The sequence below is a fragment of the Muntiacus reevesi genome, chromosome 12, assembly GCF_963930625.1.
Source record: "Muntiacus reevesi chromosome 12, mMunRee1.1, whole genome shotgun sequence".
Lineage (NCBI taxonomy): Eukaryota > Metazoa > Chordata > Mammalia > Artiodactyla > Cervidae > Muntiacus > Muntiacus reevesi.
Genome location: NC_089260.1, coordinates 52,209,688 through 52,456,931, shown reverse-complemented (window position 1 = coordinate 52,456,931; position 247,244 = coordinate 52,209,688). Strand labels below are relative to the sequence as shown.

The 247,244-nt window shown below is 45.1% G+C and overlaps 1 protein-coding gene across 3 annotated transcripts; it reads left to right on the top strand.

Annotated features, from left to right (window-relative positions):
- Nucleotides 1-42,004: 42,004 nt before the first annotated feature.
- CHD7 (chromodomain helicase DNA binding protein 7) lies at nt 42,005-229,982 on the top strand. 3 transcript variants are annotated; one of them, XM_065902719.1, is made up of 38 exons: nt 42,005-42,272; nt 103,700-105,540; nt 143,134-143,564; nt 157,992-158,133; nt 162,941-163,078; nt 164,162-164,227; nt 172,852-172,907; nt 179,066-179,180; nt 182,532-182,615; nt 184,558-184,695; nt 184,792-184,913; nt 185,286-185,529; nt 186,702-186,878; nt 191,645-191,788; nt 193,211-193,466; nt 198,426-198,636; nt 199,190-199,385; nt 199,671-199,838; nt 200,349-200,528; nt 203,844-203,954; nt 204,040-204,245; nt 206,963-207,162; nt 207,318-207,477; nt 211,794-211,883; nt 212,349-212,452; nt 213,786-213,915; nt 214,340-214,412; nt 214,574-214,631; nt 215,540-215,768; nt 216,031-216,239; nt 216,453-217,103; nt 217,854-218,011; nt 220,202-220,429; nt 220,631-221,074; nt 224,420-224,641; nt 225,942-226,082; nt 226,285-226,389; nt 227,811-229,982. In XM_065902719.1, the coding sequence occupies exons 2-38, from the start codon at nt 103,876-103,878 to the stop codon at nt 228,726-228,728; spliced, it is 8,970 nt and encodes a 2,989-aa protein (XP_065758791.1). In that variant the 5' UTR covers nt 42,005-42,272; nt 103,700-103,875; the 3' UTR covers nt 228,729-229,982. The 3 variants fall into 3 exon arrangements, with proteins under 3 accessions (XP_065758791.1, XP_065758789.1, XP_065758790.1); XM_065902717.1 differs by having other exon boundaries at nt 217,851-218,011; nt 227,811-229,981; XM_065902718.1 differs by lacking the exon at nt 42,005-42,272 and adding an exon at nt 42,832-42,925 and having other exon boundaries at nt 217,851-218,011; nt 227,811-229,981.
- Nucleotides 229,983-247,244: the final 17,262 nt, after the last annotated feature.

Below are 247,244 nucleotides of genomic sequence, written 5' to 3'. Positions count from 1 at the left end.
TCTACACAGCCTTCCCTGCCTCGGGACTTGGGCAGGAGGGGCATGTAGGGGCTTCGTAGTTAACACCACTTTATCTGCACACCTCACCTGCCATTAAGAAACGTGTGGTGAATCCTTGACTTCAGTCGACAAAGCAGCATTACTGTCTGGTTTCCGCTCTCCTGTTTGACAAATAATGCAGTGGTGATGCCTGGAACTGAACCTTTTAAAACTTCGGGTCTTTAAATGGTCTTTGATCAGTTTTTGTAGCATCCATGGACATGTTTTAAGAGCTAGAAAATCAATCACTAAAAAAAATACAACTTGTAATGTCTCAACATGTAACATCACAAAGTGGTAATCTTCATAAAGACAGCACTATAATTTGCCTTCTGGATTTAACAAAACTGAATTAAGACCAAATTTTTGAAAGAGTAGCATATACTTAGATATACAATTCAAACAGTATGTGAAAGCAAAACTCTATCTTCATACACTTAGTAATTTTTTATTGACATATAGTTGATTTAGAATATTGTTTTAGTTTCAGGTGTGCAACAGAAGGATTTGCTTACACATACGTGTGTATATATACTTTTTAAAAGTAGCCTATTCACAGGAAATAGTCTGTAATTTTCTTCTAATAGAGTAGGAATGTATATGATACTAAAACATCTAATCACTCAAAAAATTCTGTTTGGCTTTGGAAAACATTAAACATTTATTGTCTTGTAGCTAGTGAAACCTCCCTCAATCTAAGCACAGTACCAAGCAGCCCAGGGTTTGACTGTGAGCTAAAAAATAATGCAGAAAGGAAACCATAATAATGGAAAAAATGACCCTCTTCCATGATATGTAATTGAACTATATACTTCCCTGTGTTTCTTAGAAAGAGTTCACACACGCTTTGGTGTTCAACCCCAGAAGTAGAGTCTCTTGTGTCGTGTTGGCACATACTAGACGATAGGGCTCACTTGATTGGAGTCAGGATAAGAAACTTCAAGGTGCCAGTGTATATACTTAGTGTTCGTTAGCTTTGGAAAATCATCAGGTCAGCTCTTAAAAACTGAAAGACAAGAGGCAAAAACCTGCTAGAAAAAAGCTCACCAAAAAAAGATAGAAGTGTCCCTAAAATGTATTTCAAAATCCAAAGAAAACATAACTTCCTTGGTGATCGGTGGTTAAGACTCTCTGCTCCCAACACAAGGGGCCCGGGTTTGATCCCTGGTCAGGGAACTATACATCCCACATGCCTCAGTGAAGACCAATTGTGTTGAAGTGTTGTAGCCAAAGTGAAAAAAGACCACGCTTCCACTGCAGGGGACACGGGCTTAACCCCTGGCCAGAGAACTGAGGTCCCACATGCTGCACAGTGCTGCAAAAAAATAAACTTCAAACAGAGAAACGGAAATTAACACATACCATTTCTCTTCTATGAGATTGGAAGAAGTTTAATATCCAAGTATGACAACACATTTTGTCGGTGAAATGTCTTCTGTTCCTGGTGAAAGTGCAGACTTAATGTTCCCTTTCGGCAGTGGAACTCGCAATCCCTATGGAACCAGGATACACTTAGCCGTTGACCTGGCCTTCCCACTTCTCGGAAGAGATTCGATGATCCTTCCCAGCAGTGCAAAAGCCCTGTGCACGATGTTGCTCACTGCGGCATTGGCTGTAATGGCAAGATAATTGAAAATGGCCTAAATGTCTACACATGGAATGCTTCAGTGAACTGGAACATCACATGATACAGTCCTCCACCGCTGTATAAAGTGTGTGCTGATGTCACTCCCAGGATATATTGTTCAGTGAGAAAAGCAACATGCACGCATGTCTACAGTTCGCCATCCTTCATTTAATAAGAAAGGCAGTAGAAGAAAATACATATGTACCTGCTCATCTGTGCAGAAGAAACACAAGAAATACTAGAAACTCAAGAGACTGGTTACATACAGAGAATGGCTGAGTTCAGAGTAGAAAGTAAGGAGGAACAGGAATGGGGTATTGGGGACAAGTAGCACCTTTCAATATACATTTTTGTTTGACTCAAAACTATAGTAATATTTTACATACTCTGAAAATAACCAATCAAGCATAATGTACCAGGAACTCGAAATAAAAACTAATGATTGGACCTCTCTCTAGTATGGAAAAGTGACAAGACCACATGGCACAATGCTGTAGAATTCTTGCCCCAAATGTATAACCTCAACCTAGCCGTGGGGAAACCTCAAACAAACCCAAATTGAGGAAAACCTTACAAAGTAAGTGGTCAGTATGCTTCAAAACTATCAAGGCTGTGGACTTCCTTTGTGGTCCAATGATTTATAAGACTCCATACTTCTGCTGCAGGGGGTGCAGGTTCGATCCCTGGTCTGGAAAGATCCCACATGCCATATGGCATAGCCAAAGAAAAAATTCAAGGCTGTGAAAGATAAGGAATGGTCAAAGATTGGAGGAGACAAACATGACAACTAGATGCAATGTGGGGTGCTGGATGGGTCCTAGACGGGGTGTTGATGAAGGAGGGGTATGCGGGGCATCTCTGGTGTAGCAGTGTTGTTTCTTGGCCTGAAGGGGGGTTACAGGGGTACTTGCTTTATAATTCTTTGTGCCTGTGTGTGGTATGGGCTAACCTGGTAACTCAGTGGTAAAGAATCCACCTGCAATGCAGGAGACACAGGTTTGATCCCTGGGTCAGAAAAACCTGCTGGAGAAGGAAATGGCAACCCACTCAGTGTTCTTGCCTGGAGAATCCCATGGACAGAGCCTGGTGGGCTACAGTCCATTGAGTCACAAGGAGTCAGACACGACTTAGCGACTAAACAACGGTGTGCAGTATGCACTTTCTTGTAAATAAGAATTTATCTCCATCAAACAAAAATGCTGCCTTATGAGTTGCCCTCAAAAGTTACATATGTGAAGTTTACCCTATCCCCTTTCAATGGGTTGAATCATGCTCCCTATCCCTGCCCCCATAATATACATGCTGAAGTTCTAGCCCCTAGTCCCTCAGAATTTGTCTTTTTCTGGAAATACGATGGCTGCAGATCTGATGCGTTAACTTGAAGTCATACTAAAGCAGGACTGTGGCCATGTGAAGACACGGGGAGAAGGCTGTGTGACGAGACAGCCTCAAACCCAGAAGCCCGAGAGATGGCCACCAAGCCACTGGCAGCCCAGATGAGTCCCCTGTGGCTTCAGAGGGGTTACAGCCCTGTCGAACTCCTGACTTCAGGGGTTGAGCCTCCACAATTGTGAAGAAATGAGTTCCTGCTATTTCAAGTCGCTCAGCAGCACTCTGTTATGGCTGCCCTAGGAAATTAATACGTCCCTTATATCTGATGAATGAAGACATTTTTTGACGGGTTGTCTTGTGTTCCTTAGGTGAAAGTTCATGTTGAAGCTTTGGATTCATGGAAATGTACCACCTGCTTCTGTGTGGCATGCATACAAGTCATCCTGAGAAAAGCAAAGTTAATCTGTAGGGATGTTATTTTTACATTTTCCTGCTTTGAAATAATTTACGCATCCAGCTGCTATTCAAAATATGAAACATTTGTACATAGATGCATGAAAAATCAGACACAACGCAGGACTTCCTTGATGTGATGTTAAAGATACAGTTTTTAATGTTACTTAAGTGCAGAATTCAGTTTAAAATTGAAGTAGGTGTCAAATGTGTATGAGTGATCTTACGATTGTGATGCTGACGGTGGAAGTGGAGATAAAACAAGTTCAGCAATGACATCCTTCTTGTTGTGAAAATAAGCAAGGGAGAACAAATTAAAAGGGGGTCGCAAGCCAATCAAGAGGGGTTGTTTGAGATCCTGAAATCATTTTTGATCATTTGAATATTGCCAACAAGATACAGAGCATCCAGAACAAGAGTGAAGACAACTAGCTGGAGGGTGAGATGGTCACTAGGGAGAAGACTGTTGCAGTCTTATATTTGACAATCGATTTTGCATTCAAATTGCCACATTCCAGTCCCCAGGAGCTGCTATACCAAATTCACATAAGAACGTGAAAACTGGCCACAGAGTGAGCCCTCGGCTATGTCTTTTCATGCACCTCTGTGTGTGTTGGGAGTGGCCAATACAAATATCCAGACCTCATGTCATACCCGGCTTTCAAGCTGGTGCTGACTTATGTTAAAGCACTGAAATTCAGCATCCTCTTTGCAATCAGAATTACGAAAGCCTTTGCTAAGGACTGTGGTCAGAGATGGTTCTGTCAGGGGCTTTGGCCAAAAAGCTACCTGTTCGTGGGACCTGTCCACTGGAAACTTACTATCTCAGAGGACCATGAGTTTATTCCATGCAACCAGCCATTACATGATAGGTAACATGTTTATGCAACTAATGTGCCTTTTAAGGTAAAAAGGATTATGTACAATGTTTTATTAGTTTGCTAGGGCTGCCATAACAAAGTATTATAAACTGGGGGGCTTAAATGACAGAAATTTATTATCTCACAGTTCTGGAGGCTTAAAAATCCAAGATCAAGGTGTCGGCAGGGCTAGCCCCTTTTGAGGATTGTGAGGGAAGGTTGTTCTGGGCCTCTCGCCTGGCTTGTACAGGCCTTGTCATCCCTGTATCTCTTCGCATCATCATTGCTTTGTGTTTGTCTTCGAATCCAAACTTCCTCCTCGCACAAGGACACCAGTCTTATGGATTGAGGCCTGCCCTAATGACCTCGTTGTAACTGAATGGCTTCTGTAAAGATTGTATCTCCCAATGAGGTCACACTCAATCTTAAAACACTGGGGTTAAGATTTCAACACGAATTTGGGAGGGGAGCTGCACTATTCAGTCCATAACCAATGTGGCTTTGGATTGTGGATTTAGACAGTAAGAAAGGGAGCCAATCGGCCCTTTAATCAGCCTAGTCTGTGTTTATGATGAAACTAGGCTTTGGCGGTCACATGGGGCGTGAACAAGCCAGTACAATCCCCAAAGGATACCCTATACCTATTCATCTGTTATTCTCCCTTACCTCTCCACCCATCCCCTGGTGACTGTTTAATCTGTGGCCTGTGGCCGTGGATCTACCTATTCTAGACATTTCACATAAATGGAATCATATGAATATGTGGCCATCTGTGTCCGATTTTTTCATTAAAAATGTTTTTTGAGGTTCACACATGTTGTAATATACATCCGTACTTCATTCCTGGTTGTGATTGAATACTGTTCCATCGAGTGGTTCAACCACAGTTTGCTTGTCCATTCAGTCACTGATGGGCATTTGGCCGGTTTCCACCTTGTGGCTATTGTGACGACATCTACGATGGACAAGTGTGTGTGTGAATCAGTCTGATGATCTGATAGTACTTAGCGCCCAACCTGGTTCTGATTTTCCTGCATTTAAATAACAAAAACAGCTTCAACATTTTATTAAGTATTAAAATGATGCTTGCACATAGATTTTTTAAAAGATGAATAGTCAGACTTCCCTGGTGGCTCAGTGGATAAGAATCCGCCTGCCAATTCAGGGGACACCGACTTGATCCCTGGTCCGGGAAGATTCCATATGCTGCAGAGCAACTAGGCCTGTGAAGCACAGCTACTGAGTCTGTGCTCTAGAACCAGCAAGCCACAATTACTGAGCTCATGTGCCGCAGCGACCGAAGCCCACATGCCTAGGACTTGTGCTCCGCAAAAGAGAAGCCACTGCAATGAGAAGCCTGAGCACCGCAGCTACAGTAGCCCCCACTTGCTGCCGCTAGAGAAAAGCCCATGTAGCAGTGAAGACGCAGCACAGCCAGAAATAAATAAACTAATTAAAAAGAACGATGAATAGTATTAGAAGGCATAAGGTAAAAATAACCATCCTTCATCCCACCCGTCCCCTTCTGATAATCCCCTCCCTGGAGCTCTCAGCCCTGCTCCTCACCTGCTCCATGGTGCCTGGCATCCCTGTCAATCTCCAGGCCCTGTGCTCAGAGGGATGGAGATGGGCACCCTGGCTCAGCATCAGTGGGAGATGATGGGAGCCAGCCTCGTGCCTCCAGCTCCGCTTCCCCAGTGACTGGTTCCCTGCTCACAGACTTTCCTTCTCCTCAGTCAGAGTACTGTGGGCACTCCTTGTACATGGCCAACTTCCTCTCCTTTCCTCTTTGCCCTGTGTGCTTGTCCATTTTGTTTCTTTAATGCCATTTGCTGAGACCTTGGGGAGGAGGTAAATGCATGTATTCAATTTATCTCATTTGACTAGAAGTCCAGTGAGCTCCTTTTGTATTAAGATTTTTTTTTTTAATGTGGATCAAGTCTTTATTGAATGTGTTGCAACATGCTTCTGGTTGTGTTTTGGCTTTTTGACCTCGAAGCATGTGGGATCTCAGCTTCCCAACTCAGGATTGAACCCACACCCCCTACATGGGAAGGTGAAGTCCTTAAGCCCTGGACCACCAGGGAAGTCCCCAGTGAATTCCTTTTTTTCAAAAAACTTTGCCTTCCTTTATAACTTGTTATAAAGTGCAGTCTATTTTCTGCAGAGAATGTAAACAAAAGAAGAAAATTGGGAAACTGTTCTCCAAGTTTGGATTCCCCACAAAGAAGAGATTTGGGTACAAGTGAGTTTTAAGGAAGAGGCTGTCAGGGGTACAGTGAAGACCTGCAGAATTGGAGGGGAGAGGACACCACGCCTGCTATGGGCAGCCTTAGCAGAGGTGTTGCTGCTGCAGGTGCCGCAGGCTCGTTGCCCACTGGGGACCCTCTGAGAAACAGAAGGATACGCCCCAGCCCAGGGCCCCTCCTTCACAGGTGAGCACTGCTCCCAGGACCTCAGCCCCCAGGCCTGCCCTGGACGAGGCACACCAGCCCTTAGGCAGAAATTCTTGTTGTTCAGTCGCTCAGTCGTGTCCAACTATTCGTGACCCCATGGACTGCAGCACACCAGGCTTCCTTGTCCTTCACTGTCTCCGGGAGTTTGTTCAAACTCATGCCCATTGACTCGATGATAGTATAGATTTTTATATAAATAATTTTCCTCCAGAAATGTACCAGTTCATATTCCCACCAGACCACAAGAGCATTCTGTTTCCTGCACTGTTAGCGACAGTGGGATTTTTCATTTAAAAAATACACTTTTGGCAACTTGAAAATCTCTAGTTTCAGTGTCGTTTATTAAGCAGTTCTTCTTTCTCTCATTCCATTTAACTGCTTTGACTTCAGACAAACATTTTTATGTGCGTATTTGACTTGTTACTGACATTTTTATCGTGTCACAGGTGACTACATTTCTGTGTTAGCACCATCTCTCAAAACCTCCAAAATTCTATGGGGGGCTTTTAATTTTTTTTAATTGTTTTAAATGTACAGTTTAATTTGGGGAGAAATCCACATTGTTATGATATTAAATGCTGTCATCTAGGAACAAGATATGTCTGTGCAGCAAGGACTTTTATGATAATGACATTAATACCAGAAACAGAAGTTTAAGGAGCTCAGTTTGTTTTCAAAAATCTAAAATTAATCTAATTTATGCATTTTTAAATTCAGTGCATTTTAGGGAGGAAATTTCTGCTCATTTTGCTTTTTATTTGACCACATCTTAGGCATTTTATGATTTCCACTTATTTTAATCATTTCTCATTTATGCTTATTTTTCAACTATTTGTTTTCTCTTCTGTATTTCTTTTGGTTCATGATCCTAAAAAACAGTCTTTCATTTTTTTTTTTTAGCTATGAAATGTCATCCAGGAATAAACAGCAGATATTCACTCAGTGTGCACCTGATTCAATTCAATGTAAATGAACATGCAGCAAATACTGGGTATTTGCCAAGTAAATAGAGTGAATCATATGAATGTACTACTAGATAATATAATGAGATATTCTTTCATATTTAGCATCCAAATCATTGAAAAATAATGACTATGGGAGTCCCTGCTTACGGCCTAATTGAGTTTTCCACGTGGCGTCCTGCCCAGCAGGTGGGCTCTTTTAGTTCCGTCACAAGACTAATTGCCCTGATTGGCTCCATGGCCCACCCTTCTACCTTAGGGACAATGTACAGATGAGCTCTCCCGGGACTTCCCTGGCAGTCCAGTGGTTAAGACTCCATGCTCCCACTGCAGGGGGCATAGGTTCGATCCCTGGTCAGGGAACTAAGATCCTGAATGATGCATGGTGTGGCAGAAATTAAAATAAATACAAATGCCTGCCGGACTCCTCTGTCCATGGAATTCTCCAGGCAAGAATACTGAAGTGGATTCCCATTGCCTTCTCCAGGGGATCTTCCCAATCCAGGAATTGAACCTGTGTCTCCCGCATTGCAGGCAGATTCTTTACTATCTGAGCCACCAGGGAAGCCCCCAATACACTGACTTTAGTTAATGATAAATATATCAGTGTACATTCATCAGTTGTAACAATTTATCACACTAAGGCAAGATGTTAATAGGGAATATGGGGATGGCTGAGGAAGTATATAGGAACCTCTCTATAAACCTAAAGTTTCTATTTTTTTAAAAAAAAGTCTATTTCCTTAAAAAACTGGAAATAGAATTGCCATACAACCCAGCAATCCCATTGAAACCAGAATTGAAAGAGAAACATGTACCCCAATGTTCATTGCAGCACTGTTTACAATAGCAAGGACATGGAAGCAACCTAGATGTCCATCAGCAGACAAATGGATAAGAAAGCTGTGGTACATATACACAATGGAATATTACTCAACTATTAAAAAGAATGCATTTGAATCAGTCCTAATGAGGTGGATGAAACTGGAGCCTATTATACAGAGTGAAGTAAGTCAGAAAGAAAAACACCAATATAGTATATTAATGTATATATATGGAATGTAGAAAGATGGTAATGATGACTCCATATGTGAGACAGCAAAAGAGACACAGATGTGAAGAACAGACTTTTGGACTCTGTGGGAGAAGGCGAGGATGGGATGATTTGAGAGAATAGCATTGAAACATGTATATTATCATATGTGAAATAGATCGCCAGTCCAGGTTTGATGCATGAGGCAGGGTGCTCAGGGCTGGTGCACTGGGATGACACTGAGGGATGGGGTGGGGAGGGAGGTGAGAGGGGGCTCAAGATGGGGAACACATGTACACCCATGGCTGATTCATGTCAAGGTATGGCAAAAACCACTACAATATTGTAAAGTAATTAGCCTCCAATTAAGTAAATTTTTTTAAGTCTATTAATTTTTTTAAAATGTGGAGAGTGAGGTGTATGCTTCTCACCAGATCTCATGGGAGAATCACAGGCAGAGCCTGGTAATCATCACAGTTTTTGAACTGTGCTCCCTAGGTTAGAGCCCCACCCAGAAGCTTGAAGAAGGAAGAAGGAAGCATGCAAATGGCAGACAGATTTAGCTGGTTTCTTTGCATGAGCAGAAACCCCATCAAAACATTAAACATCACTCTCTTCTCGGCCCCATAATATCACTCCAACCTCCACCTCGACACCCATCTCCTGCATCTTCACTCACACCTGGACCAATTCTATTGGCAGACACTGTTTCTTGAGCCTGTTCAGCACCACACATGAAGACCCTCAGCTGGCCCACCTGGCCTGGCTCTGACCAGTCCTGGGCAAGGCAGGTGGGCTACTTCTAAACTCACACCCTCCTCGTGTCACGTGTGCCCGCAGGACACCAGGTGGCTCTTGGCCACAGAGGCACACTCTTCCTATAGCCTCACCTACCTGGACTCCTGTGTCTCAATTTCAGATTCAGTTTTCACCAAAACATAAAGGCCAAGAGGGCAGGGAATGCTATTCTAACTGTTTTGATCATTGATGTATCTCCTGCATCTAAAACAATGCCTCATTCATAAGAGGAGTGTAAAAAATATTTGTAAAAAAAAAAAGGATGAAGAAAAAAGGAAAAAAATATATATGTATACATATACATATTGTAAAAACATGTATTGAAATAAATATTTTGTATATATACAAGTATATTGTAAAAACAATTCACAAATATATTGCAAAAATAAATATATATTGAAAATATATTTTTCCTTTTTATTCATCCACTTATATTTTTATTCATCCATATATTTTTTCCAACTGTTTCTGTTTTTGAAAAATCTCTTTTTCTCTAAGATTATTTTCTTCCTACCTCTCTGCTGTTAAAATGGCTTTTTTCAAGAAATAGTGTTTGCCCCTGTGGGAGGTACATTTATTTTTCATGATCATCCTTAGTACTTTTACCTATCACCTGTTCAAAGAAATGCAAATTTTAAATAAAAATAAAGTAATTGAAGTCCTTGCTTTTATGATGGCAATTTTTATATATAATTGGCAAGATTTAAAAAAATTATTTGCAACCTTGGATTAATTTCCCAAATTTATTTAATTTGATGTCTGTTTTTAATAGCAAAACCCTCAACTCCCGCAGCGCTGAATACAAGGCTTTGTACCAACTCGGCATCAAATGTTAGATGAGTGTGGGAATTCCCTGGCGGTTCAGTGGTTAAAACTGTGCAATCCCAATGCAGGGTCACGGGTTCCATCTCTGGTCGGGGAAATACATCCCACATGTGACATGACCAGGCCAAGAAAAAGAAAAAAATATTTGATGAGTGAGTGAACAGCCTCTAGCTTGAAACTCCTGAGGTTGGTGTAGGGACCTCAGAACAATAAAAGTGTGCCTCGTGATGTGGTTAAGAGACCTTGTCGCTGTCGCTGTCCTCTAATGATTCCCCCTGCACCCTTGGGGCCTCCCCAGCTGGGGGGCAGTGCGGGCTGGCAAGGTGGGCCCCCGGCCGGATCCTGGAGCCCATGGCGCTGGGTGGCAAGTGAGGCTGTGTCTGCGTCAGGGTCGCTTGGGGCTTGTGCCAGGGCCACGGGATTGAAAAGGGGGTGGCAAGGGTGTCATAGAGTCCGGCTGGAAAGACATCCTGCGAGACTTTCAGGCTGCTCTGCCCTCTCGCCCACATCCCTCTCCCCTGCATTCTCACCTCCGCATCCCCGAGGCTAGCAGAGTGTGACCTTATTTAGAAATTATATCTTTTCATGTGAGGTCACACTAGGGTTGGGTGGTCGGGAGGGGAGCTTAATCCAACACGACTGTTTTTTTCCAGGGGAAGGAAACACCCTGTGAAGAAACACACCCCCAGGAGAGGCCACGTGCCACCCAGGACAGAGCGGTGAGCGCTGGGGCAGCGAGCCAAGGACCGCGGGTACCACTATGCTGAACCAGGCCGCGCGCATGCGCCCAGCGCCCAGGCCGGAGCGGCCCCGCCCACCAGCGCCTTCTCTTCAGGAAAGAAGCTGGGTTTGCAGGGTCACCCAATTCTTTGCTAAAACAGCAACCCTAAGAAATGGGTGCAGGTTTGAAACGTAAGATTTCTCCACTGGCTGACAAGCACGCCCACCAATTCTTTGTTTTGTCTTGTTTTTGACCTTACAGGTGATGACATAATTTGAACTCCATGTATTGATGGCGCGCTGTGAGGTAAGTACCCCTTTATTATTCCCCCTCAAATCTCCCACTCCTGGGACACGGTTGCTCACATGACACCCACAGGATCCAAGGCAAGGGGGCGGGGGGTGGGGGGCAGGCGGGGAAGGAGTGGTTCCCAATTCACCAGCTCTGGACACTCTTACTTGGTCTTACTTGGGAGGTGGGGGGTACCCCGCGGACCAGGTTCAGATGCAGGCTCGGATTCTGCAGGTTGGCTCAGGTATTTGCTCTGAGCCTCTGCATTTCCGATGAGGTCATTGGTTACCCCGATGCTACACTGTTGGTCATTCCCAACAGGCTTGAAGTACCAGAGGGCTTTTAGTTCAGGGCCCATTGGGGTCAGGGAGAAAACTTTGGGCTCCTTGAGAGAACAGCCAGGCTGGATGGGAGAATGTATGAACAGGCTTCCCTGACATGCATTCGGTCAGAGGATACAGAACCCTGCCAGCTCTGGGACGTTCCCTGCTGCATTGACGGGGACATCCCTTCTCCAGGGTTATTTATTTTTATTGCCAAAGTCTTATCTTTTAGATTCCAGTTTACTGATGAAGACAGGGTTAGAATGCCTTGCACGAGATGGAGGAGATTTTGTTATCAGCGTCTCAATTTCCAGCTTGTCAGTACCTCTGATTCCTCTCTGGAATTTCAAAGTCCTTCCTAAATCCAGCTCCTTGGAGCACTTAAAGATGCTTTAATAATAATACAACTTGTAATATTTCAATCAAGTCATAACTAAAAAAGAAATCTACATTCTTTTCACCTGTCCAACGTCTACTTGTTGTAGGGATGTTTTAACCCCCTTCTTAGGAGTGATGGTGGGTGGGATCAAATATAAGACAGTGTTGCTTTTTTATGTTAACATTTGACAGTGTGAGAAATGGACTTTGTCAAATTAAGGACTGCCTTACCAATGCTTCAGAAGCATGCATCTAAAATAAGTTTTAGTTCCTTCTGATGACACAGCATTAAATTGAACCGTAACCCTACTTCATCATTACGAAGAAGGGCAGAACAGTAAGAGGCCTTTCTGTCCCGGATGGCCTCTGTGCAGACAGCCCTCGGATGACATTTTTTTCAGGGCTTTTGTTACTGTGAAGGAAGGGTTTTTACTTCTGTCGCATGATTTGACACTGAAAGTTATTGAAAAGAACAAAACCAAAGCCATGATGAAAAAAAAAAAAAAAACCCCAATGTGTTGTGTATGTGTATCATTTGTGTGGCTGGGACCAGTTTTATTGTTTTTGGAACTATTACAAGACTTCTGTTAAACATGTTAAATGTTAAGAGGAAACAGACTCTTGGCAAATGTGGAAAACCAATTACAGAAAACGTCTCTGCTGGAGATTGAGAAGCACAGGGAGGGACAGAAGAACACGTGCCCCCGCCCTTCTCCAACTGCTGAACACACACAGATGATGCGCTGTCTTGAGAGAAAATACAACTCTTACGTCATTGCCTTTACTTTTACATTTACAGGCAAAAGACAGTAAAATGACACTTCCCAGTTTAATCTACTTGTAGTGTTGTAGAGTACAACATAGTTACTTTTCTTAAGGTAAATCTGATGTAAGAGAAGTAGTATTTCCAAAATAAATAACCAAGAGTATGACTATTTGCTCTATAAAAGAAAACTAAAAGCCTCACCACTAATAAAGAAATCAAATTATCAAATGTTTGAATTAGGAATATTAATTTACTCAAATTTGAAAGCATGTCTGTTGTATACAGCGTGAGGTTGTATGCTCACCCTATCATCTATCATGTGAGCATACTATCATGTGAATATTAATTGTAAGATATAATTGGGCTTCCCAGGTGGTGCTAGTGGTAAAGAACCCACCTGCCAATGTAAAAGACAAAAGAGATGTGGGATCAATCCCTGGGTGGGGAAGATCCCCTGGAGGAAGACATGGCAACCCACTCCAGTATTCTTGCCTGGAGAATCTCATGGACAGAGAGGAATCTGGCAGGCTATAGCCCATGGGGTCACACAGAGTCAGACACGACTGAAGCGACTTAGTACAGATGCACACATACTTATACTTGAAATAAATGACTCTTCAATTTTGAATTGATTAAAATTTGAAGAGCTAGAAAGCTGATCTCCTGAATGGATCAATCAAGGAGACAAAACCTTTTCAGCTGGGGTCTAGCAGGGGTTTCTCGATGTTCTTCATGCGTTCTGCACTGTGCTAAGCTCCAAGATATACGGGTGAATAAAACGTGGCCTCTTGACTTCAGGGAACCTACCTCTTGGAATGGTAGGACATCAATTCAAACGTGATGTGGTCAGTGAACAGGAGAGACAGCTTATGTGGAAGGCACCAAGGATGTGTTCATAGTGTCTTTGGGACAGAAAGAGTAGTAGACTCGAGGGTCCAAGTATGTGGGGAAGAGGAGGAGGAGGAGTTTGCTGCGGAAGAGAGACAGGATACAAGAAAGGGCCAGGGACAGGCTCCTCTGGAGGAGTGGGTCGGGGCCAGGTCCTCATGGACGTGGGAGGAGGGAGAGAATGGAGGAAAGAAGAGGCACACTCATTTGGGCTTTTTGGAAAGACTTTTAAGAAGTGTGTGCAGGGGGCTTCCCTGGTAGTCCAACAGTTAAGAAGCCACCTTGCAATGCAAGGGACATAGGTTCGATCCCTGGTCTGGGAACACCCTTCATGCCACAGAGCAACTAAGCCTGTGCACCACAACTGTTGCACCCACACTGTCTAGACCCCACACTCTGCAACAAGAGAAGTCACCGCAACTAGAGAGTAGCCTCCTCTCACTCCAGCTAGAGAAAGCCTGCATGCAGGGATGAAGACCCAGTGCAGCCAAAAATAAATAAATAAACAAATAAATGAAAAGAAGCGTGGGCAGACTGAAAGGAATTGTCGACAAAGAAAGGCATCTGGGGACCAGCATCCCCATGTAGCCTGTGGGTCACAGAGAGAAGATGGCATTTCCAGAATCTAGCTGTGCACTGGAGCCCAGGAAGAAGACAGTGGCCATATGTGGAATGCTAAGAAGTACTAGGACAGGAAGAAATGAGAGAGTAGGTAGGTCTTCCCTGGTAGCTCAGCTGCTAAAGAATCCTGCTGCAATGAAGGAAAGTGTGGTTCGATTCCTGGGTCAGGAAGTTCCCCTGTAGGGAATTTCCTTCTATCCCTATAGAAAGGATAAGCTACCTGCTCCAGTATTCTTGGGCTTCCTTGGCAGCTCAGATGGTAAAGAATCTGCCTGCAATGCAGGAGACCTGGGTTGGATCCCTGGGTTGGGAGATCCCCTGGAGGAGGGCATGGCAACCCACTCCAGTATTCTTGCCTGGAGAATCCCCACAGACAGAGGAGCCTGGCAGTCTGTGGTCAATGGGGTTGCGAAGAGTTGGACCCGACTAAGCACAGCTCAGGGACTTGTTAGTCATCTAACAACAATTGTAATGTGTAAAATATTTTTCTTAATAATTGAATTTGAGAAATATCAGACAGTAATAGCTTAATTATGGATGTTTGTAAAAAAAAAAATACATAAATAAAAAGACAACCACTGGCTAATAAGAAGCCAGATGATTATCTATGGGGCCTGCAGAGGGTCTCCCCTGCCTCTCTGGGCACCTGAGCTGTTGAGACACTGATGGTGGCCGTGCCTGTCACCCACTGGTGGCAGTGGGGCTCAGCGGGTTGGGCTTGCTGGGCACTGTGCTGCCCTGCATGCTGCTTACTTGGGGGGCTTCCCTGCCAGCGTCTCGGGGGAGACGGAGGAGGCCTGGTGACCAAGGGCAAAGAGTGGGGAGCGCTGCCACAGGTGCTGGGGGGAGTGGAGGACAGCTGAACGCAATCTTTTTATGCCTCTCAGCCCCCCAGTACATCAAATCCTAACACTGATCCTTCATCACAAAAGTTAAACAGACTTAGCCAACTCAATTTCCTGTGATAATGAGCATCAGAAATCACATGGATTAATGAACCACAAATGATCCCCTTCAGAATAATTTTATTTCTAATTTCTTAACCCTCCTGATACAAGCCCTTGGAACGAGTGACGGCCAGAATTAAGGCAGGCTGCCCACTCTCCCCATCCTGGGCAGAGCTACAACAGAAGATAGCAACGGCCACTAACCACGGAACCAGCGCCTCCACAGAGCAAGGTAAATGTGAGGACATTTGATTGTCTTCTGCATCCTTGATTGTCATTAAGGATGTGCCACTTCTCAGCTAAAGGTACAGACTGAAGAAAAAAGGTAGGGAAAAAAAGTCTTAAAGGTACAGCTCTTTGCCTCAGCTTTATGCTACTGAATCCCCCACATTCGTCTTGCATTCTTTTTATTTATTTAAAATATGTTTCTACTTCTTATTTTTGGCTGCATCAAGTCTAAGTTGCAGCACTCAGGCTCTTCATCACAGCACAGGGGCTTAGTTGTCCGCTGGCATGTGGCTCTCAGTTCCCCGACCAGGAATTGAACCGGCATCCCCTGCGTTGGGAGGGGGACTCTTCACCACTGGATCACCAGGAAAGTCGCTGTGTTGCATTCTTGATTCTTCCTCCCTTCTCTATCTTCTGAAGGACTGGCTGATTTGTAAGCATGCAGACACTAACTGAATGACTGAACACCCTAGATCTATTCTGAGACTGACACCAATTAGATGTAGCTAACACAGCCAATAGGTATTAAGGGGGTCCTCAAAGAATTCGCCTGCCAATGCAGGAGATGCCGGTTCGATCCCTGGGTTGGGAAGATCCCCTGGAGGGGAAAATGGCAACCAACTCCAGTAATCTTGCCTGGAGAATTCAATGGACAGAGGAGTCTGGTGGGCTACAATCCATGGGGTTGCAGAGAGTCAGACATGATTGAAGTGATTTAGCACACAGCATGAGAAGTAGTATATCTGAAAGAAGAAAAAGAGAGAAAAAGACAAAAGACAGAAAAGCAGAGGGTGAGGGCTTGCTCATGTGCTACTGTCCATGTCCATGTCTGTCTATAAGAGAACAGGAGATGCAAATCTGAGAGGGGTTTTCTCTTTAAAAATGACAGGGATGTTTGACTTTCGGTAGCAAAGTAAATACAGGTGGCAATGTTGTATCTACACGGTCACCCAAAAGATAAATGAATGAAAGGGCTAATGCAGAAATATTTAAATGTATACCTGTCAAAAAGAACTGATAAAAAATGAATAATCATATTCATAGAAATAATTAAGTCTATCTAGTGAGTGACTGAAAACAGAGCCAGGACTTTTGAGCAGACTCGGGATTTTAGGCCTGAGTCCCAGCTCTACATCCACCAACTACTTGACCTTGGACAAGCTACCCCAACTCTAGAGCTTCAGTTTCCAAATCTTTAAAATGGGGGTAATTATATCTGCTCCCAAGATTTTTGTGAGGATGAAAGAAGATACTTAGGACAGGGTTTGGCATAGACCAAGTGTTCCATAAATATTACCAAACTCTATACAGACTAGCCTATAGTTACACATCAAATACCAAAGCAAAACTCTGAAGGGAGAAACTTGCTCGAAGAGTCTCGAACTTCTTTGGTAAGACATTTCATGCTTTATATACTGTATCATATTATTTGCTGCTTGTGTTGATTGTAAACAACCTATTGCACTCAGTTTAACCTTTAAATTTTAATAACTTTTAAAAATTAATTATTATTGGAGTATAGTTGCTTTATAATGTGTTGTTTCTGCAGTGCAGCAAAATAAATCAGCTATGCATATATATATGTATATGTGTGTGTGTGTGTGTGTGTGTATATATCTCTCTCCCCTTTTTTAGATTTCCTTCCCATTTAATTCACCACAGAGCAGAGGTCCCTGTGCTATACAGTACGTTCTCATTGGTTATCTGTTTTATACCTCGTACCAATAGTGTATGTCAATCTCAGTCCCCCAGTTCTTCCAGCCGCCTCTTCCCCCTTGGTCCCCATACATTTGTTCTCCATGCCTCTGTCTCTGTGTCTGCTTTGCAAATAAGATCATCTATACCATTTTTCTAGATTCCACATATATGCATTAACATATATTTGTTTTCTTCTTTTCTAACTTACTACAATCTGTATGACAATCTCTAGTAAAATTTAGTAACTTTTAAGTAAAGTTCATATAATTAGAAAAATCAACAATTTAAATGCTAGAAGTTTAAATTATCAAATGTAAATTTGCTTCACTGACAGTCATCCACACGTTCATTCATGTTTCACTTCTGGAGACAGCTAGAGTCTTTATGCTGATGATTTTTGCTTTTTCATTTCTTTATTATGATGGGTGAGGGTGAGGAGCCTGCAATAATTGTCATTTGAGGAAGCTGCAACAATGTTTAAATATCTTGCTTTTGTTTCTTCCTTTCTCAATATTTCTTCCCTTTTCCATAACAAAAGGGGGGGCAATATCAAATTAACATAATTTTGAGGAAAGTCTGTAAACTAAATTTATTTCACATCAAATCTGGTTTAGTGGAAATCCCTCTATTAAGGAATGAGGTCATGTCTCTTGCAATGAATCATGTCCATTAAATTTATCTTCTTTTCTGGATACTTTCCTTCCTTCATTTTGTCATTTCCAAGTCTCTAATTCTTGTTGATTGCTCAATTAAATGGAAGCACTGATTTTAATTTTTTTAGTTTTCAAAAGGGCATGAAACTGAAGCTACAAAATATTATTTGTATCAACATATCTGCTTTTAACTCTGCAATAATTTTTCCTATCCAGTTTTTTTAAAAAAGCAAATACTGATTTAATTTTATTCAAAACTCTCCAAATGTTTTCTCTTCTGCATCGATTTTTTTCAAGTGTGTCTTCTCTTTTTTGCCATCTTCTGACTGCTTTGATATTGAAAACAAAATAGGAAAGATGGTTGTTCCCTACAATATTCTATTACTCAGAAAACTTACAGAGAACGAAAGTAAACCCTGCTCTTCACATTGGCTAATAACTGATTCATCTCCATACATTTCTCTACTGCTCATTTTCCTTGATGCCAAAATTACACACTAAAAGATTACAGCTCCACTTAAATAACTCCCACTTATTTTCATAGACAGTCCGAGGAGAACTATAATCTTCTCAAGGATTCTTTAAAAGGTCTCATCTATTCCCAGGCCTTGAGATATGATCCAGTACATAGTATGTATCAGGATTGTACGCCTGGAATCAGTTATTTTAACAATGGAAGCAAACTTGGAAATCTACCAGCCCCGTATCCTCTTTTTACGTGCACAGAAACTAAGACCCAGAGAAGTTGTACTGTGTAGAAAAGAATTACTTCACAAATCTATGTGTATGTATCATCTGTACTGCTTAAATTTTTATAAAGAATATCACATGAATCGTCATAGATACTAATTAAGGGGATCTTGAAGAGAAAACTAAGCGGTTTTTTATAACACTTGGCCCTTTTCAATTAATATTTTTAATCTTAAAGGAAATCTTTAAGGCAACACAAATGATTTTATTTCCTAGTGGAGATGATCTTGTGTTTTGAAACAGCGCCTTCATTCCAGGCTCAGATGCCGTGACCTCATATAAGTTCGGCTTCCCACCCGGGTTCCCCCCGGGGCGGGGACTGCGGGCCGCCCAGGCCCCGCTCGCACCCATCTTGCCCAGTGCCCGGGCGGCGGCGGGGACAGCGACGGCCGCGACCAGACAATGTCCTGCATTCACTGCGGCCTCGGCCAATCACAGGCCGGCGCCTCCCGGCCCCGCGCGGCGCCACCGGCCACACTCGGGCCGGAGGAAAACCTGGCCTCTGGGCGGCCATCTGAGGCCATCCTGGGGCCGGACGCCGTGCCCCGCCTGCGCCCCAGCCCGGAGCAGCGGGCCCGGGGCGGCGAACCCCGGGGTAGGGGTCGCGCTCGGAGCGCAGGACGCGCCGCCCCCTCCGGCTGGAACGCGGCGCTGTCCCTTTAAGACGAGCCTCCTCCCGGGCCGAGGAGCGCGTTGGCGGCCCCGCCGCGGGGGGCAGCGACATCCGGGCTACCGGGCTGGAGAAGACGACGGCCCCTCGGGCAGCTCCCAGCCTCTGCGGGATGCCCGGCTTGCCGCGGCAGGGCGGGGGGCGCTGCCGGGGAGGGAGGGGCGGGCTTCAGAGCCACGTAAGCCCCCGGCCCTGGTGAGCCTCGCCGCCGCCCGCCCCCACCTCGCGGTCGCCGGAGCTTGGACGCCAGGGCCGGCACGCGGGTCACGGACGCTTCGCCCTCGGGGCCGCGCTTCGCGCGCCCGCGTCGGGCCCGCCCCACCTCCTGCGCGTGCACGGGGGGGCGGGGCGCCGAGAAGTCAGCCAATCAGCGGCGGTCGACCCGGGACCGCCCCTGGAGTCCTCGCGGGGGGCGGTGCGGGAGGCAGAACTTCGTGGGGGGCGCGGCGCGGGGCGGCTGGCGAGCGACCCGGGAGTGCGGACCGGCGGGGGAGCCGGACACCGAGCTTCCCGGCTCCGACTCGGTAGCTCCGCGGAAGTGAAAGGGAGGGAGCGGCGGGGAGGGGCGCGAGCCGCGCGTGAGAACCGGCGCGGGCGGGAGGAAGGGGGCGGCGCCGGGAGCAGGTGGTGCAGCCGGAGGCGGGGGAGGGGGCGGGGGCGGGGGCGGGGGCGAGCAGGCAAGTCCCGGAGATAGAGAACTAGGGATGGACGTGCAGAGTTAATGAGCGTGAAGCCAGAATCTGTCAGGGCTTATTTATGCAGCACGGAGAACTTGAAGAAGTTGTGCACTCACTGGTGAGTGCGTCCTAAGATTTTCCTCTGTCCGCGTTTTTCTAAAGTGGGTACAGATTTTTGATATCTGGTAAAGTTTATTAAAATAGAAAGTTGATCACAATATTTTATCATGGGAGTTGGGGGCGGGGGAAAGGAACAAAGGGCATTTTAAAACTAAATTTCTGCAATCTCTTCTATCGAAAATTTGAGAAAGAATGTTTCTGCAGTCAAGACACAGAGTTAGTTTTTAGGGTAGAATAGGGTTGTATGCCGACATGAACAAACCCGCACCTCGGAGTCTCATTTTCGTCACCTGCACAATGAAAGCCATGATCTCTACCTAATCTCGTCGATGTTTTGTCGTTCGATGCGATCGAGGAAAAGTGGAATATTAAGTTTTGTCCGGTCGCACTGGAGGGACCCCCCTGGGCAGCTGTCTTAGGCCACCTTCTCCCCCCAGACGGTCTCGTCCCCTCGCAGAGCGTCGTCCTGCTCCAGCCCACCTCGTCCTGAGGTGCAGGCGTGGGTAATCTGGGAGCCTCAGAAACGTCATCTGGGTGACCTACACAGAGCTCGGCACCTCCCCTCCAAACCTGCCGCGGCTCCCATCTCAGCAGCTGCGTCGCTGCAGCTCGGTCGTCCACCCCTCACCCCATCGTCGAGTCATTAAACCCGCTTTACTTCCGTGCTTCTTGACGCCTGTTTGTCGCTGCTGCCCTGCTCTGGCTTCCTCCGCGCAGGCCACCGGCGTCTCCCTCCTGGGTCACCGTAGTTACCTGCTCACTCGTCTTCCTGTCCAGGGGTTTTGCCCCACCCTCATCTCGATATTGCAGGCACATAGATACTTTATTGTAAAGTGTCTCGTGTAATCTCTTAGGGGATGTTTGTCACCCTCAGGATAAAGTCCTATCCCCTTAACTTCTCTTTATAAGGCCCTCCTAATCCTGTCTCTTGCTAGATCTCTCACCACCGGCCACTCTTCCCACCCGTCCCCAGTTCCAGCCTACCTGAACTGCTTTCAAATTCTCTAAATGTGCCCAGTCCCCTCTGCTCCTGCAGCCCTCCCTAGGCTCCTTTTCTGAGAGCTGGCTTCCTGCCTTTCCCTTACCTCCTTCCCCAAAGTGTGAAAGAATTAGGGACGCCCACTGCACCCCTACCTCTGCAACAAACTATAGCCCTTTCCTGTGGTGGCGTGTCGTCCTGCCCTTCAGAGCAGGGGCTTTGTGCTGCTCAACTTTGTTCCCAGTTCCTGGGAACATCCTGGCAGTAGTGGTCGGAGCCGGGTGACCCTTTTAGAATACCAAGTGAGCGGCACAGGAAACCGGTAGCCTTAGGTGTCTACTGACTGATTCATTTTCTATTGCTGAGTTTTTCAGTTTTGAATTCCTCTTCTCTTAGTTACAGGTTTCTTTATAAGAGTAACATTAAAAAAAAAAAATAGATTTTACTTAAACCAACTGTGATGTTTTTTTGTCACAACTATAAATCTCTTTCAGCAGAAATAGTATGTGTGGTTTATGAAGTGAAATTCATGACCAGTGGCTGCCGTTCAATGCAAATAGGCATAAATGGGTTAATTGGACTCATTTGACACCCAGACTCTGAATCTAAGCTGAAAGTAATGCCCCAGTAATGACTGAGGGAAGGCATGGAAAGAAAGAGTATTAAGCTGAGGGTTTTGGTTCCTTGTTTATTATTATTATTAATTTTTAGAATACCACTAGCCATATGTTAAGAAGTTACTGATACTGACTTTAAAAAAACAACTCCCGATACACCTAATATTTTTCTTTTGCTTGCAAGAAATGTCAGCGTAACAAACTGAAATTCTCATTTCCTTGTGCTTGAAGCTCACAATACTAACATATGTACATTTAGATATGTAGTATTTCCGAACACTGCCCTGCTACACACTTTCCAATGAAGTTCAACAAGAATTCTTTGTTGAGAGATGTAATATTTGGAGGGGAGGATAGGGGAATAAATCTTAACTACTGCAAATTGTTTCTCTGCAGCCTTACTCTGAAGGAGATCCTTGTTGGTTTTCTCATTACTGTACAACTAGTCTGTTGATTCTGTTACACCTTGGTGGAAGGGAGGGGAATTTAGTAAGAAATAAACATTTTTAAAAAGAAGGGAGGGTAAGCTTATTTCTTTAGTAAAATAAACAACAACCAAAAAAATCAACAAAATTATATAAAAGTAAAAGCAAGTAATGTACTTAAAGTATTTAAAGGAGAAAAAACATGCATTATAATTATCTACTATTTCTACACAAAAATGTTCTCTCAGCATGTATCATATCTGTTTATGGGACTCACCAAATGATTATTATAAACAAATGATAAGGGTTTAAAAAATGTGAGAGAAATGGATTCTTTTGCATATGTCAGCTTGGGTAATTTTGAGTTTAGAAAACATTTTATGTACTGTGATTTAGTAAAAATCCTATATTTTACTTACATTTTAGCTAGTTCTGGTTTTCAGTTTTTAAAACTTAAAAAAAAACTTGTTTCTAAACTATAGAGTGGTAAAAGATTGTTAAAAAAAAAAAAAAACTGTTTATAGTGAAACATTTTTTACAAATAGCTATTTTAAGAGGGGATTCCCTGTGGTGGTCCAGTGGTTAAAGGTTCTGCATTTTCACTGCTGAGGGTGAGGGTTCAATCCCTGGTTGGGGAACTAAGATCCTGAAACCTGCACAGCATGACCTAACAAAAGTAAATAAATAAATAAAAAGAGCATATCTACAACGACATACATTTCAGCCTTATTTAAAAATGTCAAACCTGATTAGGTGACATCTTGAGAGAATCACACATTGAGGCTGAGATCTAAGGTTGCCGTTTGCTACATTTGTTGGTTTTAGCAGAAATTTCAAGCTGATTGGGCACTCAGCTCAGAAGAGAGATGCAGACACTGAAGACCAGCAGGGAGCAAAGTGGAGAGAGGGTGGGATTTGGAATGAAAAGACTTGGGTCTAAATCGGAGAGCTTTGTACCTTCTACAGGTTACATCTGAGACCAACGGTCCACATTTATAAATTAAGCAACTATTTGTCATCTTGACCACTGTGTCTGTGAGGATCATGTGAGGATAATGTATCCTGCCAGCTTTGAAATACTAGATAACTCGTAGTTCCTGCTACTGTCCTACACATTCTGCCTTGTCATTGGAGACATTTGATTTTCATGGAAATCACAAAATTATATATGAATTATATATGTGTGTGTATGAAAGTGAAATGTTAGTCCATGGAATGACCTCATGGACAGTAGCCCACTAGGCTCCTCTATCCATGGGATTCTCCAAGCAAGAATACTGGAGTGGGTTGCCATGCACTCCTCCAGGGGATCTTCCTGACCCAGGGATTGAACCCCATATCTCTTATGGCTCTTGTATTGGCAGGCAGGTTCTTTACCACTAGCACATATGGGAAGCCATATATGTATATGTCTATATGTGTATATATGTATATACATATATGGATATATATAAAGGAAATACTTTTTCATAAACTATGACTCTTCAAGGAGTATTTATATATGCTTGCATTTATCTGTGGGTAATAGCTGATATTAGAGACAATTGGGGCACCCTGTATAAAAAACAATCCTTGTAGTAAAGGTACAGAGGATGATGGTGTGTCTAGAATTTGTGGTGCTCTATGTAGAATGCAGGAGCAAGGTGATATGTGTGTGTGTGAAACTAATAAAAATGGATAAAGGAAAATAAGGTAGATAGTTAATGAAGTTCAGTGCAGTTCAGTTCCTCAGTCATGTCCAACTCTCTGCGCCCCCATGGACTGCAGCATGCCAGGCTTCCCTGTCCTTCACCAACTCCCAGAGCTTGCTCAAACTCATGTTCATCAAGTTAGTGATGACATCCAACCATCTCATTCTCTGTTGTCCCTTTCTCCTCCTGCCTTCAGTCTTTCCCAGCATCAGGTCTTTTCTAATGAATCAGTTCTTCACATCAGATGGCCAAAGTATTGGAGCTCCAGCTTCAGCATCAGTCCTTCTAATGAATATTCAGGACTGATTTCATATCTCTCTCTCTTTTTTTTTTTTTTTTGAAAAAAAAAAAAAGTATTTATTTGGCTGCACTGGGTCTTAGTTGTCTCATGTGAGTCCTAGTTCCCTGACCAGGGATCGAACCCAGGGTCACTGCACTGGAAGCATGAAGTCTTAGACACTGGACAACCAGGGAAGCCCCAGTGAAGTATATCTTGTCTGGTGTTCACTGTTGAAGGCTAAAGAAGAAAGATGTTCTTCAATGACAGTATTTATTTATTGTTATTTACCCATGATAAACCTGGAGAATAAAGTAGCAAAATGGCAACCAAAACGCCTTTACATCCTTGACCCCTTCACCCAAGTTTGAAATATTTGGTCAGCGGTTAATTATCCTAGGTTTGACTGAAAACTTACGTGCAGAAAGCTATGGTGCACATGATGTGGATGGTTAAATGAATGCAAGATGTATTTTCTCTCAAGGAAGAATTCTGAGAAAGAAAAGAAACAGAGCCCTAAGATGTCTGTGAATGAGCCTGCACTCTGCCCTGGAAAGAGCCTGGGTGGGCAACTTCCCGCTGCTTCTAACGGACCCCAGCACCAAGCAGAGGAGGCATCTCCTACTTGAGTACCCTCCACTCACCCTGGACTGTTCCTCCCTCAGAGTCTCATTCTCTTGGGTCCTAACACTATCCATTTTCTGAAGTTCCCGTTAAAGTATAAATCTCCCTGGGAGGGGTGTTGCTGGAACTGGGAGTTAACACCCACATAATCTTTTACCTGCACAGCAGAGATGGTTCTTATCCTGCTGAAAGCAAGGAAGGGAAGAAGATGGACACACAAGAGCATGTGACCAGCCAAGGTGGAGAGAAAGGTCCCGCGGAGAGGAGAAAGAAGCACGCTGACAGTTTTGCTGGGACAGTCCCTCTAGCTCTGCTTCTGTGCAGGTGTGACATCCTGCCATGGGGTTCCGACCTCTGCCCTCAGGCTTTCAGATCTCTGCATCTGGCAGTACCCATAGCTCTCGACTGTCTTGAGGTTCAGCTGGATTCAGACTAACTTTGTGGTAAAAGTGGCACTAGAAGAAAAAGCAGTCTGAAGGTCAGAAGACCTCAGTTCTTTGGGACTTTGAGCTATTGGGATTTCAGTTGCCACATTTGTAGAAAAGAAGGAATGGATTCTGTTCCTATTCTGATCTGGGTTCCATCCTCTCCCTGCAAACTTTTCTCCCAACTCTTTTTACTGTAATTAAGCCTCAACCACAGGTGGTAACAAGCAAAAGAGAAAAGAATGTGGTAGCTCCTAAAAGGTGGAAACGACCTGAACGGGCACGGCTGTGTGGATGAAGAAATGTGGTCCATACACACAACGGAGAAGTACTCAGCCTTAAAGAGGAAGGGAATCCTGACCCATGCTACCGCACAGATGAGCCTTGGAGACATTATGCTGAGTAACGTCTCATTCCGTTTCACTGGAGGCTAATGCATGTTCTGGGGCTCTGTTTTGTCATGCCTCAGCCTTGTTCTACACAAACAAACCTCATTTTTAACTGCTCTTTTTGCAGCCCTCCAAAAGTGCTATACTCCCTCGGTCCAGGTGTTTGCACAAGCAGATCCTGCTGCCTGGCACACTACTTCTTCCCTCTTCTTTGTCTAACAGATCCTCCGTGTTCCTAAGGGCTCAGTTCTGAGAAAGCCGGTGCTGGCCCCTCCCTCAGGCTGTAGCAGGAGCCTGTGTGCCCATGGCACCCTGCTTATTCCTTCCATCATACATGTATTACGACTTTCCCACGAAAGGGCAAGGATTTTGGCGTCTTTATAATGGCATGCTCCCAATCTGATGCAGGCCTGACACAATAAACCTGTTGAATAAGTCACTGAATATACTTTTTAAAAATGCTTCAGTTCAGTTGCTCAGTCATGTCTGACTCTGCGACCCCATGGATTGCAGCATACCAGACTTCCCTGTCCATCACCAACTCCCAGAGCTTACTCAAACTCATGTTCATCGAGTCGGTGATGCCATCCAACCATCTTATCCTTATTTTTTATTTATTCCTTTATTTGGCTGCACCAGGTCTTTGTTTAGGCATGCAGGATCCTTAGTTGTGGCATGTGGTTTCTAGTTCCCTGGTCAGGGATCGAACCTGGGCCCCCTACATTGAGAGAGAGGAGTCTTAGCCACTGGACCAGAAGGGAAGTCTCCCCCTGAATATTCTTAAGAACACATTGTTTTAAAAAAAAAAGTACACATTGTTATAGGTTGGTCTAATTGATGATAATTTGGCTTATAATTTTATTTCTGTAATTTTATTATCTTCTTATAAATATCATGTCTTTATCTTTTATGTTATTTTTTTTTACCTACTAGTTAATTTTAATACTTGACATGTCAATAGAACCAGGTTTGGCTGCACATAACAGAAAATTCTCAAATAACACTAGCATAAACAAAATAGAAGTTTGATCCCAATTCTGCAGAAGTTCAAGTACAGACAGTGTTGGGCTGATACCCATTTCACTCCAAATCTTCAGGGATTAATTCTCTTTCAGCTTCATTTGGCCATCCTGAGGCTGTCTTTGTGCTCCAAGACGGAGGCTGGGCTGGAATCCCAGAAAGGAATCAAGAAAGGGTGTAGGGTGAAGACCAGCTGTCTTTCTGGAAGCTCCTCAGACGCTTACATACAGCATTCTTGCTCACATAATGTTGGGCAGCTTAATCACACGTAGCTGCAAGGGAGGCTGAGATATAGTCTGTATTCTGAGTAGCCATGTCCCCAGCTAAAAAAGAGGAGCAATGAATACTGGGGGATAAGAAGAAGGGGAGGCCAGACCTGAGTATAAAAAAGATACAAACATGTCAATATCATAATCCAGTTGAATCTAGATTTCAGATGTATTCTTCCCAGCTCCTAATCTCCTTTGTCGAAAGGTCATGACATTTAGACTCGGGAGTTTTCACACTAAGCAAAGCCCTGAATTTCCAGGTTTTCTCCTTTTACCAGGTAATCAAAGAAGCAAGTGCTGTCCCCTTGTCCTTAGTATGGGGCTCAGAAATGGGGCAGAGGGGGGTGGAGCTGAGGACTGTCAGTGGAGAAAGGGCTCAGTAGTAACAAAGGCAGGATGTCATGTTTCAACACGTCTGGCCTGGCCTCTGCGTCTCCCCCAGGCCGGCTTGGCTTTGTCCTGTTTTTCCCTGGCTCGGCTCTCCGGGGCGTGTTCCCAGCGATTCCTGACCTCCAGCACCTGCAGTTCCGCCCCGGGAAGCTGGAGGTCTCTGCTCCTCCACAGGCCACTGTGGATGCTCCAGTCACCCTAGAGGAGATATCATCGGAGGCCACTGTCTCTGCCACCAGGCCAGGCGCAGGTGTTGCCTGCAAGGGACCCCAGTCTGCACCACAAACCTGCTCTTGCTTGTCACCAGCCACCAGCCCCAATGGCCTGCCCTCACTCCCTGTTCTCACTGTCACTCTCCAAGCGTCTCCTTCTGACCGTTTCCCTTCCATTATTTTTCCTCCCTCCCAATGCTTTCTGAGGTCCTCGGGAACCCTGATTGCTCTCACGGCTTTGTCCGGCTTTCATTCTCCACCTAACTCACTGTCAATCTCCTCCCCTGAATCTCTAACCTCCGTCTCTCCTCTGTAGCTGAGGACTCTGCTCCAGGCTCAGCATCCTCCTCCCTCCTTCTCCGCAGGCTTCATCCTCTCCCCCAGAGCCCCCTTTACTGTGAGGAAAGCCACCCCTTTTTCTTGCTGCTCCATCCATTTTCTTTCTTTCATCGCCAAATAAGGAAAAACACTTGGCTTATCCATTGCTCCCAGTGATTCATCACCACTCCTAACCCAGTTCCTTGTCGTCAGGTGGCACACGCCACCTCTTTGTGGTCCTCGGGGAGCTCCAAATTACATCATCCAATGAAAGCAACAGATTCCTTGATTGTAATGTGACACTAACATCACTGCCCTTTCATTACAATTTTCTCTTGCCTTCCATCACACTACATGCTCTGGTTGTTTTCTCATGTTTCATGACCACTCTTATCAGTGGTAAAACATCACTGCTTCCGTGGTGGCTCGGATGGTAAAGAATCTGCCCGCAATGTGGGAGACCTGGGTTTGATCCCTGGGTCAGGATGATCCCCTGGAGGAGGCATGACAACCCACTCCAGTATTCTTGCCTGGAGAATCCCCATGGACAGAGGAGCCTGGTGGGCTACAGTCCATGGGGTGGCAAAGAGTCAGACAAGACTGAGTAACACTTTTGCTTTTCTGACCACACTGATCAGTGATAAAACATCATTGCTAACAACTAATGTTTAATGACCACTTATTTTGTGTCAGGCAGGTTAGATGGTTTACATACATCATTTTCTTTAACACTTGTATTGACTCTATGGAGGAGATGCAGTTATTATCCCCACTTTACAGATAAGGAAACTGAGGCTCGTAGGCCTACAAAGGTCAACGATGTGCTCACAATAACAAAACCAGTAAGAGTTAGAGCTAAACTGAAACCCGAGTTTGCTGAATTCCAAACCAGGGGGGTGTTCTGGTTCTGTTCCATCTGTTGTCCCTCTTTTCCTGATTTCACCTTAAATATGAGATTTTCCTGGGCTTTTCTGTTTTGGGTTACCTGCTCCCCTGGGTATAGACACTTACTTTTAAAAGGAAATGTGCTCCCACAGAGTGAGCACTACGTTTGTTTTTACCCTATTATGATGGAATATTTAAACAGAGAGAGACAGAATTGTGTAATGACCCCTTACCCTGTCCCCAGGTAACACCACCCAAGTCCAACAGTCATCCACTGATGGCCACTCTTGTTTTGTCTGTACCCCACCATTCCCCATGCCCCCCCACCATATTATTTTGCAGCAAATCTCAGAAATCATATCAGTTCATCTGTAAATATTCCAGTGTATTTTTAAAATGTTGTTGTTTAGCCTCTAAGTCATGTTCGACTCTTTTGTGACCCCATGGACTGTAGCCCACCATGCTCCTTCTGTCTGTGAGACTTTCCAGGCAAGAATACTGGAGTGGGTTGCCATTCCCTTTTCCAGGGAATCTTCCCATCCCAGGGATTGACCCCATGTCTCCTGCACTGGCAGGCAGTTTCTTTACCACTGAGCCACCAGAGAAGCCCTTTTAAAATGTAAGGACCCTTTAAAAAACCTTAACCATGAAAACATTAATATGTCTAAAAATGAAAAAGAATCCCATAATATCAGCAAATATCCAATCAGGTCACATTTCCTCAGTTGTCTCATAAAGTTTTTAAAGAGTTGGTTTCTTCTTTGTTCAGATTGGGATCCAAATAAGTCCACGCACGTCACTCTTTAAATCTCCCTTAATCATTTGATTCCCCTTTTCTCTTCCTACACCCCCAGGCCCCGCAATTTATTCGTAGAAAACGCCCATTCCTTGGTGCCCAAAATCCACCCTGTGAATTTTGCTGATCACATCCCCCTAGGGTTGTTTAACACATTGATCCCTCCACCCATCCAAATTTGCAGTAAACTATAGTCAGATGGAGAGGTGTGAGCTGATTCAAGTTCATTTTTCAGCAAGATGATTCCATAGGTGAAATGATGTACTTCCATCAGGAATATTGTTTATTTAGGTGACTTCCAAGTCTGTATCCAGTTTCATTCCTTTATCTTAGGCTAACTGATATTGGCCTTATCTTCCGCCACACAAGCTTTCCCTCTTGACACCTTCTCTGTTTCTGCCATTTCTGCTGTCCTTTTAAATGTCTTGGGCTCCCAGTCTCAGGGCCAAACTTCACTCTCCCTTTGCTCCCATATTCAGTCACAAAGACCTGCCAGTTATCTCTCTATAGGGTGTTAGCACCCTTTCCCCTTGCTTCCCCCACCCATTGCCCTTGTCCAGGCTTTAAAAGTATTATAATACCTGCCCCCCGTCCCACTGGTCTCTCTTTCCTCAGTTCCATTCCTTAAACTGCCATTGGACCAAGGTCATACCTGACATCTTCCTTCAGTGTTGAATACTGGAGCATCAGATAAACAATTACTCAAGCTCTGGAACAGGCAAAGCTTCTCTCTGCGGATAATCCTGGATTTGTCTCAAGGGACACCCGTGGCCCCACACTAGGGGGAAGGCAGAGTTGCCTGTCCTCCTGGTGAAACTCTGCTTGCTAGCAGCTTTCTCTGCTTTCCTGGTAGGACGTTCACACTTGTTTGTTGCTGTTCAGTCGCTAAGTCGTGTCTGACTCTTTGCAACCCCACGGACTGCAGCACACCAGGCTTCCCTGTCCACTATCTCCCAGAGTTTGCTCAGACTTATGTCCATTGAGTCAGTGATGCCATCCAACCATCTCATCCTCTGTCACCCCCTTCTCCTCCTGCCTTCAATCTTTCTAAACATCAGGGTCTTTTCCAATGAGTCGGCTCTTTGCATTAGGTGGCCAAAGTATTGCAGATTCAGCATCACTCCTTCCAATGAATATTCAGGGTTGATTTCCTTTAGAATTCACTGGTTTGATCTCCTTGGACAGCCAGGGACTCTCAAGAGTTTCAAACACTTGTGTTTGTCTGGTCTTAAAACATATGCCTGGCTGTCGACCAGTAATACAGATCGCCAGCCACCTCAGCCCTGCTCTCACGTCACCCGCTGGCTGGCTCTAATTACAAGCCAAGCACACAAACACCCAACAACACAAAGAACTCCCAGCCCAGAGAGGGACGTTCAGAGAAAATTCCCTCGGAGACATGCTGTCTGTCTACTTTTCCAAGAACTTCACTGAATTAACCAGTGACCCTCTGCATCCTGGATGCCCTTCAACCAAGAGACTCTTGAACATTATCCGGCTGATACTGCTCCTGCCCACAGCTCACCATCTGTGAGAATTCCCATGTGACACTTTCTTGTAAAATTCGACAAAAAGATCTGATATTCACAGAGCTGGTATACCATCCTTTCCATAGAAAAAGCTATGAGTTTCTAGTTTCCCTTTTTACACTGGTTATCAAGAGGCTCAGATAAAATTGCAAAGTCCTTTTCATTAGAAATTTTATATTTTCTCCGAGGTCCTGATTTCCGTTTGTATTTCTCCTTTAATAATTTTGTGTTGTTAATTATCTCATAACCATCTTAAAATGCACTTTGGAATGATCCCGTGTGTGCGTTAAGTGAATAAAATGCTTCTGCATTCCTCCACCCAGGCAAAGGTTCATTGATTTACCTTATCTGACTCCCAGTTTACTTATTCTGTACCTTCTGATGGGGACACTGCCCTGTTCTATGGTCCCACCAGCACCCCAAAGCCCACCCACCCCAGATACCTCAGTTCAAATGTCCTCAGTTCAAATCTCCCCATGAACCATCCTGACTCCCCAGCCTGGAGCAAGCTTGCCCTCCTCTGAGGGCCTTTCATGTTGTTTGTACACTCTTCATCCTCCACTTCCTATGCACTGTCTTTTATGGTTAGTTTTGTAAGCTATTTTTTAAATTAAAAGTAATTTGTACATACAGTAGAAAATCAAAACTGTACGAGACAGGTTGCACAGGAAAAAGTATCTGCCATCCACAATTGCCTTAGAGGCAATCACTGTTGCTAGTTCTTTTTGTATCATTCCAGACACATCTGTGCATTTACAAACATATGGATATAGGCATATGCATACATATATGTATATATGTGTGTATATGCTTTCTTACAAATTCTTCTGTCCTTTTATCCACAGCTATGAACATAACATACATTCTTCTGCATCTCGACTTTTTTTTGGCTGCACTGTGCAGTTTGTGGGATTTTAGTTCCCCCGCCAGAGATGGAACCTGCACCCCTTGGAGTGGAAGCACAGAATCCCAACTTCTAAACCACCAAGGAGGTCCCTAGACATTTTTTTCCAATACAACAGTATGACTTGGCGATGACAGCGCATCAGTACACAAATATCTACCTCATTCTCTATAATACCTGTGCAGCTTCTGTTGTAAAGATAAACCTTAATTTATTTGATTAGTTATACATCATGGTTGGTATCTCTCTGGCTTAATGTACTCTTTCTGAGGGCAATGCAGTGAATATAACCACAATTAGTATTGTCCTCCACAAATCCAGGGTATGGTATCTTCCACATAGGAAAAGCTTAATAAGTAACTGATGGTCAACTTTTATCAGTAAATAGTCAGACAGAAAGTAATCCTACTTTATAGAAATGTTTCAGGAGTAACTTGAGAAAGTCTTATAGCATCAGCCTTTCAACTATGCCCATCTTTCAGTGACATTATCTGTGGTCTGGGCTTGACCTTGAGGTGTACTGTATCTCAGCTCATGAAGAGAGCGCTGAGGAGGCCTGAGCCTGGGCAGGGCCCCCAGGGAATGCACTGGGTCCAGCCAAGGTCCCGCCTTCAGTGTCAGGAGCAGGGAATCTACAGGACTGAGAGAAGCAGTCCGAGCTTCCCTGATGGGCTCAGTGGTGAAGAATCCTCCAGCCAATGCAGGAGACACAGGTTCCATCCCTGATCCAGACAGATCCCTCATGCCTTGGAGCAACTAAGCCTATGTGCCACAACTACTGAGCCTGTGTTCTAGAACCTGGGAGCTGCAACCACTGAAGCCCTAGTGCCCTAGAACCTGTGCTCCACAACAAGAGAAGCCACTGCAATGAGAAGCCTGAGCACCACAAGTAGAGAATAGCCCCTGCTCTCTGCAACTAGAGAAAAGCCCGTGCTGCAATGAAGACCCAGCACAGCCAAAAATAAATAAATCAAGGTTTGAGGCAAGGGAAATGCATATGATTATAGAACATGGTATCACTTCCCCCAATTCATTCTTATCCCACTGCCTTGATCTGTACCCCCTCTGAGCCCACATGTACTCTTTGACTCTTGGTGGGAGATGTGTGCTAATATTACATTTTCTCTTCTTGAGAGAGGTAATCAAGAAACAGGTTTTGGGAGAAGTAGGTGTAGCTATGCTTCTGCGACTTTCAACCTAGGTAACTTAGATGTGACTTGAGGGCAGTGGCCCCACCGCAGCTCTGGGAGGACGGGACGGGGACCCAGTGGGTGGGACAGAGCCCCGGGTCCACTCAGCTCCCACCGCTGAGATCCCAGGAAGCTGTGCCTGCCCAGGAACCGGAGTCAGCCCTCGGAATGACATCCAGGGAAACTGCCGAGAGGAAGGCTTAGGAGACGGGTTAATATGGAGTCTTGCTAGCTTTCTAAATGAAAAGCCCCAGCATAGTAGCTCCACCACATTAGAAACACATTAGAAATATATTAACAAGTAATTACTTTGGAAGAAGTTAACTCTGTTAAATTACAAATAAAGATAAAATTAGGAATATTTCTCCTTTCAGATTCAAGTGCATAGGATATGTATAATTTTACAATGATTCCTTTCTGTATCCAGCCATCCTCACGCCTTAAATGCAACGCTCATTCCATAACCATTTGTCACGTGCCTCATCTCTGTCAGGCACCCTAGTAGGTGCTGGTCTTGAACTAACCTCTCACAAATCTGAGTGTGGTATTGGATGGGCGCATTCCCACAACCATATTTCACTGTGCATTGGTGAGCAGAGAAGAGTTGTGTCTCCACTCAGGAGAAGGCATGATTCATGGCATCATTCTCAAGTCCGTCTTACCCAGAGCTGCATCCTGAAGATCCTGTGAAAATCAGGATGCGGACTCGTCTGTCAAATGTCTTTTTCCCCTTTAGAGCAGAGGTGAGCGTACACAATTGGATGTAAAGGAGTTCAGTTTACAGTGGATCGTCAGGAAGTCACGGCATCTTTCCACCATCACTGGATTTCTGTTTGGCGTTGAGAAGACCTGGGTTTGGATCCCACTTTTTCATTCACAGCAGGGCAGTCTCTCACGATGCAGATGCCTCATCTGTTGTATGAGCATGATCTGCAAAAGCCAAATCTAATATTTTTTTCTACTGGAAATATTTTGACCAAGGAGGAAGAGGGCTGGAGCACCATGTGCTTGCAAGAGTTACTGGCAAATACCTAAACCAGAGTTAAATGTAGGAGCATCATGAGGTCTGACACATGCGGTATGGAATTAGGCAACCTTAAATTATGACCTGTTCTCATTTTACATATCAGAGTACAACTTTGAGTTTGACACAGTTCAGCCTAGAACTGTCCAAGAACTTGCAATGATAATATTATGTACTTTTATGTCCCCTGTATGATACTGACACTGCTGAGATCACCGGAACAAAAACAGCACCCATGGCCTTGACCTGGTTATCCCTGGAATCCAACCAGATGAGCCAACCAGCCACCCTGGAACTTAAGGGAATAAAAGGAAGAGAAGACATACTCAGTTATTTCTCTGTTGTTGTTAATATCTTTCTTTCCCCAAAGAGGATTTGAGATGGCCAGTAATCTCTGCATAATATAATCACATACAGTCACGAGTTGTGTGTGATTCAAAGAAAGCACACGTGATTGTGGCTACTTCATGAGCCATACAAGGTGGTCTTGCCTGGTCCCTGGGAGCCTGCTCTGGTGATGTGACCAACTATCCTCTTTGGTCCCAGCAGATGGCAATGAGTCCCCCGTGTGAACCTGGCAGTTTGGCAGTTTTCCAGTCCGACTCCTTTTCCCCAGGGTTGAACATCACTGAAGGAAGTTGCACAACAACCTGATGTCTCTGTAGTCCCAGCTCAGGACTCAGGGAGTCCTAGGACTCCAGGAGGGTCCTTTCACTTCATTTTCACAGCTTCTTTCTTCCCCGTAGAGACTGTTCCAAGACTTGAATCCTGTCTCAAATCTCCTGACCCTCCGTGAACATTTGAATCTCAAGAGATGATTAACCGCTGAATTGAGGGGAGAAAGAAAAAGAAGCTTTTATAAATGCATTTGCTTAACTTTCTGACATCTCTCTCTACCCCAGCCTATAAACTTACTGCCATTGTTGCCAGCCTTTCTTTGGTTTCAAAAAGCCTGGTGTTGCTCTTCCCATCAACCCTCTGCTGGATGCTTCTTCCTCCCAATAGGCCTGAATCTCCTATGTCATTTTCCCTCTGCCTCCTGGCTCCTGTCTATACTCTAAAGTAATGCAGATCACTGTCATTTTTTCTTTTTTTTAAACAACTATTACTCTCCCTTTAATGAGAGTTCTCCTGTAGATGCTACTCCATCTCTTCATTTCATAACCGGCCTTCTAAGAAAAGAAGTCTACAGTCTACACCATCTGCCTACACTTCCTCAACACCCATTCACTTTCTCTCCCCTCTGTGATTCAGTTTTTACTCTCAACTCTTGAAACTGCGAAGGTTAACAAAGACCAAGTCCATAAACACTTGTTATTCCTTCCATTCTTGTTCTCTCTGACAGTTGGCACTATTGCCCCTTCCCTTCTAGAAACTCTGCTTCCTTGATGTCTTACTGGTTCTTTCGGACAGTGATTCATGTGTCTTTCTCCAGTGGCTTCTCTTTTTCTGCCTATCTCTTAACATGTGTTTTACATGGATAAGTGATGTTCCCAATGAATCACTCCTCCCTCTGGGCTCGCCTGGTGTTGAATCTGGGACCATAAGACTTGCTTTGGCCAATGAAACATCAGTGAACATGAAGTCAGCAGAGTCTTGACAAGGGCTTCAAGAAGCACTTGCCTTCTTGAAACACTCCTCAGAAACTTCTGTGTCTTCTGGATGACTAAGATGAAAGGCCAAGAAGACAGAAAGGACGGAGGGAATGTCAAAAATACCAGATTTTTCCAACTGAGTCCAAAGCCAGCTCACCCACCCACCAGATGAATCATACCTTTTTTTTTTTTTTTGGTTCAAGTCACTAAGGTCTGGGATGGCTTGATATACAGTAATAAACAACTGAGAAAACCTGGTATTTTAAAGATCCCTATTGTTGTCCTGCATTCCTCTAATGTTGCATATTTTTCCGGACATCCATTCCAATGGTACCAATCATATGTCATAATTCTTACACTTCTAGACCAGATCAGTCTTCTAAACTCCTATCTCTTACTTACTGGACATCCACACTTGAATATTCCACAGACCACTTTGAATTCCCACACCAAAGCATCAGGTTCTTCCACAAACTTCTTCCCACTTATTACTTATCTTGGTTAGTGATGCATCTACTTACCAGTCACTCAAGGAGAGAACTTAGAAGTGAATCTTCAACCCCTCCCTTTCATTCACTTATCAACAATCAGTTGTTCACCAAATCTTATCAAGTATGTCACCTAACTCTCTCTCACATTTATCTCTTTATCTCCAACACCTCGAATGCTACCCTGGTCAAGGACTTCAACATGTACTTGATCAAAAACCTCTACTGTCTCCCTGCTCTGAGGTTTGTTCTGATCATTTTCCAGCTGAAAATCCTTTTGTGACTCCTCACCTATGGAATAAGGTAAATATTTCTTAATATGCTACTAAGCCCTTTCTGACCTGGCCTTCCTCATATTTCCATTGTCATTTTCTGCTCTTTCCCTGTGTATACCGTGCTCTGAGCCAAATTACTCACAGTGCCGACACTAGCCATCTGCCCCATGGATGTCTCAGACAGTTTCCCTGCCTGGTACCTCCCCTCCCCTGCCATCTGCAGAGTCCTTGAAGACTCAGATTAAATGTCACATCCTCTGTGAAGCCTCCCCTGCCTCTCTGGGCAGAAGCAAAATGAGGCATCTCTTCTGAGCAATCATGTACCCAGTAGTACCACGACTGTACACATTTTTAAAATTGTGGTGATGTGCTTGAATATCTGTCACCCCTGATAGAGTCAGAGAGCTCCTCCGGGGTAGGGGTGGCTTTATTTTTGCTTTCACAGTGCCCAGCACAGTGTCTGATACATGGCAAGCGTTCAATAATTACTGAATAAATAAGACACTGTATTTTCCCACTTGTAATGTTTTATTAAAGTGCCTTATAATTGGCTAAGTTAGCACCTTGGATTTCCATTTACTAGTCTCAAAATAGAGATGGGAGACTTTAAGTGTTGTTGAACGTGACTTAGGATAAGTCTGGTGATAAGTCACGGAAGTTGGAGCTGGTAACTGAGGGGAGAGGAGGCAAGTGCCTTGTTCCAGATGGGTGGCGGGGCTGTGTTGCAACCACTGCCTCCACGCCCCCAGCAGTGCCCCTTTAAGACTGAGACCCCCTTCTTCCATCACAGGGGGAGTGGTCCACCATGCTGCTCTGTTTTCCTGTGGGATGATGGCCCACGTGACAAGCATTTAGGAACACCTTGAGTCTGAACAATAACACAGGAAGTGTGGAATTGATTTTATTTCTTCCCTTTTCTTTCCTTATGAGGGTTTCTTCTCTTTTTCTCCCTGCACTCCATTTCCCACTGTCTGCACCCCATCACAGAGGTCTTTCAAAGGAAAGATCTGACTTGTGACTCTCTGAAGTCTTCAGGGAGTCCCCACCCCCACAACGCTTTTGGGGTTCAATCAAGGGCTTTCCTTGGTCCTGCCTACTTCTCCAGTCTAATCTGCCACCCCCTGACTCTATCATTTCTGTAAGCAGGTAAGCATTCACTGGGTACCTTTCTGTGAAGGCTCTGTGCCACTTGGGGATGCCAAAGGACAAAGCATAGCTGGTGTCCCCAAGTAGCTCACAACCCAGTGAAAAGATAGGAATGAATTGTAATTTAATGTAAACCAGTATTAATGGGGACAAGTGTTGAATGGATGAGAGGACAGCCAGCCATCTTGGGGGCTCAGAGAAGACCAAGCAGGACCCGCCCTCCATGTGCCACTTAGTATGGAACCACTTGCAGTGACCTCTGCTCACCAGGCTTTGAAACCTCTGGACCTTGTGGTCATCCATCCTGCTCTCTTTGTTCCAAGGAAATCTTCAAGCCCCCTTTCTTCGAGGAAGCCTGTTCTGCTGTCCCAGCAGCCAGAACCACTCCCTTCTTTCCGCTGCCACCGAGCGTGAACTCCATGTCAACAGGGAGCTCGCTGTGACCTCCACATAGTAGGCACTGGATCAGCGTTTGCTAAAACAACTAATGATTCTCTTAGGGAGCCAACAGTGGCCTGATGGCAGCCCTAGTGGCTTCTTTTCACCTGGTGTCTTCACCATTCTAATCTGGACGGTTGCTAGCAAAGGCAGTAGCAGCCAGGCCCATGACCAGTGGAATATGGAGGCTGAACTTGCACATCCAACCAGATTCTTTCCCCCATAAAAAGCATCAGCTAGGAAGGTTATGCAGTCCTTCCAGTGATGTAGGAAATGCTTTTCAGGCTTCTCTTTTTGGTGCTTTCTTCAGCATTTATAGCCCTCTAAATACCTATAGCTTTATTTTTCTCTATCTTTTCTTTTTAAAAAATTTTATGGATTAAACATACTCAGTCAGAATTTATTATAGTCAAGTTTTTAAAATTTTGTGAATAGCTATCACATATACTATTTAAATTCTATATATTTCCAACGACAGCAAATCATTATTTAATGACAAAATACCCTTCTGGAGCTTGCCAAAATCATTTGGAACCAAATTTGATCAATGATAAAGTAGAATAATATAGTTTTTAGTGGAAAAAAAGAAACTGGGCACTAAAAAGGGTTATTTTCTATGACTTACAAATTGGCTCTGAACACAGTTTCAAAAGATGAGTTCCAAAAATGCATCAGATAAGTCCTCAACACTGGAATCGGTGTAACTGATTAGCGTAATTGATTTTAACAATTCAGAAGAACAGATAGGGAAAAGCAGACAGCTTTCAATTGAGTGTATTCTAAATAAAATTTGGGTATTAGAGATTGTTACATTATTATTATGTTCCCAGAGACAAATATATATTTATCTAAGCAGTAAGGCAGATACACTGTAGGTCAGTTAGCATTAGTTTTAGGTTCCTGAAAGAGACTGTTTTCATTCATTTCATGGGGCCTAGAAAACCTTTTTGAAACAGGTCAAGTTGTCCCTGGAATTTTTCTCAACAGTTTTCTGGGGGCACCCACTCCATCCCACCTCTAGGCCCACCTCCAGGCCTTTTGCCCCCTTCCTCTGCCCTGTGGCTACAGTGAACTCAAACCCATCCGATTCCCTAGGGACTGAGACTCTGAAGTTACCCATTTCTCTTAGCACTAAATCAGACCCACCAGCCCGTTAGATCCTACATTCCACGAGGGCAGGAACCTTGGTCCGTTCTGTTCTTACTGTATCTCCAGCGCCTAGCACAAGGCCTGGAACTTCTTAGACACTCAACGTTGAATGAATGAAGAAATCTCTAAATTTGTTAGTCCCAGCTAGGTGCTGGGAGGAGAACAACCCATTGAACTAATTTGCACTCATCTGTGAATGACCAGGAGGAGTCCCTTATCTGTCCCTAAGGTATTTGCATACTCAAAGGGAAAGCTTGTGAATTCAAATTATTCTCAATGGGAAAACTTCAATAGTGGAGCAAATGGAGAGAAAACATTGGCGGGGAAAGGGTAGGGCTGGGGAGGGGGTGGAGAGGTTATGACTCCTAGCTAGGGCTGCCTAGGAGTCTGACCCTGAGGCCTTTCGCTTTCCAAGGCCCCACAGCTCTGCCCTGTTAACCACTTCCGAGAGCTTAGAGACTCCTCCGTCCTGTGGGAACCAGGAGGGAGATTAACCAGAGAGGGGCTGCAGGGCTGCTGGTCTCCAATTGAGCTTTGTTGTACTATATTACAGTCTTTCATTATTTCAAAGGGACGTGTCCTCACTTTCTAGTTAAATATACAAGGGCACGGGGGGATCTCCTCATAGTCAAACCTATTTGTTAATTAAAGGTTAACTAATATATTTTTGGGCTTCCCAGGTGGCGCTAGTGGTAAAGAACCCACCCGCCAATGCTGGAGACAAAGGAGACACAGGTTCAGTCCCTGGGTCTGGAAGACCCACTGAAGTACAAAATGGCAACCCGCTCCAATTTTCTTGCCTGTAGAATTCCATGGACAGAGGAGTCTGGTGGGCTACAGTCCATGGAGCTGCAAAGAGTTGGATAGGACTGAGCACAGCACAGTATACTTTTACTTTATGTAGATATCATTTTTTTTTAAAGTTGGTAAATTGACTTGAAATATACCCACATCTGACAGAGAGCTGGGTATACTGTAAAGAATAGAGATAAACCCTTGTATGTCACATTTGAGTCCTCTAACACGATCTGTTACTAGTGATTTCTCTGCAGAACATGTGTCCTGTCTTTAACCCCACCCCCACCCCACCCCTACCCACCCCTACCCACCCACCACACCGCCAAGCATCCCCCATAAGCTTTCACTGAGAGATGCAAACATAATGGAAATGTAAACCTGACCTCAGAATTTTTTGATTCTTGGTTTATGAAATGAACTATACAAAAAGACAGAAGTTGACTTTAGTGTTTCCTAATTTTTTAACATAAGAATTTTCTGTAAGATCAGCCTTCTTTCTGCTGTTTATTTGTACATTTCTTGAATGAAACATTTACCTCTTTCAAAAGACCATTTAAATGTGTGATAGAAAAAAGCCCAAACCAGTGCATTTCAATAAATGACAGTGTAACACATATTTAGAAAATCATTACTAATGTTAGGAAATGTTTGAGTGATTAAAATCTAGGATAATCAAACAAGTTATTGAAGAGTTGTAGTAGTAATGTAACAAAAGTTTTGATTAATCTTTGCTTCAAAGAAATATATTGTGATAGCCTTAGCTCTACAGGATCTGAATGAAGATAAATTATATTTTCTGAGTTTGTTTTGGAGTCCATTAAAAGGAATTGGCTTTCCTCTGTATCTGTTATAGGTCCCTATTTGGTTGATAAAAGTTCCTTTCTTGATGTGAAAATAAATGTAATCTTTAACCTAATAAAGTCCTCTTAATGTGTACAACTGTTGACGGTTTAAAAAATTTATAATTGCTAGGTATTTTGCAGATAAAAGGTACTTGATAAAGGTTGGTAGATCTATTTCCTGAAAAGAAAATTAGTAAATTTCTCCTGGTTTAATATTCATTTTGTACCGGGAAGGGAAACGGAATGAGAGAATTGGGTATTTAAGGCTAGGCGATCATACAAAAGTGCCATTTTGGCCAAAGAATGATTAAAACACTCTAGTCCTGACACGTTTAATAATGGGCACACAACCTATTTCTTTGTTTCATAATCATTGCGCGCTCTCTCCTTTTTTTTGGCAAAGCAACAAATTCAACAAAATCAACGCCATCTAGTTAAACTTTTTGATTTAGCGGTGGATCCGGCTGTCCTGTCAACGAGGAGGTAAGACCAGTAGTGTGCAGAGGCAAGAGAAATGTATCTGAAATGGACAGAAACGTGCCCATTCTAAATAATTTCCTGTGGGAAAATCGTTCCAAGTTGAAGGATAATTACAGGAGAGACGTCCCAACCCTCCAAGTCGCTGCGGTCCGTCCGCGCAGCGTCGCAAGCCTTCCCCGCGGCCCCACCGCCGCCGGGCCGCCCTTCCTGCCGCCGGCGGCGCACCCGGACTCCGGGAAGGTGCCGCGCGGGGAAACGTGGCACCGTCTCCAGCCCGCGCCCCGGGCGCTGCCGCGCGGCGCGGAGCGACCGCTCGGGGAGCCGGGCCGGGAGGGCGGCGCGGCGGCCGCGCACGGGCCCGCGGGGAAAGCCGCCCGCAGCGCCGGCGCCCGCCCGGGGACGGGAAGTGGCGCCCGGCCCGCCCTCGCGGCCCGCGGCCCCGCAGCCCCGCGCCGCCCCCTTTCTCTCGGCCTCTCCCTCGGCCTCCGCCACCCCGGCCGAATTCTTGCATAAATTATGCCAGGCGCGCCTGACGTCAGGTGGCGGCGCGCGGGCGCGGCGCGGCGCGGAGGGAGCCGGCGGCGGGCGGGCGCGGCCCCGCGGCCTCGGGCGCGCGCGGCGTGCCGGGCGCGCGCAGGCGCTGGCGTGCTGGGGCCGCGGCGGCGGCGGCGGCGGCGGCGGCAGCGGTGGCGGCGGCGGCGGCGGCGCGGGGGTTGAGCCGCGGTAGTGCGGACGCGCTCGTGCTCGGGAACTATCGGATTAAACTTGAATCGAGTGAAATTACACAAAGGAGCGCCGCGGAGGAGGCGGCCTGGGGACCCGGAGACCCTGAAACTCGCCAGAGCCCCGTTCGCCCCCGGCCAACTCCGCGCCCGAGGATCCAGCCCCCTGGCCGCGGCCGCCGAGCCAACTCCGGAGCCCGCTCTGCGTTTTGTGCCCCCCTCGGCACCGGGCGGCCGAGGAGCCCGCCCGCCCGCCCCGGTAAGCGCGAGAGTTCGCCGGGCGCCTCCGGGAGGGGCGGCAGCGGCAGGAAATCGCTCCGGGCGGGGGCCGGGGCCGCGCGAGGAGTTGGGAGCGAGGAGTTGGGCGTGTGCGGGGCGAGGGGCGAGGACGGGCGGGGGCCGGGGCCGGGCGCAGGAGCGCAGCGCCGCCGCCGCGGGGCCCGAACCCGCGCCCCGAGCGCCGCCCGGCGCCCCAACTTTTGCCTGCGTCCGCGGGGCTGGCGGCGGCGGGGGCGCGCGGTCCGGCCGAGGGTCACTTCCTCGCATGTAAATGGCTTTTTGTTGTGCTGCCGGCCGTGGGGGGGGGACGGGGGACAGGAGGGAGCGTGTCTGCGCGCGGGGGAGCGCGAGCGCGTTTCCTCCCGCCGGCGCCGAGCACGAGTTGCCGGCTCCATTCGGAAGAAAAAGGAAGGAGGAAAAGTTGGGCTGCAACTCCAGTGCGAGTGGGCGATGGGCGCGCGGGCGCGGGGCGGCTGAGCGGCGGCGGCTCGGGGACAGCGGCGACCCCCGCCCCCCGCCCGGGACCGACCACGCCGCGCTCGCCGGGAGCGGCGGCCGCACCGGCGCGAACAAAGTGCGTCCCTCCCGGCGCGGCGGCGCCGCCGGCCCGCGCGGGGACGGCCACCGGGCGAGGTGGGTCGGCGGCGGGGAAAGTGCGCGGGGCGCCGCGTGGGGCGGGGGCGGCGCGAACACGCGGCGCGGGGGGCGTCCCGAGCCCGGCCGGTGCCGGCCGCGGGCGCGGAGTTGCGAGCCCGGAGCCGGGGGGCTCCCGGGGCTCCCCAAGTTCGCGAGGAGGAGAAGAAAGGGAGCGGGGCCGAGGCGGGCGCGGGGCGGCGCGGCGAGGAGGGGACCCCACCTTGCCGAGCTGGCCGGGCCAACGGCGGCGGCGGCGGCGGCTGCATAATAGCGACTTTAAGCCCCCGGAGGCAACTCGGCTCCCCCACCCCTGAGCCTCCCGGGGGTCAGCGCCCGCGGCGGGGGGGGTCACTAGGTGGCCCCTGAGGTGGCTCGGGTGCGCTCTGCCCCCGCAGAGAACCGCGGCTCGGAGCGTGAACGGTCGAAGTGGCTGGAGGCCAAGCGGTCAGCGGGGAGAGGAAGGAGGGCGGCGGGGGACGCGTTGTTTGTTTGATCGGCACCGGGGACGGGGCTCGCCGGGGGTGCAGGGGCGCGGGCACCCGGTGGGCTGCCGTGCGGGGCGGCCGCGTCGGCGCGGGGTGAGCGCCGCCCGGGGGAGGGGGGAGGGTGGCGATCCCGGGCGCGGGGGTGGGGGGGGGGGGTCGGGAGGCTCCGGGGAAGGAGCCGCCGGCCCCGAGCAGCCATCATTACCGAGCCGCCTTTCTCCGGATGGCTGCGCCTCGAGGAGCCCCGCGCCATGGGAGCGCACCCCGAACTCCCGGCCGGCCGCCCGCTTTGTGAGCGCCCCCGGGGAGCGGCCGGGCGGGGAGTGCTTCTGCTACCGGGCGGTCGGTTTTCCCGGAGGTCACTTTTAGAGATTGTTCACGCCTCGATTTTAAACTAGTTTTTTTCCCCCCTCTTCTGAACAGACAATGGACAAAAGAAAAGTGGCAATCCACATGGAGACTTTGCTTTTGAATTGCTAGAATTAGATACACTATCCAGCTCGCCACTTGCTAAGTATACTTTCTAGTTTCCCATTGTATATTACCTCGCCGTCGATTTAGAGAACTCATCTTGAAATGTGTCCATCCTCTGGGCTTGATTTCGCAGCTGTATTAAATATTTTCATTTATTTCTAAAGGATTATGTGAAGGCCCTGATTTTTATTTTCAGAAAATTGTAATTCACGCTGTCTTTGCAGTGGGCAGCACCTTTCAAAGAGGTGGAGTGTGTGCTCTCCCCCCCCATCCCCCCAATTCTCTCCCGATAAGGGGAGGGGGGAGTACTCCCTAAACGTAATAATCAAATAGTTTAAAAAAAAAAAAAAAGCAAAACCAAACAAACTTCTCTTTATTTCCTCAGATCTATTCTGACGATGGCAAAAAAGAAATAAAAATCGTAGTGACTGTGATCTTAGCAGCATGGGTACCCGATTTATTCCAGTTAAAATTCCATTTAGGTAGTAGCAACGTGTGATCGTAGGTAATTCTTATTTCAGAGATAACTCGAGCAGTGATTCTCCGAAGTTGAACCCTCCTCCCAGCCCCCGGAGTGCGACATCTGTCGCGGAGTGTTTTTGTCTTGCTGTTGCACAACAGAAGCCCTCCAGTCTTTACCCTAAAATGGCAGCTTTCATTTGACTGGGGCCCATTCATTGACAATGATAATAAAGAGGCTGAAAGCTAGATGCTTGGGGCACGGAGCAGGACTGGGTTTGCCTTTCTAGGTGCTAGTAAGTGGGAGACATTTTATGTCTTCCAGATTTGCTCAGGAAAAGTTTCTTTTTCCTGAAAAATCTGGACTCTGGAAAAAAGTTACAAAGTAAACAGAATTTGGAAGGGGAAAGGGACTTGCAGCCAATTTTAGAAACTTAAGTTTTCTTGTTTCACCAAATAGTGAAATTATGACTTCTTCCCTTCCCCCTTGGTAACCAGATCACGGGAGGTAATGAATTTTTGTGAGGCTTGTAACAGGTGAATTTCATCACTATAACACTCAAGAATTGTTTTCTAGCACTTTAGACTTCTTTATTTATAGTCTGCTGATATTTTCTATTTTTTTTTTTCCTCCCTCTGCGCAAATCAGTAAATTGAAGCTTGGTGAATTCTAGGTTTTTCAGGATTCAAGTGTATTTCTTGGTAAGAAAAGAATAATAATAATAAAGGGACTGGTATATGAATTCTAAACTCTAATTATACTGGTTTAATCAGTGAAATTATTTTTGACTCAGTTAAAATAATTGCTTCCTTTTCTATGTCTTAAGGTGGAAGTTAGGATAGAGAGGTCGTTTATAGGTGATGGTGATAGTTAAAAACTCAAACATTATTTTCCTCTTTCGAGGAAAAAATAACACATTTTCTCCAAGTTGAGAATATATAAGTTGAGTTTAAAATAGCAGATCTTGTAACTTGGTTTTGAAACAGTACTTTCATAGATTCTCCTGTACTTGGTCTAGTTGTTAATCACTTTGGCTTACAGGACTATTTCCAGAACTTTTCCACCAGAGTATTGAGTTAAAATGAATACCATGGGGAGTACGTGTATAAAACTGTATCAAAGAAATGTTACAAGTTTTTCTTCATACAGATGCAGTCAATAATGTATTACCTGTAGTATATTTTTTAAGCCATTAGGTCAAAAGAAAAAAACGCATTTTCATCTATGAGAAAATAGAGTGCTTAGGTATACATGCCATGTAACCTGTGAGAGCAGTCTCAGTGCCAAGGTGAGAGTAGGCATTTCAAACCTGGATGGAAAGCATTTTATTGCCTGTGCTTGAGAAAGTTGGCCTGTGTACGGTCAGCATTCATCTGGTCACTCTGGATTCAGCAGTCACTAGTGAGTTTTCACTGTGTAAAAAGACAGGTAAAAGGCAGTGCTTTCCCCTCAGAGGGCTCACCGTCTGGCAGGAGAGGGCCTTTTAAAGGTGCACAGATACCCATGTTTAACTGTCAAGGTCAACTTTGGAGGCAATAGTTATTCATCTTTTATTATCCATACATGGCCATCTTATAAACATCTACTATAAATAAGGCATCACAAGAATAAACATGCTTAGTCAGGGCTGAGCATTTAAAAAATGATTGACTTCAAAAAATGACCCTTAAAATTTCAGCTTTGAAATAAAATGATTTAATTCCAGTATTCAGATGGTTTCTAGATGTAAACAAACTAGCACTTGGATAGATCACATAGCTAAATTCACTGGAGGTAGGAAGGGACATTTGGGGATGATGTTAGGAACATACTGGCCCTATGTGATTCTTTAATTGTCTTTTTCATTCACAAGGACACATTTGTATATCTTTAAAAGGGTATTCTTTTTATGCCCTTTTAGAAATTGAAAATTTTGTGTTGTATCTTTCCAGGTTTCTCAAACTGTTATGGTTTTATCTGTCTGGATGATAAAATTTTCCTTTTTCTCTGGAAAACTTTATAATTCTTAGTTTTTTGTTTTGAAGAAACTGACATTCAGAGATGATGGATGATGTTAAAATATAAAAGAAATTGGGAATAAGTGATCACTTAATTTTTCTACCAAAAAAATGAAGATGTAGTGATTTAATTTAGGTATTACTCAGATTGGGTTGCAATTATGGCAGAAGCCCAGAGCTGATCTTGGTGGTAGTTAAGAGTGGGGAAAGTAATTAAAAACACTACTGCCATTCTTTTTTTTTTTTTAATTTTATTTTATTAGTTGGGGGCCAATTACTTCACACATTCTTTTATATTTAAATTCTATCAGTATATTAAAATTCTTAAGTGAAACCACACCTATATGATAAAAATAATAAACAGGAAAGCACAATGATATTTTCAAGTAGAAATTTGTCTTGTGATCATTAGTGAATCTTTGGATATTTAGAGCATGAGGACCTTGCAGAGCTAGTCGAACTTTCTCGTTTTACAGATTAAGAAACTGAAGCCCAGAGAGATTAATTAAAGGAGCCGCCTCTGGCTGGCCACCCAGTTACTGCTGGGCAGTCTCGGTCATGGTTGTCTTGCTGGCGCCTAGCTGGGCACTGCTGCAGGGAGATGCTGGGTTGGTCCTTGCTGGATGACAGAGCTGGTTCTGAAAGGGTCTAGCTCTCTTCCTACTTATATCTGACTCTGAAGCACCTTTTGGCTTAAGAACCCTATAACCCATGCTACCAGAGCTCTTAAAGGTGTTCCTAAATCAACAATATTGTGTTTGTCTCTACTGTGTAGTGGTTTGGAGGTTTTTTGGGGGGTCGGGTAAGGGGAGGTATGATTACACATCTAGAGAAATGTACAGAAAAATTATTCCAAGATTTGACTACTGTTTTCTCTTAAGCGTGTATTCCTTACCGTAATTAGATTCTTATATCTTTTAACTCATGTTAGGTGACTGCAAACATGATTGTGTTTTTCTTAGTGAAGTACTTTTGGAGGGTTTTGTCTTGTTTTTACTTCGAAAAGTAAAAACTTACCTTGTTAAAAATGAAAATAGCATAGCACAGTAATGAAGAAGGATTACTGGGTAGTGGGAGGCTGACTGGTCCCTTGGCCCGTTTGCTTGTGATCACATGGCATCAGAGATGCTTGCTGTCTTCCGTCGTCCTTTCGGCCTCTCACTACTGCTGTAGGTGCTAGGCGTGGCTGGTGGCTGGGACTATGATCGGTTTTCTGTTTCATCTGTTTTCTTGTTCATCGATTCAAGTATTTATTGGGTACCTGTTACCTACAAGGTGCTGGGCTGTACCTGAGTTAGGAATATAATACATGAGAAGACGTAGGAGACCCATGTGAAAAAGAAATAGAACTGCCACAGTGTCGTAGGCGCTATGTGCTGGATACCGGGAGGAGGGAAGAACACTTGTTACGTCTCAGGAGTGGCTTCAGCACTGCCGTCCAGGTGGTGGTAGAAGGAGGGGGCTCACCTGGAGGGTGGCAGCACATCTGAGGTCTACAGAGAGCGGCCAGATGACACCTAAGAGGTAGGCAGAGGCCAGCTTGGGCGGGGCTTACGGGATCTGGAATTTGGGATTAAAAAAAAAAGCAACAGAGCCACCGATGAGTGCAGAGCAGTGCTTGACATGAGCAGGCTTGTGTTTTGAAGGCTGAATTGGCGGGTGGGGCAGAGGAGGGAGACTCAGGATGTTCCCCCTGGTGTGAAGGAGCAGTGGTTTGGACTGGACTGGTGACCGTAGGGAGGGAGAAGTGGAGAGGTTGGGGAAATATTTAGGAGGCTCGCTGGCTTGGACTTGAAGATAGACTTGTTCTCAGGGAGAGGAAGGGGTCAGGGAATGTAGGTGTTCTGGCGTGTTCCAGGCGTGGCTGGCTGGCTGGTGATGCTGCTCACCGAGGTGGTGGGCCCCTAGGGGGGCCAGGTCTGAGGAGGAAGTTCCTGGGTTCTCATCGCGTGGGACTGAGGGGCCGATAATGGACCATGAAACCGCTGTCTCAGCCTTCTTTCCACTGCTAGCGGCATTCTAAAACTTTCCAAAACAGTCTGCTAGCTTCCCCCCAAAGATGGAGGTATACGGTGAGCCCGCCAGGAGACCTGACGGAGAGGGGAGCTTTGTTGCTGCCTCCTGTGTGGCACTCTGCTTGTTACTTGTTGAAAAGGACTTTGCTTGCTCATTCAGAGGTGAGAACCCCTCCAGAAAGCAGACTTTGCCATGTTTTGCTCTTCTGTCTCCACATTCCGGTGGCTGCCTTGTGTTGCTAGTTGTGTATTGGGATGAGGTCCCTGGTCTCCCAGCAGTAGCTGGTGGGTGTCATAGTTAGCTCTGGTTGAATTTTAGGAGCTGGTTGCAGCCACATGTGGGTGTGGTAGAAATGAATACAGTACTTAGTGGAGGGAAGTACCATCCTTGGTCTGAACACTTAACCTGCTCTGGGTGGGGAAGGAGGGAGTATGTATAAACTAGTTTAATGTATCTTAAAAGTCACTTTGCTCAGTTATTATAAAAAAATGTTGTTCAGTCACTCAGTCGTGTATAAGTCTTTGCGATCCCATGGACTGCAGCTTGCCAGGCTTCCCTGTTCTTCACCGTCTCCTGGAGTTTGCTCAGACTAGCATGATTGGTACCAAATGAGAAGGCCATTTCCTTCTCCAGGGGATCTTCCCAACTCTGGGATAGAACCTGGGCCTCCTGCATTGCAGACGGATTCTTTACCATCTGAGCCACCAGGAAAGAGTTACTAATTGATAAATCCAGAAGTGTTTTGAAGTTTCTGAGAAAAAGTATGAAAAGCCTGAACATTTATCTTGAAACAGTTTTTTGTTTTTTTTTTTTTTGAGGGAAGTGTTTGTATTTGATGTGTGTGTTTATAGAGTAGTGGTATTGTTGTTTAGTCTCTAAGTTGTGTCTGACTCTTTTGTGACCCCATGGACTTAGCCCACCAGGCTCCTCTGTCCATGGGATTTTCTAGACAAGAATACTGCAGTGCTTTGCCTTTCCCTTCTCCAGGGGATCTTCCTGACCCAGGGATCGAACCCGAGTCTCCTGCAAGTCCAGTGTCACCTGTTTATTTTTGTTACAGGTCCAACTTTGGTCTTGGTGTGCAGAGAGGTCCTTCCTGGATCTTGTTGGCTTTGGTTGGGGTTCATTTCAAAGATGCTCTGCCTGACGCCAGTCCTCACAAGCCTCTTGGTACCGCTGTGACTCCATCCCAGCTTCACCAGGGCCCGCCCCACCTCCTCCAGGGTGGGCATGATTGTCCTTTGCAGGTTTTTCAGGGACTTGCCTTAGCTGTAGGGGCTGCTCCATCTGCAGGTTTTGCTCTCTCCTCTAGTAGTCTTTTGGAATTGTTTGGATACATTTAAACTTTAGGGGCAGTAATGTTCCCATGTGGTGAAATAGTATAGAAATGCTGGGCATGCTGACTTCAGGTGGACTTGGCTGGCGACCCTACAACAGTTTTTATTTCTAACCCTAGTTCTTCACCTGGTTAGTTTCAAACATTTCAAAAAACCTTTAAAAATACATTGTCTGGCTTGTTCCCATCAACAGTATATTGGTTTAAGAAACCGTTGCCTTTCTAGAGGTGCATACATGACACTGAATGTAGGGTTGTGCCGTGTGGCCTCCAGTGGAAGAATAAAGGGGATGTTATCCCCATTCCCAACCCCCACCCCAGCTTTAGCCTGTCTGTCCTCAGCATGGGGTGGGCAGAGAGCCGCAGCCACTGTGCATGGGGCCTGGGTAGCCACACCAAGCCTTTGTGCAGGGAAAGGCAGGGAGATGACGTGTGTGCAGTTCTGACATGTGAGGGACTCTCCCTGGGATCCTCCACTCACACGTCAGAGATCTCTACACCGTATTTGTGGTTCATCTGATAAAAGGGTACATCGTTCCTCAGTAATTAATTTCCCCCTCTTTCTTCGGCAAGTTAGAGACTGCTTTAAATGATCAAAGAATCCACTTTGTTCTTTCTGTCCTTCTGAAAGAAGCCATAAACACTTCAGAGTTGTTCCTTTGATATTTAAAACATAATTAGCAAAAGTACATATTATTTTAACACATGTAAAAAGAATGATCCTCTCTACCATGATTCTAAGCCAGCAAGTAGCAAGAAGCCTCTTATAGAATTACAAGTCTGCCTTATTTTCCAAGCCAGGCCTGTCCTGGCACTAGGTGAAGAATAAAATCAATTGGAACACAGGTGTACAATCAGCGTATGCCTTAGTTGTGATGTATTTTAAAGTGTGTGGGTCTAGAAATTACTTTATTTATGGATAGGACTAATAATGGATTGTAACTGTTAAGCCTTGGATCCTCAAGGTGAACTTTTCTTTTTTAAACATCTCTCTCACAGTGTTTTATATTCTTGTATACTTGACCTTGTTTGTGCTTGGGATTTTGCTTTGGCCAATTGCAGGTGTATTGATCTTGTCAGAAAAATCATGCAGACTCATCTGGAGAATGTAAAAATCTTGATTAAATTAGGAAACTGTCTATTTTCTCTGTTAGCTATGTGATCAACTGAAATAGTGCAGAAATAACCCATCAGCATTAAAGATATCATTAATCACCATAACAACTAACTATCAGTTGATTTTTGAGCATTTCCAATCATGTAGGGCTTCCCCGGTGGTGCAGTGGTAAAGAATCCTCCTGCCAATGCAGGAGACATGAGTTCAATTCCTGGGTAGAGAAGATCCCCTGGAGGAGCAACTGGCAACCCACTCTAGTATTCTTGCCTGGGAAATCCCATAGACAGAGAAGCCTGGCGGGCTATAGTCCATGGGGTCACAGAGTTGGACACGACTGAACATGCATGTGTGTGCGTGCACACACACAGTCAGATAGGCAGTTGCTGAGTGTTTCGCTTACTCATTAGAGCAACTCTAGGACGGGGTCCCCAACCCCTCTGGTCCTTGGCTTGTTAGGAGCCGCACCGCATAGCAGGAAGTGAGTAGTGGGCCAGCTGGCAAAGCTTCATATGTTGCTCCCCATCACCCACATTACTAATGAGCCATCACCCCCACTCTTTGCCCAAGGCCCATGGAAAAACTATCCTCTGTGGAACCAGTCCCTGGTGCAAAAAGGCTGGGGACCACTGCTCTAGGAAATAGAATGTTTACCCCCATTTTACAGATTCGGATGCTTGGACTGAGGGGTTAAATTGCCCAGGACCACACATAACTCTAGTGTATGTTGGAGGAGGATTTTTTTTTTTTTTTAATAATATTTATTTATTTTTATTTGGCCATGCTGGGTCTTCGCTGCGGTACATGGATCTTTGAGCCTCATTGCCGCACGTGGGATCTTTAGTTACAGCTTGCAAACTCTCAGTTGCAGCATGTGGGATCTAGTTCCCTGACCAGTGGTCAAATCCAGGATCCCTATTTTGGGACCATGGAGACTTAACCACTGGACCTTCAAGGAAGTCCCTGGAGGAGGATTTTGAAGTTCACCAGAATCTGTATTTGTGATCCATCACCAGGCCCGTACCACTGCTTCCAAAAGTGCATTAGAGATGCCAGCAATGCCCTGTAATCCTGTGTCTCCTGTCGGCTCAGGGTTTTCTGGTCACACTTGCTCTTTTTGTGCATGCTATACTTGGAGCGAGGGGGCGTATATTAATATCTCGGAATGTCTTGACTCCCAAGATGACCGGGTTCCATGCCTTGCAGCATCATACCCTTCCTATCCTGTGAAGACACAGAGCAGTTGTTCTCCAGCAAGGTTTATTCTGTGGTGGCCGAGAACTTGAGTTGTGCCATCAGACGGATCAGCTCAGTGAATGATGAAACTGGGAATAATAAGTCTCCACCAGCCAGGGTTAGGGCGGAAGATGGCGTGAGATGCTTTAGCTTCAGGCACTCAGTATAGCTTATGGCATATTTATTGAGAAGTCACTGGTAGCTGACTCTTGGTTGTTGAATTTATCAAACCATGTGCCTTGGTTTTCTTTTTCATTTAAAAAGCCCCCATAATCCTGAATCATGAGAGGCCCACTATGGAGTCCAGCTGAATGGTTTGCCTCAGGAGTCGCCATCAGACTTCACAGATGTGTGCCTGTGTCCAGGTACAGAACTAGTTGTTGTTCCCCTACACAGAGGGGACTTGGATATCCCAGGTGCTGACGATGCTGCCTTTGAGGGAGCAGTCCCTTCCTGGCTTTGGGGATTCCTTCTGCTGGCTGAGCCTTGGTTGTCTCGCCAGAGACCCCGTCATTTCTTCTTTTCCCCAAACCTGCAGTTCTCCAAAGCTGTGGGCACATTCCATCGGCTCTGGTGCGTACGAACCTCCCAGTGTAGACCAGAGAGGCACAGGGTGTTCTCAGAATCTGTAACTCTAGATCCTTGAGTCTCTGAATGTTGGAGTTAGCCCTCCGCTGCCCCAGATTCTGTCTTTTGCTTAAGAAGGAGACAAGAAGGAATCTAAAATGAGAGTAGATTCAGGGTGGGGTCTAGGACAGGTGTAGCTGCTGTTAACAGAAAATGAGAAGGTTCCTTGCCCCTGGAAACTCTGGGGTTGGCTTCCTTGGTATCCCACTGCTGTCAGGACTGGCAAGGTGGTGCATTGATGGCTTTCATTTTACTTTATTCCTTTTTATTTTCCTTTAAAAGTGACTCCTAAGGGAAAATGAGATGGGGCAGAGTGGAAAGAGTTGACAGACATGGGCCTGTGGAAGTTCCCCGTATTCTTCAGTCCTTAACTGCAGGGTTAAAAACTTGTAGAAGCTTCTTGAATCACGTGGACTTTTTAAGAGCTTGACCTCCATAGCTACCATGTATGGAGCATGGGCTTCATGTGAGTTTGCATTTTGCTAATAACCCGTGTACTTCATTAACTGTTGTCCCTGATGACAGAAGTAGGATTAATCAAAACGGTGAGGTGGGAACAGTAATTGCCATTTTGTAGGTGACAAAATGGAGATTTAGAGATTGTTTAATGCATGGTGCAGTTGGGACTCAAATCAGAACAGGTTTGTTTAAGAGCCTGTGGTGTGACCCTCTCTGCAGAAAGCGCTTGGGATGGGTGGTCACACTGGAATGACCTCGGCCTCGGAAAGCCCGGACCGGCGTCTATGAAGACGTGCACACCTGTGCTTTCGAGGCCCGGCTCCCCGAGCCACACTAAGAGACCCAGAGCTGCCCATGAATGGCTAATAGTCAGGGGGGCGTCTTTTCCTCCTCACAAGTCATATCTTATCAATTGCAAACACTTTCCACCTAAAAGACACTCACTCATTGTAAGACTCACTAGTGTTCCACCCTGTTTTTGTTTATCAGTCCAAAACGTGACCAACAGAGTATTCAGCTTGCTACAGAACTGGCCGTTTCTTTCCAGTGTTTATCCAAGATGTATTCATTCACATGGACTTCCCAGGTGGCGCAGTGGTAGAGAACCCGCTTGCCAGTGCAGGAGATTCTAGAGACATTAAGGTTCCATCCCTGTGTTGGGAAGATCTCCTGGAGGGGGAAGTGGCTACTCACTCCAGTATTCTTGCTTGGGAAACTTCATGGTCAGAGGAGCCTGGTGGTCCAGGTGGACCATCTGGTCACAAAGAGACACGCATGTGCACACGTGTGCTAAGTTGCTTCAGTCATTTCTGATCCTTTGCCACCCTGTAGATTGTAGCCCACCAGTCTCCTATGTCCATGGGATTCTCCAGGCAAGGATAGTGAAGTGGGTTGCCACGCCCTCGTCTAGGGGATCTTTCCGACCCAGGGATTGAACCCTCATCTCTTATGTCTCCTGCATTGGCAGGCGGGTTCTTTACCACGAACCTCCCATTAAAACTTGGAAGTTTTGCTCTTTTTGGTGCACTTAGAAATTCAGTTTTTTGTTTTTTTTTTTTTTTAAATTGTGCTTTGTGTCATAGAGCTAGGTTTATCACCAGAATTAGTATTTTAAGGTTTCCATTTTCCCCTCATTAGAAGACAAACAAAATCCAGGTTGGTATTGGAAGCAAATTTTAAGCTTATAAGGAACTGCGTAGCTACTGTGGGCCGGTGAGAGCCATTCTGTTTAGCTGCCAAGGTCTGGCAGGAAAGGAGAACTGTCTCATGTCCATCAGATGCTTAGTAGGGATGCCCCGCTGTGATGCAGTCAGGTAATTTCCCACATGGTTCACCCTGTGGGTGGTGACACAGCTGTGCCTGGATTGCTAGCAGGCAGGCATTGTCACCATAGACTAGCTGAGAAACATGGCGTTTGTCTCCGTGTGGACAGAAGGAGATGTACTGCCTGAAGATCCACACAGAAGCCTGGCTTTTGCTGATGGCGTGGTGACATCGGGGACTGACGGTCAGTCTCTGACTGTATGTAGCTCAGGCTTTTCAGAACTTGAAGAAATGCCCACATCACCGGTGTTATCCTTTACGGATCACTACCACCGTAATAATAACATTAAGAAGAATAATATCCTCACTGGGCAAACCTGAAAATGACTCGACTACCTGTGCCTTCTCTAAACAAGACTGCTTGAGCCAGCTGTTGAATTTGGAACGTAATCTGATTTGTGTCACCTACTAGCTCCAGGCTAGGGGTGAGAAAATGGGTCTATTTATTCAAAGTATTATAGCATTCACTCATATCCTTATGAGATTTTCTTGTGTGTCTCTTAACTCTTCCAATATTCTGTTGTGTGAAAGGAAACCCCGCTTTTCCTTTCCTTATCGTTTTGAGACAGGTGCATAGAGACTGAGGTCCCTCATTCCCAGGCAGAAAAGCTAACAAAGTACGTGGTGGATTTTGAGGAGGAGGGAGCACCTTCTCAGCAACGTCTTCCCCTCCCTTCTACCCACCAGGATTCACAGGGATAAGGTGGTTTTGCAGAAATAATATATCCTTTGGCCTTTAAGGAAGAGGAAATGATGAGCAGGACTGAGGTCACTTTTTCATCTGTTTTCTCCAAGTGACCTGTAGAATGGGTCTGTTCATGTGACCTTGAGGCTCTTATATAATTATTTCAAAAGTTCATCTGGTAAAAAGTGATGGGTACAGTAGATATTTATTGGGCCTTAGAATGAACACAATCATCTGGTGGTATGTACGTGATTAGTTACTCAGTTGTGTCCGACTCTGCAACCCCTTGGACTGTAGCCTGCCAGGCTCCTCCATCCATGGGATTTTCCAGGCAAGAATACTGGAGTGGGTTGCCATTTACTTCTCCAGGGGGTCTTCCCACATCTCCTGTGTTGGACACGGACCCTTTACCACTGAGCTACCTGGAAAGCCCCACCGTCAGCTGTGCTGCTTGTTGAAGATGCAGATTCTGGGAGCCCAGTGATTAGCACTCGTTACTTTCACTGCCAGGTCTCAGGTTCGATCCCTGGTCAGGGAACTAAGATCTCACAAGCCTTGTGGCGTGTTACAATAGCAACAGCAAAATGCAGATTCTTCAACCCTACATTGGTTTTATTCCTGGATTAAAATCTCTGTGGGCCATCTAGAATCTGAAGTTTTATCTTGGTGCTTTTGGTATACTCTAAAAGTTTAGACTCTCACGTTTAGACCAGTATGTTAGTTATACAGTGAACGTACCATGGAGATACAGAACAGTTCAGAAAAATAATAGCGTGTATTTTTACAGTATTTTTTTGAGCTTTGCAGGTAATGTTATTCTCTTACATGTGAGTAAGTGAAATGTAGCTGCTGTTTGGGATACCAGCTATATCAAGGGCAAAGGTGGACACGTGGTTGAGCTTGGGAGCATAGTCTCCCTTAAAGGCAGTTAAAAGGGATGGAGAACAGCATGTGTTGTGTTTACTCATTAAATTGTATTTTCATTTCTGCCACAGAATGATTAGAAACTTGTTTTACGTGTAGTTCCAGTTTACATGGTGTGATTAGTGAGTGGATTTAGGGGACTTCACCAGCGGTCCAGTGGTTATGACTCTGCCCTTCCAGTGCAGAGGGGGGTGGGTTCGATCCTTGGCTGGGGAACTAAGATCCAAAAAAATTAAATTAAAAAATTATTAAAAAAAAAAAAGTGAGTGATTATTACTACTTGGGGGCAGCCCGTTCCAAGGCGGTATTATTTCCAAGGGCAGCTCAGACGCGAACGGTGAGAGTCAGGTGGCAGATCATCCGGTGGACTCGGCAGCGTCCAGCTCCATGGGACCCAGGTGCTCCCACAGGAGGTGATGGGAAGCGGCTTCCGGCTCTTTCTCAGCCCTCCTCCTCCCTTCTTTTCCGATTTCTTCCTCACTACCTGCCCCGTCCTCTTGCCCCACCGTCTCCCCGGACCTCGACTGGGAGGCTCCGTCAGGGTCCTGGGCCTTCCTCAACTCTTCCTGCTGCTTCCTGAATGCAGCCAGTGTCCTTCTGAAGGCTCCCATCTCGGCTCCTCTAGGGCCCTGCTCAGACCCACAGCTCCAGATCCTATTTCCAGGTGATTAGCTCCTAAAACTATTTTTATTCCCAGTATCTTCCCCCAAGCTTCTGTCCTTCATCTTCCCAACCTGTCTGAACCCGAAGTCTTCCCAGCACCACCTCCTTCCTACTTGAAGCCCTGGCCTCTCAGCCCCATGTTGCGCTCCGTGCCACCCTGCATCCCGGCCACCTCAACCTCTGCGGACTCCTCTGAGTCCAGGGGGCTCCACACCCTTGGCTTCTGGCGTCTGGCTTCTTTGACTGCACTGCATCCTCAGGACACTCGCCTGCCCGTTAGCACAGAGCGCCAGGCCTGCTGAGCCTTGGCCGTCCTTGTCCTCGTCATCTGCACTGGAGGAGACGGCCGCCTGCCCTCTGCTCCCGGCGTTCTCCTTCATTCATTCCCGGGGCAGCCGGCAGCCTGGCTGCGGGTCTGGGAGCTCCCAGGCTCCCACAGAGGGGTCCTGCTCATCACCTTCGAGTGCAGTGGGGCTGATGGGTTTAAAGTCGAGACTTTTGGGGTGGGGGGTGAGGTTTCCCTGTGCCTGTCACCCCCGCCGCCTCCCCAGTGACAAGTGGTTCCAGCCATAGCTGGCTGTCCCCCCAGCAGGTTCAGAACGTGAGTGGGAAGAAGAGGTGAGAATTCCTCCTCAGACCCCATTCCCACGTCCCTGGTGTCCAGTCGGAAGGCCTTTTCCCTGGTTGCTGTGTCCTGACTAGCTACTTAAGATGCCCTTTGGTCTGTCTCATGATCTTCAGGTTAGCCCAGGAATGTCCGTAAGATATGATCTTGTGCTGAGGGAAAACTATTAAACTGGCAACTGAAATCCTTTTGTGGGAAGTCACTTGTGCTTGAGCATGGCCTGAGGGGCTGGGGGCTTTCAGAAATGGGCCTCCAAGTTCATGACAGAGTGAACTTTCTATACAGGCCTTCCCCAAGTCGGCTGTAGGAAGGACTTCAGTGAATGCAAAGACATGGCCAGTAAGGGCGGGGAGTATTCCAGTTTCTACCTGTATAGGATAAACGGTGATTTCTGTGTGAGGTTGACTATGAAGTCTTCTTGGGTTCTGGAAACATGGATGTGTCTGATAAAAACTGTTCTTTTAACACCTTTCAAAAGATCAGTAAGAATTACAAGCACACAAATCTTAAGAATATTCTTGCTGACTTTTGCGGATGCCACTAATGTTTGCGAAGTGGTCCTCCTGGAAAATTGTAACTGTGCCGAGTTCTGCAGGAGATCTAAAAATGCCGAGCGCGGCTGGGAGGTGCCGGGTCGCACCCCTGTGACACAGAGCGGGCCCGCGCCGTATGTAGTCAGGCGCTGCAGAGGTGTGATGCTCTCAGTGGAGGAGGACATCGGCAGATGCGACCCGTGCTGCCTCGTGATAGGCTGGGAGGACTGAGAAATGACAGGAGCAGAGTCACAGAGGTACAAGCAGGCCAGGCCGCCAGGGCAAGCTGCGGGGCTGGGCAGGGATTGCGCCCCAGGGAGAGGGGCACCCTGCCGCACACCTGCCCTCCTCCCGAGCTCGGGGAGGGTCCGAGGTGGCCGGGGGGAGAGGGCAGGGGATGGACAGACAGGGTTGAGGGTGGGCTGTGGTGAAATTGGTGAAATTGAAATAGTGGTGAAATTGGTGACATGCATTTGCACTAAGTGGGGGAAATGGCATGGTTAGTTTGGCAATGTGTGAGGGTTGGTGGTTGAAGAGGGACTGGAGGTGAAAAGTCAGCAGTAGAGCTCCACCAGGGGAGGGGATTGAAAGGTGGTGTGGGGGGGTGAAACCGGTGGGAGATGAGGAGAGGACCAGTCCTGCCAGGGGCCAGCGCCCACCTGCGAATGGCTTGGAAGCCTCTTTTCAGGAGAACCAAGGTTTGATGTTTTGAACTTAGATTAGATCCAAAAATAGGAAACATTTGAGGAGGGTGAGATGTATGAAAAGATAAAAAGATCACTTTAGAAAGCTTCCAAAAATAAAGCTACATTGCTCATGAAGTTGTGCCACCAGCAAGCCAAAAAAATATCAAAATAGTAAACCCCCCCTCCTGGCTTTTTAAATTAAAGTCAGTGTCTTATGAAAATGATTTTGGAACTGTTTTCACATGTAATTTGACTTTATTTCTTTAAATGTCCTTACTACTTGGGCGCAGCATAATGTGAAAGAGTTCTGTAGGATTGTTCATATTGCTTTTTCAGAATCGAAATGGCATGTTGGTAGTTAGGGAATTTGTAAAAGTCTACACAGTTATTACACACGGATGTTGATCTGTTCACTGGGGTCACGCTTTCTTCTGAGTATGTGTTCCGACTTTTGGAAGACCTGCCTCACTGTGTGTACTTACCTGCTGTGATGGGTGCGTGTGGATCTATTAAAAAGACACATCAGCAAATACAGTAGAGAAACAGCTCTAGCCCAGAGAAAAGCAGTAAAGGATGTGGCAAACAACTCATAGAAAATTTAATGGCCAAAAACATGAAAATTTTCCCAGTTAAGAAGTAATAAAAATGCAAATTAAAATGAGATATCCTTCCCTCCTTATCAAATTAGCAAGGATTTAAAAAACATTCTTGATGTTGATGGAATGTGGTGAGACTTGCAGGCTCACTGCTGTCTGGAGTTCGGTGAGTATAAACATTTTGGAAAGTAGCTGGAGATTCCGTATTTCCAGACCTTCATGAACAGCCATGCCAGTCGTATCAGTCGTCCATCCAAAGGAAAGATCTGCAGTCCAATCAGCTATGATAAGTAAGAGGTCACAGCATTTTGTTCTGACAGTGAGAAGTCTGGAGTGGTTTGATTTGTGCTGTGTTCATAAGCTCAAGTGTGATGCAGGTGTTAAAGATCATGTTTTTGAAAACCATAAAGCCTCAAAGAGTAGAGCACAAAATAATACATTAAGTCTGGCTCCATCTTGATGAAAATTATTACCACAAGCCTGGGGGGGGAAAAAAAAACTAGGGAAAATACATCAGTTTTAAAAATAAGTAGTTTCAAGAATTGGCAGTTTCACTTAGTTGAAAGCTCCAATTGCAGTTACACAGGTCAGATTTGAATCCTTGCCTGGCCATTTACTGGCTGTATGAACTTGGATACGTGACTTCATAGCTCTGTGACCACAGGCAAGTTTTAAACTCATGAGACTCGGTTCCTTCGCTGAGGCTGGGCGGGATGGTGGCGGTGCTCAGCTCCTAGGCCTGCTTTTATCCATGCAGTGGTGTCTGAACCACCTCACACAGCGCTCACTGCGTTGTTTGCTCTCCACGAATGTCGACTGAGGGTTGTGTTTATTTTAATTTGTATTTAAAATTTTATTTTAAATATACTTTGATTCATCTTTACATTCAATTTTATACTGAAAGGCACTTTGCATACTCAAGAAAAGCAACTGTCACTATGCCGAGAAGCATCTCTTACCCCTGAGGTGGAACGAGGAAGCCTGACAGTTTTCAGTGTTTCCTGGTATAGACAAGAAAATCTTTATCAAGTAATTTCAACTACTTATTTTTCTGAAATTATTACCCCCAAATTTCCCTCTTCCCTTTGTTTTCTAGGTCACTGAGTGGTATTTGGATTTTTTTCTATCTTAAATTTTATTCTGTAGTAAGTTGAATTTATGAGACCCCTGTCTCTCTTTTTTTTTTTTTTTAAGTTTTCTGAAATCCAGGAAAATAAGAATCATCTTTGAAAAAACTTCTGTAGATGAGATCTGATTTTGGTTAGTATTTATTGTGCCCTTAGCGTTCAGATTACAGTGCTAGCTTCTGTACATCTCACCTAATTGTTTAAATATGTGAGCATGATTTTGATATTGGGGAAGTGGAGGAGAAACCAACCTCCTGAAAGTGTTTGAGCTTGAGTTAAAAGGCTTGCTGTGTCTTGGAGTGAGTCGACGTGTGCAGGTGGGAAGTCTTAAGCATCTGGAACCCTTCTACCTTGGAACTGTGTCTTTTTCACAAAAGAAGCACATTGAGGTTGCATGCAACCCGGAGAAGCCTTCAGGCTCTATTTTCTTCGAAGGAGGGCAACAGCTTTGCGCTTATAATAAAATAGCTTCAAAGCTTTCGTCTCCTTGAAGTTATGTTACCTTTCATTTATCTCAAATATTCTTTTTTATGTCTTCTATGGCAAACAGAGGAGAATAAGAAAAGGAAAAACAGATTTTTAACAGTGTCTCCTAACTTAATTATGAATAAACGGGTTGATGGCAAAACTTAAACAATAGGATCCGAAATATACACAACCACATTGTATTATGTGTTTCACCACACTAAGATGGTACCAGTTGTAAGACAGGTCCTATTTCTGACCTATGGGCATGTGAAATAGAAGTAGGAGTTAGAATCAGTGAAATATAGTAATTAGTGAAAAATGAGAACACCTCCACTTTGCAGTCACTCGTATTTTTCACTTTTGTTTACCGAACGAAAAGGAAAGTCGCCTGAATGCTCAGGAGTGGGAACTTAAGCCTCCAGTCTTCAGCAGAAGGATTCCACAGTGCCTATGACTTGAATCACACCTGGAGCCATCCCCTGCACACCTTGCTGTGCCCCTTGTGAGCAGCGTGTACGGCGCAGCCTGGATGGGCTCATGAATCAGGCATTTCAGCATGAAGCTGCGGGGCTGCCGGACCTAATGTAAGCAGACAGTGGACCACTTTTTATAGCGTTAATCTGCCAGACTGCTGTCAACACATTGGGTACCATAAAACAGAGTCACCAAGGCTATTCCACAAGGGTGATGCCAAAATCTATTAAAACTCCCAGTAAAACAAGAAGCGTGCTGCTTAACCACTGAAAGCCTGACTTGACAAACAATCAAGTATTTGGGTATTAATTTCGAGTTTAGTGGTGGGTTAGTGCCCACGCGCTGCAAATGCAGAATGAATGGATTTTGCTTATGAGTTTAAAAATCTAATTATTCAGCGATAGAAAGCAAGGAAAGGCAGCCTTTCTTTCTTCTTTTTTTGCATCTAGGATAATTTGAGAGGATTTTGCATCAGGTAATGTGAAGCTAGAATGAATAGAACGAACATAGACCCCAAAGCAGACCCAGTATGACAAAGTCAGAGATGCGCTCTCCACCAGCCATAAGAAACAAAAATCTCCAATGAAATTGTCACAATGTACAGATTCTTTAAATGCCTAATTGGAGGTCAGATAAGCAGCATGGTGGGAAGATCGGAGCTCTGGAGTCGGCCTGGGTTTAACTACCTTTGGAACCTTGGGCACGTTGCTTAACGCCCAGCCTCAGTTTCCTCATTGATGAGATGGGTTAGAGTAGCACCCGCTTCAGTGCCAGCCCCTGATTAAGACCAGCAGTTATTTACACCGTCATGGCTTGCTTTGCTTCTTAGGAAAGAGAATGTGAAAGTGAGAGGTGTAAAGATTTAAGAGCCTCGGCGTCTATTAGTATGACTGTAGAGGTTTCAGATGAAGGTGAGAGAGAACGCCCTTCTGGGCGCTGCAGTGAGCAGTAGATGACTTGAGAGCAGTTAGTTAGGAAGGAAACGCTGAGCGTACGATTGTGGCGACGATCTGTAGAGTATGTTCTTCTGATACCTCGGTCGGGGTTTTCTGGATTTCCCCCGTGTCTTGTGGTTGAATAAGGAGTGGTTTTAACATGGTGATGTGGACTTGGGTTATAACGAAGGGGGCAACAGGACAGGGCTCTCTCTGTCTTACACCACAGATTCTTCTCTCTTGGGTGATACGAACAATTACTTTAATGTCACCAAAGAATGATGTCCAAGAAGGACTGAGATGATTTCAACATTGTCAAATGTTGATATATTAACTGGTGTGTTGCTGGTCACCCAGAGGGGAGTCAGGGGTGTGTGATAGATCTGTTTTATTACATGATGCTTTTTAAAAAAAGAGACAAAAAACTAGGATAACCTGTTCAGCTGCAGCCAGCCTTGCATCTCCCTCCTGGCTATGAAATATGTCCCAGCTTCCCTACTTCCTTCCTGAGAGCCCTGTCTCTGTGTTGGATGGGGTGGGGGTGGGGGCATAGAAAACCAGAGTAGGAACTAGGGCAGGACTGTGAGGCACCATCATCTTCTAGGGTCGTCCTTCACTTTCTGCTCTTAGTGCATCGTGTGTTAGTTGAACTGGGTGTCCCCACCCCCCCTTGTTTATTGTTGTTATTGTTTCACAGCCAGAGCTTGTTTTTGTGGAATTATTTTATTATAATTTCATTTACTTTTTCTGTGCTGGGTCTTCATTGCTGCAGGCTTTTCTCTAGCTGTGGTGAGTGGGGGCTCCTCTCTAGTTGCATGCATGGGCTTCTCACCGCGGTGGTTTCTCTTGTTGGGATGCACAGGCCCTCGGCTGTGCGGATTCTAGTTGAGGCACGTGGCCTCGGTAGTTGCGGCGCCCGGGCTCTAGCGCGCAGGCTCAGCAGCTGTGGTGCATGGGCTTAGTTGTTCCAAGGCGTGTGGGATCTTCGCAGACTAGGGTCGAATCTGTGTCTCCTGCGATGGCAGGCGGATTCTTTACCACTGAGCCACCAGGGAAGCCCTGGAATTATTTTAGATTCCAAACATCCAAGTTCCCAAATATCATTCGGGGGACCTCCCTAGTGGTCCAGTGGCTACGACTCTGTGCTCCCAATGCTGGGGGCCAGGTTTTGATCCCTGGTCAGGGAACTAGATCCCACGTGCTGTAACTATGTCATTAGGAGTAAAACTAAAGACTGAATCGATACTTGGTGATTGCTGGCCTTAGGCCCTTTCCAGCCGTACTGGCAGCTTTCACCTTCACAGGCTGTGTCTAGGATGTTTCTAGAAGCTTCCCACGTCATAGCAATGACAGTTGTAGGAGGTGCACAGGCCTTGTCCTTTGATGCTTGGCATCACAGCACATTGACCTGATGGAAACCACACCTGGATGAAGACAAGCGGAAACCCAAAGGAATAAGGACCACAGAATGAGGAGACCACTGTGCATGACGTCACACGATGGGGTTACACCGCATTGGGTGGTGAAATAGTTATGGAGACCTAAACACATGGTCGGCTCTGGGGCTAGAAGCGAGGTCCTGCTTAACCCAATGGAAGGGGTCTACACACCGGGGAGGTGCAGCCACCGCCAGCTCTGCTGCCGGTGACCTCCGGAGCCAATGTCACCTTACAGGTGGGGGCGTGGATTCTGGAGTCAGAACCTGGTTCTTACGTGGCCCTGGGAAAGCGCCTTGAACTCTGCAGGCTCGGTTCCCGAGGGAGCCAGTGCTGGGTGCACCCAGCAGGACCTGGGGGTGAGGAAGGTGGCGAGGATCTTCCAGAAGCAGGGGCCTGGCCTCACAGGTTGGAACAGTGTGTTCATGTGACTTGTGAGCTGAGTGAAGTTTGTGGATGATGTCTTTTTGGGCTGGAAAATAATCTGATGAAAGTGAGGCCGCATGCAGTCATCACCCATCACATGCAGGCAGGTGACTGCATCTCGGCCGGGTCTGCAGACCAAGGCTCAGATGCAGAGTTGTGGTGCACACGCCTTTATCTGCAGCAGCAGCGATACGGGGTTAGTCTCCGCCTTGTGGGACAGCCCTGAGTGTGAGGAAGTGCCAGTGAAGGGTCGTCGGGACGGACAAGATCACAGACATAGAGTAGGCCTTCAGTCGTGGGTGTCACCTGCAGAAAGTCTGAAGTTTCATCCTCAGCATCTTCGTTTCTCTGAAGAAGTGCGAGTTCCTTCAGGCGAAGCAGGACCTTGTTCCTCCTTCCTCTTTTCTACATAAACTTGGCCCTGTATTTGAGAGTGGATGGGACTTACTCGTAATGGAGAGGGTGTTTCTTAAAGGTGACACTGTGACTTCTCCACAAAGCACTAACTGTCTGATTGTACCAGGGTTCTTCCTGGCATAGTTGTCTATACTGTATAATGGGAGTATATCTTAATATGACTCACTGGGAATAGCTTTTTATCAAGTAATTGCAATTTTTAGAAAGAACTTTATTAGGAGAGGTGGATTTGGTGAGAGGAAAAAAAAAACAACAAAAAACAGCTCTTCTCTTTGAAAGGTATCTGGTTAGGTAACAGCTGTATGTGAATTTAGAAGATATTTTTAACCTTCCTGGGGATTTTTACAAGCGTCTCCCCCACTCTTTTTCGGGGCAGGCAGCGTCACCACTGAGGGTTGTTTGATTTCTCTGCAGAGGATGGCTACCTGCTGCAGGCAGAGGCTGTTTCTGCCTCTTGAGCAAATCCTTCCGCCCCTGGTCGGGCTCTGCAGGGTCGGTGGGAGGAGGCCTGTGTTTTCTCCCTTGCAGTGTTGGGTTTTGGAGACCAGGCCAAAAAAAAAAACCAAAAAACAAAAAAACCCAGTTCCTCCACTTAACCACTTTTGTGATTCAGAGAGTTGCTCGATGGCTTTAATGTCCTCTTCCTCATCTACAAATTATGGGCAGGTACTGCCTTAGGGGTTGTTGTGGGGATTGTGTGTGTGTGTGTGTGTAGCCCAGTGCTCAGCCCATAGTGAGCACTTTGTAAAATGTTAGTTACTTTTCCCCTGTTTTAATGCTAATTTTCCACATGTGTTGGGTATATGATCTCAAAGATATGGGATTTTCTTTTTCCAAATATTACACTTTAGACTGAATCTCCCCTGTGGTGTCCACCATAGGTTGCTGTATTCACATCACACCTCGACTCTTTTAGCTCTGATTGTGGTTTCCTCTTCAACTTAGCTGTCCCTTCCAACTTCCTAGACCAACTGGAATCTATTGAGTCCACTAACTAAATAAAGCTTTTTATATTAAGACCTCCTAGTGACAAACACATGGGGAGGAGGAGACTGTGGTTTCAGTTGTAAACTTAAAAACAAAGTCTCTCACTTCAACCCCTCCCCATCACAGCTTTTCAGTTGCCCAAGATCAGCTCATTCTCTTAGGACCTGGAGCTTCATGGTGAGTCCAGTTACCTGCTCACCTGGCCGGTGATGGAGAGGGGTGCTCAGGTGAGGCACAGAGAGATGGGGTTATCCTGCAGTTTCTGCAGAGGATGTGCTGTCCCCTAATTCTGCTGTGAAATGTCTTTGGTCAGTGGACTGGTGATGGTGCTGAATCTCCAGGACGCTTCCCTTCCTCTCCCATTGGTCCAGGTGGGGTTACGGGTAGGAAACAAAAGAAGACAAGGAAACAAAGACAAAAAGTTGTGCTTTCAGCCTCTCCATTACAGTACTTGAATCTTGGACACCGTTTCAGGGTAAGTTCTTGAAATCCTGTTTGGTTAAAACTCCGACCATTGAAATGACAGTCTCTACCCTGTTGGCGTCACCAGAGGTCAGAGACCAACTCAGGACGCCCCGGTGACTGGAAGCAGGGCCTGGCCCTGGTGGTGCTTGTTTAGCTGCATCGTAAAGTTCCCTCTGTGCTCCTGTGCACGCGCTGATGCCTGCCTTGCTCACCCCTCCCGGAAGGGCCGTCCCACCCGCGTTCCTACCACGGGGTGCCACCTTGGTTCCAGTCTCCCAGACCGCTCCTCTTCCTCGCATTGAGTCAGTTCTCCAGCTCCTGCTCTGTCTCCTCTCTGAAACAGCCCATGACCCCTGCCTCTTCCTGCATCTGACTTCATTCTGCCAGATTCATCTTGATCTCAGTCTGTCTCAGCTCCTGGGTCGGCAGTGTGAAATTTCCACTTACCTTTGAAGACTCTCGCCACCCACCCTCCCCTTACCTGACTCTCCTCCGCTCCCATGAGCTCATCTTCACCACCACTGATCTCCGAGTGCTGCTGTCTGATTGGTGCAGTCTTGGGCCCCCTTTCCTCCTGGTTCTCCCCTCTGCTTTTGTAAAAATTGAAGTGTAGTTGAGTTATAGTGTTGTGCTAATGATTACTGTACAGCATAGTGACTCAGTTATAATGCGTGCAGCGCTCAGTCATGTCCCACTCTTTGCGCCCCTGTGGACTGTAGCCTGCTGGGCTCCTGTGTCCATGGGGATTCTCCAGGCAAGAATACTGGCGTGGATTGCAATGCCCTCCTCCCGGGGACCTTCCCAATTCAGGGATTGAACCCAGCTCTCCCGCATTGCAGGCGGATTCTTTACCATCTGAGCCATCAGGGAAGCCCCAGTTATACATAAATATATACATTCTTTTTTATGTTCTTTTCCATAACGGTTTATTACAGGATATTGAATATAGTTTGCTGTGTCATACATCAGGACCTGGTTTTTTTCCCATTTTGTGTATACCAGTTTGCATCTGCTAATCCCCAAATCCCAATCCAGTCCTCTCCCACCTCCCACCCCTTAGCAACTATCGGTCTGTTCTCTGTGTCCCCAATTCTATTTCTGTTTTATAAATAGGTTCATTTGTGTCATATTTTACACTCCATATATAAATGACATCATACGGTCTTTGTCTTTCTCTTTCTGATCTACTTCACTTAGTAGGATAATCTCTACTTGTGTCCATGTTGCTGTAAATAGCATTCTTTTTTCCCCTGTGGCTGAGTAGTATTCCATTGTATGTATGTACCACATCTTTATTCATTCATCTGTTGTTGGACATTTAGGTTGCTTCCTCGTCTTGGCTGTTGTGACTAGTACTCTTAAGAACGTGGGGGTGTAAGTGTCTTTTGAATTATAGTTTTGTCTGGATATATGCTTAGGAGTGGGATTGCTGGATCATGTGGTGATTCTGTGTGTTTAGTTTTCTGAGGAACCTCCCCGTACTGTTTTCCACAGCTTACATTCCCACCAATAGTGTAGGTCCCCTCCGCTTTTTAAAACTTACTACACCACGCATCGTGAAGTTTTCCCCTTGTTTGAGTTTCCACAGTGCTCATATGCTTGATCATATATTTTATCTCCCCCTCGCTAAAGTACTGGCCATAGAAGTAGTTGTTTCTTGTTTCTTGTTTTATTGGCTGACCCAGAAGAGCAGTTACACTGTTTGTTGTCCGGGCGCTGTGCCCAGCGCTGGGCACACAGAGGTGGGCAGAACCATACCAGGGGCCCACAGCCCGTGGGATGGGTGGATATGAAGCAGGAAGCCGCGCACACATGTAACTGTAACAGTCGTTTAAAAAAAGAGGAGCGCGTGGTGCTGTGGGGCGGGTCGTGGGCCCGTGACTGGGATGCACGACCGGCTCACCCAAGGAAGCTGAGCGTGAGCCGGGGCCCTCCTGCTTGGCCTGAGCCCACAGTCACGCTGCGCTGCACGCGGGTTGGTGGGATTCGAGGGGGTGGGGAGACCACTGCCTAGTCATGAGGGGAAGTGATGATCCCGCCTCGAGTGGTGGGCGCGGATGTGTGGACAGAGGCAGGTGGGCTGAGGTGGATTTCACAGGTTAACTGGGTAGTTGGGTGGGAGCCGTCAGAGGAAGGTGTCTTGGGTGACTCGCGGGCTTCTGGTTCGCCTGCCTGGCCAGCTCACTGGGTGACTGATGACCGCGGGGCCACCCGGGCAGCTGGGGTGCCTGTGATGCTAACGAGAAGGCCTTGCTCTAGGGCACGCGGTGGAGCACTGGCTGGGTCTCCAGACCCGCTTGTTCCCGCAGCCCCCTGGCTTGTGAAAGGTCCACACAGTCACACACTGGCTGTAGCAGTCACCACGGGGCAGGCTCACCAGTGTGTTCTCCCGTTCCTTCCAAACCAGGTGACATTTCTCTCTCTCTGCTTTTTCTAGAATGAGATGGCAGAGACTTAGCAGGTGGGAAAGATCCGTTTGAGAGATTATATAGGACAGTATGGGAGAGCAAAGGGCCAGATTCCTGAGAGGGGGGTAGGGGCACAGGCCAGGTGTGGGGGACCAGCCCGACCTGTGGCGACAGGCGGGCAGGAGCAGTGGATGGGGGCGATGGGAAGGGGCGCCTGTTTGCCCCACAGAGTAGGAAGTGAGGTTACCTATTTAGGCCTTGCCCATTCAACCAGAGCATGAATTCACTGGGGACAAAGAGGTGTATAGGTGTAAACATGCTTATTTGTTTCTTTCATAGCTCTAGGTTGATGGTTACTGAATTGTTAGGCTTCATTGAAAAATTGGGCTCATTGAAGATTTAGACTTGTTACTTGGACTTATGCACGAAATTTACATGTGCAGGATAACTTGCTGTTTTACCAAGTTTGCAAAAATGTTAAATGCTGTTAACATAAGCCATACTCCATTATTCCTAACTACTTCCTGAGTGTTACTGACTTAATTTATGGTGAGGTATCCATAAATAAACCTCATGGGGTGAAAATGGCAGGATTCTTCCTAATGGTTTGATCCATGGGCTTCAGAGAAATACACGCCACCCTCTCACTGAGATGTAGATCTAAAGTACAAGGATAAAGATGACACACGTAGAAAACAGAGGGAGGAAAACCACATGGTTTTCTTTACATCAACTCGTGTGTGTTGATCAACGTTATGTAATAGAGTGAGTCACATTGGTACTGTGTTTTATTGCTTATCAGGCGCCTTAAAACTGGCATTGTAATCCAGATGGCATTTTACAGATGAAGAAATTTAGGGTTTGCCCAAAGCTGTACAGATAATGGGTAGATGAGACTTTTTAAGAAATATATTTATTTTTATTTTTTTGGCGGTGCCAGGTCTTAGTTTTATTTGGCACACGGATTTTCCATCTTCCTTGTGGCACATGAGATCTCCCCCTCACCCCTTTTTAGTTGCGGCGTGTGGGATCTAGTTCCCTGACCAGGGACCAAACCCAGGTCCCCTGCATTGGGAGCGCAGAGTCTTAGCCACTGGACCAGGAGGGAAGTCCTGATGAGACATTCTTGACTCCAAAACAGTCAGCTGCCTCCTCACTGTGGGCATCCTGAAAGGATGAATCCCGTTTTGTCAGCAAACTCCAGCTCTGCAGTTCCAAACGGCGCAGAGTATTTACTATAAACCCGAAGACTTTTACGTGGTGATTATGCTCATTCCATCTGATTGTTGTTGGGTGATGTGGCAAATTTTCTCATTAATCTTTTATTTGTTTTCTAATTACAACTGTGCAGAATTATTTAAAATGGTTCATATTTGAATGTGGATTAGGTAGTTGAGTCATTTTGAATTCTTAAATTGGTGTGACCTTCATAAAGTAGACAGGAATAATTTAGTATGGCACTTATTTAGAGTATATAATATTTTTAAACATTTGATAAAATGGTGAATTTTATGAGACCAGGGAGTATTTTTATGCTTGACTAGAATTCTGCATCTGGTTAAGTAGACACAATGTAAACCATACGCTGAAACCAGGTCTGAGCAGCCTCGGTGATGAAAGGACCACATGGGTTATCCTGGACCACGTATTATGTAATCGCACGTTACAGGCCTTATTCATGGAGGATCTTGCTCTAACTTTTGAAGGGTCATTATAAAAAGTAAGAATTAGAGTTGTAATACACAAAAAGATGAATTAGAGAGTAACATTTATCTTCACATTACAAGGACAAAAGTATAGTCATTTCATTATGCTCTGCTGATATAAGATGTCTTAAATCTGTCAGTTAAGATATTTTGTCATGAGAATAAGCGAACATGCTGAAAGTTAATTTTCGTACGTGAAGAAGAGGGAAGTTCTTTTAAACATTGTTTACCATTAAAATCTGGAGAGTTCCTGGAGGCAATAGTTTTCATGCAGGATTGAAGGAGTAGAGTGGTCCTGGAGAGGGGGAGGGAGTAAAGCAAAGCTGTGAATTTAGGAAGTAGGAAGAGTGTGGTGTGGGTGAATTTAGAGATGTGAAGTCTCAGGAGGGCCCACCCCTCCCCGAGACTCAGGTCTTTCATTCTTTTTTTTTTTTTTTAGGTCTTTCATTCTTAATGCCAACCTGACTTTGTGGCCATGGTATTTGCTCTTAAACACATCCTTTGACCAGGCTTGCCTGGCCCCTGAGCACCCAGCAGCTCCTGGCCTCTGTGCCTCTGTTCTCTTTTCCCCCTCGTCCATTCCACCCCCCACCTTCACCTGTCAAAATCCTATTTGTCTTCAGGTTCTGTTTCAAGTGCTACTTCTGTAAAGCCGTTTCTGATTCTTAGCCAAAGAATCCGGTGTCCTTACCTTATATCATCTTCTATCTAGTTCTTGGTGCTCACGTCCCCTTGTAGATGACTCAGTCAGTAAACACACAGGTGAGATACAGCATCATCTTGCCTTCCAGTTGCTCGCAAGGCCCCCATGGGGTCCTCGCTGCCCGATCCTTCCCCTGGAGGACCACCTCTCTCTCCTTGGTGCTGGGCTCTGCCTGTGGCACACTGCTTTCGCAAAATTTTTAAGATGACATTGCCCTGACATATCTAGACTCCTGTTTTCTTTTATAAGTTCTTTGAAGATAGTCTACGTCTATTTTAGTATTTTTTTTAATTTTTATTTTATTATTTTTTTAATTTTAGTATTTTTTTATTAGTACTTTCCTGATTGTGCCTATAAAGGGTTAGGTCTGATTTCTAAAATAGGTAGTTGAATTATACATTCCCTAAGATGCAACCAAGGTGTTTTTGTATAGCTTGCGATATTTTGATTAACTTTGTGAAACAGATTCCTTTAGAGGGGGCAATCCTGTGTCTAGAATTGATAGAATTCATCGTGACATTAGAAGAAGGTGGGGGAAGTAAGTATAGTATAAAAATCACAGAAACTCATTCATCTTATTTCTGTATCCCCATAGCAGACAACCTATAGGAGTAGGTTTACAGGTTTTGATTTAATTGAAAAAAACCAAAAGCAAACAGCAACTCAGGTAAACCGTGTTATTTTGTAGCTGAGTTATTCCAGTGCCAAATCCTGTTGTATCCTGTTAGGGTTCATCAGGAATTTCTTGTTTACTTTTTATTCCCAGGACCAAGCATGGTGTCTCTCACATCCTGTACACTATTAAGTTTCTAAGTAGAAATTGAAACTGTGTTTAAGGGTGAAAGGAAACTTTAGTTCTAATGACAACAACATAGAGATTGACATCTAAAGATAAGAATTTTCTTATAGAAGAATTTAAAAGTGTCTTTTAGTAATACTTTGCATCATCTCAAATAGTTTTTGTTATTAGTGTTGGGGTATTTAAGACTTAGAGATTCACACATCCAGGTTAGTAGGAATACTTTTAGAGATTCTTTTAAATTCACAGTCTTAATTCCCTTAATAATGTTGTTCATCCTTGTTCTTGAAGGCTTTACAAAAATTCACTCTTAGTTTTGGGGAAAGAATTCTCCAGATTCCAGTTTCTTCTTTATATTTTGTGTAGATGTAAGGTTCTCTTGTTGTTATTTTTGGCCGTGCAGCATGTGGGGTCTTAGTTCCCCGACCAGGGATCGATCCTGAACCCCTTGTGTTGGAAGCGCAGAGTCTTAACTGCTGTTTCTCCAGGGAAGTTCCTGAAAGATTATCTTACGGCGTTTCAAAATCTGAATACATTTGAGATATCAAAATACATGTTCTTAATTCATTATGATTCTCGTGTAGGCTTTTCAGTTTTAAAAACCTTGTCACTATCTCCCTGATGATGGCGGTCCCAGCAGCAGTGTTCTTTTCAGTAACAAAACCCTGAATGCATGCCTGATGGGGGACGGATGCTGTGACCACCATGTGGATGGCTGAGTGGTGTGCACGCCACTCAGCTTTCTCTGTCTGCCTTATGAGAGATAACATCCTGTCTGTCTCTAATGGACCACCTGTGCTAACGCTGGTAAACTGCCATGCTAACAGAGAGTTGACTTCATCAAATTTAAAATCTAATTCTAATCAAGATTCGGAAACTCGATGTCTTCTTGGGTTGAGCTCGAAGGTCTGTTTTTATCTGTCCTCTACTGCTCTTGACATTGTCTTAGCAATCATACAATGCTGTACCTGAGTCCTTAATCTCCAGGTGTTCTGGGTGTGCATATCTATGTCACGGATGACAAGCCTGATGCTTTTAGGACTTAAAGACGGTGCATTTTTCTGAGAGTAGAATGAAATGTGTACTTCGGAGAGCAGCGTGGTTGCAGGCGGCAGCCCCGAAGCTGCCTTGTGGATTGGCTGCAGCTGGCGTGTTGACCGGCGGCTTGGATGTCTGCCTCTCATATTCCCGCCCGAGAAAGGGCTAGAAAGATGTGTGTGCACTCACATCTGTGTGCTCATATAGGCAGGAAAGGGCACACAGGAAACTTAATTGTCTTTGGGGAATGAGATCAGGGTCAGCGGTGGGAGAGAGAACTGTTTCAGTTTTTATTCATCTTGGGACTTCCTTGGTGGTCCGGCAGTTAAGACTCCGTGCTTCCACTTCAGGGGCCACAGGTTTGATCCCTGATCTGGGAACTAAGATCCTATATGCCACTCGGTGTAGGCAAAAAATAAATTAGGTCATACTCTTCTGATGTATGTATGTGCACACACTAGATGTGAGTGCACACACCACATGTCTTCTTCTCTCTTGTTGGATTCTTTCCCTCATCATTGTCAGGTTATTTTCACACAAAATCAACCAGAGCCAGTTAACATTTGGAGAAACAATCAGTGTGATACTGCAGTGGTCCCGTCAGTTCTGTTCCACTTACTGGACCCCCAAAGTTTTGTCCACGTGGTGCTGTGGGAAGATGCTGCTGCCCATCTTCACGTCAAAGTGTAAACGTGAGTTGGAGGAGGTCGTGGCAACCCACTCCAGTATTCTTGCCTGGAGAATCCCATGGACAGAGCAGCCTGGCGGGCTACAGTCCATGGGGTCGCAGAGAGTCAGACACGACTGAGCGACTTAGCACAGCACAGGACTTTTACTCATAGACTCCCGTGCAGTCCCACATCTCCGTCCTAAGGGACGACTGTGGTCACCCCTGGGGAGAGCGTCTCTGAGGCTCACTAAATCCCATTTCAAATTCCATTTCAAGGCAAAGGTTATAATGGAGTCCAAAGCAGTCTCAAGGCAAAAGTGTGGCAGCCTCATCAGATACAGCTTTGCGGCCTGGTGACTTATAATGAGGGTGGCGTGTAATTAGAAATCGTCCCTGTCTTTTCTGAGTGCTGATGAAAACCACGGCTCAGAGGTTAATTCAAACAATAATTAATATTGGTCTCTGTCAGTGCAGGGTGGTAATGAAATCTCTCGTTATTTGATGACTTTGACTTTAAACATTGAGCGAGGAGTAACACTGCACACACATTGTGGGGAAGTGCAAAATGGGGAAGCTTGCTTTTCGAAAATTGTTGCGCACAGAATTTTGTTGCATCCTGCGATTGTCTGTGATAGAAACTCTAACACAACATGGAGATACTAATGTTGTTTTGTTTTCTAAGGTGATGCTTCTTTAGGCTGATACTAGGAAGGGTCTTCCCATTTTCTACTGTGTGTGGTATAGGCAGCAATGAAAAGTGAAAGTCGCTCAGTCATGTCCGACTGTTTATGACCCCATGGACTGCAGCTTGCCAGGCTCCTTGGTCCATGGGATTCTCCAGGAAGGATAAGGAGTAGGTGCCATTTTCTTCTCCAGGGGATCTTCCCCACCCAGGGATTGAACCCTGGCCTCTTGCATTGCAGGTGGATTCTTTACCTTCTGAACCACCAGATTACCGTCTGAATCCTGGCAGGTTACACATGCATATTGATCTAGAGACAAAAACCTCAAATGGCTGGCTGACTTAAACCTCCAGTGTCCTTTGCAACCTTGAAAGTAATGACTCTGAAAGTCATAGCATCACGTTTACTGAACATGTTTCCTATGTAGAGTTGGGAGTTAACAAATGAAGCAGAAGATGTATTGTGAACGTAAGGAGGTGGTTTGGAGATGCAGTAATACCTGTTAATGCAATCACCTCTAGCTTTGCACACCTGTCAGTGCTGAGTAGAACTGTTTGACTAAAATAGTTTCTTTTTGGTGGCAGGAAGATACAAATGCACCATTGAGCAACTTGCTCTAAAGTCTGTTTTCGTTTATGAAGCGTGTGTTGGTGTATCACTGTAGCTTAATCTCTGAGGGTAATGTTTAGTGTCATCATCTTTCATAGGGAAAAGTAACAGAACAAATGAAGGGGATTTTTATGAAGTCTGACTACTTCGGGATGCCTAAGCAGTAGAGGCTTTCTAACACATGAAAGTAGACAGAAGGCTCGTGTGGGCCATCACAGACCCTCCACCAGCTTCATTATTAACTCAAGGCTGGTCTTATTTCATTCACACACACCAGCTTGCCCTGTGCTCTATTATTTAGAAGCAGATCCCAGACAGCACAGTATTTTATTTTAAAATATTTCAGTATGCATCGCTGAAAGGAAAGACTTCTTTCTGAATTAAATTTCTGTAGAAGCTCGTGTGAACATTTTAAGGAAGTTTTTCTCATTTTAATTCAAAGGCCATCTTCCACTTCAGGAACAGTGTACAAACACCTTTTTTTTTTTTTCTCCTTGTGCTGGAACAGAGTGGGTGACTGGCAGTTGTGACACCTTTAGGAGCAGTAGGTTTCGTTTGATTTCAGGAGCCGCCACAATTCTGTTTGAAATGAGAACAATAGGATCAGAATGCTGTTTTGTTTACAAGGGTGTCAAGACCGTTTGGAGGCCAGAGGCTTTGGGGGAGCTGGGCACAGCTGATGAGACCTTTTCTGCAGCGGTCGCTCTCTGGGGTGGACCACAGCAGAGGTTCCCAGAGAAGGAATCAAGAGTAAGCCTTGCACTGCACTCAAAGTGACCTTTCCCTCCACAGCCCCATCTTGTCACTTCTCTGCTGAATACCCTCTGTTGGCTTCTCATTGTCTTCACACAGGCCAGGGATTCTGGCGTGATTCTTAAGACTTTCTCATCCTTCAGCCCCTCCAGGACCCTGGTGTCTCTGCCTTGACCTTGAACCCTCTGCCTGCTTTCTGCTCCAGCTGCTGTGCAGGCCACGCCCTCTACTGGAGCCCCGCCCACCCGCCTGGCCTCCCCTGAGGTTCTGGTTCTGCACCCTGGTTCTGCCCCTCCTTTGCCTCCAGCTACTGTCTTTGCTCCAGGAGAGCTACCCTGGCTGTCTATCGCCCAGCATAGGCCCCCTTCTCTCTGCCTCAGTAGCCTAATCTGCCTTCCTGGCCACCATCATGCTCTAATTACCCACATGGAGATGGACTTACTAGCGACTAGAGTGGCTTAGCACCAGTCAGAACCGTCCTCTCTGGCTGGGTGAGCGGATGGACTGCGGGCCCGAACAGCCCAGCAGGGCGGTGGTGGAGCATCGAGGGTGCAGGTGCCACAGAGGGAGGGAAAAGGAAGGACACCCTTCTGGCAGCAACAAATGAGAAAGAGAAACATTCTGTCTGGAACATTTGCTTTTCGAGTTTACGGGTTAGCTGAGTGCATGTCTCCTGGGGTGAGAATCATGTCTGGGGAAGGATGTGAGGGTTTCACAGGTGATGGTGAGAAAGACCAGCCTCCTCAGGGAGCGCAGAGCTGGGAGCTGAAGCCCGAGGCTCGGCCCTGGAGCGTGTTCCGGTTCTCAGGACTGGGTGGGCCGTTGTTGTCCTCCTAGTTATGTGGCTCCCTTTCAGAATCGCCGGTCTCCCCTGCATGAGGCGGGCATACAGAGGGCCCACCCGTGCCCGGTCCAGGGAGCTGTCTGAGCGCCAGCTGCAGGTGAGCTCAGGTGAGGCGGCTCGTGGGTCCAGGCCAGCTTCGGAGATGCCTCGGAACAAGGCTTCTCCATCTTCCATATATGGTAACACTCTACCTTAAAGAAACAAACGGAAGACCAAAAAAAGCCACATGACATAGTGGAAAAACCCTACACTTGGGAAGGAAATCCAGGCTCCTGTTTTGTTTCCAGCACTACCTTATACAGACAAAACCCTTGCCAGTTCAGGCTTCTTCCCTGCGGTGATAAAGGGAGGGAACACCACCCTCACAGCCTGCTTCCCGGGACCGTGTGTCCTGCGTGCGACCAGAGCTGGGATCAGATCAGAGGCGGGAGCTGTCTGAGATGGAGGCCTGGGATGCTCTTTGACGCCTCCCCTGCTCCCCCTTCTCTCGCTGCATCAGATGTGTCCTCAGAGCCTTTTGGCTCTGCTGTCAGAACTATGTGCAGAGTCCGACACCGCCTGCCTCTTCTTCTGCCACCCGCCCACGTGGCCGCTCTTCCTGCAGGAATTCCTGCAGCAGCTCCCTGCCTGGACTCTGCATCCGCCTGCCACCTCTGGACTGTTTCCTGCAGAGGACCTAACTTTTGGTCCCTGCACCCTCTGCCCAGTGACCCCCCACCCCCCATTCTACTTCTAGACCTTCAGAGTCCTCTTCTGGGGGCTTCCCCATCCCCACTTTAAGATCACGCCCTTTCTTCCAAATTGCCTGTCTCCTTTGTGCTGCTGTAGTTCTTCTTTTGTTTTTCCTTTCACTTATTTTACTTGTATTTTACTAGTTGACTCTGGCTCCTTGCTAGACTTCAGCTCAGCTCCATGAAGGAAGGAGTTGCTGTCTCCCAGCGCTAGGGACAGTGCTACGCCAGGGGCAGGCACTCTGGACACGGCTCTGCATAAAAGTTCACGGGAGTTCATCACTGGAGGCAACGAGGTCATCACTGTGCTGCTCTGTGGGTCATGTTTTTGGCATGTGTAGCAGGTGAAGCTTCATGGAAGTTATAATGTGATGACTTTCAGCAATCAGGAATTTCTTCTCTTTTTGATAAGTCACCTTATTAATAACAGCCTGATTAGCAAGTTATACTCCCCTGCGCCTGACATTGGAGCTTCCCTGGTGGCTCAAATGATAAAAAATCCACCTGCAATGCGGGGGACCCAGGTTCAATCCCTAGGTTGAGAAGACTCCCTGGAGAAGGGAATGTCTACCCACTCCAGTATTCTTGCCTGGAGAATTCCATGGACAGAGGAGCCTGGCAGGCTACAGTCCATGGGGTTGCAAAGAGTTGGACACAACTGAGCTACTAACACACTTTGGAAACACACACCCACCCCTTTCAGACTTAGGTTAAGGCTTTTTTTTCCGATCAGAGTAACCTTCGAGCAATGGTGTGTCTGTGTCTTCAGGGCATTGTGTCAGGGAACATGATATCTCTTGTCCCATTTACTGCTGAGGTTTCATTTGATCATTTGATCATTCTGTCTTGAAAAGGAGGTTATTAGAATTCCATGCACCACCTTAGTTTATGGTCAAATTAGAATTATAGTGATTTGCCTGCTTGAAAATGAAGGCAAGTGTGTCCTTGTAGTGTTTTCATTTAGTTAGTTGCTGTTGGTTATAATGTAAACACTTCGGTTAGTTCCTGGACTTGGTGATTGACGCCTTTGTGGAGAACCTCTCCTCTAAAAACTCAAAATAATTTTGCATTTGTTATTTCACTGTATGTTTGGTTCATCTGGAGAGAGAGTGGCTGGGGTCTTGATGTGGATGAGGCCTTAGTGGTGGTTCAGTAAGTGGCTGCAGTGTCTTCGCTGGTGCTGGTCTCTGGCCTCACTGTCACATGGCCGCTTCTGCAATTAGACCTTAGCCGTGCAGGGCTGGTGGGCGGGAGGACTTGCAAAGTGAGAACTGACGAACTGTATGAGTTGGAAGTCTGATTATAGGTTCACGGACAATGTCTTGCATTCTGGACCATCCCTCGAGAAATGCGTAACACTTTGTATTTGGGAAAGAATTAGTCACGGTAGGAAGCTTTGGTGTTGATAGACTTCCTTTTTGATTCAGTTAAGTCTGATTTATGATTTCAAATGAGTAGACTGAAAATATTTTTTAAGTTTCCGAAGCAGGAATGTAGGAAATTTGGACAGCTTTCATTTTGACTGTCCGCTGTTGTTAAGAAATTTAGACAGATGAATCAGTTTTGTACCTTAAGAATGTTTGGAGTGTGTGTGGCCATTTCAAAGATTCATAAACCTTTTTCTCCAAAATTCCCTTGAAGGTGGAATGTGTTTCTGCCTTGGATTGACACGTTCTTTTTTTTTTTTTTTTTTTTTTTTTTTTTTTTTTTTTATTATACAAGCCTACAGATTTTGTATTTCAGTGTGAATTTTTCTTTTTTTTTTTTTTTTTAAATATTATTTTATTAGTTGGAGGCCAATCACTTTACAACATTTCAGTGGGTTTTGTCATACATTGACATGAATCAGCCATATAGTTACACGTATTCCCCATCCCGATCCCCCCTCCCACCTCCCTCCCCACCCGACTCCTCAGGGTCCTCCCAGTGCACCAGGCAAGAACACCTGACTCATGCATCCCACCTGGGCTGGTGGTCCGTTTCACCATAGATAGTATACATGCTGTTCTTTCAAAACATCCCACCCTCACGTTCTCCCCCAGAGTTCAAAAGTCTGTTCTGTACTTCTGTGTCTCTTTTTCTGTTTTGCATATAGGGTTGTCGCCACCATCTATCTAAATTCCGTATATATGTGTTAGTATACTGTAATGTTCTTTATCTTTCTGGCTTACTTCACTCTGTATAATGGGCTCCAGTTTCATCCATCTCATTAGAACTGATTCAAATGAATTCTTTTTAACGGCTGAGTAATATTCCATGGTGTATATGTACCACAGCTTCCTTATCCATTCATCTGTTGATGGGCATCTGGGTTGCTTCCATGTCCTGGCTATTATAAACAGTGCTGCGATGAACATTGGGGTGCACGTGTCTCTTTCAGATCTGGATTCCTCAGTGTGTATGCCTAGAAGTGGTATTGCTGGGTCATATGGCAGTTCTATTTCCAGTTTTTTAAGAAATCTCCACACTGTTTTCCATAGTGGCTGTACTAGTTTGCATTCCCACCAACAGTGTAAGAGGGTTCCCTTTTCTCCACACCCTCTCCAGCATTTATTGCTTGTAGACTTTTGGATAGCAGCCATCCTGACTGGCGTGTAATGGTACCTCATTGTGGTTTTGATTTGCATTTCTCTGATGATGAGTGATGTTGAGCATCTTTTCATGTGTTTGTTAGCCATCTGTATGTCTTCTTTGGAGAAATGTCTGTTTAGTTCTTTGGCCCATTTTTTGATTGGGTCGTTTATTTTTCTGGAATTGAGCTTCAGGAGTTGCTTGTATATTTTTGAGATTAATCCTTTGTCTGTTTCCTCATTTGTTATTATTTTCTCCCAATCTGAGGGCTGTCTTTTCACCTTACTTATAGTTTCCTTTGTTGTGCAAAAGCTTTTAATTTTCATTAGGTCCCATTTGTTTATTTTTGCTTTTATTTCCAATATTCTGGGAGGTGGGTCATAGAAGATCTTGCTGTGATTTATGTCGGAGAGTGTTTTGCCTATGTTCTCCTCTAGGAGTTTTATAGTTTCTGGTCTTACATTTAGATCTTTAATCCATTTTGAGTTTATTTTTGTGTATGGTGTTAGAAAGTGTTCTAGTTTCATTCTTTTACAAGTGGTTGACCAGTTTTCCCAGCACCACTTGTTAAAGAGATTGTCTTTTTTCCATTGTATATCCTTGCCTCCTTTGTCAAAGATGAGGTGTCCATAGGTTCGTGGATTTATCTCTGGGCTTTCTATTCTGTTCCATTGATCTATATTTCTGTCTTTGTGCCAGTACCATACTGTCTTGATGACTGTGGCTTTGTAGTAGAGTCTGAAGTCAGGCAGGTTGATTCCTCCAGTTCCTTTCTTCTTTCTCAAGATTACTTTGGCTATTCGAGGTTTTTTGTATTTCCATACAAATTGTGAAATTATTTGTTCTAGTTCTGTGAAAAATACCGTTGGTAGCTTGATAGGGATTGCATTGAATCTATAGATTGCTTTGGGTAGAATAGCCATTTTGACAATATTGATTCTTCCAATCCATGAACACGGTATGTTTCTCCATCTGTTTGTGTCCTCTTTGATTTCTTTCATCAGTGTTTTATAGTTTTCTATGTATAGGTCTTTTGTTTCTTTAGGTAGATATACTCCTAAGTATTTTATTCTTTTTGTTGCAATGGTGAATGGTATTGTTTCCTTAATTTCTCTTTCTGTTTTTTCATTGTTAGTGTATAGGAATGCAAGGGATTTCTGTGTGTTAATTTTATATCCTGCAACTTTACTATATTCATTGATTAGCTCTAGTAGTTTTCTGGAAGAGTCTTTAGGGTTTTCTATGTAGAGGATCATGGGATTGACACGTTCTTATATCACTAGTATTGATTTGATATACTCACTCTAGATTGCCATGTTCACTTGATCAGCTTTTTGTGTAGGCACTCAGGGGGCCCTGGGGCAACAGAGGGGCACTGGGCTTCCCGTGGCTCAGATGATAAAGACCTGCCTGTGATTTGAGAGACCCAGGTTAGATCTCTGGGTCAGGAAGATACCTTGGAGGAGGGAATGGCAACCCGCTCTGGTATTCTTGCCTGGAGAAGTCCATGGACAGGGGAGCCTGGTGGGCTACAGTCCATGGGGTTGCATAGAGTCGGACACGACTGAGTGACTAACACCGACTGTATGCGCAGGTCTGCACTCAGGGGGCTCCCTGCCCACAGACCCTTGTCATCATGCACAAGGGTGTAAGTGCCGTGAACGGAAAGCAGGGGGCGGTGAGTGCAGAGCACAGGTGCCCCTGCTGACCTGTGAGGACAACAGGGCTTTGTGAGGTTTAGCCAACAGCATCACCAGTTTGAAGAACTTGGATGGAAGCTAGATCAATTTGACATAGGAAAAAAGAATTTTAATAAACTACTTTTTTCTACCATCTGCCTGATCATAAGTATGCTAATTCCAAAATATTCACACCGTAAAACATGTATAAGGTAGAAGGTGAAAGCCCCCACTCCAGTAAACTCTGGTCCACGAATTATTCCTCTAGGTTTTTAGCGGGAGGAAGGTTATCACAGTGCAGACACATTATAACTCCCTTTTCTCACAGTACCTTGGCTGGTCTTTTCATATTAACGCATACAGCTCTATTTCATCTTTTCGAAGAGCTCAGACAGCGACATCCTACGCCATGCCACTTCATCTGCCCATCCTCCTTTAATGAGCATCTGGGTCATTTCCTGTGTTCCCCGTTGAAATCAGTGCAGCCGTGAGGATGCACCCTTCTTGTCCACCTCCGTGTCCCTTTAGGGCATATTCTTAGGAAGGGGTCCCAGGCTGTCAGTTTTCTGCAGGGTGCGCGTCCTCCAAACTCACAGTCCTTTCTGTGGTGTGGGGTTGCCCATTGTTTCTGCCCTTGCCAGTTTGGGACTTCTTGCCCTTCGCCAGTTTGGTGCATTTCTTCCATTGTCAGTGAAGTCAGGTATTTTCCCTGTGTGGCTTGGTCTTTTGTGTTGCCTTAGCGCCTGTCCCCAACACCATGTGCCGTGTGGCCTCTGGTGCCTGGAGCCCCTCTCCGATTGGAGATCACCTGTGAGCCTGTGCCCCTTTTCTCCCTTCTAGGGGAGACAGAGGTTAAGACTGTGGCTCTGAGAGCAGCCTCATGATTGTTGCCATACTGGTGCCTCCACCACAGTGGCTCCTTGGCAGCCTGCTTGATCTCTAAGCCACCCATTTCCTTCCTGTAATGGGGGTGACAAGGATGAAACGAGCGAGGGCATCTTGGCCTTCCCGCAGGGCCTGGCACCTGCGTGGATGCCCACTGTCAACATCAGACACCAGTGTGGGGGTGCCTTTCCTTCCCTCGGCCCCTCCTGTGGGAGCTCGGTGTCCTGCTCAGCCACTCTGGGTCCCCAGCGGGGCTGGGGTTCCCTCGGCAGGTGCTGCAGCTCCAAGTGACCCCTTTCTCCGCGTCCTGGCGTGTTGCAGGCTCTGAGGCCAAGGGCCTTGATCAGCAGCACCAGCCTCACCTGGGGCCTGACATTCTTCCTTCTGAAGCCGGCCCCAGCCTGCATGGTGTCCGTCCACATCCATGTGCTGAGGGCCACCCCCCGCAACCCCAGTGTGGCTGTTTGGAGACTGCCTTCGTGAAGGTAGTTAGAGTTAAGTGAGGTCACAGGGGTGGGGCCTTAATCCAGTAGAATCAGTGGCCTCATAAGAAGAAGAGAACTATTTCTCCCTTTCCCCTCTTTTGCACAAGGAGGTCACGTGAGCACGCAGTGTGATGACAGCTGCTTACAGGCCCAGGGAAGAAGCCTGAAGATGCAGCCTGCCTTGCCATTTCCTCAGTCTTGGACTTCTGGCCCTCAGAGCTGTGAGCCATCCCTCCTGGAGTGCCGGCCCCTGGTCTGTGGCAACAGGTTTGGTTGGTCTGCGAGGTCAAGTTTCTGCAAGTTCCCAGTGGTGGTGGGGCTTCTGGAGTAGAACCACACTTGAGAACCACTAAGCAGTGTGTGGAAGGGTTTCAGACAAGACCCCGAGAGACTTGAGGTCAGGGTGTTGGTGCTACCACCCAGTTACGGAAGTCCTTCTAAACTCACTTCTGCTGTTTGTGAAATGGGGATAATGTTTACATCACTCATCTCATAGGCCTACGGAAGCTAAGACACATGAATCGAAGCTTCAGGTCCTCCTGATCTTCAAACAACAGGGCGGGAGCAGGAAGTGTCACATTCCTGTAAAAAGAGAGGAGCAGATGGATGGGGGCCTGAGGATTTTAATACTAACCTCGAAGCAAAGGGAACTGTTCTGCTCCTCTTGCACCCTGGAGGCCACCCGGTCATTTGATTTGCTGGCTGTGGGGACTTTTTCTTCTCCCACTTCTCTTCTGTGCATCCCTCACTCAACTTGCCTTGACAGCCAGGCAGCCCAGCCAAGCGGCTTGGGTCGGACAGTCTGGTTCTCTCTTGTCAAGAATGTCTAGTTCTTTTGGCGATTGTAGCATCAGAAACTGCTGAGTTTCTAGTTTTCCATGGGGAACTCTTGCTTTCTATGACCAGGTATTATATTTGAAAGGTGTTTTTGTTTTGCCATGGTTAAAATGTTTTATGGTATTAAAGTTTCAGGTGTGTATATGGTTACTGGTATTTTGCATTTTGAGCAGTGACTAGTGATGAGGGTCTTCATCATCAAGTTAGAGCTGTGGTTCTCAAATTTTGTGGTTTCACGGCCACTTTATACTCTTATTGAGAACCCCAAAGAGCTGCTGTTTCTGTGGGTTATATCCATTGCTATTTACTGTATTTGAAATGAAAACTACTTAAACATTTTATTTAGTTAATTTAAAATAATGTTAAATCCATGGCATACTAATTTAAACAATATAATTTTTATGAAAAATAATTATTTTCCCAAACAGAAGTTTAGTGAGAATGAAGGGCTTTACTTTATATTTACTTAAAAATATTTTAAATTGAAGTATAGTTGCTGTACAGTGTAAGTTATAGGTGTACAATATAGTGACTCACAATTTTTAAAGATTATTCTCCATATATAGTTATTATAAGATGTTGGCTATATTCCCTATGTTGCATATTATATCCTCTATAAAAAATCCTTTATTTTTAATTGAAGTACATAGTTTTGCTTTACATATCTTATTAGTGTGTTAGCTTCAGGTGTATAGCACAGAAATTGTTTGTACATATATAGAGAGAAGGAAACAGCAACCCACTCTGGTATTCTTGCCTGGGAAATCCCATGGACAGAGAAGCCTGGTGGGCTACAGTTCATGGGATCACAAAAACAAAAGAGTCAGACATGACTTGGTGACTAGACAACACCAACATAAATATATATTTCTTCAGGCTTTCTTTCTTTATAGGTTATGAGAAAATGTTGAGTATAGTTCCCTGTGCTGTACAGAAAGTCCTTGTGGATTATCTGCTTTATATACAGCAGTGTGATGTGTTAATCGCAGCTTCCTAATTTATCCCTTCCCCACCCTTTCCCCTTTGGTAGCCATAAGTTTGTGTCTCTGTTTTCTTTTTTTTTTTTTTTTGATTCCACATATTACTGATATCATATGATATTTATCTTTCTCTGTCTGGCTTACTGCACGTAGTGTGATCATTTCTAGGTTCATCCATGTTTCTGCACATGGTATTATTTTCCTTCTTTTTTATGGCTTAGTGTTCAGTATATCCTTGTAGCTTATTTTATACCTAATAGTTTGCACCTCTTAGGCCCCTGCCCGTATGTTGCCCCTACCCTGATTACTTTTTATTTTTGTAAGTCTCTCTTAATGTCTGGTTCAAGACAAGACAGAGTCTGATCGCTGCTGTACATTCCATCTGTTGTAATATGCTGTTTTGGTTGAAGAACATGAAGAAAATCTGGTATGCAGATTTGTAATTGAAGAGGGAGGAATATTTGAATAGCCTTTTCAGATAATTTGCTACTACACTAAAACCAAAGGAGTGGTTTCTTAAAGGTTAGTTGCAGTGTGGACTCTGACGTCGTATGAGTGAAATTTTTGTTTCTGGTTTCATTAAAATTCGTTGGTGTGTTTTGCCCTTTGAATGGGTCTTTTCTCTATGTGTGGTTTTGTAACGTCATGTGTTGGTAATTTGGAAAATATTGATTCAGTGAATTACACAAATCGTTCATATGTTGACACATTTTATTAGACAATATTTTTAAAAAATCACATTTGTTAATATCAGCACCCATTTAATCCGGAAAGTCTTTTAAGTTCTGGGAGGCTGTCAAGTTCACCCTGGTGGATAGAGATTTTCCAAAATTCTGGCTTTTGCTTTGGAAGCTCAGATTTTATCATTGGCAACAAAACTGTCAATTGTTTTCCTTGAAGTGACAGACTTATTTTGTTCACTTTTGAGAAGAACGCCTGCCAAATGCCTGAACAGCTATAGTTTGTCAGTTTCCTTTCCACTCCAAGTCAAAATGGTGCTCTTTGAAAAAAAGCTTGCAACTTGGTTGTACGAACTCTTTCTGTATCTGCCCTGAATTGGATGTTTTCTTTATTGTCTGAGCCACCAGGGAAGCTTGGGTGGTTCCCAGCACTCACCACCCTCTGGAGGGGCGCAGGGGTTCAAGAGAGGTGGTGCAGAGAGCAGGTGTCTGTGAGTGTATGAAGAACTGTCCAGAAGCATTCTGGAGTCGCAAGTATACGCTGTTGGTTGAAAGAAAAAATCCTCCTATCACAGTTGACTCAATACACCAGACATTATGCAAATGAACGTTGTTTCCTTCAGCACAGTGACCTTGGAGAGAGAACTCTGCGGTCAGTGATAACAGGACGGCCAGGATGTTGAGAAGCCGCCTTATTTGGAGTTGCTGCAAGTTATGAGTGGCGCTCACGCCACAGGTCGTGTCTGGATGTCCTGTTTTAAAACCGGATTGCTTCCCCGTCTGTTACCATTGGCCCGATGGTGTTATAAATACTGCTTGTCTAGTCTGAGAATGGGGGACTCGCTCTTCTGCCCTGTGGGGTATTCATTACAACAGCACCAGCCCAGTCTGGGGCTCTGAGCACTAGGCCGAGTCTTCCTTCTGACCTCGACTAGCTGGGTGACCTTGAACAAAGCAGGTGCCTCCTCACCGCTGCTGTGTATGGTCAAGCAGTCAGACTAGGGCTCCGGTCTTTTAGTGCTCTCATTTCGAGTTTCCCAGGTTCTGGAGACGTGAAAGCAAGATTCCCAGCCCCCTCCCCATTCTGGGAAAGTGGCCTGTGGGGGGCTCATCGGCAGCCTTCCTGTTCCTTCCCGCCAGCCCTGTGTCTGCCCCCAAAAGTTGCAGGTTAAGGTGGGTGCCTATGTTGGGGGACGGCCGGTGTCACTGTCCATCCACCGCATGCCAGGCAGTCTGCAAAGATCTGCCTGTGGCAGGTAAACGAGATCATGTCTAAGCAGCCCTTTGGCAGTGAGGGCATGGTTACGGTCATGTTCTCCTGGAGGAGGAAGCTGAGGTCCAGAGAGCTGCTTTAAGTTACCTGGGGCAGAGAGAGTGTTGGGGACCGGATGAAGCTGGTTTTCTCCAAATTTATTGATGCTGCTTTTCTGCCTCCCCACCTTGGCCCCGACATTTCTTCCTTCATTTCTCTGTGACTGTTTCTCTTGGCTTTTCTAATGTGTAGAGATACGTCACGATTGGGCATCGTTCATCTTTGATGAGAGGTGGTAATTTTATAAACCACCTTTAAATTTGAGAATAGTCAGTAGAAGTTAAAGATGGTAAATGTTTATGTGAACCTGTTGTTCATTTGCTAAGTCATGTCTGACTCTTTGCGACCCCATGGACTGCAGTGCTCCCCTGTCCTGCACTGTCTCTAGGAGTTTGCTCAGACTCATGTGCGTTGAGTCATTGATGCCATCTAGCCATCTCATCCTCTGTTGGCACCATCTTCTCCTGCCCTCAGTCTTTCCCACCATCAGGGTCTTTTCCAGTGAGGCAGCTCTTTGCATCAGGTGGCCAGAGTATTGGTGCCTCAGCTTTAGCAGCAGTCTTTCCAATGAACATTCAGGACTGATCTCCTTTAGGATGGACTGGTTTGATCTTGCAGTCCAACGGACTCTCAAGAGTCTTCTCCAACACCACAGTTTGAAAACATCTCTTCTTCGGCGCTCAGCTTTCTTTATGGTCCAACACTCACATCTGTACATGACTAGCTTGTGTTGAAATGGGGTCCACCCAGGGTGCTTAGACACAGAAAACCGAGTATGAACTTGGGGACGAGTCTTGTGCGGGGCTCTGGGGGCCGTGCCTGGGGTCTCCCAGCTCCGTGGGAGGGGGTGGTCCATGCAGGGACCCATCAAGCAGAGGGGACCTGCTCTGGACTCCAGACTTGGGGAAACATCTGGTCATCATGGGTCATTAGGGAAGGAGATGTTCTAAAGAAATGTTCTGTGATCTCTTCTGTGTTACAAGAGTGGAAGCCAAGGTCAAGGATGGTTTGAAGTTGACATCTCCTGTGGCTTCTTGACGAGGGAGGCTTCCCACCTGCATGGTCAGAGCATCAGAGGAAAGAAGCATCCCAGGTTAGACCTCCAAGATGAATCCGAGTGGAGAATAAGCATTTTAATCCAGTTTTTGTACAAGGAAATGTATTATTGGCTAAGTCACCCTCACAGCATGCCTGAAGAAGACGTTTGATGGTAATCTACCTTGTTACTGGAAATGGAGGTTAAAGAAGTTACATCATACTGGTTTGTTCAGCAGATGAATGGGAGAATGTTCCAGCACCCGGTTCTTACATCAGCGCTTTCCGGGGTGCCTGGAAGCTGTGTTCGGCCCTCAGGTTGGTGATTTAATGGGAGGCTGCAGTTGTGTGGGCAGTTGTGTCTCGTGATGGTGCTCAGCAGGAAGAGTGCATCTCCTGTCCTGTGGAGAAGAGAAAGTACAAGGTTTCCTTCTTCTAGAAAATTCACTTCCAGCGGCTGCGGTGACTCCTAATATTTAGGAAGGATTCCGGGGGCTGTCTGAGGTTCTCCTGGAAGTGGTGCCGGCTGGGGCCCTGCGGCCTCCCCTCCCTTTCTCCAGCTGGGCTGAGGCTGAGGGATTATTTGTGATGCCCTTGCGTGGCATGATGAGCCAGCGTGTTCTGAGAAATGATATTTTCCTAACCCAGTCCCGTGTGCTGGCTTACCTTTGGGGAGCAGTTGCTTTAGGATTACTAGTGAGTCCAGGCAATCTCACATTGAGAACTGAAACTTCACTGAATTATTTACATAGTGTATGTGTGTTTGATTTATCTTTGTAATCACTTTATCAATTACCTGTGCTTCTTGAAATTTTGGTTATTTTTCTCCCATTAAAAGTGTGAGTTTTGGAAGAGGATGGCTGTACTTTAAGTATAGCTAAGTCTAAGTGTAGACGTGAGTCTCATTGCAAAGCTACATAGGTTAGCATCTTCGAATAGAGGGCCCCCTATTCACCCCTGACCCCGGCCCCACAGGTGAGAAACCGGAACAGAGAGGCTGAGTAGCTGGGTCAAGGTCACTCAGCCTGGTCAGCATACTCCGTGTATCTAAAATTTCTCATCTGCGTAATGGAATGTGTGCCAGATGCAGTGCCAGGCGCTTTACGTATACACTGCAGTCTTAATGAATTAGAGTCAGTGGTCTCACCTGTGCTTTACAGATGAGAAAAGGAAGCTCAAGAACAGGATGTCGTTTCGCAACTGGCTTCAGACCTGGGGTTCACAGTGCCCTCTGACCCTGCCCCTTGGTTCTGTCAATTCTTGGGGTTTTCTGTGGTTCCATACAGATTTTAGGGTGGGTTGTTTCTTTGAAAAATGCCATTGGAATTTTGAGAAGGACTGTGTGTAGATTGCTTTGGGCAAACTGGACAGTCTAGCAGTATTTTTTTCTTTTGAACTTTCAATTTTGTATTGGGGTATAGCTGATAATAGAATCAGCTATTCAATTATAGCTGAATTGAAGAATTTATGCTTTTGAACTGTGGTGTTGGAGAAGACACTTGAGAGTCCCTTGGACTGCAAGGAGATCAAACCAGTCAGTCCTAAAGGAAATCAGTCCTGAATATTCATTGGAAGGACTGATGCTGAACCTGATGCTCCAATACTTTGGCCACCTGATGTGAAGAACTGATTCATTGGAAAAGACCCTGATGCTGTGAAAGATGAAGACAGGAGAAGGGGTGACAGAGGATGAGATGGTTGGATGCCATCACTGACTTGATGGACATGAGTTTGAACAAGCTCTGGGAGTTGATGATGGACAGGGAAGCCTGGTGTGCTGCAGTTCATGAGGTCTCAAAGAGTCAAACATGACTGAGGGCTGAACTGAAGAGCTGATTAACAATGTTGTGATGTTTCAGATGAACCGCAAAGGGACTCAACCATACGTATATATGTATCCATTCTCCCCAAACTCCCCTCCTGTCCAGGCTGCCATGTGACATGGAGCAGAGTTCTCTGAGCTGTGCAGTAGGCCCTTTCTGGTTATCTGTTTTATTTTTTAACTTTTTATTTGTGTTGGGGTGTAGCCAGTCAGCAGTGTTGTGGTAGTTTCAGGTGGATAGCAAGGGATCTCAGCTATCCATCCAATCCACGAACACAGATCAGCTTCCCATTTTTTGTCTTCTTTAATTTCTTTTTTCACAACCACTGCCTCCCTCCGAACTCAAACCCGTTGAGGTCACGGGGATGAGACCACATTCTCTCATTTACTTCTCACGCTCTACACCCTTCCCTTACTGTCCTGGCGGAGGAGGCAGGTCTTGTCTCCGGTGCTCTGGATCTCGCCCTAGCATCTCCCCTTCCGTGTGCTCCTCCTCAGACCCTTTGCTCTCCATGCCGCCTCTTGTTAGCATTTGTGTTTTACTGAGCAGCAGGCACTGTTCTACGTGCTTTGTAAATATTCATGTACTTAATTCTAAGACCCCCCCCCATCACATAAATACCCTTATTATCCCTCTTTTATACTGAGGCACAGAGAGACTAAGGCTTACCTGACCTGTGATGGAACCCAGCATCATCTTTCTCACGCTAGGGAGATTCTTGTCTTTGGTCCGTCCAGTTCCACCACTGCCTGGCGTGGTCTCCTCAGTCCACAGCTGGGAGCCTCCGTACTGGTTCCCTCCTCCTGTCATCGCTGTGACCGAGTGCTCGAGCTTCTGCCTCCAGTATTTCATGGAAACCAAAGTATTTGTATGAGCACACAAGAATATTTTAATGCAGCAAAATAATTTTATGAAAAGTGATTTATTCAGTACCAGTTATTTTTAGCATGTTCACAGGGTTACTTTTTAAAAAATACTGATTTGTCTGTGCTGGGTCTTCCTTGAGGCATGCAAACTCTTAGCTGAGACATGTGGGCTCTAATTCCCTAACCAGGGGTCAAACCCAGGTCCCCTGCACTGGGAGCACAGAGTCTTAGCCACTGGACCACCAGGGAAGTCCCTGTGGTTACTTTTTAAATACTAGATTTACATCTGAAATTCTTAAATAGAAGCTGCGGACCAAAGAGGCCAGGTGAAATGAATAATCATAATTTCTTTCAAACATTTTGTTTTGGGGTGCCAGGTAAGGTTATAGTTTTTAATGGTACTTGATACTGGATTGTTAGCATATATCGATGGAACTTAAAATGGGTGAGAAGGCGGTGTGTCGAGAACTTTGGACTTTTGGAGAAAAGGTGTTTCACCTGCAATAAGCACTAAATAGCAGTTAATGCACTCTTCTTGGGGTGCGCAGCGTATAGGTAGCACCTGAAGCAGGGAGAAGAAACTGCTGGGTCCTCTGGTTTCCGTTGATGGGAAACACAGCAGGTCACGTTGCTCTGGGAGGTTCAGTCTGAAGGCTGGAGCAGGGCCTTACACAAACAGGGAGCTGTAAAGCTAGACAGTTGTCCGCAGCTTGTGGCTCTCCTTTTAAATGGTCCAGCATCCATGGAGAGACAGGAGGTGCTCTCATTCCCCGCCCCAGCCCAAGCCTCTCGCCTCGCTTGTGTGAATAGAACCTTAGGCGGCAGTGTTGCTCGGAGATTTCTCCCTGTGTTTGTGGGGAGGAGGGGGTGTTAAGAATATACTGGGATGTTACACATAACAGCTAATTCCTTAAACCCTTTAGGGGCACCTGGTGTGGCATTCGGGGTATAAAATGACAGATGTAAAATGCAGGGTCCTTTTTGAGGCACTCACCTCTGTGGGCATGCTGGGCATATTTATAGTCAACAGGGCAACAGTTAGATGTTTTATGATGAAAGAAACACTGAAATGCAGTCTGTATTCATGAGTTAACCTTTCAGCAGGACAGAGAAAAATAGGGAAAAGCAGAAAGAATTCTTTTAATGGTAAAATGGCAGAATTAAAATTCATTTCACAAAAAAAGAGATAAAATATAAAGGTAAATGATTCTGGTAGGTTAAAAACTTAACTATGAAGTTGATAGGCAGCCCATAAAAATTAATTGGATATTGATGACCTAAGCAGTTTCTCCTTTGGGTGAAGATTTTGTCCTTTACGTGGTCAGAAAAACCCTTTGTCCTCACCACTCTAGGACGAAGCATCCTTGGCAACTGAACGTTTAGAGCACTTGACAAGTGACCAGACCAGAGCCCCAAGGGCTTGTGAGGGTATTTCTGAAGTAGAAGCATGAGGTGTGTGGTCTGTCAGAACATTTTCTGCTCTTTCTAGGTGTGCAGTGTGGTCTGCAAAGTACAATGTAGGCAGTTTTCAATTTAATGGGGCACTTGGATTTACATTCGGAATCTAGAAGGCTAGATTTAGAAAATCTGCCATCTTTTTTGTCATTGCCGCTGATCTTTAAAGACACTAAATTCTCGGTGGTAGCATGGTTTAAAACCTTTCTTTATTATTCTTCAGAATTATTTTATAGGAAAAATTGTGAAGATTTTCAAACCACCTCTGAGAAATGGGCATGAAGTGGAGAATATGCTATGTTTAGAGGCCTCCTAGACGTGGGGCGGAGACCTGAACAGTGCAGGGTGGGTGTCATTGACGTGGACACCACCATGAAATGTAACTACTCAGCTTTCCTCATCAGGATCATCATTTTATTATCAACGGATGTCGAGGAGTTCAGCTCATGAAAGCCATACAGTTAGGTGGATTCCTCAGTAGACTCTTTTAAAGCAGGGTAGGTGTCTGGTCCTTTTTGTATTGTTTGATTAAACCAAGTAAAGCATTCAATTATAAGGCGTCATCAGTAGCCTTAAATTATCTTGATTGTCCTCATTATGTGAAGCAAACGTCACACCTGGTCGTAGCTCATCTTCCCACTTTGCCTTTTCTTACATTACAGTCTACTTGCTGATTTGAGGTGAACTTAATATTGATCTGTGATCAAAGCGGACACAGTGTTGAAATTTATAACTACATAATAGGATCCCCTTTCAAACTGAAATGTAAAGTTTACCTGCAAGTTAGAATGAGGTCCTCTTGTGAGAGATCTTGTACACTGAGGTAGTGACAGTGTGAAAGTGAAGACTACTCAGGTAGTCACTCAAGCATGTCTGACTCTTTGTGACCCCATGGACTGTGGCCTGCAAGGCTCCTCTGTCCATGGGATTCTCCAGGCAAGAATGCTGGATGTGGGTAGCCATTCCCTTCTCCAGGGGATCTTCTCAAACCAGGGATTGAACCTGGGTCTCCTGCATTGCAAGCAGATAATCTTGACCATTGAGCCACCAGGGAAGCTCAGGTAAGAAGTACTTAAAGCTAGAATTGGCTGATTGGTTTTTTTCAGGAAATATGCGAAGCAGATCTTTACAGAAGAGTTTGACACTGAAGAGTTTGGTGGTACAGTCAGACAGTAAAAGGAATGTGCTATGAGCGTATTGTAATCTTTTTGTAAACAGACATAAGGTGTGAATTAATTTACTTAGAATAATATAAAGAGTGTTTCATAAAGTGTATTTTCCCCGTGGCACACAGCTCATTGGGGAAAAGGCTCAGAAGATTTCAGGGTAATGAGGAGAGGGGTCAAGTTAGGGCTGAGCCTTTGCTCTGGGTGCGGGAAATACACACATACAGAGTTTATGGATACAACTTTCATCTTTTATTATATGCAAATATGAGTGAAGACATTTAATTGGCTAGAAGAGGTATTAGCTTTATTTAGCTGCACACAGTGGATAGTTTAAACAATAGTTGTGTGTGTTAGTTGCTTAGTCGTGTCCGCCTCTTTGCGACCCCATGGGGTGTTGCCCGCCAGTCTCCTCCATCCATGTGATTCTCCAGGCAAGAATAATGGAGTGGGTTGCCATTTCCTTCTTCATAAACAGTAGTTATTTTATTGTGATAGTTTTTGATAATGGTTTTGATTGGCAAATAGTTTTATGGTGGCATTGTGTTGATTAGAATCTGCTTGTGTTCATAAGTGTACTTATGGAAAAAATTTCCAACTTTGTTATATAAGTCAGAATAATTATGAAATATTGAATGCAAACTGTTTGCTGTATATTCCAGCCTTAATTCCATTTCCTTCATCAAATATAATCTTTTAAAAGAGTAATTTAATACTGTAGTCACTAAGTAAAGTTTGTTTTCTCCCATTTTTCTGTCTGTAGATTTACCTTTTTGAAACGATGTATGGTTTCCCAAAATACTCTTTAATGCTCTTCCAAAGTCCTTCTCAACTTTCCTTAACAGCTCTGTTTCCCTTTAATATTGCTCATTTCCCAGATGGAAATTTGAATTTATGTAATTCCTTTGTATTTCTCGTTTGCATGTAATATTGTTACCAAAAGGAGGTGTGTGTGTGTGTGTGTGGTGGGTGGGGGGGACGGGGAGAGCCCTCTGGTTCAAAAGCCAGTAAACAGGCTAGGTTGGTGGAAAGGAACTTTATTTCAGATGCCGGCAACTGAGGGGGAGGGTGGTGGACATTGTCCGAGGGCCTACTCCCGCCCTGACAAGCAGGGCATGAGAGCTTTTATAGACATAATGGGGTGGGGGGCTCCATGCAGAGATAGTACAGTCATCTCTAACAGCCATCTTCGATTGGTCATGAGTTGTCTGACTGCATCATCTTGGTTGTTTTAGGTTTAGTTAATTTTAAGTTCCGGGATGCACTTGTTTCCATTTTTTTTTTGCGGTCAGTTCTTGGAACTGTGGCAGCTCGTGTCCTGAGTACAGTCTGGGCATCGTGTAGTTAACTTCTCCATCTGGTGCTTTAGTTTCTACAAGACAACTCACAGGATATGGCTCAGAATATTATCTGTAGCCCTTGAGAAAGAACTAAAGGTCCTTGACTGTGCTTAATGACTATATTATTATTATTTAGTCCTTAGACAGTTTCTTTGTTTCCATATTTTTCCTTTTTCAGATTAAACCTTTTCTTTGACTAAAGTTTTTCACAGGCAAAAGGCATGCAGAGGACGTGGTTGGGGGGCAAGGACTGTGTGGTGCTGCTCCATTTCAACATGGCATCTTAGGTCACCTCCAGGTTACCCTGAGACCCCTGCCCCTAGTTGGCCTGGCTCTGTTGTTGTTTAGTTGCTCGGTTGTGTCTGACTCTTTGCTATTCCATGGACCGTAGCCAGCCAGGTTCCTGTCTGTGGGGTTTCTCAGGCAAGAATACTGGAGTGCGTTGCCACTTCCTTCTCACAGGAGATCTTCCCAACCCAGGGGTTGAACTTGTGTCTCCTGCATTCTTTACCCTCTGAGCTACCAGGAAGCCCGGCCTGGCTGTGAGCTCAGGTTGATGGATAAGGCTCCCTTCTCATCACTTGTGCTCTGTTCTCGCAGGAAAATAGATCAATTATTTTCAGCTGTGGTATTGCTGAATTTTTTTTTTTTTTTTTCCTTTTCTTTGAAGGAAAAGAACGTTGGAGGTGTGTGTCCGAGGAGATTGTTTAACCACACTCTGTCTCCCTGCCTTTCAACCAGGCTGAACTGGGGTACAGTTTTAAACTCTCTGAAACAGGATCCCCCTTACAGCTTTCCAAAACCTTTTAAAATGCAAAAGCATGCAGGAAATTGCCAGATCAGTTGGTTAATCAGTGACAACTGCAGTAAGTATACAAGAAGCGAGATTCGTCCAAGAGCAGTTGGCTGTGCACTGTCTTTTCAGCCTCTCAGCGTGTTGCCCTTGGCATCCTCCTGTGACTCAGGCTCTCTTTACAGGGGCAACCCTGGATCAGGTGGTCCCGGGGAGCCCCTTCCTTCCTTCTCTCCTTTTTTCACTCCTTGTAGGCTTGGCCCCACCCAGATGTGTGTGTCTGTGTGTGCACACCTGTGCATGCCAAGTCAGTAGCTTGAAATAGGTCTAGAGTGAGTGGGGAAATACATTGTCAAATGCCATTTTTTTAAAGTGGGTTAATAAGCATGTGGCATCATTGCCTTTATACACCAGTCAAATTTTGTTTGTCTAAATTGTTTTACAGTATTCAGCAAGACACACTAAGGAATCACCACATTTCATAAAATTTGTGTTACTCTTCCTTTAGTCTGCCCCACACATACCCTTGCCAAGTGGGTTGAAGTACATTTCTGAAGTTGACCTTTTCCCCATCCCAAGTAAATCACACAGAATTTCCATTTTCTTATTTCTGGACCTGGTTCCTCTTCATTTGCTTTCTCCTTTATCTACAATACAATTAAGGTAGCGTTAAAAAGATAAAGGATAGATTGACGTACTTCTTTCACATAGATGTTTGCCTGTGTGGACATGGGGTGTGCAGCTCTGTACTTGAGCATCATCCTCACCCCTTGTCTGCATGTAGTGTTGCTTATTTGAAGTGTTACTGGGACATGAACTGGTCTGTCGTGGGGCACTCCGAGCTGCACATGGGAAGATCACCATGGATGTGTTCTAGTGTCTGCAGTGAGATGAGCAGTTCAGCTGTCTTCTCAGTGGCCTTAGTTCCTGGAAGGGATTAATTTCAGGGGGTGATGTTTCCATGTTGAATCACAGGTAGTAAAGGTCGCTCTCTAAAGGACATTGATTCTTGTGCTTTAGTGGGCAGCTTATGTATAGGATACTCTGCTTTTGACCAATTTAGAAAAGGGAAAAAAAACTGCGAGACTGGGCACTTAGTATAAATTGTGAGATGCGTGGTGTTTAATTACTTGCCTTCAAAGAAAATTTATTAGCCCCAGGACTCTTACATAGAAAAAAAACCCACCTTTATCTGAAAGGCAGCTCAGAATGTCCAGGCTCCTCAAAAGCTATGTAGAAATAACTGAAGTATTTCTGCAAGAAACCTGTGAAATAGGGTGTTATGTAACATAGCATTAGATATTAATGTTAGCTGCACTTTTTTTTGTCTTGCAAAAATGATTGTCAAGCAGGTGGATGGATGTATCTTGAAAATTAAACCACTTTTGGATGTCCACTGTTTGTAAACCCTTACAGATTGAGACTTGTCACTAAGGGTTGTTCCTAGTCCTTTGGATGAGGTCAGTCTTGTTTCTTTGTGGGTCACGAATGCCAGGACATGCTTCCCTTAAATATAAGATGGCATGTCTTTGTTTTATGTGTGGTAATTCTTTGAGACCTGTTGCCTGTTGTTGAGGGCTTCCCAGGTGGCTCAGTGATGAAGAATCCACCTGCCAATGCAGGAGATGCAGGTTCCATCAGCACAGTCGGGAAGATCCTCTGGAAAAGGAAGTGGCAACCCACTCCAGTATTCTTGCCTGGAGAATCCCATGGACGGAGGAGCCTGGCTACAGTCCACGGGGTAGCCAAAGAGTCAGACGTGACTTAGTGACTAAACAACAACCTGTTGTTTGTGGTTCCTTCTTATGTTAATCAAGCAGAATCGCAGCTGTAGCTCAAGAGGCACTCAGGGTCTGTGAGCAGGACTTCCCAAACTTCCACAAGCGCAGGAATCACCCGGGTGCCTTGTTAATAACACACAGACCCTGGGGCAGGAGGTCACAGTGGGCTCAGGATTGCGCATGTCTCACCAGCTCCCAGAGGGTGCCGGCAGTCCCAGTGTCCTGCTTCAGTGGCGAGGCCGCAGTCTGCAGGGAGAGAGGCAGGGAGAGAAACCAGAACAAGGCCTGCTTGGTGCTTTTGTAGCTCCTGCCCCAGTGTGGTGGGAGTTCTAGGGAGGGCTTTGGACTCGGCCTGCAGAGGGAGGGCTGAAGGGCAGGACACTTCCCAGGTAGGCGGTCACGGCCGGGGGGTGAGGAGGCAGGTGTGGAGGCGAGGCAGGTGTAAGGAGGTGGCCAGTAAAGTAAAACACAGTGCTGGCACTGCTTTGACGGACCCAGCCTGGGTGCTGGTGAAGGTTTCGGGGTGGAGGGAAGGGAACTGGGGAGCAGAGGACGGGGAGGCCAGTGGGGTGTGATCACAGAGTGCCATGCAGTCTGCTGGAGCCTTTGGAGTCCATCCCGGGAGCTGGGGAACCGCTTTAAGGATTTTAACCGGAGTGAGAGAGGACTCATGGCGTGGCCTCGAAGATCCTTCAGTCAGCTGTGTGAGCATGTTGAGACCCGACTCCGGAGAACCCCTCAGCCTTAAGGTTTTATCCTTCACCAAAGCACCACGCCTGATTACATCAGAAACAGCGTGAACCGGAGGAGGCAGTAGACTGTGAGATGTTTGAGAGGAGCATCCCCAGGTTGGATGGGCAGGGTGTCCACAGGGCTTTATTAGGACAGCAGGCTACCTGGAACAGGGGCCCCGTCTGCTCCTTCAGCTCTGTTACCCAGTCTCTGTTAAATGCTTATGCAAAGTAGGTCCTCATTAGATATTTTTTAAATGAATGAATGCTGGGAAGGATAAAGGGTGGTTTTCCGTCATCTGGCTGGGTGGAAGAGGTGGGTGGAGGCAGCTGAGCCACACAATGAAAAATGTGTCTCTTCAACTATTATCAGCAGCATTGGAGGCTACCTAGTGATATAAATGGATATAAACACAGCTCTTATTTCCTGTTTTTGGTTTTATTTTTCATGTGGTTCTTGGACTAACGTAGACTTTACATCCTTTTTCATTCTTTCTGCATCTTTTTCTTCCAATAAAATAGTTAATGAAAATAATACACAAAGCCACCAAGAAAGGGAGTGGCTTAGATTTTTGGTTGTTAAAATTAAGCTTGCAAATACTTTATTTAAGCACAACTTTATTTAAGCACAACTATAAGTAAAGAGGGCTTTGAAATTAATTATTCCTAAGTGTCTGAATTTTGTGTAGTCGAGAATCATTCCTCACTTAATAAAAATCATTTATTAAGAAATAGAAATATATGTTGGTATATATTAGAGAAAGGATAAATTTTATAATTAAACGTTAATTAGCATAAAATATGATATATGGAAAGAATACTATAAATTTCATCACAAGGGGTAGGTATGGATCTTTGAAAAAGAACACTAATCTCTAAGCAGTAGAAAATATTTTTTCATCAAAGAGAGTTGCTACTATTTAATATGGTCTTCGTCTAAGAACATTACCTCTAGGAAGAAAACTCTGTAGCTTTGCCATCCATAGTATTTTCTGCCCTGATAGAAGTGTTCCCTGTATGCACTGCAGCCACCAGCCACGCCAGCTTGTTGAGCACTTGAAAGGCAGCTTGTTCGACCGAGCAGCTGAATTTAGAATTTTCTTTAGTTTTTATTCATTTAAATAGCAACATGTGGCCAGTGACTGCCGCGTGGTTCAGCACAGTCATGGCCTGGACACACAAATGAGGGAGATAATGTGGTCTCGCCACGGGGGTGGGGGCTCCAGGAATGGTGTACTTTGGTCCATCCAGGAGGCAAACCTGGAGCTGACCGGCAGGGAGCTGATGCTGGTCACTTGGAGGTCTTCCTGCCGCTCCATCTGGGTCAGTGTGTGGGCTCAATGTCTCCTCCCACATCAAGCGGCGGCCTGGGCAGGCCCCTGCTTTCCCTGGCGGTTGCTGGGGGCCCATAGCATGGTGCAGGGGTCACCGTCCACAGACCTGGTGATGGAGCTGGAAGGACTCTCTGTGAGGAGCAGCCCAGCCATTTGGAGCCTTCTCTATGCATCCCTGCTGTCGGCTGGGAGTCCTTCCCCACTCTGATGTGATCTGTGGCCTCGGTGGTCTGAGATATCGCTATGGTTGTGCTGAGGGTGGGGAGGTGCCTTTTTTTCTGCCACTCCACACTCCCTTGGAAATGCTGGCAAGTGCTCCCCTCAGTCCTGAGAACAGCAATCAAGTTATGTCGCAAACCTCAGGCTCCTGGGAGGTGGGGGAGAAAAATGCAGAGAGAAGGAAGCGCATCAAGCCGCATTACACTAAGATGGTCACTGGCTCTACAGGGCAGCTGACTTCACACTTGCCCCATGGGTTGGATTCTTATGAAAAAGTGGGTGGCACCCGGATGGCATTTGACTGCCACAGCCGGATACAGAGTGGTTGACCTGCAGTGAGTATTTCGCCCGGGGAAATGAAAGGTGTTCTGTGTTCACCTCTCTCCTGTCTGACTTTCCAGGTCACTGAGACACCAAATTAACACCTGACGACACAGACGCCATCCTACCTGAACCAGAGCATGGCAGTAAATTGTTGTTTATGCAAGCTTTGGAAAGTCAGAGATTACCTTCAAAATATTAATATGTATTTTCAGACAGCTTGTTTCTTTCATTCTGGTGTGTCTCACTCCCTGCTTTTGCCCACCCCCCTTTCCTGGGCGCTGTTTACTTGCTTTTTGGAGTTGTTATTTGCATCCTACTTACTCCCCAAAATATTAACCAGTAGCCTCAACATGGTGCTAGAATGGGCTTGCTTCCTAAACGTTACAGACAGTATAAGTGAAAATTTTCTTGAAAGGAAACTCTCTTCTGTTTGGTGGTTTCAGCAGTTATTTTAGTGACCAATCTCTGAATAAATAGGACCCCATCTAAGACCTTTAATCTTTTGCCCTCGCTGACATTTTACCTGTACATTTTTCTTTGGTCTTTGGGAACTGTTTGTCGTTAAAATATTTTGTATTTTATGAAGAGGTTTACTCTTCTCAGTCCATAGAAGTGTTCTTTATCTGTAAAATGAAGAGGGGCTTGGATTAGGAAGTCTGCAAAGCACTGGCCAGCTCTAAAGTTTCATCACTGGTTGCACAGCAAGCCTCAGGTCAGGTGTTCACGACTCCCTTAGCTGGGCTGTCTCCTTATGCCTCTCTTCACCCCAGACACACCCCCAGATACCTTCTGAACTCAGAAAATAGTTGCTAGTAGGGTGCTGAGCAGAAAGACGTGATTGTGTCCTCATTATAGGTGTCTGTACTAAAATGTATATAATACCAGACACAGTTAAAGCACTTGTCATCATGAATTACCAAGAAATATTTTGTAAAATGGTATCCTAAATTTTATACTATAACCCAAGAATCTTAATTTTTATTTAAAAAGTTTTAAATAAACTTTAAAACTACAGATGAATGTAACCTCGAAGAGGACAAAAGGGAACTTTGTTTTTATTTATTATTATTATTATTATTTGACAGCTTCAGGTCTTAGTTGCAGTGTGCAAGATCTTTTAGTTGTGGCAGGCAAACTTAGTTGCGGCATGTGGTATCCAGTTCCCTTGACCAGGGATCCAACCCTAGCCGCAAGCACTGGGAGCATAGAGTCTCAGCCACTGGACCACCAAGGAAGTCCTGGAACTTTGTTTTTATTCACTGATACATCTCTGGCAGTTGTGATCAGTGCCTGGATCACAGTAGGGACTCAATAAATACGTTTTGAATACATAAAACACGATTTGAGATTTAACTTGATTTTCACTTAAAGCCAAATCAAACATAAATACATCTTGAAAATTTATTTCTGAAGTGATAATGATGAGAATTATTTGATAACACTGATAACTTGTATTTCTGTTTCTTAGTTTTAATAATCTATACCTGTGCCATCTTGTATGGTGGCTGTTGCCCCCATGTGTACCTTTCTGATTTGAAATGTGGCTCTAGTAGAAATTAAGAAATACTGTATGTGTGAAGTATATATTGGGTTTCAAAGACTCAGTACTGAAAATGTAAACTGTCTTCATTCATATCAGTTACATGTTGAAGTCATCATATTTTGCATATGTGGGATAAATAAAAATTATTATAATTAATTTCACTCATTTGGGGGCTACTTTTTAAATGTGACTACTAGAAAATTCAAAATCACCTATGTGGCTTCGTCGGACAGTGGTGGTGTAGACACAGAAAACATAGGCCGTGAATGCAGACAAGGGCCAGCCCTCCTGAAAGGAAGCTTATATGAATATCTTTGATAGGAACAAAATTAAGCGTTGCAGCTGTGACTTGGGAAAAGTGGGCATTCAAATGGTCTTGATCAAATTAAAAAAAAAAAAAGACCAAAATAAATTAATTAGATTAGCTCAGATCAGAAATATGAAGTCCAGCTACCAGATGGATTCCTCACATAGTCGCCAGCAGAGTGAGTCTCGAGGTCAGGAAAGGGGCAGGCTGGGTGGTGGCTGCCCCAGCAAGTGCACGTGGTTACCAGCGGCAGACTGGAGCCGTTGGTGTTTGGGCTCCTCTGCCTGGGGCCGCAGCTCTGGTAGGTGGCACGTTCAGTGTGCCCCATGACTGCCGCTTTCCCCGCTGCTGGGAGGTGGCCCCTGGTGGGAGGAGCAGGGAACCCGAGACCCAAGTGCGGGGTAGGGTTACTCGCAGTGTGTGTTCTGCTCTGTCCCTTCCCTGGCCCGAAGGCAAGTTCTCTTTCCCTTTCTCCTTAGCCTTCTAGAGTGAGTGCCAGCTCCCGGCTGCCTCTCCAGGCCGGTAGTGCTCGGAGTGCGGTGTCCCAGGGCATCCACTCCTCCGGGCTCTTTTTCCCTAGAGGCTGGCTGAGAACCCCATACAGTCCTCCTGTGACATGTGGAGGGCCTGGGAGGATGAAGCCATTATCCTATAAAATAAGGCCATCCAGGACGTGCAACTTAGACGCCACCTTCCTTAAGCTAATTTGAAAGGTTATTTTGGTAAGTGGTTAGTCTGCACGGCTGGTTTAAGCTATTATCAAGTCCATTCCTGTATTTATTTCCTTGAAAGCCAGAATGAGCCTTGAATAAATGAAGACTGACTGCGTAGGCTTTTTAGGAGTAAATTCAATTTATAAATATTTGTTTCATTTGGCACTGGAGATTTCGACTGCTCCTGAGTTTGAATTTTAAAGCAGCTGTGTAGTGAAGCAGCGTGTCTGTAAATAAAGTGGCTTTCATGCTCACCTTATTTCCACCCGCCTGACCCCTGTTTTTGGAGAAAGTAGATCAGAAAATTCACGGCAGTTATCGGCCAAGTGAAGAGACCTTTGGCTTCAGCTGACAGCTGTCGCCTGAGCACTGAGGACCTGGAGACCCTCTCAGGTGTTCTGACTGTAGCTCTGACAGCGAGCAGGAATGCTGTTTACATTTTCTGTAGGCGAAGATGCCCCCCTTGTTGGGGGCGTGTTAGAATAGGATGGGCTGAATTTCGATCTGTCTTGGGGTGAGTTCTCAACAGTGCTGGAGGTGCTGGCCAGCCCTCCAGCCGGCCCCTTTCCCATGCTTATGTGGATGGGTGTCAGTAGGATTTATGGCCGGGCCTGTTTATAACATCCCTTTTGAAATTCTTCAACAAGATACTGTTTTTTCAAGTTGGGCAGTATCACACAATGCTTCGTGTGCTTATGAAAGAGGGGAAAAAATGAGTTAAATTCCAAAGATGTTTAAGATTTTGGACATTTTTCCTATGTGAATTAGTTCTTTATTAGGTCTGTCGATTTAATTAGCATTGAAAAAAAAAAGCACTTTCCTGTTTTGATTGTGGAAACATTGTTTAAATTGGTTATTTTCATCTGATACAGAGTCCTTAGGAAGTGTTTGCATAAAGCACAGAGTGTTACTTAGTATCCACCACGTGCTGTGACCCTGGGATGCAGATGGGCCGGCCTGCTCCCCATTACCCCACCTGCTCTGGCCTGCCTGGTCCCAGAAGAGGTCAGGGCGAGGGAGAGGGCTGCAGAGACATTTTGAATTTTATTCTGTTAAAAGTTTCCGTTTTGAACAGTTTGTGAAGGTTTTCTGTCTCTACCAAAGAAAACGGTCATCGTCTAGAAACTGTCCGTCCAACTAGAGTTTGTCCGAGCAGACACATGGTGGTCCATTCCTAGAGTCTGGGGCTGGTGGGTGAATGATGAACCTGTGGTGGGACTTCCTCTGGTGGGGGTGAGCGGGGGATGCTGGAGAATGAAAGTCTTCCTTCTGGTCTCTGTCTGGCCTCCTCTGTTCCTTCCATCAGATTTAAGGAAGTGATGAGTGGTCACACCACCTGCAAGCGGGCCTTCCAGTATTTTTGCCGCTGCTGTCTCCTTCGACGTCCCTGTTGCCATTTCCTCGTTGGTTGTATGTGGGCCGTAAATATCCAATTTGTACGAAATGACTGATTTTGGTATTTGTATAATCCTCTAGTCAATTTAACTAAGTTGAGCTTTTCACAGCCCTCAGTGCAGCGGCTGCTCATCTGATTACACTGCTCAGGGGAATAAGGTTAAGGGCGGGCTGTTGGTAACCGGAGCATTTCCAGGGCTTTAGTGCAGCAGATGGGCTGCTTGGCGATAGTCATGCATCTGCTGGCCTGCTGTGGCAGCTGCTGCTGCTTCATGTTGTGTTCTTTTGTTCTGTTCCATCCAAGAATGGAACGCGAGGAAGTGTAGTGAATGGATTAATTTAAGGTTAAGGTTAGTGTTTGCTTGCTTTCTAAGTAACCGATCATAACAAAGCTTCTGGTAGAAGCTAATGAGTTTCTCTTAAAGTGAACTAGATTTATAAAATAAAGCTCAGCAAGGGGGCTAGATTAGTATTGTTGGTGGAGACCAGATTCAAACGCGTAAAATGCTGGCAGTTTTTATTATTATTATTATTATTATCATTTGTCCCTAATTCTTTGTTTTCTTCCTTCCTCTCCACTACCTCCCGATCCCTTCCAGGACCTCGATCCAGACTTTGCCTGACACTGCAGGGTCCAAGAGAATTAAAGAAATATGGAGTGACATGAAGAAGATTAGTCAGGATTATAGGCTCTGAGGACAAGCCCTCAGTGAAGTGAAGCACAGACGAGCTCCCGCGCTCTGGTCTGGAGGAGCCAGCCGTGTGCTGGGAGAAGATGGCGGATCCAGGAATGATGAGTCTTTTTGGCGAGGACGGGAATATTTTCAATGAGGGCCTTGAAGGCCTGGGCGAATGTGGTTACCCTGAAAACCCCGTGAACCCCATGGGTCAGCAGATGCCTATAGACCAAGGCTTCGCCTCCCTGCAGCCTTCCCTCCACCATCCCTCCACCAACCAGAATCAAAGCAAGCTGACCCACTTCGATCACTATAACCAGTACGAGCCGCAGAAGATGCACCTGATGGACCAGCCCAACAGAATGCTGAGCAATGCCCCCGGGAACGGACTGGCTTCTCCTCACTCGCAGTACCACACCCCTCCCGTCCCCCAGGTCCCCCACGGGGGCGGCGGGGGCGGCGGCGGCGGCGGCCAGATGGGCGTCTACCCGAGCCTGCAGAACGAGAGGCACGGGGGCCAGTCCTTTGTGGATGGCGGCTCCATGTGGGGCCCCCGGGCCGTGCAGGTGCCCGAGCAGATCCGAGCCCCCTACCAGCCGCCGCCGCCGCCGCCTCCGCAGCCCCAGCCGGCCCCATCGGGGCCCCCCGGGCAGGGCCACCCCCCGCACCTGCAGCAGCTAGGAGGTTACCTGGCACGGGGGGACTTCTCCATGCCGCAGCACGGCCAGCCGCAGCCAAGGATGGGCCAGTTTCCCCCGGGCCAGGAGGGCCTGAGTCAGGGAAACCCTTTCATCGCTGGCCCCGGCCCGGGCCACCTGTCGCACGGCCCCCCGCAGAGCCCCGGGGTGGCCCCGAGCCTGCGCCACGCGGTGCAGCCCTTCCACCACCACCCCCCCACCGCTCTCCATGGGGACTCGGTGGCCCACAGCCCCCGGTTCTCCCCCAACCCCGCTCCGCAAGGGGCCGTGAGGCCGCAGACCCTCACCTTTAGTTCTCGGAGCCAGACAGTCCCCTCACCCACTATAAACAACTCAGGGCAGTACTCCCGCTATCCTTACAGCAACCTAAATCAGGGATTAGTTAACAGTACAGGGATGAACCAGAACCTAGGCCTTACCAATAGCGCTCCCCTGAACCAGTCCGTCCCGAGGTACCCCAGCGCGGTGGGATTCCCGCCCGGCAGCGCCCCAGGACTCCTGCACCAGCAGCCCGTCCACCCCAGCGGCTCACTGAACCAAATGAATGCGCAAACTATGCACCCTTCGCAGCCTCAGGGATCGTACGCCTCCCCGCCTCCCATGTCACCCCTGAAAGCGATGAGCAGCAGCGCGGCGGGCACGCCGCCCCCGCAGGTGCGGCCCGGCAGCGCCCCCATGGACGTGGGCGGCTACCCGAGCATGCCGCACCCGCAGCCCGCTCACCAGCCGCCCGGCGGCGCCCTGGGGCTCGGACCGAGGAGCTTGGGCCCACGGAGCCTGCCGCCGGCGCGCCCGTTCCTGGGCATGTCCCCGGCCCCGCACCTGAGGCCCAACGGCTGCCCGGGTGTGGGCCTCGCCGACCCACAGGCCGTCCAGGACCGCCTGCTCCCCGGCCAGCAGCACCCCGGGCCGCAGCCGGCCTTCCAGCAGCTGCCCAGCTGCCCTCCGCTGCAGCCCCACCCGGGCCTGCACCACCAGTCTTCACCCCCGCACCCGCACCACCAGCCTTGGGCGCAGCTCCACCCCTCGCCCCAGAGCACCCCGCAGAAAGTGCCTGTGCCTCAGGTAAGGGGGCGGGGACGCGGCGTGACGCGGCTCTCCTGAAGTTTCCCTTTAACTTTGGGGAACGCTGCTTCACTTCCAGGTCCTTTGTCGTCTTGTAAGCTGCTCCAGAATCTCACTTTTTTCCCTCTATTTCTTGTTAAGTCATATCCGACTCTTTGTGACCCCATGGACTGCTGCACGCCAGGCTTTCCTGTGCTTCACCATCTCCTGGAGTTTGCCCATGTTCATGTTCATTGCATCAGTGATGCCATCCAGCCACCTCATTCTCTGACACACTCTTCACCTTCTGCCCTCAATCTTTACCAACATCAGGGACTTTTCCGATGAGTTGTCTGTTCGCATCAGATGACCAAAATATTGGAACATCAGCTTCAACATCAGTCCTTCCAGTGAACATTTAGGGTTGATTTCCCTTAAGATTGACTAGTTTGATCTTCTTACGGTCCAAGGGACTTTCAGGAGTCTTCTCCTACACCACAGTTTGAAGGCATCAATTTTTCGGTGTTCTGCCTTCTTTACTAGTCCAGCTTTCACAACCTTATGTGACCACTGGGAAGACCGTAGCCTTGACTGTGCGGACCTTTGTTGGCAGAGTAACGTGTCTGCTTTTCAAACTGTCTAGGTTTGTTATCGCTTTCCTGCCAAGAAGTAATCGTTTTCTGATTTTATGACTGCAGTCACCATCCTTCTATTAGTTCGTTAACTTACTCTCTCACTTAGTGGCTTGTGCATTTATCCACTTTTTCAAAAAAATAAATGAATAAATCTTGAATCCTCCTGTCCCAGGACCTGTGCTGGAGCTAAGAGTGCATAGAAAAGCCAAACCCATGTCCTGCTTGTAAGGAGCTCTGTTCTCATTGCCAGCGGGGAGGTGGATATTGGACCCAGGTGTTTTTCCCTTCTCTTTATTCTTCTATGCTGTTCTCTCTATCTGATTTAAAAATACACTGAGCCTTGGTTTCCAGCAATGTTTCATGTGTTTGTGGTAGTGCCTCCCACCTCTTTTAGGAAATCATTATTTTTAAATAATTTTTATCAATCATATTTTCAGTTCAGTTCAGTTGCTCAGTCCTGTCCAACTCTTTGCGATCCCATGGACTGCAGCACAGCAGGCCTCCCTGTCCATCACCAACTCCCGGAGTTTACCCAAACTCATGTCCATTGAGTCAGTGATGATTTAATTAAAAATTATAAATCGTATTTTAATAAATATAAAATTTTATTTTGTTGCTATTTTCCCTACAACATGTGGTCTTCTGAACCAGTTGTTGAATGTTAGTGTGAACTTAACTTGCACCCTGCAGAAAATCATAGTAAACGACAATCCACAGAAAGGGTTCAGTCTCATAACAGATTTGGATACCTAGCACTGAAAGCAGAGGTCTTCCTTTTTGTCAGCTGGGATTTCATCTTACAGAATTTATAAGCAGACAGATTTAGGTTTTAAGCTCTAGTATTCCCAAAGACATCTTCCCATTATAAGTGTTGGTGTTTGTGCCCTAGGTCTAGGAAAAATAAATTAATGTCTGTACATAGAGAGTATTTGGAGTGCCGTTCAGAAATACATATTGATCTTCCACTGTGATTGCAGCCCTGAGCATGGATGGCACAGTGTGATTTTAGAGCTGTAAGGCACCGTGCTCATTCCTAACGAACTTGTAATCAATTTGGGAAAACATGACCGATACATGAAAGTATAAACCAGAGGGAAAGACCATGCATGGTTATGCGACAGGTGTCCAGAGAGAGGCGGTGCCTGTTGATGAGGGCGCTTGGAACGTGGTCAGGACTTAGCCAGGGGTGTGAACTGAGGACGCATTGCAAGTACACCAGAGGGGGCATGGGTTGTTGAGTTTGCTGAGGCAGGGCCTGGGCATAGAGGTCTATATTCTGCTGTAAAGAATTTGAACTTCACCAGTGATAATGGATAAGACAGTGCCTGGGCTAGTGGGGGAACCTGGAGATGAGCTGTGAGGCTGGAGCCCAGGCCTTGTGAGGACAGTGTGTGACCAAGGACCAAGGATTGGAGAATGGGAATGGGAGAGAATGAAGCTACATGCAAGTAAAAGGGTGGGGTCTGGAAACAGAACCTTTTAAGGGGCATCGAGGGTTGAGAGGCATTTAGATCAGAGACTCAGAAGCTTCTGCCTTGGTGGGACTAGGGAAGTGAAGGTCAGGAAGTCTCTGGGGGACCTCAGGACACAGTGGGGGTTTGGGGAAGCTGTGCTCACAGGCCTGACACACTTGGGAATTCTCAGGAAGGGTCCTGAGTTTGGGGGGTCACAAGGGCCTCAGCCACCTGGCCTGTGCTCCCCCAGAGAGAGCCGCTTCCTGTCCTGGAGCCTCACCTGCAGTGATGGGAACGGGCTCCCGAGACTGTGGACGGCAGGGAGGGCTGTCTGCCAGCTGCTGGGGCCTTGGCCCACCTGGGTGGCTCCTAGGGCCAAAAGGAGCTTGACTTAGTTTCCAGGAAGTATTCCCTTCTTGTTCCCCCAAGTTTCTTACTGAACATGGGATCTTCTCAGAGCAATGGTCCTTAGACACCTCCTGGTCCCAGCATCTTCTCTCCTCCCTGGAGGACAAGCACAGTGTGGGGGAGACTGTAATCCCATCCCTGGGTGGAAACTGCTGGCCTCCAGCTTTCCCTCCAGAGGTTTAGAGGACATAGATGAGTGTGTGGGCTCTGAGTCCCCTAGTGCCTGGGGCCTGTGCCCTGGCAGATACCGGTGGCCACCAAGTGCAGTTCCCTTTATCACCAGCTCCGTCCTCTTGAGCACACCATCACAGACTAACCTGGAACTGCTTATGAGGTATATTAAACAAGTAGATTTGAGGTATTTTTATTATGTTAGTTGCCTTTTTAAACATTTTTTTGCATGGCATTTGCTTTTTTTCCTTTCTCCTCAACTTTGCAGAACCTCTTCAGCTTTTGAAGCACTCGGTTCTGAAAATTGTACTAGAGAGGCGTAAAGTCTCGAGATGACCATAGGCTTTGAAATCAGAAGGGTGTTTGAATTACAGCTCTCCTCCTTATTTGCTTGGTGACCTGAGATAATTTCTTACCCTCTCCGAACCTCAGATTCATCATCAGTAAGATAGGAAAAAGTGCCCATCTCAAAGGGTGTTGAGGTCAAGTAGGGTAATATATCGTGAGAGTGTGATCTCTAGCCTGTGGTTGCTCAGTTTTGTCCGACTCTTTGTGACCCCATGGACTGTAGCCCTCCAGGCTCCCCTGTCCATGGGATTCTCTAGGCAAGAACACTGGAGTGAGCAGCCATGCCCTCCTCCAGGGGATCTTCCCAGCCCAGGGATTGAACCCAGGTCTGCTGCATTGCAGGCAGATTGTTTACTGTCTGAGCTACCAGGGAAACCCATAAATGTCAATTCTCTTCTAGGTTCTACTTTCTTATCTGCTGCAGTGACAACCTTACTTTGTAATTCATGTCATTTCATGTGTACTAAATACAGTATAAAGTCACTTTTATTTTTAAGGAACAGGCTACATGTTTATGAAATATGGCCTTAGTTATGAAACATTAAATTTGACTTGTGCAAATATCACCCCCCTTTTAGCCCATGTTTCTGGGTGTGGTGAGTTTAATGGAGTGGATAGTTGAGTAACCCCAACACCTCTCTCTCCCTAGGACTGACTCACATGCCACTGAAGCAAATCGTATATCTAATTATGTTTTGCTTTAAAACTACTGAAATTATTTTACACTTAGTATATGACACAATGGTGGTTCAAAACCATGCTGTGTAGCAGGGAAATTACCAAATTAATTTGAAATATTGATGTAATTTGCTGAATTAGCACATTCAGATAGGATTATTGACTTTTTTATCTTGAGGTTTTTTTTTTTTAACGTTTGAATAGAAGTTATGTTTTTTAGATGTTTCATGGGTAGCGAACAGATATTTTTAAAATTCTATCACATGTTTAAGTATCTTTGAAGATAAGTCTAACTTTATAATGAAGAGTCAGCAAAGGAGAATATTAGAACAGACGCCAGAGTTCATGGGGCCATATGTTCATTGTGTGGACACAGTCTTTAATGTTAGCTCCAGACTAGCTTGATGATTTGATGACACAACTTAGAGGGAAAGAGAAAACCTAGCTTCTGTTTCTTTTCAACAGCTGATTAGGACAGTAGTTTCCCTCTGTATCTCAGGCCACCCACCCTCCCTCCCTCCTTCCTTCCTTCCTATCAATCATTAAATAGTTCATTTATATTTTAATTTTTTTCTTCCAGTTTTATTGAGATATAGTTGACCTACAGCCCTGTATAAAGTGTACAAGGAGTATGGTATAATGATTTGATTTACATACGTTATGAAGTGATAGAATGTTTCGTGAGCACCCATCATCTAAGTCCAAAATTAAAGAAGCAAAAAAAATTTTTTTTTCTTGTGATAAGGCCTCTTAGGCTCTCCGCTCACATCAGCTTTTACATATAATATACAGCAGTGTTCATTATGTCGTACACTGTACCCCTGGTACTTATTTATCTTATAACTGGAAGCTTGTACCGTTTACCACCTTCCTCCAATTCCTTCTCCTCTAGCCCTTGCCTCTGGTAACCACAAATCTCATCTCTTTTTCTATGAATTTTTTGTTTGTATTTCAGGTGTAATTGACCTACAGCACTGTAGTTAGTTTCTGTTACACGACACGGTGCTTTGAAATATCTGTGCATTTCAAACTGGTCACCACAGTAAGTCCGGTTACAATATGTCACCATGCAAAGAGGTTAGGTAATCGGGGGCTGTGTTCGCCACACTGTACCTTTCACAGCTGTGGCTCATTTGTTTTGTAACAGGGAGTTTGTCCCTCTCAGTCACCCTCGCCTATTTCTCTTCACCTCCACCCACTTCATTCCAACAGTCACCTGTGCGTTCTCTGTGTCTATGACTGTTCCTGTTTTGTTGTTTGTTCATTGGTTTAGCTTTTTTAGATTCACTGTAAGTGAAATCATACAGTATTTGTCTTTCTTTGCATCTCAGTCCCTTGTATGCTCCTTAAAATTGTTGGTGACTCTCAGGATTCTTTCTATTTTTATTGTTTTTAACACCAAGAACATTTTATACTGGGATATAGCCAATTAACCATGTTGTGATAGTTTGAGGTGAACAGTGAAGGGACTCAGCCATATATAATTGACTCTCAAGATTCTTTATGTGAGTTTTATGTGTTAATATTTGTTGTCTTAGAAATTTAAAACAAGGACAGTGTGAAATATTTGTTACTTGTTTGCAAAATGAGTAAAAAATAATAAACCATTATGTGTTAACGTTCATCACATCTTCAACTGCAAAGCAGCTGTGTTCCAAGAGAACAAAACCTGAGTGGCACTGTTTTACCTTTTCTGAGATGTTAACGTTCTAACAGCTGCCTCCTCGTGCAGTCTGCAGGCAGGTCATGAGCCTCTGTCTGGCCAAGTCCACGTGCGTTCGGAGAGAACGCGTGTGAGAGGCTTGGTGACATCTCAGTGTCACCTACAAAAAAATGCCCTGAGCTCCCTGAGCCCTGCTCTGACAACCAGCCATGTGGAGGCGGCAGTGTAGACCTTGGAGTCCACAGTTTCTTGGTAGGAAAACTACCAACTGATTCCTGACCCCACGCCCCCGGAGCAGGCGATTCCACCTAAGCGGAGAGACAGAGCCCCTTGCTTTCTCTCCAGAATGAGGGGTCACCCACCCTCTTGGTTAGAGGCACAGGGGTAGGAGCGGGAACTCCGTTAGAATCTAACCTGGTGTCAGACACGCGGTGGGGACTCAAAAGTGACCCATTGTCGTCGGGCAGGAGTTTAGAATTGCTTGCTGCGGAGTTGGGGGAATGACCCCAAGCATTCATCCCAGGGTCGCGTGTGGTCAGAACTGTTGGACTCCCTTTCCTTGGTTCGTGGGAGCAGTTCGCAGACGCTCAGGCTCCCCATGCTGCTCCCTGGGGGAGAGAAGGAGGGCTTGTCGGGCGGAGGGGCTGCGGGCCGCCTCTGGAAGGCACACTGTGAGGGTGAGCTTGTGTGCTGGGGGGCAGCTCATCACCTAGTCTCAGGAGGCGAGGTGGGGGCCTCAGAGGGTGTTCTGGGCAGGTGATGTGTCTGCTGAGCTGTGAAATATCCATTGAGTTGAGTGGAGGGTGGGAAAAGGTAGGCGAGGAGAGAGTTGGAAGGCTAGGAGACATGAGGGCAGAGAGAGAGTGAACCCAGAGCCCTGCATGTCCCTCAGTGTTGCTGGACTGTGGGACCAGGGCCAGGGGGACTCCCGTCTCCCCCGCATGACCCTCAGACCAGGCTCCGTGTCCACGGGTACACTGGGAGGGTGCAGAGGGTCCCAGCACCACCCTTGGGAGGAGGGAGAGAGCGGAGAATGGGGCCGGGTGGACGCTGGTGAGAACTACCCAGAGGGAAAGCTCCGGTTGTCATTTTCCTCTTGAAGAGCTTGTGGGTTGTCCTACAAGTCACTGGTGAACTTCTGAGTTTCTGAATAACTCATCCCGCTCAAATCTACACAGGTGTAGATTCATTGCGTATACCCTGAGGTGGGCAAGTCCTGGTGAGGTTTTTAGGATATGCAACACTTGTGTGTGTGTGCACGCTCAGTCATGTCTGAGTCGGTGACCCCACCAGGCTCCTCTGTCCTTGAGATTCTCCAGGCAGGAGTACTAGAGTGGGTTGCCATTTCCTCCTCCAGGGATCTTCCTGACCCAGGGACTGAACCTGCATCTCTTGCGTCTCCTGCATTGGCAGGTGGGTTCTTTACCACTATGCCACCTAGGAAGCCCCACTGTGCCCTTAGAACACATATGTTTTGGATGCGTTTGTGCTTCTCTCATCAATTTGGTCCTGAAACACAGTCACGGTGAAGGAGGACAGAAGCAGAATGCATCTTTTAAGGACCACTTAGACTGAGGTGATGGATAATAATGCCTGTGTCCTAATTTTCCCATGGGAGATTAAAAAGGATCCAAAAGAATCAGTGTGCAGCTTTTCCCCTTCTGTCTTCCGTGATGTGTTATGAATAGCTTAAAAAAAAATAGCTTTTCTGGGAAACCCTTTTCCTGGTAAATGTCAAATAGAGAAATCCTCTCAGTTCACCCGGTAAATAACAGAATTGCAGACACAAGCAGAGTAATTGGCAACTACTAAATACATTTCATGGAAAAAGTGGGCCTGCATCTTTTGCCTCGTTTATGAAAATTGTGGTCAGGAGTAGAGAAAAGGACCTTTTTCATTGAGAGTGGATGTATCTCTGTGAATACCACTCCGGACAGACTTACACTTTGACACCCCTGATGATGTCTGGTGGAGATGAGGAAACAGATCAGCTCTGAAGGAAACGCGTATTTGACCTGAGTGGTGCCGGGGGGCTGTGATCAGTGTGCCCACACTGAGAGACAGGCACACAGGGCCAGGCCTGCTGGAGCAGCAGCCCTGCCGAGCCCACCCCCTTCCCCAGGCGCTGGTCTTCAGGACACCTGGGGTCAGGGCAGTCCATCCCCCTCCCAGATCGATCCCGGTAACCCCCTGTCTTTCATGAAGCCTGAAGGTGTCTCTTCTGACCACCCCGTCCGGATATTTTACTGCTTAGTGAGCACCGCCTGCATTTCCCCTGAGCACAGCTGGTTTATTCCAGAGGCCAGCTATTCAGGGGGTTAAAATGGAAAATGCCAAGCGTAGACTTAGAGCAAAGAAAACATTCTACCCCATCTGTCTTTTTACCCCACACTCTGAAAGCATGAAATGAGCCGAATGCTAAATGGTAGGTAGTCTTGCCTCTGAGCGGCTTTTATTTTCTACAAGGGTATTGTTTTCTGAGACTCAAAACCATCATAGATAACAAGAAGTTCGTTTTTAAATTGATTTTATGGGTCAGCTTGCGTATGATCCATCTGCTAACTGTCCCAAACAGCCAGTGAATTTTCTTAACTTTTAAGAAGTCACTTTTAGATACTGCTTTTTTATGTTGTACCTTGGTTGCCTTCATTCAGCTCCATCAAAGAAACATTTAGGTGCCACGCACTGTGTTAAGGACAAGGTTGGTGGTGTGGCAGGAGGCAGGGAGAAGGCCAAGGCCTTCACTGAGGTGGATAGGGAGTTTTGTCATTGAGGTACAATCTCCTGGCCATCATTTCTTTGTGTACTTACTATGTTCTAGACCAGTGCTGTTCAGCTGAATGCCAATAGGAGTGGTGAATGCTAGCCACATGTGTTATTTTAAATTTTCTGGTCGCTACATTAAAAAAAGAAAATGATATATTAGTATTATGTATTTAATTAACCAGATATATCCAGGATATTATTCCAACACATAATCAGAATAAACCATTACTAATGGGGTATTTTGCACACTATTTGAGATATAGGATGTGTATATAGGCAGAGCCCATCTGCGTGTGTATCTGCATAAAGCAAACCAGTAGCCCGCGTGGACAGTAGCCGCCATCGTGAACTCTGCAGTGCTACAGTCTTTCCACAGCAGCTGCTTCCAGTTCTCTTGGAAAACAAGTCAAGAGTGTAAGAAAGCTAATGCACATATAAATAAATTTAAAATTGTTTAGTCTAATAATGACAGTCAACCTCCAGTGCAAGTGTCAGCACCCTCATCATAAGGTTGGGAAATTAGTAACTTTTTAAAAGGTATGAACAGTACGTGTATTGTTGCAGGGGTGTGTGTGTGTATGTGTGTGTGTGTAGTATTAGTATCAGTTCCTAAAAAGAGATTATCAAGGTGAAATTTCCTTTATTTGCACTTCAGAGAAAGCTATCTTTCTGCTTTACTGTAAAATAATGTAAAAATAGCATTTTTCTCAGAAAGATGAATTACAGCCATTTTTAAGATTTTAGTTTCAAGTGGTTTGGGGATACTTTTCATAGTTATTCTCTCCTCTCTTCCCCTTTAACTTTTCTTTACTCCTCTGTGTCTAATGCTTGTTTCTTAATGAAACTAGTCCTTTATTTTCACTGTTAGGCATGCACTGCTACTCTTCCACCCCCACTCTGTTTTTTTTCCTTTCACCTTCTCTTCTCTGCTGCTTTTTCTTCTTCGTTTTATCAGCCGTTCAGAAAGGCAGTCTCTGGCACTGCAGAGAGCTAGTTGGCCGGGGAAGGAGAGCTGGGAGAGGCTCAGGGGGACAACAAACAGCATTGCTGGTCCTGACTTGGAGGATTTACCTTATGCTTGACATCTCAGTATTAGTCTCTGTCCTCTGTAGTTACAGCTGTCAGTCTGCAGATAATCTCTAGGTAACCAGGGGAGCTGACCCTTATTCTGCCCTTGTCACTGGCTGCAGCTCTTTATCAGCGAAGGAAGTCAGTAGCAAACTTGTGCTTTTGCCTTGCGAAAACTTAGTAGGTGATGGTGCATCACCATGAGGGAGGTTTCAGTTTTTTCTTCACTTTTAAAAAAACAAAAACAACAGAGGACCTTCTGGTCCCTGGGCCATGGCACTGGGTGCAGGTCCTGGTGGCAGACTTAAAGGAAGTTGGCAAAATGCTAAGCTATAGCAGCACTTTAAAAAGTTGGAAGTCAACACAGAGGTGCTTGTGGTTCTATTAGCCTGTGCTCTGGTTTGGGTTGAGTGATGAGAATGATGATCTGGTAAGACAGGGTGGGATCTCCTTAATTCTTCTTCCAGTGATTGAATTAAAACCAGCACCCAGGCAGTCACTTGAAGGAAACACGTCATGTCGATGCCCATTTGTGAAGAGCATGGCGTTTGTGATCTGCTTTATAGTGTTTTTGGTCTGTTCTCCGTCACCTCCTGTGTTTAACTCTAGACAATTCCATACCACCGATTGCAGGAGAATTCTTAGACTTGAATGCTAACCAGGTGGAAGCAAAATCAGTTGTTTTAAGTTGTCAGGAAGAGGTATTAATCTTGAGAGCTGTTTTGTTCTGTTTTGTTTGCTTTGGCCATGGGTATCAGGTGCTGGAGAATATTGAAGGCGGTGCAAGTGGTGGGGGTAGAAAAACCTAGTTAAGAGTTCTTGTAATGCTGTTCACTTGTGCTTGTCTTCCTGGCCATGGTCTGGTTGGATATGTGGGCAGTGTTAGCATAAGAATCCCACCCCCAGGGAAAAGTAAAAAGAATCCCATCCTCTCTCCCTGAGATAGACTATGAAGCCCCTGCATTTTGCTTACCGTAGAGGGTTATGAGCATCACAGGGTGGATCTCCCTGTGACTGACTGACTGTGGGTGTGTGTGTGTGTGTGAAGTCGCTTCAGTCCTGTCCGACTTTGCAACCCCATGGACTGTGACCTGCCAGTCTCCTCTGTCCATGGGATTCTCCAGGCAAGAATACTGGAGTGAGTTATCATGCTCTTCTCCAGGGGATCATCCCTACTAGTGAATAGGCAGTGACTTTTCAGATCATCCTTTCCCCAGATAATGCAGTTATATTTCTGGATGTACTTTTTAATGAAGGGATGGTATGTAGACTTAAAGTTCTTATCAAAAATAGGAATACTTGAAGTTAAAGTTTAATTTTTAGGTCAGGCTCCTAGATAGACTTGTACAATGTGAACATTCTCTTTAACTAAGAACAAAATTATATAAAATTGTGAGATTATTCAGATGTGCACTTCCCTGGTGGTTCAGACAATAAAGAATCTGCCTGCAATGTGGGAGACCTGGGTTCGATCCCTGCATTGGGAAGATCCCCTGGAGGAGGACATAGCAGCTCACTCCAGAATTCTTGCCTGGAGAATCCCCATGGACAGAGGAACCTGGCAGGCTACAGTCCACAGGGTCGCAAAGTCAGACGTGACTGAGCTACTAAGCACGTGATGTATTTGTTTTCACTGTTAATGTAGAAAACACCTCAAGGGACTTCCCTGGCCGACCGGTGGTTGAGACTTCACCTTCCAGTACAGAGGGTGCAGGTTCAATCCCCTGTCAGAGCGCTAATATCCCACATGCCTTGTGGCAAAAAAAAACCACAAAAAAACAAGACATAAAATATAAGTAATATTGTAACACTTAAAAAGTGGTCCACATCAAAAAATCTTAAAAACAACAACAAAAAAAGAAGAAAAAAAACCAACCCTCAAAATGTCAGTGTGAAGAAGGGGCCAAACTTGAGTCGTACCGTAGAAGTGGCTAGAAGTGGACGGTGGGAACTTACAGAGAGTTTGCCTTCATCCTGGCACTTTGCCACTCCTATGGCCCTCTGCAGTTCTGGGCCGTAAACCTCCGGCTGACCTGGGAGTGACCGTGGGCAGCAGGGGCATCGGGACCGTCACCACTGTGGTGTGCTGGCGCTGCTTTAGACCCCTTACTGGTCTCACTGTTTCTGGCTGTCCTCACGCTGCAAGGACGTTTTTACAAAGGGGAAGCCACCAGACACTTGGAGGCGCCGGGGATTAAAGGAGATAAGCGAGAGTTCTTTAGGGAAAAAGTTGGGTGATCTGGTGAAAACTTTGGTAGCGTTTTATCTTTATCAGCTATTCCTCCAAATGTCTGAGGTCCGTTTCACTTTAGCCGCATTACCGCAGACTCTGGGGGTGCTAACAGGGCGCCCTCACCCTCCGTGCTGGGGTCAGAGGCCACAGTGGTCCGTGGGCTCAGTGTCTTGGACTCAGTCTCTGACTCCGCCCGGCATCTGTCTGCCCTGGAAATGATGGTAGGAGACCTCGCCTGGGGAAGGAAACATCCCAGGCTCTGATTTTGGAAAAGGTCTGTTCTTAGAGCTGAGCATAAAGCTCACAGCTTTAGTTTTCCCAAGCAAGTCGAAAACCAGTATTTTCTTATGAATAGTGGGCTTCCCTGGTGGCTCAGACGGTTAAGGATCTGCCTGCAATTCGGAAGACCCTGGTTCGATCCCTGGATTGGGGAGGTCCCCTGGAGAAGGAAGTGGCAACCCACTCCAGTATTCTTGCCTAGAGAATCCCAGGGACAGAGGAGCCTGGTGGGTTGCAGTGCATGGGGTCACAAAGAGTCAGATATGACTGAATGACTGATAACTTCTTATAAATAAGGTGTCTAAGCTAGGGTGTCATTGGTGAAGGAAAAAATAACCAAAAAATCCCAGTAAGAAGCTAGTCATTTATAGAGCAAAAATGAGCCAAGTGTGACGAGCTTGTGTTTCCCTTGTTGCAGACTTGAGTGGTCATCTCTTCCATGCTGTGCCGCGCTAGATGCTAGAATAATAATTCACATTAAACATAAATATAGTTCCAAGGGTAAGTTAATGGGGAGAGGCATCCGCTTACTTGTTTCATCTAGAGTTTACCTCCTCATTGCTTAGATGCTTCACACCTGCTCTTTGGTCTCATGGCCCCACCAGGCTCCCTGGTGAGGAGAGGGTGCTGGGGCGGGGGGAGGTGGTGGTGGGGGGCTGGGAAGGGGGAAGGGTGGCATATAGGGACGAGGAGCTCTGAAGACCATGGGCTTCAGGACCCAGGCGTTGCATTTGAATCTCGCTTCTCCAGTGTTTTGCTTAGTAAAAATTTTGACTTAGCCAAAAATTGGACACATCCCTAAACATTAGTTTCCTGAGAATAATATTTGTACCAATTGCACAAGTTTATTGTGAGGATTAAAGAAGATGATGGCTGTAAACTTTTTAGCACAGTACACAGCATGCAGTTAAGTCCCCAAGGAGCGTTGACTATGTTATTATAACTTTTGTAAATGTAGTCATTGAAATGAGCTCTCGGAATTTTTCTCCCCTTTTTCTACTCTTTCATCTTAAAGTAGAAAACCCTTCCCTTATTTTGTAAAATAGAACGTTGTGTTTCAGTGCCTTAGCATCCAAGATATCAGATTCTCCATAAAGCAAATGCAAATTGATAATACTTTGAAGGGGAGGGGGCAAAAATTGCTACCACATTATGGTATTTCCTTTTAATTGAACCTCAGGGAAATGGGATTGTTGTTGCCGTTTAGTCACTAAGTCATACCTGACTCTTGCGACCCCATGGACTCTGTAGCCCACCAGGCTCTTCTGTCCATGGGATTTCCCAGGCAAGAGTACTGGAGTGGGTGGCCATTTCCTTTTCCAGGGGATCTTCCTGACCCAGGGATCAAGGCCTCATCTCCTGCATTGGCAGGCAAAGTCTTTACCACTGAGCCTCCTGGGAAAGCCCCAGAAACTGGATACTGTAGATAAAAGACTGACTGCTTTCTCAGTGTTGAATTTCTTCTCAGTTGTAACCAAGGTGAAAGCCATCACTTGGTGACCAGCACCTTGAGGCTGCTGGGGTGAAGTCAGTATCCTGTTTTGTGTTGCGAGGGAAGTTGACTACTGTTCCCTCCGGCATCTAAGTGGTTAACCCTGAACTCTGTTTACACCTATACATAGTAAGTCCTGACCTGGTTAAATACAAATGTAAACTTACAACTGTTAACCACACTTGAAGTGATCCTCTTCACCCAGTCACCCTGGCCCACATCTTGCCGTGTCTCCACCTTAGGCTCTGACCCACCTTGAGCTACAGTGTTGAGTTTATTTGGTGAGTGTGTACCAGTCGCCTGAAGCTCTGAACGTGACTTCATGTTTTACAGTGAAACAGTCACAAAATAGTTTGTTGTAGTTTGGCTTAGTAGCTGGATTTTAAAAGCCTTGCCTAAGAAGGTGATTCACATTTTAGAGTATATGAGGTCTGCCACGTTGTCGACGGTTTTTATGCAACTCCTAACACTGCAGCCGCTTTTTGAAGTTTGCTATTTTGAGCTGTGAAACTTTAGAGCCCCGAAGAGGCTGGAGCCCCAGTCTTGTTCTTCAGGAAAGATCACAGCTGCATCTTAGCTCCCATTTGGAGATAAGGAAGAAGCCCTTGGCTTATCATCTTCAAGCTTTATGCACCGCAGTTTTTTACATTTTGTAAAAGTATTGGTTGAAAAATGAGATAGGAAAAAAGTAAACATAAAACCTCTTGGTTATTATCTAATGTCTAGATACAATGTGTTTCTCCAGTATCATGTGCAGGGTGTGTATACATATTACTTTTTTGAACCATATTCTACAACCTGTGTATAAAATGACGTGCTTCCTTCACATTTGTTTGTTGTTGTTTAGTTGCTAAGTTGTGTCTGACTTACGCGACCCCATGGACGATAGCTGGCCAGGCTCCTCTGTCCATAGGATTTCCCAGGCAAAATACTGAAGTGAGTTGCCATTTCCTACTCCAGGGGGTCTTCCTGACCCAGGGATCAAACCTGCTTCTCTTGTGTCTCCTGAATCGGCAGGCAGATTCTTTACCACTGAGCCACCTGGGAAACCATCCCTTCACATTGTGGAAATACTTACTGTAGAATGGCTGCAATCCAGGCATGTATATTCTTTCATTTAATTCATTGAAGTTTGTCAGAAAGTAGTATTTTCCAAATTATTTTTGAAAGAAAGTTTGCCATGTTTTTGCATGTCTCAGAGTAACCTATTGGTAGAAAATGTCTAGCCTAGTGCTGTCTGCGGACTTGCTTTGATGCTGAGAATTGTCACTCTCTGTTCAGTACAGAAGCCACCAGCCATGTGGGGCCCCTGAGCATCTGAAAAGAGGCGAGAGAGACTCAGGCACGGAAATTGTAATTTAATTTTATTTAATTTAAATCTAAATAGCCATATGTGGCTGGTGACAGGCGTGTTGGACGGCTCAGTGTGTATAACCAAACAAGACAAATTATTTAAATCACAGGAAAAGAAGATGCAGCGCGTAGACCTAGAACGGGCAGTGTTTTGTTGGGTGCGTAGCTGGTGTCAGCTTTAAATTTCTGCTGCTGTTCTCTCACCTCTCACCGCGTGGGCCTGGCTAGATGGTGAGATGATACAGTGGGAGAGAGCCACGCACACACACGGTGATGCCGATGAGGTTCACCTCGTGATCCTTGGAGTAAATCTTTGCTGCGTACCTGCCAATTGTCACTTAACACGGTGTGGTCTCCTTAGTAATGTGAGGGGAGCATCTTGTTTTCAAGTATAAGTGATCTTTTAGGAAGCTGATGTTTAAATTTTCTTCCCAAAGACATTCCAGTCGAAAGTACTTTGTATAAAATGTGTGCTGTTACTTGTTGTGTTAGTTGAAAAGCTGTTCTTTACAGTTGGTAAAGTTGGTTTTTTTCCTTGAAAAAGGTTTTTTGCAATTTTATGTTAAATTTGATGTTAAACTGTAAAATTTCAGTCTCCTCGTTCCTAGAAGAAGAAATTTCAAAATGCTTTCTCCAGGGTTGTGGTTGCTGGCTGCATCCTGACCATCAGCCCTGCAGGCTGTATGTACTCACGTCCCGGGGTGGACGTGTGTACCTGTGTGGATCTCTTGATCAAAGACCCTAGGCCTTCATTTGGCTCTGAAGAAAAACAGAGAAACTTGAGTTGTTTTGAGATGTTACTTTAGGGTGAATTAATTCTATTTTTAAGATTAATATTGTTCTCAAATTTTCTAATGTATGGTTAGTGGCAAAGGGTAAATGGAATCAGTAGAAATCTAGGCTATAGTCCTTAGTATTTCTCCAAAAAGGATTTGAGACATTTTGACAAAATGTGTGTGTGTGTGTGTGTGTGTGTGTGTGTGTGTGTGAGAAATAGAAACAGGAAATTGGGTTCTGAAATGGAGACCAAGGAAGCATGCTAATTACAGCCTCAGCTGCTGGGCTGGGCATCCTGGTGAGTGGACAGAGGGAAGCCAGAGAGGTGATCACTCTCATCATCAGAAAGAAGGAAATTTTTTTTCCTCCTCAGAGATTTTTTTTGTATGTGTGGCATGAAATCCTGAGAGAAACTTTTTGCTTGGTATATTTTATAAGTAAGAGGTGTTGACGGGCATCACAAATACTTTTTTTGACAAAAGTGGTCTTATAACAAGTGTGGGGATAGTTTTGGTTTTCCTGGTTGTTTTTCAGCTTCTGGTTCCTCCCTTGACCCCGAATGGTTCTGCCCGAGGGAGTGGCACTCAGGACCACAGACTGTCCTGTGGGGTCTGGGTTGCTGTGCCCAGGGGACGCTCCCAGAGGCGTACACGGACCAAGGATGCCTGAGGTGATGGGTTGCACATCTGAGCTAGCTCCACATTTCGAGACTTCTGGTCTGTTAATTAGGTCATGGACAGCCTTTTAGCAGATTATTTGACAGAAGATTTTAAGTTGTTTAGGTAATCAAGAATCTAAATTATTGTCAATATCTTCAATGCCACTGAATTATTTATTTTATTTTATTTATTTATTATTATTATTATTTTTTATTTTATATTTATTTGTTTTTTGGCTGTGCTGGGTCTTTGTTCCTGTGATCAGGCTTTCTCTAGTTGTGGCGAGCAGGGGCTGTTCTCTAGTTGCAGTGTGTGAGCTTCTCACTGCAGTGGCTTCTTTTGTTGAGAAGCACAGGCTCTAGGCACACAGGCTCAATGGTTGCAGCTCATGGGCTCGCTAGTTGTAGTTCCTGGGCTCCAGAGCACAGGCTCAGTAGTTGTGGCTCACGGCCTTAGTTGCTACATGGCCTGTGGGGTCCTCCCGGACCAGGGATCAAACCTGTGTCACTTGCATTGGCAGGCAGGTTCTTAACCACTGGACTGAAAGGGAAGTCCCTGAATTATTCATTTTTAAATAGTGAATTTTATATCCATGAGTCTCAACTCAATTTTAAAACAAAGAGTCAAAAGCACTAATTTGTATCTTAATGGTGGAAAGTCAGAGCCCTGTTCTTCAGAAACCAGATAAGAGGATTATCAGGTAAACAGTATGTCTTGACAGTTGGGTTCCTAGTAGGCATTGTCACCTGGATGGAAATCTCTCACCTGCTGCTGGCATTTGCAAACATAAAAATGGTTGTGGGAAAACCCAGAATTTCCTCTAGAAACAAAGCCAGTTAAGCAGTGGATCAAGACTCCAGAGCAGCTTTGCCCAGTGGAATTTTCTGGCGGATGAAAGTGTTTTATGCATTGTACATTATGGTAGTCCGTAGACATGGTGGTTACGGACGCTTGAACCGTGGCTGGTGTGACTGAACAGTTAAATTTTATCCAACTTTAAGTAATTTAAATGCCACATTCGGCTGGTGACTACTGCATCCAACAGAGCAATTGTAGAGTCGTAATTGATAAGGCAGAAGTATTCAAAGTGTTTTGTTCCCTACAAGAATATTGAAACAAAAAACTTTGAAAAATTCTAGTTTTTTTTTTTTTTAAAGTTCAAATAAATACATTAAAAAGTGTTCACCTACATGACTGTTACCACTAAACAAGCATCTACCCCAGCACTGCCTGCTTCGATATTTGTTAGTGGAACTCTTTGCTGCCAAGACTCTCCTGCCCTGGAGGTGACACTGAGCAGAACACCCTGGTAACGTAAATACAGCAAGTCTTGTACACGCCTGGCGGAAGCCAGGATAGCCTGTGCAAAGGCCCTGGGGCAGGAGTGTGCTTGGAAAGCTTGAAGGTGGCAAAGAAACCGTGTGTTTGGAGTGGAGGGAGGGAGGGCTGGGAACTTTGGTTAGAAGAGTAAATAAAGCAGGGGTTGGGGTGGTTGTAGATCAAGCAGGGTGTTGTGAGCTATGGTGAGGAGTTATGAGTTTTACCATGACTGAAATGGCAAGCTGTCGAAGGGTTTTGAGCTTGAGGGTGGCACGAGGTATTGTGTATGTCAGCAGACTCACTCTGTGCGTCTCTGAGAAATAGGTAGAAGGGCAAATGCGGTTGCACAGAGAGGCTGTCGAGCAGGCAAGATGCAGTGGTGGCCTGGACTAGGGGGCTGGCGGTAGGAAGTGACAGTTTGTGCCAGTGGATTGGAAATGGGGTTTGAGAGAATGAGAGCCATCATGGTTCTGACTGGAGCAGTTGGGGGGTCTGAAGAGGCGGGTTAGTGCGAGAAACTCAAGTCTAGTTTGCACATGTTAGTGTAGAGGTGCTCCTAGACTCCAGGTCAGATAGGCAGTTGGATACGGGAATTTGGGGATGAATTTAACAGTTATAATTGTATAGATGTTGTTGTTTAGTCGCTAAAGTTGTGTCTGACTCTCTTGTGATCCCATGGACTGTAGCCCCCCAGGCTCCTCCATCCATGGAATTCTCCTGGCAAGTATACGAGAGTGGGTTGCCATTTCCTTCTTCAGGGGATCTTCCTGACCCAGGGATCGAACCTGTGTCTCCTACTTTGGTAGGTGGATTCTTTACCACTGCACCACTTGAGAAGCCCTGTGTAGATAATATTTTGCCATAGGCCTTGACAAGATCATTTAAAGCAGATGGTTAGAAGAGGAAGGTGAGGCCAGGGCCCCTGGATCCATTGTTAGTACTCTAGGCTCGAGGATCCCAGGACATGCAGTGAGCAGAGACCACCAGGCCTTCGTCCTGGATCCCAGGCGAGGAGAGAGCTGCCAGCAGAGAACCTTGGATGGTGTCATGCACTCTTACTATGAGGTGTCCCATAAGACGAGGACTGAGTCCTACCAGCTTCAGGCTCAAAGGTAACTCTTCTCATAGCCTCATATAATTCTCACCTACATAACTCCTACAGTTAAGTTGTGAAATTTTAGCGGACTTCTGAATATGATGTTGCGGTGCACCCAGAGATGGTTGTAACAACACTTAGCAGCTACATGTACCAGGCTGTGTTGTTGGCTCCTGAGGTCGAAGGTGGCTAAGAAGGTGGATAAGCCCCGGTAAACTTCCCAGACTTGCAATCTCAGGAGAGAAGGTACCTGAACATCTTAGTGCTGCACTTGGCCTGATAACTGCGGGCCTGGACTGAGTGCCGTGGAGGAGCTAGTGACAGATCAGTGAGGTGGTGCCGAGACCACAGTCACCTGGCATACAGTCTCTACTCTCCTTCCGGTGAGTGCCATCCTCACACTGTAAAGAGTATCCTGTGTCGAAGTTTACGAAGACATTTATGGGAGGATGTGCACTTGAAAAACAAAATCACCATTCTTCCCAGGTAACCAGTGGAAATCTTTGCTTATTGCTCATCCCACTTTCCTGCCGTCTGCTGTCACCAAAAGGAAAAAGAAAAAAGAGAACCTAAGAGTGGAGGGGAGTCCTTTGATGTTGCTTGAATTGACAAGATAAGCATTTCTTGTAAATCTCATATTTCATCTTTACAATGAATATGAACTTGCAGTCTACTCAAGTATGTCATGTCTGCTTGGCTGTTTGATCATTTAACTCCCCCTTGGCCACAACCCCTTAAGCAACGATTCTGATTCTTAAGGAAGGTGTGCTTTTAGGGTTACTTTGGATCCCTGTTGGCTACTTGCCATGTACCCTTGGGTAAACTCAGAGGCTGGTGGTTTTGTAACATTTCTTCTCTGTAACTTTGTCATCAGAAATTTCCATAACATCTAGGTAGGTGTACCTGTCCATTGGATGAAGGTAGTACAGTATTGAGAAGCCCTTAGGCAGGGCCTCGAGAGTTCCTCCCAGGGGGACTGGGTTTCTCGTCGGTCAAGACAGTAGGTCCAGGCTGACTCATCAGACAAAGAGTGAGCACTGCAGGCCCCCTGATCTTGTGTCCAGGGGCCATGCAAGGGGCCAGGCTTCTGGGTCATCCTGTCTCGTGTCTTCAGGGATCCCATGCAGGTCCTGTAGAAAAGTTCCTTCTGCAGCTGCAGGTGAGTAGAGCCCCATCCTCCTCTGCCTTCTCTCCTTCTCTCCTCCCCAGACAAGGTGAATTGATTCTGTGGACTTCTGTTCAGAACATTCGCCTGTAGTTTAGAGATCACTTGCTCTGTAACGTCTTTTCTGTGTTGCAATCACTCATCTTGGAAGGCAGCAGACGCAGCGTGGAAGAGCATGGCCTTGGAGTGCTGGTTTCATCACTATGGAATCAGCTGTGTGACTGTGGGTGAACCGCATGTCTTCTCTGGGCCTCAGTTTTCTCATCTGTACGGTAGGAATCGTATCTGTTTAATGCTGTTGTTGGGGCGTTTCCAGTGGCTCAGCAGTAAAGAATCTGCTTGCAATGCAGGAGGCACAGGTTTGCTCCCTGGATTGGGAAGATTCCCTGGAGAAGGAAATGCCAACCCACTCCAGTATTCTCGCCTGGGAAATCCTACGGACAGAATAGGCTGGCGGGCTGCAGTCTGTGGAGCCAAAAAGCGCTGGACACAACTTGTGACTTAACAACATTAACAGATACTGTTGTTAGGGGGACTAACTGAGATCGTACACGTGGTGTGCTTAGAACTGTGTCTTCTGCATGATATGTTGTTTGTAAATTACTCCTGCCATTAATGCCTCATTATTATATTGTTACTACTTCCGCGACTGTATTGTTCCCAAAATACTCTGTATCCCCCTCTGTGTTCTAAGTGGCGTGAGGTGAGGGTTCCTGTCCATCACCTTCTATGCCATATTCCCAGGTCAGGGCACATTCGCTCTTCAGGTGCCCATGCAGTGCTCCGTACCCGAGGCAGAGCCTGGGAGAGAGGGGCACTGTGGGGCCATGGGGGGCATGGGGAGAATGGTGTTGGAGGGTATCCTGTGGGAGGAGGTACCTTCTGGGCTGAGTTGTCCCTGCTGGTGGAGGGCAGCCAGATCCGAGGGTCACAAAACACTCACCTGAGGACTCTGGGGAGGGCTAGCAGGCAGGAAAGAGCAGATGCCCTGGGGGGTGGAGGCAGCAGAGAAACTGAGGACTTCCCTGGGCAGTGGTGCCCAGGGGGGAACTGGATATGAGCCCCAGGTGTTGAGTAAAATTGCCTCCTCATCACAGTGAAACAAAGAAACGAGTTCATTTTTTGTCTAAGTTCATTTTCGTATATTTAATGTGCATGTGTGTTTAAGTTGCTTCACTTGTGTTTGATTCTTTTCGACCCCATGGACTGTAGTCCGCCAGGCCCCTCTGTCCATGGAATTCTCCAGGAAAGAATACTGGAGTGGGTTGCCATGCCGTCCTTCAGGGGACCTTCCCGACCCAGGGATCAAACCTGTGTATCTTATGTCTCCTGCATTGGCAGGCGTGTTCTTTACCATTAGTGCCACTGGGGAAGCCTATATTTAATGTGAGATACCCAAAATACGGTTTCAGCATATAATAATTGAATATCCTTTCAACAAATAATATTTAATACAAAAATATTAACAGGCTCATCCACATATTTTCCTCCTAAGCCTTCGAGCTCTGGTGTGATTTACACATGGAACCCCTTTCAGATCAAACCTGCCGCATTTCCAGCACTCCGAGGCCACGTGTGTCTGGCTCTCAGATTAAACCTGCCACGTTTCCAGTGCTCTGAGGCCAGGTGTGTCTGGTGGCCACCACCTCGGACACCCCATGCCTCAGGAAAAGGTGGGTGCCAGGTAGTCCTGGAAGCAGAACTGCGGCATTGTGTGTGGTGGGGTCAGGGAGGGAGAATTGGGCTCCCGCATTGCTCACTTCACCAGGTAAGTGGTGGCCTCACAGGTTGGTGGAAGAAGTCAGCAAAGAGAGCACAGGGTTTTTGGGTGTGTCTTGCTTCAGCAGTGGAGGGGCAGGAGGTGAGATGGTGAGTGAAGTTCTGGAGTTTGTGGCCAGGTGGGTCATCGGGCTTCATGGTGACCCAGCCTGGTCTAGAGCTTCATGACCTTGTGGTTGGGGCCTAGACCGAAGCTCCTTAAGCCTGGTGCAGACCCTGGGTCCTTCATCCTTGCAGCCATCTCAGGCGCCTCGTTTAGCCCCCTGGCTTCTCCTCCTGGGCTTCAGCAGAAGGTACATGATCGTCCCCCCACCCTCTCAGGAGATGGGCTGTGGTCAGAACAAAAAAGAGAAGCATGCCTGTGTCAAAATTTGCAACCATGCCTTAACCTTCCACGTAAAGCAACTGAAATATTTCACAGCTCAGAGTCATTAGAATTTTAAAGTTTATTTTAAACATGTACGTAGAGGAAAATGATAAGCTGCCTTAGATAAAAATATATGATCAATGAAGTTCAACACTTACTAATGTTATTTTTGGAGGCCAGATTCTGAGAACTCTTTCTAGGTCTCTTCCCCAGGAGTGCTTTTGTTGGAAATGAGCTGAGGGATGGTGATCCATTCATAGCAGAGGGACAGCATTTGGGGCCTGTCGAGACTTCTTTAAAGATATTATTTAAAGATAGGGTGAGAACCTCATACATCTGTCCACCCATCCATCCACTCTCCATTTATTCATCAGGCAGCGTTGTAACGTGCCAGTCACTCCGTGAGGTCATGAAGATATAAAAAGAAGGTGTTCTCTCCTTAAAAGAAGTCTAGTTAAACAGTGGTGTCCCTGCAATGAGAAGAGAGAAGCGCAGACTTGCATGGGAGCAGATATGCAACTTAATTGTTTTCAGGGTCAGGAAGAAAGGGGGTACCTGAGTCAGGGAAAGAGGAGGAATGAAGGAGAAATTTGTGCAGACAGCAGGCAGAAAGTGCGGCTTTCAAAGGCCATCAAATGTTTCAACATTGCCTCGGACCAGTCAGAAGAATGTGCACTCACTTACTTATGCATTTATTAGTCCACAGTGTCCTAGGATACCCTTGTGGGCACCTTGGCAGTACAGCAGTCGTCAGGAGCTCCTAGAGAGCATGTATATAATCACGAAAGAGGCTGGAGGTGTGACGTCTGTGTTAACATTTGGGGAAGGTTTCATAATCAGTAAATACTAGGCCTAAGGTATGTGTCAGTTCCTGCTTTAGGTGTTGGAGAGAGAGAGAGACAGGCACACATTCTTTTATATATGCCTCTGTATACAGTTGACCCTTGAACAACTCGGTGGTTGGGGCACCGACCTTCCACACACTTGAGAATCTGAGTATAACTTACCGTTTGTCCTCCCTGTGTCCATGGGTCCTCTGTAGCCATGGTTCTGTATCTGTGCATTCAACTAGCCTCGAGTGTGTAGTACCATGACATGCACTGCTGGAAAAAAGTCCTCAAGTAAGATCCATGTTGTAAAGGGTCACCTGTATATAGACAGTCTATCAGAGGCTCACTCTCCTCTGAGAACAGAGGCCACCTGTGCAAAGATCCTGAGGTGGAGAGCTTTTGCCCTTTGTTGTCTGACAGTAAACAAGGGATCAACATGGGCTTCTCTGGTGGCTCAGTGGTAAAGAGCCCACCTGCCAATGCAGGAGATAACAGGTTCAATCCCTGGGTTTAGAAGATCCCCTGGAGAAGGAAATGGCAACCCACTCTAGCATCTTTGCCTGGGAAATCCCACGAACAGAGGATCCTGGCGGGCTACAGTCCATGGGTTGCAAAAAAGTCTAACTTGATTGAGTGACTAAACAACAACAACAAAGAATCAGTGTAGTTAGAGCAGATTGGGGGGTGGTTTTGCAGGAGATGAGGTTTGGGAGGTGGCAGGGGTCCATTTGAGGCCTTGTAGACCATGCTGAGGACTTGCCATTTTACTGTGAATGAGAGGAGAAGGTCTTAGTGGTTTGGAATAGAGGTGTGTTTTGGTCCTATTTACATCTTTAAAAGATCACTGGGACTGTGTAGGAAATAGACTGGGCTGGATGGCAAGCCTGGGAGGCAGGGGTCAGTTACAGAGGTTGTGGCAACAGTGGTGCAGGCAGGTCTCCTGGTGCTTAGGGTGGAGTCGGGGGGTCGTCAGAGGGTGTGTCCTGTCTGTGTTGCAGGTGGAGCCAGGAGGACCCCCATAGTGGAGTGAAAGTGGAGGGTGAGACTAAGCAGAGATCAGGGGTGACTCCCCATGTCTGGCTTCTATTGCTGGTGCAGTTGGAGCTCAGTAAAGAAATCAGGAGTTTGGTTTAGAATTCATGGAGTGTGCGATGCCTGTCGGGGGCGTACAGGTGGCCAGGTCAGGTTGCCAGCTGCATGGGGACGTATGGAATTCAGGGGAGGGGCCTGGACTCTCGAAGGAACCTTGGGAGCCATCAGCCACGGGTGGGTGGTGTTTCGAGCCGTGACCCCTGCTGAAGGAGAAGGCAGAGATCCCAGATCCAGACGTGAGGGTCCAGAGCACCTCGGGAGTCATGGGTGGAGAGGCTGACGGGAAACCAGTGCTGAAGGAGCCCGTGAAGGGTGGGGAGGCTGTTGTGAGGTCCGTGAAGAAGCTGGGGGTGAGGCTGTTGGCTCCTGCTGACAGGTCAGGAGCATGGGGGAGGGGGTTCCCTGTGAGGAAGGCTGGCTGTTCAGGTGGAATATGAGTGTGAACTCGACCTACCCGGGGAAGGCAGCAAACGCTGTCGCTCCCTGGAGGATTCTGTCCTAAAGGGGAGTGGAGAGAGGTGGCAAAGCTGGAGGAAACGGGGACCCAGAACGGTTCTGTTGGTCACTGAGAACCGGAGCGTAGGTGCGGGGTGGGGGGCGTCAAGGTGGAGAGACCAGTGTGGGAGGCAGGAGGCTGAGCCAGAGTGGGGAGGGACGGAGGTTTGGAGGCTGCCCTGTTTAAATCGTTCCTGAGGCCCTCTTCTTATAAATGACGATTTTAGAGTGTCGCTCCCAGGCTGTCCCGTTGCAGGTGATCGGAAGCCCGCCGGGGGCTGCCTGGCTGGTGTGGCCTGGCCCTGGGTGAGGAGTATCTGTGCTACACACCGCACTCAGCTGTGTTGTGAGCAATTGGGGGTCCCCACCTCCCTGAAGTCAGCAGTGCTCCCCTCGGACGTTCTCAGCGGACCTTCCGGGGCTGGGAGAGGTCCCTGCCCAGTGGTCCTCGTGTGTGTTCCTCTCCAGGTCCTGCGGCTGCTGTGAATGACACGCTTCTGCCCTTCCCACCTCCCCTCTGTTCTTCCCCTTCCCATCACCTGCCCATGGTATATTTGGTGTGGATCCATGACTTCAGGGATTCACAAATGTGAATAATTTTTTTTATACCTGATTAGTATTATTAATGTATACCCCAGTGGCACAGTGGTAAAGAATCCAGCTGCCAGCGCAGGAGACTTCAGATGAAGGTTCGATACCTGGGTTGGGATGATCCCCTGGAGATGGGCATGGCAACCCACTCCAGTATTCTTGCCTGGAGAATCCCATGGATAGAGGAGCCTGGTGGGCTACAGTTCATAGGGTTGCAAAAGAGCTGGACACGACTGAGCAAAGTTCTCCTTTTTATAAATGCGGAAAGTAAATTGTTTATGTTAAGATTTCATTTGCATCTCTAATTCCGGTATATCGTATTTAATTTGGGCTTTCTATTGTAGGTTTTTTAATGTCTTACTTGTTTTTTGTGTTTATCTACAAAACTTCCTTAATAGTTCCCTCTGAAATGATCTTCACTTCCATTTCACTTTACGAGTGCTCATTTCTTGTTAGACAGGTGGGGTGGTAGTTTAAGCAGGGTTGACGCCAGATTTTAACAGTAGAGATTATCAGACTATAGGGTCTTAGAGTTGTAAGCCATTACAGACCAGCTCCTCCACTTCTTCGTCTTATAGACAGGAAGCTGAGGCATCTTGAGACCATCAGTCTTCACACTTGATAAAGCCCCCACTGAGAAAAATGCTCAAAACCAAGCCTAATAGTGAATCCACTAGTCCACCCTACTGTTCTTCCTTCGGATGATTTATCTTGAAAGAGGTGCCGGCACCCAGAGGAACACGGCCAGGTGAGCACCAGGCTAATGCCGGCATACTTGGTGGGGGCACAGATCCTCATCAGCCCCGAGAGACCTGACTGCCTTCGGGCCACCTGGGCCAAGGCGGCTCCATGGCTGCCCCACCCCTGTTAGCTGGGTCCTTCTGGTCGGGGGTAAATCCTTTCTGCATGTTGCTTCCTGTTTGCCTGCTCTCTCTAGGGATCAAGATAGTAACAGATACAAACACTTGTGAGTGAGATTGTTCCCAAGATAATTTCCATTTCTGTTTCTGAATGTGCTATAATAGAAGCAAAAGAGAAAATCTTTAGGGGTCCTGAATTAGAGAAGTGGTTAGTGTTGGACTGGACATTGGGTGATTATTACATTTTTGCAAGTATAGAGCTTATGATCCTAATACTTTCAAATAACAATGTTAAACTGCCATGAAAAACACCCCACTCCTTTGTTTGCTGATGTTCATCCATAAATACTGCTCAAACTTTACACCATCTTGTTGTGAATAATTACATTCTTATTCATACCCCTAAATTACATTTTAAAAGGGAATATCAATATAAATATTTATTATTTTAGACATACGTGATATTTTGTCACAAGTCATCTGAAGTTAAACATTTTCAAAAAAGTGATGTTTTTAAATACAAATAAGTCAAAATAGAAACAGATACACTCAGATGTCCATCATGATGTAACAGCATCTTTGTAGCGTCTTCAAATTGTTCAAATAATTTCAAACAGACAGAAGTATCTGAGAACTTTGAAGAAGGCTGCTCAACTGGATGTTGACATTAGGCACGGGGTAGGTCATGTGGCGATTTAAACTAAAGCTGTTTAGTTCAGAGGGTATTGCTGTTTTATCACCATATTTAAAAATCCGTTCCTCTTTTACTCCCTCAAACTGAGCTCAGGGATATAATGGATCCCATTATAGGTAAAAGGTCTGTGACTCAGCCATCGAGCTGCTCAAACTCTTGGCTGTTTTAATTGCCACCATTAAAGCTTTAGTACTTTTATCTCATAAAAATAGATATCATCGATGTAAAATGTGTGCCTGTCGAAAATACATTGGTACCTCTGCCCTGGTGGTTAGCTAATCATCCTTCCGAGTTTCAGGCGAGTTAGGTTTTAGGCAGATGGGAACCTGACAGATCACAGATTTGTTGAGATGGAGTCACTTAATTAAGAAAAGAATTCATGTAGTAATAAAGGGTAACACCTAGTTAGAAATATCGTCAGAAAAGTAACTTGTTTTTGCTTTGGTTTGTGTTTTAGATGCATTTAACTGATGGAAGGATGGTGGATTTTTACCCAGCTCATTCTTGAACCCTAGAGAATAATGATGTTTTCTGATTCTGATGCTAAAATTTCAACAATTCAAGGGAAATGTACCAGTCGCTCTTCCGACCCTGTTAGACACACCTGTGTACACTTAAGTGCAGTAATTGGCGGTGTTTCTCTGCCTGTCTTCTGCAAAGGGGCAGATAGCATGGTGGAAAGGGAGCTCCAAGAACACAGTGGGAGCCAAATGTTAAAATGTGAGAAGCGACTTTGTTCTGCTGCTTTCCCTCCAACGTGGCCCCCAGTCACAGTCATTCATTATTCATACGGCCGTGCACAAACAAGGTAAAATGTCTCTGGAAGAGATCTGAAATGAGCACATCACGAGAAAGCTTCACCTCCTGCCCACTCTGTACACAGGGACCCCTCTGTAGTACAAATGGGAGCAAATAATTGGTGGGCAATTCATTGAGTTCTTTTCCCTCCTGCAGTTGTAATTGTGGAATCGTGTTCAGTTGAGAGGAAAAAAAAAAATCTTGACTGTAGAAGGGTCTCCATTCTGAACCAGCTCTAAAACTAAAACCTACCCACACAAAGCATTTGTGAGCTGATATACATAACCAGCCTTCCCTTCTTGCCCAGCTGTGTAGATTCAATTATAATAATTTTCTCAGTTGCATAACATTGCTGTTTGTTTATTACTGCGTTATTAGTCAGTGAATGAACCTCCCTCTTTTTGACCCCTCAGCAGTGTTTGTAAAATACTTAATTGCTTTGGTATCTTCTGTTTCATGTGTAATTCCAGCTGGAAGGAGTCATGGGGACACAGTCCCCTTTAAGTGTTAAACCGACTGTTTCTAAGGTGCAGTAAACTTTCTGTTAAAATGCACATCAGGAACCTTTAATATTGCTTGTAGTGCAGTTTCTTTTCTTTTTCTCCCTTCTTTTTTAAAATTTGAACAAAGCGATTTAAAAAAAAAAAATCTCCCTGTGGTGGTTTCAGTGCTGCTTAACTATCTCAGAGTGTCAGACTCCAGCCTGCCTGTAGCAGCTACACTCTTCATTTCATCTGGGTTCTTCCTGTCGGAGTGGGTCCCACCTCTGTCTAGCTGGTACCTCCCACACGGCTGTCTGTGTCGTTATGCCTTCCTCCTCTCTGAGGACATGTCAGCAGGAATGGGCTTCCCTGGTGGCTCAGAGGGTAGAGTACCCGCCTGCAGCGCAGGAGGCCCAGGTTCGATCCCTGGGTCGGGAAGATCCCTTGAGGAGGGAATGGCTGCCCACTCCACCCAGGAGCCTGGTGGCTTATAGCCTGCGGGGTCACAGAGAGTCAGATGCGACTGAGCGACTTTCACAGGAATGGGTGAGCTGCAGTGATTAGATGTAGCTCTTAGGTGTAGTAGCTAAGATGGGGCTCCGCAGAGAGGTGACCTGGCTTGAATCTTCACTCTTGTAACTAGCTTTCTGTGACTTTGGACACAGGCATCACCCCTTTGTGTGCCTCAGTCTTCCCGTTCATCAAAAGGAGATAATCTCCCCAGGCGATCATGAGGCCGGAGTGGTGCTTGGCACAGGAGGGCTCAGGTTGCTGTCAGCAGAGCAGCATCACAAAGCGATGAGCAAGTCCTGTTGTGTTCTCTGTCCTCCTGTGGACGGGGGATGTCTCCATACAAGGCGGATCCAGGATGGGGAGGGGGAAAGACTGAAAAAAAATGAAGATGTGAGTGGCTGGGGATTGTAAGGTTTGCGTTGTTGCTGCATGACAAATGGCCACAGATTTCGTGGCCTCAGACAATGCCGTGTTCTTATGGCCTGTTTCTGTGAGTCAGGATCTGTGCCCAGCTCAGCTGGCTCCTATTCCTGGGGCCTCCTCATCAGGAGTCGGGACTGTGTTTACATCTGGAGTCTTGGCTGGGCAGGGATTGACTTCTGGGTCCACTGGGGTTGTGGGCCGAATTCACTTTAGGTAGCTGTGTGACTCGGGGCCTCAGCCTGGGGTTGCCCTTGACCCCTGGAGGCTGCCCTTGGCTCCTGACCATGGTGGGTTCCTCCCAGCTGGCAGCAAGGAGTGTCTGGCCCGCAAGGGGGGACCCACACCGCCTTCACAAGCTCCCTGATTAAGTCAGGCCCACCACAGTGGGCCTTTGAGTAACTTTGAGTAACTCAAAGCCAACTGATTTGGGGTTTCTAATTATACCTGTGAGCCCCTCTCAGCTTGGCCACATCTGCTGGCCAGCGGCCACGGGTCCCCCTCGCGGCCAGCAGGTGGAGATTGTTGGGTCACCTTAGAATTCTGCCTCCTACAAGATGTGAAAGATTTTTTTTTTTAATAGAACCAAAGTAGTCTATCATTAAGCATTTATTGCCAACTAGATCTTTTGCTAGACTCATAATCTCTCAGTCCTAGAGAACTTACTGGGTGTAAATTAGCTTTATTACTGAGCTCTTACAAATAGATTTTTTTCTCCCTTAAAGACTGTTCTATTCCCATTTCTACACAACCCCCTGGGATTGTTCTGTGTTAGGTAAAGACACCCTTTCCTTTCAGTCTATTGAGGTTTGACTTTTTAAGTTCATAGGAGCAGCATTGTAAGTTACCTTTAACACTGACCTTTTTAGGCTAATAGAAGTCTTAAGTGCAAATGTGGAATGAGTTGCTCTTCCAGGGCCTAGCTCCATACATTCCCCCTTTCTAACTCGAGGATCGACTAACTTTAGGTACACCAGTGATAGCAAAAAAAAAAAAAAACAATAATGGAAGTGTACAGTAAAAAAAAAAAAAACCAGACGATTGAATTGAACTAAACTATTTTTGGTATGTAAATTTGGTCTTTGTCCTTAGTGGCTTGAATAGGATCTATTTATGCAAAACATGTCGACCAGTCCGGAAGCACTGTTGTCTTGTGTATTGCTGAGCTTGATCCCTAGTAAGCTCGGTGACTTCAGCTCTGGGCGTCTGCTGCCAAATTGAAGCATCCAGACAGCCTTTTGAGAACAGTAGGGACCTTAGAGATAACTGGAAATAAGGAAGAGGAATGCCCCTGTAACCAGGATTAGTTCTACAGATTCTCATTCTCTGGTGATTGTGGGGTGGAGCCTGTTAAGGGCAGGGTGCCCTGTGCAAGGTGGTGAAGGAAGAAACAGGAGGGAAAGGAGAGACAGTACAGTTGACCTTGTAAAGGACCCTGAGCATATTCGTTCTCTTTCCTGTTTTTACTTCTAGGAAGTAATGTCCAGTACCAGATAACACTTGAGGATTTACTGCTTTTAGGAAGCAAGACCTTCAGAACAAGAGGGTGAAAGTTTGGCCCTGTCTCAGATTCCTCTAATGGGGTCAGAGTTTGGGTTGCTTACTGGAAGTCAGAGGCGCTGCGATACCACAGTTGCAGACCCTGTTTCTTTTCGGTGGGGGGGATGGTGCGGCAGCTGTAGGGGGAGAGTGGGTGTCATCCTTACGGGGGGGTGGGCGGGCGGGCCTGCTGCCTGCAGGGACTGTCCCCTTGTGTGCCGTCCAGGCAGCCCAGGAAGTCACTCAACGGCTTTGAATTGGGTTGTGTTTGTGGTGGTTTCTCTTTCTCCCCTGCCCAGAGGAGTGAGGCTCTTCTCAACCCCCTTGCATTTCCCTTCTATTACAAGTACTTTGGGGAAGGAGATTCTCAAGGTTAGGGGTGTGGTCTGATGACCGCAGAGGCTCTTTGGAGAACAGACACATTAACACAACATTCAAGTCTTGTCTAAACAATTAAACTCATTTTCCCAGGCACTTGTGAAGCGATGGAGAAACATCAAAACAAAACAAACAGTTCAAAACTTTAACATCACTTTAACTCTGTGCGCTCACTGTGCGTGTGTGTGTGTGTGTGTGTGTGTGCGCGCGCGTGTGCCTGATGTGGATGGGGCAAACATGTCATCTCACTGTATGCTTTTTAAATGTAAGGCGATTACTTGGTCTGGTGCTTTTTCTAAGCAGTAGAATTGACCTGTTACCCAACTGGCATGGTGGCCACAGAGCCGCACCCTCTGGCCGGCACCTCCCTCAGCTGCAGGGCGGCACCCAGCCCAGCGTGACAGAGTCTGGTCGCATGGACACAGAGAGAGGGCGGTGGCAGTGAGGAACCGTGGCCGGACGCCCTGTCCTCCTCCACTGGGAGGGAATCCACGCCACTCAGGACTTCTCAGATGCTTAGGAAGGGGTGCTTAGCATCATGCTTAGCATGGCTGGAGTCTCCCCGCGGGGCTGCTGAGGTCCAGCTGACCGTGGAGATGCCACGCACACGTCAGAGGCCAGGGACCCTCCCTGTGATGCAGTCACCCTGAGCACTGCAGGGCGGCCAGGGTTCACCGTGCGATGGGGAGTTACTTAACACTGAATTTCACGCCACCAGTTGGTTCAATATTTTCATTGTTTTGGACTCTTCTCATTCAAAATGCACTTATAGTGTAGATGCTGTCAAAATGCCTTCAGATGATTTTTAAATGAGATACTTCACAGTAACTAAACTTTTTTTTCAAGTCTAAAATGAATGATTTTGAGGGACACATTAAGATAAGTTATTATATTTTGAAATTAATTTTGTTTAACTTAGCTTCACTGCATATATATATTATAATGGAAATTGTACAAGTCACTTGATTATATGATTATACTAATGTCCCTGTTTTATTCCTACATATGACCATAATCGAGTAAGCTGTTTTCAGTGCTTTTATATAAAATTGTATTTATTTATAGAGTCATATACTATCTTTTAAAATATTTGGTAACCACTGTTTTAAGACAAGCCCTCTTTCTCTCTCACATTCCTCCCTCAGAGATGATGGATTTGCTCTGCTTTAGCTGCTTAAATCCAGAGTACATTTTAAAGAACATTTTTATTCAAGATATTCTTGGACAAAGAATGCCATGGTTAAATACCTGTATGGCACTGTGTTCTGTCCCTCTTCAGAGTGTGGTAAGGGTTTGAAGAGTTTTGCAGTAAAGAAAAATGCTTAACTTTGTTTAACCCAGAATTCTCAAAACTCCCATGACTTGAGTCTTTTTTTCTCGGAACACTTTTTAAAATCCTAAATTTAGAAAAAATTTTTTTTATACTTTTTGCCTTCTCAGGTTATATGACCAACAAGTATGATGCTGTTCATTTTTGTGTCTGTGTTCATAAAAGTGATCACTTGATATTTTTTTCCCTAGAAATGGTCTTTTTAAATGAGCTGAATAAAACTAACTGGTATAGGAAAGGCTTGAGCTTGAGTCCCTGACTCTTGATACCAAATTTGGTCCAACAGAAAATATTCCGATCCTTGATTCTTAAGATTGTTCCTGTTCTTGTAATTTTATATCAAAGGATGAAAGCTAAAAATTATATCAGTTGACCATTCAGACTAAAACCTGTTCATCTTGATCTCCTCTCCAACAGTTTTGAAAACTTTGGAAAGTTTTGAAAGCTCCCTGTGAGGCATTTTTGTGCCTTTAGTCCACCACATCCTAGACGTGGTTTGTTGCTCTGGCTGGTCCACTGAGGAAGGAACCCCTGGCCAGCGTTTGCCTCCCTGAGCCGTGTTTTTTCCTTGGTGTCTGCTGGGTGATGTGCTCTGCTCTCCCTCAGCAGGCACCAGGCTCCCTGGTTCACTGTTACATCCTCAAGTGTTTGTTGGATGAATAAGTGAATTGAGCACCAGGTATTACTGAGATGGTCTTTCTGTCAATGTCATCGACCAGAGAAAGATGTTTAAATCTCAGTGGAATTTACAAAACCTTTGCTAAATGCTCTTGAATCCTGGTACATTTAGACTGGAGATTGAGCTGTAGTGTTCATACCAGAATTCGTTTTTAAGAGTCTAGAGGGACTGAGAGCCTGTGGAATACTGGAAAAGTAGAAGTGAAGAAAACCAGTCATGGGAACATGTCTCCAAAGCCACTTAAAAAGTCTCCAGTAACCAAATTGTACTTTTCAGTTTGTTCTTTTCTCCCCTCTCCCTTGGCCACTCCATGTGTCTTGCAGGACCCCAGCTCCCCGACCACGGGTCGAACCTGTGCCCCTGCAGTGGGAGTGCAGAGTCCTACCGACTGGACTGCCGGCAGGTCCCTGCACTTTTTAGTCTTAAATGGCTTCTTAATATTTGTATTTTTACAAGCCATTGCAATCAGAGTGGAGTGTTTTGAGCTTGCACCTGTTGTCACGTGGGGCTCAATTTTCCTGCCACTTCTCCCCCTGGATCTCAGTTTCTCTGAGCGCCCAAGTGCCTGCCTCCCTTCAGCCTACTTTGTGGGGCGGGATGTTTCCCCCAGAAGTGCTGTGTCCTCTCGTCTAGTTGGTAGTATCTTCTCTTTATTATAAAGCAGCATTTTGATTTTAGATGTATTGTGTCACTGGCTGAGTAGAATGTTTGTCCACAGACGTCCAGTATTACAGCACGGTGTTGGTTTGCAGGGATCATCCGTATTGGAAATACTGCACTGTATTTACTAACTCATGGTCACCGACCTTGAGAGCAAGTCGAGGCTTCAAGACTATAATTAAGAAAAAACATGGTTACATAAGATAGCCTTTGAAGTCAGAAAATGCTGGTTCATGTTGGAGGGAAAACACAGTGGAGATGGATGTAAAGTGTCATCTTGGGTTTTTTTTTTTTTTTTTGCCTACACTGAGTGGCATGTGGGATCTTAGTTTCCTGACCAGGGATTGAACCCATGCTTCCTGCAGGGAAGTTCAGAATCTTAACCACCGGACTTACAGGGAAGTCCCTTATGCATTTTTTTAATGTTCTGTTGAAGGTTCCTGACCTTTGGGGCCACCTTTGCTTAAAGGGAACAGAGGGGTTGGCCTTGCCTCCCTCACCCCATCTCTCCTTTGGTTAAATTTACAAACTGTCTGTTCTGCTTTACATAAGGAAACTTGTTTATGTATTTGCCTAATTTATATGTTTATGAAACTCTATCCTTAACATAGAGCTAAGGATAAAAATGATCTTCTTTAGTTTATGGTAATTTTTTTGGATAGCACACATCTTGGATGATTTTTATTTATTTATTTATTGTTCAAATATCAGTCACTCTCTTTCAGTTCTGAAAGTGACTGGCACAGTCCTTATAAGTTCCATAATTCTCCAACAGACCCATGGAACTATGATAGAAAATGCGTCAAGCAGAAGTCCTCAAGGGTGTATTTCAAAATACCTTTGGTGTCTAACATTCTCTGCATTTGCCCTAAAAAATGAGAGGTTTTAGGAATGCCCTATATGGTGATATCAGATGATAATGGCATTGATTACTTGTCAGGCAGTGGGAAATGATGGGGAGATGTCTGCTGTAAAATTAAATAGCATTAGAGAAGACTGTACCATGCGTTTGGGGCGGGGGCGGTGAGGGGGCTGGACCTGGGAGACTTCGTCAGGGTATTACTCTGAGCTCCAGGTTTTTTCCCCTGCGTGATTAAGGCAGGCCATCTGTTCTTTGTTAAATGTTTACAAAAACAGCTTTTCTCTAAAAGATTTAAGGAGATGTGGGTCTGGTAAACACTATAATATTTCCGAGCACCTTTCCCACCCGACTTCAAGCAGTGTTCAAACAGAATCCTCTGCCTATCAAACAGCCTTCATATCTTTTTGTATTTGGTCTTTATGTTCATCCCCACCCCTTCTTACAGAAGATTAAATTTTTAAGGGATACTAATTTATGGCTTCATTTGTTACTGAAAGGAGCATCCAAAATGATTTGTATGCTAAAGTACAGATGAATTTTCTGACTTCTGGTAGTATGTGTTATATGCTTTTTCTGACTCACATCCATGGAACAGGTATCTCTCATCTGAAGCTGGCATCTGGTTACCCGAGTTAATACTATGCAGATTAGAGAAAGGTACATATACCTGGAATTAATTCACCATTCTAAGCTGTAAGCATTGTTTACTCAGAGACTTTCCTCTTTCCTTCCCATTCCAGGAAATGCCTTCTCTTCCATTTCCCGACAAATAGCTTGTCCCAAATAAGTTTGATTTCCATGTGTCTTATGAAAAGATCTGGCTTTTTCCATTGTACTTACACGAGGAAATAATATTTAACAATTAGTTCTACTCCAGCAACTTAGATATAGTAAAACTGTTGAATCAGATCCCATTAATTCTCAGATAATAAAATTAAAAAAAAAAACTTTTAATTTTGTATTGGGGTATAGGTGATAATGTTGTGAGTTTCAGGTGAATAACAAAGGGCCTCAGCCATATATACCCTTGTATCCATTCTCTCCCAAGCTCCCGTCCCATCCAGGCTGCCATATAGCATTGAGCAGAGTTCCCTGCGCTATATAGTAAGTCCTTGTTGGTTAACCATTTTAAATATAACAGTGTGTACATGTTCACTCCAAACTCCCTAACTATTCCTTCTCCCCATCAACCATCAGTTTATTCTTTAAGACTGTGAGTCTCTTTTGTGTTTTGTAAATAAGTGCATTTGTATAATTTCTTTTGGGATCCTGCATATAAGGGATGTCATACAGTATTCCTCCTCTGTCTGACTGATTTCACTCAGTATGACGATCTCAAGGTTCATCCATGTTGCTGCAAATGTCAGCCGTTGACAGGCTGGTTAGTCCTTGGTTGGTGTTTGCTGAAAGCGCTTGTTTGTTAGGGCAGGTGGGTGATGTTTCCCAGGAAGTGCTCGTTTTGTCACCGCTGGGCGTGCCCTGCAGCTGCGTGCATCCCCGCTCTTCTGCCCCAGCTCCATTCTCCTCCTGTGCGTCCTTCAGGGTCTTCCCCTCTCTCCTTCAGGGTTTCCCCACTCTCCTTCAGGGTCTTCCCCTCTCTCCTGCAGGGTCTTCCCCTCTCAGCTCTGACTGAGAAACGGCAATATGTATTTGAAGATTTTCTAGTATCATAGGATGTTGGAAGAGACTTTGGAATAAACACTTCCTTTTGCCAATGAAGAAAAAGTGACATGATTCCCCCCAGATAATACACATGGCAAGTTTCGGGAATGTCCTCTGTCATCTCACAACTCTAACTCTGGCTCTTTCTCTTACACCAGCACAGCTGCAGAACTGAATGTAGGTTCCTCCAGTAACTGTAGTAGCTTTTAGTGGGAACAGAACAACCAGTGTCTTTCCTGGCAGTGGTTTCTTTTCTTTGAATTTTTGGAGGGTCGCTGAACACCGGAAAGAAAGTGAAGCTTGCAGTACCTTTCCTATGAGGATGATGCCTCAGGGTGAGCTTTGAGGAGCCAGGCAGAAAGAGCACTGGATTTAGTAGGAAACCTAGATTCAGATGACGCCTCAGGCCCCCCACCCTTGTGGCCTCAGGTAACTACCTGGCCTCCTCAAATTCTACTTCTTTTCTGAAAAACAGGGGTAAATGATCACATTTTGGTTGTATTGGAATCTGAATTGCAGTCTGAGCTCCTCTCACATCCTCTGCAGACCTGGCCTCTCCGGCGGCTCATCTCTTGGGGATTGTGTGGGTGGGCGTGGGCCCCAGTTCTGTCACTTGCCTCTGTTGCTCTTGGGCACATGCATCACACAAGTGCGTCTGTGTCCACAGAGAGCTCTCCAGGCTGGTGCAGGGATCGAATGGTGTCCCGGGCTAAAGTGCTTACCTAGCACAGGCTCAACGTGTGGTAGGAGTTTTCTGTGCACACTTGTGGCTGTTACTACTGTTGCTCTTTATATTATAGTTAGTATCCAGTGTCTGGAGAAGCATATGAAAAAGGCAGAAAATGAATGAAGCTTGCAGATGTGACATTTTCAAGGATTGCGTTGAAATGTAAAGGCGCATTAGATGTCATAGTTTACAGTGGAGACAGGTTGTCCTCTACCCCTGTTGTCAGCTTCCTGTCCCAGGTGTTGGTATTCTCCACCGTATTTAAGACCATCTCTGGATACGGTCTTAGTGGATGTCAAAAATCTCCTGCAAGTCATGTCAGATTGACTGTTTGGGGGGATCTCTTTCTCTCTCTCCCCGCCACCCCCCCCCCACCCCAGTCCCTTCTTCCCTCCCTCCCTTTGTGTGAGATTTGGAAATGTAAAACTTTAATAACTTAATAAAAACTTTATCTGCCTTGCCTATCAGTCCCAGAAATCTAACCACCCTAAAGTCATTTAGCTGATACATGTGTGCTGAGTTGTTCAGTCCTGTGTGACTCTTGTGACCCTATAGACTGTAGCCTGCCGGGCTCCTCTGTCCATGGGTTTCTCCAAGCAAGAATACTAGAGTGGGTTGCCATTTCCTTCTCAGGGGATCTTCCCAAACCAGGAATTGAACCCAGGTCTCCTGCATTGCGGGCAGATTCTTTACCAACTGAACTATGAGGGAAGCCCTATCCACATATAAGCTGGCATATATGCTTTTAAATTGACATTTGAATGTCATTTAAATTAAAAATGACTTGTACTGTATAAGATTTGTGTGTTTATACTCAGACTTCAGACTTTCACAGTATCTGATTCTTACAGTGTTCAGTTTGCCTGTTTTTAAAAGTGACTTGATTATCCATCTTTAATTAGAGTTCCCGTTCCTACAGGGGGAAAATTCCACTTGAATTCCTTCTTTGTGGCTTAGCTTTTGCTGCTGTTTCATCCTTCATCAGTTCCTACACAGGTGCTAAGAACATGGAAAGTGTCTTTAAATTGAGAAATTTTCTTTCTCCTGAACAGAATTTTTTTTTTTTACTGTATTACTAAGTTGCTCTCTTTATTCATTTAAAAGCCTTCTTGTTGAAGAAATCTGTTTTTTTTTGGATGAGACAGAATGATAAGTTTCACAACTGTAGAGTGGGTTTTGTTTGCTACCTTGAATGTAGAGTAAGTTTGAGAGCTGTCAGCACTAACTTTCAGTTCCTTTATAAACTACGAAGAATGATAAACTAATTTCAATTCCTATTTGTGTCTCTTAGCATTCTCCATCGGAGCCCTTTCTAGAGAAACCAGTGCCGGATATGACTCAGGTTAGTGGACCGAACGCTCAGCTAGTGAAGAGTGATGATTACCTGCCGTCGATGGAACAGCAGCCACAGCAAAAGAAGAAGAAAAAGAAGAACAACCACATTGTTGCAGAGGATCCCAGTAAAAACTTTGGTAAAGAGGACTTCCCTGGTGGGGTTGATAACCAAGAACTAAACAGGAACTCACTAGACGGGTCCCAAGAAGAGAAAAAGAAAAAGAAAAGGCCGAAGGCAAAAAAAGATCCCAAGGAACCGAAAGAACCCAAGGAGAAAAAAGAGCCCAAGGAACCCAAGACCCCGAAAGCCCCTAAGATTCCCAAAGAGCCAAAGGAAAAGAAAGTAAAAACTGCCACGCCAAAACCCAAATCCAGCAAAAAGTCAAGGTAGGCTGCGGGCAGAAACACCCGCCACCCAACAGTAGAGACGCAAGCACCAAGCAGTTACAGCCTGTGGAATGGGGGGAGGGGGCGGCTCAGGGGCGGGGGTCATTCTGGTTGTTGTCCTCACTGTTAAGCTTCTTTCTGTCACACCCAAACTAACAAGCGAAGGTGTTAACGCATTCTAAAATTTAGGACTGCCATTATTATGAATTGTCAATTCGGGTGGTAGATTTTTAGAAATGTTACTGGGTAAAGAATAGTTTCTTATTTAAAAATCACTGTCTTATATTTTTGGGAAAACCTGGCATTTAACAAATAGAACCAGGTTGCCAGCATAATTGTTTGTAAGCTTAGACCACCAACCTCATTTTCAGCGACAGTGCCCAACCCGGCAAGAAGAATTATAGGAGCCAGGCGAGTCACTATATTTCACCAGGCTTTTCAGTCCTGCTTCCCAGAAGCTGAAACAGGAGAATTAATTCTCCCCATTTGGCAGGCACAGTGATCCTTCCAGGGGCAGGGTGGAGATCCTAGCGGGCGACGTGGGACAAATCAAAGAGCAGTTAGCCATTAGATATGCCTCGGATAAGACCGTGTAGTTTAGGTTCTAGGGAAAAAGCCTCCTACACGCCCTCCTTCCCCTCCGTACTTCCCCACCGACTCTCTGACCCCCCAGGAGGCATATTTATTCAGTAAGAAAAACTGAGAGGAAAAGACATTGAAGACTAATTTTTTTCATTTGTACCGAACATTTCTTACAACTGTTCTGAACCAGTTCCAAACATCTGAATCTATTTTTCAGAATATGGCTCATGTTATAAAATATAGTTTCCAGATGGAAGTATCGTCGGACTTGGTTACCCCAAACCTGTTTGTAAAACTCGTGTAGAAAACACGCACCCCCACAAACTCCCACATGCGAATGTGCACATGTGTGGTGCGCATGCGTAGTCAGCCCTGAGAGTGATGCGCTGGATCCCCGCTTTGCGAGCTTGCGGGCCAGGCAGCCTTGGGCTTGTGGGCGATCCTGTATATCAAGAGCAGGTACCCAAAGAGGGTGTGGTTTCTGTGGCTAGAGAGATGCTGCAAAGCGGAAGGACAAACTGGGATTTTCAACTTCCCGCTGAAAATATCTAAACAACCCAGTGCATTATTCCGTAGTGTTTTGAAAATTTGAATCATAGTAATTAAAAAAAAAACTTTTGTTGTCAGTACTTTATATGGTGCCCAAATAACTGAGTTACAGTTGGCCCTCCACAAGGGACTTGAGTATCTTCGGGTTCTGGTGTCTGCCGGGATCCTGGGACCACTTCCTTGTGGATGTGGAGAACTATATATTCAGTAATCAGGTCTAGTAGGTAACAATGTTTGCATTTACTTAGGAGCATTCTTTAATGCCTCGATATGTGATCTCTTAATTGAAAGCCTTTATTTTTTTTCTCCTTAGGAACACTCTTCTAAACTCACAATCCATTATAAGTTTCATTTTTATTTACTTAAGAAATATTTTATTGGGGGCATACTATTTGCAGGTACTGTGTTAAGACAGGAATGTGAGCCAAGAGGATGCTGTTAGAATTTCGGTCTGATTTACGAAGAGGGTTTTAAAAATACACAGTTGCTTAAATCTGAGTGTTGTGCTTTTGGTAGGAAGAGGCATGTGCTTTATTTCTGCAAAATCTAAAAAGAATTTTTTTTTTTTTAACTTAAAATGTGAAAAAGTGTATGGTTTCAAGAAGTTTTCTGGAATTTAGAAAATATGTCACCAAAACTAGCCTCAAAATATATCTGTTTTCAATTTTTATCTTAGTGTTTTGAACTTATTACCTAATGGTAAAAATTGATTTAAAAAACCCCACCGTATCTTGGATCCTGGTCATCAATTCCCAGCTGTATTCTCTGAAGCTCTCGTCTACCTCAGACTGACCCTGTCTTTAGAAATGGACTTTAGCACATCCTTAGGCCGTGTAGGATACATTGTTTAGTTGCTAAGTCGTGTCCTACTCTCTTGCGACCAGTGGACTGTAGCCTGCCAGGCTCCTCTGTCCATGGGATGTTTCAGGCAAGATTATTGGAATGGGTTGCTGTTTCCCTTCTCCAAAGTTGGGGAAGATACTAAATTATCCTGTTTTAACAGTGAAACTTGTTGAAATATCCCTAGTTGCCATAAACAACCATTAGGAGCTTGGAGCATCAAATTCAGTCTTTCCCGGCCCCTCCCCCACCTCCTCGGTGCAGGTACAGACTCTGCCTTTATCCTCAGAAGACCCTTCAGTGATGCTCGTCTGTGGCCTCGGTCACCCAGCCTGACGTGTGTGTCCGCGCGTGGGGAGCGGTCAGCATGCTTGAGACTGAGTGGCAGCCCTGCCCTAGAGCCACACGCTTTCGGCAGGACGAAGGTGTGTGATTATCTTCTCCCAAGAAGAAAGCCTAGTCCTTTTTTTTTCCTTCTTGTGACTAGTAGTCTCTGTCTGTGGCTGCCATAGGTGACAGTTGTTCTTCCCCAAGTGGTGTGGCAGTAACCGACGGTAGCCCTTCTGTGTGTCTGGAGAATGCCAGTGGGGAGGGGGCATGTCCTGGAGACATGGGCGGCCACCAGGAGGGCCACCAAGATCATCCGTGGCGCCTTTGCTGGCCCCAGTGACTTGACCTCTTAACCGGCCACTTGCCGACTTAGGATGAAGTGTGGTTGAGGATGTGCCTGAGAAAGGTTTTCCTGTTGTTGATGGTCTGATGAGCATGGCTGTCTGAGAACATGGTAACCAAACAGGGATTGTCATTGACTTAATTAACAAGCTAGCCCATTGTTTTGCCGAGCTGCAGTGTTTCTGCTGGTCAGGTGAACAGAGACACTCGAGTTGTGGTCTCATTTAAGGCTAGGAGGGAAAAAGCGTCCCCCAAGCAAGGATAAGCAGATTGCACACAACTGCATGTAAATTCTGAATAGCATAGCAGAATAATTATGTAAATTGAATATGCAGTGATGAAGGTAATGGGAGGTTTGGGTTCTGTCAGTGCTGGGGTTGAATTGCTGGAGCAGGTTGCTGTGAGCCCTGGAATACAGCACTGGCAATTTCGTTTTGCAGAACGTTATGTGATACCGGTTATTTCCATCCTTGAATAAGTTAACTTGATGAATTTGTTTATACAGAAAATAATTCTCCTACAGAGGGCTAGAACAGAAGGGATAAACAGAAATGGGAGGAAACAGTTTCTGTAGAACTGCTCACATCTCTCCCGTTTGGCCCGCTCTACTGGGTCACTCGCGAGATTTCTGGTAACAAACTCATGCTCTGAGTGTCTGCTGACAGCAGTGACCCGTTACTGGTCTGCACTGTGTCCGGGCAGCCGAGAGCTGGCTTCGCGTCATTGACACACTTGTGCTAACATAGCACGTGAGAAAGGGTGGTTGTCTTCAGTGGGACCAGTTTTCCTGTGTGCTTCCACGACTTCATTCTCTCGACCTGTCATCCCACTTCGTCCCTTTGAGTCTCTGAGGCTTAGCTTACATTTGTGACCATTCCTGGCAAACTGGCCCTTGTGGCAACAATGTATGATTAAATCTGTCTTGCCTATGTAGGAGAACCTAAAAGAACTGTCCAGAAGCTGTTACATACAATGGTGGTGGTTGTGGTTTGGTTGTCATGTCTGACTCTTTGCGACCTCATGGAATTTAGCCCGTCGGGCTCCTGTATTCATGAGATTTCCCAGGCAAGAATACTGGAACGGATTGTCACTTCCTTCTCCAGGGGATCTTCCCGACCCAGGGATCGAAACTGCATCTCCTGCATTGCAGGCATATTCTTTTACTGCTGAGTCACCAGGGAAACCCTGCATAATAGAACAGTAGTGAAGCAGAAAAAGGTGTCAGCATTTCAGAAAGAGTCACTTAATATCTTACTGATGGGGACAAAAAAAAGACGGGCCATATTCCTCTTTTCTAATTAGAACTATATCTTTTATTCCCCCTTTCCATTTTACCTTAAATTTATATTTTTCCACATGTTTTTCCTGTGAGCTCTTCAGGTGTCTTCATAGCCTTCAAATATTTTCGTTAATATTGAAAATAAGGGCTAAGACATTTGTGGTTGGAAAGAATACTTTTTTGCATACGGAAGGGTTCACGGAGCTGAAATTCGAGGATTCGTGGCCTTCCCTTCAATGCGTTTTCTGTTGTGTGTGCTTGGGCCTTGTGCAATGAGAGAATTTGGAGGAAGTGCTTCCTTTGAATGACTTTTGAAGGCTTTAGTGATGCATTTAGCTATATAAAGATTCTTTGAATGTACATAAAGAAGGGAACTTGGCCAAAGGGTGTGACTTGACTGTTGAAGCTTCAGTTCAAAGAAGCCATGGAGATTCGCTTCTCATGCAGTTTCTAGGAATTCATCTGATTCCTTGCTCCCCTCTCCACTCTCCCCGCCCCCGCCCCCCCAGTATTAAAGTTAGTAGGAAGCTAAAAATGCTACTTCTCAATTAAGAGTGAAGATATTTTATTTTAAAATGGAAAGCAACCATAGTGTTCTTGTTTTAGAAAAATATATTAAGTACCAAAAACACGTAAAGTGTATTTTTTTGCATACCACACTTTCATTAATATTTATGTTGTGACTTTTTTCTAACAACTGTAGCTTTTCAGATACTATCTTCTCAATTATGATCCTAGAGAGTAACAGCATTTACCTGAGAAATACTTTTGTTCATTCAGTCAGCAAGCCGAATGGTGGTGTATTTCAACTAACTAATACATATTTTATAGTGTGCTCTTAAACATGTAAAATTACTTGCACACAAAAATAAACCATTAAACTCATTTTACTAATAAGTACAGAATTCCTTGATAGGTGTCTCCCCATCAGATAAACTGAATTAAGCCAGCAGTTCTTCTATTTATTTGTTCTTTCTTCTACTCACACGCTGTGACTTGGTTTTGATCTAAGACACTGAATAGTTGTACAAATGGAATTAGGTGTTTTAGATACTGTTGCTTGAGTGGGTATAGGTTTCTCTAGCATGTGGTCACAAAAGGACTGTTGAACCCTTCCGGTGTTGGTGAGGAATAAGAACTTCTCATGAACATCATGTGCTCTGCCTGCCCACGGGCCTGCACTGTCTGCTCCTGGTCAGTACGTCCAAGCTCTGGGCCAGGGGTGTAGCCAGGTACCCCCTTACCTGCTGATCTCAAAGACTGTCTTCTCTTTGATAAACGGACCGACCATGTGTGTGCTGTCGCTCAGTCATGTCTGACTCTTTGCAACGCCATGGACTGTAGCCGGCCAGGCTCCTCTGTCCATGGGATTCTCGAGGCAAGAAAACTGGAGTGGGTTGCCGTTTCCTCCTCAAAGGCGTCTTCCTGACCCAGAGATCAAACCCATGTCTCTTATGTTTCCTGCATTGGCAGGCAGGTTCCTTACCAATAACGCCTCCTGGGAAGCCAAAAGGACTCAGAAGTAAGAGGGCGAACATGTCCATGGGGCCTCCTTAATCCCAAATCCTTCTTTCCTTCAGGAGAACCACCTGGGAGCCTTTCCTGTGCCAGTGACAGGCCACATTATGACATTTCCCCCTTCTGGTTTATCTTAAATGAAGACAAGCAGGGAGGGAGAGCGGTCAGCTGCTTTTGAGTACAGACTGACGTCTGACAGCACCTGAGTCCGTTTACACATACTGGGGACAGAGGAGGCCCTACAACACTGACCCTTAACAGGAGTTCCGCTGACTTACGCCCTGGGGCTGAGTGCTGGGGGTTGGACCCTGCCTGTCCAGCGAGCTACAGCGGAATTCAGAGTGGAGACCTGCTGGCATTGTGGTCTGTGTGGAGGAGGTGAGGTAGGTCCCACTGCACCTATCAAAGGAGAGATGAGGAGGCCCTAGAAGGCAAAGGGATGGGTGTGAAGGGTGGTTTTCCTGGAGACTCATTCCTTTGAAGTCTTTTGTAAGTGGGGTTTTTAGGGTGGAGCATAGGAGACGTGGTGACGTCAGAGTTGGAAGATGGGGAGCAGGAGGAATCACGTGTGCATGCTAAGTCGCTTCAGTCATGTCAGACTCTTTGCAATCCAATGGACTGTAGCTCTCCAGGCTCCTCTGTCCATGGGGATTCTTTAGGCAGAAATTCTGGAGTGGGTTGCCTTTTCCTCCTCCTGAGGCTCTTTCCAACCCAGGGATCGAACTTGGTATCTCTTAAGTCTCCTGCATTGGCAGGCGGGTTCTTTACCACTGGCGCCAAAATTATTGTTAAAAGATTTCAATGGTTAGGAAAACGTTTTTGAAAAGTATGAAGTTTTGTACGGATGCAGAACCTGTCATGTGATGTGTAAAGCTCTCCCTGCTAGTTGCTTTCTGCCCAAAGGCCCCTGTGGGATGTTGGATGCAAAGCCACTGTGAGAGCATCAGGCATGTGAGAGGCCAGTACTTGCATCAGTTATCCTCCCTATAGATGCCCGTGTGACTGAGCTCTCAATGTCGAATAGGGAGCTGGAGGGTACAGGATTACGAAAAAAGACACTGCTTTCTCTGTCTCTCTCTTTTAATTTTAGAAAAACAACACCCTTGAACTTTCATTAGATGACTAATTTTATGTGTTACCCTGATTCCTGTGGGAACAGTTGTAATGTCGTGGGAGTTCTGCCTCTCCTGTCTGGGTGGGTGGTGAGATTTATTTTTTTTCCTCATGGGCCTTAAATTTTGCTGAGCCTAATTCTCCATCTCTGGACCTCACCCAGTTACACCGAGAGTGGGCTGCCCATCTCCCAGGTTGACTCTAGCCACCCTGGCGCATCAGAGAAGATGCTCTTGAATCTAGGGAAGTTGGGCTCTGGCTGCTGCCGCCACCCACACTGTCCCCGTCCTGGTCGTGGGAATGCTGCTCATGAAACAGACGAGCATCTCAGGACCTGGCACAAGCTGCCAAATATTGGCCCTGCTGTTTGGCTCTTGGAAGAATATCCCATGGTAGAAGGGCAGTGAAGGGCCTGCCTTCTGTCCTGGTTGTGTGACGGGTGGTGTGCCCAGTCCTCTCTGCTGTGTCTCAGTGCCGGGCAGAGCCGCGGGCCGAAGCTGATGTTTGTTGATGCTGAGCCTCTGGGGTCCGACGACACATTAGCTCAGTAGACTTTGCTTCTGTCTTACTTTTGATGGTGGTTTAGTCCCTCAGTCGTGTCTGACTCTTTGCAACCCCATGGGTTATAGCCCGCCAGGCTCCTCTGTCAGTGGGATTCTCCAGGCAAGAATACTAGAGTGGTTGCCATTTCCTTCTCTAGGGGATCTTCCTGACCCAGGAATCGAACCTGGGTCTTCTGCCTTGCAGGTGATCTCTTTACTAACCGAGCCACCAGGGAAACCCTTATTAATTCAGTCCATAAAACTCAATAGCCTTTAGTCTTTTGGTGATAATTTGTGACTGCGTGATGTCTTTTTTTTTTGGCTCCGCACCTAGAATCTATTCAACATTAAAAACGGGTTTAGCTCTTTCAGGAGGACTTTCTGCTGTACTTTCTGTTTCATTTCTTTCTTTCTTTCTTTTTTTTTTTTTCAACATTCTTCTTTATAAAATGGTCCGCTGGAGCTCTCCTCAGGACAGAGTGCAGTGTTAGTTACTCAGTTGTGTCCAACTCTTTGTGACCCCATGGACTATAGCCCACCAGGCTCCTCAGTCCATGCTATTTCCAGGTAAGAATACCGGAGTGGGTAGTCATTGCCTTCTCCAGGGGATCTTCCTGACCCAGAATGGGTCTCCTGCATTGCAGGCAGATTCTTAACCATCTGAGCCACCAGGGAAGCCCCTCCTTAGGACAGAGTTCTGATGTTATTGGAACCTGCCCAGGGATGAGTCCAAGTAACAGAAGACATTCACCAGGAGAGGTTTTTCCCAGGACCTGGGCTCTGGAGCCAGGCGGGTTCTGGGATGGCTGCTTACTAGGCTGAGCGTGTATTTGCTTTGACCGTTTCCTCACCCTTGGACAGTTTCGTAGTAAGATGTGAGGGTGAGTGGTATTGAGTCTGAAATAGACGTTTTAAATGAAAGTAGGTTAGGTTTCTGTATCCTTCCCATCCTTCTTTGCTATTCCCTTTCTAGAAATTTAGCACAGTTAAGGTTCTTCAGGGATAGTTGATGCTCTAAGATCTACTTGAAGTAATAAGTTAATAAATAAGTAAACAATAGCTTAAAAAGTTTATAGATTGTCATTGAAGTTTGTTGTTCAAAAGTATAACGAAATTCCTTTCTCTAATCCCCTCTCTTGTTCACTTCTCAGCTCTCCTAACTTTCTCTTTCTCAAACAGGAGCATTGGATGGAGAATTTGTGGGTGGTGTTGAGGAGCAGTCAGGGGTGGTTCAGCTGAGGGCTGCTTGCTGGGAGGTTGTTGGCAAAGGGGGCCTTGCTCCGGTCCTCCCATCCCACCCTGGTGCTCTTCTTGTGGGGAGTCTCAAGCATTTGGACTGGCTGCTGACCACCACTGGGCCCTTGGTCCAGGGAACCCTGATGGCCTTCTTGTGAAAGTGGTGATGTAAGATTTTCTTGTCTGTCATGCAGCATTTGTCTTCACGCCTACCTTATTAGTTTATTCTGTCATTTGCATTTTTATCACATCTCAGTTTAGCTATTAAGTAAAAAATTTTTAAACGTCTTAGGACTTGAACATTTTTATTTTATTGAGTTGGCCTTACTTCATGATATGTTACATTTTATCTTGCCCTCATTGATCCTTTTGAACTTTCAGTCCTTTATCTTGCTCTTTTTTTAGTTTGCCTCTTTATCTTTTAATTTTTCTTTTTTATTGTTTAAAAACTCAGAGGAAAACCTGAAGCTGAGGGGCCAGATGCTTTCCTCCTACCATCCTTGAGCCTGCAACCTTAGCAGCTCATGAATTGTATCATATGTGATCTTTCTGAATCATGACAAGTCACACCCTTCCTGTGCCATGAACATTGCTCACTTCTCATCTGTGACACTCAGTTTCTTACGGAAAAGCCTTCTGAATGTGTAAAATATAAGGATATGTTTCAATGCTCTTTGTTCTCCTAAAAGACAGTAGTGTGACACTTTGGCTTGTTTTCCTGAAAACAGGCCTGTTTAATGTTCACAAACCTCACGGTTGGTTTTTCCCAGTGTGAGGAGGCCCTTCGCCAGCGTGTCCTGTCTGAGGGTCTGTGTGGTGAATCCCCGCTGCTGTTCAGCTGCTTCACTAGCTGACTCTCTTCCTCTGATCCCATTTGGTTCCACACCATGGTTCCTTTTCAAACTTCCTTTCCTTGGAGGACTTAGATCCTTAGGCTAATGTTAATCGATGTTTACACTCTGTAACAAACCAGGGCAGCTAGCTGGCTTTCCTGTAAAAAAGTCCTTTGCATAAAGTCTTGTTTTAAAAACCTGTACTCTTTCTCACCAAAGAAAATCTTCACTATCCATGTGCTGTATCCAAGCTGGGGTTTATGCATCCAGCCCCTTTCCAGGGACCACCCCTTGGCTCATGGCTATGAACTCTTACAGCCACATGCTGAATACCATCCTTCTAGGGGCTGATCCCCTCCTGTAAATCCCTCCTCTCTGAACCCGCCACTTGTTTCTTGGAGTTCTCATCAGGGTGGTGCAGTCTTTGATAACATGGGGCGGGAAGAGAACTTTAGAGCTCGGTCTGTCAAGGAGACCGAAGTGTCACTTAGCCATTGACCCTGAGCACCCCACTACCCACCACCATGACCTGCCTCTCATGGTGACACGTGACATGTGAGTAAAGCTGGTGCAGGGACAGTGGCCCTGCCAGCCACCAGCAGCATCCCCAGACAGAAGTCCCCTTTCCAAGAATACAGGGGCCCGGCCAGCTTCACGAGGGGGGGGCCCTACATCACCCGACACCAGTAATGATGGGTGATAAGGATCAGGAAATGAAAGAACTTTTGTGAGTACAGAGGGGAAGTATACAGACGTACAGGGTTTGAGGCATTGCTGGGTTTCACTCTATTTGGGTAGTGCTTTAGCCTCACTTTCCTGAGCTTTATAAAGATAGAATCTATGTGGGGTTATCGTAAACGCGTTAGCAAGCAGAGAGCTTGAGTTGCAAATAGTCAGGGCTGTGTCGGTGTTTGTTGTTTCCCCTGGTTTAGTTAAATCACTCAGCTAACCTCACCTGACCAGGCGTGAGGAATATAGAGAGAAATAAGACACAGTTCCTTCTTGAGCTTACAGGATAGTTGGAGAAAAACATACACACACAGTGCTTTGGTTTCACTGCATTGCAGTCATGTTAGCCCCCAGTGTTGTGTGTTTTAAATATGCCTTGTGTGGGGGGTACGTCGTTTGGCATGTAGAGTGTGTGCAATGTGACTAATCCATACTTTGGTGGCCAGAAAATGGTTCTCTGAGTGAGTGATGTCCGCCTGAGCCTTGCAAATGAGTAAGTGAGGGTCAGTGGAGGTTGAGGAGACGTGTGTATCCTTTCAAAAGTGCTTCTGTGTATCCATAGGGTGGAGGATGGGGGATTTAGGATGTGGGAAGAGTAGAAAAAGAAAGTTCAAAGATAAAGAACATTACAGTATACTAACACATATATACGGAATTGAGATAGATGGTAGCGATAACCCTATATGCAAAACAGAAAAAGAGACACAGAAATACAGAACAGACTTTTGAACTCTGGGGGAGAACGTGAGGGTGGGATGTTTTGAAAGAACAGCATGTATATTATCTATGGTGAAACAGACCACCAGCCCAGGTGGGATGCATGAGTCAAGTGCTCGGGCCTGGTGCACTGGGAGGACCCTGAGGAGTTGGGTGGAGAGGGAGGTGGGAGGGGCGATCGGGATGGGGAATACGTGTAACTATATGGCTGATTCATGTCAATGTATGACAAAACCCACTGAAATGTTGTGAAGTGATTGGCCTCCAACTAATAAAATAATATTAAAAAAAAAAAGAAAGAAAAAGAAAGTTCATGTCGCCGACTGTAAAAGCTGCGTGCAGAATCTCAGACGTCAATACACGTGGGGCTGGACTTCAGCAGAATGACTTGGTCAGGTTTGCCTGTCTGCCCTGGTGATGCCTGGAGGACGGGTTTGCGGGTGTTGTTCGGATGGCAGGACCACATCTCAGAGCTCGGGGAAGGAGGTGGGCAGAGCCGGTCTAGGGTAGGCATGAGGACAGACGTGGCTTCTCTGCTGAGGCCACTCAGGGGGGGACCCCATGCAGGCCAGTCTTCCTCACCATCCTTATGGATGGGGCGCCAGGCCAAGGCCAGCGCTGCAGCTGCTGGAGGCACCGTGAGGTTGTAGATCTGTGCCAAGTAGCCCAGGAGTCTCCTCCCCTACCTCGTAGTGTCTGGTCAAGGGGTACAGTGTCCTTGTTAATACCATTCCCTACTCGCCTACTGGAAGAGCTGTCCTACGCTCAGGCTCTCCAGATTATAACTTGGAAGAGGAATGTGTATGTTTTGGCTTTGACTTCACGAAAGATCAGTTTTGCACCTCACACATCTGAGTCCCCGCTGTGGCCTTGGGATTCGTGTCCTTTTTCCGGCAGTCTGGGTGTTGTGACAGTCACGGTGGGATGTGACACGTGTCTGTACTAAAGCAGTGGCTGCTGGGCTGGGCTGCTCGTTTGTCTTTTGAGCTGCTGTTGAGCTCTGTTGATACAGGATGTTCCTTCTCTTCGAGTGGCTTAGACGAGCAGTCTCACCGGAGTGTGGCCTGTCCCTAAGTGTCCGCTGGTTATTCGGCCCTGTGGGTCTGAGCCACAGTTAGAGAACAGTTCCCCGCCGTGGGTGCCAGGCACTGGAAAGATGGAGTCTTGGAGCAGGGTGTAATTAGTAACCTTGTTTTGTAGTTGAGTAAACTGAAGCTCAGGGAAATTTAAAGATGTATCCAGGATCACAGACAGGTTAGCAGTGACAGAGTTGGAACGTGAACTGAGGGCTGTCTGAAATCAGTGCTCTGATTACCCTCATTGGCTGGGGAAAAAAAATTCTGATTCTGGCTTTTTGGGGGCAAAGCAGTTTTAATGTAATAGTTGAAAGTCCAAATGAGCTCACTGCAAAATAGTGGCAAAGGCAATCTGATGTAAATAACTGTCTCTGGTCCTTGACTGTCCTGTGTTGGGGTGACATGAAGACTTTGTAGCATTTGACTTCTTCGCGTGTTCCTGGTTTATATGTTGATGTCATGAGAAGATGTTAGCAAGGAAACGCTTAGCTGCCTCTGAGCAGCATGAACAACACAGGATCTACTGAGATTAGAAATCCTCCAGTCATCGGAGCTGGGGTGGGCGCTTCCCTGGGCTGCCAGCGTTCTGTCCGTGCACTTGGAGGGGTCCTGTCCGACCTCGGGTGGTCTCAGAGCTTCCGTGGGGCGCGTCCCCAGCCAGGGACAGATGGAAAAGCTCGAGCACATCTCATCTTCGGCAGACTGACATCTCCCCAGACCCGGCTCCGGCGGGCTCCGGGACAGCGAGCCTTTCTCTCCTGGAGGATGGCTCACCCCGGGAGCAGTAACCCCACTAAATCAAACGGTGTCCGGCGCTCCCGGGTGGAGAGGGCGCGGGCGGAGGACGGGCCGCCAACTTGCTTTACCTGGCAGCTGTTCAGCTCCGTGACAGGCCTACCTCTGATTAAACAAATTTGAGAAATATGTAAAGTTTTGGAAGCAGTTTTGCACTGATTTGATAAAAGAAACCACAAAACACTGCAGCGCAGGTGTTGAGAATGTTTGAAAGCTGATTGAGGGAAGCAGATGGCTTTAGTCAGTGGCATCCAGCCAAAAGAGCAGGTGCTGGTCATGTGACCGCTGGTTACCAGGGTAATCTGATTGCTCTTGGCGTGCAGATGAAAGGAAAGGGGCCCAGCGTTCAGCTGTAGTATTGTATAATTTGTGGCAGTTAGAGCGGAAATAAATGCTGGGAATGGAGCCTCATAGTAGGGGAGACTGCTGTCCATGTGTAGCATAAACACTGGGATAGTTGGATGAGGAACTCTTGTATAGATTTTTTTTTTTTTAATTTAAAAAATATTATGCTTTCTGTGGATCTTTTAGGGGCCTAAAGTTTTTAGGACACTGCCTTTTTTTTTTAATTAAAAAGAAGTCTGTAAACCTAACTGCTGTTTGCTATAATCTTGAATCGTTGTAAGTTTTTCCCTTACGTGCTTATTTACTAGGCTAGGATATTAACAGCACAAAATAAAAACAAGCTCTGAGGATTTGAAAATGCCTAGTATTATCAAATATCTTATTTATTTGTTACAAAAATCCCTTTTAGGTGTGCAATTATATTAACACATACTTTTGAAATATTTTACATGACATGTGCTGTCCTGAAATAAAAGTGTGCAGATATCCTGGCCTCTCTTCCTTTTGTAATAGTTGGGACTGGAAAAAAAAAATGCTACTTAATGCATTCTGGCAGCATACTTTTTTAGGAATTTACAAGCTCAAACTTTTTAAAGGTTTTTGAAATGTATCTTTTGTTTTCAGTAGTAAAAACTAATTATTACTGAGGTTGGATTGTTTTAAATGTTGGATAATAAGTGATAATAAACAATGTTAGGAAACCTTGAGGCTGGTTTGGAAATTGCTGTGAAAGGTATCACTAAGTGTGCATTCTAAAAGAATGGCAAAGATTCTAAAGGTGATGGTAGATTTAAATTTAAAATCTTTTTTTTTTCCTTACAGTTCATTCTTGTCTTTTGACTTTGGTAACATTCAAATCCTGTCAGCCTTTGATGAAAACATGCTATGGATCGTGAACTTGAATTATTGGGGTCGCTCTGCTATGTTTTTGTATTTTGGAGACCTACCTTTTGAAAAACAGGCTATTGTGACACCTTAAAAAAAATGCCAGCACCAAAATAAAGCTTATTTTTACTTAAGAACACAGCATTAAATAAAACTGTGTAGAAGAGGAAATTGTTACATATTTTGTTATATTTTAAAAGATTATAAATTCGATTAAAATGTAGCTGAATGATGTAAAAGAGGGCATGCAATACTACTGGTCAAGAAAAGGACTTAAGAGTATTTAAAGCTATCCGCAGGAGATACGAAGAAATGCTTGTTACGTTCTAGCTTTCCTTGAAAGTTTTAGAAACATATTCTGGTGCCTTAAAAACTTGATAGCAAAACAACTTCTTAATCCGATTTTTCATCAGGGCTTGCTGTATTGGCAGAGACTGTTCATTGTCTCGATGAACAAATGTACTCTGTGTGATTATTAGCAGTTTTTGCATGCCGTTTCTTTTTAATTAGGTCAGATATTTGCCGAAGGTCATCGGTATGGGGTTTTGCTGTAAAAGTTAATTGAGAGTAAGTACTGTTTAACTCTCGATAGCCAACATGCATTGATTTATCCACGGTTATTGATACTTCGGGGATGTTTATGTGGGAAACAGGCATGGGGCATGTGGAAAATCTCATGAAAAAGTGAACACTAAGTGATCCACTTTGAATTCTAGTAATAAGAAACCTGATTCAGAAGCAAGTGCTTTGAAGAAAAAGGTCAACAAGGGAAAAGCAGAAGGTTCTGAAAATTCAGACTTGGACAAAACGCCCCCACCATCCCCTCCTCCCGAAGACGATGAAGACCCAGGTGTTCAGGTAATAACCTTTATTCTGATCCTGAGCCGTGGTTGTTGAGTGTGGGTAACTTTAGCTGCATATCAAGTGCACTGGATCTACCTGTCTTTGTTATAGAGCTGCTGTAAAGATGGGTTTTTGTTGTCTGGAACATTATATCCATTGTGATGAGAACTGGGCCGCCAGCCCGAAATTAAACTCCTGACTTCGTGGTTTTGCCATCTTTGACTCTATGATAAATAAAACAGGCTCTTTACATGTATTTCGGTGAAGGTATCTTTTGATGTTTATGTATATGTTAGTGTTAATGTATTCTTAATATATTGGTTCGTTAAGACCTTCATCCACATTTCTAAGTTTCTCCTAAGTTTGGTTCCCTGTCAATTATATTGCAGAACAAAGTTGAAGATGTAATCTGTACCTCATCTTAAGGTTTCTGACATCTGACGGTCAGAGTCGAGATGTGTTTGTGTAATACTAAAGTTTCTGTGAACCGAGTGACTTTCTGGATGGCAGCACTGCACGATTGTCCAGTGTTCGATTCTCCTGACTTCTGGACAGTTTTATAGGAATCAGTTGAAAGGCTGGCCCTGAAATAGACATCAGGAATTCAGGTTCTTGCATGTAAAGCACACTGCCTCCACTGAGAGGACTGTCAGTAAGGGATCCCTCCACGTGACTGCTGAACATTATTTCCTTGTTACGTTCCCTGGAAGCATGCCACGTGGTCCTCTGGGGTGCCTGGGAACGTGGCTTCTGTGAATGACATCTCCGCTGTCAAGGAGCAGTTACTGAGCGTCCTGCCAGGATAGAAAGCAGCCCCTGGAAGCAAGTTTGACCTTTTCTAATAGTTTGGTGCATATTCAGTACTCCTTGTACCTACTCAATTGCTTCAGAGTTAGAAACAAAGTACTTGCAATATGCAGTTCTGTGCTAAAGAATTTCAGATAGCTTTTGTTTGTGTGTGTGTGTGTTTAACTAGAACTCCCTGATACCGATAAAGTCACAGAATGGCCTAACCTAAGAGGACCTGAAAGGGTGAAAGAGAGAATGAATGAGTGAATGTGTTTTGGTTTGGCTTGGTTTGGTTCTATAACTAACATAGTGATAACCTCTGGCAGTTTGAGTTAATTTTGTAATCTCCTCTGACTTTATACGTCAGTGAAAATATATGGGGGAGGTGAGTAGATATTTTTAATTGTTTAGGGAGTTTTAAACTAAAGTATTTTTAATGATTTTAATTTTTATGCTCACAGGTGTTTTTTTTCCCCCTGAATTTCTTTGCTTAAACTAGGACCTTCATGCAGTAGTATTTGGACAGTATGAAGAAGCCTTTCACACAGGTCAAGAAAATTCTGTAGTTCTTTCACAAACACTACTGAATCTTAAAAATTCATTTGCATTAATGCAGACCCAAATGGACTTTATGAAATACCAGTGTTTTGTTTTGTTTTTTCCCCCTTCTGCATTTCAGTTATAGAAAATGCTAATCAATGCAAATGGACGTTGGTGCGTCCTTTCTCATTGGCTGGTGCTGAACCGTCCTGGGTCGCACGGCTGAAGTCAGTAACCACACACAAGTCACTCTTCTTAGTGTCCCTCCCGTGTCTCTGCACAGGAAGTGATGCTGCCTGCTGGTTTGTTGTGTTTCTTCCTGTCGCACACGCTTCAGCAAAGGGCATGTAGTTCTTGAGTTTTATGATTGATTTGTTTAAACTCTAGTAAACGCCATGTCTTATTTTTTCTTTTAGCCAACTGAAAATTGTGTCACAAAGTACTGCCACAAAGTGAGATTGTGCCAACACATTTGAATCTCCTGTTCAGTGTACCTATTTTAACTATAAGAAAATTCTTAAAACAATCCAAGTTTAACAAGTTATTTTTGTGTTAATTCAGAAGTTTTGAGCTTTAAGTGCGATTCTTACATTTTATTTTGATCCCCCCAATCTTTCTTTTTTCTTTTTTTAATTGAAGGATAATTGCTTTACAGAATTTTGTTGTTTTCTCTCAAACAGCAACATGAATCAGCTATACTCCCCAAATCTTTTAAATAATAATAATCTAACAGATCTTTAAGAAGCCTATTATGTAATAAATTATTTTATATTGGGAAATTGGAAAAGGAACCTTGATACCCAAAATAAATGAACTTAAGATCAGTTATTATTTAGAAGGTAGAGAAGCCATATAACATTTAAACAGTTCAGAAAATTGAGTTCTAATTTTTTTTTTTTTACTCTTATGTAACGCAAAGTTAATAATGAGGAGAAACCTTCATTATAAAAGTTATATTCACCATACATACATTTCTATTAAAAAAAAAAAAGTCCCTGTCTTACTGCGCTGGAACATTTCTTCATTATCAGAGTGGGGTTGAAAGTGGATTTGTCTTAGACTCTGTCCAAGGACATTTAGTTATTTGCACTGAAAGAATCCTGGGGCAGTGTGGCCCCAGCCACGGAAACCTGATGAAGCATCACAGATGTGTCATTCATAGCACGTTCTCCTTACAGTCATGACATTAAGATGAAAATAAAGATTAATCCGTTTCCATTTAGTGAAATTGATACATCAAATGAAATACAGAGATTATGCTAAATCTCACCAAATTAAAATGTTGTTCCTGATAATAGGCTCTTACATCTTAAAGAAATTGACAGCCAGAAGTGGGAGGTGATAAAGTGAGGCAGAAGAGCAGTTACTTCAGATGAGCTATGGGAAGAGAGGAAGGAGGCTGTGTAATGCAGCCTGGCTTTAGAGCCTCACTGCTTCCTGACTTTCCTTGCAGAAGTGGAGCTAGTTAGTGATGACCGTAACGCTACTAACTGCGTTTAGCATTGGCACGTGCCTTGCACCGTTCTGAATACTTCCAGTGAATTCCCTCCTGTGATCGTCACAGCATACTTACGAGGTAGCTACTACCATTACCCCTACTCTACAGATCGGGAAACTGAGGTCCCTAAAATAACTCATCCAGGGTCACACAGTGAGAGACCAGGCTCATTCTCATGGGGACACGCAGCGCCAGGGCTCACAAGGTGACGTGGGGCAAGATGGGCCGGGGCAGGACCCCGCTGGCCTCGGTGTCACCTCCACGTGGAATTGGTTATTCTGGAGAGGAGAGGGAGGTCAGAGGGGAAAGTCAGAATTGGATGCCTCCCCCCACTCCCCCCAGTACCGCGATGTAGAGCTCAAAGTCCACAGTCCCCAGTGACCCATCTGATGGCCCTGTTGGACCAGCTGTGTGTGAGCGGTACCAGGGTGTGAGCAGCCTCCCAGCCCCCTGTGAGAACAGGGGAAGCGCAGACTTCACTCAGTAAGACGTGGTGGGTCCCGTTCTCTGGTACAGGGCGCTGGAGCTTGGAGGGCCCGACTCGGGCCCTGTCGGTCTCCGGCCAGTGCCTCCCGAGGTCCATGTGGTGGGGTGATTTGCTTCTCTCTGCCTTACTGTCCCAACTTTAAAAAACTCACAAGGCTCTTCAGAAAGTTTTTCTTCATAACTCTTAGAAAGCAGTTTGTATCAGTGTTACTTTTCTCCGTATTCTTTTTATTCTGTGTGCTTTGCCAGCTCATCTGTAATAGTCTTGCCTTGGTCAGTGGTTTAAAACTTACACAAGTCATTTTAGGGTTAGCTTAGATTTTATCACACATATTAATGAGAAAGTTATTTATCTCCATTTTTAATTAACAGACAAACCTATTTGTATATCAAAAAGGTCAAGCAGTCTAGAATTGTTTTGAACAAAAAGTACAGAATCTTGTACAAACACAGTTTGTTGTGTCTTTTCAGATTTTTTCCTATTATTGAAAATATGCACATATATATTAATTTTTTTAAACAAATGTTCATTGGGTCATAGGAAAGTAAACAAGATATGCAGTGTGTTTCTCTGGAGGAGTTAATATATTGATAGCCCACACACGCAGATAGATACACAAGGTTTTTCTAATCTTAGAATTGTAAGCAACCAATTGTTATGTGACTTGCTTTCCTTTTTAGTTAATCATTTGTCTTCTGGAGGCATCCTGTAGATTCCTAGGAGTTTGCTTGCCAGGATGAGTGGGCAGGTTTTACATTTGGACCACACTGGTCCTGCAAAAGTGTATTAAGTTCTACTTTGACCACTGGATGAGACAGCATCTTGCCAGCGTTCCTAATATTGTTAATAGTCCTTTGCATTTTAATCAGTGCAGTCAAAAATTTTAAAAGTAAAGTTCCTTATCATAGTTGCTCATTATAAATTCTGCCATTCAGTCTTTCATCTCTTCAGAAATGTTTAAACTGTTTCTTTTAGGACCAAGATTAAAATGCACACCTTCTATTTAAATGGGCCTCTGAAATCTTATTGGTACCTTGGATAATAATCTACTGTAGTTAAATAGAACTTTATAAGTCACAAAGTATCTTCTAATGCCTTCAGTTTTTTTAGACTTTTTATCATGGAAAAAATTTTTTTTAAAATATACAAAAATAGGATGGCCTAATGAAGTCTTAACATATCTACCACCCGGCTTCAGTATTGCCTTCACTTTTGAGCAACTCACCGTCTGAATGAGGAGAAAGGTGTGTTGTTATTACCGTTGCGCAGTTAAAGGCCACGTAGCTGGGAGTGGCAGGACCTTGACCTGCCAGGTGTCTGACTTCAGATTTCCCCCTTTCCCATCATATCTGTCGCCAATGTGATGTCTTGTGTGCTTTACAAGGTTATAGTCACCGACTTTTCTTTAAGATCATTGTTATTTTATAATATAAATGTACCCTTGCCATTCTAAGAAACAGAAATGAGCATCAGCTTTCTAAGTCCTCCCTGGCGGGTTTTTGTTTTAGAAGCGACGGTCCAGCAGGCAAGTGAAGAGAAAGCGATACACCGAGGACTTGGAGTTCAAGATCTCTGATGAGGAGGCCGACGACGCAGATGCTGCTGGGAGAGACTCCCCCTCCACCACCTCACAGTCGGAGCCACAGGTGAGCGACCAGGTGTGCGGGGGTGGGGGGGGTTTCCCCGGGGGGGGTCCCCACTTGCATTTCAAAGAGTAGGCTGGAGATTTTATACCTGGTATCAGAGAAGTTCATTTGAAGCATTGGACTTTGAGCTGGAAACATCCATCTCGTGTTGGTAAACACACTTTGGGATATCAGTGGTTTAGAAGTAGGTTTTTAAAAAAACCCTGTTCACTGAAATTTATCTTAGTGCGAGCCTGTGATACACAATTTGACACCATTTTGGAGAATTGATGGTCCCTGTTGAGGATGAGTCAGAGCTGGGCTGCAGGGAGACTGAATTTCCCTCCGAGAGTTCAGTGCTGTATAGCTTCTGGGACTTTAATAAGCCACTCAGGCTTGTCTCCTGCTGCTCAACATCATAAGAACCCCTTTATGAAATTACTGCCGTGTAGTATCCAGCAGGGCATACTTTATTCTCCATGCAATGTAAATGATGGATAAAAGAGCTTATAAAATATGGGTAGTAATGGAGGATTGATTATTGTGAAGATCTTCCCCCCCCCTTCTCTCTTTTAAAGTCCTCTTCCTACCATCACTGTGCTTTAGTTAACAAACTGGTAACCCACTGAAAAATATATTAAATGCAGTTTTGTATTTCATTTGGTAATTTGCACTCTGTCAGGTTGTTCTGTAACGTTTTGTGTGACCTCCGTAGATCAAAGCTGCCTACAATAACAGAATGATGAGTATATTTACCCCATGGGTCCAGACAGGGAGAAGTCAGGTCTTTGCCATCATGCGGAGATCATTTCTCTTGGCAGCTGGAATTTCTGAATGCACCTTGGCTTTGGGGACCCATGCTAGTCCACGCAATTAAACCACATAATCGCAAAGTAATAAACACAGATCTTCTTTTTGCCTTTCTGTAGAGGGAGATTTTTGTTCTTTTCAATCGTATTTCCCTCTGGCGATCCTGCCCAGTGATTTAAAGGGTATGAATTTAAAGGGTTTGGAGGGAGATGCGAAAGGGAATGGTTTCTCACCTTTATAGCTTAGAATGACATGCTCTCTGTTTGCATTCATTCCCTCTGCTTTATTTTTTAGGAATCTGTTGATGCAGATGGTCCAGTGGTAGAAAAAATTATGAGTAGTCGTTCAGTAAAAAAACAGGTAAGCGCCATGTGGAGTTATCAGAACTTGTGGTGTGGGTATGACTCAAAATTGTTTTTTGTTTTACAGTTTCCTTTTAAAAATTTCACTATTGTAAAATAAAACTTCTGCTGATGGTTCTAATCCTGTCTAATTGATACTAGCCCAATATCAATCTTTGGGATAGTCAACCTCAAATGAAATTAAAATGTATCAGTCAGTGCTTTATTACCCCATTTAGAGTAGGCAGGAACTCAAAACATCTCAAAAGAAATGTATAGGACTCATAGGCTACCTTTTTCGTAAATATTATTCATATAAAATCATAGACATGAATCTGTCATCTCTCTTAGGAGGGTCCCTGCCCCCGCTCCCCAACCCTGGAAGCTCTCTTTATCATTTTAGCAAGTAGCTGTTTTCTCATACTTTTCACAGCATGTTTTCATATACAGTTGAATTCTGATTTCTTTCTTTCTTTCTTTGCTTGATTGGGGATTTTTGTTTGTTTGAGTTGTGCCTGCAGTATGTGGGATCCTGGTTTCCCTAACTAGGAATTGAACCTGCACCACCTAGAGTAAAGTGCAGTCTTAACCACTGTACTGCCAGGGAAGTCCTTTCATTTGCAATTGAAATATTCACTAGTTGTTGTTTTTTTTTTTTTTTTTGTTACTGCAGAAGTGAAATACTGAACTATTTTCAGTATAATTTTTGAAGATAATATGCCTTATCCTTCCAAATTATTTGAAATTCATGTTGATTCGTCAAGGTGAGCCCTAAGTATCATTTACTAGCCTGGTGCCCTTGTCCCTGAGGGACACACACACTGTGACCGTGAATCCAAGAACACTGCGTCTGTTATTGCTGGAGACTCCCTGTCCACCTTTTCTCTTTTTCATCAGTTTGAGAAAATGCTTTAGTTTGAAGAAGTACATAGGCCTCCAGGTACATTTACATGTTCTAGCAAACTGTGTTTGGTTTGTCTGTCTCTAGAGATGGTCTCCTCTAGGTACAAGTGTCTGTCTTCTGGTTTGAATCATCATAAAGTGCACAGTTATTTCTTTTTCTTTGCCTTCAAGGTGGGTGGAAGTATAGCCTCATTGTTTTGACATGTAAAATAAGCTTTTTTTTATGAGAAAAAAAATGTAAAGTGTATACAAAGTGCAACTTTCAGTGAGAGAGATGAGGAGTGGAGGAATTACATGATTTAAAGTGAGCTCCTGGGTTTATCAAATAGGAAATATTTAAGAGCCTCTTGATGAAGGTGAAATCTTTGAAAAAGCTGGCTAAAACTCAGCATTCAAAAAAACATTCAGCGTTCAAAAAAATGAAGATTATGGCATCCAGTCCCATCACTTCATGGTAAATAGATAGGGAAAAAGTGGAAACAGTGACAGATTTTATTTTCTTGGACTCCAAAATCACTGCTGATGATGACTACAGCCACAAAATTAAAAGATGCTTGCACCTTGAAAGAAAAGCTATGACAAACCTAGACAGTATATTGAAAAGCAGAGATACCCCTTTGCCGACAAAGGTCTGTATTGTCAAAGCTGTGGTTTTTCCAGGAAGCATGTACAGATGTGAGAGTTGGACCATAAGAAAGGCTGAGCACCAAAGAATTGATGTTTTCAAATTGTGTTGCTGGAGAAGACTCTTGAGAATACCTTGGACAGCAAGGAGATCAAACCAGTCAATCCTAAAGATCAAGCCTGAATACTCATTGGAAGGACTGTTGCTGAAGCTGAAGCTCCAGTACTTTGACCACCTGATGTGAAGAGCTGATTCTTTGGAGAAGACCGTGATGCTGGGAAAGATTGAGGGCAGGAGGAGAAGGGAGCGACAGAGGATGAGATGGTTGCATGGCATCATCAACTCAATGGACATGAGTTTGAGCAGACTCAGGGAGATAGTGAAGGACAGGGAATCCTGGTGTGCTGCAGTTCAGGGGGTCACACAGCTTAGTGACTTAACAGCAACTCTTCAAATACTTTCTAGAGATCCTTGAAATGGTATTGTACCAGTGGTAAATTCTTCTTTGCCTTTGCTCCAGTATTCTTGCTGTTTTATTGTGTTGTTTAAGGTGTAGATTTTTATCAGAAGATAGCATTCTGGTTCATATGAAAATAAAAGCAACATGTCAAGGTATTTTCAAGATGGTGCAGAGAGCTCTGCTGGGTGATGCTGAGCCAGAGTATTCAGTCAGACAAGGAGACACAAGACCAGCTCACTGCAGTGAAGTGGAACGGATATTTCACTACCAACTGAGGGTGTCACTGGATGAAAATCCCACACACAGAATGTATATGTGTGGCTGAGTCTCTTCGCTGTTCACCTGAAACTATCATGACATTGTTCTTCGGCTATATCCCAATACAAAATAAAAAGTCTAAAAAAAAAGATATTTTCAAAATGAGTGTAGAGGATGAAGATATATGGAATTACCTACCTGGTGACTCTTTGACCTTGAGAATGTCCTCTCTGATAAATTTAAGATCTCAACCAAATTTCACTCCTGTTCAAGCAGAAACGAGCACTATTAACCTAATTAGAAAGGTTGTTTTTTAGTCCTTCTAATGACTCTAGAATTGTTAATTTGTGAATTGTAGATATATGGCAGATTGTAAATGCTTGACATACTATAAAGCGTAATCCCCTTCACCGAATTGAAGTGACTTATTTGAGTAAATAGGCTGTGGTTTGCATGGGATATATTAATTTTCATTCAATTGATAGTGCTTCAGTAGGCATAGTCAGCAGGTTTGGGGGTTGCAAATTATAATCAGCTCTATTACTCAGAGCTACTTAGACTATACATGATGGAGGGCATTGCTTTTTCTTTCTGTCTTGCCCACTTTAGGGCTAGTTTTTTCCTTTCCTACCCTTGAAAGAGAGCTACTCCCAGTTTAGGAGTAGGTATTGCTACCATTTAGAGATAACCAGGTTCACCTTATCACCAGAGATTAAAAATCACTGTAATTGTATGTGAGGGTAGTAGAGTGTTTGTTGAATTGGTGAATTTTAGGATGAAGAAAAGCAATGGGAAATTTTCTCTGGAAGGAGAGCTATGCCTTGAGTTATGACTTAAAATAAGAAATATAGAGCTCATTGACTTCCTTGTAGATTACTGATATTTCATAAAGGGCAATAAAAAAAAACCATCAGAAAATTGTAAACATTAGCATGTACTCACTTTTTAAACTTCTAATGTTCTCAAAATAGTTACTTTAGTTATCATCCTTAGTAACAGTGGAGGAAAGTGTGGCAAATAGAAACAAAAGGAAATTTGAGATTTTCCTGTGGATTCTAGCTGGCCCCGCCGGTCTGTTTCCTATTACCATGAATAATTGAAGACGTGGCTGTGAGAAGGTGCCTTTGTCTCCCCCTGGCAGCACTGTGGAAAGTGGCTGAGGGCTGCAGACTGCCCCTGTGTAGGGCTCACACGTAGTGGGAACTCAGGTATGGTTTTTACAGTCTGCTGACCTCATCCCTGTAGCTCCTAAAGGGTCATCCCTTATGATGGAGCCATACAAACACCCAGAACTCATCTGGCAGAACTTCCCTAGTTCAGCACCTCATGTTACATGGGGATGGCTCAGGCATTTATGTTGTTCTGAACCCACATTAGGTTTTCCTTGGTGACTCAGTGGTAAAGAACTCACCTGCTAAGACAGGAGACACTGGTTCAATCCCTGGGTTGCGAAGACCCCTGGAGAAGGAAATGGCAACCCTCTCTAGTATTCTTCCTTGGGAAATCCCATGGACAGGGGAGCCTGGCAGGCTGCAGTCCAGGGTCGCAAAAGTGTTGGACATGACTAAGCTACTAAACAACAGCAACAAACCCAAATGCACAAGCATGAGACCCAGTGGAAGGAACATAGGTGGTCCTTGTATTTGACTACTGAGATAGGAATAAGAATGGACTTCTGGATTATGTAAAGGTTAATTCTCTTTGCACAGGGAGTCATAGTGTAGCCCTTTCTGCCTTGAGCCATCTGTCCTTGGGGGAAAACAATTCAAATCCTTTTTGTATCAGAAGGTCAAAAATAGTTTTGAAAGTGAATTCTGTGTTTGTGATGTCCTATTTTCTTCCTAAGTAAACCATGATTTGATACCTCTGATAGAATACACAGTACATTGGGCCAGAAGTAAAAATGGATTCATACCTTTTCTTTATTGTTACTTTTATCAAGGCACTTTCTCAGTCTTTTCTGCATTATTTAATAAGATTTCCGCCTTTTCACCCTAAAGTTTAGCTTTGTTTCTTCAATGCAACTGCTTAATTTAGTATTAGGGTGCTTGGGAAAGGTCTTTCAGGCTTGGATTATCATTTGCTGAATGGCTGTTATAGAATCCAGCTGGCTGAGGAGTTGATTTATACCTAGTTAAGGTTCTGTTTCATGGTAACAGTGGGACGAGTATAGCTTAATATGTTTGGAACTTTCAATTTCATGTGAATAATAAGGATTTTGATAGACTACTCTAGGCATCTAATAAAAAGATAAACACATTTCTCAAAACTAGTCTACTGAATATGTAAAATTACTTCAGAGCACTCTCAAATTTTCCAGTTACTGTCCTAGAGATAATGGGTTGGCCAGAAAGTTGGTGGGGGTTTTCCATCCATAAGACTATGGAAAAACCCCAAGGGCCCTTTTGGACTAACCCAATAAATTTGAGTGTTTTGTGTGTATGTGTGTGCATGCACAATAGTGGTGCCTTGACTCAGTTGTTCATTGGATATGCCCATTGAAGAATTTTGAACATTGCGGGGTGAAGATAGGGGACTGGGGCTGTTTTCAACTGTCAAAGAGTCTGGTCAAACTGACTGCCATTTAGTGAATAATTAAAAGGATGCCCCTGAGAGCTGATGAATTCACATACTTTTGTTCATTGTTTTGCTGTAAGTAAAACAGAAGAGGCCAGCATGATCATATTTATATGATATGAAGGGCAAAACAGTTCTCTAGCGCTCCACCTACAGTTCTGGAGCAGGGAGACGATCCACCTACAGTTCTGGGAGCGGGAAGAGGATCCACCTACAGTTCTGGGAGCAGGAAGAGGATCCACCTACAGTTCTGGAGTGGGAAGAGGATCCACCTACAGTTCTAGGAGTGGGAAAAAGATCCACCTACAGTTCTGGAGTGGGAAGAGGATCCACCTACAGTTCTAGGAGTGGGAAAAAGATCCACCTACAGTTCTGGAGTGGGAAGAGCATCCACCTACAGTTCTGGGAGTGGGAAGAGGATCCACATACAGTTCTAGGAGCAGGAAAAAGATTCACCTACAGTTCTGGAGTGGGAAGAGGATCCACCTACAGTTCTGGGAGCAGGAAGATGATCCAACATAAGAATGGTCATTGAATAGAGCACAGAGTTCTAGTTCAGAACATCCCAAAGAACTAGGACCCAGAACAATTCTGCTGTTCCAGCTGTTCCAGCTGCTGCTCAGTGAGGTCTGGAACCTGATCACCTGCTTCCAGAGAGCTCAAGACCCTCTTGTTGAGATCGCTGCAGCACACCCCCTTGAAGCATAGCTGATCACAACAAGAAAATGGGTCTACGTGACAGTCAGGGACACAGCGTTGACACCTTTAAGAGTCCGAGCCTTCTGGAGCAGAACTGAGGCAGAATGAAAATGACCTCTTTGTTCAAGAGATCATCCTGTGTGCTTTGAGACCCTCCTAGCAGTTCCAGTCGGTGAGACCACTTAGAATGAGATGGGAATGACAGCACAGGAGTAAGGCTCTGAAAGAGTGAAGTCAGGAGATGATAGAGCAGGGAAGGGACAAAGCTTGTCTTTTTACTGCCTCCAAGGTATGTCATTTTGGAAACCTTTTTCAGAATTGAAAGAAATATAGTTAACATCAAAAAAGTTAAAAGAGCAGGCCAGACATTTGAATTCCATTCGAGGTTTAAATTTCATGATACGCTATGAGAAGCACCATGAGATCTAGGCTCTTCCTGGCTTCTCATTCTCCTTGGCTGGCCCCTGTCTTATCTTTGGCTTTCTACTGAAATCTCCGGTTGTATGCCAAGATAATGTGTCTCGAAACGATTGCTGAAATGTGGGCGTGGAACCGGGTAATACTAGGGCTAGAAAAATGTAAGGTGAGTCCGGGACGGTCGGACTCGAAGCAGCCAGAATTTATCAATACAGTAATTGCTGGTGTATACTGAAGGGATCTAGCAAACATTTCATTTTGGACAACTAAAATGTCTGGGACATGTCACAACATTGTAAATCAGCTATACTCCAATAAAAATTGATATAAAAATAATAAAAGTAAATAAAATCTGGGACACAGATGGTTTTCTGTGCACATTGGTTAAGACGCTGCTGTAGGGGCATCCTTGGTGGCTCAGTGGTAAAGAATCTGCCCGCCAGCGCAAGAAACACAGGTTTGATCCCTGATCCCGGAAGATCCCACATGCCTCAGAGCTACTAAACCCATGTGCCACAACCATGGAACCTGTGCTCTAAAGCCCGGGAGCTGCAGCTGCTGAGCCCACGCACCCCGAGCCTGGGTTCCGCAGCAAGAGAAGTCCCTGCAGTGAGACGCCTGCAACCATAATTGGAGAGTAGCCCCTGCTCACCGCAACTAGAGAAAAGCTCATGCAGCAATGCAGACTGAACACAGCCAACAGTAAATAAATAAAGTTACTATTATTTCTTTTTTTTTAGAAAAAAGAAGCTGCCGTTGCTATAGGGACTTCCCTGGTGGTCCAGTGGTTAAGACTTCCAGAGTGAGGGTTGTGAGTTTCATTGCTGGTCCGGGAGCTGAGAACCCACCAGCCTGGAGGCCAAAAAACCCAAAACCTAAAACAGAAGCAATATTGTAACAAATTCAATAAAAAATTTAAAAATAAGTCTGCATTTAAAAAAGCTTTAAAATAAATAAAATTGGTGATACTTTAAAAAAAGAAAATGTTTTAGGATGATGATCATTATAGAGGCATTAGAGCAGGACCAGATTTTTTTTAATTTTTGAATTTTTTAAACTTTTTGTTTTGGGGTATAGCTGACTGACAGTGTTGTGATAGTTTCAGGTAAACAGCAAAGGGACACAGCCATATCTACATGTATCCACTCTCCCCCAAACTTCCCTCCCAGCCAGGCTGCCACATGACATTAAGTAGAGTTCCCTGCACTATACAGTAGGTCCTTGTTGGCTCTCCATTTTATATATAGCACTGTGTACATACCCATCCCAAACTCCCTAACTGTCCCTTCCCCGAGTCCTTCCCCCTGGCAACTGTAAGTTCATTTCCTAAGTCTGTGAGTCTCTTTCTGTTTTGTAAATAAGTTCATGCGTATCATTTCTTTATAGATTCCACTATAAGGGATGTCACCCAGTATTCCTCCTTCTCTGACTTACTGCACTTAGTATGACGATCTATAGGGAGGGTAGGACCACGTGTTAATGGCTTTTGGCCACACTCCTCAGTGTCCTTTTGGGGATCTCTTGGCAGATGGCAAAGCTGCTTGATATTTAAGTTTAACTAATCCGTGTAAGAGTTTTGAAGAATAGTGTTAGTCTGCAGTCTCTGACAGAGGTTTGAAGGCTAAGGACTGAGGGCGACCCCAGTGTCTTTGAATGGACCTGGTGCCAGTCTATCACCAAGCAGACGTCTCCGTTCCTTTGTTCGTCCTCTGTCATGCTCTGACTTGCCTGAGTTTTCTCCGCGGCACCTCTGAGGCCGCCTAGCAGCCAATGCGACCCTCCAGGCAGGTGCTCTCGGAACAGTGTAAAAGCAATCTTCCAACATCTGTAAGTGGTGTTTATGTTTTACATCCCTGATTTATCTGATTCAATGTTCCAGAAGAAAATTACATATTACGACTTGTTTAACAGCCTAAAACCAAAAGGGAAAAAAAATATTGAAAGAGATGCTTAAAATATCATCCACGCGGTGTCTTCTGCAGACATGATGGTAGGCAGAATCAAGGGAGAGATTCTAGATAATCTGCCCACTGCACCCTTGGTCTGGCTGACGGGTCACCACGTTAACCTCACCTCAACATCGTATTTGGAGTGTTAATTTTATTTGGCTGCTACGTGTGTGAGACATCTTGTCTGAGAGATTTTAATTGTACCATCGAGTCAAACTAAAACCCTCAATAGTGATGCACTGAAATTACAGCCTAGGAACAAGGTTTAGTTTTATATGGCTTCTTGTTTAGAGTTATTAACTATATGGACGAATAAATGTCTTTTAAATATTTTAAAACATTACAAAACCCACAATGTAAAGTTGCCATGAGGCAGCCAAAAATAATACATATGGCATTCAGGAGAGCAGTTGCTAATTGGCTGCTGCCTGCGAAAATGGTACACTTGGCGTCTACTTAACACTGTGGGTTTGGCAGAAAGCCAGATTTGGGGTCAGGTTGTTGTGAATGAAGCTGCATGTGGTTAGGGAGGAGTTAAAGTGATTCATGTCTGAGAAGCCGGAGCCGGTCGGGTAGCGCCTGGCCGGTCCTCATCCGACTGCCTCCCACCAGCTCACCACGTGCTCATCCTTCCAGGAACGGCCCATGCCACTTCTGCGATGCCTTATGTGTGTCCACACGGGAGTAAATCATTACTTTCGGAGCATTCTAGTAGATGCTTTCAAGTATATGCCTGAAATTTTCCTCTGTTGCAGAAGGAATCCGGAGAGGAGGTAGAAGTTGAGGAGTTCTACGTGAAATATAAAAACTTGTAAGTAGATTGTGACTTTTTTTTTTTTAATGGGGGAATATATTTTCAAGGTACCAAATTAAAAAGTAATCAGGAATTTTTTTAATTGGCAGAGGGGAAATTCTGGTATGATTTATTCAGTGCTGTGGAGGCCATTGCCTCCTAACTTTTGTATTTTGGCTATTTGATAAGTTTTATTTTTCTATAAAATGTGTAATTGGTGTAAAGGTTGACTAGCTTTTGTGCATAACCAAGAAGTTCTTTTTAGAAGAGATGAAAACTCATACAGTAACAGAGAAAGTAATACCTGTTGAGCTCTGAGGATGAATTTTGCTCTGTGAGGCCAGGTACCCTGCCTTCATCTGTGCCCAAATGAGAACTCTGCTCCTGGGTGAAAGTGCTAGAAAAATCGTGACATCATCTCACGTTTTGAAATGTAGCGAGCTACCGTTTTGATGGTCTGTTTTTATTTCTGACTTGTGTTTAGTGACTTTGAATTGCTTAACTTTTAAAAAACTGAGTCACAAACCACTGTGAGTTGTTGTCCTGATTCTCATAGATGGAGGCAGGATACTAGGACCAAGCACACTCATGGGACAGCCTAGTTTGAAGCATCAGTATTCATCCTACCAAGGAAAGACCACGGCCATTCTTTAACCCAAATAACAATCGGAGAATAAAGACAAAAATATTTATTGATAATGTAAAAGTTAAATGTACTTTAAACTTTTTAAGGCCAGGAACTCAAGTATCATATTAGTGAATTCTGGGGTTTCAAGAGAGGCTTCGGGGAGCTGTCAAAAGAGCCTAAGAATATCTACCCTATCCTCAAAAAAAAGCATCAGGCCTCATGGTTTTTGTCATCACCCCCTGTTGCATTTGGCACTGTGTTAATGGATAGATGTCTTTCTGACATTTGTGAGCAGAACCTTCCACCAGGTAAAAAGATGAAGGAGTCTCTTTTATCACTGTTACTGTAAAAGTTCAGTGAAATGAAAAATGCTCAGTAAACATCAGATGCTGTCATCATTTTATACTCAGAGCATGAGAAGTTTACACGCATGCCAGGTATGCACATGACATGGTTTCATATAGTCTTATAAGGTGGATGGAAAGATTTGATAAGGAGATAACCAAGTAAGCCCGAGAGAAGGCTCTCTGATGGATTTAAAAAATCGCACTCCAAATCAAGAAGTTTGAGTATCTTTTGCCAAGAAACAACTCCACTAGATAGACACCCATCCCCGTCAGTGTGGAGTGCCGAGGCCGTGGTGTTTGGTTCTCAGAAATCCTCTCAACTGGCCTGTAACCAAGTCCAGCCCCTGGGGTGCCTCACCAGGTGCCGCCAGCCAGGGAGATGAGTCATCAGTCATGTGAGATGAAGCAGTGAGATGAGAGTGCTAAAAAATAGCTTTCTTCTCTGATGTTATAGAGCTCTAAAGGAAGTTAAAATTTCCATAAGATGAAAACTTTTTGTTAACCTTTCATTTTGACATAATTTCAGATTTACAGAAAAATTGCAACAGCAGTACAAAGAATTCCTGTGTGGAGTCTTACCTGATTCAGGGGGTCATAATCCCTTACTGTCATTATTTCCTTTGCTCACTTGATCCCAGATCTGGCCGGTGGAAGCCCATCAGGCTGTCTCCCGCCTCACTTACCTTGTCCCTGTCCTTCTTCGAGCACTGCCTCAGTTGCTGACTCCAGAGGATGTTCCAGACACACCTCGAAACTTCCTGCTCAAGTCCTGGAATTGGTCCTTTCTCTAAGGAGCCTTGGTTATTTTTACTGAAGAAGAGCATTTAGAAACCAGGGTTTAACTAGGTGTGTTCATTGCCACTGGGGAGTCATTGCTTCTGGGCTTAGGAAGGGCATCCATATGCGTGTTTATATGATAATGCGTGTATGTATGACATATACACATATATGTTACACACACACATAAATGTTCATTATATATACCCACACGTTTCTGTCTACCTACCTACCTGCCAACAAGGAAGAACAATGTCTTTATAGTGATACTTCCAATTTTATTTCAGTACCACGGGATTCATTCTATTCTTTCCCCTTCTAATATTAATAACTCTGTTTTCTACTGTGAGAAACCTGTCACAGTAGACATATGATCCATAATATATTTTCTATGACCCATAATATATTTTCTTATTTGTTAATCCTGGAATATATAAGAAATGGATTCAGAATTGCTGGACCATATTTATGTAAAAAAGAAGCCTGCTAGCCTCATTCAGTATTTGTTAGTGTTTTTTGTTGTCTAAGTGCTTTTTCTAAGTGCTTTTTGCTCAGATTAGTCCTCCTTCCTGCCCCGCTTTAGTGGGCTGTTATTTATTTGATACTCAGTTTGTCTTATTATGGGCTTCCCTGGTAGCTCAGACGGTAAAGAATCTGCCTGCAATGCAGGAGACCCAGGTTTGATCCCTGGGTTGGGAAGATCTTCTGGAGGAGGGGATGGGAACCCACTCCAGTATTCTTGCTTGGAGAATCCCATGGGCAGAGGAGCCGGGTGGGCTACAGAGTTGGACACACCTGAGTGACTAACACTACTTTTGGCTCATTAGTTTCTGTTTGTATTTTAGGCCCCACCCCATCCTTGTTGATTTTTTTTTTTTTGCTTTTTTTTCAGTGTTAGTATTTCATGAAATACTAACATGGTTCAGTAGTCAGAATTGTACACAAGATGATACCCAAAGAAGTGCTATCTTCCTTCCTTTCCACCCCATTCCTACTTACCTTCTCATTAATCGCAGATTTATCCTTCCTGTAATTTTTGGCATGAATATGGAGATAGGTAAATTGATAGGTTGGTTTATTTTATATGTTATTTTCCTTTCTTTCTTAAGCACAAAAGAACAGTATCAATACACATTTGCCCTTTGCTTTTTTCACAACACTACGAGTAGTACGTTACTCAACATCAGTTCGTAGGGTTTTCCTCATTCTTTGTTACTCCTCTGCACGTCTGCGTGGTAACTTACCCAGCCAACCTCCCATGTGTGCTGGCTTGTAAATGGCTTCTGCTGTGTTATAGTTACAGATAATGCTGCAATATATATTTTCATGCCTACATATTTTTGAATTGTTGGAGGCATAGCTTCAGGGTGAATTTTTAGAACTGGGATTGCTAGATCAAAAGGCAAACATAAATGCAGTTCTCCTAGGGAATTTTGCAATGTCTAATAGTTCTGTTTGCATTCCTACCAATACTGTGTGAAATCACCCATTTCCGCACAACATTTCCAATGTAGTATGTGTGTGTGTGTTTGTTTACTTTTTGTGGGAAATTGTATTTCAGTGTGGTTTTAAGTAGCATTTTCTTTTATTGTGAGTGATTCAGAAGATCTTTTTGTAAGTTTAATGACCATTTTTGTATCTTGTCCTGTCAGTTATGTGTTCGGATCTTTTTCTGTTTTCTGTTGTGCATCCTTCAGTTTTTAACACGGTATGCGGTATTAGTCCTTAATCTGTATTATATATCGCAGCTGTCTTTTCCCAGTTTCAGTTGTCATTTGACTTCATTTATTGTTGTGTATAGCATTGTACTTTTTTTAAAAAAGTTTTTTATATTCAGATTTGTTCATCTTTCCTTTTGTTAGATCTTACTTTTGAATCATAGTTGGAAATCTTTTTCCTACCCCTGGCTAAAAAGGAATTTTCTGTCTTTTTCTATACTATTTGCATGTTTTTATCTTCTCTGTTTAGGTTCTTGATTCATTTGGTACATGGTGTAAAGCATAACTCTAGTTTTATTCTTTTACAAAAATTGTTGTTTCAGCATCATTATTAAAAAGTCCATCTTTGCCCTGGTGATTTGAGATGCAACCTTTATCATGAACTAAAGATACATATTTATTGGGTCCATGTCTGTCTTTATTCTAATCATTTGATCTGTCTCTTCACAAGTTATAGCATACTATTTTACTTATAGAGGCTTTATAATATTTTATTACCTGGTTTATTGGAGTTTTCCCTAAGACAGTTCCTTTTTAGGGTTTTTCTGGATGTTTAGCATGTTCATTTTTATATACAAATCCAGCATTCACTTGTCTAACTCCATTGAAATAGTTGTTTATATTTTTATTTACATTGTGTTAAATTACAAATTTATGACTTATGATATTGAGTCTTGCTATCTGAAAACAAGGATGTCTTTCTTGGTTCAACGTGCTTTCTGTGTCTTTTAGGAGGATCGTAAATGCTTCCTTAATACAATTTTCACATGTTCCTTATTAAATTTATTACTAAGTATTTTTTCTTTGTTAATACTGTAAAAGAGGTTTTCACTATCATTATTTCTTCTGTTTTATTTGTGTAAATGGAGGCATTTGACTTCTGTCTGTTAATTTTATATTCTGCTATATAACTGAATTATTTTATTTTATTATTTGAATTAGTTTCCTAATTGATCCTCTAGGGTTTTCCAGTTATGCAGTCATATCATCTGCAAATAGAGTTCTTATTTTCCAATTACCACTCCTCTTATTTTCTCTCATCTCACAGCATTGGCCAATGCCTAGAATGTGATATTGAATAGTAGAGGACATATCCTTGCCTTGGTATCCTTGCCTTGCTTCTGATCCTAGTGGAGAAGCCTGTGGTTTTTCTCCATTTAGTTGGAACTGATTTCACTGCCCAAAATTTCAGCCCAGTTTGCCGGAGGGAGAGCAGGGCTGGACCAGCTGTTGAAGGGCCTGCGTCTCCTTCATGGCCACCCTGGCAGCGCTTTTTAAAGGCATGTGCACCTCAGCCAAGACAAAGGTGCTGAGTGCTCACATACCTTTTTCTAGCCAATAATTAGGAAACTAGACTAGGTGATGTTTACAATATTTGGTTTTGGTTATAACAGTATTGCATGTTATTTATTGAAAATTTAGAAAATACAAGTCAAAAGTAAAAAATATTTACAGTCTTACCGCCCAGAATGATCATTACTAGCATTTTGATGCATTTTCATTGAGTCTTTTTTCCCTGAGAGTGTGTGTGTGTGTGTGTGTGTGTGTGTGCACGCGCGCGCGTGTATAGGGCATCTATCAATTCATATCTATACAAGGCATATGTATTTAAAATCCTTATCTCCCTCAGTCCACTGTAGAAGGACTAAATCTGTCCTACCTATGAAAATGCATATTAGATGTTATATAAATAAAAATGATATGATATTTAATGTCATCAGCCTTTTCCATATCATTAATCATTTTTTGAAAGATTTTTGTATTGGCCACATAATTTCTAAGAGGAGTAGTATCTTGATTTTGAAAGCACCTCATTTTTTTTTAAATGTCATCACTAAAAAGAGAAATAAGAGACAGGCGAGGTAATAGGGGTGTGGGGTAGGGAGAGGATGATAGTACTAAGGATATTGAAATAACCGAATGAAAGGATGTCAAAGGTACCATACAACATTAACTGTATACCTGTGAGTCTCGGGGATGAAAACGGAAAGGTGGGCTGGGGAGTATTCAAGTTCAGGTTAGAGAAGACACAGCACGTGCTCAGAGCAGGCTGGTGGTGAGTCTGCACAGGAGGAGACTAGCCAGTGAGAGAAGAGTAGGCATTGGAGAGTGAAAAATTCACAAGGGACCCCGAGGGGCATCATCTCAGAGCTCCTGGCAGAGGGACTAGGGGTCAAGGAGAGGACTGGGGGTACTGGTGTTCTAGAGCTACGGGCAGTCCCTTTCTCCCCAGTTGTTTTAGAAGGAGGAAATGAGGTTTACCTTTGCTGTTTTAAATTTGAATTCTTTAAATTTGACAGAAACCTTTTATTTCTCAATTAATGATAAAAGGCTGAAAACAAGTCCATAATTAAAGCCACCTTGTAGTGCTAATTGTTTTGTATTGGAGTAAAATCCATTCACTTATGAAAATAGCTTGTGATTAGGTCTTTTTCTTTCTTTATTTCTTTCTAATGGGAAATGGGTAAGAGAACTGCAGACCCAGCACAGAAGGCAAATTTTTGTATCTGTTATTGATTATTTTCTCTTATTCTTAACCGTTAGTGGTTATATTGAAATGTGGCTCAGCAGCCTCTATGAGTGAGTAATTAAACAGGCTATTCTGTTAATCATCTGTGTAGTTGATTTTGGGGGGAGAGTGATAATGAACATGTATCATAAAGATCAATTATTTTCTGTTTCAAGTATATCATTTTATTTTTTTAGCTCTTATCTTCATTGTCAATGGGCGTCCGTAGAAGATCTGGAAAAAGATAAGAGAATTCAGCAAAAGATTAAGCGATTTAAGGCAAAGCAAGGCCAGAACAAATTCCTGTCAGAGGTATGGAAAACCTGGTTAATTTTCTAAAGTATTTACATTTTTTAAATGTTCTAAATTTTGAATTTCACATCAGCATATTATTAAGAGAAACTAGTTTGCCTCATTTGGTGCTGTTGCTTGCACATTGGTAACTGGTTATTGCTAAAATAATTTGTAAACAGGAAATTTCTCATTCTTCCTGTTGCTTAGTCTAGAAGATACTGGTCCTTCTGAGATTATGTGGAAATATGGTGGTATGATTCAATCTTGTAATGGAAGTACAGTTAGTAGACAGTGCAAAAAGCAGTAGACAAAAGGCTTATTAAGATGTAGCAGGTGAGGGACTTCCTTAGTGGTCCAGTTAAGGCTTTGCTTTCTGCTGCGGGAAGTACAGACAGGTTCAATCCCTGGTCAGGGAGTTAAGATCCCAACTGTCTTGTGGTGAAAAAACCAGAACATAAACAACAGAATCAATATGGTAACAAATTCAGTAAAGACTTTAAAAATGGTCCACATTAAAAAAAAATCTTAAAAAGATTAAGCAGATTAAAAACTCAAAAACTCTACAAGTTAGTATTAAGTTCTAGGATGTAAACGTTTATTTCGATTGGGGAAGGTGTGTGACATTTCTCTTGTTAAAGTCAGAGAGTTTGCTGACCCTCTTTTCACAGATGATACGCTGTGGTACAGGAGTTGATATAATATCTAATATCTTTATCTCCCTCCCCTTTATCCTAGATTATCAATTAAGATACAGATACCCGTACTTAGGTCTTCCCTGGTGAAAGAATCTGCCCCCAATGTGGGAGACCTGGATTCAGTCCCTGGGTCAGGAGGCTCCCCTGGAGAACGGAATGGCCACCCACTCCAATGTTCTTGCCTGGAGAATCCCATGGACAGAGGAGCCTGGCAGGCTATAGCCCATGAGATTGCAGAGTCGGACACCACTGAGCAGTGAACACTGAGTGACTGAGTAATGTCTAGGGCAGGAAAGACCGCCTGCCTAGTTGAGGAAGAGCCATGGTTCTTTTCCAGCGGAGTCAGTTACATAAACAAGGCTCCCGCGGGCTGTCTCCAGGGGCCCCTAAGACCTATGATCACCCACTTGCTTTCATTTACAGCCTCAAGCAGATAAAGAGAAACCTTCACGTTGAAAGACTAACCTGGCTGACTCATTCATTTCCCTCTCCATGAAGGAGTTTAACAGAATGTAAACTGTTAAAAAAGTGTGAAATTTGATGCAAAATCTTACCTGTTTCACGACCAACTTCACACCCCGACCCTTTGTTGGAGATGGGGGAGGAGGTCATAGACAGATGAGTGTGCAGTACTTTTATATCATAGAGTCCAGACTTATCCTCTCAGGTGACAAATCTCAGGTCTCCTGGAATCTGAACTCCATGCCCCCAAAGGTGTAGTGTAAACTTGTCCACCTGATGCAAAGAGCTGACTCATTGGAAAAGACCCTGATGCCGGGAAAGATTGAGGGCAAGAGGAAAAGGGGGCAGCAGAGAATTAGATGGTTGGATAGCATCACTGACTCAATGGACATGAGTTTGAGCAAACTCCGAGAGACAGTGAAGGACGGGGGAGCCTGGTGTGCTACAGTCCACGGGGTTGCAAATAATCAGACATGATTTAGTGACTGAACAACACCCACTTGTTGCGGGTGAAAGGCTGAAATACATTATCTTCCTGGTTACTTGGTAACAGTAAATCTTAAGCTTTGTCCTGAATGGAAGGAGCATGAGCTTGTGTCTGAAAAGAGGATCTGAGGGTTAACAGAGAAGGATACCAATTCCTGCTCCTTTACACACACACGTGCAGGTGTGCTCACACACATACCTGTTTGTCGTGTCCTATAGATGGTCCTGGCTTCAGGCACCCCCCAGTTCTGCTGCTTTGAGGTTTTTAGTCATGACCACTTTTGCCTTCTCTGATTCACCTTAGGCTTCCTTTTAAGTCAGTGCAACTAAAACTCTATTCAGAAAAATTATTGAGACTGGAAATCAGAGGTGTGGTGGCATAGATTACTTGCTTGAAGGATAAACATGTTTAGGAGTAAAGTTAAGGATTTTAGTTCAGATTTAATAAAAGATTCTGTCTAATAACAAGTTGCCTTAGAGCTTTTATCATAAAATCCTAGTTTGTGGTAAGGTTTAGTGTTTATGTTATGCTATACATGAATAATATGTAGATACTGGGCATCTAAATCTAGAAGCTTTGACAAGCCAATGCATTTATGTTTCAAAGGTTTTTGTTGCCTTAGTCATGAACTCCAGGTAAAGACCTGAGGCAGTTGAAACACACTGTTGGTATTTCTGGGTTTTGTTTCATGATTCACAGTTCACAGCATCCAAACTGGGTGCATTAAGTGGGCACAGGACCCCAGAGAATGTTTGTTATCCTGAAGTCGACTGTGACCAGGCAGCTCTTCAATCTGCAACTCCGGGGACGCGGACAGTATCTAATGTTTTTGCAAAGCATTTTAATGAAGTTATGTTGCTGATAAATTAATCTTTGGGAACAGATAGTAATGTGTCTTTTTTTTTTTTTTTTTCTTTTAACTTATCTGACTCTGACTTCTTTAAAGTATTGCTTAGTCTGTAACTTCCCTTTGAGCCAAATTCTCTTCTTTTACGTGAGATCAGTTTTCAGACAAGCAGCATTACTTGACTTCTGTAAAGGTTGTTAATGTCTCAGCTAGAGAACCCAATGTTTAAAGCCTCATCTCTTTATCCTCAGTACTTTTAGCCAAATGCTCTGTGTTCAATAGAAATAAATCATGTGAGAACACTTCGATGTATGCCACGATTGTATTCGAATAAGGCACTAATACTGATTGGCAAAGGTGACCAAACAACATAAACTCTGTTCACTCTTAAATGTGGAATTCACTGGTCTCAGTGTTTTTTTAGCTTTTGAATAACATTCTGCAAATGATGCTATAAGGCATCAGACAGTTGTAAGACTCCAGTAGCACTTAACTGTGCACAGTTCTGATCTTTTTTGCAAACTGCAGTCTCAAGAATGCTAAATGCATTGCGTGCCATAAGCCTTTTGGATTGCTCATTAGTGAATTGTAATTTCACACTTGATTTAAAATATTCTTAAACATTCTCTCACAGTAAAAAGGTTTCACACAGTAATTAAAAGACCCAGTTAACAAAGTCTGAGAACTCTTGATTTCCTCATGGGGAGTGATTTTGCTAAATTATAGCATTTCAATTAATATAACAGACCTATGCCAAATATAAATTTTGTATTGCTGTGACCCCAGATAGTACTTACTGCCTGATGAAAAGTGAAATAGTGTTTATTCTCAGGAGTTAATAAACATTTTAACTTTTTTTTTTCTCCCCTTTGGTGTAGATTGAAGATGAGCTTTTTAATCCAGATTACGTGGAGGTTGACCGGATAATGGACTTTGCACGTAGCACAGATGACCGGGGAGAGGTAACAGAAGATCATTTGTCTTAGGGGGCAGTGACTCAGACCGCTTACGTGTGTTTATGGAGAACAATCATGAACTCCCAAGATCTGGTCCTGCTCACAGCCTTGTATTATGACACACTTGGTCTAAACCAAACTGAAATGTACTAACTTACTATTAGTTTTAGGACTTAATAATCACAGTAAATATGTTGTTTGTTTTAGTCTGAGAGCTTTTTAAAAGAAATTAGTTTTCAACGTGAAGCAAAGAACACTGACATTTTGCACAGTTCCGGATAAGATCAACAAGGAATTTACTGTATTTTTGTGTAAATCTGTTATGTAGCACAAATTCCCCTTGTAAGAGTACCCTTGTAGCAAAAATGCAGTCAATGTTAAGTAACAGAAGACATCACTGATAAAGTTGATGGGCCTCATTTAACATGGTACATGGAGGATGCTATAGAATCCTTCTTTTTATGAGATCTGAGTCTCAGCATGCCCGTTTTGCTTTGAAGGACCCAAACAGATTGTAAAGGGCAGTTGGTAGGGCATCCTACTCATCGCGTAAGAATAAACACGCATCTAGTGACTTCTGAGCATTGTGTCTTCGTAAGGATATTCCCACCCACCATGAGGTCTTTCACTTAGCTTCTTCTTGTAAATTAAACCGCATGAAGTGTTTGGATGTTTGGATCTTGCATGTCTAGTGAGAGTCTGCAGTGAAGTCCCATTTTGACTCCAAATTCTGTATCACCAGGTCCATGATGTTTCAAAGATTGTATCTGTAATATGATGTTTACCTTTCTAGTTTTGCTTAGTTGTACTTAAAAAAAATTTTTTTCCCGCATATTTATATAGTTCAGCAAATGTTTGTAACATCACAGCCCGATCAGAGCCATGGTCTAAATTTAGCTGAGATCTATCAACTTACTATTAGTTTTAGAGCTTAAATAGTCAGTACCTTTGTCCCAAAATGAAGATCCAAAACTCCACATACTTGCTAGAAGAAAGGCAAAGGAGATCTTCTTGATCTGCATTACCCAAGGTATTTTGCTCTCCAGTCTTCTAGAGTTCAAACACATTACTTTAAAGCAATTGCATACAGACAGTATCCCTTTAAGAAAAAAGCAGAAATCCTAATAAGTTCAAGTCTGTTTCTCATTGTTTAAGAAAGTAGCCAGTTAGGTAAATATGTAAACACACCAAGATGAGTTACCCTGTGAGTCTGAATCAGTTGCCTAATGATCACACAGATAAGGCTCAGATTCAGCTTTGTTATTTACTATCTATTTCTTTATACTTTTTGGCTTTTGAACATGACTTACCAGTGGCTTAGATAAAAAGCAATTTGTTCTGACAGTGTTTACTAATATTATAGTAAGTCCCGTACATACGAACCTTCAAGTTGCAAATTTTCAAAGGTGTGAACGTGTGTTTGCATGTCCAGTCACACAGGTTAGTTCATGTGTCTGGCATATGTTGTCATGTGCGTGCATCCCGACAAATGGTTGACCTTTTGTGTACAGTACTGTTATAGAATACAGTATCTTTATTTCAAACCCAGGATGTTTGGAAGCAAGTGTAAAAGCAGAGGTATATATAGCTTATTGTATTAGTTGGCTACTTCCCAGGTGGCGCAGTGGTAAAGAATCCACCTGCTAATGCAGTAGATGTGTGTGCGCGTGCACACACACACACACAAATTGGGTACTTAGGCTAACTTTGTTGGACTTATGAACAAATTGGACTTATGAATGCACTCTTGGAACAGAGCTCGTTCATATGTAGGGGACTTAACTGTATTTTTAGTTCTTTTAGACGCTAACCAAGAGCTCCTCATTCAGCAGTCACAGTTTTAAAACGTCTCCCAGCTCCGTCTTGCTGTTGCTGGGGTGGTGTCTGTCCTAAGTGAAGTAGAGTGCGTGTTTTTCATACATCATTCTGCTGTGTTTAAACCCCCCAGCCTGTGACCCACTATCTGGTGAAGTGGTGCTCACTGCCTTATGAAGACAGCACTTGGGAGCTGAGGCAGGACATAGACCAAGCCAAGATCGAAGAGTTTGAGAAGCTCATGTCCCGGGAGCCAGAGACAGAGCGTGTGGTGAGGACCGGCGGGTGGCGGAGGGTTGCATTTGCGCACAGCCCAGGAGTGTGGTCTGAGAGAAACCACTAATGGGATTTCCTGTATTTGAAACAGGAGCGACCCCCTGCTGATGACTGGAAGAAATCGGAGAGTTCCAGGGAGTATAAAAACAATAACAAACTCAGGGAATACCAGTTGGAGGGAGTAAACTGGCTACTTTTCAATTGGTACAACATGTATGTAAAATGCATTTTTCTTCACCTTTTAAAGAAAGCCTATAATAGCTCTTCTGTAGTTATTGAAAGTATTGATCAAATATAGCAACATTTTAACTCACTAATAAAAATTATTTAAAAAAGCAAACGCTGGAAGTATGCTTAATATTTGTCTAATTAACATGTACTAATGTAGAGACTGATTGAAGTGTGTAGAAGAAATTTTCTCTGTCTCAGAACATTTTGTTTGAAACTGTATCTCATTGTACTTAAAGAAGCAGTTAAGGCATGCATTTATAAGTTTAATGGATATATACACTTACCTTGTGACGAGAAAGCGCTGTCTTGTATGTATACTCATGAAAGTTTCCTTGTTTTATTTCCCTCCCAAAGGCGAAACTGCATTTTAGCAGATGAAATGGGTTTGGGAAAAACTATCCAGTCCATTACATTTCTCTATGAGATATATTTGAAAGGAATCCATGGCCCTTTTTTAGTAATTGCCCCATTGTCCACAATCCCCAACTGGGAAAGGGAATTCCGGACCTGGACAGAATTGAACGTGGTTGTGTACCATGGGAGTCAAGCTAGTCGTCGGACCATTCAGTTGTATGAAATGTACTTCAAAGATCCCCAGGTAAAGTGTCTCAGGCGGACAGTCCTTACACGTAGGGGCACTTGTAACACGTTGAATGTTCAAATGGTTTCAGACCTTTCGGGGGTATGTCTAGATTTTGCAGAACTAGAGAAATTTTGGTTTAGATTTCTTACCCAGTTTATGTTTGGTTTATAATTTCATATGTTATGATGACAGGGCTTTCTTTTTATAGCCTTGCTGTTTCTAATTATTAGAACACATGAAATTGTTTTTACCTTGGATGATTGCTGAAAATCATTCAATGCATTGATAGGCTAATTTGGTCTATTTTTTAAACCCTAAAAGAAAGTGAAACCAAGAAAAGAGTTATTAAATGGGAATGGGAAGAACATTGTGTTCTTTATTGTTTCTAGAAATGAAAAGTATTAGGCACCTAACATTAACTGGTACATTGAATATACCCAGAGGGAATAGTTTATACTTTGGCTCTTAGTAGCAGTTGCTGTGACTTTTAACTAATCCTAGTTATCTGTATGAAATTATCTTTGATGTTGACCCTGAAGCATTATAAGTGACAGAGAAAGAAGAATAAATAGTATGTGCTATAATAAAATAGTTTTAAGCAATAGGTGAAATGTAAGTCCTATAACTGGAAATAGGACAGAGTTTTGTGTTCTATATTTATTTGCTTTGAGTGTAAAATCTGACCTACAATTACTTAAAGGAGAAGAATATTAAAATGTGTTTTGGTCGATCTTTAGATTTGGAAAATTGTTGAAAGTTCTGTCCTGAGTTGAATGCCTTTTTCATGTTAGCACATTAAAAGTGAAAATTAAGTTACAAAATGAAAAAAAAGGTTTAAAAAGTAAAAACATTTTTTAAAAATTGCCTTAGTACATAGTCCCTCTGGCCTTTTGCCTTTTGGAGTCTGTAGGATGTAACTAAAATAGACACACTTACTGCATCTTATCTGTAAAAAAACTGGGTTGGAAATTTTACCAGCAAATTGCAAACTTCCTTAAAAAATGAAAGATTTTAAAACTCTGTTGTACTGCAAGAGCTTAAAACTTCCAAAAATACCTTGAAAATAAAATATAAATAAAGGCGTTCCCAAAAGGATAAATATATATATATTTTATGCTATTTATTCATCATTAAAGTTATTAATGTAATCTTCAATGCTAAATAATAACACAGAGTCCTTGTTGTAGGGTCGAGTGATAAAGGGGTCATATAAGTTCCACGCCATCATCACTACATTTGAGATGATTCTGACCGATTGTCCTGAGCTGCGGAATATTCCCTGGCGATGTGTAGTCATCGATGAAGCCCACAGGCTGAAGAACAGGAACTGCAAGCTCTTGGAGGGACTCAAGATGATGGACTTGGTCAGTGGTCATATTGGTGCTTCCCTTGAACCCGGATAAAATTGTTAACCAGCTCAGTATTCCTGGTGCTCTGAGTCCAGCTGATCCCTTTGAAGGGTGTTTGCAAAGCCTGTCAAATCCTGGGACATGTTTGCTCCTGAGTTTACTTAAAAGTTGCTGCCATCTTCCTGACTCTTCTGTTGATGGCTGGTGTACACTTGTTATCACAGCAGAGTATGTTCATGATACTTCCGCTGAGTTTCAAGTGTTTGCGTTTCCCTTTTGTTTGTAAGTACTGCCATGTTGTAAGCCGTTAGGCCAAACTTTAGCTCCATGGTGATGATCCAGTTATATTCCAGGGTTTGTAGGTTTTGCCTCCAAGGGATTGTACGTGCAGTTTTTCTCACTAAGTTGAGTGGATATCTGGAATTGGCCCAGTTTGTGCAGACACTTAGAAGTTTAGTGCGTGATAAGACCTTGAATTTGATCTGGAGTTTTAGACCAGGTCTATTACATACTTCTGGAGAAGGCAATGGCACCCCACTCCAGTACTCTTGCCTGGAAAATCCCATGGACAGAGGAGGCTGCAGTCCATGGGGTCTTGAAGAGTCAGACATGACTGAGCGACTTCACTTTCCCTTTTCACTTTTATGCATTGGAGAAGGAAATGGCAACCCACTCCAGTGTTCTTGCCTGGAGAATCCCAGGGATAGGGTTGCACAGAGTCAGACATGACTGAAGTGACTTAGTAGTATTACATACTCCTCCCAAGAGATGGGCAAGACTTCGTGAGTAGATTTTTTATATATTTTTTTCCCCCAGTAGGAGTATCTGGGGATAACACATGGTAGAAATGGTTAGAGTGTGATTGACTTTCCTTTCCACACTGCCGTATGGTTTTCTAGCAGACATTATTACGTGACTCTGTCACTCTCAGGTCTCTATTCACTCTCTAGTTTACAAGATGGGTTTTAATCACTTGTTTTATTTTTAATGTACATTTAAGAAGCAAAGATATTGGTAATCAGCATGTCTTGGATGTCTAGATGAATTTTTCAAAGGTACAAAAAGATTTTTTAAATCCTTTATTGTTGACTTCTGTAGATTAATTTGATCTCTTGTTAATTGAGAGTTTGAGGTGGAAAGAAATATTCTGTATGTTATTAGCCGTAAATTTTTTTTACAAGACTGGTACCACCGAAGAGAACACTTAAAAGCTTTCTGTTGCAGCTGGTTCTTTGAATCGGCTTCTTTTATTCCTAAATGAAGGGGATTGGATTAGCCAGCTATTCTTTTAAGTAAAAACAAACAAAATCTAGTTCTGTTTGAAGGAAGAAAATCTGACTGAATTATCCTATTTAGGGTGGAGTTTTCCATCCTTAAGACCTTTCTCAGAGCAGTTTTTACTATTTTGGTGTTCAATCCAGAAAACAAATTAGAACACTTAGAATAATCTTGAAAACATGAGAGAAGAGAAACACTATGGCTGGAACTAGTCTCTCCAGATGATACTGTTTTAGTCTTACATTGAAGAAATGGCTTATGATAAAGAATCTGCCTGCAATGCAGGAGACTTGGGTTCAATCCCTGGGTCAGAAAGATCCCCTGTAGAAAGAGACTGGCAACCCACTCCAGTATTCTTGCCTGGAGAATTCCATGGATAGAGGATCCTGGCGGGCTACAGTCCATGAGGTCACAGAGTGGGACATGACTGAATGACTAATACACTTTCAGAAACCCATTCAGGTTTAGGTGAACATTAATTTTCTTATGAAACCTAACTGTGCCTTCTGAGTAGGGGCCCATCTCCACAGTGGTCCATGTAAGCGACATTTATGGCACTGGAGGGCATAGTCATCTGCAGTTCATCTGAGTTGTCTATTATTAGTTTCTGTGCTCCCAGATAGTGGATTCTTACTGCAAAATAGCCCTTCATTGGTGAGTACAGTTTGTTTAACTGTCAACATCCAATAATCTAATTGTTGCTGGGAGATTCTAAAGGATTTTCTGTTGTTTATAGTAACACTTCATTAATGGGTTAGAATCTGTTATCCAGATAGTTTTTCTGTTATATACGGTAGTGTTCCCTAACCATTTTCACACAATGGCACATATAGAAAATGATAATATTTGTATATCATACTAGGGTAAGCCAAGAAGGCTGGCCACTGACACAGGTGACCAGTCCTGGGATCCTGACTGTCCCAGCCTGTCAGCTGCCCCAGGAACCTGGCATACCTACAACTCATTCATGTTTCACCATGGAAAGTTCTGATTAGCAAATGAACAAAATAACTTTTTTTCCAATGATCAAGAGTTGTTGATGGAATGCAATATCATTGTTCAGAGTTAGAATATAATTACGTTTGTCCAGTTCTGAAGTGCTCATTGGGGCTTCCCTGGTGGCTCAGCTGTAGAGAATCCGCCTGCAGTGCAGGAGACCCTGGTTCGATTCCTGGGTCGGGAAGATCCACTGGAGAAGGGATAGGCTACCCACTCCAGTATTCTTGGGCTTCCCTGGTAGCTCAGATGGTAAAGAATCCACCTGCAGTGCTGGAGACCTGGGTTCGATCCCTGGGTTGGAAGATCTCCTGAAGAAAGGAACAGCTACCCACTCCAGTATTCTGACCTGGAGAATTCCGTGGACAGAGGAGCCTGCAGGCTGTAGTCCATGGGGTCTGCTCATTGCCTGGTCTTTAAACCCTTACTTCGGATATACATCATGAGAACTTATCCACTGGCCAGTCTCTGTTCATCTTTCCTAGAATAAGTCATGGTGAAAATGGCAAATAATAACTCTACCCCACCATGGAGCAGGTCACAGAGAACGACTGTTAGCTGCACTAGACGCAGTTGTGATGAAAGTGGTAGATTCTCAGAAACGGAGGACCAGGCAGCGTCTTCAACTCTCTGGTCACCAAGGAGACGCTCGAGAAGCTGCTGGGATGAGGGGCATTTGTGTTCTCTGCCCCCTCCATGGGAGTGCAGGAGGCAGGGCCATCTCCTTGTCCCTTATGGGCAAGGAGGGGACCCTCTGAAGATGGTGGAGGGTCTTCATGGATTCTGTTAGCTCGTCATTCATTGTCAGGAGGCCTCACACAAATTAAAGACTGCTGAAATGAAATTAAGTGAATGTCACGCCATCAGAGCTAAAAGGGATGGTAACATTTTCAAGCGGAAAGCTTAGCTGTCGGCAAAGTTGAACTTGGATGTAATAAGCCTGGTCTCTTACGTGACCTTTTGTGACACCTGTATGTAACTTGTATTTATGTTAATAACGACTTTCAAAGGGAAACCTGGTTTCATTTCGCTACCTGTGCAACCTTACCAAAGGGGCCTCTGTATAACTGTTTGATAGAACTGGCTTTAAAAAGAACTGGAAGGGAAGCAGCGTAAAAAAGTTCTTTTCCTGTTTTTTCAAATAAGTTAATTTTAAAATTAATAACTTAAAAGACTTTTGCTGAAGTATTTTGGTTAACAGCTCAGTATTTCACTTGATCATAAAGGATATTAAAAAAACTGAGAGATAATCTTTAGTATTGATACAGCTATTCCACTGCTGTAACGGTTTTCCTGAATCTATGGCAATATTTTTTAAAATTCTTGGGTAAAGTAATTCAGGAGTTGAACAAATCAGGGACTTGGCCCATGTTACCCACCGGTATGCTTATACATTAGAAAATCTTGCATTGCTTTGCAAGTTCCTTACTCTTTATGAATTTAATGAGTTAGAAGATGACAATGATCTGTGTATTTTCCTGAATCAGAGCCCTCTTTATTCAAAAGGAAGCAAAGGAAGAATAAAAGTAAATCTTACTGGTTCACCTTGGTTTCGAAGAGCTTCATTGACAGATAAGACTCAATAGATGTTGAAAAAATGAGCATGCCTTTAGGCGAATCACCATCCAGTATTTACTGAACACATACTCTGCTCGGCAACCAAGCCTTGTCAGACTTCCAGTAAAGTCAGAATATCGCTTTTGAACCTCCTTGAAGGTATAGCCACTTTTGGAAATAGTTTTATTAACTGTGCGGTGTCCTAGAAGGCCAAAGTAGAACATGATAAGGCCTTTAAGGTCAATAAATTCATTGTCATTAAGACTGGTCACCATGTTGGATGCGTAGAAATAAGAGGACAAAGGTACGGATCCATAAAGAAAGCTGAAGAAAGAGCTCGTTAACAGGAAGAAGTGCTTTAAAGAAAATACCTACCTTGGTTCAAGGAGACAAAGTAAGAAATAGCATCTATTAAAAAAACAAAAAACAGAAACATGATTGTGGCATTTAAAACCAAGCTGACCTCTTTGCTAGATTGAAATGTTTGCTGAACAAAATAGTTTTTCATGTGCTGTTGCCTGTAGAAAACCTTCTTTTGTCTCTGAAGTGAGTCATGCAGGAAGCAGATGGGGAGGGCATAGCCCTGTAGAGAGCAGAAAAGGAGCACGTGAGCTTCATCTGAGCTAGGAATCTTAGGCAAAACTTGAACTTTGGTGGGAAAAGATGCCTCGAGACGTAGGAGACATGCAGAGCCACACCACCAAAACATTGACCTAAACATCCCAGGAGAAACCAAAATAGCAGACCACGTTTACAGGGTCTTGGAATCTAAGACAGAGACCACATTTCTTGTATCTCTGCCTTCAGATCTTATTCCTGTGTTTTATGCTGGGTGGATGCTGAATTTCAGCGACCAAGTGTGGAATTGGGGGAATGCTGATCCCGAGAGAGGCTTTGGCATGGCGATGGTTTTTGTTATGATTTGCTCAGTTATCCTCGCATCCCCATAGGAACACAAAGTGCTGCTGACGGGGACCCCGCTCCAGAACACGGTGGAAGAGCTCTTCAGCTTGCTTCACTTCTTAGAACCTACTCGCTTCCCTTCGGAAACCACCTTTATGCAAGAATTTGGTGATCTGAAAACCGAAGAGCAGGTACCTACCACGGCTCCTTTTGTATTTCAGTCACTGAATTGAGGATTAACTCCCAAAGGGCCAAAGCGTTAAGATTTAACTATTTAAAAAAATGTAAATTATGTCAATTTTCCCCCACCTAGTAGACAAGTGAGCTTTACACCTCCTTTCCTTGGATGTTCTGAGTCTCCATTAAGGTGATGTTCTGGCTGGTTTGTTGGTCTCTATGCCCTCCCGAAGGGCTATTGGGATTTACAGAGTTTCCGTACATGTTCATGTACTTTTCAGCTGCTGTCCTGTCGAGTTCAGTGGTTTTGCATTGTGTGCTTTTGGCGGTAATGTCAGGAGCGGTTGAAATTTCTCAAGCTGTGTCCGTCCTGGAGATCTGAAGTTCTAGTCTTAGTTCCTGCTTGCTCACATTGCTTATACTCTTCTTGAGTCTACATATTTTCATTTAGAAGCATGGTTTCTAACTACATTGCAGGATTTCTATGAGAAATAAATATGGTGTTGGGTTTGAAAAGTGGCCGGTGAAGGCAGTGGCAACCCACTCCAGTACTCTTGCCTGGAAAATCCGGTGGACGGCGGAGTCTGGTGGACTGCAGTCCATGGGGTCACGAAGAGTCGGACATGACTGAGCAACGTCACTTTCACTTTTCACTTTCGTGCACTGGAGAAGGAAATAGCAACCCACTCCAGTGTTCTTGCCTGGAGAATCCCAGGGACGGCTGCCGTCTTTGGGGTCGCACAGAGTCGGACACGACTGAAGTGACTTAGCAGCAGCAGCGTGAAAAGTGGCCAGTTATCTTATGCATCGTGAGAGTTACGTAGGTATTGGTTATTAAGCTGTATTTGAAATAAACATGGAGATACGCTTGAAATCTTGGTCTTCATGTGCCCCCTCCCCTAATTTACTGTCTGAAACCTCTTCTCTTAGTTCAAGTGAAGTCTGTTTTGTTTTGCCCTTCTTAATATAAATCAGAGCTGTCTGGTCTGCAGTATCCTATTGCCAGTCAACAGAGGCGAGAACAGAGAGGGACCAGAGAGCTCTTGGCTTACTCACACATTCTATCAGCTCTTTCTAGAAAGGAAGAGAACCGAAGCTTGTCATTCCTACAACTTCTCCCTTCCTTCCTCATCATCCCGAAGGCTTAAGACAAACAGAAGGGAAAACTAACAGAATGAATAGGGCTCTTTTCTGCTGTGTTCCGTTCAAGCCTCCTGGCTGTTCAGGACTCTGGCCAGGTGAACTAGTCCATCAGAAACTGAACAGTCAGCTCTCACGCGCTCCTGTTATGAGAGCTGTAAGATAATGCCCTCGTACCCTTCGACAAATGAAAGTGAAAGGTAGATAAATAAGAGACTTCTGGTTTTTCGTGTTAGACTATGTTTTTTCATGCTAGCAAGTCCCAACACCAGTATTTACTTAAGGTCCTTTTTTAGGTGCAAAAACTTCAGGCTATTCTAAAGCCAATGATGTTGAGACGTCTCAAGGAGGACGTGGAAAAGAACTTGGCCCCCAAAGAAGAAACGATCATTGAAGTGGAGCTAACAAACATTCAGAAGAAATATTACCGAGCCATCCTTGAGAAGAATTTCACGTTTCTTTCCAAAGGTGGTGGTCAAGCTAACGTACCCAACCTTTTAAACACTATGATGGAATTACGGAAGTGCTGCAATCACCCCTACCTTATCAACGGTAAGCCTGGCGCCTTGTTTCAGTCGTTGTCCAAACCCCAGAAATCCTTGCCTCCCTCCACACGTGTTATTGTATGGTTTGTAGTTGCCCCAATGTGAGTTTCATCACCTTCCTGTTCTTCACAAAGCCGCCTTCTGTGAAGCCATAGGTGCAACATCTTTGTCCCTGATGGTCCCTGAAGCAGGACCTCACATCACCTGTCCTGCATCTGTGTCTCACCCCTTGAAAGGAGGTGTCGGTGTTCACTGGCTGAAGTCATCAAACGTGCTAACAGTTAGAGAAATTAGCCCCCGGTGTGGGTGTGGGTGTGTGTGTGTATGTGTATGTGTGTTTAGATCAGAGAAGTTAAAGGGCGCCTTTGTGGTGAGAGGCAGCTGTTGGATGTCTCAAGGCTTTGATGGGAAAGAACTTCTCTCAGTCTGGAGGCCTCCAGCATCCATTCTCAGCATTTAGGCTGATGTAACCACATGAGACAAGAGAAGGAGGCAGAACAAAGTGGAACCTGCCCAGGATATAAAGTATGTGTGCTAAACAATGGGACAGTGAACCGTAGACATAGTGAAACCTTGTTATGGGACACCTAGATGCCAGCTTGTGCGATTTTGCTGGAGCTAAGAAATGATTAGACATGGGAGTCAGGATGATTGATCTGGAAACGTCATACGAATAAACAGATGGGAATAGGGAAAGACATACAAACAGAAAGCCCCACTAGGAGGTTACTGCTGTCATCCAGGTGGGAGTTAATATGGGTTAAAGAGAAGTGATGGCCGTCTAAATCAGGGTGTTTGCGTGCAATTATGTTTGGCCAGCAATGCAGTTAGGGTTCTTTCCAGGGGAAAAGGAACCAAGCCAGATTTTTTTTGGTCACTATCACAATCCATGAGGTTCAAATGCAGCTGATGTCAGGAGTTCCCAGTCTCTCCCCATTTTGTAATCTATACTCCTTGGGCCAGCTCACCTCTGGAATCTGCATTTACTAATGACAGAGTGGTCCCTGCCTGGAGCCGCCTCACCATAGCACCTGAGGTCATGGCTGTGCTGTGACCTTGGCGCATTTCTGCTTCAAACTTTCTGCTTGTAGCTTGGTCTTCCAAAGAAAGACTCACACATGACCGTTGTATGTTCAGTGCTGCAGCTTGCTCATCCTCATGTGTGTAAGAGCCTGTGAGGCCGTTGTGGTGTCTGCAGCCTGGTCCTGAGCTGGGGAGATGGAGCTGGGCCGAAGGTGGTCGATGGTGTGAGTAAAGCTGTGTGTGTGTGTGTGTGTGTGTGTGTGTGTGTGTGTGTGTGTGTGTGTGTGTGTGTGTGTGTGTGTGTGTGTGTGTGTGTGTGTGTGTGTGTGTAATCTGAGAGAGAGACACACACACTTTTTTTTTTTTTCATTTGATGTCTGTGAAAAGAGGAGCAGTAGCCTCCAAGAGGCTCCATGCCAGTATTCTTGCCTAGAGAATCTCATGGACCGAGGAGCCCGGCAGACTCTGGCCCACGGGGTTGCAAGAGTCAGACGTGACTGCAGCAACTGAGCACACATGTGCGTGTGAGAGTGAAAATGATGTTGGGGACTTGGTGGGTCCCCGATGGTTTGGGTGGACTTACGAATCCTCCTTGTTGTTGGGGAGAAGGGGTGTGGAGAACAGTGGGCAGAAAGAATTCAAGACTGAGCTTGTGATGGAATGAATTTCAGAGAGAAAAAGGGTAATGTTCAAAAGAAAATGATTTCTTATTTGTTTGCGGCTAGTATAACTAGATAACCTTGCAGCTCCTGCCCTCACAGTGACCATCTGCTTAAGGGAACAGACTTCCACACTTCCTTAAAGTTGTCTCTGCTACATACACACACAAGTGTGTGCACAAACACACTTTTAAATATAAATGCAGGACTTTAATTTAGGGCAGTGCCATTGGAGTATTTTTTGGGCTCCCCTGGTGGCTCAGTCGGTAAAGAGTTTGCCTGCGATGCTGGAGACCCAGGTTCGATCCCTGGATTGAGAAGATCCCCTGAAAAAGGAAATGGCAACCCACTCCAGTATTCTTGCCTGGGAAATCCTATGGTCAGAGGAGCCTGGTAGGCTACAGTCCACGGGGTCACAGAGTTGCATATGCCTGAGTGACTAACACTGTTGGAGTATTTGGGCTTTTTATAGCCTATTTCCAGCTTTTAATTTTCTGATTGGTGTTTACAGATCTAGCATCAAGGTGAACCTTTAGTTGATAACCTTGAGAATTTGGCCTTCTAATGGCTTAGAGGTAAGTTAGGTTTTCCTCCTGGACACCTTCCCTGCCCTCCTTTCTTCAACTTTTCTGGAAAATATGTGCTCAGTCACTTCAGTTGTGTCCAACTTTTTGCAACCCTATGGACTGTAGCCTGCCAGGCTCCTCTGTCCATGGTATTTTCTACACAAGAATACTGCAGTGGGTGGCCATTCCCTCCAGGGAATCTTCCCAACCCAGGAATAGAACCTGCATGTCTTATATGATTTGCATTGCTGGCAGATTCCTGACTGCTGAGCAACCGGGGAAGCCCGGACAAAATATAATTATAGCTAAAAGCATCACATAGGAAATATGTTTGTTGATATATTTAAAGGAAGCATTATTAGTGACAACTGGCTGCCACTTTAAGAGCCTGAATTCACAGCAAAGAGCTGAATTAATTGTTAGAACTTTTGTCAGATAAGAAAGAATATATTTTAATTCTGACAGTTTTTGACGATGTATTATTGGTAGAATTGAAAAAGCAGGGAAGTTACTTTTCTCATCTAAATAAATTTAAAATGAAAAAAATTTACTAATTTGACTGAATTTATATTTTCAAATTTTTTGCTAAAATAGTTCCAACATGTTAATTTTGTCAAAATGATTATTTCATTTTTGAAAACTATTCACTAAAATAGCTAAAATAGTATATTTTGATTATGGATTGGTATTAATATCTTTATTTTAACAAAAAATAACTACCCAGATATTATAAGTGAAGTGTGTTTCTGAATTGCTTGTAGTATATTATCCAACAAGAAGAAACGTTTTGAAAAAATCTAATATGTGGATATGATCAGTTCCCTCTGTCTCCTGAGGACCTTCTTATCCTGACTCTAGAACCTAGATTTCTAAATTTTCTGTTTTGGAAAACATTATTTGACTTTATACAAGGGCATTTGGTGAAGAACTCGCTTGCCAACACAGGAGATATAACGGATGCAGGTTCGATCCCTGGGTCAGGAAGATCCCCTGGAGAAGGAAATGGCTATCCTCTCCAGTATTCTTGCCTGGAGGACCCCATGGACAGAGGAGCCTGGTGGGCTACAGTCAATGGAGTCACAAAAAGTCAGACACGACTGAAGTGACTTAGCACACCTGTAGGACGCAAGGACATTTATTCAAGAGTGTGCTTTATTCAGGGATATTCGAGCTGATGCTCTTCAACAGCGGTTTGGTTTTCACCTTTTCCTAGAGGCACCTCTGCCTTTCATTCCCTTCAGATTGAAATCCCAAATACTAGCCTTTTATTCACATGGGAGAGGGAATGAGAATCGGCAGTTCCCACCCCGCTGGCATTTTCTGCCTGGCCCTTCCTGAGAAACAGCAGCGGCTTGCTCTGCACAGACCTCTGGGCCCAGCCCAGGCATTAGTGACTCTAATCTGGTCTCAGGAAGATTCTTCGTTGATCAATAACGAACAGGCTGTATTTCTGCACATGACCAGGTCATGACTTCATTTCCGCAGGTGCTCTGAAAAGGGGAGTGGGGGCAATGCCGTCCCGCCTTTGGCTGCATGCCCCCATTCTGTCCTGGCAGCTCTGGGGGCCCAGGTGACCTGACCCTTAAACCCTAGGAGGGTCTCGTATCCCCATCCTGTGTACAGTGCCTTCATGTTTAAAAACCAGTAGTTAAGAAGTCAGGTTCCTGGTGCGGTTTAAGGCTGGGAAGTAATCCCATCAGTTGGATTTGTCTGTCTGTATTTCCCAGAGGAGAAGTGACCACGCTGCATCCCCAGGGCAAGGGTGGAGCACAGTGGCCAGGCCCTGATTAATCCCCCCACTCCATCCCGGACCCCTGCTGTCTAATTCTAGTTAAGCCACCTAAGCAGCTGCAGGAAGCTTAGCCGGCTACTCCCTGGACAAGTGTGTCTGGGGTCAGGGGCGGAGGTGGGAAGAGTTTTGGTCCCTAGGAAGGTGATAGTCTCTCTGATGCACCCTTAGCAAGCAGAAGTCTCTGTGGGGCTATTAGAAAAGAGGGTTAGGGATCAATGTCTTTCATGAAACAGAGGTTGGTTATTTAAAGCTTTGGATAACTCAAGATAAAACTTTTGTACTTTAGGAAATTATCAGATGAGAATGAATGTAGAGGGAGATGGAGAGATTGCAGTGAAAATGTGTGCTCAGATCTCCTGAAAAAATCTCTAAATATTATCACCGAAGCAGGACTCCCTTTTGCTGCAGCCCTTTTGGCCATATTAACAGGCAGTTTAGATACATAGACGACTGCCCCTGCACGGCAATTGTTAGAACTCTGTTCCCTCGCCTTTTAGTTTCAGAACAGATTTTGTTATGTGTGTTTATGTTCCGCGAGTAAACAGCTCTTCATTTCTTTAGCATTTTAGGTTCCAAATTTTCTGTAGGTATCCGGCCCTTGGCTTGTTTCTGCCACTTCTAGCTTGACAGTCTGTTGTTGAAATTCAGTTTCTACAGACAGCAAACATTTGTTTGTTGGAAAATGTGGGGGTTCCCCCCCAAACGCTTGAAAATGTGTCGTGCTTAAAACTCTGATCCCTTTTCTACCTCCCTGGTTTCCTGCAGACCCCACTCTGAGCCGGTGGATGGATGTGTGTTTGTGAACACGAATGCATTGTTCTGGGCCCTGCTGTTTGCAGTGGGTTTTGAAAGCAGGTTCGTTGTTTTCAGTAATAAAAGAAAAAAACCCTTTACAGTATTCCCGTTATGCTGTCCAATCTCCGCAGGTGCTGAAGAGAAAATTTTGGAAGAGTTTAAAGAAACACACAATGCCGACTCTCCAGATTTTCAGCTCCAGGCGATGATCCAGGCTGCTGGCAAGCTAGTGCTGATTGACAAGCTGCTGCCGAAGCTGAAGGCCGGTGGCCATAGGGTGCTCATTTTCTCCCAGATGGTGCGCTGCCTGGACATCCTGGAGGACTACCTCATTCAGAGACGGTGAGGGCCACGCACCGGGGGTGGGAGGTGGAGGGGTGTAGGACTGAGCTCCACGTGCTTCACCTCCAAGTGGCCTGTGTGATAAAGGGGATGGGTGGGGGGCTTGTGTCTTAGCTCTTCTTGAAAGCTGTGGATGGCCACGACAGTTGTCCCATATGATGCATGCTTTTGCAGGCAGTTCTACTCTTCCAGTTCTTTCTCTGGGCTGGGGAGGGGACAGCTCTTTCTTGATGTTGAAGTAGCATCTGACACTTTTGTGACCCCCATGAACTATAGCCTGCCAGACTCCTCTGTCCATGGGATTTCTCAGCAAGAATACTGGAGTGGGTTGCCATTTCCTCCTTCCCCAGAGGATCTTCCCAACTTAGGGATTGAACCCAAGTCTATTGTGTCTCCTACATTGCAGGCAGATTCTTTACCACTGTGCCATCAGGGAAGCCCCATCCTGTTGATTTATATCCCATGTTGTAATATGTTCTTATAAGCACCAGGAGAGGAACACATGTCCTGTGGCCATCTCCCAGGCCTCCTTGTTGACACTGACATCTTCCAGGTACCCGTATGAGAGGATCGACGGCCGGGTCAGAGGCAACCTCCGTCAGGCAGCTATCGACAGGTTCTCCAAGCCTGACTCCGATAGATTTGTGTTCCTCCTGTGTACGAGGGCAGGAGGCTTAGGCATTAATCTCACTGCTGCTGATACCTGCATCATCTTCGATTCTGACTGGAATCCCCAAAATGATCTCCAGGTAAACATGCAAGAAAACCTTCCTGGTGCCCCCCTCCCCCACTTTGGAAAGTCGTTCCGCTACATTGGACCAATAAATTGAAATCCTGCCGTCGCTCAGGCAGTGTCCCATGATCAGGGCAAATGAACCAACCAGTAATCAATTGATTGATAATGTGAAAGTCATTTCTTAGCGTGTTAACCCTCCACTGTTGAATGGTACCCCTATTATCAGAACAGATGCTCTTGTAACTGGCAGCGGGGTGTTCTGTTTCTCTGGTGGCCATGCAGTTCCTTTTTCTTTCAGGCTCAGGCTAGATGTCACAGAATAGGACAGAGCAAATCTGTGAAGATATACAGGCTGATCACCAGGAATTCTTACGAAAGGGAAATGTTTGACAAGGCCAGCCTGAAGCTGGGTCTGGATAAGGCAGTCCTGCAGTCCATGAGCGGACGGGAGAATGCTCCCAATGGGGTAAGCCATGCGCCTTCACCCTGCTCGCTGCACTCCTGCTCCTTGCTTCATTTAGCTCCCAGGGAGAAATCCTCCACATCTGGTTATTTTTTGGCCTCAATATTTTAAGCATATTTGGTCACATTTACTTCGTCATAATTGAGGTTTACCGTCTTGGAGAAAAAAGTAAGCATTTGTTCAGTCTCCAGACATTTCAGTTCTTTGTTATTGTTCAGTAGCTCAGTTGTGTCTCACTCTTTGCAACCCTATGAACTGCAGCACTCCAGGCTTCCCTGTCCTTCACCGTCTCCCGGAGTTTTCAAGTCAGTGATGCCATCCAGTTGTCTCATCCTTTGTCATCCTCTTCTTCTGCTTTCAGTCTTCCTCAGCATCAGGGTCTTTTCCAGTAAGTCAGCTTTTCACATCAGGTGGCCAAAGTATTGGAGCTTCAACTTCAGCATCAGTCCTTCCAATGAATATTCAGGGTCAGTTTCCTTTATCTAAATCATTTAAAATACTTCTCTAACACAGGTACAACAACTTTCCAAGAAAGAAATAGAGGATCTTCTCCGGAAGGGGGCCTACGGTGCGCTCATGGATGAGGAGGACGAGGGCTCCAAGTTCTGCGAAGAAGACATTGACCAGATCCTGCTGCGGCGGACCCACACCATCACCATCGAGTCCGAGGGCAAGGGTTCCACGTTTGCTAAGGTGCGGACCTACCCAGGAGGCAGGACTTCTGGGAAAGCGAGACAGAGGCTGTGTAATGCACTCGTGAGAAGCACACATAACAGCTGCTTTATGTTGCATGTTAAGAAATTATTGATTTAATCCCAGGGGGGCCCCCAAAGCAGAAAATGTGCTTTATGTTCTTTGTATCTGGCATCGGGGTCACCCTCACCTGTCCCGTCCCGGCTTCCGGGCTCCCCAGGCTCACCCTCTCTTTGTGTCCCGGCCCCCCTCCCTTCCACTTCTTGAGCCTCTGCTTTGTCATCACCTTCCTCCTTTCCTGGGATCTTGATTCCTGATCAAGCCTTGAGAACAATCAGCTCACTCCTGTCTTGAAAAAGTCCCCCATCTGCTTTCCTCTCTGGCTGCAACCCCATAACTCCTTTTGTAGCTAAAAACCACGCCAGCAATCCACACAGCGTTATTGACCCTGCTGTTCCACTGCCTTACTCTCTACTCATTTCCCAACATCCAGCTTCTACCCACCCCCACCCCCCGCTTCCCCCACCCTGCCCTTTCTGAGGCTTCACCCACCCACCTCCAGGCCCAGTGCCACACTTTGCACTTTCATTTTGAGCAATTTTATAGAAATGTAATTTACTTACCATAAAAACCACCTATTTTAAGTGCACCATCTCGCACCTTTACCATATTTATAGACATGTACGAGTATCCCAAGATCTAAGGATAGAACATTTCCATCTCCCTTTAACAGTCCTCCCCCCACCCCCCTCTTCCCATCCCCTCCCCACCTAAGTCCCAGCAACCACTCCTCTGCTTTCTGTCTCTGTAGGTTTCCCCACTCTGGACAGTTCATATAAATACAATCATACAACATATGGCCTTTTGTGTCTGGCCTCACTCCCTTAGCCTGTTTTGGGGTCTCATCCATGTTGTAGCATGTTATCACTAATTTCTTTCCTTTTATTGCTGAACCACATTCCATTCTATGGCTCCACCTTATTTGCCACTTGAATATGGACCTTGATTGTTGACCCATTCACTAGCTGGTGCTGAAATTTGGATTGTTTCCATTTTTTGGTTATTACGAATGATGTTACAAACATTTCTATACAAGTTTTTGTGTGGATGTATGTTTTCATTTCACTTGCTTATATACCAGGAATGGAATTGCTGGGTCTTGTGTAACTCTGCGACTAATCCCTTGAGGAACTGCCAGACTCTTCTCTAAAGTGACTGTACCATTTGCCCTTCCCACCAGCAGTCGTTAGGGTTTTAATTTGTCCACATCCTCACCAACACTTTTTGTTGTCTGTCTTTTTTAATGATCACCCTATTACCGAGTGTGACATGATAGCCCATGCTGGTTTGATCTGCCTTTCTCTGATACTGTTTAGTGTCTATTCGTGTGCTTGCTGGCCAAGTATTGATATATATCATCTTTGGGGAAATGTCTCTTCAGATCTTCTGAACAGCTTTAAACCTTTTTTAGTTACGCTTTTTTTAATTGAGTTTTAAGTATTCCAAATAAAAGTTTCTCATTAGATAATTTGCATATATATCTCTTAATCCTTTCTTAATGGTGTTTAATTTTAAGAAGCCCAGGTTACCCGTGTTTTTCTCTTATCATGTGTGCTTCTGATCCATTGTTTAACCTATGATCGCAAAGGTTTGCTCCTGTGTGTTCTTCTAAGAGTTTTATAGTCTCACTCTTAACTTTTATGCCTCCGATGCCTTTTTGAGTGAATTTTTGTGTGCGATATGAGACAGAGGTCCAGCTCCCTTCTTTTGCACATGGATATCCAGTTATCCATATCCAGTTATCCCAGCTACTGCACTTGTCCCACCTGCTCCACTTGTCACAGCTGATCCACTTCTCACAGCTACTCCAGTCTTGAAAGGTTCTCCTTGTCTGGGCTTAGTGACCCAACACTTTCTCCCTCTTATCTTTCGTGCTCTTTTCAGGTTCTTTCCTCCATCCTCACGGATACGTCAGATTCATTCAGTACCAAAACAGGTTCATTATCTCCGTTCCTCCACCTCTGTGCATGCACGTGCACATACACACGCGCACCCTTATTTTCTTCACCTGAGTCACACCTCTCGGATGCCAGAAATTGAATGCTGGGGTTTTCATGGCTTCCTCCTCCTTCAGGCTTTACATGCCCTCACATTCTAGCCCCTTTAATTTTACCTTTTTAGGACTACCTTCTAGCCTGTCTCCTTCTCTGCATTTCTGCAGACCTTCCCCATCTCCCTAAACCCCGGCCGAAGCCTGTTCTGCTCTGTTCTACACTCCCCCCACCCTGCCCCTGCGCTGGGACCTGGTGTGGTCCCTCTGACAGGTGACTTTGCATATCGTCTCATCCCTCTCAAGATTATTCCCGTTTTCAAAGAATTCCCTGCTGCCCGAGGATGGGGTTTGGACTCTGCTAACAGGACACCCGAGGCCCTGCTGGCCCCGGCCTCTGCCTGCCTCACCAGCTTGACCTTGGGCAACACCCCCCAACCACCCGAATCCCCAGCTACATGACACAATCACCTTTCTTTGCCCCTGTGCCTTTGCACATGCTCCATCCTGAACATTTCCACTTGCTTTCTTGTTCTATGGTTTTTTTTTTAAGGTAATTAATTTTTGGTTGTGCTGGGTCTTTGTTGCTGTAGGTGAACTTTCTCTAGTTGCAGCGAGCAGGGGCTACTCTCCAGTTGCGGTGCTCAGGGTTCTCATTGTGGTGGCTTCTCTTGTTACGGACCACGGGCTCTAGGCACACAGGCTTCAATAGTTGTGACTCAGAGTCTCAGCAGTTGCAGCTCCTGGGCTCCAGAGCACAGGCTCGGTAGTTGTGGGGCAGAGGGCTCGTTGCCCCCTTGGTGTGTGGAATCTCTGTGGACCAGGGATCGAACCAGGATTGCCTGCATTGCAAGGTGGATTCTTAACCACTGGGCCCCTAGGGAAGCCCTGTTCTGTGGGATTTTAACAGGCTGGTTTGGGCACTGTGTTCTGGAGGGCATATTCTCTCTTCCCAGCAGGAACCCCCGGCTCACCTAAGCCTGACCAGGGCTCCCCTCTGTATATTGGCTGCACCTGTACATGCCTCTGTCACCTGACATCTATTAGACTGTGCTGTCATCTTTTATTTCCTGATCTGTCTCAACCCCTGGACAGTGAGCTGCCTAAGGGACAGTCCTTCGTCCCAGTCCCACTGACCATAACACTTGGCACACACACAGTGGAAGGATGCCTGTGTGTTTGCGAGAATGAGTGAGTGAAAGCTGCTTTGTGTTTCACCTCTGAGAAAATCATCACAAAGTAATGAATATGTTTTCCCCCTTTAGGCCAGTTTTGTTGCATCTGGAAATAGGACAGATATTTCCTTGGATGATCCAAATTTCTGGCAAAAGTGGGCGAAGAAGGCAGAATTGGATATCGATGCCTTAAACGGGAGGGTGAGTGTGCCGTCATGTTGACTGCCTGTCTGACCTCTCCCAGGGCTTGCTTTTCAGAAGTTTCAGAGTATCTGCTGTCTTTCAGAACAACCTGGTTATTGACACTCCAAGAGTGAGGAAGCAAACCAGGCTATACAGCGCAGTGAAGGAGGACGAGCTGATGGAATTTTCAGACCTGGAAAGCGACTCAGAGGAGAAGCCCTGCACAAAGCCGCGGCGGCCCCCAGACAGGTCCCAGGGCTACGCCAGGAGCGAGTGCTTCCGAGTTGAGAAGAACCTGCTCGTCTATGGGTGAGTCAAGCTCACATGAGAAATGGAATTTCATTCAAAAAACGGTTAGAATTCCAAGTGGTGTAGGAAAAACTCTAATTTATATTTGGGTTTCTGTGACTGCCCAGGGCACAAATGCTTTTGGCACAACCCAGGTGGTTAAAGATCTCAAAGCCGTGAAGATCCTCAGAGATTTGAAGGGGTTTGTCCTTTAAAGAATCATGTCAGATTCATTTGCTGATCACTAATAACTCAGAATGAAGTCTCAGAATTACAAAGTCTTTTTCTAGTGTTCCTTTACCTAAAATTACCACTCTTTCATCATTTTTGGTACTCCTTCATCATTTTTCTGTTATAAAAATTTGTTAAAGGCAGTGGTCTCACTTGTAAAGCTCTTCCTACCCATCTGAAACATGGAGGTCATTTCAACCATCTGAACAGGTCATATTTCCCCTGCTCAACCGCAGGATCCACATTGAATCCATCTCTGAAATTCCACAGCACAGGGCTTCGAAAGACAGGATGCTCGGCGCAAATCAAAATTCCTAAACAATATGCTCTCACACCTGGTGGGACTGGAAGCAAATACTGCTCAAATGGAAAGTGAAAGTGAAGTCGCTCAGTCGTGTCCGACTCTTTGTGACCCAGTGGACTGTAGCCTACCAGGCTCCTCTGTCCATGGGATTCTCCAGGCAAGAATACTGGAGTGGGTTGCCATTTCCTTCTCCAGGAGAACTTTCTGACCTTTGGATCGAACCCAGGTCTCCGGCATTGCAGGCAGATACTTTAGCCTCTGAGCCGCCAGGGAATCCCCAAATGAAAAACCTGCCACCAAAACAGTGTTTCTATAGACCTGATGACTTCTGCTCTGTGATTTCTTTCTTCCACTAGATCATCATTAGTTTCAGAAGAAACACAGACATGCTAATGTGGCCGACAGGGATCTTACCTGGCCCTTGTCTGTCCTGTGGGTCCTTCCCACGGGCACTCAGGGCTGCGGTTAGAACAGACCCTTCACCTTCTGCCGTGTGCTGTTTCCACAGGCAGCCCTGCCCCCACTCCCCCAGCCCAGACTTGATCTGCCTACCACCTCCAGCACTTGACCTCCTAGCAGGCATCACCTCAGCATCCTGCCCCACTTCCTGCCCCTAAGGGTCTCCTGTACGTGCTGTCACACTCAGCTGGTCGGGTGATGGCTCTTAATGGTTGCTTCCTGCTGGAGCCCCAGTGAAGGGCTCCTTGAGGCCTGGGGCTCCTTCTTTGTCCTCAGGGCAGTGTTGCGGTGCCAGCAGACACAGTGCGTGTTGGGTCAGTGGTTGCTTACACAGTAAAGGCAGGTCTACTGCAGCCCATCCCGTGTCTTTGCCATTGGGTCTCCTCTCTGCGTCATCTCCACACGCCAGCGATTCTCTCCTGGTTGTCTTTACGTGGCGGAGACCCTCCACCTGAGCCTTTTGCTACTTCACCTCTTTCCATGAGTCAATCTTAGTAATCAAAGTTGAGAATTTTGCTGCTGACTTTAGCAACAGAGCATGTTAATCGCTGCCGAAGCTGGAAAGTATGCTTATATGTCTTTCTGTACAGCCCTTCCCTCCAGCCCTAGGCATCATGTGTGCTGACCACCTACCATGTTTGAGGCACTGCGCTAGCATACGACCATGAGCAGTATGGTCATGGCGCCCCCACCCCCACCCCGGGCAGACAGGTCTTCTCTCCTTTAAGAGGCAGCTCAGGCGCTGTTTCCTACTTCTAAGTGGGGGAATCAAAGAAGGCATTCCACAGAGGTGGCATGAACAAACATCTTGAATTAGCTGAGGTAGGAGGAAGGGCGGGGTGTTGGACAGGGAGAAGAGAGTTTCTGGCAAGAAGAGCTGTGTGTCCAAAGACCCAAAGGCTAGAGCCAGCCTTGCAGTTTGAGGAACTAGGAGAACAAATCTGGAAGCTAGAGGACCAGGTGGGGCAGAGGCGGAGCCCCTGGTGAGCTGATTTCTGCCCTGAGCACCTGGAGCCTAGGGAAGGTACACTCATATGGCACTTGCCCATGGGCTGCATGTGGGGGCCTGTCCACGGCCCTTTCTCTCCCTGTTTCACAGGAGAACCCATAAGTGCTTATATTTGGGACTTGGTTTCAGAGGGAGACGTATCGTGGCTTTCCATTAATTATTGATGTGTCCTTATAATTTCCTTTTAACACATGACACAGAGCCTTACCAAAATGAAAATCACATCCAACTTTTTTCTTCAAGCTGATGGATGATGCTTCTAATGAATGATGCTTCTAATAACTTTCTGTGTGGTTGGTCGTTAATCTTCCTTGCTCCAGGCCGAGGGTCCGATACGAGCCAGCAGACCACCTCACATCTGGGTATCGGGAGATGCTCAGCTGCTTCTGCAGCCGCACCCTCAGTCACGGGCTTCCTGATGTGGGGGTGGTCACACCTGCCTCCTGTCACCTTCTATCTCAGATGGTGGGTCAGCATCAGATCATGGGAACCACGCCCTCGAGGAGTGGAGCGGAGGGTTTTCAGGTCCCTGCTGGGAATGCGGATGTCAGCTCCCACCCTGAGGCTGTGTGTGTCTGTGTGTTTAGCTCCTGCACCTGGACTGCTTTCCCATTGCCTGATGTTGATGTCACTAGTTTTGAAACAAGCCCTCCTAAAGCTGCCGCTTGCCTCTGAAACCAGAGCCCTAGGTCTCAGGTCAGATGCACTGTCCACATGTGGACATTTGCTTTGCAGCTGGGGGCGGTGGACGGACATCCTCTCCCATGGCCGCTACAAGCGCCCGCTCAGCGAGCAGGACGTGGAGACCATCTGCAGGACCATCCTTGTGTACTGCCTCAACCACTACCGGGGGGACGAGAACATCAAGAGCTTCATCTGGGATCTCATCACACCCACAGCTGATGGCCAGACGCGGGCCCTGGTCAATCATTCTGGTGGGTCTGCACCTCACGCTCAGGGTCCCGGGAGCCTCCGGGGAGCTCGGGAGGAGCCCCAGACCCTGCGTGTCCCTGACTCCTGACCCTGAGATAGTCACTGGGGTCGTGGATAGTGTCTATTGTTGTTATCATCATGACTGCTCCGGTTTTAGGTTTGTCCGCCCCGGTGCCCAGGGGGAGGAAGGGCAAGAAGGTGAAAGCCCAGAGCTCACACCCAGTGGTGCAGGATGCCGACTGGCTGGCTGGCTGCAACCCGGACGCCTTGTTCCAGGAGGACAGTTACAAGAAGCACCTGCAGCACCATTGCAACAAGTAGGTCAGGGAGGGCGGGTGCGGGGAGCGGGCAGCCCCTCTGGTTCTTAAATGTACGCGTACTCAAGTATGTGTATGCACTGGATAGCTATCAGTAAGACTGGTGCACTCTCATGGTGCAGCTTTACTGTTTTTTTTTTCTTGAAACATGATGTCAAGTCACGTGGAAGCCTACCTTTAGAGGACTGATTTTTTTTTGGGGGGGAGGACAGTAATAAAGATGCATAAACACAATTTTACTACTTGAACTATTTGTAAGTATGCAGTTCATTGGGAATAATTATATTCAGATTGCTGTGTGCCCATCACCACTGTCTAGACCCCAAGCCTTTTCTTGGACCTTAATATAACCTCTGTTCCTATTAAATGGTTGCTCATCCTTCCTGCCCTCAGCACTTGACAGTACCGTCCTACCGTCTGTCTCTAAGAATTGGCTTATCCTAGGTATCTCGTTGTAGAATATGCCTTGTTGTAGCTGGTTTATTTTACTGAACATAATGTTTTCAAGGTTCATCCATGTTGTAGCTTCTGTCAGAAGCTTGTTCCCTTTTATGGCTGTGTAATACTCCGTTGTGTGTATAGACCACATTTTGTTCATCCATCCACTGATGGGCACTTGGGTTAACGGATGTCTTTGGCTGTTGTGAATGAGGGTGCTGTGGGCATGTGGATAACTGAGCTTTAGCCAGTATGTTTAGAGAAGTGTGGTTAGCTTTATACAATCCTGCCTTTAACTGACTGCTTCCCATGAAGGGGCTGGGGAGTTTAGATGGTATTTTTTGCTTTGTGACGCCTTGAACAGAGGTGCCTGGTGGACCACAGTCCATAGGTTCATGAAGAGTCAGACACGACGGAAGTGACTTAGCACATGTGCGCATCCGCACGCACACACACACACGACTCCTCAGTTGCTGTGTCCATTTTTTCTTACCTGGGAGCTCTGGAATCCTTTTCCTCACCTTTATTTCCAGAACCTGATTATATATAACTGAAGGGAACTGGACCTGAATTAATTTCATTGCTCGGAGCTCTGTGAGCTGCTGACACACTGAGCCAGCACCCCCACCTGTGGATGCTTCCCCTCCTCTGAGCGTGTGTTTTGAGTGTCTAGGGTTCAGCAGCATGGCCAGTGCACATCGTGCACCCTTCCTGATTGAGGCGACCTGGGGCAAGCTTCTCATCCTCTTTCAGACTCACTTTCCTTACTTGTCAAATAGAGCTTCAATAAATGTCTGTCTCTATATCGTAGCAACAGAAGTCTGAGCACCTATTACTGGCAGCACACCAAGTGCTTCCTATGGATTTTCTGTTTTGAATTGTCTAAGACGGGTCATCCTGCTCTTTTATGCCCCTTTGCCAGACAAGGAAACCAAGTCTCGGATACTCAAGGTCCCTCAGCTACTTGAGGGACACCGCTCTTGCTCTCGACCCCTCCCCCCCGCCCATGTCTGAAGCCTGCCTTCCCTCGGGGTTGTCGAAAGTCTCAGTGAAATAATTTCCTAGAGAACACCTGCTTCTCCCGGGTTGCCCTGACTCATGGTTCTCGTCCCTTTTTCAATGTGATGGTGCTTTCAGGGACCACCTTTGATCACGGTTCTTAGATTTTGACTGACAAAGTTTTTCCTTTCTGAGTCTTCAAAACCATTACCTCAAACCATCTCGGCACCTCAGAAACCACCGTCACTGTCATGGCATAGTGGTTCTCCCTAAAGTCCCACCCCACTCATAGCTATTAGAAAACTTCTATTTCTTTGCAGTTTCTGTGAAGTTGGGGTCCATAACCTTATGAGTTTTGCATTCAGAGAAACCGTAACTGAAGGGGCTTAGTGTGGGAGCAGACTCTGTTCCCAGGCCTCAGAGAGACAGCGGCTTTTAATTTCCCACTCTGACATCAATCACAGACTTCCATCAGGCACCCCCCCTGGTTAGTATGTGAGCTGTAACGCGTGCTCTTCACATCTTACCTGGGTCTCAAAAGAACTGGCCATGTCTCCACCTCTTCTCTGGGATGAGCAGTCAGACAGAAATACAAGACCCAAATTGTGAGATCTCCTGGAAAACATCTGACCAGTCCTCTTCAAAAGTTTCAAGAGACAAAGACAGAGACAAAGACAGGAACTGTCTTGGGTTGAAAGAGATGGAAGGGGTGGGACAGTTAAGTGCACATGTGGTCCTGACCTGGATGCTCATCCAGAAAACAGAAAACAGGTCCTAGATTCTGGGACCAGCCACTGGAATGAAGATTAACACTGGGGACTCGAGAGGCGTCCTGACTCACCACATGCAAACCCCTTAGAGTCCGAGGCCACCTTCCATCACCTCGTTATCCTGCTAGGACCCACCATGTATCCCTCAGTGGCACTCAGCTTGCCTGTACATGAGTTTGAACTTTTTCCTCTAGAAGAAAGATGATATTCATAGTTAAGATAGTTCGTGGAAGCCTCCATCCACAAAACTAAAACTCCTCATGAGGTAGAAAACCTTGTCTTCTCCTGAAGGGAGAGAAACTGCTAGGGTCACTGCTGCTGCACTGAGGTTTGGTGCATGCAAGAAGATTCAGGTAAAGGTGGAGGGTGCGTCCTGGCTGAGGTAGGTCTCTGTGGGGAGACCCGGGCTTCGACTCTGCTCGTGCCCACACTGTCACTTCGCTTCTGCAGGTTCAGTGTGGCGCAGCCGATTTTTAATCTTTTCCAGAGAGAGAAATCTTAATCAAAACCAGTTTTCCAAAAAGATCTCTTACCTTGGAGCACATTCAGGTATTCATGGCTTTGCGTTTTGCCTGTTGAGAACCCAGGCTGGCCAGGAGCAGCCCCCATGCTGGACAGGCAGGCAGGTGATAGAGGGGGTGTCTGCGTGTGATCCAGGGTGGGTGATACAGGGAGTATCTGTGTGTGATCCGGGGCAGGTGGTACATGGGGTGTCTGTATGTGATCGGGGCTGGTGATAGAGGGGGTGTCTGTGTGATCGGGGTGGGTGATACAGGGGGTGTCTGTGTGCGATTGGCGGCTGGTGATAGAGGGGGTGTCTGTGTGATCAGAGGCAGGTGGTACACAGGATGTCTGTGTGTGATCAGGGGTGGTCTGTCGTGGTGAAGCCACCCCTCCTTGCCATTTTGATATGTTCAAGGACAGGGTCCACATCCCTAGAGACAGTACAAAGTGGTGGAGTCAGACAGCCTAATGCTGAGTGATGCATGCTTAAAGTGACTCTGGGACTTTGAAGTCTGTCACTTGTCTTCTGTTAGCTTAGGAAATGGAAATCGCAACTTGTCCCACTTTGCCCTAGAGTTACTGTGAGGATCAAATGAACCTAGTGGTAGTACATGTGACACACGGATTGTGACGTGTTCTCCAAGTGTGTGATGGGAATCGCACTTGGTTTTGTCTACTCATGGACAAGGCGGTGGTCTTCAGGTGTCTGTCCTGAATGCACACCAGGGCTGGTCCAGGAGATGCTAGACTTGAGAGTTAGACAGGCCTTGGGGGGTTTACCAGGTGGGCTTTATCCAAAGAATTAGTTTTACGCCATTGATGAAATCCACATGAGATTTAAAATCTGGTTCCTAGAGTTCCATGAGTTTTTAAAAACCAGTTCCTTGAAAATGACTAGGAAATTCAGCAAACGGGACATACTTTAATCTCCTTTGTGATGTTGTATTATCATTTATTAAGCGACAACTTGGGCTTCCAGGTTATGTAAGCTAGAAGGAATAAAACATGGGTACTGCCCCTTAAGGGGTGGCCCGGCGAGGATCCACCCCCACCACCATCTTCCTTCCTTGGAAGCAGAGTTGTATAATCTGGAAAACCTGACATTCCGTATTGAAGGTTTATTGTCAGGTAGTAAAACCAGATTTTATATCTCGTTTATTCCTACAACTTCTGATGTGCTTCCAAAAATGGTATTAAGGCAGCAGCTGAGGAAATTTTATGAGATAATGAAGCAGAACAGTTACTGAAAGCCATCTGCTCAGTTGTTTACAAACTTGCTTCAATACTTCAGAGGCAGTGGTGGGCTACGTGTCTAAACTTCACAAGCTGCGCTAGGTAGGACTAAATGAAGTGCGCCCGGGCCGGGCTGAGCGCCGGCCCTCCCGTGCAGGGGGCGCGGTTGCCAGGCAGGCCGGTTGGAAGCCAGCAGAAAGCACACGCAGAGGTGATTATGTGGCACCATCTGTCACGCTTCAAGCCTACCATACAGCATGGCTAATCAGCCTTGGCAGGATGATGGATGAACAGCAGCAGCTGCCAAAAGCCACTGTTGGCAAACAGTCCCGAAGTTAAGAACTCCCCCCCCTCCCCCGTCTCCCTCTCCAGGGTCCTGCTGCGTGTCCGCATGCTCTACTACCTGAGACAAGAAGTGATAGGAGACCAGGCAGAGAAGATCCTGGAGGGCGCCGACTCCAGGTGGGTAGACGCCTGGGTTCCTCCTGGCCGTGACCATATGGGCGATCGGAGTCCACATCACGGGTGGCGGGGCGCACTTCAAACCTCCTACACCTTCAGCTCATCTCCCTTTCTGCATCGTGAATGCAGTGTTTGTCCTACCAGCCTGGGGACTTGAGGAGAATCGGGAGAAGCCTGTTTGTATGTCTGTGTGAACATACAAAAAGGTGTGAACGGAATGACTGGTGTTCTGAGGTGACCTTTAAAACAGGGTCCTGTGATAAAGTTCACTTCTGGTCCCGGTAGAAGGCGGCCGACTCCCGCCCTTTCCTGCAACCTTTGCTCGCACCGCCCCCGCATCCCCACCCCACTCCACAATGCTCAGGTGCTTGTCATGGGAAGGGGCGCGTGGCATGCTCCTCACTTAGCATTCTTTTCCAACAGTGGGGTCTATTGTAAATATCACATCAGTGGTTGTCTTTACAGTGAAGCTGACGTGTGGATACCTGAACCTTTCCACGCGGAAGTCCCCACAGACTGGTGGGATAAGGAAGCAGACAAGTCCCTGCTCATCGGCGTGTTCAAACACGGTAGGGCGTCTGCGTCGGACCCCGTCTTGACCATGTGTCTTTGTCTTTATTTAGAGCTCTCTGCACACTCTTTCCAAAGTCATAATATTAATGAGGCTAGTTCCAAAGGACTCTTGGCGTCTACGGTTTCCCTGCACGAAAAATCTAATATGAACTGTAAATATCAGATGCTGTTTTTGAATGTTTGTTGAGTATTTGAGAAGAAAACATTTCTTCCTTGGCTGTAAATAGAACCCAAACCATATTTGTTTTAATAATAGCCAAGTTGTCCTATAGCTCTTCCGAAACTTTGCTTCCAGCACGGCTCCCCTCGAGCACTCTGCCAGCCCATGTCAAAGTGGACGGTGGGCTTAACCTCTGCTATTAATCTGTACAAGTGCCTCCTGGGCTTTGTTCCAAGCAATATTTCACAAATGTCAGTGCCGAGAACCCGCGGCTCCCCTGAGTGGGACGCAGCCTTGTTAACTTTGAAAGGCCGGGGATGCAGAACTGGCATGATATATACAGTGAACGATTCCTGATTATAATCCCGAGTCTCTGGAGGTCGCTGAGGTATTCTCGGCAGCCCAGCCTGACTAAGGGGGAGAATGATGGCTTATAAAACCTTTCATGATTACAGTTTGGCTGGCGGCTCTACAGCAGTTAGGAGCTGGGGTGTTGTCGTACACACCCTAATTGAATTGTGCCGTTCTGCTTGTGTACTGCAGCCGTGTTTTGTGAGCTCAGCCTCAAAAACCATCTTCCCGCAGTGCACTGTTGGGATCTGCCATTTCCCATCTAGTCAACCTGGGCAGTCAAAAAGCAAATTGCAGTTTGAAAACCATAGAGAGAACAGTGTCATCTTACTGACATGCATCATCCTAAACCTGATCAGACAGGTTCGTTGGCCTGACGTAGACAGGGATGTCTCAGCCAGTGGTGGACGTCCTGCAGGACCGAAGCCGCTCACAGGGAGGGTGGGCTGGACCACTGCAGAGGTCATCGAAGAACATTACGCCGCCTTTTAAATGCCAAGCAAAATTAGATCTTGGGGACAACAGGGTCAGACCTCTTCCCGGGCATCTTGCAGTTACCCTGAACCTGTTTTTTCATTAGTATTTACTAAGGTCATTCTGATAACATCCGTGAAATGTAATCTGCCTTCCCCCTCCCCCAATCTGCCCAGGAGGAGCATTCCAAAATTGGGCTACTACAGCCTGGTTAGTTTAAATAGGGCATAAACTGTCATCTTATAGAGACGAACTTGGTGTGAGGCAGCCGTGCTGTGGTTCTGTGAGTGATGGGCCTTCGTTGTTTCTGTGTGTGTCCTCTGTGGCCTGGGGGGACGGCGCAGGGTACGAGAAGTACAACTCCATGCGAGCTGACCCCGCGCTGTGCTTCCTGGAACGAGTTGGTATGCCCGATGCCAAGGCCATCGCTGCCGAGCAGAGAGGAACAGACATGCTAGCAGATGGCGGTGACGGGTAAGAAGGACACTTTAAAATTTTAATAAACTTTGTGTCAGTGTCAGAGTGTCAGATCCACTGGCAGGGTTCAGTCCTTACACAGCACCACGCACTGTGCTGCATCTGATTTGGACTTGAGCAGTGTTTACCAGTATAGTCTGTTTATGTATCATGATGACTATTTAAACACAATATAGGATCTAGATAATCTGCAACTTGTCTTTTTCAAATGATCATGACCCCCCCGCCCACCATACCCCACCGCGTGCACACACACCCTCCGCCCCTCACGGCTGCACATTTTAAATACCGACAGAGTCTCTTTGGATGTCAGGCTCAGAATTCAAAGCAGCATGAGGCGAGCTGTTCCTTTTTCTCAGGCTCCCTTTGGTCTCTTGCTAATCAGTGTGATTTAAACATTTTTTAAAAACATTTCATACAGGGGAGAATTTGATAGAGAAGATGAAGACCCGGAATATAAACCAACCAGAACACCGTTCAAGGATGAAATAGATGTAAGAACTCAAGTACATTCACTTTTATGGCCCCAGTAAAATATTATGTGCCCATATAAGACTTATTATTAAACTTTATAGAATACAGCCTTTCCTTTAAAAGACAAAGCAAAATAGAACCCCAAATTAAAATAACTTGTCTTTCTTGCTTTGCTTTTGAGGAATTTGCAAATTCTCCTCCAGAAGACAAGGAAGAGCCCATGGAAATACGCGCCCCAGGTACAACTCTGAAAACTGGGGGGAGCAGAGCTGAGGAGTGGGACTCAGGCCAGGCCCCACGGCCAGGCTGCAGCTCCTTCACCAGGGTGGTGTCTCCAAATGCCACTTCATCTACTGCTCTCTGTTGTGAAGAATTCTAACTCCTACTGATTCTTGGTTAATCATTATGTTCAATCTCTTTGATAAAATAACTTTTTTTGGACAAAGACAATTTATGTATTTATGATTTATACCAATTAATGAAAGCTCTTAAGCATCTACAGAAACATAGCTCATGGAAGCAGGAAATTTGTTAAATATCTGAAATAACTGCCAGTTTATTGAGACTACTACCCTACTTTTTCCCTAATGTAAAGTCATTAGGTAACAATTATATGATTGTTTTTTATGTTCAAGATTATTGTATTGTATTATCACCATGTAGTTTGTGGCACAAAGTATGTTTCTTTATGTGTGATTGATATATGAACGGCTTTTTTACCCCCACAAGGAGTTGAGAAAGAATGCTTTATAAGTTCCATACTAATATGAAACTTCCATACTTCCTTAGTAGTAGTGTTAGTCACTCAGTTTTGTCTGACTCTTTGGGCACCATGTACTGGAGTGTAGCCCGCCAGGCTCCTCTGTCCATGGGATTCTCCAGGCAAGAATACTGGAGTGGGTTGCCATTACCTTTCCAGGGGATCTTCCTGACCCAGAGATGGAACCTGGGTCTCCTGCATTGCAGGCAGCCTTTACCGTCTGGGCTACAGGGAAGTATTAAGAGAGCCACCATCATTTTTCCCAGGCTATCATTTGAATGTTAGCAAGTCATCCTGTTTGGGTGGGAAACCCTGCGTATGGCAAAGGTCATAGCTGCACATTCAGGAATGCTCTCTCATTCAGAAATGTTCTCCCCGCCTCCCCAGGCAAGCTCAGCGAAGGCAGCGCCGAGCTAGGGCAGCTGTACTGGCCCAGCACCTCCACGCTGACCACCCGGCTGCGCAGGCTCATCACCGCCTACCAGCGCAGCTACAAGCGGCAGCAGATGCGGCAGGAGGCGCTGATGAAGACAGACCGGCGGAGGCGGCGGCCCCGCGAGGAAGTGCGGGCTCTGGAAGCCGAAAGGGAGGCCATCATATCGGAGAAGCGGCAGAAGTGAGCGTCTTAGGGTTTCCTCAGCCCCTGGTACCTTTCTCTCTCCTCCGCTCTTCCTGGTCTGCAGAGGCAAGAATCACATTCAAGAGGATGGCCATGAAACCCAGCCCTCTCACCAACCCCCCCCCCCCCCAAAAAAAAAAAACCAAAACAAAGCAAAAAAAAAAAAAGCACTGTGGATTCAGTTTAAGGAGAAGCAGTAGTAACCTTTAAGCCTGTTTACTCAAGTACCAGTCCCCAGCTAAGATCTCCTCTCTGACAGGTGGACGAGGCGGGAGGAGGCGGACTTTTACCGCGTGGTGTCCACATTCGGGGTCATTTTTGACCCTGCGAAGCAACAGTTCGACTGGAACCAGTTCCGAGCCTTTGCCCGGCTTGACAAGAAGTCCGACGAGAGCCTGGAGAAGTACTTCGGCTGCTTTGTGGCCATGTGCCGGCGCGTGTGTCGCATGCCTGCCAAGCCAGATGACGGTAGGCCCCCGGGGACGCGGAGGGGCTGGAAGGCCGGGCGTAGGTTCCCCAGGGATGCCGGTGGTGTGGGGATGGGAGCGTAGCGGGGACCGGAAGGGGCAGAAGGCTCCCCAGGGAGGCAGGCCGTGCGTGGACAGCCTGGGATGGGAGAGGCCGGGCGGGTGCGGGGACCTCCCTCTGCTCCCCTCGGAGACACGCGGTCCTCCCGCGCAGAGCCGCCGGACCTGTCGTCGGCCATCGAGCCCATCACGGAGGAGCGCGCCTCCCGCACGCTGTACCGCATCGAGCTGCTGCGCAGGATCCGCGAGCAGGTGCTGCACCACCCGCAGCTGGCTGAGCGGCTCAAGCTCTGCCAGCCCAGCCTGGACCTGCCCGAGTGGTGGGAGTGCGGCCGGCACGACCGGGACCTGCTGGTGGGCGCCGCCAAGCACGGGGTCAGCCGCACCGACTACCACATTCTCAACGACCCCGAGCTCTCCTTCCTGGACGCGCACAAGAACTTCGCCCAGGCCCGGGGGGCGGCCGGTGCCCCTGCCCTGAACGCTCTGGCTCTGGGCTTTGGCCAGACCCCCACCGCCACCCCAGCTGCCCCGGGTCAGGAGGACAAGGCGGGGGCAGCCGAGGCCAAGGCCAGGGAGGCCTCCGAGAAGCCTGAGGGGAAGGAGGACGAGGAGGCCGAGGGCGGCGGGAAGGACCAGAGGCAGGACCGCGAGGCGGAGGCGGGGGCTGGGAAGAGCGAGCCCAGAGGTGTGGAGGTCGGTGCAGACTCTGGGCCCAAGTCCATTTCTGAGAAGGGTTCTGAGGAGGACGAAGAGGAAAAGCTGGAAGATGATGACAAGTCAGAAGAGTCTTCCCAGCCTGAAGGTAAGAACTGACTGACCCTCAGGCCTCTCTCGGCCCCACCCCAGCAGCTGTCTTCATGTCATGTGATCTGTGTCCTCTTTGGGTTTTTAAAGGGTAATGAGTGTACGTTTTCATTAGGATGGTATCGGGTAATGCTTAGATGTGTGTTTTGCCCTGCTATGACCTGTGAACGCACTACTTCCAGCAGCTTCTCAGAAGGAAGGTTTTACAGGCAATAACAATTTTAAGGCATATGATGCTTAATTTAGTTTCCGTTCAGAAATAAAGAGTGGGAGTAGAATCTAGGAAGAACCAGTTGTCTTTCTAAGTCCCAGGTAGGTTGCTGTACCTGCCACGAAACAAAAATAAAACATGTGCTATACTTTTCTGCCTGAGCTTCAGCTCAGAATCATGGCCAACACGTTAGTCCTATTTCTGGTGGAGGAGCAGAGGGTCCTGCAGGTTAGAGGCTTGGCTGTCCCCACCCTCCCCCGAGACCTGTCTGCAGCAGGATGCCTGCTGACTAGTGACATAGCCCCCCAAGCTTCTGCTTCCTCATCTGTTAAACGGGAGTAATGCCAGCTATGTGCAAGGGCCATTGCAAGCTTTAAGTGACAGGATTTGCAAAATGCCTGGTACCATTCTAGCCATAGTAGGTACCAGATACAGAGGAGCTCATCAGCATTCAGATATTAAATCCTTTCCCCTCTGCACTTCCTTTTCAGAAAGATTCTGGTTGTGGGTGATGCACATTAACTCATTTCTCAGCAGGGGCTGTCTCTAGAGGGAAGAATTTTGATGAAGAGAGCAATGCTTCCATGAGCACTGCTAGGGATGAGACCCGGGATGGATTCTACATGGAGGATGGTGACCCATCTGTAGCTCAGCTCCTTCATGAAAGGACGTTTGCCTTCTCATTTTGGCCTAAGGTTGGTGGGATTTTGTTGTTGTTTGGTGACCAAAATAGTAAATGGGGTGACAGAAATCATTCTAGCTTCATTTTTCAAATAATTTTCAGGTAAACTTTGACAAAGTGTATGAAGATTATATACTAGATTTTTTTTTTTCTTAAAAAAGAATGATCTGGAAAAGCGTGAAGAAAAAAATTCTGTAGAATACTTTGATACAGGATAGGAAAGGTGACAAGAAGCAAAGAAAGTAAGAAAAAAAAGAACTGTTTATAGAACTCTTTGGTTCCTTTATGTCTTTTAGGTTATTTGTCTAGTACAGTCTATGGATTATTGCTTCAAAAGACTCACCCATTGACAAAATGTGTGGATTTTTTGAGAAAAAAAAAGATTTTTTTTATTGTAAAAAACACACCATGAAATTTACAGTCTTCACCATTCTTTAAGTGTGCAGTTGGGTAGTGTTAAATATATTCATATATTCACATCATACATATATATATATATATATTTCTGGTTTTTTTTTCCCCCATGCTGTAAAAGGGATCTCCAAGACTTTTGTATCTTGCAGGCCTGAGACTCTATACCCATTATCCAACTCCACTCCCTCTCTGCCCCTGGATAACCACTATACTACTCTCTGTGTCTATGAACTTGACATATCTCACATAGGTAGAATCATATAGTACTTGTTCTTTTGTGACTGGCTAATTTCATTTAGTATAATGTCCTCAAGGTCCATCTTTGTGAAAGCATGTAACAGAATTTCCTTCCTCTTTAAGGCTGAATAATAGCCCATTGTGTGTCTGTACCGTATTTTCCTTATCCATCTGTCCATCGTGGGGACATTTGGCTTCCTTCCTTCTCTTGGCTTTTCATGGTGGTGCTGTAAATGGGAATGTACTGATATCTCATTGAGACCCTGCTTGAATTTTTTTCTTTTTTTTTTTTTTGGTACATACATACAAGTGATATTGCTGGATCATATGGTAGTTCTGTTTTTAATTTTTGAGGAACCTCTGTGCTGTTTTTCACAGCAGTTGTACCATTTTGCAATCCCAACAACAATGCACAAGGGAATATGTGTGGACTTTTAAAACTGTGTTTTGTTTTGTTTTTAATATTCTAAAGCAGAACTTTCAGATCTAAGACAGCTTGCTATATATTTGGAACCCTGTAATCTTCTGAACTGGGGAGAGGGTGGGCTACTGACCCATTTGCTCAAATACATTATGAGATAATCATAAATGTAGTTATCTGTAACCAAAAGCAAAGTGGAAATTACTCTTTTGGCTAACTAGTATAATTTTGTAATAAATCTCTGTGTAATTTGGGTCTGTTTTTCAGGGTGGGGAAATAATCTTCCTAATCACCATAACAGGGCTGTCTGGTTTAAGACAGACAACACAAAAAAAGGTTTCTATGGACTCATCCCCAGGCTGGTCTCACTTAGTATCTGTTGGAAAGAAACTGTGAAATTTTTAACTGAAGACTGCACTATCAGAGATGTTGGCCCCTGCCCCCCAGCCCTGCTCCCCTTATCTCCCTCGTTTTGCTCATCTCCCTTACTGAGTTTAGAAGGGAGCTTCCCAGATCAGCCAGAAGGCCCCTAGTAGCAGGCCCTTTTAATCTGCGGAAACTGGGTCTAAGAGCTGTAATTAGGAATTTTTAACGTCCACGCTTCAATGAAACTTGAAGTGATAATAGGTAGAGGATGCAAATCGACACTCATTAGGTGTTCCTAGGTTGGTGCCCATTCGTAATGCTGAACTTTATTAATAGTGACGCTAATGATGTCCCACTTCCTGGGACAGGCTGCGGTCCAGCCCGAGGACTGCAGCATCAGCACGTGGTCAAGTCTGAGTGCAGGCTTCCATCCATGGTCACCTGCCGGCACACCAACAGTCTGTAGCCCGAACAGCAGTGACTTGTAAAACACGTGTTTTAGAGGGCAGTGGTTATGTAATGCCCTCTCATTTATGTGCCTCAGTATTCATAGCTGAGAAATACTGAGCGGTCTGTGTTGTGGCCGCCTTCGGCCCTCGCAGCAGCCTAAAGCAGTCCTGGTGGGTTTGGTTTCTTCACTCGCTCGTTTGCTTTCTGCTCCCTTTTAAGCCTTTTCCACTCTTCGGTAGGTGGATATATCCATCTCGTCATTTTCACCAGGTCTTTGTTACGGTTTTGTGTGACTTTTCTTCTTCTCTTGTCTAGGACCGAGTAATGATAAACCGATTAGACAACATCTGTGAAGCAGTGTTGAAAGGCAAATGGCCGGTAAATAGGCGCCAGATGTTTGATTTCCAAGGCCTCATCCCCGGCTACACTCCCCCCACCGCCGACAGTCCCCTGCAGAAGAGGAGCCTGGCCGAGCTCTCCACCGCGGGCCAGGCCAGCGTCAGCGGGAGCGAGGAACTCACCGCCTCCCCTCAGCTGTCCAAGGTCAGTAAGAGCGCCCTGCCCCGGCAGCCTAGAGATAAGCTCTCCTGACTCAGTTCCGAAGCTCGCGTTGGCCGGTCCCGTTTGAAATAAGAAGGCTGCCCTGGCCTCAGATGTTCAATTCTTCAAACTTCTCGTCCATGGTTTCCGCTGTTGGCAGGTGCAGGCTGGGCTCACTGTTTCTGTGGGAATTTTTTTCAACAGGAAGATGCCCTCAACCTCTCCGTGCCTCGCCAGCGGAGAAGGAGGAGGAGGAAGATCGAGATTGAGGCCGAGAGAGCTGCCAAGCGGCGGAACCTCATGGAGATGGTGGCGCAGCTGCGGGGGTCTCAGGTGGTCTCGGAGAACGGACAAGAGAAAGTGGTCGATTTATCAAAGGCCTCGAGAGAGGCAGCAAGCTCTACCTCAAACTTTTCATCTCTCACTTCAAAGTTGATCTTGCCCAACGTCTCCACGCCGGTGTCTGATGCCTTTAAGACTCAGATGGAACTGCTCCAGGCCGGCCTGTCCCGCACGCCCACCAGACATCTGCTCAATGGCTCCCTTGTGGACGGAGAGCCCCCCATGAAGCGGAGGCGGGGAAGGAGGAAAAACGTGGAGGGCCTCGACCTGCTGTTTATGAGCCACAAACGGACATCACTGAGTGCAGTAAGTCCAGGGACTGATGCCTTCCCCCCACCACCACCCACGTGCCCACACTGGCAGCTAGGTCCTGGCTCTGCTGCCCAGGTCAGGGCACATGCCCCTCGGTGATGTGGTGTGAAAGCTGCTCCTCCCACCAAAGGAGCCACAGTGGACAGAGCCGTGGTTCTGAGCCGGAATATTGTGCTAAGTGTTGGCACAGATCACTCAGCCTGAACCATGTGTAGCTTGAGGATTTATTCTTCCCAAGGTCCTAATGTATTGATTACTCTCGGCAGACTAGCCCCAAACAAACACATGTTCTTCTGAGCCTATAACCTGTGAGCTTTGAGATGGAAACACTTCTGCTCTTAGAAGTATCAATATGTTTGGGCTCCAGCATTTATGAGATTTGTTCAGCTTCAGACTGAGGGTTTATGTTCATATGCAAAGCTAGTGATTGCAAATTCTCCCACCTCTGTAAATGGGTATTTTAAAAATCTCAACTGAATTGAAGTCTGTGCTAGTTTAGGTTTGCAGGAAATATATGTGTCAGTGGATTTTGACATTTACTTCTTCAAAGGAAATGAGTGCAATGTAATCAAAATGCTCTGTGCCCTGATCTGTCTCAATCGCTCACCTAAAACTGCCACCCCATTAAGAATGAGAGAGTTTCTCCCAGGAACCAGATTACACGAAGGAAGTCCCCTCTAAAGCACTGAGACTGGTACAAGGCACCAAAACAGCAACCTGCTCCGGTATTCTTGTCTGGGAAGTCCCGTGGACAGAGGAGCTTACCGGGATGCAGTCCATAGGGTCAATAAGAGTCAGACACAACTTAGAGATTAAACGATAATAGATTCGAAGCCCGATCAGCACAGAGGTGCCTGGTAAGCTGGCATGCGGGTCGTGGGCCCATCCCCTGGGTGGTAGACCCAGTTTAAGAAACGCCAAGGGGAGAAGTTTGTTTAAATATGTTTTTCCTTATTTCATCCTTATTATTATTTCCCCATTTTTGAGTTCTTGAATTTAAGAGAAGCTTAATAATCTAAAGGAGTAGGGAGACATGGTAGAATTAGGGTCTAGAAGTGACAAACAAGCTTCCATTGAAACTTGTCCCCTAGTTGGGTCTGATTCTGGAACAGGAAATGGCAACCTGCTCCAGTATTCTTGCCTGGGAAATTCTATTATCAGAGGAGCTTGGTGGGCTGCAGTCCATGGGGTCGCAAAGAGTAGACACAACTGAAGTGAGCTAGCCATGGGTCTGAGTTTCAGAAGCATCCAGGTGGTTAAAAGGTAATTTATTTTCAAAACTTATTACAAATATACCAGTCATAGTAATGGTCATTTTTGTGGATCATGTGATTTACTTTTAGAATCTTGTAAAAATACACCTTATAGTGTATCAATTTTGACTAGTTGTTCCCCCCAACTTAAAGCCATTGCTAGGTCCCCTGCTGGGAACCACCCTAATGCTTTGATAGGTTTTATTCACTGAAAATCCTTTCTCCAGGAACATCAACAAATCATCTTTCCATTTGAATCTCAATTTTGTGGACCCAGCATCAGGAATTAGCAATTACAATTTCCTATTGTCATTATAAACCCCATATTAGACTTATGACTGACTTAATTCATTCACATATTTTAAGCTATCTCTAAGAGTTTATTAGTTTTTTTCCCCCTAAAGTCCTATTAGCAACCTAGCTCAAAACTCTTAACAGATATTAGAGAATGTATGTTTATTTTAATTATTTTTTTTTACTTTTAAATGTTGGAATTTCGCAATTCCTCATTTGGTGTTATAGAGGGTTTTGTGCAAGCACATAAAACAGAAGGAGAATGAATCTGTAAATAAACTGAGTAGTGAAGAGCTGTAGAGGTTAGCAAGGTTACTCGTGTGGAATGAGACAAATCCTAAAATCTCATATTGGCATCATCCTGGAGATCACGGTGCAGCTGTGAAAAGTAAGGATGCAGCCATTCTGCATTCAGCAACATTGTGGGAGTCAGCCATGCCCTGTGCCAGGTACTGGGATGCAGAGAATAAAAGCCTGACAGGTGCTTACACCGGAGAACTCAGAATTTAAGATGGGTGACAGATAAATAACAACCTGTCATTGTTGTGAGGCGCCCCTGGAGTGAGAACCCAAAGGAAGAATGGGGATAGAAGGAGGAAAATGTGGGCAGAAAGAGGTGGAAATGTTTCCCTAGAGGTGGTCATACCTCGGTTAAATTTTGCAGTTTGTGTGGGAGTAAGTCATTTGAAAAGAGGGGGCTGGGAGAGCATGTGCAAAGGGACTGTGGCCAGGGAGAGCCCAATGTGTCCGATGAACTGAGAGTTACTGGCCAGGGAGTTTGATGAGGAGGCAGTTTCAGCAGAGAGGAGCTTGGGCACAAGGTGGGATGTAAACCACAGAGGGCTTTGGGGGCCGAGCTCAAGAACTTGGATTTTATCCTGAAGATGATGGGAATTCAATGATAAAATTAGCTTAACTAGGGTGAGTGATATAAGATAATCTTTGAACTAGGAAGGGTGCATTTCAGCAGATTGCCTCCTGTCTAACAGAGTGGAGACTAGATTAAAGAGGACGGAAGTAGAATCAGAGGGGCCGTTTAGGAGTACTGCAGTGATACAGGGGGCCAGTGATGGAGACCTGAACCAAAGCGGGAGCAGCATGGCTGGACACATGGGCCTTGTGAACAATTTCTGCAGGTTGAAATGCAGAGTTTGAGGACCAGTGGCTGGGCAGTGGTCAGGTCTTGGCTTCAACTAGTTCATCTTTCCAGTGTTGCCACACATGCCTGATATGAAATATTGTACCACCAACAAAATTGTACTGAGTGCAGAATGCCAAAAAGCTACACATGAACTAGCTTTTGGAACATTCTGTGAATTATAATTTCTATAATTTCTTTTTTTTTTTTCCGCTGTACTATGCCACATGTGGAATCTTAGTTTCCCAACCAGGGATTTGAGCCCATTCCCCCTGCATTGGAAGTCTTAACCACCGGACCTGCAGGGAAGTCCCCTAATTTTCCTTTCTTTAATGACACTCTCCAGGGATCCCCAAGAAAGACTGAGAGGCTACCCGCCCCTTCAGGCATACCAGGCTCAGACTCCACTGCCTGTGTCATGTTCCTAGTGGGTCTCAAACATGGAGCAGAGATGGACTGTGAATTTTCTACCTTATTACTAATTGTACAGTGTGAAGAATAAGCTACATCTTCTGATTTAATCGCTGTTCCCAAACTGCCACTGTTTCAAGTAGCCTTTTTCCCTTTTGAGACCCATCCTGCTTAGCTACTGTTTTTTTGGGCTAGGACCACTCTCTCCACTCAAGAATTGAGACCACTGTCTTCTTTCTGCAGGAGGATGCTGAAGTGACCAAAGCTTTTGAAGAGGATATAGAGACCCCACCTACAAGAAACATTCCTTCTCCTGGACACCTGGACCCAGACACACGAATCCCTGTTATAAATCTTGAAGATGGGACGAGGCTGGTGGGGGAGGAGGCGCCTAAAAATAAGGATTTAGTTGAATGGCTGAAGCTGCATCCCACTTACACTGTTGATATGCCAAGTTATGTACCAGTGAGTATCACTGAGAAGAGACTTGTTGGGGAGGACTCTTGCCCAGTCAGTCCTTTTCCTTCCCCCATACAACATGGAAATCCCTGGTCCCTCAGCCTGTCTTGTCAGTGTGAATTTTCCAGCTTTCATCACTCTGTATTCTACATTAGGGATTTTCCTGGTGGCCCAAGTGGTAAAGAATCTGCCTGCCAACTCAGGAGACACGGGTTCTATCCTCTGGATCGTTGGGACGATCCTTTGGAGAAGGGAATGGCACCCCACTCCGGCATTCTTGCCAGGGAAATCCCATGGACAGAGGAGCCTAGCAAGTCGCACTCCATGAGGTCACAAAAGAGTCAGACACAGCCTAGTGACTAAACAAAAACATCAAAAATTCCACATTAGAGAAACTAGCTTCAGGTCTGTCCAGTGTGAAGAGCAGCCTTGTAGCTATTTGAAGACGCCTAGTTTGTGTTTCCTTGTTTTTTCCTTCTCCCACCAAATAGATGTGATTTGTTCCCATTACTCTTCACATGGTGTGGTTTCCAGGTGGTCCCGTTAATAGAAAAACACACCCCCTTCCCCCAACCAACACACTTTAATTGGTCTCTGGACTAGATCTGCCCAGCGCAGAATATTAGGAAGCTGTTCCCGAAGAGATCTGAGCGACTAATGCAGCCTGAGGCTTTATTGGCTTCTTTCTTAAACAACTAACACTCGTGCCATTTATTAAACATCAGACAGGAACCCTAGATGATTTGTCACTTAAACTGCTTGCTAGCTTTAAACAGTGCATGTTTTATGTCTTATACTTATGTGATTGATTTTTTTTCAAACTTAAGTGTAGGAGTTTGCATTTTATCTTGGTGAGTCCCTGCCACTCAGAATGCACCCTCCTGCATAGACTCTCTTATCCCTTGGGCTGTTTCTCTTCGTGCACAGTCTCATGGCGTAGACATGAGATCATCTCTGTATCCATTCACGTCATCGAGTAGAGATTAGCAAAGGAGCTAGAGAAAGTTTCCTTTTAAAATACCATGTCTCAGTGAAACATTTGAAGACAAGACTTGAAGCAGGTTATTGAGAGATGCGAAAAAAAAGCATATTTTCAGCTTTCAAGTTTGTTCTTTAAGTACAGGAGAAGGAGAATAGTTTTTCCTTTCAAAGAAAAGTGGGGTTTCTGATCCTTTAAATGATTCTTGAAATTTCCATAGTAGTTAAAAATGGCCTGACTGTTCTGCTTGTCATCCATACAGGAAAGAATAAGTATTAACTATGGTTTTACTAAATACGATTTGTTTTTGGTTTTTTTTTTTTGCAGAAGAACGCAGACGTGCTGTTTTCCTCATTTCAGAAACCGAAACAGAAACGACACAGATGTCGAAACCCTAATAAATTGGATATAAACACTTTGACAGGAGAAGAAAGGGTGCCTGTCGTGAACAAACGAAATGGGAAGAAGGTAAACACTGGGAAAGAGAATTGATCTCTCTGGGATGTCTTTTCCCAGAAAGAGATGTTTTATTCTAACCTTTTTTATAGGTTCGTATTTCTTCCAGAATACATGTGATGTGTGTATGTATCTGTGTAGATACACAAATGGGGATGGGGGAAAGGGAAGAATTTGTCACTTTCTAAGTCTTTTTCCAAATGCCTCTCCCCAGATGGGTGGAGCTATGGCGCCTCCGATGAAGGATCTGCCCCGGTGGCTGGAAGAAAACCCCGAGTTTGCAGTGGCCCCAGACTGGACGGACATAGTCAAGCAGTCTGTAAGTACAGACTCTGCCTCTCTGTCCAGGAAGGTATCTGTAAAAAATTGTTTTCCTGAATTTTTCTTTATTTTCTGCTAGTCATTAATTATTCAGTGATAACTTATTCTTGGCTTAAAAGAATTGACATAGTACGTCATTTCCATAGATCATTAATACATCATCATTCCTTGTATCCATATGTCATTAATCCAAAGTGGATTAATATGACAGCTATGATTTAAAAGGCTGTATAGAAATACACACTCATGGTATTAGAGGCAGACTTACTCCAGGGAGAAAGTCCCCACCCAGGTAAACCTGGTTAACAGCATTGGTGGAATGGAATTTATGATGGTTGAGATCCTTAAGATTAACTGTGATTTCTGGTTTTAAGAAAAACAAATGAAAAATACAGCAGTTCTTCCTAGACATTTATTTCACTATTTCTTTTTGCAATTAATTTGTTAATAAAGTCTTGATTCTTTTTGTTTGTCCAAAGTATATAGTAAAAGTGCTTATTTTTCTTTTGGTGAACAGTTCTATTCATCTTCACATGTAGATAGTTTCTTGAACAACCACCATAATCAGAAGAATATAGACAGTTTCCTCACTGCCCCAAATTGCCTTGTATTGTTCTCTGTCTCCACTCTCAGCCCAGGGCATCCACTCCTTGATCTGTTCTCCATTCCTAGAGTTTTGTCTTTTTGAGAATGTCACGTATATAAAAGTGTAAATTACATAACCTTTTTGAGACGGCTTCCTTCACTCATCATACTGAAATTCATCCAAGTGGTTACAGGTGTCGGAAGTTTCACTCCTGTGCTTGGATATAACCCTGGGTGTGGTTCCCTGTCACCCATGGAAGGACTCTGGGCTGTTTTCAGACTGTGACAGTTACAAGCAGAACTGCTGTAAAACACTTGTGTACACATTTTGGTGTGAAGATGAGTTTTTGTTTCTCCAGGATAAATACTAAAGTATTACTTGAAAGTGAAAAGTGTTAGTCACTCAGTCGTGTCCAGCTCTTTGCGACCCCATGGACTGTAGCCCACCTGGCTCCTCTGTCCATGGGATTTCCCAGGCAAGAGTACTGGGGTAGGTAGCCATTTCCTTGTACCGACCGAGGGGTCGAACCCAAGTCTCCTGCACTGGCAGGTGGATTCTTGACCCCTGAGGCACCAGGGAAGCCCCTACTGACAGAGTAGCCTTTCACATTGCTTTTTTCCTGCAATTCAGCATGATCTGATGAGCTGTATAATGCTAAAAGAGAGAAGCTTTGCCTTCATAGGTCCTATCCTTGAGCTTTTTGAATGGGAATAATTTGCTTGTGTATTTCCATTCTGAACCATCAGTGTTCAGTTCATCATAAAGGCCCAGGTGGAAATGAGGTTTTGTCCCGCAACTTTGACAGCCCGTGTTTGCTTCTCCCTTCCCTTCAGGGCTTCGTTCCGGAGTCGATGTTTGACCGGCTTCTCACTGGACCCGTGGTGCGGGGAGAAGGGGTGAGCCGGCGCGGAAGGAGGCCCAAGAGCGAAATCGCCCGGGCAGCCGCGGCCGCCGCGGCCGTGGCCTCCACGTCGGGGATTAACCCGCTGCTGGTGAACAGCCTGTTCGCGGGGATGGACCTGACGAGCCTGCAGAACCTCCAAAGCCTCCAGTCGCTCCAGCTGGCGGGCCTCATGGGCTTCCCTCCGGGACTGGCCACAGCCGCGGCGGCCGGAGGCGACGCCAAGAACCCGGCGGCCGTGCTGCCCTTGATGCTGCCGGGCGTGGCCGGGCTGCCCAGCATGTTCGGGCTCGGAGGGCTGCTCAACGCCCCGCTGTCCGCCGCCGCCGGGAGCCCCGCGGCCACGGCCGGCCCCGCGGATCCCGAGGACGGTGCGTCCAGGGCGGAGGAGAAGGGCGGCGAGCACGAGGACGAGAGCAAGGACCCGGAGAAAAGCACGGACGCCGCCCCGGGCCCGGACTCCGCGAACGGATCAGTGGGTGCTGCTACCGGCCCGGCCGGCCTGCCCTCCAGCCCGCTGGCCTTCAACCCCTTCCTGCTGTCCACCATGGCCCCCGGCCTCTTCTACCCGTCCATGTTTCTACCTCCAGGACTGGGGGGATTGACGCTGCCCGGCTTCCCCGCGCTTGCGGGGCTCCAGGGCGCCGTGGGCGCCGGCGAGGACAAGGCCCCCGACAAAGCCGAGGGGGCAGCCTTTCAGGAGGAGGAACCCCTCGAGGGCAGCGACGCTGAGGAGAGCCTGGACAAGACGGCTGAGTCCTCCGTCCTGGAAGACGAGATCGCCCAGGGCGAAGAGCTGGACTCCCTCGACGGCGGGGACGAAATGGAAAACAATGAAAATGACGAATAACCAGTACCAGTTTCCAGTTAAAGTGTTTAAAAACTTTTGACAAGTGGTAGTCCTACTGTTTACACTCACAGTTAATGTTCATACATAGTTTTATAAGCTGTTCTGTAACATAGTGTAGCAAAAGAAAGAAAAAAAGTCCCAAGTCATGTTATACAGGTGTGTTGAAAGGTATCTTGGTCATTAAGTATTGTGCAGTGCATTATTTATTATCCCTAGGAGAGATGAAATTTGAGAGGTGATCCTGTCTTTTTAAGGAAACTTACATAATGCTCTGCTTCTTTTTTTTTTTTTTCTTCCCTTGTTCTCTACTTTTTCTTTTGGTACCATTGGTATTATAATAAAGAGCAATTTGTAACCGAGTGGCACTCATGGAAGGAAGTGCTGCTCAAAGGAAGTATGAAGTTATATATTTAATTTTTTAATTTTAATTTTTTTTTTTTGCTGTGAAGGTCAGGATGAAATTTACCATACATATCATACTTGCTCATTTGTTTCCCTTTATGACTGTATGGGGGGTTCCCACACTCACGCATCACACACATCCATACACTCTGACAATCTCCACCTTAGTGTGAACGTCTCTGTCCCGAGGCGCAGCAATAATAAGGCAGCTGTTGAATGTGAAGGGTCCCTTTGGAAATTAACCTACTGGGAGGGTTCTTGCCAGACAGAACTGCAGTTCCATTGTCTCGTGGTCTTGTAATGCACTGGTATAAACAAAATAAATAGATGAAATTAATAAAGAGTGAAAGAAGAGAGAATCAGGTACCTTTTTTAAATTAAAGGACTTTGTTACTTTAGCCACAAAGCTAAAACAGCGTTACCTCAGCTCTAAACTAGCCTTGAAGTTTACAAACATGACTTTGTAAATGTATTGTTTTCTTTGTTGTGATGTCCTTTTATTTTTTTTCTTTGAAAACTGCTATCATGTAAGATAAAATGTAAATTGCTGCCAACTGTAGTAATGATGCTTTTAATAAAAGTGACCCATGATATGCAGAGATGTAATTATAGAATGTAGTAGGGTAGGGGAACTGGTGTTCACTCTATTTTTTGTATTCGCAATAGATGCAAATACAGCATTCTGGCCTTTGTACAGTTTCTTGATATATCCTCCTATACAAGGTTAGCTCTTGGTAATTGTCTTCAGACTAGAGGAGAAGGAAAACCTTCAATTGCCTTTACATAATTCTACTCTGGATATCTCAACAGAACCACACGCAAAAACCTCCCATTATGCCCTCAAAAGGGCATCCAAGACTGAGGACACTTAAACACGTGTGCAACATCTGATAATGTACACCGAGGAACAAAAGGGCGAAAGAAAAATGAGGCTTTCAATAGGCACGGTATCTGGGTCATTTATCCCCAGTTAATGGGTGGAAAAACACAAGGTGGGGGTCGGCAGGGGACGCAGAGGCAGGCTCTCCAGTGTCCTGCGGACCCAGGCTGCGAGCCAGGGCGGTGGAGAGCCACGGGGAATGAACACAGACGCGTTTAAGCAAGTGCATGCGAGCGTGCGCAGGTGTATTGACAGGTGCACGCACGCACCGGGCCTGGGAGCTGCTGACTGGTGCACCTCTGTACGACCTTTGATATTTCAGGTAAACCAAAGTTTGAGATCCACTGTTTTCATCTTATTTTGTCACTTGAGCAAACACAAAGCCCCTTGTCCTCGCCATTAGAAAGCAGAGGAAGAGCGAGTGGGGTTGGTGAGTGGGTGGCGTTGGTCTGCGGGTAGCTTCTCTCCACGCCCTCCCCCAGGACGCACACAGCCCGTCCCCCGCCCCACGAGGCACGAGACAGGCTGTCCCAGCTCCTTTCAGACAATGGGGTTCTCTGAGTTCTCATCCCAGGGTGAAGACATTCCCGTGATGGTTCTGGAAGAAGAGCCTCGTGAAGCCTCCACCTTAGAGATCCGTGGTAGTTTCATCCATCACTGGGACTCTTCTGTTTTTTGAAAGCACCTGAGTCGTGCCCGGGAGGACAATCAATGCCTTTAAGAGAATGGCTCCTGGAACGGAGTTCTTAAATTGTGGATACTAAGACTAGAATGGCACAAAATATAGAGAACATAAATACTTAACTGGAATATTTTTTAAGCTTTGACGTAGGCCCTTAGATAAGGAGAAAATGTTTCATAAAATGAGTCCTAAAGAGTCTTCTTTGGAAATTCATTATAGCACTTGAAGTTTTCCTATGACTTCTTGTAAACAGAGCACACAATATGACTCTGTCCCTGTTGAAGGAAGATGCTGAGAGCAGTGATGATCTTCAAAGCAGAGGCATGAATTGCTTGTGGCCAGAAGAAACCCTGACATGATAGGTAGGTCAGCGGCTGGCTCTGAGTCATCTTGCGATTGATCTCTGAAGGTGACCTTAAAGTCATGCAAGGTTCCATGTTGGAAAAAATGCATTTCTTTCTTTTTTTTCTCTTTAATGGGATGAATTCTTGATATGAGATCTCGAATTTACCTAAGTAAGAAATATTTTAAATTCGGTCTGATCCTTTGTGACTCCTGTTGGTTGGGTGCCCTGTATAAATTAAGAACTAAGGTGCTAAGTGGTTTCCATGGCATTGCTGAAGGAAGTCCTGTTCTTCCGTGAGGGAACTGAGACCTGGAGACTTTAAGTAACAGGCCAACAGTAAATACAGGAAGCTGGATTTGAATCCAGGCAGTCCAATTGTAGAGCCTCCTTAATAGTTTCCTGAAATACCACACTTGGGTTTCTGAAAGAAAATAATTATTTAGTGGTGATTTGAAGTGTTAGGGCTTTGTATTTTTACATCCCCTCTCTTACCCCTCCATGAAGTGCAAGTGTTGGTCCCTCAGTAATGTCTGACTCTGTGTGACCCCATGGATTGTAGCCCACTAGGCTCCTCTGTCCGTGAGATTCTCCAGGCAAGAATACTGGAGTGGGTAGTCATTCCTTTCTCCAGAGCATCTTCCTGACCCAGGGATCAAACCAGCATCTCCTGCATGTCAGGAGGATTCTTTACCGGATGAGCCATCTGGGAAGCCCTGTCCCTCCATAAGGGACCTTAAATCTCAGATTGGGATTTAAGAGACAGTCTATATGAAGCAGATCCTGGAAGACTGTGAGCTCTGACTAGGGAAACTTGAATCTCAGTTACCTCTCTTAAATTTGGATTTATCTTGCCCCATGAATATTTCTATTTTATGAAGAAATCAAGTCTTTAGAAAAGACTAAGCATCAAAGCTAGTAAATTGCAAACCTGGTATTTCAACTCAGGTTGACCTAACTCCAGAGCCCAAGCACTTAACCTGTGTGCTGGGGTAATTAACATTCATCCACAAACATTTACTGGGTGTTGTGTGTTAGGTACTGTTTTAGTGGCAAGAATATAATGAAAAACAATAAGAATAGACTAGAGGTGTGCTGTCACTGGGCTATGCTAAAAGAAAGATAGGTGATAAACAGATACAAATAAAATTTTTGTAGGTGGAGTTGTTCAGTCGCTAAGTCAAGTCTGACTCTCTGCAACCCCATGGACTTCCATGTCCTTCTCTGTCCCAGATTTCCTCAAATTCATGTCCATTGAGTCAGTGATGCCATCCAACCATCTCATCCTCTGCTGCCCCGTTCTCCTTTTGCCTTCCGTCTTTCCTAGCATCAGGGTCTTTTCCAGTGAGTCGGCTCTTCACATCCTGTGGCTGAAGTGTTGGTGCTTCAGCTTCAGCATCAGTCCTTCCAACGAGTATTCAGGGTTGATTTCCTTTAGGATTGACTGGTTTGATCTTGTAGACGGAGGCATACTGTTAAATAGGAGATGGTCAGACAGGAGCTCTCTGTGGAGGAGATGACTCTGTTTACAGCTGGGCGAAGAGAAGCAGTGGCCAGACAAAGCTGGCTGGAGACTGTTCCAAGCAAATGGAAGAGTCACTGCAAAGGTCCACAGTTGACAGCTTGGAAGAGCAGGGGCAGGGGGCTGTCTGCCTGGAAGTTTTGGGGGAGAGCAACCAAACTGATCTTCGTGGAGGATTTGGATTTCCTAAGTACCGTAGAAAGTCCTTGGTAGGTTTTATGCAGAGATGTGATATCATATTCATGTTTGTCTTTTTTTTTTTTTTTAAATAATCATTGTGACTACAATGTGGGAAAAAAATGGCTTGCAAAGAAGAATCAGGAACTCCATCAGAGAGACTACTAGAGCAGCCTTGGGTTAAGGCAATCAGTAACAATGAAGATGCTATTGTTTAGTTGTTAAGTCGTGTCTGACTCTGTAACCTCGTGGACTGTAGCCTGCCAGGCTCCTCTATCCATGGGATTCTCCAGGCAAGAATACCGGAGTGAGTTGCCATTTCCTTCTCAAGGGGATCTTCCCAACCCAGAGATTGAACCCGTGTCTCCTGCTGGGCAGGCAGATTCTTTACCACTGAGTCACCTGACAAGCCCAGCAGTGGGGATGGAAAGCAGTAAATGGATTTGGGATATGTTTTAAAGAAATAGAGCTTCCAATCTGCATTACATGAATAACTCAAGTTAACTTTTCAGGATTGCTCCTACTGGACTATACCCAAAGGTTAAACCAACAGGTGAAGAATGTACACAGGGCTTTTTTTTAAAATTACAGGATTAGTGTTAATAGAGAATATCCAAAGAACAGAAACCCTTCCATCCATGTTCTTAGAAAGTTATCTTTTCAGTTAAGTGAAAATTATTTGTTAATCATCTTTGAGAAAAGTTTTTAGAAATGATTTCTAACAGGTAGTGGAGGTAAGAACGTGTATATTGTTGAAGTGATGTGTGTGTGCAGTGAACATGAGTGTCTCCAGAGCCAACAATAAATTTAAATTAAGAAGCAAAACTATGTAAATTACCTCTACTAACAAGCACTTAAAGTTAGAAATATATCTTACTCATTCAATTTGGCTCTCTAATGAGGCAATTTTATGTATCTTCTTAGCGCAGGTAAGATTTACTATGGTTTTGTAGACATTTTATGGTAAAAGTAAACTACATTTGGCAAAATAGATGAATAAATTACCATTTGGAATATTTAATGTAAGACTTCTTTCTGTGGGAGTATTTCGTCGTTTTATTTTGTTGTTGAGAGAGTTACCTAACTTGGAGATTTTTCTTGTAGGAGTTAGAATGGTGATTTTCAAAGTATTTGGGTCTCTATCAGTCATTTCGGGGGGCTTCCCTGTTAGCTCAGTTAATAAAGATCCACCTGCAATGCAGGAGACCCCAGTTCAATCCCTGTGTTGGGAAGATCCCCTGGAGAAGGGAAAGGCTACCCTCTCCAGTATTCTGGCTTGGAGAATTCCATGGACTGTGTAGTCCATGGAATAGCAAACAGTCATACAATACTGTCATTTCTATGTTTAAGGTTTCTGTTGAACTTTCCTAATACTCCCATTCTTGAGTCTCTAAGCCAAAACTAAAACACTGTCTGTGTGTATGCCTTGGCAATCAATATAACTCCACCCTCTTTACGGGCTTGTTGCTCTGTAGATCTTATTCTGAGTCTACCAATGTAGGGTTGAATTTTAATTTGCATCTTCTTAATGAATGTTTACTATGTCATTTAAATGAAATTGAAGAATAGGGTAACAACAATTAAAATTTCAAGTAGTCTTTCATCTGACATCTTTCTCTCCAGAACAATTGACTCCTATCATTTGTGTAGCTTGAAAACCAGTTGAAATGTTCATCAGTTGAACAAAGATGGCAAAACCCATCTCCAAAGGCACTACAGACATGTTATTTAAGTATGGTGGCATCTCCTGGTAGGTTTCTTCCTGTGACCCTTTCTCCCTCACTCTTTACTGGGCTCTGAGAGAAATATGTCATGGTGAATTTGAGTTATAGATGAAGGACAGCATAATAGGCTTCTAAGGTATAATAAAGAGAAACACTAAGTCAAAATATTGTTTGGGAATCACTTAATACTCCGCTTTTGGTGGCTTCTTTCATTGTCCCTGGCCCGCCTCTGCATTTGATCTGAAAGCTCAATTTCAGAGTTAACCAATGAGAGAAACCTGATTCTTTTCTGTGACTCAAGCCAGATACTGCAGTGGCTTCACAGCCTTTGCAGCCCCAAACCATCTCCTAATTGTCCACTGCAGTTAAAGAGACTTCCACTTGGATGTAGGAAAATGACTGAAACCTAAGCTGGCTGTAAATGTAACATTTTGGGGGAGTACACTTGAGAATGGAAAATTCATCTGGTTTAACATGTTTCACCATGTTTCTTTGGGAATCAGGAAGCGCTTACCATTTTAGAATTCAACATTTGTGTTTGTTAATAGGCACTTGTGAGTTAATCCACACCACACCACAGTAAGTTAGTTCCAAGTTCTCGCCACCACCTGTTTACTGGCTGAGACAGGATCAGTTGCACAAGTCTTAGAGCTGAGACAAGTGTGGTGACAAGAATTAGTATTCAGGCGTCTCCAGTGTAAGCTGTGTCCAGCAGTGGGCTGTCCATCTTACGTATAAACCTGATATTCACATTAATTCACATCTATGATCTTAAACAAAATCCCCCAACCTAAGGTAGAATAAGCTACACACTCTTTTAGTAACAACTGATGTTATGATCTAAAGAACAAGCCAGAAGTTACTAGAATCTCATGCTACGAGACAAAAATACCCCAAGGATAGGACTGAAAGATGTTTAAGTTTTAAAAAGTGTGCAGTTGCAAGCTTGCTTTATTTACATTCTTGTTGATTGGATAATATAAGCTAGGCAGCTGATAGTCTACATATCTTTGCGCATTTTTGAAGCTTCTTCTCTAGATTTTGGATTGTGAGTCATGTATCTGAATAGCCCAGAACCGGTTGCCCCAGCTGAATCTAGGACTTGAAGACCCTGTGAGGGTGGATGTGACCCCAGCAGCTTGGTCGGGCCCCAGTCCCCACTTATAGGACTTTTCTGGGCAATTGTGACTCTCAAGATGGATTTGCATGAGTGTAGCTGCCAGCTCCTGCTCTCTCATGAGACTGGAAGCCCTTCGAGTTACCTCCAGGATCCTTTCCATCTCATTGTTAAGAGTCCCTGGAAAAAAGAGAGCAGCCTCTGTATCTGACTGCAGAGGCATTGTTCTTGCCTGGACAGAGCTGGCCTGCTTCTCAGCCTCTGGGTGTCTGCTGCCTCAGCCTGGGGAGCCACTGGGTGACTCAGGAGCCCAAAGGGTTGCATAAAACCATTGAAAATTCTCCCTTTCCTCCTCACTCTCCAAAATGTAAGGCTACAGACCGACTCCAAACCCTCTTTTCTTTCGAGCCTCATTCTGTGCAGCATCTGTGTGTTCTTCGAGAAAACAGAGTAGAATAGTAGTGGCACCTCAAGGACAAGGTGCTGGGCTCTGCCCCTGGGCCTCCCACCGGCTCTTGAGAAAAAACACCATTGGCATCACAACAGCTGGTGGAGGGGAGGCTGGATGCAGTTAAAGCAGAAAGTGTCGCTTTACCATTCACCTGGAAAGCTGCCTAGTGCTAGGAGATGCTCAGGTGTTACTTGTTTATTACCACTAAAATCCTCCTCCTGGGGACAGTCACTGCAAAACCCTGAGTACTATTTGTGATGTCAGGGATATAAAGCTTTCTGTGTTTGTGTTGTTATTTCTTTAATGTGGTTTGGGAGCAGGTCAGCCGAGCCCAACAGCTCTGACATGTGAAAGGTGAGAGGGCGCTGGGAGTCCAAGGTGTGAAACAGACAAACAGACTCAGGAGGAAAAGCAGTTTGCAATTCATTCGTTGTTTCTCCTTGTACCGTGCTATTTATTGTGTGGTCGGTGGTGTCTGACTCTTGCGACCCCATGGTCCGCAGCTCACCAGGCTCCTCTGTCCATGGAAGTTTCCAGGCAAGAATACTGGAGTGGGTTGCCATTCCCTTCTCCAGTTTCTCCTTGTATTTCGAACTCAAATGACTAAATGGCCAAAAACTCATCTTCCTGTTGACATGTTCTTAACACCCTCAAACTTATTTCTCTATGTACGTTTGCAATCACTGGAAAGCGCATGATTTTATTCTGCAGATGTTGTAGCATTGAGGCACAAGGGAGCAGGGTGCATGGCAGGGGGCTGGGCTGCTGACCGCCCTGCTCCCACCATCTGAAATGCTGCTGATGAGGCTCGTGGGTTACAGGAGCCCAACGTCTCTCCCTGACCTCAAGGAGACACGGGAATCCTCTGTATGTTGAGGGTTTAGACAGACTTACAGTTGCTTTTTAAAATTTTTATTTGTTTATTTTTGACTGTGTGGGGTCTCTGTTGCTGCTTTCAGGCTTTCTCCTGTTTCAGCTATTGGGGGCCACTCTCTAGTTGTGGTGTGCAGGCTTCTTGTTGTGGTGGCTGCTCTTATTGAGGACGATGGGCTCTAGGGCACATGGGCTTAGTTGCCCTGTGGAATGTGGAATCTTCCTGGACCAGGGATGGAATGTGTGTCCCTTGCGTTGGCAGGCGGATTCTTAACCACTGGACCACCAGGGAAGTCCTGGACTTAAGAGTTTTACTAGCTGTTCCAGGTCAAAATATCCTAGCTGGTTGATTGACAGCTGTAAACATGTTGACTCTTAAGTGTATTGAATATTTAAGGAGAGCCTAAGCCCACAGACCCTGAAGGAGGGAGGGTGACAAGGTGGATTGTCCTCAGCTCCAGGTAGTTTTAGCTCCCTGCACCTGACGACCTCATTTCCAGAGTACGAGCAGCTTAAGCTGATCTGATTAACTCGAAGGCAAGGCCATCTAGACTTTTGAATTATTATTGTTCAGTCTCTCAGTCATGTCCAGCTCTTTGCAGCCCCATGAGCTGCAGCACGCCAGGCTTCCCCATCCTTCACTATCTCCCAGAATTTGCTCATACTCATGTCCATTGAGTCGATGATGCCATCCAACCATCTCATCCTCTGTCACCTTGTTCTCCTGCCTTAAATCTTTCCAAGCATCAGGTGCCACCCCCCCCCCCCATAAAATTAGAGACTTCGGTTAAATGGCTCACATATCAGTCCCTCCTGCGTGAACGCAGTCATGATGTCACTCCTCTCGTTGGCGCACTGGCAGTGATCTGAAAGTGATGGCAACCAAGGCTGAGAACAACATTCCTGCTGCCCGTGTCCACCGTGTCCACAGCCGACTTCTTCCTGGACCTGGACACCCTTGTTCAGTGGATTCAGGCAGCCATTCTGTGCTTGGGCTTCCTATATGAAGCCTCTTCTCTTTCAAGGACAAATGTCATGGAGTCTTTCTGTGTATGAAGGTCAGACACTTATGTAAAGCTTGCTAGAGAAAGGAAATAACAGGCATCACTCTTATCCTTAAATAGCCGTCAGTTATGGTTAGAGAAAGAAATGGCCACCCACTCCAGTATTCTTGACTGGGAAATCCCATGAGCAGCAAAGCCTCATGGGCTACAGTCAGTGGGGGTGCAAAGAGTCAGACATGACCTAGCAACTGATCACGAGCCATCAGTTGGCAAATATTTAATGTGCAGCTGGAGGGTATGCCTAAGGTCGGGACGAGGGACAAAGAGTGTAGTCAGGCTCTTTGCTGTCTGGGCCCTTATTGTGTTCCTGATGTAGTTTGTGTAAATAACACATATCTGCTTGCAGCTTACAGATTTTAATGCATGTGTGTAGGTGTTATCTTAACTGAGACAACTTTGAAACCGCAAGTTAGTTGTGACTTTAGAGATGGGAAAAGACCCCGATGCTGGAAAAGATTGAAGGCAGAAGGAGAAGGGGACGACAGAGGATAAGATGATTGGATGGCATCACCGACTGGATGGACATGAGTTTGAGCAAGCTCCAGGAGTTGGTGATGGACAGGGAAGCCTGGCGTGCTGCAGACCATGGGGTCACAAAGAGTTGGCCACGACTGAGCGGCTGAACTGAACTAAACTGAAGGCTCAGCCATCCCAAGAGGTAGGAGGTGACTTAGTTGGGTCTTACAGGCAAGTGTTTGAACTGTAAACCCAGAGATCTTTCTACCACATTATGACAGCCAACAGGCAACTCCACTCTGTACAGCGTGGCCGCCCTGCTTAGCCGGAGCTCAGCTCCCCTCTGAGCCTTACCACACTCATTTGTAAACCTGGAATAAAAATAAGAACAACAACGATCATGCCTTCCTTGTACTGCTGTGTGAAGATTAGAAGTAGTGACTGTGCAGAGTCTTTTGAGCCTGGCACTGAATTGACACTCAATAAAGGATGCCTTTAAGACCACCCTCAGAAATGTTAGCGGAGCAGCATGGGAGGCGCAGTTGAAAAGCAGTAGGAGGGCTTCCCTGGTGGCTCAGGGGTAAAGAATCTGCCTGCCAATGCGGGAGACGTGGGTTCAACCCCTGAGCAGCTAAGCCCCTGCTAAGCTAAGCCATAGCTATTGAGCCTGTGCTCTGGAGTCCAGGAGCCACAACTACGGAGCCCTGGTGCTGCAACTACTGAGGCCCGAGGGCCCAGAAGCTGCAACAGGAGAAGCCACTGCAATGAGAAGCCTGTGCACCACAACTAGAGGGTAGCCCCTGCTCACAGCAACTAGAGAAAACAGCAACGAAGACCTAGCACAGCCAAAAATAAATAAATAAAATTTTTTTTAAAAAAGAAAAGCACTGAGGAAGTGGCTGGGGTGACTTGGTCTGCAAGGAAAGTCCCACACAAATGAGGCTGATGCCTGCCCTGAAAACACTGGTCAGTTCTCATCCAGTGAGAATAATACAGAGCCGGGAGGAAGCAGTCCAGGTAGGGGGTGAGGCTTCCAGACCGCTGGCTCTGAGACACAAGAGAGAAATACGACTTGGCACACTGGGACCTGGGACAGATCCACAGTCGGATATGAATTTTTTCCCGAGCTTCACACTGTTCAACATGTCCTTCCTCTGATACACTCTTCTATGTTGTATTCTATTTCATTAAAAATGATCACACCCCTCTAAATTGATTTTAGGATTCAATAATGATGGTGGCCTGCTTTGGGGAAAACTGTGCTTTAAAAACAAGAATTTTTAACTTGGGCCTGTGGCTGGGCTTTGGGCCTTGGGGTGAAGGTGGCCTCCGAGTTCCTGGAGTCGGATGCACAATGTGTGTGTGTGTTTTTCTGGAAAGGAGGTCTCTAAGTTTCATCTGTTCCTCAAAGTATGTGACTCCCTCTTTGAGAGGGTAGCGAGAAAGAGAGCCAGGAAACTCGGATTGAATTGATCGGGAATTGCTTTTAATGCCACTTAGAATTGGAAAACTGACACAAGACCGCTCCCCAAAGAGCAGAACCCAGTTCACAGCTCAACTGAGCATCCCCCACATACATCCGGGATGGAGGGCGCCTCTCCCCATTGTGTAACGGCCAGTGGTCATGACTGCCTCCCGCTTCTCCCGCACCAACTCGGATGCAAAGAGCACCTACCATATAGGCCTGTTTTGAAGGCTGGATGAGATAATGCATAGAGAACCACTAACAGAACAGGCGCAAGATGAACACATGCACAATGGCCCCCATTGTGCGCCCTGACCGTGCGTGGTGGCGGTGGTACCACAGGGAAGGTTGGCCCCATTGTGTCTGCTCCATGGTTGCATGAGTGAGTGTGTTTGTTTTTAGCGGGATGAATTATTTCCCTCATTCACTAGGATGGAGGCCCATAGATACAAATTCAGGGTCATGAAATACACCTCTAGGCCTCTCCCCACTGTCCTGATACAGAGCTAGAGGATAGCAAGGATTCCTTTTCTCCCTCTCTGCCTTCTGGACAGTGGCCCCCAGGCCTGAATGGCACACCTGCCAGGCTGCCCCGGGTTCCACCTGGCAGATAACACCCACAGTCACCACCCTTTCTGCCCCAGGGCATCCAGGACCTGAACTCAGGACCATACTCGCCCTTCAGTATAAAACCAAATCAGAAGCGGGGCTTTCCTGGTAGCTCAGGGGTAAAGAATCCATCTGCCAATGCAGGAGACATGGGTTCGATCCCTGATTTGGAAAGATCTTACACGTCATGGAGCAGCCAACCTGTGTGCTACAACTGTTGAGCCTGTGCTCTAGAGCCCGGGAGCTGCAACTGCTGAGCCCATGTGCCCCAATTCCTGAAAGCCTGTGTGCCCTAGAACCCGTGCCCCGCAGCAAGAGAAGCTACCTCAAAGAGAAACCCATGCCCTGCAACTGGAGAGTAGCCCCTGCCCATCACAAGTAGAGAAAAGCCCACCAGCAACAAAGACCCAGCACAGCTAAAAATAAATAAAATTATTTTTTAAAAAGATCAGAACAAAATGAAATAGGCCCAAGAGAGTTGCTGTCCACTTTCCATTCTTATTAAGAATAATGTGAGTTGAGAAGGGAAAAAAAAAAGGCCTCTGTGTGTGAGTTGCTTGCCTTTTGGGGAGATGGGATTTCCACCTTCGTTCTGCAAAGTCTCCCACGTAATTTGCTGCCACACTGCTCAGTCCAGACACTGGGCTCCAATAGCCTTAGCGCCTCTGGACACAGTGGTGGCTAATGGCACAGCTCCGGGTCCACTGGATACACACGGACTGTGGGGTCAGCTGCTGCTCCCAGGAGGGGCTGAAATGCAAGCGAACAAGTCCTCTGCCAGAACCAGCTCTTCTTTTCCAGAGCCTGGTTTCAAAGGATACACTGACGAAGGTTTGCTGGTTTTAATAACTCACACCCAGTAAAGGATGACGCTGTATATACCCACAAGAATTAGGCCTATTTGTTTTAAGTCAGGTATTTCGAGAGATGATTTAAGGGAAAACAAGGATATATGGGTGGGCCCTAATCCAGTGTGGCTGGTTCTTTATAGAAAGGGGAGATTGGGACAGACCAAGGGAAGGCCTGGTGAAGACTCAGAGAGAAAATGCCACAAACAAGCCAAGGAAAGAGGCCTCCTAAGGAACCAACCCTGCAGACACCTTGATCTTGGTCGTCTAGCCTTTAGAATGGTGAGAGCATAAATTTGTTGTTTCAGCCACCCAACCTGTGGTACTCTGTTAAGCAGCCCCAGCAAACGAACACCCTGTGTGCTTTATGAATTCATAAAGTAACAGTTTACGAGTCTGGCCAGCCACATCAGGAAAGGAAAAAATAAGAACTCATCATGGGGAAGTAAAAAGCATAAAAAGCAATGGTTTGGGGTTGGAGTGAGTCTGCCGGTGTCCTACTTGACTGTTTACAAGTCCATGCCCACGGCAAGCTGCTCCACCTTGATGGGCCTGTTTGCTTAGACTTGATAGTGGTGATGATGGTGAAGGTATTGGTGATGATGGTGGTGATGATGATGGTAACATTGGTTATGATGATGGTAGTACCCACTTCACAAGCCTGCCGGGAGGATTCAGTGGGTTAGCATGTGTCTAGCACTTAGTACTGAACCTATACCTGGGAGTACTAGCTGAATGATTATTTTGTTGCTATCACAAACCTGACAGTCAACTCCAAATCTGGAAACTCCTCCTTCCCAGAAGTGTGACCTTGAGATCAACACCCTCTGGAACTACTTCATCTACACAGTGAAGACCCAGTGACACTTTCGGACCCTTTCAGCACTAACATTTTATTATTATAATAAATTTTGATATGAACCATTCTACAGGAGCAGTGGAACATCTTGGTGAGTTGTGAAAAGCATAACAATTTGGGAGGTTTCTATACTCTATTTGTTCATGGTTGACAAACCCGAGTAAATGGGGTAACTTTAAAGGAATGACCTTCCAAACAATTCCCTTAAAAAAAATCTGTACCCTTGGATTCCGTAGGCATTAACATAGAAAGGAGGGGGGGGAAAGCAAAGTTCTACTTTTAAGCAGTGCAAAGTGACTGCAGTAAATCTGTTTAGGAATCATCGTGTTTGACTTTAAGAAAATGGCTGAGCTATGGGCAAGGTAATTCAAGAAGATATAAATGGCTGCATTATAATAAGCAGACACCTATTTTAAGCATGATCTATGTTTTTGAGAAAATTCATTACAATGAGTCTTACAATACCAACCTCTTCAATGAATTTTTCATGTCTGCATACCAAGATATATATAAAACGATCGTAATCATATACCTTTGGGGCAATGCTGGGCGCCAGCTGTTTTGGAATGATTTATAGGTTGCCATGCTCAAGGTTAATAATCAGGAGAAACAGGTTACAGTGTGCAATGTATTTATGTCAGGTTAGAAGTTCAGTTAGTGAAGATAGCACGTTGGGAGGAGGCACACACTTTTAATTATTTTCTAACCACCCTCCTCCACCCCATTTCTTTGCAATAAACTGAAAAAAAAATGTTTTACATAGGGCATCCTCTCTGCCAAGTGCATTTTCTAGTTACTGGTGGCTTTATTTAAAGGGAACCAGCCTCTACAAGTTATTAGCTATACATATGAAAACACAGCTTGAAGGTACTTAAACATCTGTGCAATGGGCCCGTGTAAAGGGCATGGTGGAATTTTGTGAGCATCAAGGTAATTACGCCTTCTTGAAATGACAGCATTTTGCTGCTGGCAGGATTTCTAGCAGGATTTTCAGAGATGTGACGCATAACAGCCACAAGTCCATCTCCAAAAGCACTAACATAGGACTTGTCTCCCTTTGGAGATAAAATTATTGCATCAAAAGTATTTCTGAGATTCCAAATACCTGTTTTGAATTGAGACAAAAATGTATTTTGTCCTAGGAAAATTTTTTTGTAATAAATAATGAGGAAAAAATTTTTTTTCTGCAGAGGGTTGAGTTCATTGTGTTCCTCATTCATTTTCATTGGTCTCTAAATGTCTCTCTCTTCTTTCATTGCTTTTTTTAATCCTCTTTTATACCAGTATTGGTCTCTCAGCTCCCACTCACCTAGGAGATACTTTCTAATGTGTTTATCACAGATAGGTGTGTTTATTTTTACAAAATGTTCTTTTGTATGCACACATATATTTAGTTATGCAAATGATAGTCATGTATCTCATTTTACTTTTTAAATTTTGTGAATGTATCTTATAGTTAACAGCTTTATTGAAATATCATTGGCAAATGTTATAACAGACATGTTTAAATAAGTTTGGACATCTACGAAACCATCACCAAAATCAAGATAGTGACACATTTATTATCCCCCAAGTTTCCTCTGGTTTCTTGTAACTGCCGCTCCTGCCCCTTCCCACCCCCTCATCTCCAGGAAACTACTGATCTGCTTTCTGTCACTATAGATTAGTTTGTGTTTTCTAGAATTTTGCACAAATGGAATTTTATTTTATTCTATATACTCTTTTCTTTTGCCTGCCTTCTTTTATAAAGCATAACAATTATGAGATTCCTTCCTGTTGTGTGTATCAATAGTTCATTTCCTTCTATGGTAGAGTACTGTAGTATTCCATTCTATGGATATATCAATTTATGTACCTAGATACCTGCTGATGGACGCTTTGATTTTTTCAGTTTCCAGCTATTACAAACAAAGCTGCTTTAAGGTTTTTTTTTTTTAATGGAGATGCACTTTTGTTGTGTTGTTCTGGGCTTAGTCACGTCTGATTCTTTCGCAACCCCGTGGACTGTAGCCTACCAGGCTCCTCTGTCCATGGGATTTCCCAGGGAAGAATACTACAGCAGGTTGCCATTTCCTTCTCCAGGGGATCTTTTTGACCCAGGGATCAAATGTGTGTTTCTTTCATGTCCTGCATTGGCAGATGGATTACTTTTGGAAAAACGCATAGAAATTGAAGTCTGGAAGTGGTAGGTATAAGTTTAACTTCTTATTAAGCTGCCAAACTTCATTCCAAAGCACTGGCAGTGTTTTTTGTTTTCCTGCCAAAAGTGTTCCAGTTCCTCCACACACTTGCCAATACTTGGTGCAGACAGTCCTCTTAATTTTGGACATTCTAGTAGGCACGTAGTAGTGTAGTCATTATGGTTTTAACCTGGATTTCCCTAGTGTCTAATGAAGTTAAGGACATTTTATATGCTTATTTGCCATCTGTTTATCTCCTTTGGTGTGGTGTCTGTTCAAATCTGCCCACTTGTGAAGGAGGGTGTTTGTTTTCTTATTATTGAATTCTGAAAGTTATTTTTATAATCTGGGTACACTTACTTACTTACTTATATATAAGTAAGTATATATACTTACTATATAATTCATATGCTCTCCTGGTCTACAGCTTTGTATCATTCTCTTAATAGAGGCTTTGGAAGAGCAGAAGTTTTTAGTTTGGATGAAGTTCAGTTTATCAATCTGTTTTCCTATGGGTCATAATTTTGGGGTTGTTTGTGATCTCTGTATTCTGTCCCATTAGTCTACTTTTCTTTCTTGATGCCAAAACCAGACTGTCTTGATTACTATAGCTCTATAATAAGTCCTGCCGTCAAGTAATCTAAGTCCTCCAAATTTATTCTTCTTTTTCAAAGTTGTTTTAGCTATTCTAGTTCTCTTGTCAGTTCAGTTCAGTTCAGTTACTCAGTCGTGTCTGACTCTTTGTGACCCCATGGACTGCGCCAGGCTTCCCTGTCCATCACCAACTCGCTGAGCTTGCTCAAACTCATGTCCATCAAGTCAGTGATCCCATCCAACCATCTCATCCTCTGTCATCCCCTTCTCCTCCTGCCTTCAATCTTTCCCAGCATCAGGGTCTTTTCCAATGAGTCAGTTCTTTGCATCAGGTGGCCAAAGTATTGGAACTTCAGCTTCAGTATCAAACCTTTCAATGAATATTCAAGAATGATTTCCTTTAGGATTGACTGGTTTGATCTCCTTGCCATCCCAGGGACTTTTAAAGAGTCTTGACTAACACCACAGTTCAAAAGCATCAATTCTTCGGCACTCAACTTTCTTTATGGTCCAACTCTTACATCCATACATAACTACTGAAAAAACCATAGATTTGACTAGACAGAACTTTGTTGTAAAGTAATGTCTCTGCTTTTTAATATGCTGTCTAGGTTGATCATAGCTTTCCTTCCAAGGAGCAATTTTAATTTCATAGCTGCAGTCATCTGCAGTGATTTTCGAACCCAAGAAAACAAAGTCTGTCACTGTTTCCATTGTTTTCCCATCTGTTTGCCATGAAACTACAAGTTCCCTTGTAGTTGCATATAAACTTTAGTATATGGAACTTGTATATAACTTTAGTATGTGAAACTAATATAACTTGTCAAATTTTACATAAAAGGCCTCTGGGAATTTGATTAGGGTTGTATTAAGTCTACAAACCAATTTGAGCAAAAAGATACCTTAACAACATTGAATCTTACAGTCAGTAAACATATTTTTAAAAACTCTTTTCTTTTAACATTGAAAACTTTAAGCTTAATTTATGTTGATGTGTGTATATTTACTACATTGCTTCTAACTCTTGCATAATTTTAGCACACTTTAGTTTTCCTGTTAGAGCTGTAAGAAGTTCAGTTCAGTTGCTCAGTCATGTCCAACTCTTTGCGACCCCTTGAGCTGCAGCATGCCAGGCCTCCCTGTCCAACACCTACTCCTGGAGCCTACCCAAACTCATGTCCATTGAGTCGGTGACGCCATCCAACCATCTCATCCTCTGTCGTCCCTTCTCCTCCTGCCCTCAATCTTTCCCAGCATCAGGGTCTTCACATCAGAGTCAGCTCTTCACATCAGGTGGCCAAAGTATTGGAGTTTCAGCTTCAACATCAGTCCTTCCAATGGACATCCAGCACTGATGTCCTTTAGGATGGACTGGTTGGATCTCCTTGCAGATCAAGGGACTCTCAGGAGTCTTTTCCAACACCACTGTTACACACATCTAAAAGCTGACAGAAGAGAATACACAAATGTATTCTCTTATGGTTCTGGAGGTCAGAAGCCTGAAGTCAGTTTCACTGGGCCAAAGTCAAGGTGTTGGCCAGACTGGTTCCTTCGGGAAGCTCCAGAGGAGAACCTGCTTCCTGTCTTTTTTTTCAGATTTAATGATTTCTTATCTTCTTTGGCTGTGGTCCTTCCTCTGTCTTCACAGCACATCCCTCTAGCCTCTTCTTTTGTCCTCACATCTCTTTCTTTCACTTTGACCCTCCTGCTTACCTCTTTTTTTTTTTTTTAATTTCCATTGCTCTAAGAGACAGATCCAAAAAGATATTGCTATGATTTTTTTTCTTTTTTTACAAAATTTATTTGTATTTGGAGGATATTATACAGTGTTGTGTTGGTCTCTGCCATATGTCAACGTGAAAATGTTAGTCGCTTAGTCGTGTCCAACTCTTTGCAACCCCATGGACTGTAGCCCATCAGGCTCCTCTGTCCATGGTATTTTCCAGGACAGGTATTATACTGGAATGGGTTGCTATTCCCTTCTCCAGGGGATCTTCCCAACACAGGGATCTAACCTGCATCTCTTGCATCTCCCGAATTGGCAGGTAGATTCTTTACCACTGAGCTACCTGGGAAGCCAGTATCACTATGATCATATATTAACTGTGTATGTGTGTGTGTGTAATATTCCATTAACATCTTTGTTCTTCTACTGGTCTCATATTTCTTCTTACTGTGGCTTATGATACACTTTATTATTTAGTGTGAAAAATCCTCTCTCTACTATTTTCAAGATGGATCTAGATGTTTTATTCTTCCATATACATGTT

Excerpts from the sequence above, each read along its gene's own strand:
- CHD7 (XM_065902717.1), top strand. The coding sequence starts at position 103,876 with ATGGCGGATCCAGGAATGATGAGTCTTTTTGGCGAGGACGGGAATATT. Across the intron at positions 184,914-185,285 it reads CTTTTCAATTGGTACAACAT|GCGAAACTGCATTTTAGCAG; the intron begins GTATGTAAAATG and ends TCCCTCCCAAAG. Across the intron at positions 218,012-220,201 it reads CCTTCTCATTTTGGCCTAAG|GACCGAGTAATGATAAACCG; the intron begins GTTGGTGGGATT and ends TCTCTTGTCTAG.